The 288358-nt window shown below is 34.9% G+C and overlaps 1 pseudogene; it reads left to right on the top strand.

Moving 5' to 3' along the window:
* The first annotated feature begins 648 nt into the window (after positions 1-648).
* LOC140512322 (protein LSM14 homolog B pseudogene) lies at positions 649-1496 on the top strand (annotated as a pseudogene).
* The last annotated feature ends 286862 nt before the right edge of the window (positions 1497-288358 follow it).

The raw sequence follows: 288358 nt of genomic DNA, 5'->3' as shown, positions 1-288358 counted from the left end.
GACAGTTGTACAAAATCCACAAGCTTGGAGCAATACACCTTACAAATGGAAATCTTATTCCTACCTTAAGAAAGCGTTATATAGTCAAATAATTCACTAGGAAAATGAGCAAATAGCATAAAATAACTCATACTATAGAATTTTACTTTGGTGAAAAAAGAAAATCAAAATATGCAACTAGAAGAAGACAACAAACTCAAAGTTCCTATATTCAAAGACTCTAAGAAAAAATATACATTGGTCTGAGATCATGAAAGACCTTTAACCAAGCACAGATATCATTCAGCTATTTCAGAGGAGTCATCATCCTGAATTTCAAAGAAAATACAGAGAAATTAAAAATAAAAAATGTGCATGCTTCCAAAATGTTTGAACATTAACATACATACACCTTTACCAGAGAAGGAACATCTGACTTCCTCAAAGCTGGGAGGTGGACTCCTTAGGGGTTTCCTAGAGTTCTCTTGTGGTCAGATAAACACTTCTAGTCAGTAAGTCAGTAAGTCCCAAAGTTAAACCTCACCCTCAGAGTATTTATATACTTTTTAGAATCAGTGGGTATAGCCCTCTGACCCAGTGCTTCAATAGAAAATGAAAAAGGTACTTGGGACCCTCCTACAAAGTAACTCCCCTAATAAGTTTCCCACAATGGGCAGGTCCATCAATGGATGGAAAGATCTTCCTCAATCAAGTTCAGATAGAGTCATTATACATCTTGATTTCACTAAAACAAAAGCAGCAAAAGATTTTATTTTATTTGCCATTATAGGAAGCGATATCAAAAATATTATTGTATGTGAACCTCCAAAAAGCTCAATACATACTCCCTCATCATCCTAGTATTGTTCAATTTTCCCTGAGCTCTACCTCTACATTATTCTTCCAGTTATATGTAGCTTACAGAGTCCCTTGGTGAAACAGCAGTCCAGACTGGTTCTGTTGATAACCTGAATGCCAAAAAGAGAAAAAACAAACAAACAAACTGCCCACCAAGACTCCCATAGGGATCCAATGCAATGGGTGCCAGTTTCAACTGAACAGCAAAATAAGTGATATAGTTCAACAAGTACCTGTACAAAATCAAGGGCAAGTGAATGATGAAAACAGAAGACTTCAAAGGAGGAGATCAAGGAACAGGCAAATAAGGAATCATTCCAGAGGACAGAACCATCCAACAAATGTTAAGGAAAACACTATTAAGTTTGAAGATGACTTTGATTTTGAGAGTGCAAATGTTCAATTCAACAGAGAAGAGCTTGAAAAGGAATTTGAGAAGAAACTGTATTTTAAAGAAAAAAAAAAACAAGAGAATGTAGAGAAATGATATCCAACAGTAGTTACTCAGAACAACGACAGAACTACAGAGGAGGACCTCCTGGGACCTGACTGGTTTTATGACAAATAGAAGTCACAAAGGCGTCTTTGGAGGTGGAAGAGGCACTGAAACATCAGGGCACAACAAAAATTCTCATAGAGCAGGTACTGGGAGAGTTTGAATGTAACAGTTTGCTAAGTGTCACAAAGGTGATGCTGTGCATATAAGAAAACTTTAAAAAATGCTACACTTAATGTGGGGAGAAAATAAGTCAATTTGTTTACTACTTTTTTTGGAAATTCCCACAGTACAACTGCTTATACTTTGGACTTCAACTGAATGTGGACTTGGTCTGAGTGAAAACCACTTGTTTGAAAGTGTTTATGGGTAACCTGTTTTGAAGTATCTTGTGCTCTTTCTCCCCTTATCCCTTGTCCACTTTTTCTTAAAAACATACCCTGATTTTAAGCTTTTCTTTCATCATTTTGCAGAACGATTTCCTGTATTCTTTAGTAAGAGTGGAAGGAAATTTTTTTTTTTGAGACCATAGCTTTGACTTGTTAAAAGTACAACCAAACCTCATTAAAAGCAACCCACATTTTTTTTTTTTATTAACCAAAATAACCTTTTGATGCTTCTGGTCTATCACTCCCACTTCTAAGAAGCAATATGTTTCAGTAACTCTTGGTGTCTGAAGGCATGAATGCCCAGTACTAAATGGGGTTTATAAGTACTTGGGGTGTTTTGAGGTGGGTTGGGAGAGTATAAAGGGGTTGTCACAAGGATCATGTATAAGAGTACACAGGGCAGGTGTCAGCCAGAGCACAGAGATGAGTTGTCATGAAAGAAAGAGTTTAAAGTGGCTTCTAAGAGGCTCTATGAATATTCAAAGCTAAGATACCAGGGTTTGACTATCATTCATATGGGAACTGAACTCCCATCTAGAGAGGCCAGGCTCCCTAGAAAACCCCTTCCCCAGCCTTTCTGTTGCTGCCAAACTGTTTCTGGGATATGCTGCTTACCAGTCATGTGTTGCACTTTGGCATAACACTCTTGAATGCTGTTCTAATCCACTTAGGAATGGGGGAAGGAGACGGGGGAGAAAAGGGAAACCTGTTTCATGGTGAAGTTGAGTTGGCAAAAGGTATGTTTCCTTAAAACTCTAAGTAGTCCCATTGGTTTTTTGTTTGTTTTCAAGGTGGAGTGGAGGGAGGATGGGGAATTTGTTGCATGAGTAAATGGGTTACATCTTTAGTATAGACATGTACTTTTCTCTGATTGACAGGGCATTTGGTTGAAATAAGCATCTTGAAAAATGAAAAGTCCTTTCAAATACTTACAAAGGTTTTAGTTATACATTGACTAAGTTATTAAAAAAGTGTGGGATTATTTTTGTAGGAGTTAATTGCTAAGAATTAGAAACAGAAATGAGGCTGCTTTGTTGGAGTATTGCAAATTATAAATAAACCATGTAAATGTTTTAAAAAAAGAAAAATTCTTAAATACTGAAGAAGCTTAAAAAAAGAAGTGGAAAAGGTTAGTTCCTATGAGAAGTGGTATGATCCCCTTTGATAATGGTAAATACATAAGTAAACAAATACATATGTATATTATATATAGTGTACATGTATACACTGTACATATATATGTATATGTGTATAGTATGTGTATATATGTGTATATATGTATATATGTGTGTATATATAGTGTTTTTATATATATGTATATACATATGTATGGATGTACGTCAGTATATTATATTATATTTAAATAGCATACTATATAATTTTAAAATGTAATTATAATCATTATATTGTGTTTTATATATATATATGCATAGGTATATAAACACACATATATACACACGTATGTGTGTGTATACACACACAAATATTTCCCCACTCATATGTAAAAACAATGTTTAACATTCACGTGTTAAAATTTTTAGTCCTAAGTTTACAACCTCCCTTTCCTCATCATTGATAGATGAAGCAATTTGATGTCATACATATGCAGTTACACAAAACATATTTCTCCATTAGTCATGTTTTGAAACAAAACTCAAAGAATGAAAGAAAGGAAGAAAGAAAAAAAACTTTATTGATCTGAATTTAAATTCTAACACTTGTTTCTCAGAAGATGGAAAACATTTATCAAAAGTCCTTCCAAATTTTATCAGATCATTTTTTTCCTGAGAATATTTAAGTCATTCACTGTTGATCATCATGCAATATTGCTGTTGTTTTGCACAATATTCCACATTCTCCTCACTTCATTTTGAATCACCTCAAATATTTCAAGATATCTTTAATTTTGCTGTTGTTTTTATTTTTGGGGAGCCAGTGGAAGCAAGGTAATCAAGATTAAGTGAATTGCTCAGTCACACAGTTGTAAGTGTCAAGTTTATGAGGCCAGATTTGGATTCAGGTCCTCCTGACTCCGGGGTTAGCTCTCTATTCACTGGACCACCTAGCTGCTTCTAAAGTAATTTTTATTAAAACTGATGAAATATTTATTTAATGCTATTTTATTTTTCCCAGTTGCACATCAAACAAGTTTTCTTGTTTTTTATTTAAATTTACTTATTTAAGTTTTCAACATTAATTTGCACAAAATTTTGAGTTCCAAATTTTCTCCCCATTTCCCTCCCCACCCCAAAACACAGAGCATTCTAATTGCCCCTATCACCGATATCCCACCCCACCCCCCCTGCTTCTAGCATCTCTCCCTTCCTTTATCCCCATCTTCTCTTTTGTCCTGTGGGACAAAATAACTTTCTATACCCCATCACCTGTATTTCTTATTTCCTAGTTGCAAGAACAATACTCAACGGTTGTTCTTAAAACTTTGAGTTCCATCTTCTCTTCATCCCTCCCTCCCCACCCATTCCCTTTGGGAAGGCAAGCAATTCAATATAGGCTATATCTGTGTAGTTTTGTAAATGGCTTCCATAATAGCCATGTAATGTAAGACTAACTATATTTCCCTCCATCTTAAACTGCCCCCCATTGCTTCTATTCTCTCTTTTGATCCTGTCCCTCCCCAACAGTGTTGACTTCTAATTGCTCCCTCGTCCCACTGTCCTCCCTTCCACCATCCCCTCCACCTTGCTTATCCCCTTCTCTTCCACTTTCCTGTATTGTAATATAGGTTTTCATACCAAAATGAATGTACATTTTATTCCTTCCTTTAGTCAAATGTGATGAGAGTAAGCTTCATGTTTTCTCTCACCTCCCCTCTTTTTCCCTCCATTGAAAAGTCTTTTACTTGCCTCTTTTATGAGAGATAATTTGCCCCATTCCATTTTTCCCTTTCTCCCCCCAATATATTTCTCTCTCACCGTTTAATTACATTTTTTAAAGATATGATCCCATCCTATTCAATTCACCCTGTGCTCTCTGTCTCTCTGTCTCTGTCTCTCTCTCTGTCTCTGTGCGTGTGTGTGTGATCCTCCCAACTACCCAGATACTGAAAAAAGTTTCTAGAGTTGCAAATATTGTCTTTCCATATAGGAATGTAAAGAGTTCAACTTTAGTAAGTCCCTTATGAACTACAATTAATAAAATAAATAAAATAAAATACAGAAGAAAAAACTTAAAAACCAACAAAACAAAACAGAGAGATGATAAATGTTTGGAGAAATTGTGGGAGAGTTGGAAAACTAATTCATTGTTTGTGGAGCTATGAGTTGATACAGCCATTCTGGAGAACAATTTGAAACAATGCCCAAAGGGCTACAAAATTATGAATACCTTGTGATCCCACAATATCTCTTCTAGGTCTGTATCCCAAAGAGATCATGAAAATGGGGGGGAAAAGTCCCACATGTACAAAAATAGTTATAGAAGCTCTTTTTTCTTTTGGTGGTCAATAACTGAAAATGGAGGGAATGCCCATCAATTGGGGAATGACTGAACAAATTGTAATATATGAATGTAATTGAATATTATTGTGCTATAAGAAATGACAACCACTCAAACCAGAAAAACCTGGAAAGACTGACACTGAATGAGATGAACAAAACCAGGAGAACATTATACAAATAACAGCCACAGTGTGTGCGGACTGTTTCTGATAGACTAAGCCCTTCACAGCAATGCAAGGACCTAAATCATCCCCAAAGTACTCTTGAGGGAAAATACCATCCACATCCAGAGAAAGAAACACAGAAGTGGAATACAGAATGAAGCAGATTCTTTTTTCTTGGGTTATGTTTTACTTTGTTTTCTTTTGTTTTTCTCATGGTTTCTCATATTCATTTTAGTTCTTCAACACGACTAATGTGAAAATGTGTTAAACAAGAGTCTGTGTATAGAACCCATATAAATTTGCATGTCATGTCTGGGAGGGAGGGAAAAAATTAAGACATGAAAATGATTGTTGCAAACTGAAAACAAATTAAATTTAAAAAAAAAATGATAAATACTAGCTATTTTCCATTATTTAAAGTTCTAATAAATTGCCTTTGAGATTTTTTTTTCATTTATATTCCTTGAGTCACTAATATAAAGGTTACATGGGGAGAAGTATTGCTCATTTCTCATTGCATTGATTCACAAAAACCTCATTTTTGTATGATGTTGTTTCCAGTTCTTTCTACAAAGAATGCTTTTATAAATATATTCTTAAAATATATATTGGAACTGTGTTCTTGTCTTTTATTGTCTTGTTTGCTTATGATGAGTATCATGATCTTTCTGTCAAAAATTATGGACACTTTAATAACTGGTTCACATAATTACACATTGATATCCAGAATACACACCACACACACACACACACACACACACACAGAGTCAGATGTTAGATTATTAGGTAAATATTATTAATAGTGTGTTGTTGTTTTGGAAGAAAGTTGAATATCATATAGTAAAAGACCAACTGTGTTTTTTTAGTGTCTCCCTAATTATTCTTCCTTGAGAGTACATGGGCTATAATAAGGTTTTCTAACTTCCCTCTTAAATTGATATTTTTTCCACATGAAATAATAAAACACATGGTATTTGCCTTGTATGACATAATTAGGGAGTATCTGTGTCACATTTTTGATGCATTCTTTAGAAAATCATCAAACCTCTCCTGTTAAAAGGTGAAAAAAGTAACTTTCTTAGTGGCTGTCTGCAGAGTTCACCAATTTGACTCAATTTTTCTTATCCCTCACTTACAAGATGGTCTCTCAGTTAAAAACACCTCCTATGATGTTGGAGTATCATTCTTTGAGAAAATAGCAGATGATTCTTCTTTAGTGGGTCCGGTTTTTTCCTTTGCATGCATGAAAGAAAGAAAGATGACAGATAGATAGATAGATAGATAGATAGATAGATAGATAGATAGATAGATAGATAGACAGACAGACAGATAGAAATATCTATCTGTAGAAATATATGTATATATAAATATATGTATTTCTTTGTGTGTATATATATACATATATATATATAAATTTAGTTCTAAATATTCACTTGTCTGTCCTTTCTCCTGTGTTATCTATTTTACATTCCTCTTTTACCTCTCCACTGAATAATATTAGTGAAGATTCAACGTAACATCATCAGATGCAAACCTAAGTATTGAGCCATTCTTTGGGCTCCATTACTTTCCCTTCTAGAAAGTAGTGTAAACTTAGTCAAGACAGAAAAAACAGATTTTATGCACTCAGGCTGCTGCAATATTAACCCTCCAAGGCTTTTTAATCATTAATTTCTTCTCATTTTTTTTTTCTCAAGCCCCTCTTCTGAGTTTCCTCTTCCTTTGGTTCTCCTTTCTTTTCAACCGTCTTCATACTTGAATGTTCCTCTTACTTGATCCCGAGTCCTCATTAAACAACACATATATGTATCAGGTATATGCTGTAAATTTGTGTGATATACTACCCTACTATCGGGGAGGGGATATTAAAAGAAAATAAGAATGTATATTCTCTGAGAGAATACACAAAATTGAAGGGGAATGTATGATGTGCACAGATTAAATTCAACTTAAGTAGGAATGAAAGGATGCATTACAAAAACATGATGTGATGATAAGAGAGTGAAATCATTTCCAGCTGTGGAGTTCAAGGAAAGCTTCTCAGAGGGTCTTAAAAAAGCTTTGATCTGGCACCAGGAAGAAATGGGGTGTCAGAAGACATTCTAAGTATTTGTAAAAAAAAAAAAAACATCAGTAAGGTCACAGAACTAGAAAAATCTGAAATATGCTCAGGGTGCAAAAAGTAATCTAACCCTTAAAATAGGTGAAGGGAGAAATGTCATAGGTCTTAGTCAGAATGTGATGGACTTTGAACACTACAAAAAAAAACTCCACCATTTATGTTACTTATAAAATATTTTGGGACTTCCACAAAAGGAAAGCTTTACTGCTGCCATGTAAAATGGTCAAGTGTTGCCTGACAGAGGTACTTGCTTTTCCTTCCTGTATACAAAGCAGACCAAAAAAAAAATAATAATAATAACAGTATTTTTTAAATACTGCAAAGAAAAAGTGTTGTTCCAATTTTTAAACTTTCTTGAATGCCGCTGTAATTTGTTCTTCTTTTCCCCTGCTTATTTGGCTTTCCTTCATTGTTTAACAGTGTTTGGAGACTTGATTGATGCCATCGTGCATCCAAAAGAAAATATTGAAAAACCTCTGATGTTAGGGATTGCAGTATTCCATTTCCCTTAATGTTTGTTTCCACGTGTCTTCAGTTCTGGAGATTAAGCCTGACAGTCCAATGCATACTAAAGCATAGTATTAACTGAAAGCTATGCAATATGATGTCTTTTAACATCTTCATAGGTTTGGAATTTGTATTTGAATTCAAGCTCTGCAAAAGAGAAACTACATTAAATGTTGTGACAGGTCATTCAGAACTGGATTCCACATTGAGAAGCAATGTCCAAATAAGAAAGTATATTTCTTGAATCACTTGCAATTATAAATATTTTACTCCAGCTTTTAAAATCATTTGTGCAATTTGTAGTACACTTTAGATTCAAAGTGGCATGGTAGCTTTCCCAAGAAAATCCCTACCAGTTCCATCCCACCAGCCATCTCTGGTTGTGATGTATAACTACATCTTCAGATTTTACAATTATAAATTGATGAACAATTTAAGCAATGAACTGAAAAGTTTGCACACACATATATGTACATATTTATACATACATATATAGAGAGAAATGTGTGTTTATGTGCATATACATGCACACATACACATACATGCAATATATCTATGTAGATATACATATATGTTTGACCTAGCAATACCACTACTAGGTCTATATTCCAAAGACATTATAAAAAATGCAAAAGGACCTACATGTGAAAAAATATGTATAGCCACCCCTTTTGTGGTGACAAAATATTAGAAATTGAGGAGGTGCCCTTCAACTGAGGAATGGCTGAACAAGCTTTGGTATACGAACGTTATGAAATATTATTGTGAAATAATAAAGGATGAATAGGAAGATTTCAGAAAGTCCTGGAAAGATTTGTACAAACTAATGTAAAGTGAAATGAGAAGAACCTGGAAAATGTATACACATCAGCAATGTTGTGTGATGATCAGCTCTGAATAACTCAGCTCTATCTCAGCAGCACAATGATTCATGACAAATACAAAGGACTCACAAAGAAAAATGAAATTCATAGCCAGATAAAAAACTGGTTGACTCTGAAAGTAGATGGAAACATTTTTTTCATTTTATTCTTTCTGTCCTTTTTAATCTGTTTCTTCTTTCATAACTGTGGAAATATCTATCTCTATATGTATGTTTACATATAGAACATTATATAAACTATCTCAAACTATTTACGTTTTCAGAAAAGGAGATAGGAGGGAAGAAGGTAGAAAATACGGAACTCTAAATCTTGTAAAAATGAATACTAAACACTTTCGCTACATGTACATATTTATATATACATATATATATATATATATATGTACTTGCATATATATTTCAATTTAAAAGACAAACAGCAAAGTCAATCTGACACAATTAATGTGCATAATCATTTATTCAGGGTGAGAGTTTCAGGTTATTATCTATGAGAGATAGCATGGTGAAACTTCAAGAAAACATGTGACAGTGGCAAGAAACTTATCAAAATGGGAAAAAGAAAGAAACGCCTCACTATGCTATGCCTATATCTGGAACTCTCTGAAATAAACTGGAATATGCTAGACAAATGACAATCTCTTAACTAGGCAGCAATTATGGAAAAAAAAATTATAATTTAAGGAATAAAAATTAAGGTTTATTGATAATTGGATTCTGAAATACTTTATTTTTTTTTAAATTCTTTATGTATGATAGGCTGTTTTCCAGTTTAATCAATGCTTTTGTTTAATACGTACAGGGCACCATACTGGAGTGTGGAGAGATACAAGCAAAGTAGCCCCAGTGCCTAATATTCTTATATTCCTGTCTTACTAAGGCTATGGAATGGGTTTTTGTCTGGTTTTCATGTCATTTGAAACGTAACTACAAAGGCTGCTTTAATGGCAAGCATAAGCAAGATATCCAGGTGAAGAATTGCAGTTCTGGGTTATGGAATTTATCTAGAGAACCTTTTCTGTTTGTATTTCTGTTCTTCTGAGTCCCCTGGAAAAGTCATGACCTTTGGTTGTTGCTGCTAATTTTCCAAGTTCTCAAACACTGTGTTCACTGAAAGTCTTGGTGAATATTTCCTGAATCCTTCCATACATTTTCAGGTATGCCTATATCAAAATTTATAGGAACATTTTATTCAGCATTTTGAAATCCTTACAAAGGTTGTGATAAGCATTTTAATCATAAACATTTTCTTCCCCTCAAACTTCAATGTATTCCCATTTCTGAATAATAATTCCAAGTTTCTCTGACTCTCAACAATCAGACCCATTCTATCATACTTTTTCCTACATCTCCCTGTTCAGTAACATGAACTCTCTATTCCTGAAAAGCTGTTCTATTCATTACTTCATAAAGAAAAATATATGTATTTTTCCACCTAATGTTTTTCTTCTAGCAATATCTTCAACAAGTACTTAGTAACTGTCTACTCGTAGCGAAGCATTTTGCAAGGAACTGAGAATAAAGAGAAATGGGGAATAGTTCCTTCCACAAAGGAAATTCCACTTTTTCCCACTTATTTCCAGAACAAATTAGTTACTGATAAGTATTTGAATTCAGTTACAGATGGTTAGTATAGCTACTTACCTCCATTATTTCCTGTAGTCAGTTGAACTAGTACCTGGCTCTGTAATTATGCTCTAGAGTGCTTTCAGATAATACAAAAATCTCCTTATTTAGTCAATAATTATGTTGAAACCTTTGCTACAAGTGTCTACACATTTTCTCAAGGAAAACTCAATAAGCACCTCCTCTGGTAGGATGAATGCCAAGTGCAATGCATTTATTGTGTTATAAACAAATTAGGAGTAAAACAGGTATATAAACTCTTTTGATTTCCTCACCTTTAAATAATTTAGCTAAATATGGCTTTAAAAATTACTTAATCGTAATGTTTGGGTGAGGGTACTGCATTCTTATTCATAAGATCATCAATTCAACAGATCAGTATTTAACTTTCAATTTATGCATTTGTGTAAGTCATCACTTTATTTCCCCACATTCCTCCATATTCAACATTAAGATAAATATACAAGCCTCAGACGTGACATTTAAGGAACGAGTTTGCCCCACTATGTATTTCATATTTCCAATCATCACACATACACTGCTTTCCTTCCCTCATCTGATTAGTAAGCAGCAGTTCTCTGATGAGAAACAGGAGGCAGATTTCTTTTATCTAAGCTCACCAGGAAGAGGGAATGTTTTTCTTCCTGTTCTGCAACTCAAATTTACTGCTGATAAGAGCATCATCATTATTATTAAATATAATCTAATTGCAAACAAGGGTAAGCAAAATTGTCTCTATGAGGAAAGTGTGTGTATACATTAGAATATTCTTTCAAGGAACCAGGTACTATTCTATGTTATGCAAAAGAAGTAATTGCAAAATGGCACTCTGAAGTCTTAAATAAGTCATTTGTTTTCACTTTGGTGAATATTCGCACCTAGGAAGAATTATACGGAATATAAGATCAGATCCTTTTTGACTGGATTAGACATTAAACTAAAGAGCATTAGCTCAATTAAACCAACTCTTCTCTTTCAAATCTTAGCTGCTAAAAATCGTAGCCACTTGGCTACACAGAAGAGGAGTTTAGAGAAATAGTACCAATACCAGTCAAAACCACCATAAGTTCATAAAATTTAAAAACCTTAAGTTTATGTAGCTTAATACTTTAATTTATAGAGGAAAGAACTGATTCCCAGAGACATTTAGTTACTTTCTCAACATCACATAACTGCCATAGATCTCAGGTAGAATTTGAATCCACTTCCTATTCCATATCCCCCAGTCATGTTGAATTTATCCATATGTATCTTCCTTGTGCATTCTGGCTTGCCTATTGTCTCTCCCATTAGACTGTGAGTTCCTTGTGAGCAGGGACTGAATTTCCCTTTCTTTTTGTCAGGTTTATTTTCTTATCTACAATTTTCATTTCCCTTATGTACATCTAAGAAGGACCTGGACAAATTATTTCCCAGGAGCTATCCTCTACTGCTAATGTATCTGGTGTAAACATATGAGCCCATAAATTGGATAATTCATAGAACACTGAAAGATTTCTTCATTTCTTGCTTAACTGTGAGTTACCTCACAATTTCCAAATTCTTTCCATTTTTCAACTCTTTTCTGCTATTTTTTTAATTCTTTAATTCACTCTTAAAATTAAAAAAAAAAAAAACTATGAGTGTCCAGAACAAAAATATCACTATAGGGAGGCAGAACCAAGATGACAAAGTAAAGACAGGGGCTTATTTGAGCTTTCCCCCAAAGGCCTCTGAAAACCTTTAAATAATGAATCTAAACAAATTCTAAAGTGGTAGATCCACAAAAAAACTGGAACAATTTTCTAGCAGAATACAACTTGGAAGATTGGCCAGGAAAAATATATTGTACCAGAGTGAGAGAGGAGAATAGCTCAGCACATGCCAGTGCAAACTAGGCCACAGAAAATGCAGAGCATACCTCTTGGTTACTGAAACAGTGACAGCAGTGGCAGTTTCTACAACTTTTAGTATACAAATATCAAAGACAACTTAGAATGTCAGCAGGAAAGGTCTGTCACACTTGGGTAAGTTAGAAATATTAATGATAGTGATGCAAAAAAATCATAAAAATCAACATCTTGGTAAAAGAAACAGAAAAGAAACACTCAAGAATATAATACATTAAAAACCAGATTAGGCCAAATGGTAAATAAGGACACAGGAGGCCAATGAAGAGAAGAATTCCTTTAGAAGCAGAACTGGCTAAATGGAGAAAGAGGCACAAAATATTCACTGAAAAAAATTACTTAGAAAGCAAAATGGCCAAATCAAAAAGAAGGTACAAAAGCTCAGTGAAGAAAATAATTCATTTAAAATTAGAATGGAACAAATGGAGCATAAAGACTTTATGAGAAATCAAGAAACAAATCAAACAAAATTGAAATAATGAAAAAATAGAAGACAACATGAAATATCTCATTGGAAAGACAAATTGGTCTACCTGAAATCAATGATCCAAAAAAGACCCTACACATCATCTTTCAAGAAATTATCCAAGAAAACTTCCCTGATATTGTAGAACCAGAAGTTAAAATAGAAATTGAAAGAATCCATTGATCACTTCCTGGAATAGATCCCAAAGCAAAAACCCCCAGGAACGTTACAGTCAAATTCCCTAGCTCCCAAATCAAGAAGAAAGTATTGCAAGCAGTCAAAAAGAAACAATTCAAGTACTGAGGATCAAAAGTCAGGATAAGGCAATATTTGTCAGCTTCTATCTTAAAGGATCAGATGGCTTGGAATATGATATTCTGGAGGGCAAAGAAAGTATGATTACAAACAAGAATCACCTACCCAGCAAAACTAAGTGTAATCATTAAGGGCAAAACCGTAGGGATATTCTATGAAATAAAGGCCTTTCAAGAAATCATGATGCAAATCAGAGCTGAAAAGAAAATCTGATTTTCAATTACAAGACTCAAGAGAAGCATCAAAAGGTAAAAGGGAAAGAGAAACCATAAGAGACTTAATGACATTAAACTACTGGCATTCCTAGATGAGGAGACCTTTATTGTAACTCAGAAGACTTTTCTCGTTATTGGGTTAGTAAGAAGGAGTCTATGTAGACAAAGGGCACAGCTGTGAGTTTAATATAAAGGAATGATAAATAAAGAAAATAAAATTAAGGGGTGAGAGAGGAATGTCCTTGGAGAAAGGGAAAGTGAGAGATTAAATGGGGTAAAAATTTTCACATAAAAGAAGCAAGAAACAGCTTTTTCAGTGGAGGTAAAGAATGGGGAGATGAGTGAGAGTGAATGAACCTTACTTTCATCAGAACTGGTTAAAAAGATAATAGCATACATGTTCAGTGGATTATAGAAATCTATCTTGCCCTATAGGAAAATAGGCAGGGAAGGGGTAAAAAAAAAGGGAGAGAGTAAAAAAGGGAGGATAAATTGGGGGAAATGGTAGTCAGAGTAAAACACTTTCTTTTAATTTTAAATTTAAACAACAGAACACAAATACATAATAGAGAAAAGAAAAGAAAGTATCATAAACTAAAATACAAAGTAAGAAAAGAATAACAAAGCATGTCATATGCATAGTAGAACATGACAGTATTAAAAAATATAGTGACAAATGTTCATTTCAAGAAGGCCTGTGTGATAAATATTACACATTGAGTTGAGAGTTGTAGGTCTTTGCTTCCCTGTAAATTTTCTTTTGTTCTATGCTATCCACTTTTAATTTTGTTCTTTTTACCCTCTCTCCACCTCCTCTCCAAAGTCTACCATTAAGTATGGATATATTTAGATCCCTCCTGAATCCTCTATTTTATTTCTTTCTGCTACTTTGCCCTCCTATTCCTTAGAAGAGCCCCCTACATGGGTCCCTCCTGTATCCTTTCACTACCATAAATCTAAACACCCCTATAAGTTATTCCCTCCCACTTCTCTCTAGAGATGCTTCCCTACCTTCTCCCCCCTCCCTAACCCCTTAGCACTTCATTTCTCCTGAATTTAGAAGACTTTTATACTCTTCTAGATTACATATACACATATATGTATTTTCCCTCTTAAACCCATTCCCAATAAAAGCAGGTTACCAGAACTACCAGTCTTCCTCACCCATCTACTTCCTGTGTTGATTCTTCTTCTTGAACCTCATTTCTATAAATAATTACTCTTTTTAACTGTTCTTAAATTGTTTTACTTTTTTAAGGTCATATCACACTCAGATCTACCTCAGTCTTTTTTTTTTTTTTTACAAACTACCCAATTTCTAATAACAACGTTAAACATATGCTTTACATTTTACATATATAAAAGGTAAATCGTGTGTCTTTATTGAAGTCCTTAAGAACAATCTTTCATATGTACCATATGTTTCACTTGACGCTTTGTAACCAAGTTCTGAAATTCTAACGTTGATCAAATGTCCATTTATTTTCATTCAAGATTATGCTTAACTTTGCTGAATGTGATATTTTCAGCTGAAAACACAGCTCTTTTGCTCCTTGATATGTAGTGTTCGAATACCTTTGGTCCTTTAGTGTCTCTGTTGCTCCCTCTTGTATGATTCTAATTGTGGCACTGTCATATTTATTTTGTTTTCTTCTTGCTCTTAACATTTTATCACTGAGCTGTGGGTTTCAGGATTTGACTCCAATATTCATGTGAGTTTTAATCATATGATATCTTTCAAGTGTTGATTGGTGAATTTTTTTCTATTTCTACTTCCCTCCCCATTCAAATGCTTCAGAACAATTTTCTTTATTTCTTGTATTATTGTATCATTTATTTTTAATCAAAGCTTTCAGGAAGTCTAAAACTTCTTATGTTTTTTCTCTTCTTGATCTGTTCTCCAGATCAGTTGTTTTTCTTATAAGACGTTTCACTCTTCTATTTTTCCCCTTCACATATTGTTTAATTATTTTTTGTTCTCATAATTTTATTGGCTTCACTTTGCCCAGTTCTAATTTCAAGGTATCATTGCCTAAGATTCTAGATCTCCTTTTCTAATTAGTTGACTTTCTTTCTCACAATCTTCTTGCTTTTTCTTGGATTGTTTTGTTTTTTTTTTTTTAGTATTTCCTCAGTCTCAGTTAATTTTTAAAATCTTTCTTGAGTTCTATAATTCTTTTGGGAGAGTAGGTGATGATTTGATATTACTCTTTGTGGGAGAAGATGGTTTCTTTGTTTCAATAACCTTCTTTGAACATGAATCTCAGTCTTTTATTCCCATAATAACTTTCAAAGGTTGTATTCTTTCTTTTTGGCCTGTGCTTTTTATTTTTTTAGTAATAGCTTAATTTTTGTAATCACCTCTAATCCTCAGGTATTGGGGATGATATCTCTTCCCCAAGATCTTCAGTTCTTCTCTCTAGCCTGGCACCAAAGTCAAACCTCCAGCTTCCTTTATGTATTCACACCCAGGGGCATTCTACCGCATTGCTTCTCCACTCACTGAGTGTGTGCAGGTTCTTTCTCGCCCTTGTCATTCTCAATAGCACAGCTTGATCTGGTCTTCCTCATTAACAGAAGTTCCCTTCATCTTCCTTAGCTCAGTTGCCTAATTCCCTTCATTGCCTTGAGGGTAAAAACTCCTGTGGCTGGAAACATTGTAGTCTCCTAAACCAGCTAACCCCAGATCTTAACTTGTTTAAGTGGCTTGACTGTTGTTATTATGATGGACCCCAGCTTGCAGGTGTCTAGTCTTCACAGGGACCAAACCTCATCCTGGGATTTGTCTTCTGATCTTCTAAGATTGTCCCAGGAGGACCTCTTTTGTGCCTCCATTCTTATTTGTTTTTATTCTCACTTTGTTCACCCTTGAGACCTTGGAATTTTCTGACCTACTCTATCATCTTCCCAGAATCCTCTCCAGAGCAAAACACTTTTGAGGAGGGACAGGTTGAAGGGAGAGAGATAATTGAATAAATTGGAGAAAATTAGATGGGGGAAATTACATTTAGCAATATTAACAGTGAAAAGCATTGAAGCAAGTTTCTCTGATAAGGCACTCATTTTCTCAAATAAATAGAGAACTGAGTCAAATTTATTAAAATAATAGCTATTTCACAAATGATAAATGATCAAAAGATATGCACAGGTTTTATAGGAAGTAATGAAAGCAACCTACAGCCAAATGAAATAAACATTATAACTCATTATTAATGAGAAAAATTCAAATTAAAACATTTCTGAGGGACTACCTCATTATTCCTATTAGATTGGCTAATAGGTAAATTGGCAGCAAAGGTAAATGACAAATGTTGGAGGGGATATGGGAAAAAATGAGACATTATTGCATTGTTGGTGAAATTCTGAACTGACTCAACTATTCTGGAGAGCAATTTGGAAATACGCCCAAAGGACTATAAAATCATGACCACCTTTTCACATAGCAAAACAACTACTAATTCTGTATCCCAAAAGAAATTTAAAAAATATAATATAAGGAACCTACATGTACAAAAACACTAAAAGCAGCTTCTTTATTCTGAGGTCAAAAGTTATAAATTGAGAGGATGCCCATCAATTGTGCAATGGCTGAACAAATTATGCTTTGTGATTATGATGGAATGCTATTATTCTATTAGAAACAGTGAGCAGGATGCTCTCAGAAAAATCTGGAAAGCCTTACATGACCTGATGCAAAGTGAAATGTACTGTATACAAACTAACAGCAATATTGAAAGATAATCAGCTGTGAATGACTTAGATATTTTCAACAACACAATGATCCAAGATAATTCTGAAGGAATTACAATGAAAAATGCTATCCATTCCTAGAGAAAGAACTGATGGCATCTGACTAGATTGAAGCACCATTTTTTTTTCTTTTTCCATTTTTTTTCAGGTTTTTTGGTGCTTTTGTTCCACTTTTCTTTCACAGAATGACTGTTATGCAAATGGTTTGCATGACTATATATGTATGATCAATAACAACTTCCTTGCCTTCTCAATGTGATAAAGGTTGGGGAAAGAGGAAAGGAAAGGATATGGAGCTCAAAGTTGTAAAACTGAGTGTTAAAAATTGTTTTCTTATGTACCTGGGGAAAACAAAGTAATGAAAAAATCATTAAATTAATCATATTTTTTCTTTTAAACTCTAGGAAAAATATGCAAGTAGTATTTATCAAACGATTAATATTAAATTAGCCATTAGTCATTGAATTAGCCAGTAGCAGTTGACATATTGCTGTTGTTTAGTAATTTCTTTAGTCATTTAGTCATTTGTTGTTTAGTCCTTAGTCATTAGACAGTTTTGTCTAACTCTTCATCACCTCATTTGAAGTTTTCTTGGCTAACATACTGGAGAGGTTTATCATTTACTTCTCCACTTCACTTTAAAGATTGAGGAAACTTAGGCAAACAGAGTTAAGGGATTTTCCAGGGTTATATGACTAGTCCATGCTTGTGACTGGATTTGAACTCAGGTCTTCCTGATTCCAGGACCAAAATTCTATCAACTGCACCACTTTGCATCCCAACATTAAAATAATAGTTAATAAAATTAATTTGTCTCAACTGAAATAGCAAAATGTGCAATTTGGCTTGGTTAATTTTTAGCTGTGTTACAAGGCACTTTTCATGCATAATTGCAATGAGTTCTATAGTAAATCACATACAAGAAAGAAAAATAATGCTGGATGAACTCTCTCCCACACCCCACACATAACTTGTTAAAAATTAATCACTCTACATACATAACAGCATAACACTATGTTAATTATGGTTTGAATTAGACTTAAGCAAAGAGACATTCATTAAGCAAAGAATAGTAGTGGTAGAGGGAAAGAGTACAAATGATAGTGTAGGGGGGCAAGGAATATTTCAACTCTCTCATCATAATTGATGAGAGGAAGGTGGTAAACATGGAAGTGCATCTTGTGCTGAAAAGATCAACTAGAAATATTGTGTTATCACATGTAAATCTGCCAGGCCTAGAGGCCTGAGGGCTACCCGAGTCTTCTTACCTCACCTCCCGAGGTCTTCGGTTGGCCAAACCGGATGCTCGTATGAGAGAAAGGACGTTCCAGAGTCGAACAAGGGTTGAGCTTTATTTCAGGGTCTAGTTACAAGTGCAGGGGAATTCTTCCTTAGGAGGGAAAGAGAAAGATCTCCCAAGGAGGCGAAGATCTTACAATAAGAGATTGGAAGTAGAAGTACAAGCGGGGAGAGAGGGGGAGGGGAGAGAGGAGAGAGGAAAAGCGGAGCCTTGTTGTCCTGTCTGCTCCGCGCCCCTCCGCCCAAGAGAGCTTTCAGGCTTCCTTGATCCTACTTAAACTCTTCAGCAGCATAGTTTGCATCTGAATACCGTGCTGTTAGATAACAATAGTGTGCCCAGATCCGGGACAATCTCGAGGGCGGAGAGAGCTCTCTCCCATCACGTTTCTCACGGGAAGAGGCGGAAATACACGAGATAGCTCGGTTCACCTCGATTCCCAGCCGTTTCCTGGGGGGTCTCGTGAGAACTCTAAGATTTAGAAGTTCCCACCTTTACCCGCCCGAGACTGTCCACATGGAATTGAGCTTCCAACCCTAGCATAAATCATGCCTCAGTAAGTGCAAAAAGAAGAAGAAAGTGAGTAAGAAAGGAAAAGGAAAGGGTTAAGGTCAAACCTGCTTCATTGGCTATATAGCAGGAATTCCAGAGAGAAAACTTGAAGGGTTGAGTAACTTTAGAATGGTACATGAGTGTTTTCAATTAAAGTTGTTAAACATAAGGGATTGATTTGTTGGTGACAGAAGATGGATTTTGAAGAATTGCAACTGAAGGTTCAGAATGACCAACAAAGAAAAAGAATTATATATATATATATATATATATATATATATATATATATATATATATATATATATATATATATATATGTATGTATATATATATGTATATATATATGTATATATATACGTATATATATATACATATATATATATATACCTATAGGAATATATATGCACACACACACACACACACACACACACACACACACATATATATATATATATATGTATATATATATATATATATATACACACACACACACACACACACACACACACACACACACATGGATATACACATAGATATGATTGAGAAATACATTTTTGATAGAATATTATTATCCATGGATGTTTCATTCTAGGGTTGGGGTTATCATATAGCATCAGGAAGGCAAGTGTACCTTGAAAGTCTAAGTGGTAGAAGTAGAGGTTATTTGGTCAGTGAGTAAAATAATTACTCTGGAGATGTATTGTGAACATGGTGTGGGTGAGTGTGTGTGCACATGTGTGCATATATGAGGATAATATGTGAAAGGTTGGATTTTTAAATATCTATCTCAAATATATTTTGAACCAAAACAATATTGTTATTAAACCAGTATTGAACTAGTAACTGGTATCCAATGCAACAGAACATTTTGCAAGCTCATTTTCTAATATATTCTGTGTCTTTACGAAAATGGTTAAATCTTCTAAATCATCAGAATTTCAAATACATAACATTTTTGTTCAGAATAATATATAGAGATTTACAATTACTGGAACCATTTACATAAAGTACTTCAATTAAGAAGACTAAGTTCTCTTAAAATTTAAATGGCTTGAATAATTTTACTCCACTCTACAATGAACACTCAGCACCCTTATAATTTAAAGTCTTCTGTACTGAAGAAAAAAGATTCTCATTCAAAATTACAGTGATTTGTTCAACTTTGTCAAAATATGTTTTTCTATTTACATTTTTAAATGCCCTTGGTCAATACTAATTGCAGATTTAATGCCTGAAATTATTTATGTGACAGACTAAAAAGATGTAAGAGATGAACAAAATATGTAGGAAAATAAGAGGATAAATTTTGAACAAATAACATGAAAATGAGATGGGGTGCCCTAAGCAATATATTAAAATAATCTTTGTTCCCATAATTATTTAATAGTCCATGAAATGTTTTTATTCCTCTCTTTAAAGTTTCTTTTAAGTTAATGTATATAAAAATTACTCTCCCATAATGCTATAGCTTGCAATTTCAACTTGTATTAAAATATTCTCCCATTTATTCCTTGATTTCATTTACATGCTGTTTAATTGTTTACTGTGGTTTGGACCTTTAGCTGTACACCCATTCTACTGAATAGGCAGATTAAACAAATACAATGTAAAGTCTTAGGCAGTACGGGATACATGGAATAACTACAATCCAAATAGGAACTTATAAATTTAGGCAGAAAATGTGATTGTCAGAGACAGTACTTGAACTCATTTTCTGACTAAAAATGTGCATTGTACTTGGGAAATATCATTAGATCTGGAGAGAGAAGATTCAGTTGCAAATACTAATCCCAATATTTACTACTTCTGTAACACTGTGTAAGTCACTAAATCTCTTGGCATATCAATTTTCTCAGTCTATAAAATGAGATCACTAAATCTTATCTAAGGATTTTTCCATCTCTCCATATTTTATTATTTAAATTCAGAGTTCTTTCCACTACACTTTATTGCTCAAGCAACATCTTTAATCTGTGACTTCTCACCAAAGGAAAGGGTACAAAACATAGATGACAAGAATCATATGGCAATAAAGTTAAGGAAAAACAGCAGGATGACATCATAGATAGAGCATCAGACATGGAGACAGAAAGAGTATGTTCTCAAACACTTCACAGCTGTGTAACCCAGGACACGTCATTCAACACCGTTCTCCTCAGTTTTCTGAGTTGGAGAAAGAAATGGCAGATCACTCCAGTATCTTTGTGAAGAAAAATCCCAAATAATGTCACAAAGAGTCTGAAACAACTTAAAATGACTAAGCAACAACACTAAAAACTGATTCTATCAATGAAAAACTTTATTATGCATTCCATTATTGAGAGAAAGTTAAAATAAAATAATTCATTTTGAGAAGATTAATAAGTAGGAAATATATAATTGGTCATAAAAGAACAACACTTAAAACAGTTCCTCACTATAATCTGGACCAGATCTGGCTCAAGCCACTCTAGAAATTAAATTCCAGAATTAAAATTCAATGGAGAATTTGTGGATCATAGTACACAATAAAACAACCTTAATTAGAATATTATATTAACGAGCATAATTCCAAAAGTTTAAAAAAATAGCTTAACAACAATAGGCTTGAAAGGCATCCCAATAAAATGGGAGACATCCCTCCAGAATCTCTGAAAAGCAACACTCCCCATACACAGACAGGATCTTTCCTCCCTGTGGCAGCAAGAAAGCGATCTATGTAATGGTTTTTCTTCTTCTTTAAAGGGAAATGACAATTACCAGATGTTTCTCCTTTCTCAAATATGGATTGTGTTTTTTGTAATGACTGTATAACTTATGCCAAGCACTGTTTTCTTATGTACTTTCCTTATCATCTTGACTAAAGTGCTATTCTGATGCCTACATAAAGGAAACATAGCATGCACAAATTTGAGTATCCACCCCAAATACTCACACAGACTATCTGTGCCCAACCTGTGTAAAGCATTCTGAGATCATATTGGTTTCATCAGCCACAGTAGGGCACACTAAAATTTCACTTTTTCATGGTGATGTCATTTTGTTCCTCTTCGAGAACAAAGGAAAACAACCAACCAACCAAACCAACCAACCAACCAACTCTGATGCCCCATCATAATATGGAACTTAATTAGCATTTTAGAAGCATATACCAGTACATTTCTAACTCTAGCATGTCTTAGTAAGTTGTAAAGATGTGAAATATGATCCTGGTGAAAAGTAATGGGCCTCACATACAAACAATAGCCAATAAAAACTCAAAGTAAAGGATGGCACTCTACATACCGGGGGTTGACCTTAAGAACTTACTTATTTGAGGGAACTAATCTGTCCAAGAGAATCTTGCCCAGTTTAGGAGATTTCTTCATTGCTTTATTTTCAAATTTGCTAATCTCAGGCTCCAAATTGAGATTTGAAACTCTAAATATTTAGTTCTGCACCTTCTTGCTTCCTTAATTCAGACACCATGTCCTATAATTGTTTATGAATCTTCTTGCTCTCTTAATTTCAGAGTATATCCTGATCACAGGTTTACATAATTGAAAGGAGCAATAGAAGACACCTTATCCCATTCATACCAAAAGGAAGAATTGTCTTTGTAACATCTCAAACAAGAGGGTACTATAACTTTTCTTGAAAACCCCCAAAGATAATGAATCCCTAAATTCATATGGCAGACAACAGAACTTTTGTAAAGTTTTCAACTGATAATTATGATATCTTTCCTCACAATAAGGCAAAATTTGTCTCAGTATCTTTCAACTACTCGTCATATTTCTACCTCTGCAGTAATAGAAAAAGTCTTATTCTTTCATATGATAGCTCCTCACATACTTGAAAGTATACGTTATAGTACTACCTCCACAGCAATTCATTTCCAAGCTAAGTATTTAGTTTCTTACATTCGCAGGTATGCTTATAAATGTTAAACAGCTGAGTCTCCAAAACAAATAAACAAACAAATCTTTATGTGTGGCACATTTTTAAGCTTAATCTACACTATTGACATTTTCCCATTACTTTTTGTAAGGATAACAAACATACCATCTTGTTTTCACTTCTCGAGACCTCCTGCCAATGTGTTTTTTGTTCCAAAATTATGCGGCAAAGGGAGGTAGAAGACTACTAGGAAGGAATATAACAGGCATTGTCAGATATGATCTTTGCATTGCATAACTTGTTTAAATGCTGTTCTTTGTCACAAGGCAGGATTCAGTCTAGCCATGAGAAAACACATCAACAAAAAGAGCAATGAATATATATTACAAAAAGAATAGGATGCAGAAACCAAATACAAAACTCTAGATCAGGGCCTAATTATATATTACTATCAGGTGATATTTGTCACTCTGGATAATGTGTATTTAATATTGTGTTTAAGATGATACTATTAATTTTTTTGTAAATCTTACCGTACCACTTACTCATGTTAGTCAATGCAGTTAGTCCACTGAAATGCCCACATTTTTTTCAACAAATTGTTGTCAAGACACTCTTCTTTTATTCTGTATTGTATATACCTCTTAAAGGCAGGAATTTGTTATTTATATGACTACATTCCCCTTTCCAGTAAGTTGTTACTCTAGCAGACATTCATCCCTTCTTTTTCTTTTCTTTCATTTTCATATTCTTTTAGAATCTAAGAATAATAAAGGAAGAATAATCTACATAAAGATAAAGAAGAGGGTTGTATATGATGATGTATATATTTTTAAAAAGCTAAGTAGTTTTATATCTTATCTTAAAATACTAAGCTAATCTCTATTTCAATTTCACCAAGGTCTACTTTGGGAACCATGATATGTGAGGCTTGAACCTCGCATCTCCAGACTGTTTCTATTATGTTTATACTCTAGTCTAATATATGGTGAAATGTTTCCTATCCCTCCATCATCAATCTATCTTCATCACCTACCTGAAACTAATCCCTGTGAAAATCTTGAACTAAACATCTAACTCCCATTTAACCAATCAAAAATTATTTTAATTGCTACTAATATTCATCCAAATAACTGGATAACTGGAGAACTCTGAGAAAAGATGAATAGGAAAAAAACATTTGGAGATATCATTGCAGCAGAATTCCATTTTCTGAGACAAATATTGAAAATAATGCCATTCAGCACCCAATTCGTTACCAAGGATTAGGAAAAAAGTTTCATCAAGTGGTAATGCCCACTTCTACCTAAATAAATATATTATTTTTCTAAAATGTTTGCTAATGTATAGACCTTAATTCAAATCCTCAGCATTACAATTGTAAAAATTGAACACAGCTGTCACTGCCTGTATTACCTTTAGCATTCCAAATGATAAGATATTAATATTGTTAACAAGGCTTTGTTGCCACAAAATATCTTCATTGAAATTATATCATTTAGATCTTTTCACTTTGGTGAACATATTGCCTTTTAGAAGAAGAGTGACCTTGGAATCTTTACATATTAAGCCAATAGAAGTCATTCTTAACTTAGGTGAAGCTCACATTTTTCTTATAGCTGCAAAAATCTGCCTCCTGAGATAGTGAAGTAAAAGAGTTTCATTTGGGAAAATTAGAATCTACTAAAAAAAGTTAGGATTGAATGAAGGTTGGAAGGGCATAGAAATGAGGTATTTTCATCACTATATAGAAGTAAGATGCTATTAAGGGATTAAAGGTCAAGGGTAGGAATGCTTGGTGGTAGGAAAACACCAAAGATATAATTGGTCTGTGTCAAATATGCCTGGTGTTGACCTCATATAGAATTGAAAAATATGTGATTGAAAAAATAAAAAGAAGTCAGAAACTAATGCAGACCAAGATCTATTCAAAATAAGAGATAGTAAATTACAGCTGTGAAGAGGAAGTTTCAGACAGCAAGGAAACACATGGGGAAAAATAATCCTTTTTTTCCAATAAAAGCTTTTATCCACTTTTCATCTTCACATCAACAATGTTGACCACTACAATAATAATAGGTGTCGTAAAGTGCTTTTTAAACAAGAAACTAAAATCTTTCTGAAAACATTAATACATGGAGTTTCACTTGGTGGAAAACATTGTAATTATTCTTTAAAATGTTGAGCCAAAAAGAGCCAGAGGGAACAGAAAGACACAGCAACGTGAGAACACAGAGAAGTATAGCAGATTGCCCTAAATTGCAAAGCATGTCAGTTACAAAACTAGAAGAAAGTATTAATAGTGTTCATTTTTTGTTCTCTTCAGTAGTCAATACAGGAATAGGCACTGTTTATTTTGTCATTCCTTTGAAATGTTTAATGTTGCTCTTGCTCAAAGCAATTTGAACGGCTACATTTCTATTTTGATAGCTAAAAATACAGTGAAAATGCCCTTTGGAGTTTTACTCTGTGTTCTAGTTGATGGATACTGAGTGAAAGAAAAATTACAGATGTCAGTAGAAATAAAGTGCAAAAAGCAGAGGGAAAAATATTTAGGAAATAGATCGAAGCTAAATAAAATAAGTGCACATTATCTCTGAATTGGACTGGAGAACAGTTGTTTTTAATCAGAGAAAAGCCAGAGGTGTGTCTGTTTAGAGAGTGGCAGGATCTTGAACTATCTGTACACTTGCTGAAAATTTTATTCACATGTAAAATGAATATCCAATACATTATTGACTTACATAACTGATAATTTTATTTCTAATAAAACTTTATTTCTCATAAATGCAAGGAATCAGTCGGGGAGGACCAGTGGAACTGAAATCTATTATAAACACAAAGGAAGAATGTGTTTAGGGAAGCACTGGGAATTGTGGGGGATAATATCTATGTTAGAAAATTTAAGATAGATTAAAATGTAATTAGACATGTGTTTCAAATTCAGGTAGAAGATTGATGCAATTTGTAAAAATGTTATGCAAACACAACAGAGAAAATTCTAGGCAAAAGGGAATAATGTAAAACACAATCCTGATGATAAAATTTGGAATCATCTAATTGGAAAAGGAAGAAATGGAAAGGGGAGATTAATAACTGATTGTACCTCGAGAGTCATGGTGTTCTAGAGAGATGTGATGGTGTTTATTTTTTCCTGAGAGTTAACTCATGTATATTCATTATATTGTATTGATTTCTGAATGCTTAATTTTAGAAAGAATATTGGCACGCTTCAGAGATTATAAAGAGAATAACAAAGCTGATAAAACACTGTAAATCAACACAATGTGAGGACGAACTGAAAAAAAAAATCTAGAGCTACAATTCTTTCCCTATTGATATTTTTGCTAAAGTTTTTCATGCTCACCCCAACAGGAGATAGCCAAAAATATCATGAAATCGTACTGCCTTTATCTGTATAATAAAACCAAATCTACCAACTTTTTAAAAACTGATTTCTTCAAAATAAACCTGTGAACAATTGTATCATAAATCACAACTATGGACTATATGGTATGGAAATTTAGAACTAGGGCATCTTAAATGTTAGGTCATTGAAACTTAAGCTTTAGTAAGTTTTATTGTGAAGAAAAAAGTTTGTAGTACTGTACCATAAACAGAAGATTCTAAGGATGAGACTAGCTACGTAGGGAAAGATTCATCATCAGAAGGTTGGATAATTGTTCTTAAATTCTTCATGATCCGTGACCCAAAAACAGATAAAAGATATTACTCAGTCTTATGCATCCTCCTTCCAATTCTTTCAGGACTCGCAGAATAGAAAGAAAAAGGAAAAGATAGAATAATATATACCAAATGATCCATAAACATTAATGTTGCTGTTGCTTCTCACACAGAAAGAACACTAAAGGAAATGAATCCTAACAATCATAAAAGGCTTGGAATAGATTAATACAGATTTTTAAAACAGAAAATTGAGGCCTGATGAAAATATTAACTATAAAGTGCACTTTAGATAGTGAAACCCTCAAAAAGTCACTTTGCTGCACTGGATCAAGCTGGATAGAGTACTACAAGTGAGAAAAGTCTGAATTCAGTTCTTAAAATAGATTAATACCAAATTAATAAACTGTGTGATAATGGGTAAACCACCATACCTTGGTACCTTGCTTACTTTACTTTAGAAAGTTAAATATTTGGACTTGGTGGATTATTAGTCTCTTGGCCGTTCTAAACTCATGGAATGCTACAAGAGCTATTCTTAGAATAAGTTTTTTGATAATGAATGTGGTACATGGACAAAATAAAGAAAGAGGAGATCAATGAATTGTACATGAAGCTGAAAAAGCTAGAAAAAGAACAAATTGAAAATCGTCCAGTAAATACCAAATTAGAAATATTGAAAATGAAAAGAGAGTAATAAATTTGAAATTAAGAAAACTATTGAATTAATAAATAAAACAGAGTTGGTTTTATGAAAAAAAAAAACAATAAAATTGATAGGCCTTTTGTCAATGTGATTAAAAAAGAAGAAAACAAAATCACCCATATCAAAAATGAAAAGGGTGAACTCACTTCCAATGAGGAGGAAATTAAAACAATAATTAGCAATACTTTGCCCAACAGTATGACCGTAAGTTTGGCAATTTAGGTGAAATCGGAATTTTTAAAAAAAAATAGATCAACTGCCCAGATTAATTGAAGAGGAAGTTGAATATTTAAATAGTCCTATCTCAAAAAGAGAAATTGAAGAAGACATCAATGACTCCCTGGGAAATATCTCCAGGGTCAGATGAATTAATAAGTGAATTCTATCAAACATTTAAAGAACAGTAAATTCCATTACCATATACATTATTTAGGAAGACTGATGAAGAAGAAATCCCACCAAATTCTTTTCATGGTACAAATAAGGTGCTGATGCCTAACCCGCTAAGAGCCAAAAGAGAAAAAATAATATAAATCAATATCCCTAATAAATATAGAAGCAATAATTTTGATAAAATATTAGCAAAAAGAATACAGCAACTTATCATGAGAACACTAAATTATGATCAGTTAGGATTTATACCAGCAATACAGTGCTGGTTCAATATTAGGAAAACTATCAACATTATTGATTATATCTACAACAAATATAAGAGAAACCATATGATTATCTCAATAAATGCAGAAAAAGGTTTTGAAAAAAATATAGCACCCATTCCTACTGAAACACTAGAGGACATAGGAATAAATGGAGGCATCCTTAAAATACTAAGCAGTGTGTACCTAAAATCATCAGCAAGCACTATATGAAATGGAGATAAGCTACAAGCATTTCTAATAAGAACAGAGGTGAAACCAGAATGTCCATTATCACCACTATCATTTAATACTGCAATATAAATATTAGTTTTAGCAATAAGAAAAATAAAAGGAATTGATGAAATTACAATAAGCAAAGAGGAAACTAAGTTATTATTCTTTGCAGATGATATGAATATATACTTAGAGAATCCTAGAGAATCAAGTAAAATAGTGCTTAAAATAATAACCAACCTTGGAATATTTGTAGGTTACAAAATAAGCCCATGTATATCATTTGCATTTCTATATATTCCTAACAAAGCCCAACAGAAGATATAGGAAGAGAAGTCCTATTTAAAGCTATGGTAGACACTACAAAATATCTGGGAGTCTACCTGCCAAAACCATCCAAGAAATGATATAAACACAATTACAAAACACTTTTTGCACAAATAAAATCAGAACTACATAAGTCGAAAAACATCAGTTGCTCATGAGTAGGGTGAGCTGATGCAACAAAAATTATAGTTCTGCTACAACTAATTTACTTATTCAGTGTCATACTAATGAAACTACCAGAAAATTATCTTCTAGAGCTAGAAAAAATAATATCAAAATTCATCTTGAAGAAAAAATTGTCCAGAATATCAGGGAATTAATGAAAAGAAAAGCTAGGGAAGGTGGCCTACCTTAGCAGATCTCAAATTTTATTATAAAGCAGCAGTAATCAAAAACACTTGGTACTGGCTAAGAAATTGAAGAGTTGATCAGTGTAATAGGTTAGGCACTCACAACACAGTTGTCAATGAATATAACAGTCTACTGTTTGATAAACCTAAGGACCACAGCTTCTGGGATAAGGATTCACTGTCTGACAAAAATTGCTGGGAAAACTGGATAGCAGTGTGGTGGAAACTGGGCATAGACCAATGCCTGACACCATACATAAGAATAAAGTCCAAGTAGATATGTGATTTAGATATAAAGGATACAAATTAGGGGAGCAAGGAACAGTGTATTTTTCAGATTTATAAAGAATGGAGAAAGTTATGACTAAACAAGGGATAGAGAGCATTGTGAAGGCAAAATCAATAATTTTGATTACATCAAATTGGAAAGATTTTGTCCAAATAAACCCAGTGCAACCAAAATTAGGAGGGAATCAGAAAACTGGGAAACAGTTTTTGCAAATAGTAGCTGTGATAAAGGCCTCATTTCAAAAATATTTAGATAACTGTGTCAAATTTATAATACAAGTCATTCAACAATTGATAAATGGTCAAAGCATATGAACAGGCAGTTTTCAGAGAAAGAAATAAAAGCCATCTGTAGTCATATGAAAAAATGTTTTAAGTCACTTAAGACAGATGCAAATCAAAACAAATCTGACATACCACATCGAACCTATCAGATTGGCTAAAATGGCAAAAGAGGAAAGTGATAAATGTTGGAGAAGATGTGGAAGAGTTGGAACAATGAATGAACAATTAGTATTCATTGTTGGTAGAACTGGGAGGTAATCCAACTGATTTGAAGAGCAATATGAAACACATGCCCAGGGAGCTACAAAAAATGTTCATACCCTTATCCCAGCAATATCATATCTAGGACTGTATCCCAAAGAGATCATAACAATGGGAAAAGGGTTCCATTGTGCACAAAAATATTTATAGCAGCTTTCTTTGTGGTGGCCAAAAACAGAAATTGAGGGGATACCCATCAATTGGGGAATGGCTGAAAAAGTTGTGGTATATAAGCCAAAGCGGTAGAGTAGAAAGATGCAGCTATTCTAGCTCTTCCCCCACAATTCATAATATGCCAGTAAAAAGTGACTCTAAAATAATTCTAGAGCAACAGAAGCCACAAAAAAAAAACCTGATGAAAGAGGTTTCCAGCCCAACTCAGCCTGAAAGGCCAATAGGAAAGGTCTATTGCACTAGTTGTGGAGCAAAGCCCAACCCAGCCTTGGCCCAACAGCATGGCAGAAACAGGAGCATTACTATACTTCAGGGAGCCACCAGTAGCAGCAGTTCCCAGATTTTTCAACCCACAAATGTCAGAGACAGCTTGAAATGTCAGTGAGAAAGCTCCTTTACCCAAGAGAAGGGAAGACAGTCTGGACCGCGGGCAGCATCCACTATAGCAGCAGCATCCATTTTTGGAGCCCTCTGTCTAAAGCCTCCTGGGGAATTAAGCAGCTGACTTGGATCTCAGCTTTGAGTAGTCCTTCTGGGTTGAGGAACAGTGGTGACGTGGTGGAGGTGGAGGCAGTTGTGGAGAAGGAATTGTACTCCCAGGTCCTGGGGAAAATAGAGTGCTTATGGTTGCTCACAGACGAGTGCAGGGCAAGAGAGGAGTAACTCCTCTACCTTGATTGTGCCACCTTGGAGAAACAGAGAACTTACAGGTCCCCAGACTATACCCTTCTCTTGTTAAAGGACTCAAAAGTCAAGTAACAGACTAGAAAAATGCTCCCAAAAAGGAAACTTTCTTGGTGAACTGCTATTTTCTTCCATCCCATTGGATGAGGAAGAACAATGCTCATCATCAGAGGAAATCGTGACAGTCAAGCCTTCTGCATCTCAAACCTGAAAATAAATATGCAATGGTGTCAGACCATGAAGAGCTCTAAAAGGATTTTGAAAATCAAGTAAGAGAGGTGGAGGAAAAATTGGGAAGAAAAATGAGAGTCATGCAAGAAAATTATGAAAAGTGAGTCAACAGCTTGCTGAAGGAAACCCCAAAAGATGATGAAAAAAATAACACCTTTAAAAACAGACTAACTCAAATGTCAAAAGAGACCCCAAAAAGTCAATAAGGAGAATAATACTTTAAAAAGCAGAATTAGCAAAATGGAAAAAGAACTTCAAAAGGTGACTGAAGAAAATAGTTCTTGAAAAATTATAATGGAGCAGTTGGAAGCTAATGCCTTTATGAGAAACAAAAAAAATTGCAAAACAAATCCAAGAGAATGAAAAAAAATAGAAGACAATGTGAAATATCTCATTGAAAAAAATCTTACCTGGAAAATAGACCCAGTAGAGAAAATTTAAACGTTATGGGACTACCTGAAAGTCATGATCAATAAAACAGCCTAGACCCCATCTTTCATGAAATTATCAAGGAAAACTTCCCTGGTATTCTTCAACCAGAGGGTAAAATAAATATTGAAAAAATCCACTGGTCACTTCTTGAAAGAGATCTGAAAAGGAAAACTCCTAGGACTATTGTAGCCAAATTCCAGAGTTCCTAGGTCAAAGAGAAAATGTTTCAAATAGAAAGAATTTTGGAAATACAATCAAGATGACATAATATCTAGCAGCTTCTACATTAAGGGATTGAAGGGCTTGGAATGTGATATTCCAGAAGTCAAAGTAACTAGGATTAAAACCAAGAATCACCTACCCAGAAAACTGAGTATAATACTACAGGGGAAAAAAAGGTCATTAAATGAAAGAGAGGACTTTCAAGCATTTTTGAAGAAAAGATCAGAGCTGAATAGAAAATTAGACTTTTAAATACAAGGATGAAGAGAGGCATGAAAAGGTAAACAGGAAACATATATACATAAACATACATATATACGTATTCTAAGTATTCATACATATATATGTGTATATATATATATATATATATATACATATACATATACTGAGAGCACAGAGTGAGTTGAATAGGAAGGAATGACATCTGAAAACTAAAATTAATGTGTGAGAGAGGAATATATTGTGAGGAGAAAGGGAGAAATGGAATGAGGCAAATTATCTCTCATAAAAGAGGCAAGAAGAAGCTGTTTAAATGGAGGGGGAAAGTGGTGAGGTGAGAGGTAAAAAATGAAATTTACTCATCATATTTGGCTTAAGGAGGAAATAACATGTATGCTGAATTTGGCATTAAAATCCATCTTACATTACAGGAAGTTAGGGGAGAAGGGGGTAATTGAGGTGTGGGAATGATAGAAGGGAGGGCAAATGGGAGGAGGGAGTAATTAGAAGTAATCACTTTAGGGGAGAGACAAGATTCAAAGAGAGAATAGAATAAAAAGGTGGCAGGACAGAATGGAGGGAAACATAATTAATGTTTCACAACATGACTATCATGGAAGTCTTTAGCAAAACTACACATATATAGCCTATATTGAATTGTTTGCCTTCTCAGTGGGGATGGGTGTGGAGGGAGGAAGGGAGAAAAGTTGGAACTCAAAAGTTTAAGGAATGAATGTTAAGAATTGTTTTAGTATGCACCTGGGGAAATAAGAAATACAGGTAATGGAGTATAGAAATCTACCTTGCCATACAAAAAAAGAGAGAACATGGGGATAAGGGAAGGGAGGGGTGTGATAGAAGGCAGAGCAGACTGCGGTATAGAGTCGTCAGAATGCATGTTTTTTTCGGAGTGAGAGACAGAAGAGATGGGGAGAAAATTTAGTACTTAAAATCTTGTGGAAATGAATATTGAAAACTAAAAATAAATACAATAATTAAAGTAAGTTACAAAAAAGTTGTTGCATATGAATGTAATGGAATACTATTGTCTATAAAGAACGAAAAGCAGGAAGACTTCAGAGAGGCCTTGAAGGACTTATATGAACTGATCCTGATTGAAATGAGCGTAATCAGGAGAACACTGGACACACTAATGGACACAGTGTGTAAGGACTGTTGCTGATACAATTAGCCCTTCACAGAAATACAAGGACATAAAACACTGCCAAAAGGCTCTTAAGGCAAAATCCCATCCATACCGAGATAGATCTATGGGATCATATTGAGAAATGTAACAGACTATTTTCTCCTGTATAATTTTCTGATTTGGTTTGGTTTCTCTAAGGGTTTCTCCCATCCTTTTAAATTCTTTCATGCAACATGATGAATGTGAAAATGTGTTTAATAAGATTGCATGTGTGGAACCCATATATGACTGCTTGTCATCTTAGGAAGGGAAGTGGGAGGGAGTTGGGAGAAAAAATTTAAGTCTTTTTTAAAGCCATTTTTGAAAACTGAAAACAAATAAATTAATTTAAATACTAAAAAATAATGACCTCATCATAAACTCTTCTTTATCCATACATGTAACAGACAGCTACATTTTCCTATGTTCCACCAATATACTTATGACACCACAGGGACAAATTGTGCCTAAAAGAGATGTAGTTCCTAGGTAGTTAATAATTCCTAATTGGGTGAGGTACAGTCTAATCAATTTATGAGTATGTGTCTTAGGGCCTAAGAGTAATCTTATCACCGAACCAAGCCTTTCAGATAACCACTGACCTGTTCAGGAATTGGGTCTCAACAGAAATAGTAGGAAAAGGATAGATCACAAGCTAATAATTAGTTATTAATAGAACAGTATAACACTAATTGATCTCATGACCCTTTACATCTTAATTCATTGTCAGTTTTGACCTTATCTTGGTATATGATGTGAGAAGTTGGTGTATACCTAGTTTCTTCCAAATTTCTTTCTAGTTTTCTCAGAAATTTTTGTTAAATATCAAGTTTTTATCACAAAAACTTGGATCTTTGTATTTATCAAGCTCTAAGTTGTTATGGTCATTTACTACTGTGTTTGGTTTACCTAAGTCATTCCACTGATCCATTGTTCTATCCTTCATCCACTACTTGGCTGTTTTGAAGATTACTGTAATATATACTGAAATTTGGCAATACTTGGATTCCTTTCTTCAGGTTTGTCTTAATGATTCCCCTGACATGTGTCTGATAATTATCTGATGAATTTTGGTTTTTTATTGTCTAGCTATACAAAGTATTTTTGGTACTTTAATTGATATGTTACTAACTAAAGTAAATTCACCTAGGTAGAAATGTAATTTTTATTATATTGGCTCAGTCCACCCATGACACATAATATTTTTTCTAACTGTTAAAATCTATCTTTATTTGGGTGGATAGTGTTTTGTAATTGTATTCATTTACTCTCTGTGTTTAGGAGGTAGACTCTCAAGTATTTTCTATTGTGAATAGTTACCTTAATTGGAATTTCTTTAATGTTATTTAAAGTAATTAATTTATCAACTAGTTGTTTTTCTAATTGATTGATTAGGATTCTCTAAGTGTACCATTTTGCCATCTGCAAAAAGTAAGAGCTTGATTTCCTCATTATCTATCTTTATTCATTTGATTTAGCTATCTAATTTTCTTACAATACCTATCATTTGCAATACAATATTGAGTAATAGTGGTGATAATAGTCATCCTTGCTGCAACCCTCATCTTATTGGGGAATCTTCAAATATATTTTTACTACAAATAATGCCTGCTCTTTGCTTTAGATACTACTAAGAACGGTTCCATTTATTCCCGTGCTTTCAAGTTTTTATTTATTTTTAATTTTCAACCTTCAATTCCACAAGATTTTGAGTTCCAAATCTCCATCTCTCCCCTCTATCCACCCAAAGACATCATACATTCTGATGATCCTGTCCTCAGTCTTCTCTCCCTTCTATCACACCCCTCTCTTTTCTCATCCCTTTCTCCTCTATTTTCTTGTAAGGCAAGATAAATTTCTATTCCCCATTGTCTGTATGTATTATTTCCCAGTTCCTTATAAAAACAATTTTTAACATTCATATTTAAAACTTTGAGTTCCTGCTTCTCTTGCTCCCTCGCTACCCACCCAGCCCCACTGAAAAAGCAAGGAATTTGATAATTTATACACGTGTAGTCATGCAAAACACTTCCATAGCAGCCATGTTGTGAAAGACTAATTATATTTCTCTCCATTTTTCTGCCCACCCCTTTATTCTATTCTCTCTTTTGAGCCTGTCTCTCCTCAAAATTGTTTACTTTGAATTGCCCCCTCCACCCATTTGCCCTCACTTCCATCATCCCCCACACCTAACTTATTTTCTTCCTCCCTACTTTCCTGTAGTATGATAGATTTTCATATCAAATTGAGTGCACGTATTATTCCCTTCTTAAGCCAAATATGATGAGAGTAAGGTTCATTCTTTCCTCCTCACCTATCCCCTCTTCTTTTCCACTGAAAAATATTTTTCCACTTTTATGTGAGTGATATTTCACCCCATTCTATTTTTCCTTTTCTCTTCCCAATATATTCTACTCTCACCCTTAATTTTATTTTTTAGATAGCATCCCATCATATTCACCTGACCCTGTGAACTCTGTCTATATGTATATACTCCTTCCAACTACCCTGGTACTGAGAAAAATCTCCGGAGTTACAAATACTATTTTTCTATGGAGGAATATAAATATTCATAAACAATTGTAAACAATAAACATAAACAATTAATATACATTGTAAACAATTATAGGTCCCTTATGATTTCTCTTCCCTGTTAATCTTTTCATGCTTCTCTTTATTCTTGTATTTGAAAGTCAAATCTTCTATTCAACTCTGTTCTTATCATCATGAATGCTTGAAAGTCCTCTATTTCACTGAATGACAATTTTTTCCACTGAAGTATTAAATTCAGTTTTGTGGGGATGTTGATTCTTGCTTTTAATCCTAGCTCCTTTGGCCTCTAGAATATCTTATCCCAAGTACTTTGTTCCTTTAATGTAGAAGCTGCTGGGTCTTGCAAGTTATCCTGATTGTATTTAGACACTAATTGAATTATTTTTCATCTGCTTGCAGTATTTTCTCTGTGATCTTGGAGTAAAAGAATTTGGTTTCAAAATTTCTCAGTGTTTTTCTTTTGGGATCTCTTTCAGGAGGCTACTGGTGGTTTCTTTCAATATATATTTTACCATCTGGCTATAGAATATCAGAGCAGTTTTCTTTGATAATTTTTTGAAAGATGGTGCCTAGACTCCTTTTTGGATCATGGCTTTCTGGAAGTCTAATAATTTTTAAACTGTCTCTTCTGGATCTCTTTTCCATGTTAGTTGTTTTTCCAATGAGATATTTCAAATTGACTGCTATTTTTTTTTATTCCTTTGGTTTTGTTTTGTAATTTCTTTATTTTTCACAAAGTCATTAGCTTCCATCTGCTCCATTCTAATCTTTAAGAAATTGTTTTGTTTTGTTTTGTTTTCTGTGAGCTTTTGGACCTCCTTTTCCATTTGACCAGTTCTTCTTTTTAAATCATTCTTCTCCTCATTGGATTTTTGGGTCTCTTTTGCCATTTAGGTTGGTCTGTTTTTTAAAGGTGTTATTTTCTTCAACATTTTTAGGTCCCCTTTAGAACACAGGTGACTCACTTTTCATGATTTTCTTACATCACTCTTATTTGTCTTTCAAATTTATGTTCTTCTCTTACTTTATTTTCTAAATCCTTTTTGAGCTCTGCCTTGACGTGAGACCAATTGATATTTTTCCTTGAGGCTTAAATGTAGGTGCTTTGACTTTGCTGCCTTCTTCTGCTTGTGTATTTTTGCCTTTCTTGTCACAATAGTAAGATTCTATAGTCTGCTTCTTTCTTGGTTTTTGTTCATTTCTCCAGCCATTTCCTTGACTTTTGAGATCTTTTTCAAGGTAATCCTCTGATTTCCATGGGGGTTGGAGGGTATACTGTCAACTGCTTGATCTCCCTACAATGTTGAGCCTAAAACTCCAGAAACAACTGCAGCAACTGCCTGTTGCTGTGGCTGCCACAGGCTACTTCACCCCCTCTGCCACTCTGGGGCTGGAGCAGAACAAGTCCACTCATTCACACAACTCAGATAGGTTTTTTTCCACTGACCTTTCCCTTTATCCTTGGCATTTTTTGTGCTGTGAAGTCTGGAGATCACCACAGGTGCCAGGAATTCATCCTCCCCACCCCCTGGCCTGATCACTCTGGTCCATGCTGGACTGTACTCTGCTGCCAGTGCAGTGCTATAGATGTTATCCATCAATCTTTCAGGCTGTCTTGGATTGGGGATTTGCTTCACCCTGTTATTCTGTGGGTTCTGCAGTTCCAGAATTTGTTTAGAGTAATTTTTTTTTTTACAGGGATTGGACTGGGTTTGGGAGGAGAACTCTAGCAAGTCTCTGCTTCTACTCTACCATATTGACTCTGCCTCCTCAAGTCTTTTCTTATGGGAATGGGTTTTACATTTTGAATAAGTTTTGTTTTCTGCATCTATTTAGATGCAGAAAACGTGATTTTTGTTGCTTTTATTATTGATACATTCAATTGTGATAACAGTTTTCCTAATATTGAACCAGTCCTGAATTACTGGTACATATTTCACCTCATCACAGTTTATAATCTCTGTGATATATAGCTACAGTCCCCTTACTAGTAGTTTATTTAAGTTTTTCCATTAATATTCCTTATGGAAAAGAGTATATAGTTTATTTTTCCTCTGCTTTTGCCATTCATGTTTTAGTAATTAAAATCATATTAGTTTCACAAAAGGAATATAGCACCACTCCTTTATTTATTTTTCAAATAGCTTATGCTGTATATTAATATATAATAATGTATGTATTACCATATATGTATTGGTATCACTTGTTCCTTGAATGTTTATTAAAATTCAATTATAAATTAATTTTGTCCTGGGGATTTTTTCTGAGTGAGATCATTGATAGCCTGTTCAATGTCTCTTCTAATAAAGTAATATATAAATATTTTATTTTCTCTTCTGTTAATCTGTGTAGTTTGAATATTTTTAAAGATTCATCATTTCACTTAGATTAACTAACATATTCACTTACTACTGGCATTTAATTGGGTACTGTAACGATGGATGTAATTTCATTGTTAATAATGGTGCATTCATATTTTTCATTTTGATATATGTAATTTTATTTTCTTTTTCATTTTTTCAAATAAAACCAGTTAATGGTTTTTAAATGTATTTTTTAAAGGTAGCTCCTAATTTTGTTATTCCTTTTTTCAAATTTTCAACTACATTAGTATTTCTTTGATTTTCAATATTTTCATTCTGGTGTTAAATTAGAGAATTTTTATTTTTTTCTAGTTGTTTTAAGGTATCACCAATTTTTATAGGTCTAATTTATTGATCTGATCTGCCTCTCTTTTGCTTATGTTTGTATTTAGAGATAGAAAAATTCCCTTATACACTGTTTTGACTGGATGCAAGAAATTTTATGTTGTGTAATTTTTGTCATTCTTTTAAATGTAATTATTGATTGCTTGTCATTTATTCTTTGATACAGATTTTTTTAGGAATAGATTATGAAAATTTCAAATAACTTTGCTCTATTTTCCATGGGTTTTTATTGAATGTGATTCCTATTTCTTCTTAATCTACTAAGAATTTTTTTAATATTGTGTTTTTCTACATTTCATTGTGAAGTTCTTATGGTCTAACACAAAGTAAATTTTTATGACGTTTACCTGTACAGCTGAGAAAAATGTATGCACCTTTCTATTCCCATTTGGTTCTATCCAGAAGTCTACCATTTCTAAGTTCTTAGGATTCTATTCATTGCCTTAACTTCTTTATTATGCATTTAATTTATATTTATATAGCTCTGATAGAGGAACATTAAGACCCTCCACTTGATTATTTTCAATATCTATTGATTCCTGTAATTTATTGAATTTTTCCTTTAAGCATTTGGATGCCATGACATTTGTTGCATATATGTTTAGTATTTATATAACTTCATTTTCTATGATGCCTTTTAGCAAGATATACTTTCTCTATACATCCTTTTTAAATTGTTGTTTTTGCTTTAGTTCTCAGATCATGATTGCTACTCTTGCCTAATTTATTCAGTATTAATTAATGCTGAAACATAGTAGATTTTGTCATAGATCCTTATTTTACCCCTGTGTTATGTTTCTCTGTTTCAAATATCTTTCCTTTAAATATTGTTCAATTCTGGTTTATAATTCATTTTACTTTCCAATTGTTTTGTGGGTGCTTTCATCCCATTCATACTCACAAGTATGATAACTATATATTTTCCTCCTTTTTATTATCTTCTTTTGACACCACCCTCCTGGCCATTCTCAAAAATCTGTTTTTCTTCCAATCACTGCCTGCTTTTATCCAAGCCTCTTTTTTCAAGCCTCTCTTTTATTACCCTTTCCCTCCCCCTACTTCTGTATATATTAAGACAGATTTCTATTACATTTTGACTCTTTGCATTTCTCTAGATAAATGTAAATGCAATTTTATATACTTTTCTTTTTTGAACCAATTTAGATATGAGTGAGGTTGAGGCTTTGCTCACCACCTCCCACCATTTTCCCCTTCAGTGTAAAAGTTCATCCTTTCTTTCCTTCTTATGTGAGATAATTTTCTTCATTCTTTCTCTCCCTTCCTAGTCCATTCTCTCTATTTTGACAGCCACCAGCCTAGTACATAGATTCATTACCAACTGTTTCTATTCACCCTGCAAATATTCTTCAGATAAAGACAAATTTTATGCATAAATGATCATATAACTCCTTTGAAAAATTTGCTTCAATATATTCTTCTAACTAAAGAAATTTCATATTTCTTTTCTTTTTAATCAAGATCTATTTTTGCATAAGCAAAACCAATGCAACCAAGTTTATAAAGAAAGCAGAAGCATGGCATACAAATTTTATGGCCAGTGTCTCTGATAAAGTCTCATTTTTAAAATATATAGATAACTGAGTCAATTTTGTAAGATTACAAGTCATTCCTCAAATGAGAATGGTAAAATGATATAAACAGGCAATTTTCAGATGAAGGAATGAAAGTTATCATTAGTTATATGAAAAATTCTCTAAATCACATTTGATTAGAAAAATGAAAATTAAAATAACTTTCAGGTACCAACTCACACCTGTCATATTGTCTGATATGACAGGAAAGAACATGGTAAATATCGGAGAAGTTGTGGGAAAATTGGAACACAGATGCATTGTTTGTTGGAATTGTGAACAGATCAACCTTGAGATCAATTTTGAAATATTATCAAAAAGGTATAAAACTGTGCATACCCTTTGATCTAGCAAAGACATTGTGAGGAATATATCCTGAAGAGATCGTGAAAGAGGAAAAAGGACCCACATGTACAAAAAATAGTTATAGCAGAGTTTTTTGTTTTTTTTTTTTTTGTGGTGGCCAAGAATTGCAAATTAAGGGGATGCCCATCAATTGGGGAAGGGCTGAACAAGTTCTGGTATATGTATGTAATGGAATGCTATTATGTTATAAAAAATGATAAACAGGTGGATTTCATTAAAACCTAGAAAGTCTTAGAAAACTCTTGCTGAATGAAGTTAATACCAGAACTTTGTACACAGAAATAGCAACATTGGATGATGACCAACTTTGACAGACTTACCTCTTTTTAGCCACAGAGTGATCTAAGACAATTCCAAAAGATTCATGATAGAAAATGCTATCCCGTTCCAGAGAAATATGAGGTCTAGATATAGATCAAATCGTTCTGTTTTCTTTTTTTCTTGTTGTTATTATTATTTTTCTTTCTCATTGTTTTTCCCCTTTTGCTTTTATTCTTCTTTTACAATGCAACTAATGTGGAAATATGTTTAATATGATTGTACATACATAGCCTAGATCAGATTACTTGCCATCTTGGAGAGGGGAGGAGGGAGGGATGAGGAAAAGTTCAGAACTTCAAATCTAATAAAAGGGAATCTTGAAAACTGTCTTTACATGTAATTATAAAAAAAATATTATTCAGTGGGGGAGATAGGGGAAGATCTTCCCAAATCTGACATTTCTGTACTTTATTAGACATATCATAATGTGCCTTTATAGTCCTTATTTCTGTAAAATTGCCTAACAGATAGTAGACACTCAATAAATAGTTACATTCACTTAGTTTCATTCTTATCTATTTACTTAATAAATAAATAGGAGTGAAGGCAATATTTATGGTGATCAATTCTATACTTTCACCAAAACTGTATACTTTGCCCTCCATGGGTCCCTTGCCTCTGGGATATCATTCATCCACTTGTGGAATTATTTCTGATGGATGAAGGAGAGAGGAAAATCAGTCAATTTAAACAAGGAAATAGCTAATTTGAATGAAAATTATAATTTTATTTAATTCATCAGAAATACTTTCTAACCATCCTTTTTAATACTTTTTAACCATCCGTTAAAAAACTTGATATAATCATGAATTTCTAGCTGGAAGGTATCTTAGAGGCCATTTAGTGCAACCTCCTCATTTTATACATGACAAAACTCAGGCCCAAGTAATTTAATTAATTAGCTGAGATTAAAGAGGTAATAAATAAAAGTATTGGGATCTAATTCACCCTTTTACTCCATGGGCAGATTACTAATAACTTTTCCCTTCAGATGACACTACATCTTTTCTTTTTTTTTTTCCTTCATTTTTCTAATATACTTGTTAAACATTCTACAGGTTATCTTTGTCTAGTATCTTGTCCCCTGCTGCAATGAGACTCCAAGAAGGTTCTGAAAAAGTTTTAATTAAAACTTGAATCTTTCTGAAAGGTAGAGCAATATTCTATGCAAAGAGAACACTTAATAAATGTGGGCTGAATAATAATAATAATCAAATAATAATAATCAAAGAAAATTGTTAGTTGTCTTTGTAACTGAAAAGTAGAATGTGAAATAAATGAAACATCTGTCTCATACTTGGCAAATAGTTGATGTCTTTTTCTTAAGGGCAGCAAAGAGGTGAATAGGATAGATATAATTTAAAATCACAATTTAGAACTTGGGGGTCCAGGAAAATAGTGGAGATATTGGCACTGATGGTGAAACTTGGAAGAGTGAAATATTTAGTAGTGGGGTATGTAGGTATGATATTAAAGCTCTAATGAACAACTTCAATAAATTTGGATAAAGTGTACACTCCTCTGTTTTGGAATTCAATGCTTTTACCATCAGGTCACTACCTGACTCTGAAACCTTCATACCTATTACAGTTCAGTCATACTGTACTTCTTACTATTCCTTATATGCACCATTCCATCTGCTACCCCCATTTCATATTGTTTGTTCTCCATGCCTGACATACATTCTCTTCTCACTTATAACTCTCAGGATGCTCTTTTGCTTGCAAGACTTAGCTCCAAAGTCCATTTCTAAATGAAATTTTTGAGACTTCTGGTGCCATACAATAAAAGAAAACAAGCAAAAATTATACCTTGTATTCATTTTGAATATACAAATCTGTGTACAAGGTACATATATGGTCTTCCCTCTCTAGATTGCAGGGACAGATAGATGATACAGTGGATGGAGTGTTGGGCCAAGACTCAGAACATCTGAGTTAAAATCCACTCTCAGACACTTTCTAATTGTGTGAACCTGGGCAAGTTATTTTGCACTGTTTACCTCAGTTTCAACGTCTGTAAAATGAGCGGGAGAAGGAAATGGTCAATGAAACAAAAAATGGGATCACAAAAAGTTGGACATAACTGAAAAACTACTAAACAACAACAATAATTTGGATTGTTAAGATTCTCAAAAACAATGAGTATTTTGTTGTTTTCATTTTGTTCTTAGAACCTAGTGCAAATCCTAGTTTAATATGCAAAGTCTTGGTTGAAACAGAAAAGTAATATGAATGGGCTGTGAGATGATAACCTTTAACCTCTCCTGTCTTACTGTAACGCTAATGATATTAAATATCTTCCTCACCCATTACTGGGCCTTCTCATTAAGGGAAGTTTGATTAGAGGAGGCCCACACTTTTTGCTAATTTTCTAATGAGACACTGGTTCTCAAGGATTGTGATGCCCTCTGGCTCTGAAAAGCATATAAAGTCTCTGAGACAAGTTTTACTTTGGAGCTTAGTCTTTGGAAGTGTTTGTTTGGATAGACAAGACTCTGGGCAGGCGCTAATTAGCCCCTTCCCTCCCCACTACCCCCAGGTTTGAAAACCAAGATGTTGGTGCTTCTCTCTCTGCTAATTATATGTGTGCAATGGGCAGATAGTTGGATCAGTCTGTTGATCTATGATGTATGTATTGCTTATGTCAGGCAACTGGAAGCCCTGTCTGTTGATTTTGATTTCTCTGTATTTTCTCTGAAGTTCTGGGTGCTGACTTTTCCTACTCACTTAAGTGATTGATACTTTTGCTTTAATAAAGTGATTGTTGACCCCTTTAAAATTACTTTCCTTTTAGGAGTGCAGATCTAGGAACCTGGCAATAGCAAGCCCTCCTGTGTATGTTTGGGTGTTTGCTTTTACACTTGCTTCTCAGTTCTATGCAAAGAATAAGTAATAGGCTGCATAGAGAAGACTGAAAAGGTTAGGGATCTTCAAATCACTTTCTCTCAGTGATAATAACCTGGTTTCTGGCAGATCGCTTGATAAATATAGTTACAGAGGAGGATATTTGCTTAAGTGAACACCTACTACACAGAGATTATTGAAATACTATTTATGTATTTTGTAAAGCTTCAAAAACTTTCAAAACCTAAACCTCTGAACTTATTTTAAAATGACAAGGAATATGTAATTACAAAGGTCTGCTAAACTCTTACTTGTAAAAAATAAAATAAAATCTAAGTGATTGTAATCAGAATAGAGACTGTTTTATCACCAAAAGTATACTTAAGGTAGAAATCATCCACTTACATATATCTGTGATGTATAGAATGATTACAAATGCCTTGAATAGAGATTTAGGATTAGTAGCCTTAAAGTGGATTTAACAAGTGCATCACAAGGTTTTAGTACATAGAAGGTTATTATTTTCTACAGAAGAGTAAGTACTTTGATAAAGAAATTAGTATCAGCTTGTCAGTTTTTTTCTGAGTTTTGAATCAACAAATCTGCCTTTTATTTTTCATGTAGGTGATATAGTTTTCTAGATTTCAGTCAGAACACTCACACACTCATAACTCCTTTTGAATTGTTAATAGTTATTATCAGTAATATTTTAAAAATATAATTTGTCAATTTAGGAACGGTATAAGAATGTGAATTCTCTACTTTCAGGTACTGTAAATTATTTAGCTCAGGAAGAAGCCTCAAAACTGATATTCTAACAAAGACAGATGGGCAATCTATACTTTTTAAAATTTTACTATTTTATTTGTTGAAACTACATATGAAAACAATTAGCTTTCACTTTTTACAATTTCTAGTTCTAAATTTCATCTTACCTTCCTTCCTCTCTTGCACTCTGATCCCCCTTCCCTCAACTTAGAAGCCAAGCAATTTGATAATGGTTAAACATATGTAGCAATATGAAACTTATTTCTCTATCAGTCATATGGAGGGGGAAAAAACCAGATGAACAAAGAAAAAAAAGAAAAAAAAACTATTTTTTCACCTGGGTTCAGATTCCATCACCTTTTCCCATGGAAATGGATTTTTTTTATCCTAAGTCCTTCAGAAATTTTACATTCGAAGTCCTTCAAAATTTTCTTGGATCTTTATATTACTGAGATAGTTTAATTATTTACCTTTGGGCATTGCACAATATTACTGATGTCCCTCTGGTCATGATTTCTTATAGTAAAACAGTATTCCATCAGAATCATGCACCACAGCTCATTAAGTCATTCCCAACTGATAGTTATCTTCTCAATTTCCAGTTCTTTACCACCACTAAAAAGTTGTCATTAATAATTTTTGTACTTGGAGGTCTTTTTCCTTCTTTATCCTTTATTATTTTTTATCTCTTTGGGATACATAGTTGTGATATCATTTTTCAAACAATATGCACAACTTTATAGCCCTTTGAGCATAGTTATACATTCATAATCATATTAAACATATTTCTATATTATACATGTAAAAAAAGAGATAAAAAAAGAAACTATAAAAAAGTATACATCAATCTGCATTCATACTTCTGTAGTCTTTCTTTGGAGATGGATAGCATTTTTCTTTATAACTCCTTCAGAAATGTCATAGATCTTTTTATGAGAAGACCTGTATCTGAGAAAGTGAACAAACAAACCAACAGAAACAACAAAAGTCATTCAAGTTAATAATTGTAAAACATTATTGTTACTGTGTGCTTTTTTTCCCTGCTTCTGTTCATTTCACTTTGCATTAGATCAGGTAAATCTTTCCCTGTTCTTTTCTGAAATCCATCTACTCTGAATTTCCTATAGCAAAATAATATTCTCTCACAATCATATACCACAAGTTATTCCATCATTCTCCAATTAATAGATATGCTCTCAATTTCCAGTCTGTTGCTCCTGCTAAAAGAGTTGCTGTAAATATTTTTGTACATATAGGTCCTTTTCCCTTTCTTTCTTTCTTTTTTGATCTTTTTGGACTACAGGACTAGTAGTACTATTGTTAAGTCAAAAGACATACACAGTTTTATAACTCTTAGAGCATAGTTTCAAATTGCTTGCTAGAATTGTTGGATAAGTTCACAACTCCACCAACAGTGCAATAGGGTTTGAATTTTCCCAGGTCCTTTCCAATATTTGTCATTTTCTTTCTCTATCATATTAGCCACAATCTGATAGGTGTGATGTGATACTACAGACTTGTTTTAAATTTTGTTTCTTTTATCAATATTTATTTAGAGCATTTCTTCATATCATTATAGATAACATTGATTGCTTGTCTATATCCATTGACCATTTATCAATTGCTTTTGCATTCTTATATATTTCACATAGTTCCCTTCATTTATGAAAAGTGTTTTGGAATTGTGTTCATAGAAGTCATTCACAGTTCTTTTTTGAACAATATTATTGTTACTGTTTGCAGCATTCTCCTAGTTCTGTCACTTCACTACACATCAATTCATGTCACTCTTTCCAAGTTTTTTCTTAGAAAACGTGTTGTATTTAGATAAAAAGCTGATTTACGCATCCATTTTTAAAGCATCCATACATCATCCATTTATTCAATACACATTTATTTACCCACTTACAATTTGCTATCTGTAGTGTTACATACTCTGTATATGAATTAAAAAAAAACAACACCTTTGCATTGAAGGAACTTACCTTCCATTGGAATTTTTGTCACCACGCTATATCAATTGATCATATATCAAGTTAAAACACACACACACACACACACGCACACACACACAGACATAAACCTGGCATATCCAGCTATCTATGAACCCAATTTATGTTACCAATTAGACTTGAACATTCATCCAAAATGGAATTAAACATTTGCTGGTTTCACTCTGTTAGTCTAAATATATTCAGTCATTCAATTATCATACATTTATTAACGTCCTTCAATGTAGGGAGCTTTGTTTTACGTTATGGGGGTATAAAAACAATGGTGAGATATTTTCTTATCCTCAAGAAACTCACATTCATTTGGAGATATACAACAGAGCCACATATAGGTAAGACATATTGCAGGGAGTAGATTGTTTTATTTCCTTAGTATAAAGAACTCCAGATAAGAAAATTTCTTCTACCAGGGCAAGTTTTTGCCTTTTCTGCAACCTATGGCCTTAGAGAGCTTCATAGAACTTTGAAAGATAAAATGAGTAGCCCGAAATCACATAGCCAGTATGTATCAGAAGCAGGTCTTGAACCCTATGATTTATTGTTTGATTGTCCTCAATTGCATGTAAAATTATTTTAATATTCATTTAAAAATAGTTCAAATTTTCTCCCTTCTTTCCTCCCCTGCTCATTAAGTAATTCATATATTGCTGTTACTGCATACAATATTCTCTTGGTGAAGTTCATTTCCTTTTGCATCAGTTCCTGTCTTTCCAGATTTTCCTAAGACCATCAGGCTCCTCATTTCTTATAACACAATAGTTTTACATCAAAATCATATGCAACAGCTTGTTCTGTGATTTCTAATCAATGGACTTCCCCTCAGGATTCTTTGCCACCACTCAAAGAGCAATCATAATTATTTATGTATATATAGGTCCTTTTCCTTTTTGGGGTACCTCTTTAGGGTACATACCAAGGAGTGGTATTGCTTGGTGAAAGGGGATTCATGATTTTATAATCTTTTAAGCATTCTGTTATTTTAATTTACATTTCTCTAATGAATAGTGATTTAGAGGTTTTTCATTTTTCCTATGACTATCAATAGCTTTGATTACTTTGCCTGAAAACAGCTTGTTCATATTCTTTGACCATTTATCAATTAAGGAACAGTTTCAGTTTCTATAAATTTGACTCAGTTCTCAATATATTTGAGAAATTGGGTCTTTCAAGGTGCTATGATCTAAGAAGCAGTGTGTTTCCTAGTCTGCTGCTCTGTGTTCTGGTCAATGAATGACCACAAATACTCTTTTCTACCCTGGAACTGGAAGCAAGGCCCCACCTCCCCTCTTATCCCAAGTTCTGGTATCTTTGTGCTCTTTTGCTCCCTCAAAGTGTAACCCAGATCCTAATGTGCACAATGCAAGAGAATCTTGCCCCTAGTGCCAACAAAGGGACCCCTACAATCTCCTTCTGATTTGTTGTCTAACCTCTTTACTGTCTGATGGCTGAGAAGACAGAAAGCTCTCACTGTGACCACTAAACCTATTGCCCCATGGCCTATTGCTATTTGTTGGGACATGGTCTGCTCTGGATTGTGCTCTTCTCTCACCCTTCTGTAAAAGACTTTTCCTATAGACCTTCTAATTACCTAGGACTCAAAAATTATTTTACCCTACATTTTTGTGGGCTCTGCCAATCAAAAATTTGTTTTGAGGCATCATTTAAAGTTTTGGAAGGGTTTCAGGAAGTTCTTAGACACAGTTCTGTGCTTTTTCTACCCATCTTGACATCATTACCTCCAATCATATATTTCCAATAAAAACAGGGCTTTTCCATTTAGAAATTCACATATCAAGTTAATTTCAAAATAGTTTAACTTCAAAATCATTTATTAAAGGTAGTTTAATTATAGATTTTACTGTGATTGTTTCCTGTTTTGTTCTAATGAAGAGCACAGTGATCTAGAAAGAGAATAAAAAGGGAGCAGACAGTTATTTAAATATAAATAAAAGCTTAAATCTAAATGCAACTTTCTCCTTAATTTAAACTTTAGTTCTCTGATTCCAGTTTACCTTTCTTGGTATAACAGACATTACACTCTTTTATGCACTTTATGCAACTGCCAAAGTGACCCACTCCTCTTGTTTACATAAGCATTCTTTTATCCATCTCCTGGCCTTTGCTCAGTTATTTGCCTTCTGGAATTCTGGAATTGCTCTTTTCAAATTTCAACTCAGCAACATCAACTACAGCAAGCCTATGTAAATAAAACTAGATTGAATTTACCTTGCATTAATTTTGTAATCAATACAGGAAGGAGGGACCGTTGTGTAAATGGTAGTGATTTGGCTTCAGCCTAGGGAAGATCTGGTTGACATTCTATCTCTAATACAAACATGCTGTGTAGCCAGCCCTCAGCAAACTACTTAATCTTTTTGTTCAATGCAACCTTCTAAGACTGTACATAAGTAGCAGGGAAGGCTTCCATTTACTTTAATAGAGAGAGTTATATACATCCAGAAAATCACAGAACAGTCGCCATAATTTAATTTGAATATATTTGTACCATGGAAATCTATATGTATTATTAATTCCAGTAAAATAGAAGCTTCTTGAGGTCCAAGAACGTTTTATTTTTATCTTTATATCTCCACTGCCTAGAAATCTTGCCTAATACATGGTTAATTCTGAATACATGTTTATTGATTGACTGGTCTGATCTCCATGCTTAATAAGATGGGCTTTAAGGAGAACAAATTCAGATGACAAAGTCAGATAAAACATACAAAATAAAAAATATGGGGGTAAGATGAACCTTAAAAAGTAATCTTTTAGTTTATTTACTATCCTAAATGTTTTTAGTTATTGACAATATATTATCAACTCAGTGAGGCACAGATTTTAGTAATAATGTCCCAATGCAGTATATTCTAAAGGAGAAGCTGTTCTGTTAACTGATTTTGTTAAATTTGATGACATTGAATGCTATTAACAGAAAATAAATGAAAGAAACTATGATGTAAAGTCAATCTAAAATCCCATGGAGCACAAAATTAACTGAATCTGTTACTGAACCTGAGCTTTTAACAAAAAAAAAAATCATTTAAATGGGTGAAAATTGCTGCTGTTCTCAGGGAACCAGAGTCATCAATATGATCTGCACCTGTGGAATATTATCCTATTACAGCATGAAAGTACTGAAGTGAAAAATAGATCTCTTTTCTCTACATAATTCCCTCTATTGAGCCCAGTTTTCTTGTTCTAATTGTGACATTTCCACCTACTTTATCTCTTCGGCAATATTTTCTTAGCAATAAGTATAATAAAATTTTAATAATAAAAACATTTTTAAGAACAAAAACCTAATTATCATTTATTTTTTGTGATGTTATTATTGCCATTAATCTTGGTTATTATTAAGATTATTTCTAATAAAAATAATGATATGAACAATAGTTATTGCTTTATAAGGAACAGGTAAATATTGTAGTGGATACAGGGCAAGGACTGGAATCAGAAGAGTTGTCTTCCTGAGTTCAAATCTGACCTCAGACACTTTCTAGCTGTGTAACATTGGAGAAGTCACTTAATATTATTTCTCTTAATTTCCTCATCTGTAAAAAGACCTGGCGAAGGAAATGGAAAACTACCTAATTATCTTTGCCACAAAAAGTGCAAATTGGGTCACAAACAGTCACATTAACTGAACAAAAACAAAATTGTTTTCATAGCACTTTAAGGTTTGCAAAGTGCTTTGCAATTGATCCTGATAATGAACCTGGGAAATAAACAATATATTCTCTTGCACCATCAGTTCCTGAATCTAGATTCTGAGTTATTCCATTTTATCTCTTTAGTTATTTCACATGGATTTTATACATGCATTAGCATATACAGATATATGTATATGTTTATATATGCATGTATACATGTATATGTACACATGTACTTTACAAATTTTGAAATGATAAAAAATGTTAATTGTTAATATAGTCTATCATGCTGAAAAGTATAGAAACAAAATACATTGAATACAAATAGGAGCAGATTCATGTTTCTAGGTATCTATCAGTCAGACATCAGTATCTATATCTAAAGTAATAGACTTCAGTGTTTAGAAACAGAAATTTACGTGGTGCTGTCTTTTGTATGTCTTGCACTATATTACTCCTTCTATGTTAATATCAAGCCAATTTAGGACAGACATTATTGCTAAGATAGTTCTTTCCCTGACACTTTTTTCTTCACTGTAAAAAAAAAATAAAATAAAATCTCTTAGTAAGAACAAAGAGTTACACGATAATTCCTTATGTGGTCTGTATATTCTTTTCCTAGCCATATTTTATATCCTCCTTATTGCTTTTTGTGTTCCTGTTCTCCTAGTGTTCTGCTCCAGACAAGAGGGAATACCCTGGAGTATCTAACCCTTTCAGATCTGCAATTCTGGCCATTTCACCAACTACATTCTGGTTAGTGAGTGTCTCACATTGTCCACTAAATCTTATTGACATTTTAATGCTTTCTATTAGATTTCAGCTATCTTTTTGCATATCATTCATAAGTAGTTCTCACCCTCCTGATTCAGAAGTACAATCAAAGCATCATAGCTTTTGCAAATAGGAAAAGAAAAAAAAATTCATCAATTTACTTTCCAATTGTGCTGTTCACTATCCCTATAATTTCACAGAAAACAAACAAATAAAAAATAACCAACCAAAACACCTTTCTCCTTATACATTCCCCCCACCCCCCATTAGGATACATTTTCCTTCAGGGAAGAGATGGTCTCACCTTTCTTTTTATATCCCAGATGGTCTTAAAAGCCTTGAGGCTTGAGCAGTAGTTTGGCCATAAACAATAAAAATATAGTTTGCAGGTAATTTTATGGTAATGGGGGTGGGAGAGTAATGTTCACAGTTTCCTAATTTATTATTAGCCAGTAATTATGGGACTTGGGAATTTCTCCCTTTATAGTCCTGCTATGTTTCTTTAGAAAGGCTGCAAAGTTTAGAAAGGCCATAAAATTAAATGGGTAGAGTTTAGATATCATAAACACCATAGCTCAACTATGGAAATGGCTGGTACCTGATGAAATAGAAACAGATGTTATGCAGGCCTAGTTTACATCTCTGATGATTTAGCTGTTTTCAAACCTGAACCACTTCTGATGTTCATCTCCTCCCCCTACTAAGATTCAATGACTAATCCATAATTTTAATATATGCTAGTTGACATGTAAAAAAAAAAAAAAACACGAGCCTTGGAAAACCACAGAATTTATTTGTGAAGAATTCTTGGAGAAAAAATTAAATTGGACACTTTTGAGTATCCAAGCTTAGGTTTAGTCTGCATTGCCAGGGAGGAGTTTTTCTTATATCTGAAACATCATCTATTTATGAAAAAAATATTCTAAAGATCTATTTATTACTCACTGGATGAATGTACTAATAGAGTTAAGCAGTATTCACAGAATTACTTGTTTGTCAGCTCCTTCAGTGCAGCAAATCCTATTGTATTTATAAGAAATATATCTTTACATTTCTTAGTAGATCTTTATTTTTTTAATAATTTAACAGTTTTGAAAATAGTTCATGTTTCTATAGCACTTACTGGTATACTATGTTCACAGTGACCCAATGTGCTGGATGTCAATTTTATGTTCACAACAGAGAGGTTGCAACCCTCTCAAGATGAAACAAGAAATCACAGATTTTAGCTTCCTAATAAATCAGTAGTCATCTATAGGTGTATGCTGAAGAAGTTGTTCAATATTTAATGCAGCTTGAATGATGCTGAAAGATTTGCAGGTGGATCTTTCAGGGAGAGAAGGCTAATATAAGAATATGGTGGAAAAGGTAACCTTTTGGTTGAGAAAGTTGCTGGATAATAGAAGAAAAAGAAGTCTGGACCATCAAGATCAGAGACTAGAGAGAAATGAAGGAAAACATCATCAGGGTTTGTATAAATTAGCACTGTAAAATTGATTGGCTTTCTAATTTATTCAGTCATTTACTACTCAATAAACATCAAGTAGGATTGGGGAAATATGGTAAGGTAGAATTACTTTTCACTCATTCTCTCAGAGGTAAATGTGACTTGAGAAGAAAATAAAAACTCTATATACTTGAAGAGGCAAGAACAATAAAGGATGTTTTATTTAGTAACTTTTCTAAGCCACAATATACATACGTATCCATATGCTATAATCAGATTTAATCAATATTATTTTTTTTCTTAATTTTATTTTATAAAATTAAGTTGATGTTGAGATTGTTTTTAATTTCAATTCCTATAAAATATTTCATGTGAAGTGATTCTTTTTCTATCCATAAAGCTTTATAATTCTTGATTATAGAATTGTAACTCTTGATAAAATATTTGAGGCAACTCAAATAAGGAAGCTTAGAGGATATTATTCCATAAGCAATGGAGAGATGACATAAAGCAATACATCAACAGAAGAAATGTGAATCAAAGAAAAATGTGGAATAGGACGAAGACGATTAAAAATGAGAATGAGGAAAATTAATTTTATTTAGTAAATATGAAAAGGGGGACTTCTGGGAGCCAAAATGATGAAATAAGCAGTAAATCACTGTGGGCCTTCCATTTTCACTTCAATCAAACAGCAAACTATTGCCCAAGAACAAATCCTGTAACTGTGGAGCCAGTGGAAAGATTAGGTAGAACAGTCTTTTCGGACAGGACACTTGGGGTATTGGCAAGAATAGTCTGTCTCATTGGGGTAAAAGTGGCATGCATTACAGGACAGGAAACACCCCAGAAAGCTAACAGCAAGCAAATCCAACTTCAGAAAATCAGTAGGAGATCCTGAACCTCAGTGTGGTAGAGTAGGCAAACATGAAGACAAGGAACTCCACACATAAGCACACAGACACAGACACAGACACACAGACACACACACACACACACACATCATACCTTAATATAGTCAAGGAAATCAGAAGACTCCAGCTAGAAGAAATACCACATGCTTCTACATAGCCCCAGGTGGGCAGTTGTCCTGCAGCTGCCAGACTTGCAGGTACTTCGGTGAAGTCCAGGAGAAACAGGCTTTTTCCAGAGGCCATATCCCCACATACTTTATTGTAGCCATAGTGAAATGCACAAATCCCCCCCGCTCCCCACTCTGGCCTCAGCACATTACAGACACCACTATGACTCCATCTCAGGACCACATAAGCTTGCAGACCCCTACAGCCTCCTTGTGTCAGCACCTGGCTCCAAACAAAAGAAATTTCAGACAGTGACCCCTGTGTTCCATAAAGACAGATCAACGCCAAAGGCCAGGAAAAAGGCAAACAAGATGAACAAGAAGCAAAAACACACATTTATCATAAAAAATTCCTATATTGACAGATCAAAACACAAACCTGGAGGGCAATAAAGTCATTATACCACTGTCTAAAAAGTTAAAGGAAAATATGAATTGGCCTCAAGCCCAAAAAGCCTTCTTGGAGGAACTCAAGAAGGATTTTAAAAGTGAAATAGGAGAGATAAAAGAAGAATTGGAAAACGAGATGGCAGGTATTCAAGAGAGAATTAACAGCTTAGAAAAGAAAGGACAAAAACAGGGTACAGAAAATAATTCCTTAAAAAATACAGTTGACAAGAAGATTCTGAGAAGATTTTGGAGTAAGTCAACAAATTCTGAACTCTCAATATTAAACCAGAAGCAAGCCTCCTGGAGTCAGCTGGGTTGGGAGGCTACCTCAGCCCCAGCTACAAGACCTTATATTCCATGAACAGTGAGAGGTGTTAGGTGTCTGAGCTACGTAAGATGGAGAGAACCTCTGTTGACAAGGAATGCCAGACCCACCTGTGTTGCAGAAATGTAATAAGGTCAGGAAGGAACCAGAACACTAACAAAGAAACAACGATTGACAGTTCTTAATACAAGGCAAAGTATTTATTATATAACCTTTCTTGAAATGCAAATACATGGCTATAAATTTTGAATCCTCTCATATATTATGCTGTGGATATGGCATGTTTTTTTTTTTCTCTCATTTTGTATTTGTTTCAACATTTTAGTATTTAGTGTTTCCTTTTTTTGTGTATTTAAGTTTCAGTAATTCAAAATAAAAAAAAAGAACAATTGGTCAAATGGAAAAAAAATCCAAACAAGAAAGCTCCTTAAAAAGTAAATTTGGTGAAATGGAAAAGGAGGCAAAAAGTTGAACTGAATAAAATAACTAAAAATTAGACTTTGGCAAGTGAAAGGCAATGACTCTGTGAGACACCAGGAATCAAACCAAATCAAAAGAATGATAAAATAGAAGAAAATGTAACATATCTTAATGGGAAAACATCTGACCTGGGCAACAGATCCAATTATTGGACTACCTGACACCCGTAATCAAAGAAAGAGCCTGGACAGCATCTTTCAAGAAATTTTCAGGGAAAAATGCCCTGATATAAAGAACCACAGGGTAAAATAGTCATTGAAAAAATCCACAAGTCACTTTCCAAAGATATCCCAAAGTTAAAACTCCAAGGAATAATTTTAGTCAAATTACAAAATTATTGGGTTAAGATAAAATATTGCAAGCAGACAGGAAGAACCAATTTTAGTATTGTAGAACAAGAATTATCATTATTCAGAATGTAGCAACTTCTACATTAAAGGATGAAAAGAGTTGGAATATGGTATTCCTAAAGGTAAAAGAGGTTGTATTTACAGCCAAAAATTAACCACCCACCAAAATTGATCATAATCTTTCAGGGAAGATGAAAGACATTCAATAAAATAGGGAACTTTCAATCATTCTCAATGGGAAAAACAAAAACAAAAAAAATCAACAGAAAATCCGATCTTGAAACACAAGACTCAAGAGAAGGACAAAAAAAAAAGTAAATAGGAAACAAAAAAAGAACATATTATTCAAAAAAGTTAAACTGTTTATATCCCTACACAGGAATATGATACTTGTAACCATTGAGAACTCTATCTTTATTGCAACATTTATTACATTTAGGAGTGTGTGTGTGTGTTCCTCCTTCGTTGCTGAAGAAGATCATGACATCAGAGAAATAATGACATGACTTGCACTTGACTTTGTTTTGAGTGAAGGCAGGCTGTGCAGGTCACCAACTTCACTTCTCCTCCAGAGCCATCAGAATCCAGTGACCATATATTCATCAGAATGACTGCAGGTGACCCAGGATGAGGCAATTGAGGTTATGTGATTTGCCCAAGGTCACACAACTAGTGAGTGTCAAGTGTCTGAGGTGAGATTTGAACTCAGGTCCTCCTGTCTCCTGCACTGGTACTCTATTCACTGCACCACCTAGCACCCCTAGAAGATGTCTACTTAGAGGGCGTAGGTATAAGTTGACTTTAATATGATGATAAAAACAGAATTAAGGAGTGAATATAAAAGGATTGTACTGAGAAAAGCCAAAAGGAGTAGGAAGAATAGGGTAAATAATATCACATGAAGATGTACAAAAGAACTATTTCAGTAGAGGGAAAGAAGGGAAGTAAGATGTGTATTGTTTGAATCTTACTCTCTTCAGATTTGGCTCAAAGAGGGAAAAACATAGACATTAAGTTGAGTATAGAAATCTATCCTACCCCATAGGGAATTAAGTAGGAGAAAGAGGAAATGAAAGGGATATAGTAGACAAAAGGGAAGGAAGTAGTAAGAGAACAGGGAAAGAGAAAGGAGATAGGGAATAGAAAGGCAGGTAGAACAATGGAGGGGTAGTCAGAAGCAAATCACTTGTGACGAGTGAAAGGGAGAAGGAAGAAAGAAAATATAAACAGGAGAGACAGGATGGGGGGAAAGACAAAGCTAGTAATCATAATTGTGAATGTGAATAGGATGGACTGTCCCACGAAATGGAGATGGAAAGCAGTGTGAGTTCAAAACAATATGTTGTTTATATGAAACACATTTGAAGCAGTGAGATATACACAGAATAATTGTAAAAGGCTGGGGCAGAATATGTTACACTTCAGCTGGAGTAAAAAAAAGCAGGAGTAGAAAATCTGATCTCACACAAACAAAAATAATACTGCTTCTAATTAAACATGATAAGGAAGAAAATTACATGTTGCTAAAAGACAATATAGGCAACAAAATAATATCGATACTAGACATATATGCACCAATTGATATAGCATGCAAAAGCTTAGAGGAGAAGGTAAGTGAGCTACAGGAAGCAATAGCAAAACTATGCTAGTGGTGACCTCAACTACCCCTCTCCAAACTAGATAAATCTAGACATAAAATAAATAAGAAAGAAATTAAGAAGGTTAATAGAAATTTAGAAAAGTTAGATATGACCTAAATTTATTTACTTATTCGGTGCATCAAACTATCAAAAATTATTTTATGGAGCTAGAAAAAATAAGAAAATACATCTGAAAGAACAAAAGATCCAAAATACTAAGGAAATTAATGAAAAGAAATGCTAGGGACAGTGGCCTAATCATACAACATCTTAAATTGTATTATAAAGCAGCAGTCATTAAAACTACTTGGTACTGGCTAATAAATAGAGGGGTAAATCAGTGGAATAGGTTAGGTACACAAGACACAGTAGTCAATGAGTATAGCAATCTACTCTTTGATAAACCAAAAAGACACCAGCTTCTGGGATAAGAACTCACTATTTGACAAAAACTGCTGGAAAATAGTATGGCAGAAAGTAGGCATAGTTCAACGTCTGACACCATATACAAAAATAAAGTCCAAATGGAAACACAATTTAGATATAAAGGCTGATACTATAAACAAATTAGGGTTACAAGGCATAGTTTGTGTGTCAGATTTATGGAGAATGGAGGGATTTATGACCAAACAGGAGATAGAGAACATTATCAAATGCAAAATGGATAATTTTGATTACATTAAATTGAAAAGTTTTTTACTTAAACAAAACCAATGCAACCAAGATTATGAGGGAAGCAGAAAGCTGGGAAATAATTTTTGCAACTAGTTTCTGTAATAAAGGGCTCATCTCTAAAATATATGGAGAACTGAGTCAAATTTACAAGAATACAAGGCATTCCCCAATTGAAAAATGGTCAAAGATTTATGAACAGGCAGTTTTTCCAAAGGTAGAAATTAAAGGTTTCTATAATCATGTGAAAAAATGCTCTAAATCACTATTTATTAGAGAGTTTCAAATCAAAACAATCCAGGCACCACATCACACTTATCAAATTGGCTAACATGACAAAATAGGAAAATGATAAATGTTTGAGAAGATGTGGGAGAGTTGTAACACTAATTCAGTGATGGTGGAGCTGTGAGTTGATACATCCATTCTGGAGAACAATTCAGAATTATGTCCAAAGGGCTATAAAAATGTGTATACCCTTTGATGCAGCAATATTAGAAACTTACGGAAGTGAATGTTGAAAATTAAAAATTAATTAACTTTAAAAAAAGAAAAGTAGGATATGTTAGACTTCTGGTGCAAAGTGAATGGTAATAGAAACAAATAGACCTTTTCTTTAGCAGTACCTAGCACCTTCACAAAAAGTAACCATGTACTAGGGTATAAAAACTTCACAGTCCAATTCAGAAAGGCAGAAATATTAAATGCATCCTTTAAAGATCATGATGCAATGAAAATTACATGTAATTAAGTGCAAAGAAAAATAGATTCAAAATTAATTGGACTCTAAATCATCTAATCCTAAAGATGAATAGGTCAAGCAATAAATCAGAGAAACAACAACTTCATCAAAGAGAATGACATTAATGAGGTGACATAACAAAACCTTATGGGATACAGCCAAAGCAGTTCTTAGGGCAAACTTTATTTTCCTAAATCAGAGGTGAGAAAACTTTTCATGCTGGAAGGCTGCATTAATATTTAGCTGTAATCAAATAAGGCCTCATTCAAGAAACTTCAGTTAGATATACTTTAAAATGCACATGTTTTTTATAAAAAAAAAAAACTAACTGCTATGTAATTAAGAATTTCAAAAAATAAAACTATATCTATTTTAAATTTAACTAATCTTTTAACGTCATTGCTTTGTCCAATTTTTGTTGAAAATCTTTTGAATGTTTTGTTGCAACATGGAGGTGTACAGTTTCACCTGATCCTCTAGATGCTTATGAGTCTTTTGTGACCTTAATGGTGCCTTAATTTGAGTTTGGTAGAAGAATGTATATTCATAGCAATAAGTGATTGAATAACAAGAAAGCATTTTTCAAACATGTTGCCAAAGGTACGGGTAAACAATTATGTGAAAGAAAATCACAAACAATATACCAAAATTCCTGAGATATAGTGAAAGTAGGCCTCAGAAGAAAGCTTATATCCTTAAAAATATACATTAACCAAATCATAAAGGCAAGGATTAATACAATGAATATGCATTGTATAAATAAAAAGTCAACACATGAACAAATTGAAAATAAGTGCAAACAAGAATACTTTGAAAATTAGAGGAGAGATAGATAACCTAGAAACCAAAAATACTATAGAAGTGATAAGCAAAAGCTTGATTGTGTTGATTTTTGTTAAGTCATTTGGAATATATTCTATATTAGTCTTAATAATATTATAATCTTTTTTGAGTTCTTTCTGTACATATGCTTTCATTATTTCATGGAGAATGGCTTCAAGACTTTAGGTTGTGTTTGGCATTTGTATGTATTTGAATACATACACAACTAAAATCCATTTCTTTATTTATATATATATGCCAACATCTCTGACTCTTTCTGCCTCTGTATGCCTCTCCCTCTCTCTCTCTCTGTCTCTCTCTTTCTGTCTCTCTCTCTCTCTCTCTTTCTCTGTCTCTTTCTCTCCATCTCAATATTGCTTTTTTATTACTCATTGATACCCACTCATGTATATTCATACCCATGCACATGTATGTATGCCTCTATGCATGTATTTGCTTAGAAGCTGTTGATTTACATTGATGGAGAAAGTTACTTTATTTATAATTCTCCAAGCTATGCACAAATCCAGTCACCAAAGCTAAATTCATTGCTCACTAAGACACTTTCCAGGTTTAAATACTGATTAAAGATAATTCTTCCCACTGTCTCATTGTGTTGTAACATTTGTACGTTTTCCGACTTATAGCAAGAAACATTTTTTCAAGGAACAACTGCACATAAGGAGGCAGCATGGAGTACTGCAAATGAATATTGTCTTTGTAGTATAGAGAAGTGGGATCTAGGCACAACTCTTCCATGAATCATTTGTGACATTTATCAAATCATTCATTCTAACTCTTCCTCACTTTCTTCATTCATCAAATTAGAGGGTGGAAGAAAATTATGTTTGACCTCCATTTCTAAGATTATGTGACCATAATCTTCATTGCTATCTTGATAAGATCTTTCCTAAGAAGTAAAACTTGAACAATACTATATTGTTTCATAATCAGGAAACTTGAATAGTAAGCCCAGAAGATTTCCTCAATATTTACTCTAACAACATATTCAAAGCTCCCCTTAGCTTGTAGAATGGAGGAAAATCTGGACAAACTTGGAAAAACTTTTCTTCTCCAGGCACTAGTTTTATGTTAGGAATTCACCTAACAGCAACCACTTTCTCTATTTTTTTAATAATCTGGTGCCCCTTTGGATTTTTAGTGTACATGCTGTCTGAAAGTCTTTTGAAATAAAAATAAAATAGAAATATCAAGTAATCAAATCAAAGTTTATTTCACAGCTCTCTGGCCAATCCATGCTCTAGGTATTTCTTCTTTTACTCTTGCAAACTATATTTCTGCTCTTATTTTGCATATAAGTTTCCTTCATTTATCCATCTATCCAACTGTATCTATCATTACTCAAAATAAAATAAAGCTCAGTTTATTTTCATCTGTTAAAAAAGCTTATTATGCTACGCCACATGCCATTTAAACAGATGTTTCCAAGAATAAAATATACAAGTTCAGCAGTCATTGATGTCATAAGGTAGGAGAGAATTGGGAAATAAATAGGGCAATTCATTATACAGTAAGTCAACAGTCAAGCATTTTTTAGTATGAAGTACATTGCAGGGACTGTTAACTACTAAGGATACAAAAAAAGGCAAATCATGTGCTACACTCAAGGGACTCATGCTCTAATGGAGTTCACAGTTCCATCAATTGAAGAAAACGTGCAGGAATCCACAATATTTTGTCAAAGCAGATCCATTCCTTAATTGTTTCAGTGAACCTGAAAAGTTTTCAGTTCTTCATGATAATATTCAGTTGTGGTTAGGTGGCACAATGGATAGAGTACCATGGCTTATCTGAAAGATCTGATTTCAAATCCTGCTTCAGACGCTTATTAACTGTGTGATCCTGGGCAAGTCACAACTCTGTTTGCTTCAGTTTCCTCATCTGTAAAATGAACTGGAGAAGGGAACGACAAAGCTCTCCAGTATCTTTGCCAAGAAAATTCATAAATGAAGTAATGAGAAGTCAAACACTTCTGAAACAAGTGGACAACAACAATAACAGCAATATTTACTTTGGGGTAGCAGCATACTTCACTTGCTATCAACTGAACACCAATGCTGACACTGACTCCTCCAACCTGAGTCCCCACTCTCACTTCTATTATCAGGGTCCAAGAGTTCCTAGACTTCAACTATCCCTTAGATCTTTCATTTACCATGATCCATAAGTAGAGATGTATATGTATGTACACATGTCTGTGCATATCTATATGTATGTTATTTATCTATGTAGGCAATAACCTCCTAATATGGTAGACAACAAGACCGTATCATGTTGAATCTGATATGGAAATATCCAGAAACTGTAATTCAGTCGTCAAATGTGATTGTTTAGCAAGTGATTATTCCCATGATGTATCTATAATAAACTACACCAAATAGAAATACAGTTACATGTACTGGCAATAGTAAATGAGTCATTTTAATTAGAACATAGAGCTCCAAAGTGATAACAATTATAATCATCCTGAAAGATGAGTTGAAGATAGATTGGAAGACTTTATAGCCCATTTATCTATCTTTTTTCTTCACAGAAAATTTTAATATAGTAGCTAAAATTCCATTTATAACATCCCTTGGGATATTAATGAAGGTATAGAATGTCATCCCACTGAGGACACCTCAAACTTTGACTTCTGCCCTTCAAGGGATTTCTTACATTGGAGCCTTATCTTATCTTTATTGAAGCACTTTTATTTTCATTCATCAGGATTACTGGTTCATATTTAATCTTTGTCTGTAGGGAAGGTAGCATAAGTTGTATAGTGATTGATTGGATTGTCACTTAGTGGTGAGGGAGAGCTCACCCATTACCTTCTATCGTGCTATCTCATCTGGCACAAAAGAATGATAAGCAAGTGGTTATAGAGAGATTGCTGAAATATGCAAGTAACATGGATAAGTGGGATATGAAGGGGAAAAACATAGGAAAGAATGGGAGTTACTGCTGAGTTTTAGAAATATTCCTTTAGCTTCCTAAGAGGGAAAAAAAGCAATAAAAATAAGAATAGTTGTTTAGTTGCTTTGTGCATTCATTCCAATTTTTGTCCTCATATAACATTACTTTTTTTGTTGAGTCAGGGTGATGTTGATCATTTGAGTGAGATTATGACTTCAAAATGTTCCTCAAAGAGTGATATGCCCTTTAACACTACATAATCACTGGTTTTCTTTCTCTGAAGTTTAGGGTTTGATTTTGATAGCTCCTGCTACTGTGCCCTACTTTAAGTTCCACTTAAAAGACAGGAGCTTTTTTATGATGCCATTTTTTGTAGAAATATTTATGAGATTTTTTTTTTATGAGACTCTCTTTGAGTTCATAGTTCCAGGCTTTTAAAAATAATTTCAGCAAGAAGAAAAAAGCTCCAAATAACCAATGGGTTGCTTTGTGGCACAGCAGTAGTACTTAGAAAAAATTAAATTAGGACATTAAAAGCATTCAAATAGAGCACTTTTGAAAAAAAAAAAGTTTGAGTTAGCAAAAAAGAAAAAGCGACAGCTCTAAGTGATCCACATTGCTTTGCCACTATTTCTCTACCAGGGGTGCTTGTATTAGGCTTCAGGATTCAACAGTTATTTCAGATCTGTACTCCAGGCTACATTATTTCAGCAAGATAATCCATGTTGATTTTAGCTAATTGGGAAAACAGACCCCTTTTTACTTATAGTAATGACAGAAACAAAACTCCCCTTTCCTCTGTATACCTCTTGTAGGGAAAAAGCTGAGTGATGGATGAAACAAAGGGGTTGGATCTGAAAGCCAGGGAAGTATCTCATAGGAATAATGCTTTGGAGTAAGACAAAAAATTTGGGAGATGAAATCCCCTGATGGCCTATGTAAGTGGAGCTCCAGGAAGCTTGATATGTAAACAAATCATTGCAATTATGCAGCTGATTGGAATTGCTTTCTACCATCTGGATAAACAGCAAGCACGAACAAGGCTCAAAGGTTTAGGGTGGAACAGCTTAGTTATCAGCTCATCTTGTTGTAAAGCAATCTATGTTTATACAAACCACATAATTTACTTTTATGCCTTTAGTGAAGTCATTCAATTGATACATACCTTGGCATATTCTTAGCTTTATTTATTTCATACAATAATCCTCAGCGTCATAAATGAAGATGAAATACATAAGGCTAGAATGGAAAGTTTCAGACTATATGCTAGAAAGATGATCTTTAAAGATGAAGCATTCTTTGTAACAGTCTATTATAAAATTGTCAACTATTTGCAAAATATTAAAATCATCTAATTACTCAGGAAGCAATAGTTGGATACAGAAAACCATTAGATATTTTTGTTCAGTGGGGAAGATTTCATAAATATAATGAATGGAAAGGAAGGTACAACAAATCACAAGATCAAAAAGGGAAACAAACTAAAAGATACTCCAAATAAGCACATTCAATGGTATATGATAAAGGAGTGTATTTTATAAAAAAAATAATAATAATCAATTTTGGTAAAAAGAAACAATTTGACAGTAACTCTGCTGGGATTTCATTTTCAGAAAACACAACAGTTTGCAAGGTGTCTGAACATTTCTGTGGTCAATAAAGAGAAAGATTGTGGTACAGAAGACTGCAATGAAACAGAACATAAAACATTATTTTCTTATGTTCATTCTATTCCTTTAAACATTTTCTTGGGTTCTGTCACTTGATTCTGATAAAGGAACTGTTTCATCTTAAATAATTCTTTCTATTCTCTTGCTAGGATTGCTTTTTTATTGGTATTTATTTTTTGTACATTCGTTTCTTTTTAGATTTTGAGTTTCAAATTAATTTCCTTCTTCCTACCCTTCCTCCAACAACTGAGAAGGCAAAAAATATATATCTGCACAACATATTTCCATATTGGCCATATTTGAAAATATAAATAAAGAAAAGTTGTCTTCAATTTTCACTCAGTGTTCTGTATGTGCATAGCATTTTTTTTTCATCATGAATCCTCTGGATATGTCTTGAATTGGTTCATTGTATTGATCAAAGTAGCCAAGGTTTTCAAAGTTGGTCATCATTACAATATAGTTGGTAGAGTTCACAATGATCTCCCAGTCTTCATTTCACTACACATAAATTTCTAGAAGTCTTAGCATGTTGTTTTGGAAACTACTGCACAACCACAGGGATTTCAGCACACACAGGTTTTTAGATCTGCTTTTCTAAAAGGAAAGCAACTTCTGGGAGTTCAACAAACTATTTTTATCAAGAACAGATATCATTCACTTAGTTCAGGGGAAAAGATGTCATCCAGAACTTCAGAGAAAATAAAACAGAAATTATAAGCAGAAATTCCAAAGAGAAAGACCAACAGACAGGGCTTCAAGTGTCTGACCATAGACAAAACTTACATAGATACCAGAGAGATGAGGACAAACATCTCAGTTTTCAAATCTGAGGAGCTCCTTAGTGGCTACCCAGAGTTTCATCTGGCACTTGAGCCTTCTTCCAAAAAAATCAACCCCAAAGTAAAACCTCACCTCAGAGTGTACATACACTTTTCAGAACTGGAAGGCACGGCCCTCGTGATCCAGTGCCTCATTAGAAATTAACAAAAGGTATCTGAGGCTTATTAATGGGCAGGGAAGATCTCCAACTCTCCCTCCACCCCATTCACCATTAATCTTACATTAACAATACAACTTATTTATTTTTTATAACACAATAGTACTGAGAGCAAAAGAACTAGAGTTGCGGACAAAAACAAAACAAACAAACACACAAACAAAAAATCTTGCCCAGTCAAGTTGAGTATAATGTTGAACAAAAATAAAATTCACATTCAATGAATTAACAGACTTTCAGGAATTTGTCATAAAAACATGAGGAATAAATTGAAAATCTGACATAAAATATCCAGGAGAAATATGTAGTGAATATCAAAGACCAATGACAAGGGATCAACAAGAACAAATTACTTACTTTTTACATATGAAAATGTAAACCATATGCTTAGAACTGTCATCAGTAGTTTGAAAGAAAAACTGAGGATGAACTGAGTGGGGTATGGTGATTCAAAAAGAACAAAATTGTGTCAGAAATGGTAAAAAGAGAAACTATCTCATATGAATGAAGAACAAGAAGAAGAACTAATATAAAAGAATGAGGTGGGAGTAGGGGGTTGCTAGTTCTGGAATGCTACTCTGATCAGTTCAGGGCTAAAAAGGGAACAATGTGCACATCTAGAAGGGTATAAATGTCTTCTAAATTTATAAAGAAATAAGTGGGTGAGGGAACAGGATAATGGAGGTTATACAAGGGTGTGCAGAAAGATTAAGGAGGGTGAGGGAAAAAGAAAAGAGAGGGACCCCTAGTGGAGTGAGTAGAACAATGAAAATAAAGGCAAAGGAGGAAGATTAAGGAGAGATTCTTTTTGGAATAGGGAGTTGAGGTTAAAAGTAAAGTAAGGGAGTGATGGGGTGAAAAGAGAGACTGAGGACAATAATAATGGAAAATAAGATGGAGCAAAATATACAAACAGTAATTATGATTTTAAATGCAAATGCAATGAATATAGTCATAAAACAGAAACAGCACAATGTATTAAAATTAGAATCTGACAATATTCTGTTTACAAGAAAGACATTTAAAAATGAAAAATACACACAGTTAAAATAAAGTTCTGGAGAAGAATGCATTACGCTACTGTAAATGCAAAAATAAATAAGGGTAACAATCATGATTATCAGATAAAATCAAAACAAAAAAAATTGATTAAAAGAGATAAACAGGGAAACTGCATTATAATAACAGGTACCATAGATGATAAAGAGATATCAGTATAAATTTATATGCACCAAAGACCATAGTGTGTAAATTTCTAAAACAAAATTTAAATGAATTACAGATGGAAATAGATAGTAGTACTATAACGGTGGGTGGATTTAATTTTTGCCACTAAGAACTAGACAAATTTAACCAAAAAATAAATAGGAAAGGAAGAGAATATAATTTTAAATATGATGCCTTTGCAAAGATTGACCATATATTAGGGAACAAAGTTTTATAGCTAAAAGCAGAAATATTAAATACTTCCTTTACATAATACAATATAGAAAAATAATGTTTAATAAGGGACCTTGGAAGCACAGAAAAAAAAGCTAATTGAAGACCAAGAAAGCTAATCTTAAATAATATATGCGCTAAAGAATAAATAGCAGAAACAATAGTTTCATTAAAAAAACTGACAATAATGAAACTTACCAAAACCTACGGAATACAGCAAAAGCAGTAATCAGAGAAAATGTATATTTCTAAATTTGCATATGAATAAAAAAGAACAGAAAAATAAACAGGGCGAGAAGTTAAAAATCATTACCAATTAGTAAAATACACATTAAAACAATCTTGAGGTATCGTCTTACACTTATCTGATAGGCTAAAATGATAGAAGGGGAAAATTGACATGATGGAGAAGATGTGGAAAAACTGAAACTTTAACTCATTGTTGGGTCTGTGAGCTGATCCAACCATTTTTCAGAGAGATTTGAAATTATGCCCAGGGTTTTTAAACTGTCTATGCCCTTTTACCTAGCTATACCACTACTAAGTCTACTTCCCAAGAGGATTAGAGAAAATGAAAAAGAACCGACATGTTCTTACATTCTCATAGCTCCTCTCTGCATCGTGCCAAAGAAATGGAAATTGTGAGGATGAACATCAACTGGGAAATGTCTAAACAATTTATGGTATATGTTCATGATGGAATACTATTCTGTCATAAGAAATGATGAGCTCAAAAATTTTTTAAAAGCACAGACAGCCATTGACAAAAATAATGAAGGGCAAAAGGCAAAATAAGCAGAACCGAGAAAAGATTGTGAACAGTAATAGTATTACTGTGTTAAGAACAACTTTTAGCAAATGAGTCATTCTATTATAAATATCCAAATTAACCTCAAAGAACCTATGAAGGAAGACATTTAAATCCAGAAAAGAATACTGTAGTGGTATAGGGTTGAGCTGATTGATTTAGAAAAACATGGAAAGACTTGGATTTATGTAGGAAGATGCTATCCACACCTCCTTCAGAATAACAAATAATAGGAGGAAATAAGCACAGTATGACCTTATAGGTGCTTGTGTGTATGTTGATGTCTTTGTGTGTATATGTGTGTATATATACATATGTATGTATATACATACATTCATACATACACACATATGTATGTATATAGATGTGTGCCTCCATGATAAATTTTAGCTTTCTTAAAGTGGGGAGGAAAGAGAATAAAGTAAAACGTGTGTAGCACAGAACAAAAGAAAAACTGGGCAGCTAGGAAAACAGTGTGAAATATTTATTACACAGTTTTCCTTGAAACAGAAATTTATTGTTTTACTCATAATTTTCTGTTATGCCCTATCTTTTTCTTTACAACATGACTATTATGGAAATGCTTTGCATGTCTACACATATATAACCTATGTTGAATTCCTGCCTTTTCAATGGGGTGGGAAGGTGGAGAGAGAAAAACAAAAGAAATTTGCAACTTTAAGTTTTAAAAACTAATGTCAAAATTGTTTTACATGTAATTCAGGGAAAATAAAACACTACTTTTTTTAAAAAGTTCCATGTTTCATTAAATATTCATTTTTTGACCTGAAGAATTATACTCACTTTTGCTGAGTGGAATATTCTTGACTGTAAAATTAGTTCCTTTTCCTTACAATATATCATATTCCAAGCCATATGCTATTCTAACATGGAAGCCAGTAAATCATGTGTGACCCTATCTTTAACTTCATTATATTTGATTATTTTATTTTCCTGGCTGCTTCCAATTCCTGAGAGTTTTCATTTTGGGATCTTTTTCAGGAGGTGATCAGTGAATTCTTTCGATTTCTATCTTATCCTCTGGATATGAAATATTGAGGCAATTCTCCCACATAATTCCTTGAGGGATGATAGCTAATTCTGTTTTTTAATTAGTTCTTTCTTTCAGTGAATTTTTGTACATAATTTTTCATTTTGCTACTTCTGCTTTTAAGCAAGTTGTTTCCTTCAGTGACCTTTTGTCTTTCACCAACAAACCAATTATGTTTTTGAAGTTGTTGTTTTCTTCAACATTTCTGTGCCTCTGTTAACAATCTGGTCATTTTCTTTTCATTATTTCTTGCATCATTCTCGTTTATTGTTCCAAGTTTTCCTCTACTACACTAATCTCTTTCTTATCTCTTTCAGGAATTCTTTCTGGTGTTGGGTTCAATTATCATTTTTTTTATTTTTATTTTTTTTAATGTTTAACAATCACTGCCATACAATTGAGATTTTATCCCCCCTCCACCTACCCCCCACTACCCCCCTCCCTCCACACGACTGAGTACAATTCTGTATAGATTCTACATATACTTTCCTATTGAGTATATTTTCACTATAGTCATGCTATGTAGTCAGACTCAAATAAATGAAAGAAATCGTATAACAAATCAGAACATGATACACAAACACATACACATACACAAACATGATCTGCTACATTTTGTGAGTGACTTCCATATTTCTTTCTCTGAGTGTGGAAGGCATTTTGTCTTGAGAACCACCTCTGGGATTTTTTTTTTTTATAAGAAGTTTTTGCGTTATTACAAAAATCCAAGTCTACCAGAAAAAACTCTCACACACTGTGGTCGTTGCTGTGCACAAAGTTCTCCTGGTTCTGCTCCTTTCACTCAGCATCAGGTCACATAAGTCCTTCCAGGCCTCTCTGAAGTCTTCTTGTTCATCATTTCTTCTGGCACAATAGTACTCCATTACATTCATACACCATAATTTATTCAGCCATTCCCCAATTGGTGGACATCCCCTTGACTTCCAGTTTTTAGCAACTACATAGAGTGCTGCTATAAATATTTTTGTACATATGGGACCCTTTCCCATTTTTATGATCTCTTGGGGATATAGTCCTAGTAGTGATATTACTGGGTCAAAGGGTATGCACATTTTTGTAGCCCTTTGGGCATAGTTACAAATTGCTCTCCAGAATGGTTGGATGTGCTCGCAGGTCCACCAACAATGAATTAGTGTTCCAACTCTCCCACATCCTCTCCAGCATTTATCATTCTCTTGTTCTGTCATGTTTGCCAATCTTATAGTTGTGATGTGGTACCTCAGAGTTGTTTTGATTTGCATCTCTCTAATCAATAGTGATTTAGAGCATTTTTTCATATGATTATAGATAGCTTTAATTTCTTCCTCCAAAAATTGCCTGTTCATATCCTTTGACCATTTATCAATTGGGGAATGACTTGTATGATTATACATTTGAGTCAGTTCTCTATATATTCTAGAAATGAGGCCTTTATCCCCGAGCTTAGCTGTAAATATTCTTTCCCAATTTACTACATCCCTCCGGATTTTGGTTGCATTGGGTTTGGTTGTGCAAAAACTTCTCAGTTTAATGTAATCAAAGTTATCCATTTTGCATTTCATAATGCTTTCTATCTCTCCTTTAGTAAAGAATTCTTCCCTTCTCCATAGATCTGATAAATACACTATTCCTTGCTTTTCCAGTTTATTCATGGTATCAATCTTTATACCTACATCATGTACCCATTTGGACTTTATTCTTGTGTACGGTGTCAGGTATGGGTCTATGCCTAATTTCCAGCACACTGTTATCCAGTTTTCCCAGCAATTTTTGTCAAACAATGAGTTCTTATCCCAGAAGCTGGGGTCCTTGGTTTTATCAAACAGAAGGTTGCTATATTCCTTGCCTACTGCATCTTGAGTGCCAAGTCTATTCCACTTGTCTACCTCTCTGTTTCTTAGCCAATACCGAGTGGTTTTGATAATTGCTGCTTTATAGTACAGTTTGAGGTCTGGTAGCGCTAGGCCACCTTCCCAAGCATTTCTTTTCATTAGTCCCTTTGATATTCTGGACCTTTTGTTTTTCCAAATGAATTTTGATATTATTTTATCCAGCTCTAGAAAGTAATTGTCTGATAGTTTAATTGGTATGGCACTAAATAGGTATATCAATTTAGGTAGAATTGTCATTTTTATTATATTAGCTTGGCCTACCCATGAACAATTGATGTTTTTCCACTTACTTAAATCTGACTTTATTTGTGCAAAAAGTGTTTTGTAATTGTGTTCATATAATCCCTGGGTTTGTTTTGGCAGGCAGACTCCTAAGTATTTTATACTGTCTACCCTAGCTTTAAATGGAATTTCTCTTTCTATCTCCTGCTGTTGGACTGTGTTGCTAATATATAGGAACGCAGAAGATTTGTGTGGGTTTATTTTGTAACCTGCAGCTTTGCCAAAGTTGTTTATTAATTCAAGTAATTTTTTACTTGAATCTCTGGGATTCTCTAGGTAAATCATCATATCATCTGCAAAGAGTGATAACTTAGTTTCTTCTTTGGCTATTCTTATTCCTTGAATATCTTTATCTTGTCTAATTGCTACAGCTAACATTTCTAGTACCATATTGAATAATAGTGGTGATAATGGACAACCTTGTTTCACCCCTGATCTTATTGGGAATGCATCTAGCTTATCCCCATTGCATATAATGCTTGCTGAAGGTTTTAGATAGATACTGCTTATTATTTTATGGAAAGTTCCCTTTATTCCTACGTTCTCCAGTGTTTTTAGTAGGAATGGGTGTTGCATTTTGTCAAAAGCTTTTTCTGCATCTATTGAGATAATCATGTGGTTTTTGTTAGCTTTGTTGTTGATGTGATCGATAATGCTAATAGTTTTCCTAATATTGAACCAGCCCTGTAGTCCTGGTATGAATCCTACCTGATCATAATGTATTAATCTCGTGATAAGATGCTGTATTCGATTTGCTAAAATCTTATTTAAAATTTTTGCATCTATATTCATTAGGGAAATTGGTCTATAATTTTCTTTCTCTGTTTTGTCTCTTCCTGGTTTGGGTATCAAAATCATATTTGTATCATAGAAAGAATTTGGGAGGACTCCTTCTTCCCCAATTTTCAAAAATAGTGTATGTAGAATTGGAATTAACTGTTCTTTAAATGTTTGATAGAATTCACTTGTGAATCCATCTGGCCCTGGAGATTTTTTCCTAGGGAGTTCATTGATGGCTTGTTCAATTTCTTTTTCTGAGATGGGGTTGTTTAAGTATTCAACTTCCTCTTCTGTTAATATGGGCAATTTGTATTTTCTAAAATATTCATCCATCTCGTTTAGATTATCTAATTTGTGGGCATAAAGTTCGGCAAAGTAGTTTCTAATTATTTTCTTAATTTCCTCCTCATTGGAGGTGAGTTCGCCCCTTTCATTTTTAATATTAGTAATTTGATTTTTTTGTTTCTTTTTTTTAATCAGATTGACCAAAGGTTTATCAATTTTATTAGTTTTTTCATAAAACCAACTATTGGTTTTATTTATTAATTCAATAGTTTTCTTAATTTCAATTTTATCAATCTCTCCTTTGGTTTTCAGTATTTCTAATTTGGTATTTTCTTGGGGATTTTCAATTTGTTCTTTTTCTAGCTTTTTCAACTGCAAGCCTAAGTCATTGATCTCCTCTTTCTCTATTTTATTTATGTAAGCATTCAAACATATAAAACTTCCACCTAATAACTGCTTTTGCAGTATCCCATAAGTTTTGGTATGTTGTCTCACTATTGTCATTCTCTTGAATGAAATTGTTGATTGTTTCTATCATTTCTTCTTTAATCCAACCCTTCTTTAGAATTAGATTATTTAGTTTCCAATTGATTTTTGGTTTCTCGTTCCATGGCCTTTTATTACATGTAATTTTTAATGCATTATGATCTGAAAAGGATGCATTGATTATCTCTACCTTTCTGCACTGGATTGTGAGATTTTTATGTCCTAGTACATGGTCAATTTTTGTAAATGTTCCATGTACCGCTGAGAAAAAGGTATATTCCTTTCTATTCCCATTTAATTTTCTCCAAAGATCTATCATATCTACCTTATCCAGAGTTTTATTTACCTCCTTAACCTCTTTCTTGTTTATTTTGAGGTTGGATTTATTGAGTTCAGAGAGGGGGAGGTTGAGGTCCCCCACTAGTATAGTTTTGCTATCAATTTCTTCCTTCAACTCCACCAACCTCTCCTCTAAGAATCTGGATGCTATACCACTTGGAGCATACATGTTTAGTAATGATATTGCTTCATTGTCTATGGTGCCTTTTAGCAGGATATAGTTTCCATCCTTATCCCTTTTGATTAGATCTATTTCTGCTTTTGCTTTGTCTGAGATTAGGATTGCTACTCCTGCCTTTCTTACATGAACTGAAGCACAATATATTCTGCTCCATCCTTTGGCATTTATCCTATGTGTATCCCCCCGTTTCAAATGTGTTTCTTGTAAGCAGCATATTGTTGGATTATGGCTTTTAATCCATTCTGCTATCCGTCTCCGTTTTATGGGAGAGTTCATTCCACTCACATTCACAGTTATGATTACAATCTGTGTATTTCCTTCCAACTTCTTTCCCACCATTTGTGCTTTTAGCTCTCCCGTCTCCATTCCCCTCCTCAATAGTATTCACTTTTCTCCCCCTCCTCCTGCAGCCTTCCCCTCCTTCTTTTAGCCCCCCTCCCTTTTACTCCCCTTTGCTCTTATTGCTTCTTTCCTCCCTTTTAGCCACCCTTCCCTTTTTTCCCCCTTCCCCTCCTACTACCTATAGAGCTAGTTAGGCTTATCTACTTAAGATTATTGTTCCCTCCTTTGAACAAATCAGATGAGAGTACCTCTCAAACAATGCTCATCTCCCTCCCCTCCTTCCCTCTACTATAGTTTTGTACTTCTTCCTGTGATATAATTTGCCATTTTCTGCTTCCCCCTTTTCACACCTCCTATTACAATCCCTTCTCATACTTAAATCATATTTTTGACATGACATCATTTAGTTTATGCCCGTTCCCTCTACATATATCCCTTTTATCATAATAGCTGCACAGTTCTCAAGATTAACAGGTATCATCTTCCCTTACAGGGAGGTAAACAGTTTGCCCTAATTGAGTAGCAAGTTTTTGTTTTTGTTTTTTCCCCTCTGTTTGCCTTTTTATGATTCTCTGGAGACCTGCATTTGAAGATCAAATTGTCTATTGAGTTCTGGTGTTTTGGTCAGGAAGCTCTGGAAATCCCTTATTTCATTGAATGACTTTCTCCTTGCCTGAAATGTTATGCTGAACTTTGCTGGGTAGTTGATCCTTGGTTGAAGTCCCAACTCCTTTGGCTTACAGAATATTGGTTTCCAATTCTTTCGATCTTTTAATGTAGAAGCTGCAAGGTCCTGTGTGATCCTGACTGTGTGTCCTTTACATTTGAATTGTTTCTTTCTAGCTGCTTGTACTATTTTCTCCTTCACTTGATAGCTCTGGTATTTGGCAATGATATTTCTTGGGGTTTTGAATTTGGGATCCCTTTTGGGAGGGGAACAGTGGATTCTTTCGATGACTATTTTGCCCTCCGAGTCTAGTACTTCTGGGCAGTTTTCCTTGATGATTTCCTGGAAGATATTGTCCAGACTCTTTTCTTCATCATGGGTTTCTGGCAGGCCAATAATTCTTAAATTTTTCTCCTGGATCTATTTTCCAGGTCAGTTGTTTTTCCAATTAAATATTCTACATTTTCTTCTATCTTTTCATTCTTTAGATTTTGTTTGACTGATTCTTGTTGCTTCATTGAGTCATTAGTTTCTACTTGCCCAATTCTGATCTTCATCGTATTATTTTCTTCAGTTAGCTTTTGCATCTCCTTTTCCATCTGACCAATTTTTCCCTTTAAGGAGCTATTTTCTCCATTTAATTTTTGTATTTCTTTTTCCATTCGACCAATTTTCCCAGTTAGGTTTTGGGTTTCCTTTTCCATCTGATCGATTTTCCAAATTAGGTTTGGGTTTCCTTTTCCTTTTGATTAACTCTTCCTTTTAGGGAATTATTCTCTCCAGTTAATTTTTGAACTTCCTTTTCCATTTGTTCAATTTTCCTTTTCAGAGTGATGTTCTCATCAGTGAATTCTTTTTTTTATAATTTTATAATCATTGGCCAGTTTTTCTTTTATATCCTTCTTCAGATGTTCCAGGTAATCTAGTTGTGCCTGCGAGAAATTCATAGTCCCATCTGAGGTTTCAGATGGAAGTACAGTCCCAGCTCTGACCTCTTTGGTGTTTGTGTTTTGGTCCTTATTCCCATAGAAAGATTCTATGGTTTTTTTCAGTTTTCGGCTGCTTTTTCCGATTCATGATGTTGGCTGAGTCTTGTAGCTTCTGGTTCTTTCAGTCAGAAGGTACAGATCTTTAAGTTGAGCTGATGTGTGTCTAGGCTAAAAGCAGGCTTTTTTTTTTTTTTGTTTCCTAGATCAACCCTGGGGTTAGCTTGTTAGGTGTGTGGGAGGGGTGGTCTGGTCTCAGGAGATCTCCTCAGCTGACCTGAGGCAAAGGCAAGGTCAGGGGATGGTGATCCCAGCTTCCCTATTGTCTTCCCTTTTCCCCTGGAGGGCTGGGACACGCCTAGAAGCTAATGGGTGTTCCCGCCCCTCCTGGGGCTTGTCTCCTGGCTCTGAGGCTTGCCTGGGTCTCAGTGCGAATTTTCCCTGCCCTGGGTCGTCTGTCCTTCCAGATTGCCTCCGCCACAGTAGGAAGAATCCCCCTTTGCTATTTTTCTAGCCTCTGTTGTTATGAGATTATTTGCCCCCTTCTGCTGTTCCCGCTGATCCAGGATTTATCTGGGGAAGAATTTTATGGTTCTTTCACGGTCATCAGGGGGGAGGAGAGAGCATTTACTGATCACTCTGCCATCCTAGCTCCTGGAAGTTCAAGTAGGTGACTTACCGAAGTTTAGTCTTCAGGCTGAAGGTTTCAAGGGCTGCTGCGCTGATATCTGGCGCTCAGCGGCTCTCACCGGCTCGGTTTGGCCTGTCTCCTGCTCCGCTGATTTCGCCCACCACTCTCGGGCTTCTCAGGTCCCTTCCGCCCTGCTGCACTGACCACGCTGCACTGCGCGCTGGGGGCTTACCCCCGTGGAACAGATCCTTCCCGTGGACCTTCCAGTCCAACCTGGGCTCCGAATCTGTCAAAGTCTGTCACCCACTGGATTCTTCACCTCCAAAGTCTGGTCAGATTCTCCTTTCAGAGATATCCAGAGGAGTTTGTCCAGGAGCTTAGGTGAGTTGCTGCTTTCTCTCCGCCATCTTGGCTCCGCCCATCATTTTTCTTTAGAGAGCGGGGTTGCCTTTGTTTGTTACTATTTTCACATTGTTGTTTTCTTCTAATGTCTTGACCTTCCATGCTACTGTAGTAACTTTTTATTGTCAAATTGTTTTCTTTGTTGTTTGCTCATTTTCCAGCCTATTTCTTGACTTTGAACATGTTGATCGTGGTTTCTGCTCACCTGGGTTTGGACAGGCACTGTATCAACCTTCAGGCTTTTTCTGGTGTCATGTCTGGGGATTTGGAATTTTTCATTAATTCCAAGGTAGTTTTTTTCCTTGAAGAGGTGTGAACTCTGTTTTTATGTTCTGTGCTTTGGTCTTTATCCAGAAAGTACCCTTGTTCCTCTGCATTCATAAGTACTAGTGATCCCTTTGGCCCTGCAACTGTGACCTCATTACCTAGTCTCTTGTTATGTATCACAAACACACCTCTCTGCCCTGGAAGCAGAACTGTTTATGTTAAATAGAGTTGTCAAGCAGTGACATCTGTATTCAATGCCAGCAAAGGGACACCTAAACTCTCTTTCTGAACAATTTTTCCAATCCTCTCACTGTTTCTATGCTGAGAGTACATGAAGCTGCAAATTCCACTGCTGCTATTATTTCAGTGGCCACCTCCAAGGCCTACCATCAGTGAACCTGCCACTCAGCCTCCAACCCACCCAGATGTTGTAGATTTCTCCTGTGAATATTGTAAGTTTCCTTAGGCTTAAAAAATGTCTTGCTCTTATCTTTAGTTGGCTCTCCCACACCAATTTTGTTGTTGTTGTTGTTGGGGGGAAATGTTGAGATCTCAACTGAGCCCCAGCCTGTATTCTGCCATCTTGGCTCTGAATTTCTCTTGCTGGGGGTGGACCCAAAATAGCAGAGTAAAAGCAAGAACTTGCTTGATCTTTCCTCCAAACCCTTCCAATTACCTGTAAAATAATACTCTAAACAAATTCTAGATTAGCCAAAAAATTACAGAGTGAAACAAATTTACAGCTTAGGACAACTTGAAAATTTGGCAGGAAAAGTCTGTCACACTAGGCTCAGAGAGGAGTGAGTCTAGTGTGAGTCAGCAAAGACTAAACTACAGCAAACCCAGAGCAGACCACAGGAGAATGAATTACTGGTGACCGTGGTGGTTTCCAGACTTCTGAACTCACAAACTCCCAACACAAATTAGAAGATCAGTAGAAAAGGTCTTTCAGACTTGGATGAAAAAGAAGTATGGTCTGAATCCAGCCCCAGGGTGGTGACATCCATCGTGGTTACTTTCAGAGCTCTCAGCACACAGACAGTGGGGGAATTGAACAGCTAATCAGAGGGGAAACTACAGGGATCTCACATGCCTGTATTTGGACCTGGGTCACAGTCGCAAATGGTAGTCCTGGGAAGAGGAGGAGCACTGATGTGGTGGACCTTGTGGCAATGATAGAAAGGGAATCCTCCTCACAGTTCCAAAGCAGGAAAGAGTCCTTTTGGTTATGCACAGAGTAGAGCATTGTGAGGGCAAGCAAAGTAGGATTGTTTCTTGTTTTTATTTTACTAAATGTACCTATGATTGAATAATGTGATTGAGTAGGATCTTTCCCAACCATTAATGGACCTGGGAAGATTTTAGGAAGGTCCATACCTTTTGTTAATGAGGCACTGGTTCTCAAGGGTTGTGATGCCCTCTGGCTCTAAAAAGTGTATGAAGACTCTGAGGTGTGGTTTTACTTTGGGGCTTAATTTTGAAAGAAGGTTTGTGTACCAGATGAGACTCTGAGAAGCCTCCAAGCAGTCCCTCAGCTTTGAAAACACAGATGCTAGTGCTTCCCTCTCTGGTAACTATAGTTCATCAGTGGGACTGGTCTGTTGAATTGTGATGTGTTATTGCTTGCTGTCTGTCAGTTAGGAAACAATGTCTGTTTAGACTTCTCTGTATTTTCTCTGAAGTTCAGGGTGCTGACTTTTTACCCAACTAACTGAATGATACATGTGCTTGATTAAAGTGATTGCTAACCGCTCAAAAGTTGCCTTTCCTTTTAGAGAAGCAGATCAAAGAACCTGTGATAGCAGTCTGTTCCTCCCTTCCGCCATGTATGTTAGGGTGTTTACTGTTACAAGCACACATCAAGAAAGGAGCAAACATCTCTCCTTAGATCAAACCACCTTGGAAGAACTAAAAATTTACAAGTCCCTAGAATTATCTACCAAAACAACTGTACAACACCCCTGAAACTTGGGATAATAAATTCTCCACACCAAAAGCAGAGCCCTACCTTAACAAAGAATTAAAAAGACAAGTAATTGATAGGGAAAATGAGCACACAGAAAAAAAAACAAAACAAAACAACAACAAAAAAATAACCTCAGACTAGAGAGTCTTATTTTAATGATAAAGAAGATCAAGATCTACAACTAGTAGAAAACAACAAAGTCAAAGCTCCCACATCCAAATGCACCAAGAAAATAATGAACTGGTCTGAGGCCACAAAATATCTCAAAAAGGATTTTGAAAAGTAAGAGAAGTAAAGGACAAAGAGAGAAAAGGAAAGAGAGTGATAGAATAAAATCATGAAAAACAAGTCAACAGTTGGCTAATAGAGATTCAAAAAAATACTGAAGAAAATCATACCTTTTAAAAAATAGGCTAACTCAAATGGTAAAAGACATCCAACATGCCAATGAGGAGAACAAGACGTTAAAAAGCAGAATTGTCCAAATGCAAAAGGAGATCCAAATGCTCACTGATGAAAATAATTCCTTTTAAACTAGAATGGAGCACATGGAAGGAAATAACTCTACGAGAAATCAAAAAATTATAAAACAAAACCAAAAGAATGAAAAATTAGAAGACAACATGAAATATCTCCTTGGAAAGAAAAAATACTGACCCGGAAAATAGAGGCAAGAGAGACAATTTAAAATTTAATGATCAAAAGATATGATCAAAACAAAAAAAAACTTAGTTATGATGTTTCTAGAAATTATGAAGGAAAACTGCCCTGATATTCTAAAACGAAAAAGGAAAATAGAAATTGAAAGGATCTCTTCATCACTTCCTGGAAGAGATCCCAAAATGAAAACTCTTAGGAATATTAGAAGCAAATTCAAGAGTTTCCAAGTAAAAGAGAAAATAATACAAGCAGCCACAAAGAAGAAATTCAAATATTATGGAAATACAATCAGGATAGCGTAATATTTAGCAGCTTCTTCATTAAGGGATCTGAGAACTTGGAATATAGTATTCTGAAAGTCAAAGGATCTAGGATACAAACCAAAAATCACCTACTCAGCAAACCTGACTATAATTCTTCAGAGGAAAAGCAGTCATTCAATAAAATAGAGGTCATTCTAAAGCATTTTTAAAGGAAAGAACAGAGATGAATAGAAAATTTGACATTCAAATACAAGACTCAAGAGAAGCATATAAAGGTAAACGGTGAAGAGAAATCATAAGGAACTTAGGAAAGTTGAACTGTCTACTTTCCTATATGGAAAGATGATATAAGTAACTCATGGGACCTTTTTCAGTACTAGAGTAGTTGGAGAGAATATACACACACACACACTCACACACACATGCATATGTAAGCACACATATACATACACATATATCTGTACACACACTATATATATATACATACATACAGATAGATATACACACATACCACACATATATGTATATATCTAGGTATAGACATAGTGAGAGAGAACAGTGTGAGTTTAGTTTTGAAGAGATGGTATCTAAAAATAAAAGTAAGCCTTGAGAGAGAGGAATGTATTGGGAGGAGGAAAAAGGGAGAGGTAGAATGGTGCAAATTGTTTCACATAAAAGAGAAAAGAAAAAGCTTTTACAATGGAGGGAAAGGGGGAGGGTAAGAGGGAATGAGTGAGCCTTCCTCTCATCAGATCTGACTTAAGGAGGGAAAAACATACACAGTCAATGGGGTATAGAAATCTATCTTACCTAACAAAAAGTAAGGGGGAAGAGGATGGGGGGGCATGATAGAGGAAGGGCAGATGGGAAGAGGGCTTAATTCAAAGCAAACATAGTTGAGGAGGGACATGGTCAAATGAGAGAACTCAATAAATGAGGTGGACGGAATTGAATGGAGAGAAATATAGTTAGTCTTTCACAACATGACTATTATGGAAGTGTTTTGTATGTCTACTTATGTATAGCCTGTACTGAATTATTTTCCTTCTCAAAGAGTGTGGGTGGAGAGGGAGGAAGAAAGATGATGTGGAATTCAAAGTTTTAAGAATGAATGTTTAAAATTGTTTATACATGCAACTGGGAAATAAAATATACAAGCAATGCCATATCTATCTATCTATCTATCTATCTATCTATCTATCTATCTATCTATCTATCTATCTATCTATCTATCTATCTATCTATCTATTGGTCTATCTATGTATCAATCTACCTATATTGCCCTATGGGAAAATAGAAGGATGAGAAGATAAGAGAAGAGAGTTGTGATAGAAGGGAGGGCAGATTGGGCAAAGGAGTAATCAGAATGTATGTCATTTTGGGGTGGGGGAGGGGCAAGATAGGAAGAATATTTGGAACTCAAAATCTTGTGGAAGTGAATTTTGAAAACTAAAATTTAGCAAGTTAATGACTTTCTTTTCCTGGTATTTTAAGAAATGGAGATTGAGTTCCTGAGACTTAGGGAGAATATGCAACTACTGCAATTTACTCATAGTAGAAAATCTTGATCTTATGCTTACAGAATAATTGAGATGTGAGTACACCACCTTCCTCCCACCCTTTGTGTGATTCTTGTCCTAAGAAAGGATGACAGCAGATGCACAGCAAAGTAAAACATTGTTAAGAACTTCAAGCTGGATTTCAGTGTCATTAGATTCTTAGAGAGGGCAGTCTTTAATATTTGGAGCTAACAGTCTATTACATTTAGAGATCAATTACTAGAAGTCTGTAGACTCTTAAAAATTACTAAAGCAAAGATAAGGAAATTCTCAGTCTTATGAAAATTAATCTGTTTTATTCATTTCAAGAGAGGTACAGTATATTTTGTTTGTGTGGATTCACTATATTGATCTTCCAGTCACATTTTTCCAGAACTGATGATTCATCCCTTACCATTTCTCAGTTCCCTATCAATATTAAAATCCACATATGGAGAAACTGAATCATGAATTCTGTCTATCTTACTTGACTATATGATGCTGATTTCAGCTTGCCTGATCACCTAACCTCCCAGAAAAAAAAAAAAAACTATATTAAACTATATATATTTGCAGATCCAATCTTAAAAAATACCTAATTACTTTCTTTGCTTAAAGAGGTACTTTTTATACAGGCCGCTAAATTTATTTATAACCTCAAAAACTTGAAAGCAATAATTGTAGCTTTTGAGATTCTCTCAGAGGATAATGGCCCAGATTTCTCTTTTTGATACTCTATCCCAGAAAAAAAAAAATATGCTGTTAATACTTTGTGGTTTCATACTAATCAATTGGATCTGAAGTCTGAAATATACTGAATTTTCCAGGTGCCAGGTGGCCCTTGTAATGGGAGTTAAAAATCTTCCCTGCCCATTGATAGGCCTCAGGTGGAGCTCTTGAGGGAGGCTTGATTAGGGAGGTTTGTTTCCTGTGAAGGCCCACACCATTTGCTGACTGATAATGAGACACTTGGTCAGGAGGGGTCCTGCTCTCTGACTCTTAAAGGAGTATATATGTACTCTGTGGGTAAGTTTTTATTTGGGGCTTAGTTTTCCAAGAAGGTTTGTGTGCCACATGAGATGCTAGGAAGGCACTAAGCAGCCCCCTGATTTTGAAAACCCAGATGTTGATGCTTTCCTCTCTGGTAACTATATATGTATGTATGTAATGGTCAAACAATTGGAAACCTGTTTGTTGATCACTGTATGTTGAATACAATTAATGAGAGTGTTGACCTCTCGAAAGTTACCTTTCCTTTGATAAATGCAGATCTAAGAACGTCTGATTGCATCCCCTCCTCCATCTATGTATGTTGGGATGCTTAGCAATATAGGCCTTTACAGCGTACACCAGTTTGTCTCTTATCCCCATATAGCTTATTTCATGGAATCTCTTTCAAGTAGACACAGCTAATTAACAAATTGCCCTTTTGTCAGAATTAAAGTTAAAAAGTTGCTGCTCAAACATTAAAAAAGACAGAACATACAAACTTGAGAGAGGTCTTAATTTCTTGTAAAAGGGAGAGTCAAGGGGGCAGAGCAAAGATGGCAAAGAGAAAGGATGGACCTTTAGAAGCTCCCCCACCTGTAAAAATACCTGTAAAAAATGACTAAACAAATTTTAGAGCAGCAGAAGCCACAAAACGAAGAGGGAAAGAGATTTCCAGCCCAAGACAGCCTGGAAGTCTGAAAGGAAAGATCTATCACACCTGATACAGAGCAGAGCACAGCCCACACTTGGCTGAGCACTACGCATCAGGGACAAGACCAGAGCAGGTTTCAGGGCACTACTAGCTGCAGTAGCTGTACTCAACCCACAAATGCCAAAGACAACTTCAAAGATCAGTGAGAAAGCTCTTTCACCTGGGTGAGAAGGGAATGCAGTCTGGGCCTACTAGCAGCAGCCACTGCAGCAGTAGTGTGGATTTTTGGGGTCCTCAGCTTAAAGACCCTAGGAGAATTGAGTGACTGACAAGGTTCTCAGCTCTGAGTGCCACTCCTAGGGTGAGGAGGAGCACTGACTGCTGGAGCTGCTGGAGGCTCTGCAAAGGGAATCCTAATTGCAGATCCTGGGGAAAAGAGTGCTTGTGGTTGCTACCAGACAGAGTACAGGTCAGGAGAGAAGTAAACACCTCCCCCTTGATTATGCCATCTTGGAGGAACTGAGAAATTACAGGCCCCCAGAGTATAGGCTCCTATTGACAAAGAACTCAAAAGTCAAGTAACTAACTTGGAAAATGCCTCAAAAAAGGTAAAAAAAAATAAGATTATAGAAGGTTACTCTTCTGGTGAAAACATATTTTCTCCCATCCTTTCAGATGAGGAAGAACAAAGCATACAGTGAGGAAAATATACAAGTCAAGGCTTTTGTATTCAAAACCTCCAAAATAAATATGCAATGGTCTCAGGCCATGGAAGAGTTCAAAAAGAATTTTGAAAATCAACTAAGAGAGGAGGAGGAAAAATTGGGAAGAGAAATGAGAGTGAGGCAAGAAAAGAATGAAAAATGAGTCAACAGCTGGTTAAAGGAGATCCAAAAAATGCTGAAGAAAATAACACTTTTAAAAATAAGCTAACTCAATTGTCAAAAGAGGTCCAAAAGAATGCTTTATAAAGCAGAATTAGCCAAATGGAAAAGGAGATTCAAAAGCTGATTGAAGAAAAGAGTTCTTTAAAAATTAGAATGGAGAAAAATGGAAGCTAATTACTTTATGACAAACCAAGAAATTACAAAACAAAACCAAAAGAATGAAAAAAAATAGAAGACAATGTGTAATATATCACTGGAAAAACAACTGACCTGGAAAATAGATCCAGGAGAGACAATTTTAAAATTATGGGAATACCTGAAAGCCACGATCAAAAAAGAGCCTAGACATCATCTTTCAAGAAATTATCAAGGAATACTGCCCTGATATTCCAGAACAAGAGGATAAAATAAATATTGAAAGAATTCACTGATCAACTCCTGAAAGAGGTCTGAAAAGAGATACTCCTAGGAATATTGTAGTCAAATTCCAGAGTTCCTAGGTCAAGGAGAAAATATTGCAAGGAGCTAGAAACAAACAAGTTGAGTATTATAGAAAAACAGTCAAGATAACACATGATCTAGCAGCTTCTACATTAACAGATTGATAGGCTTGGAATATGATATTCCATAAGTCAAAGGAACTAGGATTAAAACCAAGAATCATCTATGCAACAAAATTGAGTGTAATACTTCAGGTGAAAAAATGGTCATTCAATGAAATAGGGGACTTTCAGACATTCTTGATGTAAAGACCAGAGCTAAATAGAAAATTTCACTTTCAAACACAAAAATCAAGAGAAGCATCAAAATTTTAAAAAGGAAAGAGAAATCATAAGGGACTTACTAAAGTTGAACTGCTTTACATTCCTACATAGAAAGATAATATCTGTAACTCTTGAAACTTTTCTCAATATCTGGGTCATTGGAGGGATTAAACACTCATACACACACACACACACTCACACACACACACACACACACACATATATAGACAGAGAGCACTGGGTAAATGGAATAGGAAGTGATGATATCAAAAAATAAAAGTAAGGGGTGAGAGAAGAATATATTGGGAGGAGAAAGGGAGAAATGAAATGGCTCAGGTGATCTCTCAGGAAAAAGGCAAGGAAAAGCTTTTTCCATGGAGGGGAAAAGGGAAGAGGTGAGAGGGAAAAACTGAAGCCTATTCTCATCACATTTGAGTTAAAGAAGGAATAACATTCACACTCAAATTGTTATGAAAATCTATCTTACCCAATAGGAAAGTAGAGGAGAGAGGGATAAGTAGGGTGGGGGAGGATGGTAGAAGGAAGGATAAATGGGAAGAGGGAGTAATTAGAAGTAAACACTTTGGGGGAGGGACAAGGTCAAAAGAGAGAATTGAATATATGGGGGTCAGGATAGGATGGAAGGAAATATAGTTAGTCTTACACAACATGACTATTATGGAAGTCTTTCTGCAAAACTACACATATATAGTATGTATTGTTTTGCTTGCCTTCTCAGTGGGGCTGAGTGGGAAGGGAGGAAGTGAGAGAAGTTGGATCTCAAAGTTTTAGGAATGAATGTTGATAATTGCTTTCACATGCAATTTGAGAAATAAGAAATACAGGTATTGGGATATATAAATCTATCTTGCCCAACAACAAAAGAGAGAAGATGGATATAAGGGAAGGGAGGGGTGTGATAGAAGGGAGGGCAGATTGGCGGGAGGGGTAATCAGAATGCACAATATCTTGCGGTGGGGGAAGGGGAGAGATGGGGAGAAAATTTGGAACTCAGAATTTTGTGGAAATGAATGTTGAAAACTGAAAGTAAGTAAAAAAAACATAAAAAAAAAAAACGGAGAGTCAAATCACAGACAGATTCTTAACAGAAAACTCTCCTTGTGGAATAGTCTCCATGTAGCTTCAAGATAAAGGAAGATATTCTGGTTAAGAATCTAGAGCTCAAGTCTCTAATCCCTCTGTGATTAAAAATAATTTTGGCAATTCAAAAGGTTCAAGAGATACAATTTCTGGGCAATTTAATAATTGCTTTAATGATGCTGGCATTTTAGTAAAAGAATAGTTGTTTGGCTATGTCTCCCTTAGAGGAAAGTCAATCCTGGCAGGGAGCTCACAGTTTTTCCATATGTTGACAATCAATTCCAATTAGTTAGCAATTAATGAAAAAATGAGTATTATAATGAGGATTTGACCTGAACTTTGATTATGTCTTTCACCTACAAGTTCTTCCTAGTCTTGGACAATTTGTTCAAATAATTTATGCCCCAGCCAAGTCTGAGCAGAACTCAATGGCTGCCCCACCTGAGTGGAGTCTAGATGGAGGAGAAACTTAGCTCAACCCTCAGAGACTGACACCTGGAGATACTGATTAAGAAAAAAGGAAAAATATGAATCTCCCCAATAATTAATTATAATTTCTCTCAATTCCTAACCCTTTTCTACTCAAAATTGAACTCCAGTACGAAGAATGTAGATTGGTAAGATCTAAACTGCTTTTGCTCATTTACTAAAAACTCAAGTTAATAAATCCTGCCTGATTTTGTAAACCTAGTTCTATAAATGTTCTTCACATTTTTAAGTCAATCAGCCAGGGAACATTTCCTAAGGGCCTATTATGGCCTGGATGACACACAAAGTGTACAAGTGTTTATGAACAGAGGTAGCTCTAAGTTTTAGAGTCTCAAATTTTACATAATTTATCATTGTTTCTGTAATTGTATGTCTTTATCCATTTGTAAAAGAAAAAGACTAGGTCAGAATGATAATTTTAAATGTAATGCACTCCAGCATTAAAATGCCCATTGCTTTTATCTATGGTTAGCTTCTGAAATAATTGTAGGATTCATCTCATTACATTTATGACCCAGGTCGATGGCCCAACGTTAAGTTGTGCAGTTTAAACAAGAAAAGGTAATAATAATAATAATAATAATGATGATGATGATGATGATGATGATGATGATGATGATGATAATCTGAGATATTAATTTTATATGATACTGTACATTTTGTGACTTGAAGGAGGCTTCATCTATATTAGTAGGTAGATGAAGACATGTGCAATCACACATTTTAACTTTTGGAAAAAAAATTAAATGAAGCCATTTAGGGTATTTAATATTTTTCCTGCTATTCCAAACTTTTCTTGCTGATCAACAGTTCAGAAAATATATACATATGCATATGTGTCTACATGTAGCCTTTGTAGATGCATGTGTCACATATTGACAAAATATGAGTTAATTGTATATGTTCAAATGACTAATATTCATATTTAGTTTATTTCCCTAGTAATGATTGAAAATCAGGTGGTTTTGAGAAAATGTCCTTTAATTTTTAATGTAGGTTTTGAATTGAAGATCCTTCAGGGAATATCAAGATTCTTTTGACTCAGAGGACTTAGAATAGAATGGGCTCCATGGTATATTCAAATATTTACAAGTAATTACAAGTAATGTAAATTCAACCTGAGGATCTAGTAGTTTTCACAACAATTTAAATATTCGAGAGTTCAGAATAATTTCCATGTGCATGCGGAAGATATTTGTTTATTCACTAGTAATGTATGATCCCACAACATTTCATTATTTCATATTTGAAACAGAATCCTCCATTCATATTACATATGCTGAAATGAGATCACACTGAATAAAAATCTATAATTCTCAGAATTTTTTTTTAGGTTTATAAAATTCAAAGGTCATAGCACTAGACCTGGAAGGGATATCAAAGACTACCCAGTTCAACAAGCTCATTTTCTAAATATTTTTAATATGCTGGAGAACACAGCCTGTCATTCTCTGTGTAAACTGTTCCTGAAGGTTGTTCAGTGTGCAACTTGGACAGAGAAAGGAAGGAATAATATGTGTCTGGGAGTCTAAATGAATTTAAACGTGCAGATTTCCGCTGAAGGTCTGTTTGTCAAGGCTTCTGTAAGGGCTTTCCCATAGCTCCAGCAGCAGGCAGAGACCACAAAGCCTGCACAGTAGCCCATATGGAAGCTCCATTGTTGGAGCGTAAAAACCCCTAGGGGCATTGAAGAGCTGAGTCTTACCTTACCTCTGGTTGGAGGCTCTGGTCAAGTTGGTCTTTGTCTCACATTGAATGGCAGCCCTGCCCATCCAGCTTATCTGAAAATCAGCCCCCAGTGCTGACTTGGGAACTGGAGGCCAAGTGGTTGTGGAGAGATATCTGCTAAGATTCTGGGCATAACAATACCTCTCTTTGTCCAGACCAGCACATGCTTGACTGTGCCACTGAGGAAGAACAGAGATCTCCCAGATTCCCAGACTGTACCCTACTCTTGAGAAAGGACCCATAAGTCAAGTAACTGGTTGGGAAAATGCACCAAAAAGGGAAAAAATAAGACCACAGAAAGTTACTTTCTTGGTGAACAGATATCTGCTCCCATCTTTTCTGATGAGGAACAACAATGCTTACCATCAGGGAAAGACATAGAAGTCAAGGTTTCTGTATTCCACACATCCAAAATAAATATACCATGGGTTCAGGCCATGGAAGAGCTCAAAAAGGATTTTGAAAATCAGGTTAGAGAGGTGGAGGAAAAACTGGGAAGAGAAATGAGAGAGATGGAAGAAAAGCTTGAAAAGCAGGTCAATAGGGGGGGTGGAGCCAAGATGGCGGAGTGAAAGCAACGACTCACCTAAGCTCCTGGAAAAACTCCTCTGGATATATCTGGGGGGAGAGTCTGACCAGACTTTGGAGGTGTAAAATCCAGTGGGTGACGGACTTTGACGGATTCGGAGCCCAGGCTGGACCAGAGGGTCCACGGGAGGGATCTGTTCTGCGGGGGTAAGACCCCAGGGCATAGCGCGGCAGGGCGGAGGGGACCAGAGGAGCCCGAGAGTGGCGGGCGAGACCAGCGGAGCAGGAGATAAGCCAGGCCAAGCCGGTGAGAGCCGCTGAGTGCCAGACATCAGCGCAGCAGTCCTTGAAATCTTCAGCCTGAAGACGGACTTCGGTGGGTCACTACTTGAACTTCCAGGAACTGGGATGGCAGAGTGATCAGTAAGTGCTCTCTCCTCCCCCCTGATGACCTTGAGGGAACTATAAAATTCTTCCCCAGATTAATCCTGGATCAGCGGGAACAGCAGAAGGGGGCGGGTGGTCTCATAACACCAGAGGCTGGAAAAGTCGCAAAGGGGGATTCTTCATACTGTGGTGGAGGTGATCTGGAGGGACAGACGACCCAGGGCAGAGAAAATTCGCACTGAGACCCAGGCAAGCCTCAGAGCCTGGAGACAAGCCCCAGGAGGGGCGGGAACACGCGTTAGCTTCTAGGCGTGCCCCAGCCCTCCAGGGGAAAAGGGAAGACAATAGGGAAGCTGGGATTACCATCCCCTGACCTTGCCTTTGCCTCAAGTCAGCTGAGGAGATAGCCTGAGACCAGACCACACCTCCCACACACCTAACAAGCTAACCCCAGGGTTGATCTGGGAAACAAAAAAAAAAAAGCCTGCTTTTAGCCTAGACACACATCAGCTCAACTTAAAGATCTGTACCTTCTGACTGAAAGAACCAAAAGCTACAACACTCAGCCAACATCATGAATCGGAAAAAGCAGACGAAAAGTGAAAAAACCATAGAATCTTTCTATGGGGATAAGGACCAAAACACAAACACCAAAGAGGTTAGAGCTGAGACTGTACTTCCATCTGAAACCTCAGATGGGACTATGAATTTCTCGCAAGCACAACTAGATTAACTGGAACGTCTGAAGAAGGATATAAAAGAAAAACTGGCCAATGATTTTAAAACTATAAAAAAAGAATTCACTGATGAGAACATCACCCTGAAAAAGAAAATTGAAGAAATGGAAAAGGAAGTTCAAAAATTAACTGGAGAGAATAATTCCCTAAAAGGAAGAGCTAATCAAATGGAAAAGGAAACCCAAAACCTAATTGGGAAAATTGATCAGATGGAAAAGGAAACCCAAAACCTAACTGGGAAAATTGGTCGATTGTAAAAAGAAGTACAAAAATTAAATGGAGAAAATAGCTCCTTAAAGGGAAAAATTGGTCAGATGGAAAAGGAGATGGAAAAGCTAACTGAAGAAAACACTACGATGAAGATTACAATTGGGCAAGTAGAAACTAATGACTCAATGAGGCAACAAGAATCAGTCAAACAAAATCTAAAGAATGAAAAGATAGAAGAAAATGTAAAATATTTAATTGGAAAAACAACTGACCTGGAAAATAGATCCAGGAGAAAAATTTAAGAATTATTGGCCTGCCAGAAACCCATGATGAAGAAAAGAGTCTGGACAATATCTTCCAGGAAATCATCAAGGAAAACTGTCCAGAAGTACTAGACTCAGAGGGCAAAATAGTCATCGAAAGAATCCACCGTTCCCCTCCCGAAAGGGATCCCAAACTCAAAACCCCAAGAAATATAGTTGCCAAATTCCAGAGCTATCAAGTGAAGGAGAAAATACTACAAGCAGCCAGAAAGAAACAATTCAAATATCAAGGACACACAGTCAGGATCACACAGGACCTTGCAGCTTCTACATTAAAAGATTGAAAGAATTGGAACCCAATATTCCGTAAGGCAAAGGAGTTGGGACTTCAACCAAGGATCAACTACCCAGCAAAGTTCAGCATAACATTTCAGGCAAGGAGAAAGTCATTCAACGAAATAAGGGATTTCCAGAGCTTCCTGACCAAAACACCAGAACTCAATAGACAATATGATCTTCAAATGCAGGTCTCCAGAGAATCATAAAAAGGTAAACAGAGGGGAAAAAACAAAAACAAAAACTTGCTACTCAATTAGGGCAAACTGTTTACCTCCCTGTAAGGGAAGATGATACCTGTTAATCTTGAGAACTGTGCAGCTATTATGATAAAAGGGATATATGTAGAGGGAACGGGCATAAACTAAATGATGTCATGTCAAAAATATGATTTATGTATGAGAAGCGAATGTAATAGGAGGTGTGGAGAGGGGGAAGCAGAAAATGGCAAATTATATCACAGGAAGAAGTACAAAACTATAGTAGAGGGAAGGAGGGGAGGGAGATGAGCATTGTTTGAGAGGTACTCTCATCTGATTTGTTCAAAGGAGGGAATAATAATCTTAAGTAGATAAGCCTAACTAGCTCTATAGGTAGTAGGAGGGGAAGGGGGAAGAAAGGGGGGGGTGGCTAAAAGGGAGGAAAGAAGCAATAAGAGTAAAGGGAACTAAAAGGGAGGGGGGTCAAAAGAAGGAGGGGAAGGCTGCAGGAGGAGGGGGAGAAAAGTGAATACTATTGAGGAGGGGAAGGGAGACGGGAGAGCTAAAAGCACAAATGGTGGGAAAGATGTTGGAGGGAAATACACAGATTGTAATCATAACTGTGAATGTGAATGGAATGAACTCTCCCATAAAACGGAGACGGATAGCAGAATGGATTAAAAGCCATAATCCAACAATATGCTGCTTACAAGAAACACATTTGAAACGGGGGGATAAACATAGGATAAAGGTCAAAGGATGGAGCAGAATATATTGTGCTTCAGCTCATGTAAGAAAGGCAGGAGTAGCAATCCTAATCTCAGACAAAGCAAAAGCAGAAATAGATCTAATCAAAAGGGATAAGGATGGAAACTATATCCTGCTAAAAGGCACCATAGACAACGAAGCAATATCATTACTAAACATGTATGCTCCAAGTGGTATAGCATCCAGATTCTTAGAGGAGAGGTTGGGGGAGTTGAAGGAAGAAATTGATAGCAAAACTATACTAGTGGGGGAACTCAACCTCCCCCTCTCTGAACTCGATAAATCCAACCTCAAAATAAACAAGAAAGAGGTTAAGGAGGTAAATAAATCTCTGGATAAGGTAGATATGATAGATCTTTGGAGAAAATTAAATGGGAATAGAAAGGAATATAATTTTTTCTCTGTGGTACATGGAACATTTACAAAAATTGACCATGTATTAGGACATAAAAATCTCACAATCCAGTGCAGAAAGGTAGAGATAATCAATGCATCCTTTTCAGATCATAATGCATTAAAAATTACATGTAATAAAAGGCCATGGAAAGAGAAACCAAAAATCAATTGGAAACTAAATAATCTAATTCTAAAGAAGGGTTGGGTTAAAGAAGAAATCATAGAAACAATCAACAATTTCATTCGAGAGAATGACAATAGTGAGACAACATACCAAAACTTAGGGGATACTGCAAAAGCAGTTATTAGGGGAAGTTTTATATGTTTGAATGCTTACATAAATAAAATAGAGAAAGAGGAGATCAATGACTTAGTCTTGCAGTTGAAAAAGCTAGAAAAAGAACAAATTGAAAATCCCCAAGTAAATACCAAATTAGAAATACTGAAAACCAAAGGAGAGATTAATAAAATTGAAATAAAGAAAACTATTGAATTAATAAATAAAACCAATAGTTGGTTTTATGAAAAAACTAATAAAATTGATAAACCTTTGGTCAATCTGATTTAAAAAAAGAAAGAAGAAAACCAAATTACTAATATTAAAAATGAAAGGGGTGAACTCACCTCCAATGAAGAGGAAATTAAAACAATAATTAGAAATTACTTTGCCCAACTTTATGCCCACAAATTCGATAATCTAAATGAGATGGATGAATATTTTAAAAAATACAAATTGCCCAGATTAACAGAAGAGGAAGTTGATTACTTAAACAACCCCATCTCAGAAAAAGAAATTGAACAAGCCATCAATGAACTCCCTAGGAAAAAATCTCCAGGGCCAGATGGATTCACAAGTGAATTCTATCAAACATTTAAAGAACAGTTAATTCCAATACTATATACACTATTCTTGAAAATTGGGGAAGAAGGAGTCCTCCCAAATTCTTTCTATGATATAAATATGGTTTTGATACCCAAACCAGGAAGAGACAAAACAGAGAAAGAAAATTATAGACCAATTTCCCTAATGAATATAGATGCAAAAATTTTAAATAAGATTCTAGCAAAACGAATACAGCATCTTATCATGAGATTAATACATTATGATCAGGTAGGATTCATACCAGGACTACAGGGCTGGTTCAATATTAGGAAAATTATTAGCATTATCGATCACATCAACAACAAAGCTAACAAAAACCACATGATTATCTCAATAGATGCAGAAAAAGCTTTTGACAAAATACAACATCCATTCCTACTAAAAACATTGGAGAATGTAGGAATAAAGGGAACTTTCCATAAAATAATAAGCAGTATCTATCTAAAACCTTCAGCAAGCATTATATGCAATGGGGATAAGCTAGATGCATTCCCAATAAGATCAGGGGTGAAACAAGGTTTTCCATTATCACCACTATTATTTAATATGGTACTAGAAATGTTAGCTGTAGCAATTAGACAAGATAAAGATATCCAAGGAATTAAAATAGCCAAAGAAGAAACTAAGTTATCACTCTTTGCAGATGATATGATGATTTACCTAGAGAATCCCAGAGGTTCAAGTAAAAAATTACTAGAATTAATAAACAACTTTGGCAAAGTTGCAGGGTACAAAATAAACCCACACATATCTTCTGCATTCCTATATATTAGCAACAAAGTCCAACAGCAAGAGATAGAAAGAGAAATCCCATTTAAAGTTAGGGTAGATAGTATAAAATACTTAGGAGTCTACCTGCCAAAACAAACCCAGGGATTATATGAACACAATTACAAGACACTTTTTGCACAAATAAAGTCAGATTTAAGTAAGTGGAAAAACATTAGTTGCTCATGGGTAGGCCGGGCTAATATAATAAAAATGACAATTCTACCCAAATTAATATACTTATTTAGTGCCATACCAATTAAACTATCAGACAATTACTTTCTAGAGCTGGACAAAATAATATCAAAATTCATTTGGAAAAACAAAAGGTCCAGAATATCAAAGGGACTAATGAAAAGAAATGCTTGGGAAGGTGGCCTAGCGCTACCAGACCTCAAACTGTACTATAAAGCAGCAATTATCAAAACCACTTGGTATTGGCTAAGAAACAGAGAGGTACACAACTGGAATAGACTTGGCACTCAAGATGCAGTAGGCAAGGAATATAGCAACCTTCTGTTTGATAAAACCAAGGACCCCAGCTTCTGGGATAAGAACTCATTGTTTGACAAAAATTGCTGGGAAAACTGGATAACAGTGTGCTGGAAATTAGGCATAGACCCATACCTGACACCGTACACAAGAATAAAGTCCAAATGGGTACATGATTTAGGTTTAAAGATTGATACCATGAGTAAACTGGAGAAGCAAGGAATAGTGTATTTATCAGATCTATGGAGAAGGGAAGAATTCTTTACTAAAGGAGAGATAGAATGCATTATGAAATGCAAAATGGATAACTTTGATTACATTAAACTGAGAAGTTTTTGCACAACCAAACCCAATGCAACCAAAATCCAGAGGGATGTAGTAAATTGGGAAACAATTTTTACAGCTAAGCTCGGGGATAAAGGCCTCATTTCTAGAATATATAGAGAACTGATCCAAATGTACAATCATATAAGTCATTCCCCAATTGATAAATGGTCAAAGGATATGAACAGGCAATTTTCAGAGGAAGAAATTAAAGCTATCTATAATCATATGAAAAAATGCTCTAAATCACTATTGGTTAGAGAGATGCAAATCAAAACAACTCTGAGGTACCACATCACACCTATAAGATTGGCAAACATGACAGAACAAGAAAATGATAAATGCTGGAGAGAATGTGGGAAAGTTGGAACACTAATTCATTGTTGGTGGAGCTGCGAGCGCATCCAACCATTCTGGAGAGCAATTTGGAACTATGCCCAAAGGGCTACAAAAATGTGCATACCCTTTGACCCAGCAATATCGCTACTAGGACTATATCCCCAAAAGATCATAAAAATGGGAAAGGGTCCCACATGTACAAAAATATTTATAGCAGCACTCTATGTAGTTGCCAAAAACTGGAAGTCAAGGGGATGTCCATCAATTGGGGAATGGCTGAATAAATTATGGTATATGAATGTAATGGAGTACTATTGTGCCATAAGAAATGATGAACAAGAAGACTTCAGAGAGGCCTGGAAGGACTTATATGACCTGATGCTGAGTGAAAGGAGCAGAACCAGGAGAACTTTATGCACAGCAACAACCACAGTGTGTGAGAGTTCTTTCTGGTAGACTTAGATTTTTGTAATAACACAAGAACTTCTTACCAAAAAAAAAAAAAAAAAAAAAAAAAAATCCCAATGGAGGATCTCAAGGCAAAATGCCTGCCACACTCAGAGAGAGAAATATGGAAGTCACTCACATATTGTAGCAGATCATGTTTGTGCATGTGTATGTGTTTGTGTATCATGTTCTGATTTGTTATACGATTTCTTTCATTTATCTTAGTCTGACTACATAGCATGACTATAGTGAAAATATACTCAATAGGAAAGTATATGTAGAATCTATACAGAATTGTATGCAGTCGTGGGGAGGGGGGGAGTGGGGGGTAGGTGGGGGGGATAAAATCACAATTGTATGGCAGTGACTGTTAAACATTACAAAATAAAAAAAAAAAAAAGAAAAGCAGGTCAATACCTTGCTAAAGGAGACCCATAAAAATGCTGAAGAAATAACACCTTGAAAAATAGGCTAACTCAATTGGCAAAAGAGGTTCAAAAAGCCAATGAGAAGAAGAATGCTTTAAAAAGCAGAATTAGCCAAATGGAAAAGGAGGTCCAAAAGCTCAGTGAAGAAAACAGTTCTTTCAATATTAGAATCAAACAGATGGAGGCTAATGACTTTACGAGAAACCAAGAAATAACAAAACAAAACCAAAAGAATGAAAAAAATGGAAGATAATGTGAAATATCTCATTGGAAAAACAACTGACCTGGAAAATAGATCCAGGAGAGAGAATTTAAAAATTATGGGACTACCTGAAAGCCATGATCAAAAAAAAAGCCTTGACATCATCTTACATGAAAGTATCAAAGAAAACCGCCCTGGTATTCTAGAATCAGAAGGCAAAATAAATATTGAAAGAATCCACTGATCACCACCAGAAAAAGATCGAAAAAGAGAAACTCCTAGGAACACTGTGGTGAAATTCCAGAGTTCCCTGGTCAAGGAGAAAATATTGCAAGCAGCTAGAAAGAAACAATTAAAGTATTGTGGAAATACAATCAGGATAACACAAGATCTAGCAGCTTCTACATTAAGGGATCGAAAGGCATGGAATGTGATATTCCAGAAGTCAAAATAACTAGGACTAAAACCAAAAATCAGCTACCCAGGAAAACTGAGTATAATACTTCATGAGAAAATGGTCTTTCAATGAAATAGAGGACGTTCAAGCATTCTTGATGGAAAGAACAGAGCTGAAAAGAAAATTTGACCTTCAAGCACAAGAAGGAAGAGAATCATGAAAAGGTAAACAGCAAAGAGAATTCCTAAGGGACTTAATAAAGTTGAACTGTTTACATTCCTAGATGGAAAGACAATATTTGTAACTCTTGAAACTTTTCAGTATCTGGGTAGTTGGTGGGATTACACACAACCACACACACACACACACACACACACACACACACAGAGCACAGAGTGAATTGAATAGGATGGGATCATATCTTAAAAAACTGTAATTAAACAGTGAGAGAGAAATATATTGGGAGGAGAAAGGGAGAAATGGAATGGGGCAAATTATCTCTCATAAAAAAGGCAAGCAAAAGACTTTTCAGTGGAGGAAAAAAGAGGGGAGGTGAGAGAAAAACATGAAGCTTACTCTCATCAATTCTACTAAAGGAAGGAATAAAATGCACACTCATTTTGGTATAAAAACCTATCTCACAATATAGGAAAGTGGGGGAGAAGGGGATAAGCAGGATGTGGGGGATGATGGAAGGGAGGGCAGTGGGAGGAGGGAGCAATTTGAAGGCAACACTCTTGGGGAGGGACAGGATCCAAAGAGAGAACAGAAGCAATGGGGGGCGAGATAGGGTGGAGGGAAATATAGTTAGTCTTAGACAACATGACTATTATGGAAGTCATTTGCAAAAATACACAGATATGGCCTTTATTGAATTGCTTGCTTCCCAAAGGGAATGGGTGGGGAGAGAGGGATGAAGAGAAGTTGAAACTCAAAGTTTTAGGAACAACTGTGGTGTATTTTTCTTACTACTAGAAAATAAGAAATATAGGTAATGGGGTATAGAAAGTTATCTGGCCCTACAGGTCAAAAGAGAAGATGGAGACAAGGAAAGGGAGGGATGGTTGAAGAGAGGGCAGATTGGTGATAGGGGTGATTAGAATGCTTGGCGTTTTGGGGTGGGGGGAGGGGAGAAATGAGGAGAAAATTTGAAACCCCGAATTTTTTGAAAACGAATGTTAAAAGTTAAATAAATAAATTTTAAAAAATCTTTCCTTTATTTTCTCTCATCTTTTCCACTTCTGCAATTTCTGTCTTGGACTTTTCCTCCTCCCACTTCCTAGGTTTCTGTTTTCTGTTGAACTTGCTGCTTTTTTTCATCTTGAAAAGACGATGCTCCCAAACCCCCAAATAAACAGGAAATGAGAAAAAAAATTGTTGCAGAAACTAAACCTCAAAATAAAACCTCAACTCAAAGTATTTAAGCCATTTTTTGAGCCAGAGGACATCACCACCCTTTGGCCCAGTGCCTCAACAGAAAAAGAAAAATATTTGGCACCCTACAAAACAGCTCCCCTAATCAAGCTTCCCCCAATAGGCAGACCCATCAATGGATGGGAAAGGTCTTTAAATCACATTAAAACAATTAACAATACAAATGCATGCACTGTTTCTCTTTAAAGAAATTTTTTCTTCACTTTACTACTTGTAAAGACTCTTGATTTAAAAAGGCAAGATTCACTCAGAAGCACTTGATTATACTAAAACAAAAACAGCAAAAGGACTTATTTTGATTGCCATCATACTCTCCAAAACGGATTCTTTTTTAAAGATAAACTAATGCATTTTTTCTCAATTCTTTCCTTGCCCTTAATCACTGAAAGGATGTTTAATGAGACAAAATTATACCTGGGAAAGATCTTAGCTTAAAATGATGAAGGTCTCCCACCACATCCTGGACCATTCCCAGTGCTCTTGACTTACATCACTGGATTGTGGGTCACTGGATTCTGATGATTCTGAAATAGAGAGGAAGACTGATAACTTTGTGCAGCTCTGCCTCACTGAAATCTGACCCACTGCAAGTCAAGACATAACCATTCTGATGTCACTGACACTCTTAAAGTATGTCACAACAACAAATCCCAAGAAACTCTATGACATCTATGTGTTTCCTGAGAGAGTTTACAAGCTGACCTGGTCCTTTCTTCACCCTCCTGCCCAGTTAAAGGTTGTTGTATCTCATTCCCAGAAGCCAGTGAATCTGGTCCACTATCAGTGGTCTCAGGATGCTTCTGGGTTCTATAAATCAGTAAGACAAAGGAGGATGGTCTTGCTCCCACTTATACTTAATCCCACTTTACTTTATGTAATACACACCCATGATACTACTAACCCTATAACCAATTATATTCTTTCCTAACCTACCTTGTTCTGCTCTTTGTTCCATTCCCATTAAAAGGAACTGCATCTTCATCTAAGAATAGTCGGCTTAATTGAGGCAGACATTAGCCTACTTTATTACCAAGTTCATTCACTGCCAACAAACTATTATCTTCCTCAGAGAAAACATGTCTTTGCTTACCTTTGTTGAATTTCACTCATGACAAGGCCTATAAAAGAATTCCTGAATGTTGTTATAACATGCTCATGTGTTTATCAAAATATTCTTGATCATTCAAACATCATGGAGAATTAGGCGGCTGCCCCAAGGTTCAAAAATATCAAATGTCTGTGTTTTCAAAAAGCAAAAAAAAAGAGAAACACATATATGTTTATGTGGTTGAATTTGATTCCTACAAAAACATATGATGTATAGCAAAAAGGATTTAAAAAACAATTTTTGGAAAGAAACACCAATTTCACAACTAGCCAACATAAGTTTATAAAAAGTAGGGTGTGTCAGATTAGGTTAATTATTTTTGTGACTATGAAATTATAAATTTCCAGTTTTAGAATTTGGAAATCATGTACTTGTATTTCAGTGATACATCTGACAAATTGTCTCATGCTATCTTTGTCCAAAAAAAGTAGAGATGTAAGCTAAATGATAAAAGTACAAGGCGCCTGTTTGAGTAAATGTAACCAAACTATGTTGAGTAATGAATAAATGGCAGCCTAAGGGATAGTGTCTAGGAGATGCCTCCACAGCTCTAAATTTCATATGCTTTCTTCAAACTATAAATTTTATATTATATATATATACATATACATATACATATACATATACATATATATATGTATATATACGTATATATACATATATATATATTCTTTGAGATTTGAAACATGTGACTTGAAAGGAAACTAAATACTTTTATGTAGTAAGTTTCCTAAAAATTTTAGCAGGGAACAATGAACCAATCAAGTGATAAATGCTACAAAGTAGATCTGAATTCTTTGTATTATATGTAAGTCTCTAATTCAAAGGAATAATTATATAGACCTACACATGCATTAATATCATCAATATGTGGTCTTAAGAAACCATAGCTAGAGAGTTCATGTAAGAAAGACCTATTGTTTTCTTGGTGTGTGTGTGTGTGTGTGTGTGTGTGTGTGTGTGTGTGTGTGTGTGTATCTGTCTGTGTCACTGTGCATCTCTGTGTGTTGTGGATTGTAAGAGTCAACAGTGTGAAAAGGTAGAAAAAAAAGATATAATTTCAGTTCACATATTCCCCAAGATAAGCAGGTTAGGCCTGATGTTCTCTATTCTACTTATGCCTTATCTAGAACATTTTTAATTCTGAAGCCACACTTCACTGAATACTTTAGTAAGAATTACCTCATGTTGAGAATAGCTGACTTGTCTAAGGAAAATAGAGAGTTTATAGGAGGTAAGAAGTTGGTTCTATACTCAAATTTGAACATAAATTTGAAAAAGATCATGAATCTCATCAATTTGGAAGTTTCTTCCAAAGATAGAGATTACAATCAATGTATACATGACCATCTTGTTCAACTATTATCTGTCTTTCCAAAAGTATCTGATCAGTTCAACCTAATATACTGGCAGACTTTTAGTGTTTCTCCTGATATCAAGAGTGGAGCAGTAGAATACTCTAGCTGTCCTTCTGTCATTCTTCATCCTAACATCTTGATCAGCCTCCCCTTCTTCTATTCCTATCATGTAATTTTTGATGACATATTTTATTCTTCTCACCCAAAATTTCTCACTGGTCATATGTTGTTGTACATTTTCTCTTTCCATATCACTCTATTTGACATTCAATTTACATTCTTTGAAGAAGACTGTATTCTATTCCTTACTTCCCTATATCCATACTTAGGTATATTGGGCCAACTCCAGTCACCCTGATGAATATCTGATCACTGGATTCAGATGACTCTGGAGGAGAAGTGAGGCTGGTAACCTTGCACACAGCCCTCCCTCACTCAAAACAAGGTCAAGTGCAAGTTATGTCATCATTTCTCTTATGGCAAGGTCTATGGCAACAAAGGAAAAATACAATATCCACACTTGAATGATATCAATATTTAAAAGATGAACCTTAACTTTTGTGAGAATTTAGAGAGTCATTAAAAATGACTGAAAACTTTTCAATTGCAGTTGAACTTTCTCTGTTTCTCCTGTTCAACTCTTGTTCAAGATAATTTTCTGTCTGCCTTGTGTATTCCAGATATGTATTCTGTTGTCAAATCCTGTAATCCCAGTGTTTGATTTCTTGGTTATTATCTATAGCAAGAGGCTGAATGTAACAAGAGTGATTCAGGGGTACTCTGTTTCAAGTACTTCTCGGCTCTACCTCCAGAGCTGTATCAAACAGGGTTTGAAGCAAAATGGTACTTGAGGTTTCATTGACAGTTTGGCTTGTTGGTACTTGTCTCCCTGAGATTTCTTTGCTGCTTCAGGTAGGTGGCCTTGTTCACTCAGTAGGAAACTTTTTTTTTTCTTTTTATCATTTAGTATTACAGTGGATGAGGATTGAGATCCACTATCCAAATGGGTTGCTTCCATCAAAGATATCTGTGGGGGGCCAGAATGGAAGTAGGGTCAGTGGATTGAGGGTGAGTGGTCACTATTTATTTTACTTAAAGTCTTGGGCTATCTTCATTTGTGCCTACAGAGAGGAACACTTCAAATATAACTACTTGTTTCTTTCCTTAACAGTTTTCTGATTTCAAAAGGATGGATCATACAATTGTCCATTAAGGGGGGAAGAGAAAAACAATGATGTTAAGTATAAAAACATTAGCTTAGGTCATCACCCTTAATTCACTTTCCCTACAAATGAATTATTGTCTTTCTACCCACTTTATTGAAGGGAAAACATTAGAAAGAATTGTAAGGTAAATAAAATATTAATTCTTAATACTGTGCAATTGTACTGAAAAGGTTTGTAATATGCTTATAATGTATAAAAGAGTGAAAATGGAAAGAACAATAATAACAATATGCAACATTTTAAAATTATAATGACTAAGTTGGCACTAGAAAATATTTGATAAAATGAAGCAGGGAGACTGTATGTGTAGAATTTTGCAAATGCTATACTATTTGTTTATGATTTGCTTCGTTTTACTGAGTTTTTTTTTTTTATTTTTTCTTGTGGGATACATAGACTGGCTTGTTTGATAGGCTGACTAGAAGAATTATCATAAAAATAAGGTGAAAATAAAGAAAATCTTAAAATTTATCAAGGAAAACAAGAATTTGTAAAGAAAAGAGTGAACAACTCCAAGTAATCACATGAAAGAAGAAAACTATATTGCACTCTGCCCTGAACAGATTGCATCTGCAGTCATCCATACTTTAGGAAGAACACCGACGAAAAGGAGTGATATCAAGGGATAAAGTAGTGTTAAACCTTCCTAAGAGCATCAACTGAAATATTTAGGTGGAGGTCATCATAAGGACAAAAAATGGAGACATAGTAGAATTAGTTATTATTATTGCCCCCTAAAAGAAAAAAAATCTAATATGAGTATAAACAAGAGTAGGAAATATAGGAGGGCACATGTCTTATTGTTTTATTGTTGTTTTTGTTGTTGATAATGATCATAAAAATATCTACCTTTACATAGTACTTTAAAGTTTCCATATGACTTGACATGTTATTTCATGTGATGTGAGACATGGGTACTATTTTTATCAGCATTTTACAGATGAGGAAACTGTGGCCAATAGAGGTTAACCAACTTGTTCAGGTTCACAGAACTAATAGGTTCTGCAACAAAATGTGAAATCCCACCTTCCTAACTCCATGTCAAATCCTTTTTCCAATGCTTCTAGATACCTGCCTTAAAAAGAAAAAAATATATACAATAATTAGAGTATCTGGATGTTGAATGTTAAGACCCAAAATGAATACTGATTTTTAACATTAGAGGAACATAAGTAAAGGCTTTTTATAATTTATTGGAGATATTGTCTAGGAAAAGTATGTTTTAAGAAGAGGTTGAATTTCTAAATGAATATCTCTAAATGAAGTTGTTGTGGTTTTCCTTCATTCTGGAGAAGGACCATGACGTCAAGATGATGACATGACTTGCAGTTGAGTTGGATTTGTGGGACCGAGTGCTGTGCAAGGTCACCAGCCTCACTTTCTCCCTCCAGAGCCATCTGGGTCCAGTGGCCAGATATTCATCAGGACAACTAGAGATGGCCAGGATGCAATGGGTGATCCTGGCCAGTTCAGTCTAAGGTCTTATCAGAATCTCACTTTGAGTGAGATACATCTGTTCAATAAATGGGGCTCCTTAAGTGGTTATTTAAGGTATGGCCCCATGAATAAAAAAAAATTAAATTAAATTAAAAAAAAAACTGGGAAAGAAAGACCCCCAGGGTTCCTGAATAAAAATGAAACATTTACTATTTAGTAGTTACATTCTGTCTGTGCTAGGAGGGTGGGGACCTGTTGTCCAACCTATTAGCTCCAGAGTGAATTAGGCTTAAGATTTGACCTTTGAGCAAGAAATCTAGCTGGTTAACAGAAAGAAAAAAAAAACGTAGCTTTTTGCCCTGGAAGTGTATCTTCTCCTGAGTACAGCACCTCTGGCAAGGAGAGAGGCAAGGGTAGAGAAAGGGAGGGGAGATACTAATCACTCACAGGTTGTGTTTCTACATTCTGGAAGAGCATCATGACATCAATTTGATGACGTGACTTGCAGTTGAGTTTGATATGAGGGAGGGAGGACTGTGCAAGGTCACCAGTCTCACTGTCTCCTCCCAAATGAAATGCTATGATTCTCATGGGATAAGAAAATAATTTTCCATGAGTAAAATATTTGTATTATCTCCTTATTGTATTCTATTAAGTCTGATTTTATGTGTATCTGTGCAATTATAACAAAATAAGTAGAATTATTTGATATTGGAAAAGAAGTATAGCCTTATATTTTAAGGAAAAATATTACATATTATTACCTAGATATAAATGACTACTAATAAGAAAAATGAGAGAAGTTAATGAAAACATCATCATTTCTAAGAGCCTAAATTATAACTTAATGTCTCATAGAAATAGAACTTCTTTCATCTATAATAATGAGCCATTGGACCTAAAAATTGCAGATATATTGAAGGGATCTTTAATTTCTTGAGCCATTGGTTAGATAAATCTATGGACATTTGACTATAGGTTCATTACTCATGAGTCAGACTCTAAACTTTGCTGTGGGAGAAGTTATTTTAAGTATTTTATTAACTGGAATAATTTTGTATGCCTAAACGCTAAGTCTGAGTTAATGTGATACTATTTTATTTAATATTGATCTTTCCTCTGACTCACTTGATACTTGCTACTTGTGTGATCTTAGATAAGCCATTTAATTTATTTGCCTAATATTCCTCATCTGTAAATTGCAGAGATTAATTTAGATGACCTCTCAGGTCCAATTCAGTTCTCGATCCATTTTCTCATGTAGGATTTTATTTTATTTCAAACACTAGAGTTCAGGAACTGATCCTTATAATGTCTATTTTTCTTAACACAGACACAATATTTTATAGGGGTAGCTATGTGACACAGCTGAAGTCAGGAAGACATGAGTTCAAATCTTTGTTCAGACATTTACTTTCTTTGTGATGCTGGTCAAGTCATTTAACAATGTTTACTTCCGTTCCCCCATCTGTAAAATGAGGTGGAGAAGAAAATGGCAGACCATTCCAATATCTGTGCAAAAACAAACAAATAAAGGATCACAAAGTATCAAATATGATAGAAAAATGACTAAACAACAAAAAAAAATATTTTATATGTGTATAGTATTTTAAGTAATAACATTTACATACTCCTTTAAGGTTTGGATAATACTTTGCAAATATCATATTTTATCCTCACAACTATCTTGAAATAGATACCAAGATTATCCTTATATTTTAAGAATGAGAAAATTTAGATAAGCAGAGGTTAAACAATCTGCCTTGTTTTGGGGTAGATCGCTTAACCTCTGCCTGTCTAAGTTTGATTAAGTGACTTCATCAGGGTCACACAGAAAGTAAATGTCTGAAAAAAGATTTGAACTCAGGTCTTCTTGGCTTCATCCTCAGAATTTTATCTGCTGTGCCACATAACTACCCATATAAAATATTGTACCTATGTTAAGAAAAATAGAGATTGTAATGATCAGTTCCTAAACTCTAATGTTTTAGCAAGTGTTTAATGAAGGCTTATTATTTAATTGATCATCCCCCAGTATCCTGTGCATTTTGCATATCATTAAAGAATAGTGGGATTGACTATGTAACTTTATACCCCATGAATTAGAAGATAATACACTCTAAAGGGGATAATAACATTCATTCATTCTTCATATATCGATTCAATAGATATGTTAGCAAAGTACAGTGCTAAGTACTGGATGTGAAAAGATTACACAAGCACACTCATATGCCTTATATAACTGAGTGCATGTGTGTATGTATAACCACTAACCTCTAGGTGCTTACCTTCTACTAGGCATTATCATTTAAATATCTGTTCCCTTATAGTTAAAAATAATATTCTTTTTTCATGACCTTGGCAGGTTATGCAAACCTGCTTTTCTTTAGATGAAACAATACGTGATCAATATATAGTTCCAAGAGAAAAAAATATATACTGCGTTCCTCAGTGGTACAACTATGTAAAATGTGAGGTGAAGTCAACTGAAAGAGTTTTTAATGAGCAAATGTGACTATACTACAATAAGAAAAGAAAAAAAATAGATTACAAGCATTTTTTTGTTCCTTTCATACTGGTTGAGTATATCTATGCTGGCCTTTTTACACCTACTGTTGAAGATAGTATTTAGTGACTTGTATCCTGTTTGGTTTTAGTTTAATTGTAACATTCTGATCAAATTTTTAAATGCATAAATTGTTTTTGTACTTGCTATCAATGCTCAGTATGAATGAGTGGCTACTTAAACAATAAATAAGAGATCCTCATATATACACAAAATGGAGAAATCTCCTATTGTATAAAGGAAATTCTCTACACAGCACTTTCACTCCAAACAAATTGACAACAGTTTGTTTTACTTGACTAAGATGGAGTGTCTTCAGGAAAAATGCCAAAACCAATTAATATGTCAGGAGAAAAACTAATGAACAGTTATTTTTCACCTCAGTAAATTCACTATGGGCATTTATTACAATTCAGACATTTGTAAAACTGGATAGTCATCCTAAAGCCAAATAGTGCATTTTACATGACTGTAGGTGATGCCATCCCTGTTGTTGCTTGCAATATTTAAAAACAAATATTTCTTAAGTTAAATAACAGAGATATCCCTCTGTCTTAAAGTTACTTACACTCCTTTCTTAAAGTATTAGGTAAAGCGATGTAAAAGTTTCCAGCCAATTATTTTACCCAGCCTCGAAGCACCTTGGTATCATTTTCAGAAAATATACACAAAATACATCTGCATGTGTATACACGCATATTCATGCATACACATGTGTTTTCAACATGTCCAAAAAACAACTAACTGTATTTTGACCAAGACCATCCCTCTTTCAAATTTTCTTCTTATTGTTTAAACCATTGTCCTTGCAGTCACCCAGCTTCACAATTTAATTATGATACTTCAGTCCTCACTCCCTGGCAAGTCACATATCCAACTAATTCCTGTTGTATACAACTCATAGGGCTACCACCATGATTTAATCCCTCATAACCACTTGCCTGAACAATTCATACACAAATAAGGCATGTGCATATGCATAATGATAAACACACATGTTTTAAAATATGTATATATGTAATTATGTATGTGCATATCTACTACATACAATTTTCTTTGTATATAGTATATATGCACACTCGTATAGTTATTCATATCATCTATCATTATATCTATAATTTCTACATCCATTCTACATCCATTTTACCTTTATCTGTGCTTATATACATATCCATTTATCTATCATCTTCATTTTCCAAAAGTAGAACAGAATACAAAAATTATTTTAGAGATGTTATTATGAATTTAGAATGTCCATTTCACATTATTTGCTTCATACAACAAATTCTGAATATTACTTTTCCAAACTGCTTCTCTGTGTTTCTTTCTGAACTTCCTTTTTCTCTCTAATATATATATATATATATATATATATATATATATAATTTTTAGTGTTATGTGGCAGATCCAAGGTGGCAGAGTAGAAGCAAAAAACTGCTATAACTCTCTCTCTGCAAGCTGAAAAACCTTATAAGGAATAGCTCTAAAAAAATTCTAGAGCAGAAGAAGTCACAAAATGACAAAAAGGAAGCAAATTTCCAGCTCAAGACAATCTAAGAAGCCACCAGGAAGGGTCTATCATATCAGAGAGGGAGCAGAACTCAATTCAGTAAGGGCCACACCAGGGAAGAGAGAGCAGGAGTAGTACTTAGGGGACTGAATCACTGGCTGTTGCTGCTGCAAATTCCAGATTTTTCAATCCACCAACACTAAAAGTAGCTTCAAAGTGCATTCGGAGAGGTCTCTACCAAGCTGAAAGGGGAACTTGGTCTGGCCTCAGCACTGGTAGCCACCTTGGCCCCAGCCCCAGTCCTGGCCCAGCCACTACTGGATGGTGGCAGCCACCACTAAAACAGAAGCTGCTTCTGGAATCCTCCACTTAACAAAGCTCAAAAGTCAAGTAATTGCCTAGGAAAACAAGCAAACAAGAGGAAAAAGAAAGAGACCATAGATTCCAACTTTCTTGTTTAAGAGGTATTTTCTTAAGTCATTGGTGATAAGGAAGATCAAATTATATAGCAAGAGGAAGACAACAAAGCCAAAGCTCTTACATCCAAAGCCTCTAAGAAAAATATGAATTGATCTCAGGCCATGGAATTGTTCAAAAATTAATTTGAAAATCAAGTAAGATAAGTAAAGGAAAAATAGGGAAGAAAAATGAGAGCTATGCAAGAAAACTATGAAAAACGAGTAAACACATTGGTCAAGGAGACTAAAAAAAATGCTGAAAAAAAATAACATCTTTAAAATTAGACTGCTCCCATTGGAAAAAGGGGTCCAAAAAGGCAATGAAGAGAAGAATGCCTTAAAAAGCAGAATGGGGCAAATGGAACAAGACATCCAAAAGCCCACTGAAGAAAATAATTTTTAAAAATTTGATTGGAACAAATGAAATCTAATGACTTTATAAGAAATCAAGACATTATAAAACAACATCAAAAGAATGTAAAAATTGAAAATTATGTGACATATCTCATTGGAAAAACAAATGACCTGGAAAATGGATCTAAGAGAAATAATTTTAAAATTATTGGAATATCTGAAAACCATGGTCAAAAAAGAGACATCATCTTTCAAGGAATTATCAAGGAGATCTGCCCTGATATTCTAGAACCAGAGAGTAAAATAGAAATTGAAAGAATCCACTGACCAACCTCCTAAAAGAGATCCCAATAGGAAAATTCCTAGGAATACCATAACCAAATTCCAAAGTTCCCAAGTCAAGGTGAAAATATTACAAGCAGTTGAAAAGAAACAATTCAAGTATTGTGGAAACACAATAAGGATAACACAAGACTTAGCCATTTTAACACTAAGTGAGCAGAGGACTTGCAATATGATATTCCAGAGGTCAAATGAGATAGAATTAGAGCAAAGAATCACCTATGCAGCAAAACTGAGTCTAATACTTCAGGGGGAAAAATGAAAATTGAATGAAATAGAGGAATTCCAAGCATTTTTTGTTGAAAAGACTATTGCTGAATATGAAATTTGACTTTCAAATACAACAATCAAGAGAAGCATGAAAAAGTAAACAGGAAAGAGAAACTATAAGAGAGTTATTGAAGCTGAACTATATACATTCCTATATAGAAAGATAATATTTGTAACTCAGGAGACCTTTCTTAGTGTTAGGATATTTGGAGGGAATATATATATATATATGCATATGTATTTGTATATGCATGTGTACATGTATGTGCATATATGTATGTATGTATATACATATATATAGAGGGGGCACAGAGTGAGATGAATATCAAAGATTGATATCTAAAAGTAAAATTAAGGGTGGAGAGGCATATACTAGGAGAAAGAGAAAGGGAGAAGTAGAAAATAGTAAATCATCTCACAGAAAAAGGGCAAGAAAAAGCTTTTACAATGGAGGGGAAGACGGGGAAGGTGAGAGGGAATAAGTGAGCCATCCCTTCATCAAATTTGGATTTAGGAGTAAATAATATACATACTCACTTGGGTATGGAAGTTTCTTTTACTCTACAAGAAAACAGGAGGGAAGGAGATATGAGAAGGGGGATAATTGAAGGGACTGCAGATTGTGGGGATGGATAACCAGAAGCAAACATTTTGATAGAGGGACAGGTCAAAAGAAAGAGTTGAATAATGGAGGGTGAGACAGGATAGAGGGATATATAGTTAGTTTTTCACAGCATCACTGTTATAGAGGTGTTCTCATGATCACATATGTATAATCTTTACTGAATTGCTTGACTTCTCAGTGAGGGTGGGTGGGGAGGGGGGAAAGGAGAGAATGTGGAACTCAAAGCTTTAAAAATGAATGTTAGACATTTTTACATGCAAATATGAAGCAAGACATATAAGCAATAGGGTATAGACATCTACCCTACCCTACAGGAAAAAAGAAGGGAAGGGCATGGGGGTGGTGGTGACAGAACAGAGGACACATTAGAGGAAAGGGCAATCAGAATACATGATGTCCTAGTGTAGGGGTAAGAGGAGAATGGGGAGCAAATTTGAAATTCCAAATTTTTTGGAAGTAAATGTTGAAAATTAAAAATAAATAAATTTATATGGAAAAAATTAAATCCTATAATATCCTTTTTTGACATCACTACTGTTAATCCTTCTGATCTCTTTCCCCCTAATTAAGAAAGATACACACAAAAAAAGTAGTAACAAGTGAATATTGTCATCCAACGAAACAAATCTTAATATTGAACATACACAAAACTGTGTCTCTGAACATGTGTCAATTACCTCTTTGGAGATTGTTAACATGCTGCTTAAGAGGATTTCCGAAAATACGAGGTAACATGACTTGATGAAAAACGAAATGAGCAGAAAAATGAGAATAATTTCTACAAGGACAAAAGCATTGTAAAGGAAACAATTTTTCAGTTTGAAGAACTATGAGCAAAGCACTGACCAAATTTATGTCCGAAAATCCTTTTTGAGTTCCACATTCTCTCCTTTCCCCCCTCTCCCCATTGCAAGTATTTTTCTACTTATTGTCAGAGTGTTTTTTTTTTTTTCCTAAAGTGCAAGTCTGAGTAGTTAAGTTTTTCCTCCATGTCCTTACTAATTTCTAGTGGCTTCCTATCACCTCCCAAGTAAAAGAAAATCAACTATTTTTTAGTATTTACAAATTTATACAATTTGACTGCAACCAAAATTCTATTGTTTATACATAATTCTCCTTTATCTTGCAGTTCATAATACATAGCTTTTCTTTTCTTTTTTTTTATTTCCTATGTCTCTTCCTTTTCTCTACATTTTTCCATGACAACATCACTTGTCTCCTCACCTTTTCTTTGGAGAATGAATCCCTGGTTTTCTTCAATCATCACTTCACTTGGCACATTCTACATGAAACCTTTCCTGATTCCACCAGCTATAATATCCCCATTCACGAAATTACTTTCTTAATACCATAGTATGTATATATTGATGTATATATAATATTATATATTCCCCAATAGGCTTTACATTCCTTGACCTAGATAAATAGTGGATAGAGCACTGAACTTGAGTTCAAATTGTTCCTCAGATACTGACTAGCAATATGATACTAGATAAATCACTTAACCTCTGTCAACTTCAGTTCCTGTTATGTAAAACAGAGTAAATAATAGGCATGATTGTTTAAGGATTAGATAAGATAAAATATGAAAAGGGATTTCAAAATATTCATGTTCTATATGTATGTTAGCTCTTATTATTAAATATTATATCAAGTGTGTGTCTCATCTTTGTGGTTTTATATCCTATGTAATGCCTGGTGCATAGTAGTCCTCATAAATGCTTGTTGATTGTCTACTTGGTTGATTTCAACTTTAATTGCAAGGAATAAATATTAGTACTTTGTAGATTTTCTCACATTTATTAAGCCTCCCATTATACCTGAAAGCATAGCATGTGAACTGCATTATCTCTTTGAGTTTTCCATCTTATTATTTATCATTGAACAGTAATTCACCAACTACAATGCACCAGCCTGGGACCTGTTACTGACTCTCTCATGAATATTGTCACCTATGAATATGATTAATAACCCTTTGAAGATGCAATGCTACTTCATTCTTAGATATCCATCTTCTTTTGAAAAATTCTCAAATGACTTATATGATTCCAGGGATTCAGAGATTTTTCTCTTTATCTTTCCCTTATGTGACAAATTCTTCACTAACTTTTTTGACTGAAGCTTTGATGATATCTTTTTAGTACCATTGACTTCTTTTCTTTTTTTGAAAGGATATTTTTTCTATGCAGTTATACAACTTTTTGTTTGTCTAATAGCACATAATCTCTTAAAAGGCAAAGATGATCTTATTTTTTTTTAATTTGTATCCAAAATTCAGTAGTATGTTTGGCACCTAGTGGATGCTTGATAAGTATTTGTGGTTTGATTGACTAAAATATTCCCACATGCTGGGCATTTAGAGGTGTTTTATTGGATTTAATGATCACTAAGGAAACATGATAAGAGTCTATTTCAGTGCACAGGACAGCAGAGTAGGATGAGAACACTGAGGACATTCATAGTAATCAATTCTTGGCCAAGAATTCCCTTTACACCGTACTGGACAAGTGAGCTAATGACTTTTGTTTAATAGCCTCTATTGATAGGGAAAATGACTCTCTTTGAGACTGATGATTCCACATTTTCATGACTCTATTGATTCTTACAGTAAATGACTAAAATGGATTATATCCTTTCATTTGGAACAACTATAATAATGATAATAGCCAGTAATCACATATCATTAATTTTTCAGGAAAATATGAGAATATATATAAAAGAGCACAAAATTATTAATTAATTATAATTTTAAATGAAAGAAGCTATACTTTTTAGTATTTACATTTGGAATTTTCAGCATCAAAAAATACTATTATATTCCTCAATAAAGATCTTCAAACAAAGGTTTAATGCAAATTTTCATTTCTGGGGTTCACATCATGTCTGAGGCATTTACCAATTGGGTGACTCTGAACAAATCACTTAACTGTGTTTGCCTTAGCTTCATCAAATGTGAAAGAGCTGGAGAAGAAAATGACAAACCACTCCACTATCTCTGCCAGGAAAACCCCAAATGGGGTCATAAAGATCCAGCCAGGATTGAAAGTGACTAAACAACAACAGATGTCTCCCATTAGGCACTGTTTGTTTCATCCATGAGACATTAATTTATCAAAACCAATGCTATTCCTATCTTTCTAACTCTAAGTTTAAGAACATTATTTTACTCCTATTCTCCCTGAGATAGACCTTATTTATGTAGTTGCTACTGAGAATTAAAATAAAGTTAATTTTATTCTGGATTTGATGTGAATGGCTTACCACATAGTGACAAAGATAGATAGATAGATAGACAGACAGACAGATAGAGAGAGAGATGGAGAGAGAGAGATAGATCAGAGTTTGTACATAGCATGTGTGTGTATAAAATTCATATAATATTTCCATTAAAATGTCTGTGTATAATATACAAGTTTTCCTTAGAGTATGTTTTATCAAACTCTTAAGAAACATTTTCCTCCTAAATAAAAGATTGCCATAATATTGTGAACAATTAAGAATTTTTAATAAAGAATTCTTTTATAAATGACTATTATAACCTACTCAATCCAAGATTATACCAAACAAAATGAATTAAACATGTGACAGCTCAACAATAATGAATTTTGGTCAGAATTACCAAAATATGCTCTCAAAGGGGTATGATTTTGCCAAATAACTTTGTATATTAATAGACCTGATCCTAGATTAAAAATTTACTGGAGAATATTCATGAATTAATTGCACATACAAAGAGATATACAGAGGCAGAGAGACAGAGATAGAGGGAGAGATGGAGAGAGATGGATGGATAATTGAATCTTATGATTTTTTTATCTGTATAACTTATATTGGGTAATAATCAATCCCACATATTGATTAGGAAGGGCACTGTCTTTTTTATTAACCACTACTAAAACTACTCTAATCTCATTTACTTCAATTTAGCGATGAGAAAATCTCATGGTTGACATTGATGAAAATTTTCAACCCAAAGATAACATTCACATAATATGAATAAATCTAATTAGAGTTTCTTTGTAATTGAGTAATTTATGTAATGAGTTTCATGCCTGAAAATATAATTGGTTCCCTCATAATGCAATAAATATTAAGTTTCAATGCTTATCGTCTCTTCTGTTGAGAGAGGCTTATGTGCTATTTCTTCTAAATTTAAAATGAATGTTAAGCAATAAATTAATTTTCAAATCACTATTTGCAACATAGCACACAAATAGAAGACAAAGAGTGATTAAGTCTAACCATAAAAGTTAGCCATCATTACCAAAGAGTTTGGGATTATTTACATAGAAACTCATTTAACTGTAGTTAACAAGAATGGAAATCCAGAGAGTTACACACAATAAGCATATTAGCGTAACATCCTTCTGTTGCTTATATGGGATCATCTTGGAATGTACACTTATTTAAAAAAGCATTGTTAAGTGCACATGACCTAGCAGAAATGGTAAAATTTTAAATTAGGAGTATTAAATTTGAAATTAATATTGTAATATTTTAAAGATGTTTTAAATCTTATAGAATTGTCACCCATGAAAGTGTTCATACTTAGATACCCTCTCCATGTTCTCACACTTAAAAATATATCTATGAAGAGTATCTTTATTAATTTTACTTGTAAAATCTCCATTTGAGATTTCCAATTATTTTTTAGAATGTTTAGTATTAAAGTACAGACATGATATTTCTTCCCCTAAGCATTGAATTGAAATTAATTTTCTGTTTCTGAAATTTCAAACCTACAAACCAAAAACAGTGATCTACATGAGAGAGCAAGATATATGCCCAGAAATATTTGCCAGACTACAGTTGAGCAAAGGTCCTCAGATCATGACAGAAAAACTTTTCATCACTTTTTGTCAAGGCTTTCAACCTCATTCGTTTTCGGTCTTTGAACTTTACTTTCATGTCACGTTAGCCCATTTTTCCTGAAAGTTCACTCCTTCCAAAGATTTCTGGCACTGAGCAAGTATATTCTCACGTTTCCTCTGATTGACTGATTCCTCCCAGATTCACCATTTTAGAGAAATTACCCAGCATATCAATATCTTAAATGTCCTCTAGATTCTAGTACTTAACTATTCAGCCTTTCCCTACTGTGCTTCTGTATGGGTGACTTTTCCTACTACATCCTGAATTTCAGCTTCCTTGTATGTGTTTTTAAGTCAGTTTTTGAAGACTGGGACCATGTTTATGCCTGTCTTTGATTTCCCTGAACTTAGCATACTGTCTGGCACATAGTGCTTCACCTAAGTTTGTTTATTGATTTTGTGATTCACCACAGACTATTAAGACATTAAAGATATTTAGTCTGTACTCTACCTTGATGAGTAAAGCAGCAATATTCTACAACTCTAGTAGACAGTGTAGACTGAGGACAAAATGATTAAAATCAATTCAGAGGGTGTATGTGTATCCATTATTATCCACAGTTTCTTGCTTTGACATCAGAAGATGTTAACGTCAGAATTCTTTTCTTCCAACATTTCTGCCAGTTTCCTCCTTATGGTATTTCTAAAAACACCTCTAACATTTAGATCACTGATCTCAGGATTTGGAAAACTTGGTGTCAGTTCTGGGTTCTACCTCATACTAGCTGTTTAAGATTAATGAAGATACAACTTTTCCAACCCTTAGTTTCTTCCATCTAAAATTAGGTGTATTAACATTTCCTCTACCTACCTAAATTAGTTACTAACAATAATTTCATTGCAAAACTTGAAGAATTATCTAAATGTGAATCATTACCTGGAGTCAATTGCTTCTTTACCTTTGACATAATTGTATGATACAAATAAAAGACTGAATATATTGTAGAAAATGATTGCATAAGTGTTTATTTATATGTTATATTGTCAAAGATATGTTAAATGTGTGATGATTCAGTGATAAGAGATTTTATTTTGAGGGAACTGAATCAGAATTCAACTATATTTAGGAAATAATGCACAAATTTCAGTACAATTTAAGATTATTGAGATGTGATATTTTATTTTTAGATTGTATACAGCTAACATCATTGTACTTCTAAATTATTTCACATAACAAAATCTTTAAAGAGCAACAATGAAGATTTTTTTGGAAAAAACATAATCACATGCCATACTTAAAAAAAACATATATGTGTTTATGCATGTATTTTCATATATGTTAGATATTTGTCAAAAGCTTATGTTATTTCTTCCAGTATATGAATTCACTCTATTTAATCAAAATTTTAATAGATGAGTGTAGATTACCTCCCCACTGACACATCTGTACCTGGATTTCCACAGGGATTTACAGTTTATGTGATTTTCAAAGTTCATATAGCAAGTTTGTGTCAATGGCAGGATTTGAGTCCATATTTTCTTGATTGCCACCATAGAATTCTATTAATTAGGAAATATTCCCTCGTTTTGTGTATTCATTTATCTATCTATCTATCCATCCATTAATCTATGTAGCTATTGATTCTTGATTCCTTGATAGTGATGATGTGCTTTGGGGTTGCTGGGAACCACAAAATGTTCATGGAAAAGGATGGCATCTGTCTACAAAGAATTCACACAAGGAAACTCATCTTCCAATCAATAAAGTGTATATTGTTGTGCCAATAGTGCAGGCAAGATTTTTAGGGAACTTGTAAATTAATGGGATGAGAATGATGCTTATATACATAAAAAAGAAAGGATCTGAAAGGGATTAAGAAGTGGGAAGAAGTCTGGGTTGGGCCAGATGCAACAGTAGAAAGTATATTAAATAGTCTGGGTTAGGCCAGGGGCCATAGTGAAATGTACATTAAGTAAGTCTGGGGTGGGCCAGGAGGACCACTGAAAGGCCTGTCAAATAAACTAATTAAGTGATCTATGTGGCCTGGGGTGGACCACTTGCCTTGGGCAGTTGCATCAGTGATGTTGGCTACTTAAATATATGGTAAAATTCAGAGACTGGGCTGCTTTCAAAGCAACCTTTTCAGGGTCTTTTCCTTTTAGGGGCTCTGGTCCCATCACCCCATCCATATATAATATGGTTTTCTATGAGTTCATCTAAGATAGACAGTATCTTGGTTTTATTTTTTTGTTCTATCCCAATCTTAAATAGGAATTGAACTGACAAACAGAAAACTAATATAATCTATGGAAGTTCAAGCATTTGAAGGCCTGACATGAAAAAGAGGAGGCATTAGATTTTTTCTCCTTCTTTTCACCTCCCCACCAGAAAAAAAAAAAAAAAGAACTAGAAGAAATAGAGAAAAAGGCATAAAGAAGCAGATTTGGGCTTCATTTAGGGGGAAAATAAACCTTTCTGACATTTAGAGTAAATAAAAAACATAAGCAGAGTTGCTTAAAGATGTAATGGATTTGCTGCTTGGGATTATTAAGCAAAATATCCATTTGCTAAAGGGTGAAAAATGATTTGAATGGTACTTGCTTTCACAATTGGTAACGAGTGGACAAGAAAAGAGGGGATAATTTGGAATTGAAAATAGAATGGAATTGTTATTAAGCAAAATATGTCCTACCTTTTCCCACCTGATCTTTTAATATTTGTTAGATTAAAATAATTGACTAAGATACTGATTGATTTTGTGTGTTTTTGTTGGATTTGTAATTTAATTCTAACAAGAAAATCCCCTACAAATGCAAATCTGGGTCATAATTCACTGTGTTAGGGAGATGCAGGTGGAACTAAGATTTTAATATCTTGCCCAACAGCCTAGTGAGAGTAGTTTGTATCTGAGGTGGAACTTCAGCCCAAGTCCACCAGACTCTGTGTGGTTGACGCCATTATAGTAATCAAGGAATGATTGTTAAATAGGATTATTTCTCAAACAGACTTTTTACTTCATGTTACAGGGTCTTGTTGACCAAAATGAATTTTACAATTATACAATGTGCTGGGAATTATTTTGGATTAGAAAGTTCAGTTTCCTGCAAGGATTCAATGAAATCAACAAACAAATAAAATCAAAAGGAAAAAAATACCAACATTAGTAAAGAGTTCTAGCTTAACAGCTATATTTATAGTAGAAAGAACACAATACATAGACCCTAAATATGTAATCTGAGTACTAAATGACTCTTCTACTTGCTTTCTATGTGACTTTAGTCAAGTTAAATAATGCCTCTTGTCCTTAGTTTGCATTTATATAAAATGAAAAATTTGGACTAGATTCATTCCAAGGACCCTTTCGATTGCTACCCTGTAATCATAGTATACTAGTACTAGGATTAGGTAAGAAGGAAATATTTGGAAAATTATACTGGAGTAGAAGACACTCTAGAGAACTAAAGAAAAATTCTTGAATGATAAAATATTGTTATATTTCTCTTTACCATTTCAGTTTTTATGAAGGTATGTAAACTTTTCTTATACTTATCATAATATTTACTCCCATTGTCCCATAACTAGTAACATTATAGAATTATGGAACTGCAAATTTCCCTTAATTCTATGCAGATATGTTAAGCTCCTGTTCTGTACCAGGCATTCTATTGTAGTCTGAGATTACAAATAGTGAAAATAAAATAATCTCTGCTCTAGTAGAACTAATGTACCACTGCAGTAAACAGGATGTATGAAGAAAAATAAAATCAAAATACCCAGAAAATTCAAATATTCTAAAGGACATTGGCAACTACAAATATAGATGGTGCAGAATATGGGATGATGTATGGAGATGCTATATTGTTAAAGTGGTTTAATACTGAATAATAGACTTTGGCATGAAAGTTCTTTAACAAATTCTATCCCTTCTCTTGTCCACTATCCCACTCTTTGTGAAGGCAAGAAATATAAAATCCATTAAAAATATGATGTCACTTAAAAGAAATTTTCATATTATCCAAGTTCCAAGAAAGAAAAAGAAGAAAAATGCCTCAGTGTCTAATCTGAGTCCATTAGTCCTCAACATAGTTGTAGAAAACATTTATTTTGTGATGAGTCCTTTGGAATTATGATGGGTTGTTGTATAGATTAGAATTAACAAGACTTCCACAAGTGATTATCTTTAGAACATTGTTGTTTCTATAAATTATTTCTTGGTTCTGTACATTTCATTTTGATTCAGTTAATACCCCGTGTAATTTTTCCTTGAAACCATACCCTTCATCATTCCTTACATCACAATTGTAATCCAGTCCATTCATATATCATAATTTGTTCAGTTGTTGCTCAATTAATGTACATCCCCTCAGATTCAAATTTTGTTCCACCTCAAAAAGAACCACCATAAATAGCTCTGTGTATATCTATCCCTTTTTCTCTCTGATTATTTTGGGGGTAATGAACTAGTAAAAGTGTTTCTGAGTCAAAGTATATACCAAGTTTAATAGCTTTTGGGGTATGCTTTCAAATCATTTATCAGAATGTTTGAACTAGTTCATTCCTCTACCAAGAATGAATTCATGTTCCTTTTTGGGTTAGATTTATTTTGAATCCCAGTGCATCAAAATTAATTGGTTATTATTTAGAACTGTGTATGACCAAAGAAAGTCTGTGTATATGAAATGATTGGAGTGTTAGGCAGATGTGGAGCAAGTTAAGAAGGGCAAGGAACTTCATCAGTTTTAGTATTGTGCTTGGTATCCTGGTGGTTTCTAGGTCTCTGAAAATTATCATCTCTGTGCTGTGATTACCATGATGGAAAGCAATTACCTATAGATCCCTGAGTTGGCTTATGATCACTTGCTGGATAGGTTGCACGTTTGTATATTTTTGTTAGTCAAGGTTCTTGAGTCTAGGTTATTCCTCCATCGGTTGTATGGGATGGTGAGAAGAGTTCATAATAAGAGCCAGGATACCACCCTCACAAACTGATAAGAAGAAATCCATAAGTCAGGATAGGCAAGCATTTCAGAGAAGATTTTCATCAAGATTGATTGAAACAGAAATAGAAGCTCTTTTTCAAAAAGGAAAATGAAATGTCATAGGTCAAATATACAGGCATTGTAATAGTGGCAGGAAAGAGTATGGGACTGAAGCATGATTTCATTTGGCAATTGTAACTATTGGGTCAAGGAAATCCTCTTCTTGATGCATGTTGATACCTTACCTAGAACTTCCAATATTAGAAAATTAGTTTGAGCACAAATTTAAACGACATACCCAAAATTATATAGCTTGTATGTATCTGAGACAGGAAGAGGATTCCAAGGGTTTTGACTGTGAAGCCAACTCTCTGTCTGAAATGACTTTGTCTCAGTAGTGACAGTGTATTTCAATAATCCATGTATACACTAGTTATCTTTGCCAAAAAGAGATTTTTTTTCAATATTCATTTCACTTTTCAAATGATAAAGAAAATTATTACGAGAATTCTTCTTAAACTGACACTGATTAACAAAGAGAACTAAGAGTAAAAAATAGAAAAACTGAGAACTTATTTGAAGAACAGTGGCCACAAATTTCTAGAGTTTGAAATGGATAAGAAGAGAAAAACTAAGAATAGACTGGTATGTACTTAAAGATTTTGGAACTTCTAGATTCAAAGTGTTCATAAAAGTAATAATTAGAATCCCTCTCCTTCAAATTATATAGACAAAGTAACCTCAAAGTGACAGCAAGATCTCAAGATAAAAATCAGAGGAAAAACATAATCTAGTGAAGAGAGAAAAAGAGAGAGGGAGAGAGAGAGAGAGTATCTAAAAGAAAAAAGGTGGTTGCATAGTAAACTCATCATTCAAATTAGAAGACACATATAGATGATGGTGATAATCAAAATAACAATGTCGTAATCAAACAGGTCTAGAAAGGAGTCATAAATGATTTTTTAAATCATTGGAGAGTAAAAGAAAATAATAAATATGAAAGAGAGTCACTACTCAGGGAAGGAGGGAAAATAATATTTGAGGGAGAGTAAACAGCTCTGATTTAAGTTTTGATTTCTCTGAGAAAGAGAATAGTCATCTGAAGGGAATCTAAAAACAAAACAAAAAAGGAATTCTGAGGATTTAAATCCCAATTTAATTTTTTTAGGAAGTCTCATTCAGTCTGATAGCATCATTATTCATACATACAAGTAATTTGACCTTTATAATGAATCAATTTTTGTCTCATTTCTTCTGATTTATCTTTCCTTAAGATGGCACTCTTTAGGGGATGGAACCTAAATGATGAAATAGTAGCAGGCACCAGAATGAACCCTCCCCTCATACCCATCGAAATATCTGTAAAAATGACACTGAACAAATTCTAGAGCAGCAGAAGTTACAAAATTACAGAGTGAAACAGATTTCCAGTCCAAAGCAATCTGGAAGGCTGACAAGAGAGGTCCATTGCACAAGACTCAGAAGAGAACACAGCCCAGAGTGGGCCACTCCAGCACAGATGCGACTGGAGCAGGCCTCAGGATGCTGAATGACTGTGCAATGATTTTTAGCCTTCTCAACCTACAAACACCAAAGACAACTTCAAAGGTCAGTGGGAAAGCTCTCTCACCTGCATGAGAGAGGAACATGATCTGACCCCTGTCTAAGCCCCAGACTCAGGGTGGTAGCTGCAGTGGCCACATGCTTCTGGAGCTCGTGGCCTATAGGCAGTGAGGGAATCAAGTTGCTGATCTGGGTCACAGTGCTGGGTGGTGTCCCTGGGGAAAGAAGTAGATCTGGCATGATGGAGGTTGTGGTGACTGGGGAGAAGAAATCCTACTCACAGCTTCAGGGCAGAAAATAGTACTTGTCATTTCTCGTAGAAATGACAGGAGAGGAGCAAACACCTCTACTTTGATCATATCACTTTGGAAAGATGAGAATTTACAGGTCCCTGGAATTAACATTGAAAGCAGCTGCACAAATCCCTTGAAAATTGGAGCAGTGCACTCTCCATATCACAAGGAGATCAGAGGTCAAGTAATTGGTTGAGAAAATGACCAAAAGGGGGAAAATAAGAATATAGAAGGTTGCTTTCTTGGTGAAAAATTAGTTTCTTCCATCCTTTCAGATAATGAAAATCAAAACATACAGCAAGAGAAAGATATCAAGGTCAGGGCTCCTACATACAATGCCTGCAAGAAAAATATGAAATGGCCTCAGATCCCAAAGAACCCAAAAAGGATTCTTAAAATCAGGTAAGAGAAGTAGGGGAAAAACTGGAAGCAAAATGAGAATGATATAAGAAAAGTATGAAAAATGAGTCAACAATTTCTTAAAGGAGACCCTGAGAAAATGTTGAAGAAAATAAGGCCTTTAAATATAGACTTCTCCAAATGGCAAAATAAGTTCAAAAACCCAATGAGAAGAATGCACTACAAAGCAGAATTTGCCAAATGGAAAAGGAGATCCGAAAGCTCACTGAAGAAAATAATTCCTTCAAAATTAGAATGGAGCAAATGGAAGGTATAATTTAATGTGACATCAAGAAATTATAAAACAAAACCAAAAGAATGCAAAAATAGAAGATAATGTGAAATATATCATTGGAAAACCAACTGACCTAGAAAATAGTTCCAGGAGAGATAATTTTAAAATTATTATTCCACCTGGAAATCGTGATCAAAAAGAGAGTTTAGAAATCTTTCAAGAAATTATCGAGGAAAAGAGCCCTGATATTCTAGAGCCATAGGGTAAAACAGAAATTGAAAGAATCCACCAATAGCCTTCTAAAAAAGACCACAAAAGGAAAACTTTTAGGAATATTGTAGTCAAATTAAAGAGTTCCCAGGACAAGGAGAAAGTATTGCAAGCAGCCAGAAAGATACAATTCAAGTATTGTGGAAACACAATAAGAATAACGTAGGACTTACTAGCTTCTACACTAGGGCATTAAAGGGTTGGGAATATGGTATTCCAGGGATCAGAGGAGCTGGGATTAAAACTAAGAATCCTTACCCAACACAACTGAGTCTAATACTCCAGGGAGGAAATGGAATTTCTATGAAATGGAAGACTTCCAAACTTTCTTGTTGAAATGAACAGAGCTGCTTGCAATATTTTCTCCTTGACCTGGGAACTCTCGAACTTGGCTACTATATTCCTAGCAGTTTATCTTTTTGAATTTCTTTCACAAGGTGACCGATGAATTCTTTCAATATTTATTTTTCCTTCTGGTTTTAGAATACAAGGGCAGTTTTCCTTGATAATTTCATGAAAGTTGATGTCTCAGATCTTTTCTTTGATCATGGTTTTCATTAGTCCCGTAATTTTTAAATTGTCTGTCCTGAATCTCTTTTCCAGGTCAGTTGTTTTTCCTGTGAGATACTTCACATTGTCTTCTAGTTTTTCATTCTTTTGGTTTTGGTTTGTAATTTATTGGTTTCTTATAAAGTCATTAGCCTACATCTGTTCCATTATAATTTTTAAAGAACTATTTTCTTCAGTGAGCTTTTGAACCTCCTTTTCTATTTGCTTAATTCAGCTTTTTAAAGCATTCTTCTCCAAATTATCTTATTGTGCTTTTATTGTTATTTGGGTTTGTCTATTTTTATAGGTGTTATTTTCTTCAGCATTTTTTTTTTGTTTCCTCTAGCATGCTGTTGACTTGCTTTTCATGATTATCTTGCATCACTCTCATTTCTATTCCCATTTTTTCCTTCACCTCTCTTACTTGATTTTCAAAATCCTTTTCGAGTTCTTCCAAGGTCTGAGACCATTGTATATTTTTGGCAGTTTTGGCTGCAGAAACCTTGACTTTTAGGTCTTCCTCTCATAGTATGCTCAGTTCTTCATCTGAAAGGATGGAAGAAAATCCTTTTTCACCAAGAAAGTAACCTTTTATAGTCTTATTTTTTCCTCTTTTTGGGGCATTTTCCCAGCCTGTTACTTGACTTTTGAGTCCTTTGTCAAGTGGAGGGTATATTCTCGAGACCTGTAAGTTCTCTGTTCCTCCAATGTGACAAAATCAAGGGAGAGGAATTTACTCCTCTCCTGGTCTGCACTCTGATCTAGTAGCAACCATAAGCTTTTCTGCTCAATATCTGTGAGTAGAACTCCCTCTCCACATTCACCTCTACCTCCACCACACCAGCATTCTTCCTCACCCCAGGGCTGCCACTTAGAACTGAGATCCAGATCAGCCTTTTGATTTGCCTCAGGGTATTTAGGCTGAAGGTTCCAAAAATGGACACTCTGCAGCAGTGGATGCTGCCGCCTTGGGGTCGGGGCTGAGGTCAGACCCTACTCCCTTCTCACCCATGTGAGAGAGTTTTGGTACTGTCCTTTGAAGCTGTCTTCATCATTTGTGCATTGAGAAACCTGGTAACTGCCTCTGCTTCCCGTGATTCTGGGCCCTGAATGCTTCAGTCTTCTTTCTGCCAGACTGCTCTGCCATGGCAGGGCTGTGCTCTGCTCCCAGCCTGGTGTGATAGACCTTTCCTGTCAGCCTTCCAGGCTGGCTTTGGCTAGAGATCTCTTTCACTCTGTTCTTCTATGGCTTCTGTTGCTCTAGAATTTGTTTTGAGCTATTTTTACAGATATTTTATAGGCTATGGGAGTAGACTTAGAACAAGTCCATCCTTCTACTCCTCTGTCTTGGCTCCACCTCCCTAGCATTTTTAATGTGGATGAGTGTTGTATTTAGTCAAAAGATTTTTAAATGTCTCTTGAGATAGACATATAATTTCTGTTAGTTTTGTTGCTCATATGATCAATTATACTGACAATTTTCCTAATGTTGAACCCACTCTCCATTCCTGCTATAAATACATCTAGAGTACAGAGTATTATCTTTGTGATAAGTCTCCTAGTTCCCCTGGCTGTCTTAAGGTATATTGCAGTTCTTGGTGTTGGTGCTTGCCTGCTATATCATATCCTGAGGCTCAGGATCTTCTGCTACTTTGCTAAGGCTTGTTTCTGGCTTACTAGGATGCCTCTATCCTGTGGTACTCACCTTTCACCCAAGCAGGAAGGACTTTTTCCGTTAATCTGCCAAGTGTCCTTGATTAAAAGACAACAGTATCCATCTTTCTGCTGTCTCTGCTGTTCCATGTTTTATCCTGGGGCAATATTTTCTGGGTTTTTGTAAGTCAACAAGGCAGAGGGAGAGTAGATTTCTGCTTACTTCTTCATCTTGGGTCCTGGAAGTTGTATCTCTCAAGATGTTTATGTCCCTAAATGTTGCATCACTTTCTATAATCAAATGATAACTATGTGTCCTTCCAGAAACCACTTATGAAATTATTTAGCATGTTCTTTGATCTTTTCCTAGAGCATGGTGTCCTTTATGCTAATAGTAAATATTAAGGAGAAGAGAATTTCTACTTCAAATTTTCCAAGTATAGAAATAATATTTTCTTTTCTTCACTGCCTGGGTCAATTTTCAATTCTCTTTTTATCTCCACTAATTTTGAAGCTCTCTTTTGTTATCAAAGTATATTGAAAGGGACAAAAGGTTCTATGGCACACAATTAATTATTTTATATATTGGGTGTGGAGGAATTAATTACTAACTTAGAGATAACTCAAAAGTTTGTGATATAATCTTCTAGTTTAAATAATTCAGTTAAAAATGGAATTCTAAAACCCCTACTATATGGAAGGCATCATCTTTTAATCAATATAAATGTCAACTCAGATTGCAAGTATTAGATTACAAAATAATGGTTATATAATAGGGAGAAAGTGCACTGAAGTAAAGAGGTAAAACCATTTATAAACAAAGTATTTGTTCAATATTATATATTATATCACATGTATATGTATATATATTATGTATATTTCAATCATAGCACAAAGAGATTTGAAGAAAATATGCAAAAGAAAGCTCTGCCACCTGCAGAAGATAGCCTTATCCTAGAAAAGATAATGTTGAATACTGAACAATGTAGCTCACAGTGAGAGTAAACATAAAACAGCATAAGTAATGCAATAAGAATGGTCAGGTGGGAGGCTGCTGGAGTTTAGATAAAATGCTTTTATAATAGATTAAGCACAAGTTGAAAGCTGATCAATAAAATAAATGAAGCAAAGTTTGATTCACAAACCAATTCACAGACACAAGACTCTAGTCAGCATGAGATTATATGAATTTGCAATAAGTGCTTTTTTGGAAAAAGAATGCAACCATAATTATGAAATACCTAAGAAAGAGACCCAGATTCGGGTGATGTATCTTGTAACTGATTCTTTAACGCTGGTTTCTGATTTCATGGTAATAACATATTTTAGAAAGCTTTTGTAATTGTAGCTATTAAAAAGTAGACCTTCATTTAACAAGAAAATGGAAGGTAAAGAAAGTCAATGACAAAACAATTTAATCTAGATGGCAAATACGTTTAAGGGTTATGAATTTTCCTCTTTTCTAATTTAACTACATAGTCAGGCTTCATTGTAATAATTAGGATTGATCCTAAGAAACTCCGGAAATGCAAGGTAAAGCAAACTTGCAGAGTGAAGTGAGTATTTTTTTCCGAGTTCCCCCATTAAATCTATTTAAACAACTTTTAGAATTGTATAAAACCAAATTTTAATCAAGAAAACCGGGAATAAATCCCAGTGATTTTTTTTAAGCTAAGAATGGCTTAGAAGAGTAAAAAGAACAGAGTGTAAACATTGAGGGTGAAGCTTGCAATGAGCAAAGCATGAACAAAAAAAGCATGCATTCTAGGCCTTAGAGACTTGTGGCTGCCACAGCAGCAGCAAAAACAACGGCAGTAGAAGTGGTTCCAAGAATACCCAATGGTAATAGAAGGCAGAATGAGTAGAAGTCTCATCACAAAGACATTCAAAGATACCCCTGTGATCATATTGGGAACAGGAGAGGATGCTATGTTACACATCCCATCACCCAGTTCCAGGTTCTAGTTTCAGGGTAGAGAAGAGCAAGAGTTCTACCTGTAAATAAGGACTATAACTCAAATTAGCCGAACAGTGAACAAAATTTTTTAAGAATCGCACCACCATGGAAGGATGTAAAACTCATTAGGACCAGAAGTTACTTTTGAGAGTACCATCACAAAAAAATAAAGAGGATAAGGGCATATATCTTTTTCCCACAGTCAGGGGAAGGGTAGATATACAAAGGCAGTGGTCAAAAGCAAAATGAACTTTAGAAGAGTAACTGGATAAGAATATAGAGAGAAAGACAAACAGAAGAAAACAAAATGGAGGGAAATGAATAATAATTATTCAAAGCTGTGGTTGTGAACTGGATTAACCAACCCATAAAACAGAAGTATACAGTAAAATTGATGAAAATCCAGAAACTCCCAATATGTTGCTTATAAAAAAATAAAAAGGCTCAAGAGAAGCATGAAAATGTAAACATGAAAGAAAAATCATAAGGAAATCGGTAAGGTCAAAACTTTTTCATTTCTATATGAGAAAATGTCTATTGTAACCCCTAAGGATGTCCTTATTATTAGGAAAATTAGAGAGTATACATAAAGGACAAGAGTGTTGCATAATTATGAGGAAACGATTTTTTTTAAAATAAGATGTGAGAAAGAAGACTTCTCTGGGAGGAGGGAAGGGAGAGGAAGAATGGGGAACATTATCTCACAAAACAGAAATGTGAAAAGGAGAATTATTATAATGCAGAATAAGATCAGGGGTGTTGGGCAATGCTTGAACAGTACTATAATTGTAATATTCTTAAAGTGAAGATAACATACTTAATCAGGTGGGTATAGAAATATTTCTTACACTACAAAGAAGGATGGGAAGAGAATAAGAAAAGAGGAGGGTGGCTGATAGAAGGGAAGGCAGATTAGAGGAGGTAGTGGTCAGAAGCAAAATAAAATTTCAGAGGGGCAGCAAGAGAGGAGAAAGAGAGAGGATGGTGAGGGGGGAGATAAAGAGAGAGAGAGAGAGAGAGAGAGAGAGACAGAGAGACAGAGAGAGACAGAAAGAGAGAGAGAATAATAAACAAGGAAAATAGGATGAAGGAAAATACACAGTTAGTGACATAACTGTGAAGGTAACTGGAACTCACCTGTAAGTTAAAATCAAATGGGACAATGGATTAAAAATCAGAATTTATACTATGTTGCTTACAATAAATAAACTTGAAATGGAGAGACACACACAGAGTAAAAGATATCCTAGAAAATGAAGTTTTGTCAATAATAAGCATATATACACAAAATGGCAGAGGATCCAAGTTCTTAAAGAGAAAGTGCAATGAATTATTAGGGGAAATAGTCAAACAAATATAGGAGAATCTCAACTTTCCCCCGTAAAAATACACAGATGTAACTTTAAATAAATGAGAAAAAAGATAAGGAAATGAATAGAAAACTTAGGTATTATAGACTTCAGAGGAAAACTGAATGGAAAAAGAAAGCAGCATATATATATATATATATATATATATATATATATATATATATATATATATATATATATATATATACACACATGTGTATATATATATATACATATGTATGTGTGTATGTATATGTATATATATGTATATACATGTATGTTTGTGTATATATGTATATATGTATGTATGTGTGTATATACATCTTTATGTGGCACCTTCACAAAAATTTGCCATGCATTAAGGCTTAAATATCTCAGAAGCAAATGCAAAAAAATATAGAAATATCAAATGTATCTTTTTGAGAGTACAGTGTAATAAATCATATCTTCCACAAAGAACTATGGGAGAATAATTTAAAGAACTTGAAAAGTAATGTAATTCTAAAGAATAACTGGAACAAAAATCAATTAGAGAAATAATCAATAATTTTATTAAAGATAATAACAAGAAGACAATATACCAAAATTTAGTTTATGTAATTAAAGTACTGATTAGGAAAAAAATTATATTTTAAATGCTTGTATCAGTAAAATATAGTAAAAAATAGCAGATAATTTAGAATGCAAATTACAAATAACTAAAAAACCCCAACAAAGTAGTAATTCCTCAGAATAAGAAATAGAGTCAAGATGGTGTAGAAAACACAGGGACTTGTTTGTGCTTTCCCACAAACCCCTTTAAATGCCTTTAATCAATGTCTCATAACAGATTCTACAGCATCAGAACCCACAAAAGACAGTGAAATAATTTTCCAATGGAAGACAAGTTAAAAAATCTGTGGAAAGGCTGCCTTGCACCTGGGTGAGAGGAGTCCATTGCAGGCTGCACCTCATATGTGGGCCTTGGGTACTATTGAATCAATGACTGGAGTGGTAGTTTATGATTCTCTCAGCACACAGATGGCAAGTGGGCCAAACAACAGCTGTGAAGGAGGTTATAAGGGTTTTTATTCTGGTACTTGGAGAACTCTTTTGCATTTTTCATACTTGGATCCAAGTCTCAGTCTTGAGTCTCACTTCCAGGGTAAGGAGAAGCACTAGAACTCCAGAGCTTGTGGTTCCAGAAGATCTGGGTCCCTGGTCAAATCTCCAGGGTGGAAAAGAGTGCTTGTGCTTAATCCCCACAGCACAGAATAGGAGAATGGCAAACACACCTCTCCATATTTTATACCACCTTGGAAAAACTGAAAACTTGAAAGTCCCCTGAATGGCCTTTGTAAACAGATGCACAAAAAAGAAAACAAAAACCTTAAAACTTGGAATGACTCCCTCCATGCTGGAAGTACAGCCGCATTTTAGCAGAGTTAAAAATCAAGAAATAGACTGGGAAAATGAGCAAACAACAGAAAAATATCCTGACTACAGGAAGTTGCTATGGTGACAGGGAATGGTGACACAAAAGCAGAAGAAAGCAATGTCAATAATCCTATGTTGAAAACCTTAGAGAAAATATAAATTGATCTCAGGCCGAGGAAGAACTTTTTTTTTTAATCAAGTAGGAGATTTAGAGGAAAAAATGGAAAGAGAAATGAGAGTGATGATCGTGAAAAAAGAATCAATACCTTGGTAAAAGAGGAAGAAAAATACTGAAGAAAACAATACTTTAAAAATAAAACAGAATAGGCCAAATTATAAAGGATGTACAAATATCCAATGTAGGGAAGAATGTCTCCCAACAGAATTGGTGTGATGTACAAAGAGATACAAAAATTCAGTAAAGAGAACTCCTTAAAAAGCAGAGTCAATGAAGAAAATTATTCCTTAAAAATTAGAATTGAGCAAGTGAAAGCTAATGATTTCATAAGACATTAAGAAAAAAAAAATTAAGAGTGAAAAAAATAGAAGACAATGTGAAATATCACACTGTAAACACAAATGATCTGAAAATTACATCCAGGAGAGACAATTTAGGAAACATTGGAAAACCTAAACAGAGATTTTCAAAAAAGCCTAGACGTAATCCTTTGTAATTATTGAGGAAAACTGTCTTTGTGTCTTGAATCCAGATAGTAAAACAAATGCTGATAGACTCTACCAATCATCTCCTGAAAGAAACCCGAAAATGAAAACTCCCAGTAATATTATAGACAAATTCCAGAGCTCACAGGTGAAGAAGAAAATATAGGAAGTAACTGAAAAGAAACAATATAAATATTGTGGAACCACACTTAGAATAACAAACAATTTAGGAATTTCTACCCTAAAAGATCAGAGAACTTGGAATATGATATTTCAGAAGATAAAAGAAATAAAGTTAAAACCAAAAATCACCTACCCAGAAAAATTGAGAGTAGTCCATTAGGGGAAAATAACAGAGGACTTTCAAGCATTCTTGTTAAAAAAAAAAAAAGACTACAGCTGAATAGAAATTTTGACTTTCAAATACAAGACCCAAGAGAAGCCTAAGACAGTATATATGAAAGAGAAATCATGAGAAATTTAAAAAGATTAAACTGGTTACATTACTGAAAGGGGAAATGATACTTGAAACTCCCCAAAACTTTTAACTACTTTGACAATTAGAAGGAGTATACATAAATTGAATGTATAGGTGAAAGGTGAATATGATGGGGTAATTATTTAAAAGATAAAGAAATTTAAAAATTAGCAATAAGAATGTAGTAGAAGGGAAAAGGAAGAAGTAGAATGGGGTAAATTATGTGATATGAAAGAGACAGCAAAGCGATTTTGCAGTTGAGGAGAAAGTAGGGTAAGTGGAAAGGAGAGCAGTTGAACTCACATAAAAACAAATAACTCACGGAGGAAATACTATACATACTCTGTTGCAGTCATAGGTCTTATAATAAAGGAAATTATGAGGGGAAGTAGAGAAGAGAAGGTGGGAGTTGTCAAAAAAAGGAGGGCAGATTGGGGGAGTTGAAAGAAACAAACGCTATTGAGAATGGACAGGATGGGGGGAGAGAGAGAGAGAGAGAGAGAGAGAGAGAGAGAGAGAGAGAGAGAGAGAGAGAGAGAGAGAGAGAGAGAGAGACTGAGAGAGACTGAGAGAGAGAGAGAGTAACCAGTGGGAATTAGGATGGAAGGAAATGCATAGCAATCATAATTGTGGAAAAAATATAGTAAATTTCTCTGATAAAGACTTCATTTCTCAGATATGTAAAAAACCGAATAAATTTAAAGAAATAAAAGCCATTCTTCAATTGATAAATGCATATGTGGATATGTACAGGCAGTTTTCAGATGAAGGAATTAATACTTTCTATCCATACATGAAGAAAAGCTCTACATCACTATTGATTATAAAATGCTAACTAAAACTACTCTGAGTTAATAGCCCTCACTTATCATACTGACAAATATGATAGAAAGGGAAAAGAACAAATGTTGAAGTGGTTATTGAAAAACTAAGTAACTAATGCACTGTTATTGACATCATATACTAATTCAATCATTCTGGAGAACAACTTGGAACTATGTATAAGGAGTTATAAAAACATGAATATCCCTTGACTTAAGAATACCACCATTTGGTATGTATTCCAAAAAGATAAAAAAAATACTAATAATAAGGAATAGTGTCCATATATGCAAAAATATTTGTAGTGTTCTTCTAGTGGTGGCAAAGAATTGGAAAATGAGGGGCTATCCATGCATTGGGAAATGGCTAAACAATTTTTGTATAAATATTATGGAATATTATAAAACTAAAAGAAATGAGGAATAGGCTGCTCTCAGAAAAATCTGGAAAGACTTAAATGAACTGATAAAAAGTAGAATGAGCAGAAGTAGATTATTATATACAATAACAGAAATATTGTATGAAAATCAACAGTAACTAGCAGTTATACCAGCAATACAGTGATCAAAAAAATTTCTGAAGGACTTATGATGAGAGATGATGTTCATTTTCAGAGAAAGAATTAATGGATTCTGAATGCTGTTTGAAGCACAATTTTTCTTTCTTTTATTTTTTTTCTTCTCATTTGCTTTTTTGTCTGTATTTTCTTTCATGGCCTGATGTACATTGAAATGTATTTTGTATGACTTGGTATGTGTGACTTATATTATATTTTCTGCCCTTGTCAGTGGGAGGGGAGTGGGGAAGAGATGGAGGGAAATAATTTGGACCTCAATTTTTTTTATAAGAATGAAAAAATTGTTTTTGCATGTAATTGGAGAAAATAATATATTAACTTAAAAGTCGAAATCAAAAGAGAGATCAATAAAATTCATAGTAAAGCAACCATTTAACTAATAAATAAAATAAGTTTGCTTTATAAAAAAAACAAAATATATAAACCATCAATTAATTTGACTATAAAAGAGAAGAAAACCAAAATACCAGTATCAAAATTGAAAAAGGGGAATTCACCAAGAATCAACATTAAATTAAATCAAGTACTGGGGGATAATTTTGCAAATTACATGGCAAAAAAATCTGACAATATATGTAAATTAGACAAATAGTTTCAAAAATATAAATTGACCAGATAAACAGAAGAGAAAATAGAAAAGGTAAATAGCTTTATCATAGAAAAAGTAATTAAACAAACCCAAGGCCAATCCCACATAATGTATTTGGGAAAGCATGCAAAAATTGGGACCTTCACATTTAGTACATAAATACAGGTCTGATACCTAAGCTAAGAAGAGGAAAAACAAAGAAAGAAAACAATATAGATCATTTGCTTAATATATATTGAGGCAAAAAAATTAAATAAGGTACTAATAAGGAGATTTCAACATTATATCCCAAAGCTTTTATACTATGACCAGATGGCATTATATCAGGAATGTAGGCTGGTTAAATAAGAGAAAAAACTCTATCAGAATAATTGACCATATTAATAAGAAAACTAGCTTTGGGGAATCAAGATGGTAGAGTAAATAGTAAATCACTCTCCCTTATTGAACTCTAGAAAACCAAAAAATCAGCATCCCAGGAAAACTCCTGGAGCAGCAGAGCCAGTGGAGAGACATGGTGGAGAAATCTTTTAACTTAGGAAACTTAGAAGACCAACAAGAAAGGTCTGCCACATCCAAGGGATCACATTCCAGAGCAGGAAGCATTCCACCAAGCCAGCAGCAAGCTACACCTCAGGAAACCAACAGGAGATCCTGAGACCCAGTGTGGTGGAGCAGGCAAAGGTTAACATTCAGACACCTCACTTACCTTAACATAGCCAAGGAAATTGAAAGAAGGATGTCCATGGACCTCCATGTACTTCACAACAGCCTTGGATAGGCATGCAACTTCAAGCAGCCTTACCTCTCCATGCTTCAGCAAAGACTTGTGAGGGTAAGCATATTCTAGGGGACAGATCTCCACTTGCTTTGGTATAGCCCACAGGAAATGGAGAAATATGCCTCTGGACTCAGCACATTTGAGACACCACTGCTAGGACCTCAACTCAGCAATAAGTAAATTTTTAGATCCCTACAGTCTCCAGTTGCCAGAATCTGAAGCCCCAGTACACAGTCACTAACAATGTCCCTGACCCCCAGCTCAAGAAGTGTGGGACAGTATACCTATTCCCCAGAAGCAGAGAAAAGTTTTAAAAGCCAGGAAATAGACAAAAGGCACAAGAAAGAAGCAAAAACAAACACTGATCACAGACTATTTCTATGGTGACAACAAAAATCAAACCCCAAACTCAGAAGAGGGCATTGTCAATATACTCACAGAGAAAATGTTGAAGGGGAATGTGAACTGGTCTCAAATCCCAAAAGCCTTCTTGGAAGAGCTCAAGAAGGATTTTAAAAGTAAAGTAAGAGAGGTAGTGGAAAAACTGGGAAGATGAATCAGAGGTATATAAAAGAGAGTCAATATCATGGAAAAGGAAAGATAAAAATAGACTTAATTAAACAACTCCTTAAAATATACAAGTAGAAAAATGTGGGGTGGGGGGAATTCACTAAGGAAAACAATTCCTTCAAAAGTAGTATTGTCCAGTTGGAAAAGGAGGCACAAAATAAAAACCTCATTGGAAAAACAACTGATTTGGAAAATAGATGCAGGAGAGATAATTTAAGAATTATTGGGGTACCTGAATACCGTAACTAAAAGGATCCTCAGCAGCATCTTTTTAGGAAATCTTCAAGAAAAACTACCATGATATCCTAGAAAGAGGGGGTAAAATAGTCATTGAAACAATTCACCAATCACCAACTGAAAGAGACTCCAAATTGAAAACTTCAAGGAATATCAGAGTGAAATTCCAGAATTATCAGGTTAAGGAGAAAATATTTTAATCAGACATTAAGAAGCAATTTAAATATAATGCAACCACAGTCAGGATTCCAAAGAACCTAGCAGCTTCTACAATTAAAGGATAAGAGGCTTTGAAATATGATGTTCTGGAAGGCAGAAGAGATTGGATTGCAGCCAAGAATAAACTACCTAACAAAATTAAGCATAATCATTCAGGGGAGGAGAGGGATATTCAATGAAAGAGGAGACTCCCAGGCCTTGCAGATAGAAAAAACCAGAGCTGAACAGATAATTCAATCTTCAAATAAAGACTCAAGAGAGGAATAAAAAGGCAAACAGGAAAGAAAAAAACATTTTATTCAATAAGGTTAAATCATTACATTCCCAAATGGGAAGGTAATACTTGAAACTCTTGAGAACTGCAACTTTTTTACAAACATTTAGAAGAGTATACACAGACTGAGGGTGTGGGTATAAGTTGACTTTGATGTGATAATAGAAACATAATTAAAGGATTGTGAAAAAAAGGATTGTAATGGGAGAAGAGGAAGGTGGAGGTAGAAAGGGTAAATTACATCACATAAAGAGGTATAAAGACCCATTACAATAGAAGGAAAGAAGGGAAGGATGTGAACATTGTTTGTACCTCACTCTCATCAGATTTACCTCAAAGAGGAAATAATGCACACACTCACCTGGGTACAGAAATTCATCTTATCCTATGGGAGGGTGAAGAGTAAAGGGGAAAGAAAGGGGGGCAAATACAAGGGAGTGCAGAAGAGAGGAAAGAAGTAGTAGATGAAAGGAGAAAGAAAAAGGAGGGGGTCTGACACAACAACCTAACAATCTATCCAAACTCCGTAATGATTAATCTCCAAACTTCCAAAATCTACCAAAATGTTTCTAGTGGTTCTTCAAATCTTGATTATCTGACTTTATTTCTTTAATTCCAACATAGCCAAAGCTGAAATGACAGAGAAAAATGCCTTATATGGGTTTTATCTCCTTTTTATAATCTAATCTCCCCCAAAGTGGGATTTTGTCCAACTTACTGGGAATGTTGTTTCAAATATGAAAGTTTATTAATATTTCCCAGTGTTCTGAACTCTCTGGCTATAGTCATTGAAAGATTTTTCTGATTAGCTGTATTATCCATTGTCCAAGGTAATAGAAACCAACTCACAAAGCAAATGTGACACTAACATTTTAGATTTTACAAAGACGCAGACATAAATGAAATAACAGGACAGATACATGTTGAGCTGGTTTGGCTGAGGCACACAAGCTACAAAGGCAGTACAGTTAGACTAGCATTTCCCCCGTTTATCCTGCTCTCTCTCTCTCTTTCTTTTACTTTGCCCATTCTCAAGAAACGATTTTCTTCTGACTGTTACCTCCTGCAATCTCCCCTTCCTTCTCTTAGCCTCCCTTTTTCTTCCCCTTTTCCTTTCCTACTGTCCTGCATATTAATATAGAATTCTACACCAATCTGAGTGAGCATGTTATTCCCTCTTTCATTCAGTTCTGATGAGGGTAATGCTTAACCCTTCCCCTATTTTCCCCTTCACTGTAAAAATACCTTTTGGGCCTCTTTTATATAAGATAATTTACCTACCTTTTACATCTTAACCTTACTGAATATCTTAAGATTTATATTTCCTGTTTACCTTTATTTTTTACTCTTCTTTTAATTCTTACATCTGAAAGTCAAATTTTCTAATCAGCTTAAGTCTTTACAACAGGAATGTTTGAAAATCTTCTATTTCACTGAATATTCATTTTCCCCCTGCAGGACTGTATTCAGTTTTTCTGGATAGGTGATTCATAGCTTTAATCCTAGTTCTTTTGCTGTATGGAATATCATATTCCAACCTTCAGATCCTTTAATGTGGAAACTGCTCAATTTTTTGTTATCCTGACATGTGGCTCCACAATAATTGAATCATTTCTTTTTGGCTGCTTGCAGTATTTTGTCCTTGAGTGAGGGATGACTGTGTGAAGCCTCACTTCCTCCTCCAGAGGCATCTAGGTTCAGTGGTCAGATACAGATGAAGATGACTGGAGATGGCACTGGATGCAGTGGGAGACCTTGGTCTTTTAAAGCTATGGTCTTTTGAGTTCTCCCTTTGAATGAGGAAACCCCCATTCACTGAACTGGCCTCCTTAAGGGGTGAGTCAAGTGTTAGCCCCTTTAATTAAAAAAAAAAAACAAACCTCAAACTAGTAGAGCAAGACCCTCAGGGTTTCTGACCAAATGTGATTTTTACCTCTGACAAAATTAATTAATCATTAATTAAAGCTGTTTGGAGGTGAGCCTATTAGAACCATTTCCTTTATTCTGCTGTCTTTGAGGCTTCCATTTGAAAGGCAAATATTCATCCACCTCTGGTCTTTTCATCAGGAATGCTTGAAAGATCTCTATTTCACTGAATATCCATTTTTCCCCTGCAGGATTGTACTCAGTTTTGCTGAGTAGGTGATTCATATTGTAATGCTGGTTCCTTTGCCCTACAGAATATCATATCCAAAGCCCTCTAAACCTTTAGTGCAAAAACTATGAAATCTTGTGTTATCCTGACTGTAGCTTCATGATATTTGAATTTTTTCATTGTGACTGCTCATGATCTGTGTTCTATGGAATTTGGCTTTAATGTTCTTGGGAGTTTTCATTTTGAAGTCTCTTTCAGGAGGTGATGAGTAGACTCTTTCAATTTCTTTTTTACTCTGTGGTTCTAAAATACCAGGGAAGTATACCTGAAAACTTCTTGAAAGACAATTTCTAGGTTTTTTCTATCATGGCTTTCAGATATTATAACAATTCTTAAATTGTCTTGCTTCGAGCTGTCTTTAAGATCAGTTATTTTCCTAATGCCATGTTTTACCTTTTTCTCTTTTTCATACTTTTCACTTTGTTTTATTGTTTCTTGATTTCTGTACCACTAAGCATCCTGACATACATGGCAGGGTGGGGGGGTAGGAGGGCTTCTATCACAGGTTCTTAGATATGCAGTGTCTCATTAACAAAAGATGAGGGCCTTCCTACACATCTTCCCAGGCTCATTAATGGATTGGAAAGATCTTTAACTACATTAAAATGTTTAACAATGCAAATACATATACTCTTTCTAGTTAAAAAAATATTTGTTTCTGTTCTTTAATCCTAGTAAAGATTTTTAGTTGATAAAAACAAGATTCAATCAGAGGCACTTGATTATACTGAAACAAAAATAGCAAAAAAACCCACTACTTTGCTTGACATTGTAACGTCTCATGGAGTACCTTATACTTGCTCATTTTTAAGGAAGTATTTTCTTCAAAGCCCATTTGCATTTCCTTTTCCATTTGGCTAGTTCTAATTTTTAAGTAGTTTTTCTTTTTTCAGTGAATTTTTCTACATCTTTCTTCATTTTACTAATTCTGCTTTTCAAGTTATGACTCTCTTCAATGAGTTCTTGTACCCATCTTAGTATTTAGCCCATTCAGTTGTTTAAGGTCTTATTTTCTTCAGTATTTTTTCTGCCATCTTTACCAATCTGTTGGGTTTTCTTTCATGATTTTCTTGCATCACTATCATTTCTTTTCCAAATTTTTCCTTTACCTCTCTTATATGATTTTAGAATTTTTTTTTAATTTACTCAGTGATTCTTTTTGGGCCTGAGGCCAATTCACTTTTTTATTTGAGGCTTTAAGTGCAGCCATTTTGGCTTTATTGTCTTCCATTAAATTTGTGTTTTAATCTTCCCTGGGACCACAGTAATTTTTGATGGTCACATTCATGTTTTGGTGTTTGTCTATTTTTCCAACCTATTACTTGACTTTTATTGGTAAGTTAAATTAAATGCTGCTTCTGAGTTGGACCAGGCACTATTGTTTGTACAGCTGTTTTCATAGCTATTTCGTTGGGGTTTACAAATATTTAATCTGAGACTGTGACTCAGATCTGCATATGATCAATGTCACAGAGTCCTGCACCCAGTACCAGCAGTGGGATCTCTTTTTCCTCCTTCTGACCAATTTTCAAAAATACTTACTATTCCGAGGTTGAGTGCTATTAAACGCACTGCTGCCAAATCAGTTGCCTATAGGCACTGATACTGTCTTTTCAAGGTAGGTCCTCCTGCTGTTTTGCTATCATGTTGCCTGTGCTGAACTGTAATCTATGTTTATTCCAGTGAGATAGACCTTTCCTCTCAACTTTCTAAGTTGCCTTTGACTGTAAAACTATTTTACCCCATCCTTTTATTGGTTCTGCCACTCCAGAATTCATTTTGAGGCATCATCTTTAAGTTCATTGAAGGCGAATTTGAGAATACTCAGGTGATTCTCTGCCATTTCTCTACCACCTTGTCTCCATTAGTTTGCAAAATAACATTTTTCTGGCTTCATTGCTTTCTCACCAGTGATATAATCTGAAAAAAAAAATATAATGGAAATGCTAGAGTACCACGATTGCACATATACTTTTTCTAGAAACTTTAAAATATAAAATCATGTGTATAGGGCTACTGTTTTATTTTTAACCTTTGAGACAATATGTAAAAAAAAACACATGGCTTATTTTATTTGTGTGGAAAATCACTGTGTCAAAACTGTATACATGATGATTTGTAAAACCAACTTGCTTTGTCATATTACTCTTCCATTTTCAAAAAGTAGCTATCCAAATGTGCTAATGAAAAGTTATTTACAAATATGTACTTCTATTTGAATATTGGACTTCCACAAAATTTGAATTATGGACATTTAAATTATTCCTATCAAACAAAAATGTGTATTCAGCAGCTTTATTGAGTCAATACCTAAGTTCTATTTTCATATTTTTCATTTCTTTAGAATGTATCACACATGGGTATATCATTTCACATCACCCTGGTCCTGAAGCATGATTCACAATGCATTTCATTTAACAACAGAACCCCATTCATTGATAGGAGGCTAATAATACAGTGGAAGGATTAAAGAGAGACATCCTATTTTAGCAATAAAAACTCTAATCATGAATCTAGGGGAATAATAAAACCATAGGAACAACTTTCACATTCAAAATATAATTCATTTTTTTTATTAAGACTGTTAATGTCCATTTATATAACCCTTTTAAAAATTTCACAGAAACAGAGGGCAGAGCCAAGATGGCAGAGTAGATAGACACACATACACTAGGTCCGAACCCACTGCCCATAAAATATCTATAAAAAAGGCCTTCCAACAAATTCTGGAGCAGCAGAAGCCACAGAGCAATGGGACAGATGAGATTTCTGTTCCAGAGAGCCTGAAAACCTCTCACAAAAGGTCCTCCCACTGCGGACCAGGAGCTGAGCCCTCCTTGGCCACGCTGTACCTAGAGGAGCGGATCTGGGCAGGCTTCAGGGACAAAATCTCCAGCGGACACGCAGGTCCCTCCACCCACAGGTGATGGGGGTCAGTGAGAGAGTCTCTTTGGCGGATCGATAGGGGAGCGGGGTGCCCCCACAGCTCAGGCCCCCTCAGGAGGCAGCAGCTGAGGTGGGAGCAGACCAGGGCTCTCTAAGCAGGCAGGAGCCTGGATCCATTGTTGAAGGTTTCTGCATAAACCCCCGGAGGGAACTGAGCCTGTGAGTCTGCCCTGCCCCCACCTGAGCACCTGAACTTGATCTCACACTGAATAGCAGCCCTGCCCCCACCCAAAGCCCTGAGGCTGGGAAGCAGCATTTGAATCTCAGACCCCAAGCACTGGCTGGCAGGATCCAGAGGCGAAGTGGGTGTGAAGAGAATATTCAGAAGTCAAGTCACTGGCTGGGAAATTGCCCAGAAAAGGGGAAAAAAAATAAGACTATAGAAGGCAGCTTTCTTGGTGAACAGGTATTTCCTTGCTTCCTTTCTGATGAGGAAGAACAATGCATACAATCAGGGAAAGACACAGAAGTCAAGGCTTCTGTATCCCACATATTCAAAATAAATATACCATGGGCTCAGGCCATGGAAGAGCTCAAAAAGGATTTTGAAAATCAAGTTAGAGAGGTGGAGGAAAAGCTGGGAAGATAAATGAGAGACATGCAAGCAAAGCATGAAAAACAATTAAACACCCTGCTACAGGAGACCCAAAAAAATGCTGAAGAAAATAACACCTTGAAAAATATGCTAACTCAATTGGCAAAAGAGGTTCAAAAAGCCAACGAGGAGAAGAATGCTTTCAAAAGCAGAATTAGCCAAATGGAAAAAGCTCACTTAAAAAAAATAGTTGTTTCAAAATTAGAATGGAACAGATGGAGGCTAATAACTTTATGAGAAACCAAGAAATCATAAAACAAAACCAAAAGAATGAAAAAATGGAAGATAATGTGAAATATCTTACTGGAAAAACAACTGACCTGGAAAATAGATGCAGGGGAGACAATTTAAAAATTTTGGGCCTACGTGAAAGCCATGATCAAAAAAAGAGCCTAGACGTCATCTTTCGTGAAATTATCAAGGAAAACTTCCCTGAGATTCTAGAACCAGAGGGAAAAATAAGTATTCAGGGAATCCACAGATCACCGCATGAAAGAGATCCAAAAAGAGAAACTCCTAGGAACATTGTGGCCAAATTTCATAGTTCCCAGGTCAAGGAGAAAATATTGCAAGCAGCTAGAAAGAAACAATTCAAGTATTGTAGAAGTACAATCAGGATAACAGAATATCTAGCAGCTTCTACATTAAGGGATCAAAGGGTGTGGAATAGGATATTCCAGAAGTCAAAGGAACTAGGACTAAAACCAAGAATTGCCTACCCAGCAAAACTGAGTATAATACTTCAGGGGAAAAATTGGTCTTTTAATGAAATAGAGGACTTTCAAGCATTCTTGATGAAAAGACCAGAGCTGAAAAGAAAATTTGACTTTCAAACACAAGAATGAAGAGAATCATGAAAAGGTGAACAGCAAAGAGAAGTCATAAGAGACTAACAAAAGATGAACTGTTTACATTCCTACATGGAAAGACAATATTTGTAACTCTTGAAACTATTCAGTATCTGGGTACTGGGTGGGATTACACACACACACATGCACATGCACACACACATAGAAACAGAGTGCACAGAGTGAATTGAAGAGGATGGGATCATATCTTAAAAAAATGAAATCAAGCAGTGAGAGAGAAATATATTGGGAGGAGAAATGGAGAAATGGAACGGGGCAAATTATCTCTCATAAAAGAGGCAAGCAAAAGACTTATTAGTGGAGGTATAAAGAGGGGAGGTGAGAGAAAAATATGAAGTTTACTCTCATCACATTCCACTAAAGGAAGGAATAAAATGCACACTCATTTTGGTATGAAAACCTATCTTACAATATAGGAAAGTGGGGGATAAGGGGATAAGCACGGTGGGGGGGATGATGGAAGGGAGGGCATGGGGAGGAGGGAGCAATCTGTGGTCGACACTCATGGGGAGGTACAGGATCAAAAGACAGAATAGCAGTAATAGGGGACAGAACAGGATGGAGGGAAATATAGTTAGTCTTATACAACACGACTATTATGAAAGTCATTTGCAAAACTACACAGATTTGGCCTATATTGAATTGCTTGCCTACCAAAGGGAAGGGGTGGGGAGGGAGGGAGGGAGGAAGAGAAGTTGGATCTCAAAGTTTCAGGAACAACTGTCGAGTACTGTTCTTGTCACTAGGAAATTAGAAATACAGGTAAAGGGGTATAGAAAGTTATCTGGCCCTACAGGACAAAAGAGAAGATGGAGACAAGGGCAGAGAGGGATGATGGAGGAGAGAGCAGAGTGGTGATAGGGGCAATTAGAATTCTCGGTGTTTGGGGGTGAGGGAGGGGACAAAAAGGGAGAAAATGTGGAACCCAACATTTTGTGAAAATGAATGTTAAAAGTTAAATAAAAAAATAATTTCACAGAAAAGCAAAAACACAGTTTCCCTTATTCTATTTATAATAGCTTCAAAAGGCAGGAAAGACTAGATAGGTTTCAGGTTTTTCATGTACTATAGTACCCTAGGGATATTTAGCCAAGAAATATAGGAAGGAACTACTTCATTGTTGTGCAGTTTGCATAGCTGGTATAGTCCAATGTTTTAAAGGATCAGAAAATGCATATATTGAACTTGCAGAATTTACATAAGAAAGATATTTGTGCACAAATCTTTAGCAACATTTTTTCATCAAAGAATTTTATTTGAAAATACTAGATAGGGTCAAATACTTCGAAAACATTTAAAGAGTTAATAGGGAATAGACAAATGTGTGTGCATGTGCATGTGTGTGTGTGTGTTTATTCATATTGTATTCTCTAGATCTTCTCTGAAAAATAAATGTTCAACCTATCTAGGATAAGACAAAAATAAATTTTGGTGAATCATTGTTTCTGGGAAATTGATTAATAATATTAGCATGCATTTATTAAGTACCTTCTATATACTACACCATAACCTAGGGAGACACAGAAAGGTAAAGACAGCTCCTGATCTCAAGGAACTCATAATAGTTGGGGAAAAGACAAAAATCAAACCTCTAAATTTAAAAAGGTTCATAATAAAGTTGGAGATTATTTCAGAAGGAAGACATTAAGAGAAATCAAGAAAGACTTCTTATTTAGGGTGAGGTTTAAGCTAAGACTTGAAGTCAGGGAAGCTGTGAGGCAGAGATAAGGAGGAAAAAAATTCCAGGCATAAGATATAGACAGTAAAAATGGAGAGTTGGCAAAATTGAATGTTTTCAAAATATTATCAAATTCATTTAATTAATATTTGTTCAATGGAATACAATTGAATCAAATCCAGGTTGTATGGCAACATTGGATTACTTGTTCTTTTATTCAGACCATGCTTGAGTTACTTTAAAAGAACTCACAATCTTTCTTCTGTCTAAGGAATTTTAAATAATATTGAGCGTTCTTGTAATCAAAAATTCCTGAAATTTGCTCTCAACTCTTTTATTTTAATTTTATCTAATAGTTATGCTCTTTATTTTTAAATAGCATATACATACTATTTCTCTGATTTTAGTCACTCCAAAGCTACATTTGTTAAATTTGTATGGGCCCTTCCTTTTGCTTGAAACTAGAGCTCACTTTGGCCATTGGTACTTTGCCACAAGTGCCAAAATAATCCCTTAGACAGTTCTTGCATTCCCACAGATTCATGCAGCTACTGCAATTACTAGTCTTACATTTCAGTAACTAAACTATTTTTCTAATCATTAGTACTTTCTTCTTTATTTTACTCCCCACAGCAACTCTTCTGAGATGTCCAAACCAATTGTGTCGCTCACATAGCTGATATTGCCTCCCATTTCACAGAGAATATTGAGCATATCTAACACAAACCTTTGTTTATTTTCCTCCTTCACTATATGAACATATTTACTTTTCCCCTCTCTCTTATTATTGTTCTTTTCACTAATATCAAAGGAAGGATGGTTTTCATTCCTTGAATAATTAATAAGCCCACTTTATGCATTTCCATAACTCAGCAAGTAAGAACTCCACCAACCAATAACTGACTTAGTAATTCATAGGCAGATACAGCTGTGGAAATGGATATGTATAGGGAGACAGAGACACTCAGATAAAAATGATAGAAATAGTTACAAGCACAGGCAGAGACAGAGAACTTGTATAAAACTACATATAATAATGAAGATATAAAGTTGTATGACAGTAATCAATATCATTGCGCTTATAGTCTATAAAAGCTCTGTGAGTGTTTCATGTTTTTAGTTTCTCAACATATAAAGATTCAATCTATTCTAACTAGACTCTGCTTCCACTATTCTACTAAAACTAAATATGTGTCTATGTATATATGTGTTTGTATGTATATGTGTGTATGAATATACCCAGAGAAAGAGTGATGCATGTGTGTACATAATTCTGAATGTAAATATAAATTTTAAAAAACACTTTAATACACTTAGCTGAATTTCAAAAGATGATTTCATATAAAACTGTAAATATCTATCTCCTAGCACCTGTTCATTTATTTAAAGTATATAACAAATTTTCCATCTTACTTTCTAATTTGCCTTGTTTTTCTATGCTTCATTTTGTATTTACTGCTGTTCTTTTCTGTGGATTTAAAAATGTTACCTTCAGTATTTTCTGATTAACCTTCTTTTACAGATGACACTAGAGTAGATAATGCGATACAGTGGGAGTCAGAAGGACATGAGCTTAAAATTCACTTCAGATATTCACTAGATTGATAACTTTGAGAAAATTCTTAATTTCCTTGAGTCTCAGTTTCCTCATCTGTCAATCTGAACAGATTGTTTTTTAAAGGCCACGAAGGTAATTTATACCTTTAGACATATGGAGCCTAAAACCCTCAGTATTATCTATAGTCAATCAAGTATAAAAGCAATATGTTTTCCCTTTGAAACCCAGCCATCTAATATGATAACAAGTGTGTTGGGAGGGTGATGGCAGAGGGAGTACTGGATTATAAAGCCCTGATCACAAAATTATAGGATTTCAGAATTAAAAATAACATCATATGCCAAGAAGTCAATTAATACTTAAAGAAAAAAAAAAGACTCCTCAATATATCACAAGAAAACATTTAGACTTTGCTTGAAAGAAGTCAGTTGAAGAAGCCTTCCAGGAGCCAATATAATGGACTAAGCAGTAAGTCACTATCCCTCTCCTTTATTGGCCTCAAAACTACAGAAAACATTACCCTGGGAAAAATCCTGTAATAACAAAGTCAGTAGAAAAATGGGGTATGGCAGTCGTTTTGCCTAGGAGGCTTGGGTGGTTAACAGGGAGGGGGGAATGGGTAGTCCAAGAGAAGAGGCTTCCCATCAAGCCCCAACTCAGCAAACCAGTAGGAGATCCTGAGGCCAAGGGTGCTGGAGTAGGGAAGGATACAAGGACCCACTGTGTGCCTTGGCATAGCCAAGGGAAACTGCAAAGTTCAACTCAAAGAACCAACATGTAAGCCTGTGAGCAGGTGTCCTCCAGCAGTGAAATGTCCCCATGATTCAACTCAGCTCTGGATGGGCAAGTTTCTTCAAGATCTGAGCTCCCCATGTCCTTCAGGGTAGTCCTGGCCAAGTAGCAGTTCTCTAGCGGCCAGGCCCCACGTGAAACAGTGCAACACCAACTGAACAGGAATCCGTTAGCAACCAGACCCCTCCATCTCTCCCACCCCCAACTTTAGTGTAGCCCAGGGAAATTCAGAACAACAACAACAAAAAAAACAAACACCTAACTTCAACAAACACCAACCATCACCCCTAGTGTCCCAGCTTAGAACCAGATAAGCTTCTGTACCCCTAAAGTCTTCATCTGCTAAAACCTGGGGCCCCAACACACAGAGCCAGTGATCAGGCCCCTGGAAAGTAGCACAGAAAATTTGACCCAAAGCCTCCTGTTCCATAGAAGTAGAGATCAACTATGGATCAAAATGCAAATTCAAAAGAGGACAACATTGCCAATATATCCTCATACAAAACGTCAAAGGGGAATATGAACTGGTCTCAAGCCCAAAAAGTCTTCTTGGAAGAGCCTAAGAAGGATTATAAAGTCAAATAAGAGAAGTAGAAGAAAAATTGGGAAAAAGAAATGAGAGTCAACAGCTTAGAAAAAGAAGGATAAAAAAAATAAAAGTAGAAATCAATTCCTTAAAAAATACAATTGGAAAATGAAAAAAATGCCCATTGAAGAAAAATAACTTCTTAAAAAGTAGAATAGGCCAAAGGAAAAAAGAGCCACAAAAATTCACTGAAAAGAAAAGCTCCTTTTAAGGCATTCTTTTTCTCATTGTCTTTTTTGGACCTCTCTTATCGTTTGTTCTACTCTATTTTAAGGTGTTATTTTCTTCAGTATTTTTTGAGATCTCTTTTCTCAACTTTTCCCAAGTTGTTAACTTGTTTTTTCATGATTTTATTTCATCACTCTCATTTCTCTTCCTAATTTTTCCTCTGCTTCTTTCACTTGATTTCCAAAATCATTTTTGAGCTCCTTCATGGAGCAAAGCCAATTCATATTTTTCTTGGCGACCTTGGATGTAGGAGCTTTAACTTTGTTATCTGATTCTGAGTGTATTTGTCTGAATATATCTCTGTCTGAGTGTATTTCTTTGTCATCTAAATAAAATTCTGAGTTTTTTCCTATTATTTGTTCATTTTCCCAGACTATTACTTAAATTGGCAACTTTTTGTTAAGTTATGGTTCAGCTTCTAATGTGGAGAGCATATGGTACCAAGTTTCAAGGATTTTATGTAGCTGTTTTCAGACCTCTCTAGGGGTAAATTTTCAGCTCTTCTAAGTTTGTATGTTGTAATGAGTATTTACTCCTCTTTTGCCTGGGCTGTGGTGGTCACAGGCACTCATTTCTGCCCTAGAACTGTGAGAAAGCTTCACTTTCCACTGCTGCCACACACTCTGCTATGCCAGTACTCTTCCTTTTCCCAAAACTGCAACCCACATCCAAGTATGGATAAAACAACAGAGACCTGCTTCAATGTCAGCAAAGAGATTCCTGTAATCTCCTTCTGACCTCTTTCTTGATCCCCTTACCATCTGTAGCCTAAGTGCTCTGGAAGCAGCTGCTGCTATAGCCATCACCACTACTGCCACTGCTGATGTTGATTCAGTCATTCCCAAGGTGTGCTCATGGTTTGCTGGGGCTGAGGTTGTGGTGGAGATGGGGATAGACTGAGTTTCTCCCTCAGCCTACTTACCTAAGTTGTCTTTTACATCTGTGGGTTTAGAAGTCTGGAAATTGACACAATTACAAATGATTCAGTCCTCCAACATCTACTTCAGGATGCTGGAGCCCAGTCTATGCTAGTGTGGCCTGTGCTACACTGTGTTCTTCTTTCAGCCTGTTGTAATAGACTTTTACCTGTCAACCTACCAAGTTGTCTTGGGATAAAAATTTGTTTCACTCTGTCTTTTAATGGATTCTACAGCTCTAGAATTTCTTTAGAGTTACTTTTTATGAGTATTTGGTGGAGTTTTAGAGAGAGCTCTAAGAAGTCCTTCCTTTTCCTTCACCATCTTGGCTATACTGCCAAGAAGAACTTTTTTAGAAGTAAAATTGGCCAAGTGGGAAAAAAAAGGTACAAAAGTTAACTGAAGAAAACAATTCTTTAAAAATTAGAATTGGGCAAGTAGAAACTAATAATTCTATGAGACATCAAGTATCAGTCAACCAAAATCAGAAAAATGAAAAAGTAAAAGAAAATGTACAATTATCATTGGATAAACAAGTGACCATTAAAATAGATGCAAAAGAGATAATTTAAGAATTACTGGTCTACCTGAAATTCATAAAAAAAAAAACAAAAAAAAACAGACAGTAGCTTTCAAGAAATCATCAAAAAGCTACCCTGTTATCCTAGAACCACAAGGTAAAATAGTCATTGAAATAATTCACTGATATCCTCCTGAATGAGATCCCAAATTGAAAATGCCAAGGGACGTCATAGTCAAATTTCAGAATTATCAGATAAGGAGAAAATGATACAAGAAGATAAAAAAGAAACAATTTAAATATAAGGGAACCACAGTCAAGATTACAAAGGACCTAACAGCTTCACATTAAAGAATCAGAAGGCTTAGACTATAAAATTAGGAAAGGCAGAGGAGCTTGAATTACAATAAAAAATCAAGTACCAAGGAAAATTGAATGTAATATTTCAGGAGAGGGAATGGTAATTTGGTGAAATAGTGGACTTCTAAATTTTCCCGATGAAAACTCCAGAACTGAAGAGAAAACTTAATCTTCAAATAAAAGATTGAAGAGAGGCATAAAAAAAGTGAAAAGGAAAAGAAAAATCACATCATTTGAAATAGTGTAAAAAGTATCTTTATATGTAATTAGAAAAAAATCCATTAAGTGGGGTGACAGAAAAGAATTATCAAGGAGAACAGCCCTGATATTTTAAAGCCACTGGATAATATAGAAATGATGTATCCAACAATACCCTCTGAAAGATATCCCAAAATGAAAATTCTTAGTAATATTGAAGTCAAATTCCAGAGTTCCAAGGTCAAGGAGAAAATATTTCAAGTACCTAGAAAGAAACAATGTAAATATCATGAAGCCAAAGTCAGTATAATAAGAGATTTAAGTTTCTACAATAAAAGCTTGGAGGTCAAAAGAGCTAGCATTATAACCAAGAATCACCTACTCAGCAAAACTGAGTGCAATCCTTTAAAGGGTAAATGGGTTTTCAATGAAATAGAGGACTTAAAGCATTCCCAGTGAAAAGACCAGAGCTGAATTTATTTACATATACATATATACGTGTGTATGTGTATACATATATGTATGTATATGTGTGTAAATATGTATTTAATGTCTGTATATAAATGCATATATATTACATATATATACACACATTTATACATAGATATAGATAGAAGTCACTGCTGTGAGTTGAATACTAAGATATAATATCCAAAAACATAAATTTAAGGGGGGGAGAGAAGAATATCTTAGAAGAAAGGGAAAGAGAGAGATAGAATGTGGTAAATTATGTCGCATAAAACAGGAAAGAAAAATCTTCTGCAGTGAAGGGAAAGAGTGAGGGAGTGAGAGTGTGTGAACTCTATCAAAATTAGCTCAATGAAAGAATAACATACACACTCAGCTGGGTACAGAAATCTCTTACCCTACAAGAAGTAGGAAGGGAAAAGGATAACAGAAGGGGGAAGGTAATAGAAGGGAGGGCAGACTAGGGGAGGAATTAGTTAGAAACAAAACACTTTTGAGGAATGACAACGTAAAAGGAGAGAGAGAGAGTAGAATAAACATGGATTAAGCAATAGGATGGAGGAAAATGCAGGTAGGAACAGTAACTTTGAAAAAATTTGAAGTACCTGATGAAGGTCTCATTTTTCAAACCTACAGAGAATTGAGTCAAATTTATAAAAAAGAGCCATTCCCCTACTGATGAATGATCAGAAGATATAAAAGGTTTTTAGATGAAGTAGTCAAAGCTATCTGTATCTATATGAAAAAAAAGCAATAATTCACTATTGATTGGAGAAATGCAAATCAAAAAATCCTGAGGTACTACCTCATAGCTATCAGACTGACTAATGCAACACCCCCAAACATGCTACTGCAGCATTAAGATATTCAGATGATTTTAGTTATCAAAAATTATCATAATAGAGCATAAATGTTTACAATTTTACCAAGATACAAAAGGTTTAGGATATAGGATCAGAGAAAAATGGTCTTATTTACTTTTTTCTGCCTTTAATTTCCAAATGAGATAAATAAGGAAAAAAATAGAAATGGCACCTCGGGAGATGAAATGAGCAAAAGTCACTCCAGCTGACCAAGAATCTGTACAAGAAATCCATGCTGAAGAGGACACATGTTTTAGAGCACAGAGGGGTTTGTTTTCAAGTTACTTCAAAAAAGGAGATACTAACATCATGGAAGTAATCTTGGATGATATTGCTTCCCCAAAAGACAATCAAGAAAAGGAATTACTGATACAATTGCCCATCTTTTCAATGTCATACATTTTTAACTGTTTTACGTATGCACTGGTAAGATCCTTAATGATAAGTTGTTTTTGTTCAGTCTTTCAATTGTGTTCAGTTCTCTGTGACACCATTTTTGGGTTTTCTTGGCAAAGATACTGTAGTGGTTTGTAATTTCTTTCTCCAACTCATTTTATAGATGAAGTACTGAGGCAAACAGGGTTAAGTGACTTGATAAGGGTCATACAACTAAATATCTGAGACTAGGATTAAATTCATGAAAATTAATCTCCCTGATTCCAAATCCAATGCTCTATTGATTGTGTCACCTAACTGTTTTTAATGATGATAAAGGAAAAGAATAGGTAGAATTTCTCTAAAAATTTTTCTAAGGTGATAACACTGATTTTCTTACAGTTCACCAAAAATATATATGCAATGCAAAACTATACAATATTTGTTATAGCTATTTATCACTTTAATTTGTTTATTGCCAAAACAAAAATCTTGATTGAACAAAATAAAACTTTGAAAGCATTCCACCAGCAATGTGTGTCCAATGCACACAGGAGAAAGCACAAGATTCCTTCATAAGTGTAAACATTGACATGGCCATTCAATTATTCATTGATTACCAATATAACTGTTATATAAGGTAGCAACTTAGTCTGTGATATTTCATATCTCTCAGAAACTGCATATATTCCCTCTCTGGATTGGTTTGCTCACTCCAGTCTTCTACTCCAATGATGAAATCTAGGTTCTTTCAAAAAGACCACTATGAGGAATTGTCATATTCAAACACAGAGTACTCAGAGTAACTATTGTGTTGAAATGCACTTTCATTTCTTCCTGTTTTCCTCTGTCAATTTCATTCACACAGGTAAGACACCCAAAATGATTACAGTTTTAGATATTTCATTTAATCATTTATCAATAATGCAAAATAAATTTTCACAACACTGTAAATACATATCTTAAAAGAAGTGTTGGAGTAATAAATACATAGCAATCCATGTAAAACTTGGTCACACTCTCTCACTGATTCAGTCCATATATGTAGGGTGAGTGGGCACGTGTTTACAGAAACCTCAAATGAAAACCACAGTTTTGGGTACCTAACATTTCTGAAACTGTTAGCATAGTATCCTCTTTCTGTATTAATAACTCTTAAAAGTTCCTTGACAGCCTTAGCTTCTATGCTGATCAAATGCTTTGACAGCTTTGTAAATTGATCTTGTAATTAATGAAGTCACTGGGTATGATGCCTATATCAAACTAGTAGATTTGCCAAGCAACTTCTCTGATTCTCTATTTCCCCATAGTTCCTTTGCTCAGCTGGACTCAGAATAATTTCTCAATAGCAATTGTAATAAACTTCATATCCTGCTTCAAGATTATCTGAAGTGGTTCTGTAATCTGTCCTTTCACCTCTCTTTCTCTACTTTTATCACACATACACACGCACACACATACACAAACCTATACACTGTAATAGTAATTTAAAATAGAAAAACCTTTCTCATTAATTAATACACCCATAGGATCTGCTTGGATGCCCTGGAAGCCTGGGTCACATGTGGTAGGAGGAGCTTGCTGAAAAGGCAGAACAGGAAGAGTGGAGCAGCATCAGGAGGAAATGAGTGAGTGGGGTAAGGTCAGCGGGGAAAGAACACAGGCCAATTGATGCAGGCCCAAATGAAACATTGTAACAGTTGATAGTGAGAAGGCCCTGGCTGAGGGAGGGGAGGTTTGAGACTGACACATTGTAACAGTTGATAGTGAGAAGGCCCTGGTTGAGGGAGGGGAGGTTTGAGACTGACACATTGTAACAGTTGATAGTGAGAAGGCCCTGGATGGGGGAGGGGAGGTTTGAGAAAGGCTTTACCTTCTGTTGTGATCATGTTTATTAACTTCTTGGTCACCATGACGGATTTTGCTTTCTGGTGCTTAAATAAATGTTATTCTTCTGCCTTCTACATGGAGAGTCTTTCATACTTTGCAATTGAGAACTATGCTGGCATATTTATAGTCACCACTAGTGCTGTGAATATTGCCTTGAAGATACACACAGACACAGACACAGACACAGACACACACACACACCACAATGGTTAATAAGTATGGAAGTATCAGTTGAAGGTTTTTAGGGGATGGTGGTGACAGGTTTTCAAAATACAAGGAAATATCTCAGAACTCTTAAGCAGAACCACAACAATTCTTAATATGTTGAGTTAGCTAAACAGTTCCATGAGAAAGAACAATGCCTTAAGGGAAGAGTACTTACATTAATAGCACATAAGGCATCAAAATAGGGGGAAATCTGCTCATTAATGATATTTGCCACTGCTTTGGAAAACAGCCAGATGGAGTTAAAATGTAAGACAGGTTCCATAAAGATTGTGAAGTCAAATATTCCTATGTGTGAAAATTATTTTGGTCAATTACCAGTACACTAAAGTACCAGGGAAAAATATCTTTTTACAAAAATATGCAGTGAGGGGTGTGGAGGAAGAGGAGTAAGCATTCATAAAAAATTTTATGATTTAGTTTTGTGTATATTTCTAAGTATGTCTTAGGTAGGGACTACATGGACTATACATAGACAATGAGTTAAACATGGAAATCAAAAGGAAGAAAAGAGTAGCAGCTAGGCGGTATGGTGAATGTAGTACTGGACTTGGAGAGCTCAAGACAACCTGAGTTTGAATGCTACTTCACAACATACTGCCTTGCATGACACCAGGCAAGTCACTTATTTCATATTTGCTCAGGCTCCTCATGTGTTAAATAAGGATGATAATAATAGTATGTGCCTCTTAAAAGTTATCTGCAACTACTATTTCTAAAGTACTTAACAAACTTCAAAGTTCTTAAAAATTATATTATTATTATCATAGAATCATCAGTGATCCAACAGAGAGACTCATTAAAAATATCAATAATCTCTTGATGATGCAAAGTGATTTGAAATAATGAAGGACCACAATATCTATAAAAATAAAATTATATTTGAACCAAAGGCATAGTAGGTATAAAGAAACTATAGCATGTTACCATTGGTCACTAGTATTACCATTTTTCTCCTAAATATACCTACCCCATAATTTACATATATCCACTATTTCTGATATTATTTAGTTATATATGACTAAAAAGTCACACATGCATAGTAAAGAAAGGATTCTAGCACATCAGGTGCATCTTCTCTTGAGCATTTGTGGGTGAACATGAAAATAATCATATGGAATGTGAAGGCATGAAATAATTATTATCAACTTTGGTGGTAACTGAATGTATAAAATCACAGAATCATTATAGTATGGAAATGTGTAAGATATGATATGGCTACTGCTTTTCAAGTAAGCAGGAGTACTAGATATTTTTCATGGCTAAGAAATTTGTTACTCCATTCACATGAATATTTCTATGAAAAATGAGTGACTCAGTGAAGTAATGGGGATAATTTATTCTCTAATCATTGTACGGGTAATTTCTCCATTGTAATTTTCTAACATGAGGGTAACAATCTCAAATGAAATGGCCAACCAGTTATTCTAAGGGGTGTATTTATACCTACATGTACATTGAAACACACACATATACACACCTTTGTATATATGTTTGTGTTTTCCTGTGATCATATTGCATAGTTCTTCCTCTTTGTTTTACGTTTTTGTTTTTTTACTAAAATAATTTAAACTTGTTTAAAAAATAGTCTATTACTTTTTGACTATTATAATAGAGAATAATTGAATTGTGATGAAGTTGCCTTAACTAAATCTGTAGTTCTATTTTTCTAACTCATAATCATGATTTCAAAATTCAAAAGGTTTTACAAAACCCTTAAACTGTTTTCTTCTTTTGTTATACTTATAAAATTCAACTCATAGACCCATCATTATTTTTCACATACTGATTATATTTATATATTATTTGTCACCTGTCTTTAAAAGCCTAGATCCAGATCCTATGCCATAATTTGGTATTTGTCTATGTTGTATGTCCTAAATAATTACAATACCTTTCTTAAAGTAAAATTGCAGAGTTCTCAAATTAATTCAAGGTCAGTAATTACACAGACTATTGTTTTCTTTAGATTGATGAAATATCTTTTTGTTAACTTTTTTATGTGGTGGTGTGGACTATTAGGACTTTAATATACCGCGGAACCCTTAAATATATTGTGTCGAAGTCATTATGTGCTTTACAATCTAAGCATATTAACAGATTGTTACATTCAGGGATTCTGTTTTACTCATTGTCCAGAAAAATATAAATATTTTACAAGAGCACAATTTGTTATTAATTGTTTCCTCCCTTGTCCAAATACATTATCCAACTTTATCCGTTTCTGCTTTATGAGATTTCCTATTATAATTAGGAAAGTATCCTGGCTCAAAATCATCAAAATATCTTTTATAATTTATAATTCTATAGCAAAATGGTAAAATTAAAAGTCTATTGAAATTGTTTCTAATGGTTCCTATCATCATATTCCCAGAAACTCTTCCTGACTCATCTGTAGTTCAAAATAATGTCCATAATCTTACTCATGAGTTGACACAAAAACAATGCCAGAAAACTTTGGAATAAAGAAAGTTACAAGTGTAATGAGTTGGCTCTTTTAGATAGTGGCCTATTGAATTTATTGAGAATTTTTCTTGGATGTTTGAGAAATATTTTCTATTACATGACTAATATCTACTAGAATCTGTCCTCTCACTGTCCTTATCACAAAACAAAAATAATGGGTATTTTTTTTTCAAAAAAAATCAATAAAATTGTAATTTAACTGGCATACTACCTATCCATTGGATTCTGCAAGGAAGTTTGCAGTAATGACTATCCAGTCTGTTATATATACAATCAAGGATCATGTCATGGGTGCTCCAGATCACTTAACTTTGTCCCCCTACCTCTGTCAGTGCTGCTGTCAAGATGGAACAGCGTCAAAAATTACTATCGAATAGTCATCTCATAGGTTCTATTGTAGGATGAATTCTGAAACCTCTCCTTATAGGCAGCAACTCATTACTGAAACTGTACTTCTTTGCAAACAGCTTGGTGCAATATTAATTTCAGTAACTGCAGAGTTAAGAGAATTACATAAGAAAGAAGGGAATGTAAATGTCAAGAAAGGAAGATGTTCCACAATATTCTAAACTGGACACACAGCAAGCAAAATTTTGCAAAGAACTTTATATTATAATAATTTATACTCACAAGAAACCTATAAGGGAAGGTACTATTATCTCTGTTTTGTAGATAAGGAAACTGAGGTTAAGTGAAATTACATAATTTCCGCATAGTCATAAAAGCTAGCAAGTTTCTGAGATGGGCTTTAAACTCCATGCTTTCTGACTCAAAACTTCTTATTCTAACCACTATACAACTAGGTGTCTAATAGAGAAACTAAAGAAATGAGTCAATATAAGACAACCCCTATTACAGGGAAGAAATACTATGGTTAACGAGAGGTCCAAGGTAAAACTCAAAAAAAAAAAATTAAGGCTAGCAAAAAAAGAGAATAGGTAATATGCAGTCTTGCATGGATAATATTTTTTTTTACTTTATTTATTTAACTTTTAACATTCATTTTAACAAAATTTTGGGTTACAAATTTTCTCCCCTTTTATCCCCTCCCCCCCAAACACCAAGCATTCTAATTGCCCCTATGACCAATCTGCTCTCTCTTCTATCATCCCTCTCTGCCCTTGTCTCTGTCTTCTCTTTTGTCCTGTAGGGCCAGATAGCTTTCTATACCCCTTTACCTGTATTTCTTATTTCCTAGTGGCAAGAACATTACTCGACAGTTGATCTAACACTTTGAGTTCCAACTTCTTTACCTCCCTCCCTCTCCACCCCTTCCCTTTGGAAGGCAAGCAATTCAATATAGGCCAAATCTGTGTAGTTTTGCAAATGACTTCCATAATAGTTGTGTTGTATAAGACTAACTATATTTCCCTCCATCCTATCCTGTCCCCCATTACTTCTATTTTCTTTTGATCCTCTCCCTCCCCATGAGTGTCGACCTCAAATTGCACTCTCCTCCCCATGCCCTCCCTTCTATCATCCCCCCCACCCTTCTTGTCCTCTTATTCCCCACTTTCCTGTATTGTAAGATAGGTTTTCCTACCAAAATGAGTGTGCATTTTATTCTTTCCTTTAGTGGAATGTGATGAGAATAAACTTCATGTTTTTCTCTCACCTCCCCTCTTTATCCCTCCACTAATAAGTCTTTTGCTTGCCTCTTTTATGAGAGATAATGTGCCCCATTCCATTTCTCCCTTTCTCCTCCCAATATATTTCTCTCTCACTGCTTGATTTCATTTTTTTAAGATATGATCCCATCCTCTTCAATTCACTCTGTGCACTCTGTCTCTATGTGTGTGTGCATGTGTGCATGTGTGTGTGTGTAATCCCACCCAGTATCCAGATACTGAAAAGTTTCAAGAGTTACAAATATTGTCATTCCATGTAGGAATGTAAACAGTTCAACTTCAGTAAGTCCCTTATGACTTCTCTTTGCTGTTCACCTTTTCATGCTTCTCTTCATTCTTGTGTTTGAAAGTCAAATTTTCTTTTCAGCTCTGGTCTATTCATCAAGAATGCTTGAAAATCCTCTATTTCATTGAAAGACCAATTTTTCCCCTGAAGTATTATACTCAGTTTTGCTGGGTAGGTGATTCTTGGTTTTAGTTCTAGTTCCTTTGACTTCTGGAATATCCTATTCCATGCCCTTCGATCCCTTAATGTAGAATCTGCTAGATCTTGTGTTATCCTGATTGTATTTCCACAATAGTTGAATTGTTTCTTTCTAACTGCTTGCAATATTTTCTCCTTGACCTGGGAACTCTGGAATTTGGCCACAACGTTCCTAGGAGTTTCTCTTTTTGGATCTCTTTCATGCGGTGTTCTGTGGATTCCTTGAATATTTATTTTGCCCTCTGGTTCTAGAATCTCAGGGCAGTTTTCCTTGAGAATTTCATGAAAGATGATGTCTAGGCTCTTTTTTTGATCCTGGCTTTCAGGTAGCCCCATAATTTTTAAATTGTCTCTCCTGGATCTATTTTCCAGGTCAGTTGTTTTTCCAATGAGATATTTCACATTATCTTCCATTTTTCCATTCTTTTGATTTTGTTTTGTGATTTCTTGGTTTTGCATAAAGTCATTAGCCTCCATCTGTTCCATTCTAATTTTGAAAGAACTATTTTCTTCAGTGAGCTTTTGAATCTCTTTTTCCATTTGGCTAATTCTGCTTTTGAAAGCATTCTTCTCCTCCTTGGCTTTTTGAACCTCTTTTGCCAATTGAGTTAGCCTATTTTTCAAGGTGTTGTTTTCTTCACCATTTTGGGTCTCCTTTAGCAGGGTGCTGACCTGCTGTTCATGCTTTGACTGCATGTCTCTCATTTCTCTTCCCAGCTTTTCCTCCACCTCCCTAACTTGATTTTCAAAATTCTTTTTGAGCTCTTCCATGGCCTGAGCCCATTGGGTGGGCTGGGACATAGAAGCCTTGACTTCTGTGTCTTTCCCTGATGGTAAGCATTGTTCTTCCTCATCAGAAAGGAAGGGAGGAAATGCCTGTTGACCAAGAAAGTAACCTTCTATAGTCTTATTTCTTTTCCCTTTTCTGGGTATTTTCCCAGCCAGTGACTTGACCTCTGAATATTCTCCTCACACCCACCTCGCCTCCTGATCCTCCCAGCCAGTGCTTGGAGTCTGAGATTCAAATGCTGCTTCCAGCCTCAGTGCTTTTTGCGGGGGCAGGGCTGCTATTCAGTGTGAAATTAAGTTCAGGTGTTCAGGTCAGGGCAGGGCCGCCTCTCAGGCTCATTTCCCTCCGGGGGTTTATGCACAGACCTTAAACAATGGATCCAGGCTCCTGCCTGCTTAGGGAGCCCTGGTCTGCCACTGCCTCAGCTTCTGCCTCCCGAGGGGGCCTGAGTTATGGGGGCACCCCACTCCCCTCTAGAACAGCCAAAGAGACCCTCTCACCGACCCCTGTCACCTGTGGGTGGAGGGACCTGCGCGGCCGCTGGAGATCCCATCCTTGAAGCCTGCTCGGATCTGCTCCTCTCGGTGCTGCGGCCATGGCAGGGCTGGGCTGGGTTCCGGGTCCACAGTGCGATGGACCTTTTGCGAGAGGTTTGCAGGTCCCTCTGGAACAGAAATCTCCTTTGCTCCACTGTTCTGTGGCCTCACTGCTCCAGACTTCGCTGTGAGTTACTTTATACAGATGTTCTATGGGTTGTGGGTTCGGAGCTATGTGTATGTGTGTCTTTCTACTCCGCCATCTTGGCTCCTCCCCTTGCGTGGATAATATACAAAAGAAATGAAGAAGTGAAGGAAAAGATGAAGAATCAAAATAAGTATTCTTCAGGAAATCTTGGGAGGAGTAGAGTGGCTTACAATAGAATGTAAAAAGAAAATTCCATTAAGAGTGGATGCATTAGGAAAAACAAAATAGAAGAAACAAATTAAAAATGTCAATCTTGTACAAAGTCAAAAGTCAGGGACGAAATTATTTATACGTAACTTACTATTAAATATAACTGGCATTAAAAAATGAGAATTAATTTAAGAAGTGTCTTTGATCTTTGCCCTAAATCATGGTGAGAGTAAAAAATTGATATCATATAAAAAAAAAAAAACCTCACAGTCTAGAATTATTGTAACAACATAGAAAAGTGAAAATAGTCTCTACAATTTTATTGCTTAAATATCACAAATCTCACAAAAACAGATATTTGATTACTAAACTTCAGAGTTTCCAGTTCAAAGGGGAAAATTGCAAATGTAGCAAGCTTGCAGACTGAAAGATACTATGTACAAGGAAAAAACTAGTCAAATTCAACAAAATTACATTAAAAATGGCAAAGAAAATAAAGGAATATTATATGCTAAGAGCAAAAGAAAAAAATGTTCATACTCAAGTAAAACATATCATGAAAAATGAGTCTTACTATAAAATACAGAAACAACCTGACCTTTTATAGAATCAATGCTTTCACAGCATTAACTTTGAAAAAAAGAGTTCAAAAGAATATTTGAAATATAAATTTAAGAGACCAATGAAACCCAGAAAAATAAGCAAGTTTGATCAACGTGAAAGAACTAAATGATGACAAAGTGCTGACATCCAGAAAAAGAGAAAACTAAATAATGTAATTTTCTGTGAGTTAATGAGGAAACAATGAAATGTAAATTCATGCCCTTGGTGTTTCAATACAAGAAAGTCAAAATGAAAAAGAATGCATGAGGAATGATGTGGTATAGGAGATAAGAATTTATTGTTTCTCATTATTGAGTAGCACAGATAATGATTACATATAAGCAAACAGTTGGTGAGAGAAGTGGTAGACTTATAAAACTCATTCTTAACTGAACCAGTGAAAGGAAAATTCAAGATAAAATATAACGTAAAAATACAATAAAGCAAGCTAGAAACTATATTGGAACAGTGGAAAGAAAGAAAAGAGAAGAATAATAAGAAAGTAAGTTTGAAGAGAAAGTTATCATAAGTAAAATGATGAAGCCAGTCAGGGCAGAATGATTACAAATGGTGGGAGAAGAGAAAGAAAAGATACAAAACTATGATTTTTTATTTGTTTATTTTACCTTAGCAACTAAATGAATCTTGGTGTTTTGTTTGGCACTCACAAAAGTACATAGACATTCTCTAGTCACTAGGGCATAAGTGTGTAATCCTATAAATGTATGCATTTGTATATATGTATATATTTATATATGCACATTACACACAAATGTATACTACACACACAAGCATGTGTGAGTGAGTTTGTGTGTATGTTTGTTTATGTATGCTCCAGTGGACACCTATTGCCTAGAGGACCAATAGGAAATCCTCTGTTTGGATTTTGAGCCTCTTGCTTTCTTTTGTACTCTCACAACTTAATCTCACTCCCACCACTCATAAAGAACTTTAAAAACCATTGCATCAGTAAGAAGCATTTTCTAATCCACAATTTACATTAATACTTTCAGTCTGACATTATCTCCAATTAGTTTTCTTTATTATGTACATGTATACTTATATGTATATTGATCGTTCCTTTCTCTCCCCTACTAGAATGTGAGTTCCTTAAACATATGGACTGACTTTTCACTTTTCTTTGTATCCCCAATATTAAGTGAAGTGCTTGAGAAATTATATTCTCTTAACAAGTGCTTGTTGATTGACTTACTGTATATGTGTGACACAAATATGATAGATACTGTATGTGTATGCATGTATACAGTCAAAATATTTTAACTCTAAGATATTTGCAATTACTTATAATAAATTTATTCAACATTTAAGGGGTCTAATTGCATTTGCTATGACATATCTCTTTGGGAAAATTGTACTGTATTATAGGAGGCAGAAGAACTTGGTAAAGAGAAATTAAATGTTCAATACTAAATAACTAGCTTAAAAACTCACTATGTTTTTTGTATTTGGTTGTAAGACTATATTCAAAACTCATACTGTGAAACAACAAGGTGCTTATTTTAACCTCTAAGTCTGAACAGGATCGATAACATTGCTTTCTAAGGACAATAGTAACTGATGGTGGTTTCCTTTGAAGCAAAATATCTTTAGTTTCCTACCGCCTCCAAAGTCAGTTTTCAATCACACAATCAAAGCTAATTAAATTCCAAAAAGAGAGAAATACAGGTAACACAGGGAGTTAAGGTACAGATGTGTGTGTGTGTGTGTTTGTATGTGTGTGTGTGTATGTGTGTTTCGTGGACTTTTCAAGTTGTTATTGTTGCTAAAGGGACATCTGTCCCTAGTATAATTCATTCATGAATCTCAGATATAAAGCAAGTTTTATGCTACTTACATTTCACTGTATAGAACATCAACCTCTAACTTGAAAGCTTTATTATTTCATCTTTAAATTGAAGAGTTTGGACAGTCTACCTCCTAAATGCCTTTCAGACCTACATTTGGGATCCCAGATGGGTTGTGAGAAACACGAGATGTTCTTTTTTATTTTTTTGAAAATTTGAAAACAAGCAGATAAATGTCGATTTTAAGATTATTTTAGAGTGCCTGTTGAAATCTAAGGGAAAAGCACTTTAAAATGATCATTTGATTAATTCCTAAAAGTACAATAGAATAGGATTTTATAAACTAGAGATCATGTTCATTTGTCAAACCCAGAGCTGGCATTTTCTCCAAAATTTGCCGAACGAAAAATCGGATAAAGTTAAATTGAATAAATAATAAAAATTAATTTATTTGTATAAAAATAAATGCTATGTTTATATATTTATAATATATATACCATTTATAATATATGTATACCGTTCTCCATTTCCAGTTCCTTCCCTTTAAACACACCACTGCCGTGGCCTTCATGAAGACCTCCAAACATGTGTGGCATGGACGGACCTCAGGGCAGCATGCCCTGCCCCTTTCTCTTATAATATAGGGGTATATAGTATATAAATGTATTATTTATATATAATACACAAATGTTATGTATTGTTATACATAAATATGTTATTCATATATATGAATTATATATGTTATTTATATCATATATAAGTGTTTATATGTATATTATATATAAATATGTTATTTGTGTAGTGTATATATATATATATAAATAATAAAATTAAACAAAATCATTCAATAAATATTTAAGGACATACTATGTACTAGGAACTGTGATGTTTTAAATACAGTATCTAAATATTAATAGATAGATACAAAGAAAGAAATGTTGTACAATGTTTAAAAACATATCAAATTATATTAAACAATAATATGTATGATGCTTCAAGCTCTTTCCAAACCTGAATGTGAGTTGAATGTAGGTAATATAAAGACCCCTTCCGAACTGTGATTTGGGAGACTACAGTGAAATTCCTTCTTAGGTTGCCCTATAAGCATAACTAAATATTTTGTACTGTGTAATGCGATGAAGACATTGATTTTGCCTAGTCCCACCAAGAAAAGGGAAAATATTTGGAAACTGGGAACTGTGTGTTAAAATGGCTGAAAGGAAGCCATAGTGGCAGAAGATACAGCAGTTAGAGATGACTGAAAAAGAAAGAACTTTCATGTCAGAAGGAAAGGGGATTAGATGCTTGGATGGAAGCAAATTCACTCAACAGGGAGTTTATTCTGGATAGCAACGTGGGCCAGGCTGGCACACATGCCCAAATATGTTGAAAATGTTAACTCCAGAAAGTGTGTGCAGCAGTGTAAAGGAAGGGAATCAGAGAATGGAAAAGTAAACTAGAGTTAAACTGCTGGGCATGAAAGAGAAGATGTGAAGGAACAAAAGTTCATGGAAGAACAACCAAATATATGCCAATGTCCTTAGCTAATAAATCAACATTAAGACTCCCAAAGATAAGGCAATAGGGGTGGGAGGGGAAGTAAAATTCAAAGTGAGATCAAAACACTATTACATGTATTATTTCTGAAGAAATGTCATGTCATGGAGGGAAGTGAATCAAAAATAGCCTGTGAAGGAAAAAATAAAATTTTCCGGACTCTTCAGTGAACATGGAACAACAGAAGGGAAATTACAGTGGTTCAAAAGATAAGTAAAGCTTTCAAAAGAAAATCTGAATAGGATAAATTTGAGAGTACCCGGTGAAGAAATTAAAATAATAAGACACAAAGGTAAGCAAAAGAAAACATAAAGTAGAGTTTAACCAAATAAATGTTGGAGATTTAGAAAGATGTGAAGACATAGGTAAAATTCAATGGAAAGATGGAAGGAAATTTAATAGAACTGAAAGAAAAGACAACATATGCTGAGGTCCATTGCACTCTTTCTCATGAACTACCCAATTACTAATAACAATTTTAGATATTTGCTTTACAATTTTTGTACATAAAAGTTAAACCATTTGTCTTTATTGCGTCCGTTGTAATTGGTCTTTAGTATGAGTCATGTTGTCTTGGCTCTTGTATTTCAAATCTTCTATTAAGTTCAGGTTGGTTGTTTTATTTTATTTTTATCAAAGTCCTGAACATCTGACAATTCATTAAATACCATTCTTTTATTGAGAATTATGTTTAGCTTTGCTGGAAATGATATTTTCAGCCACAAGCCCAGATTTTTTTTTTTTGTCTTTGATATATAATGTTCCAAGACATGGAGTCTTTTAATATTTCCACTGCTAGGTCCTGTGTACCTCTATTTGTTGTACCATCATATAAAAATTGTTTTTTTTTTTTTCATTTGTTGCTCAAATATTTTAAACTTAAGATGGAGGTTTCAGAATTTGATGACAATATTCCCCTGGGTTTTCCTTGTAGGATCTCTTTCAGGTTGCAATTGCTGGATTTTTTTCTATTTCTACTTTCCCCTCTTTTTCTAATGCTTCACGGCAATTTTCTTTAATTGTTTCTTGCATTATTGTATAAAGATTCTCTCTTTGTTTGATAATAGCTTTTAGGTAATCCAATTATTCTTATGTTTTCTGTTCTTGATCTGTTTGCCAAATCAAGTTATTTTTCTTATGAGGAGTTTCACATTCTCTTCTATTTCTTTTTCTTTCTTTATATTCTGTTTAATTATTTCTTGATCTCTTGTAATTTCCATGGCTTTCTCTTGTCCAAACCTGACTTTCAAGTAGTCACTTTTTCCCTTGTGATTATAGATTTCCTTTTTCTAACTGATTGATTTTCTGTTGGTCATCTTTATTTTCTTGCATTCTTTTCATTTCTTCAGTTTTCCTCAATTTCTCACTTAAGTCTTAAAATCTTTAAAAAGTTCTTCTATGAATTTTTTTTGGGACAGGTGACATTTCACGTTGTTCTTTGGAGTTTCTGTGCTTCACTGTCCTCCTCTAAAGATGATCTCCATTATTTTCTATTCCCATAGTAACTTTCTATGGTTGGATTCTTTCTCCATTACCTTTGCATATTTTAAAGCTATTTTTTGGTAAACATTTCTCATTCTGGAGTATCTGATGTCAGATCCTCCTTCATGTCTCCTCTGTGCCCTTGAATCTAAACAAAGACCTCCAGCCTCCTGTAAGTGCCCAAAGTCTGACATCCCCACCCCACTGCTGCTGCACTATTGAGCATGAGCTGATGACTTCTCACTTCAACAGTATCCCTGCAACACAGGTCTTTCTGGCATTCTTTGTCCATAGAGGCTCTTGATCTTCCCCTGTACAGATGCGCAATTCCTCTCCCTGTGGGAGTAAAAATTTCTGTGGTTGGTGTCATGATATTCTCCCAAACTAGCTAACTCCAGGGCTTGGCTTGCTGCTTATTTTTTATTTGCAGTGTTTACTCTCCACCAAGCCCAAACCTGTCCCAATATACTTTTTCAGATTTCTGATTACTCCAGGAGGATCTCTGTTCTGCCCCTTTTCTTATTGACTTTTACCTATATGTTTATTGACTTTCATCTATATGTTTACCATAAGGGGCTGTTTTAGGTCTTTTTGGGAGGAAATTTTTTAATTTATTTATTTAACTTTTAACATTCATTTTCACAAAATTTTGGGTTCCAAATTTCTTCCCATTTCTCCCCTCCCCCCCAAAAACTCAGGGCATTCTAATTGCCCCTGTCACTGATCAGCCCTGTCTTCTAACATCCCTCCCTTCCCTTGTCCCCATCTTCTCTTTTGTCCTGCAGGGCAAGATAACCTTCTATGTCTCATTACCTGTATTTCTTATTTCCTAGCAGTAAGAACAATATTCAGCAGTTGTTCCTAAATCTTTGACTTCCAACTTCTCTTTATCCCTCCCTCTCTACCCATTCCATTTGGGAAGCAAGCAATTCAACATAGGCCATATCTGTGTAGTTTTGTGCCAGGCCTAGAGGCCTGTGGGCTACCCGAGTCTTCTTACCTCACCTCTCGAGGTCTTCGGCTGGCCAAGCCGGATGCTCGTATGAGAGAAAGGACGTTCCAGAGTCGAACAAGGGTTGAGCTTTATTTCAGGGTCCGGTTACAAGTGCAGGGGAATTCTTCCTTAGGAGGGAGCGAAGAATCTCCCAAGGAGGCAAAGATCTTACAATAAGAGATTGGAAGTAGAAGTGTAAGTGGGGAGAGAGGGGGAGGGGAAAGAGGAGAGAGGAAAAGCGGAGCCTTCTGTCCTCACACGTGGCCCCTCCACCCAAGAGAGCTTTCAGGCTTTCCTGACTCCAATTAAGCTCTCCAGCCGCATAGTTTGCATCTGAATACCGTGCCTGTTAGGTAACAATGGGTGTGCCCAGATCCGGGACAATCTCGAGGGCGGGGAGACCTCTCTCCCATCACGTTTCTCACGGGAAGAGGCGGAAATACACGAGATAGCTTGGCTCACCTCGATTCCCAGACTTCCATAATAGTCATGTTGTGTAAGCCTAACTATATTTCCCTCCATCTTATTCTGCCCCCCATGGCTTCTGTTCTCTCTTTGGATCCTGTCCCTCCACAGGAGTGTTGACTTCAAATTGCTCTCTCATCCCACTGCCCTCCCTTCCACCATCCCCCACACCCTGCTAATCACCTTCTCTCCCATTGTCCTGTATTGTAAGATAGGTTTTCATAACAAAATGAGTGTGCATTTTGTTCCTTCCTTTAGTAGAATGTGATGAGAGCAAGTTTCATGTTTTTCTCTTACGTCCCCTCTTTTTCCCTCCACTGAAAAGTCTTTTGCTTGCCTCTTTTATGAGAGATAATTTGCCCCATTCCATTTCTCCCTTTCTCCTCACAATATATTTCTCTGTCAGCACTTAATTTCATTATTTTAAGATATGATCCCATCCTACTCAATTCACTCTGTTCTGTGTGTGTGTGTGTGTGTGTGTGTGTGTGTGTGTGTGTGTAATCCCACCAACTACTCAGATACTGAAAAGTTTCAAGAGTTACAAATATTGTCTTTCCATGTAGGAATGTAAACAGTTAAATTTTAGTAAGTCCTTATGACTTCTCTTTGCTGTTTACCTTTTCATGCTTCTCTTCATTCTTGTGTTTGAACGTCAAATTTTCTTTACAGCTCTGGTCTTTTCATCAAGAGAGCTTGAAAGTCCTCTATTTCATTGAAAGACCATTTTTTTCAACTGAAGTATTATACTCAGTTTTGTTGGGTAGGTGATTCTTGGTTTAAGTCCTAGTTCCTTTGACTTCTGGAATATCATATTCCATGCCCTTCTATCCCTTAAAGTGGAAGCTGCTAGATCTTGTGTCATTCTGATTGTATTAACATATACTTGAATTGTTTCTTTCTAGCTGCTTGCAATATTTTCTACTTGATCAGGGAACTCTGGAATTTGGCCATAATGTTTCTAGGAGTTTCTCTTTTTGGATCTCTTTCTGGTGGTGATCGGTGAATTCTTTCAATATTTATTTTGCCCTCTAGAATATCAGGGCAGTTTTCCTTGATAATTTCATGAAAGATGATGCCTAGGCTATTTTTTTGATCGTGGCTTTCAGGAAGTCCCATAATTTTTAAATTGTCTCTCCTGGATCTATTTTCCAGGTCAGTTGCTTTTCCAATGAGATATTTCACATTATCTTGATTTTTTTGCTACTTTGGTTTTGTTTTGTGATTTCTTGGTTTCTCATAAAGTCATTAGCCTCCATCTGTTCCATTCTAATTTTTAAAGAACTATTTTCTTCAATGAGCTTTTGGACCTTCTTTTCCATTTGGCTAATTCTGCTTTTTAAAGCATTTTTCTCCTCATTGACTTTTTGAACCTCTTTTGCCAATTGAGTTAGCCTATTTTTCAAGGTGTTATATTCTTCAGCATTTTCTGGGTCTTTTTTAGCAAGGTGTTGATCCGCTTTTCATACTTTTCTTGCATCTCTCTCATTTCTCTTCCCACTTTTTCTTCCACATTTCTAACTTGATTTTCAAAATCCTTTTTGAGCTCTTCCATGGCCTGAGCCCTTTGAAAATTTATTTTGGATGTTTGGGATACAGAAGCCTTGACTTCTATGTCTTTCTCTGATGGTAAGCATTGTTCTTCTCATCTGAAAAAATGGGAGGAGATATCTGTTCACCAAGAAAGTAACCTTCTCTGGTCTTATTTTTTTTCCCTTTTTTGGGCATTTTACCAACCAGTTACTTGACTTTTGGGTCCTTTGTCAAGAGTAAGTTATACTCTGGGAATCTGTGAGATGTCAGTTCCTCCAAGGTGGCACAATCAGGTGTGTACTGGTCTGGACTCAGAGAGGAATTTTTATGCCCAGAATTTTAGCAGTTACCTCTCCACAGCCACCTGACCTCCAGTTTCTAAGTCAGCACTGGGGGCTGATTTTCAGATAAGCTGGATGGGCAGGGCCACCATTTTGTTTGAGGCAAAGACCATCTTGGCCAGGCCCTCCACCCAGGGCTGAGGTAAGACTCAGCTCTTCAATGCCCCTAGGCGTTTTTACTCTCCAACAATGGAGCTTTTGTACTGTCTGCTGTGCAGGCTCTGTGGTCTCTGCATGCTGCTGGAGCTATGGGGAGGCCTTCCTCCCTTCCTGGCCAGCTGTTAAAACCCCATCACTGACCTTTGGTGTCTGTGGACTGAGAGGTCTGAGGATCTGCTACTGCGACTGGAGATTTCTTCCCGAGGTTTCCTCCTCCAAGTGTCTGGTCATGTCGCATCATGCTGCTTGGCCATGACTGGGCTGGGCTCTGCACTTGGCTGTGACACAACCTACGTTTCTGTGGGCCTTTCAGGTCACTGTGGGATGGAAATCTCCTCCACTCTGTTATTCTTCACTTCTGCTGCTCTAAAATTTGTTGAGAGTCCCTCTCTACAGATATTTTGTGGGCTGTGGGGAGGACCCTGCATAAGCGTGTCTTTCTAGTCTGCCATCTTGGCTCCACCGCCTTTGGAGGAAATTCTTGAGAGTTTGGAATTTTCTAACTACTCTACTATCTTCTCAGAATCCTCTCCCAAGATGTTCTTAATGAATGTAAAATGGCATACTATTGGAAAAAATAAATGGGAGCATCAAAAAGTAGAGAAATTTTCTGACGAGTCAGACAATCTTCTCTATTAGTTTGTTAAAATATGTTTTTTTTTTTAATACTAGAGGATTTCAAGCAAAGATAGTCAAAGGAGACGATGCTGAATATATGTTGAAATTCGAGCTGAGCTCAAGAAATAAAAACTATCAAATGCAGAGTATAAGGAGGACTCATTGCTCCAACTCATAAATGTTTTCTTCAGTATAAGTGATGTTAGATAGGATAATCAATATTTTCAAACAATATTTTTAAAAAGTTACTACCTTTCTTTACACATAGAGGATTACTACTTACCAATGAAGCAGTCATTTCAGAATCATTAGTTAAATGTGTAATCAGCTTCTATGCTATTTATAAAAATCATTAAAATCAACTCAAAATTTAAAGCAAATAAATGCTGAGAGAACACTGCATGTAATTAGAGCAACAGCAAACTTTCTTACAAAAATGTCAAAAATAGAAAACAGGTAAAAGCAAACAAAGGTAAATCAGTATTGCAGTGGATAGCATTGTGGAGGTTGAAGTCAGGCAGACTCATCTTCCTAAGTTCAAATCTAGGCTCAGATATTTACTAGCTGTGTAGTCCTGGGCAAGTCATTTAACTTTGTTTTTTTGTTTGTTTGTTTGTTTGTTTTTCCCTCATGTCCTCGTCTATAAAATGAACTGAAAGAAATGACATAAAACTCCAATGTCTTTGCCAAGAGAATGGAATCATGAAGTATTAAACATAGTTGAAACTACTGAACAACATCGAAAGCAAACTGTAACTTTCACTATTTGTTTTAAAAGTTTACAAGTTACACTGGAGAAAGTATAAAAAATCATTTAACTACTATTTACTCAATTCAAATTGAAGAGAGATATTAGCTAAGGTAAAAGCTAATTTCATGTATCACTCCATTTTTAAAACATATTGGAGGATGATGCAAAATTATGAGTAGAGCTGATTCAGAAAATTAGTCAAAAAAGTTGAGGGGAAAACAAGCCTCATGAAATTATGATTTAAAACTCAGCTAAGGCATGTCATTCCAAGTGTATTTGTAGGTTAAACTAAATTGTGCTTGGGGAGGGAAAACAAAGACAAATTAATTTTAGGTGAAAGTGATTTGAATGCATTTACATGGCAATCTTGTAAATAGTGAATCAATCAGAAATATTTGTTAAGTGCTTACTATAGGTCAACCACAATGATAATATCTGGGAAGTTTTTTTTTTTTTTAATAACAAACGGTTTCAAAAGGATTTATATAACTCCATCATTTTTTTTCAAAAGCCTTTGCTATCTGCAGTCTACAAATTATTATCAAAAACAGAAAGAAAACACTAACAAACTCTTTTTATGATATAAGTATAAACCTATCTCCTGAAATGCAGAAAGTAAAAGAAAGTTAGATTTAAAACATTCAATTGACAAATATCTATTTGAAAAAATTAAAATTGTTGACAGACTTTCACTTGCCCAACGTTAATCTTTAAGGAATTATTTTATTTAGTGAATTTTTGTACCTCTTTTTTCCCCTAACATGGCCACTTCTGCTTTTTTAAAACGTTATTTTCTTCAGTATTTTTGGATCTCTTTTACCTGTTAATTGCCCTGTACATGATTTTCTTCCTTTTATTTCATTTTTTCCTCTATTAGTCATTTCGTTTTGATTTTTTTAGCTCTTCCACTAATTTCTATTGGGCTCATGTCCAAGTCACTTTTTCTTTGCAACTTCATCACTATTTTGAGTTTACTGTCTTCTGCATTTTTGTCTTCATCTTCCCTGTTACCAGAGTACATTTTTATGTACAGGTTTTTACATTTGCTTATATTTTCATCCTATTTCTCTATTTGGAAGTTTATGTTAATGTTGGACTCTCTTCTTGGCATGGGGTTCTTTCTCATTCTTCAGGCTTTTTTGCACTGCTATTTTCAGAGCTAGTTCTGAGAGTTTGGAAAGTGCTTCTCTCTGTCGTTGAACTGTCATCTAGAAGTGAGTATCGACAATAGAGCTGCAAAAAAGTTGAACTTCACTCCCTCTTGACGAAAAGCCTTCCTCTGTCCTCATACTACGAACCAGAAGATGGAATTGTGAGACTTTGCCTTGTCCTCTATCCAGGGATAGCACAGGGATACCCTGTAATCACTTCCTAACCCATTTCCAGGTCCGGAGAATATTTGAAAAGGTTGTTTCTTTTGTTACCATCACTACCACCACCAGTGTTAGGACTGGTGTTTTTTCCACATGGACTCACAATGAGTAACCTCCTTCTTGTCTCAGAACTTTCTTTCCAACTTTTTATTTTGTCTTGAGTTGGAAGAATGCCTCACTGACTTTTTGTTGGCTCTGTCACCCTAGAAATTGATTTGAAGCATTATTTTAAAGTTTAGAGGGGAATGTTGGGAGAGCTCAGCTCAGTGTTTTCTCAACTGCACCATCTGCAGTATGGCCTTTTAAAGCAGCAAGAAAAAAAGAAAAACAAAATTAAGCTTAAAAAAATCAGTTTGATGTAAAGCTGAAATGAGCCATCTAATCCAAAAAGCATTCATAAATGAAACTGGCAAGAAGATAGCAAATAGATTTTAAAAAGCAGGGGGGATAAACGTCAGCATATTTATAACAATCTATTTTCATCACTAGTGGCAGATGAGCCACCATATTTGGACTCAGTCCCTGAAGTGCTATATAAAGATGAAGTAGAAAATAGCAGCACAACTAGATCAAATATACTCACAGGAAATCCATGCTAGAAAGGATGTATCTTTGCAAACCTTAAGGAGTCATTTTATAAGTTATCTAAGAAAGTGGAAGATAAAATAGTAGAAAAAATCTTTCATGCTATTAATATTCATGAAGATTCATCAAGATCAACTCCATTCTTATTTTTTAGTTTTTTTTAAAAGAAAAATATTTGAAAATGATCTACACATGTATTAGAGATGTAGAGGTGTTCAGGGAGGCCCAATATCACTGATGTATGGGCTTACTGAGCCCTTTCCAAGTTTTTTTCACCCACCCTTAGTGTCCACCTGGAACTCAATTCTCACCTGTGACTTCAAGAAGTCACAGTATGGTCAACAGTCATACACCAGTAAGTCGTCGTAGCAGTTGGGCCAAATCAGGTTGAGGTTAACTGAGGAGACTCCAACCCATCAGTGATTTAAGGGTAAGGTATCTACTTCAAGCACATGAAGACTTCTCTGTTGAAATGGGTAGATAAGAACAGCTTGTCCCAACAGCCACACTGTGGAGAGCTTAAATCTTGATTAGTCATTGAAATTGCCAATGTCATCCTCTGAATCCTGGGCCACCACCATTCATTTTGTCTTTTCTCTTGCACTTCATTTTAATGTTTTCTTGATTATTTAGACTTAAGAAACTAATAGAGAAAATGTTAATAATTTATATTAAGCTTACTACTGTGTCATACATTCATTCACATTTCTCATACTCAAAAGTCAACATTTAAACATTAACCAACTCATCAATACCCTTGGTTAAACTTTGAAATGGCAACAGTCAGGCTTTTTCAAATCATTCTTTACATAGATTATATGCTCATAAGTCACAAAATTGAAAGAATTGTATAGAGGATAAAATATTCATCTGCGATGTTATATGTTGATAGCAAAGCATTAGTAGTGGTAGGATAAATGAGTCTTAAAGGTACTCCTTCAACAAAAAGTCTCTCAACTATAGGTTAAAACTAAATAGACTTTTTATAAATATAACTGCAGAGATGAATATATTCCATCACCCTCTAAACATTTATATCAACTAAGGCAAGAATTACAGGAATGTATGGATGTATGAATAGTGTTAGTCACTGTCAGAAGTGCTGTCATACATAATGAAAATGTAAGAGGGATTCCCTATAGAAGATTAGCTTCACTGAGTTTTTCAGTTTGTGAACATTCCTTCTTATTATATTATGCCTATAACATTACAAGGTTGCCTCAAAAATAACCATGGCCTCTTCAAAGATAAGCATAGAAATAAGTCTTATGATTTTTTCAATATACAAAATTCATGATGAAGAAATGCCCCTTGTGAATTTAGCTTAGCAATGTAGATGTAAAGATAGAAAGATGTAGATGTAGTCGTAAAGAGCTGCTCAGTGCACTGAGAAGCTAAGTGACTTCACTAAGATGATGCAATCAGTAGAATAAGGACTAAATAATTTTTTGGAAGAAGAAATGTAAGTTAACAATATGGTTCTAATGAATGTGATTATGGATTCAAAATGAAATGTTGTCTTCCACTTTTCTATGATGTCGATTGAAATATAGACAATAACATAATTGGTATATATTTGCTATTTAATATGCCTTTCCAACAAAGGGTCTCATTAACACTATTATTTAAGTGACATTGGTAGAGTTAGTGTTTATGACATAATAAGAAGCTTTGAATTCAGGAAGACATGAAGTCATATCTTCTGACACTTAATGACTTTCTGAATCTTTCTGAATCTAAGTAACTTAATCTCCTAGTACTATGGCCAACTCCGATGCTATAAGTTGCAAAGGTGATGCAATCTGCATTGATAAAAAGACTTTCCTCAGCAAGGACTTTCTTGTACCAATGTTCTAGTCCCTACACTTAACCTCATAAACTTAAGTCATGCTAGAGTTGGTCAAAGGCTATTAATAGCTAGTTCTTAAAAGAATAAATTCAAATAATCAAAAAACAGGCACCAAATTACTAACACGAAAAGAAATGAAAATTAAAATTATTCTGAGATGTTGTCACACACTCAAACAGATTGGCAAAGCTGAAAAAAGGAAAAATTATAGTTACTAGAGGGACTGAGTTCTAAGAGACACACTAAATCACCATTTATGGAGTCATGAATTGCTCTAATGTAATTTATAAATGGGTCAAAGGTCACTAAAATGTACATATTTTTTAATAAAGCTAGTGACATCAATTAGCCTTATTACAAATAAGTTGAACATTTCATAAGCATCTATTCTATGACAGGAAATGTGATATGTGCTGGGAATAAGTAGAAAAACAACAACATATCTTGTTCTCAAGAACTCACATTTTTTAAAATACTTAGTCATGCCATTTTGATTTTTGAATTTATGGGCATAAAGTTGTGCAAAGTAATTTCTAATCATTGTTTTAATTTTTTCCTCATTGGAGCTGAGTTTACTCCTTTCATTTTTGATATTAGTAATTTGGTTTTATTCTTTCTTTTTTTTAATCAAATTGACACAAGGGTTATGAATTTTTTTAGTTTTTTCATATAATCAATTATTGGTTTTATTTATTAATTCAATAGTCTTCTTAATTTCAATTATATTAATCTCTCCTTTGGTTTTCAGTATTTCTAATTTGGTATTTACTTGAAGATTTTCCATTTGTTCTTTTTCTGGCTTTTTCAGCTGCATGCCCATGGCGTTGATCTCCTCTTTCTCTATTTTATTCATGTAGGCGTTCATAAATATAAAACTTCCTCTAAGAACAGCTTTTGCAGTATCCCATAAGATTTTGTAAGTTGTCTCATTATTGTCATTCTCTTGAATGAAGTTGTTGATTGTTTCTATGATTTTTTTTGTTTAACCCACTCCTTTCGGAATAGATTATTTAGTTTCCAACTAATTTTTTGTTTATCTTTCCATGGCCTTTTATTACATACATTTTTATTGCATTATGATCTGAGAAGGATGCATTGACTATCTCTGCCTTTCTGCACTGGATTGTAAGGTTTTCATGCCCTAGAACATGGCCAATTTTTGTATATGTGCCATGTACCACAGAGAAAAAGGTATATTCCTTTCTATTCCTGTTCAGTTTTCTCCAGAGATCTATCATATCTACCTTATTCAGAGTTTTATTCACCTCCTTATCTTCTTTCTTGTTTATTTTGAGGTTCCATTTGTCAAGTTCAGAGAGGGGGAAGTTGAGTTCCCTCACTAGTATGGTTTTGCTCTCTATTTCTTCTTGCAACTTCCTCAACCTCTAGTCTAAAAATTTGGATGCCATGCCACTTGGAGCATACATGTTTAATAATGATATTGCTTCATTGTGTATGGTGCCTTTTAGCAGGATATAGTTTCTTTCCTTATTTCTTTTGATTAGATCTCTTTCTACTTTCACTTTGTCTGAGATTAGGACTGGAACCCCTGCTTTTCTTACATCAGCTCTGGCACAACATATTGTGCTCCACTCTTTTACTTTTACCCTGTGTGTATCTTCCCATTTCACATGTGTTTCCTCTGACAGCATATTGTTGGACTGTGGCTTTTAATCCATTCTGCTACCCATCTCCATTTTATGGGAGAGTTCATTCCATTCACATTCACAGTTATGATTTCAGTCTGTGTCTTTCCCTCTATCCTCTTTCCCACCATTTATGTTTTTGTTCTCCTAACTCCCTTCCCCTCCTCAATAGAGTTTTCACTTTTGACCACCGCCTCCTGAAGTCTTTCCATCCTTCTTTCTGCCTCCCTTCCATTTACTCCCTTGTACATTTAATACTTCTTCCTTCCCTTTTGGCTTCCCCTCTCCTTTCTTCCCCCTTCCCCTTCTGCTGCCTATAGAGCTAGTTAGATTTATATACTTAATTAAGTTTATTGTTCCCTCCTTGAACCAAATCAGATGACAGTACTTCTCAAACAATGCTCATCTCTCCCCCCCTTCCCTCTATATAATTTTGCGCTTCTTCCTGTGATGCAATTTACCAATTTCTGCTTCCTCCTTTCCCATCTCTTGTTATAATTCCTTTGCATGCCTAAATCACATTTTTATCATCATATGATTTATTTTACACCCGTTCCCTCTATATTTCATAACAGGTGTACAACTCTCAACATTAATAAATGTCACCTTCCCTTATAAGGAGGTAAAAGCTTGTTCAGAGTAACAAGACTAATCTATTTAGATCCCTACATGGAAAGATGACACCTGGAACTTTTTCTTATTAAATAATTTTATTTATTTTCAGTGTTCTGCAATCACTACCATATAACACAGAGTACTATTTTACCCTCCATCCCTCTTACTTACCCCCTTTCTCCCCGAGATGACATACAATTTAATATATGTTCTACATATACATTCCTATTAAACACATTTTCACTATAGTCAGGTTTTGTTGAAGAATTAAAATGAGTGGGAGAAATGATCTACTAAACCAAAATGCAACACACACACACACACACACACACACATACACATACACAGACACACAAATGGTCTGCTGTAGTCTGAGATTGAATTCCATATTTCTTTCTCTGAATGTGAAAGGCGTTTTGCCTTAGAAGACCATTGGGAATGTTTTTTAAGTCCTTGCATTGCAATGAAGTTCAAAGTCTACCAGAAAAACTCTCGCACGCTGTGGACATTGCTGTGCACAAAGTTCTCCTGATTCTGCTACTTTCACTCAGCCTCAGATCATATAAGTCTTTCTAGGCCTCTCTGAAGTCTTCTTGTTCATCATTTCTTATAGTGCAATAGTATTCCATTACATTCATATACTATAATTTATTCAACCATTCCCCAGTTGATGGGCATCCCCTTGATTTCCAGGTTTTGGCCACCACAAAGAGTGCTGCTATAAAAACGTTTGTACGTGTGGGACCTTTTCCCATTTTTGTGATATCTTTGGGATACAGCCCTAGGAGCTATATTGCTGGGTGGGTCAAAGGGTATGCACATTTTTGTAGCCCTTTGAGCATAATTCCAAATTGCTCTCCAGAATGGTTGAATCAGCTCACAGCTCCACCAACAGTGTATTAGTGTTCCAACTCTCCCACATCTTTGCCAACATTTATCATTTTTCTGTTCTGTCACGCTTGCCAATATGATAGGTATGATGTGGTACTTCAGAATGGATTTGATTTGCATCTCTCTAACCAAAAGTAATTTAGAGCATTTTTTATATGACTATAGATATTTTCAATTCCTGCCTCTGAAAATTGCCTGTTCATATCCCTTGACCATTTATCAATTGGGGAATGACTTGTATTTTTGTACATTTGACTCAGTTCTCTATATATTCTAGAGATGAGGCCTTTATCCCCTACATTTGTGTAAAAGTTCTTTCCCAGTTCTCTACATCCCTCCGAATTTTGGCTGCATTGCATTTGGTTGTGCAAAAACTTTTCAGTTTAATGCAATCAAAATTATCCATCTTGTACTTAACAATGTTTTCTATCTCTTCTTATTCAAAATTTCTTCCCTTCTCCATTAATCTGCTGCCCTATTGTCTTCCTATTTCCCCTGGAGAGCTGAGGCTTGCTTGGGTCCTAGTACTAATTTCCACCACCCTGGGGTCTCTCTCTCTTTCTAATTACCCTCTGCTCCAGTAAGATAAATCCCCCTTAGCTATTTCCCTGTCATCAGGTGTCATGAGACTTTTTGCCCCTTCACTCTTCCCACTGATGCAGGATTTTTGTGGGAAAATATTTTATGGTTCTTTCGAGGTCGATAGAGCAGGGGTGGTGGGGGTGGGGAAGAGAGCATTTACTGATGACTCTACCATTTTGGCTCCTGGAAGTTCAAGAAGGTGACTTATAGACATTTATTCTGCGTGCTGAAAGTCTCAGGGGCTACTGCAGCTGATATTTGGGTCTCAGCAACTGTTACTCACTCAGCTCTGCTGGTCTCTCACCCCGGGCTCCTGCTCCACCATTCCACCTGGTACTGCCTGAGGCCTCCCTGGGGCTTTCCTGCTCTGCTGCACTGGAGGTGGTGCGCTGTGTGCTCTGGGCTCCCCTCGTGGAACAGTTCCTTCCTGTAGATCTTCCAGTCTGTCCTGGGCTGGGAATCTGCCAATGTCTGTCTCCCATTGGATTCTGCACCTCCAAAATTTGGTCAGATTCCCTTTTAAAGGTATCTGAAGGAGTTCATTTAAGAGCTTAGGAGAGTCGTTGCTCTCACTCCACCATCTTGGCTCCACACCTGATAGTTAGAGCTCTTGAGAACTGTATCTTTATTACAATATATAAAAGCAGCATTAATAGACAGAGGGTGTGGTATGAGTTTATTTTCATGTGATGATTAAAATATAATTAAGGGATATAAAAACGTATTTTACTGGGAGAAGAGGAAAGGAGGAGACAGAAAGGTATAAATTACATCACACAAAAAGAAATAAGAACTCATTATAGAAGAGGGAAAAATAGAGGGAGGAGAGAAGTGTTTCAAACTTACTTTCACAGTATTTGACTCAGAGGGAATAACATGCAGACTCACATGGTTATAGAATTCTTTCATAGACTATAGATATAGGTTGGTTGTTTGGTCACTGTCCTTCATCTTCACAGAGGACAAAAATGACATCATCAAGATAAAGTGAAATTTCAGTATGTCCAACTTTGACTGATCAGACCAATATGAGTTCGGAATGCTCTCCCACACATTGGGCACAGATTGTCCTTGTGAATATTTGTGGTGAATATCCCAAATTTGCACATCCTGCATTTACTCTGTACTTTCTCAATTCTGCTTTGCTCAAAGAGCACAGCAGCCTTTCTGAAGTAGTCATGCCATGATGAACGCTCCTGTGTCAGTGTCTCCCATGTTGCACAGTCAAATCCAAAGTTCTTGAGATAGACCTTGAGAGTGTCCTTGTATCATTCCTTCTGGTGGCCATGTGATCACCTGCTTTATGGAAGTTCTCCATGAAATAGTCTTTTTGGTAAGCATACATTTTGCATTCAAACAACGTGGCCAATCCATTGGAGTTGGACTCTCTGAAGCATGGGTTGAACACTTGGCAGCTCAACTCAAGCAAGGATTTCAGTGTCTGGTACCTTTTCCTTCCAGGTGATCTTCAGAATCTTCCTGAGACAATTCAAATGGAAGTGATTCAGTTTCCTGGCATGGTGCTGGTAGACTGTCCATGTTTCACAAGCTTATAACAATGATTTCAGTATGACTACAGTGTAGGCCATCAGTTTGGTAGTCAGTCTAATACTTCTCTCCCAAAACTTTCTTTGGAGCCTCCCAAACACTGAGCTAGCTCATGTATTGCTTGCATCAACCTCATTGTCAATGTGTACATCCCTGGAAAGTACACTACCAAGGTAAGTAAACTTATCCGTGGCATTCAAAACTTCTGCATTTTCTGTAACTGATGGTTCCATGTATGACTGGTGTGGTGGTGGATGATGGAGCACTTGTGTTTTTTTAGTGTTAATTGTTAGGCCAAAATTAGCACAGGCAGCAGAGAATTGATCCATACTTTGTTGCATCTTGGCTTCAGAGGCTGCATTGAGCACACAATCATATGTAAACAGAAAATCATGCACCAACACTACCTCCACTTTGGTCTTGGCTTGTAGACTTTATAAACTGAAGAACTTGCCATAAGTACGGTAGTGGACCTTGATGCCATGTTCATTCTCATTGAAAGCATTTGTCAACATAGCTGAAAGCATCATGCTAAAAAGCATGGGAGCAAGCGCACAGCCCAGTTGCACTCCACTGGTGACTGGAAAGTCACGAGAGCATTGTCCATTATCCAGAACCAGGGCAAACATGCCATCATGAAATTGATGTTCAGTACTGATGAATTTCTCTGGGCAAGCAAATTTTGGCATAATTTTCAATAATCCCTCACCAATAGTAGAATCAAAGGCCTTGGCTGGATCTATAAATGTTGGATACAGACCTCTGTTCTGCTCCTGGAATTTCTCCTGGAGTTGTTAAACAGCAAACATCATATTGACTGTTCTTTAGCAGTTTCTGAAGCCACACTGACTCTCAGGTATATAACCATCTTCCTGGTGAAGGATCAGGCTATTGAGGAGGACTCTAGCAAGAATTTTGCCAGCAATTACTAAGACAGAGATCATCCTGTGATTGTGAAAGGACAATCTATTCCCTTTGCTCTTATATAGATGGACAATGGAGGCATTCTTGAACTCCTGGGGAATAACCTCCTCTTGTCATATAACCTAGAAAATGCCAGTCAGCTTTTGTATGACCAATGGTCTGCCTACCTTGTAAATCTCAGCTGGAATAGAATCAGCACCAGGTGCCTTGCCACATGAAAGGAGCCTAATGGCCCTCAAAACCACTTCTTCAGTAGGAAGTTCAACTAAGGAGGGACTGTGTTCAACCTGAGGTAAATGGTCAATGGCCTCAGCATTGATTGATGATGGTCTCTTGAGAACACTAGGGAAGTGTTCAAGCCCTTTCTCTAAGATCATGTCCTTATCACTAATCAATGTGACTCCAACAGTACTGAATAGTTGTGATGCTCCATAGGTTTTTGGTCCATAAAGAGATTTCAGGGAATCATAAAATAATTTTTGATTGTTACTATCAGCATTAAACTGAATTTCATCTGTCTTCTTACTGAGCCAGGAATCCTGCATTTCTCTAAGCTTTCCTTTTAGTTTGCATTAGATGGAATTAAATGCTGCCTTCTTAGAGGTGGATGAACAATCCTGCTGTTAAATCCTGTGGAGTTCTAGTTTTTTAATTTAGCAGCTCTTGAATATCCCCATCATTTTCATCAAGCCATTCTTGGAAAAAACTGGAAAGACCTACATGAAGTGATGCTGAGTGAAGTGAGCAGAAGCAGGAGAACATTGTACACAGCATCAGCAAGACTGTGTGTTTACCAGCTCTGACGGATTTTATTCTTTCCAGCAATACAAAGATATAAGAAAATTCAAAAAATTCGTGATGGAAAAACACTAACCACATCCATGAAAATAACTATGGATCGTGAGTGCATAGTGAAACATACTATTTTCTTTCTCTTTTCTTGTTGCTTCTTTTTTGTGTGTTTTTTCCTTTTGATTCTAATTCTTCTTTACATCATGACTAATGAGAAAATATGTGTAATATGACCGCATATGTATCACTTGTATCAGATTACACACCATCTTGGGGAGGGGAGAATAATGGGTGGGGGAGAAAATTTAGAACTCAAAATATAATATAAATGAATGTTGATGACTAAAGAAAATAAAATTTTTAGAGATATAGAATTGCTATTTATAATCTGAGGATTTGTTTTTTGTACCTTGAAACTTTACTGAGTCTATCAATTTGCTCGGTTAGTGTCTTTGATGCTTCAGTGCAGTTTTCCAAGTAAATAATAACCTCAGTAGGAAACAAGATAGCACCATCTTCTCTTTGCCTGTGCTTGTACCCTTCATTCATTATTTCTTATTTTATTAATAGTGCTATCACTTCCAGAGCTACATCAAATAATAATGAATATAGTAGATATCCTTGCTTCACTCCCATATTTCCTGGAAAAGGTTCTAATATATTCCCATTTCATATGATGCTTTTGTTTTTACTTATATACTTTTTATGATTTAAAATATACATATATGTGTGTGTATACATACTGTATTCTGTAGGGTTTTTAGCTTGATCTTATATATCAAAGATTTGGTGGGGTTGTTTTCCCTACATCTCTTAACATGATAATGTACTTTAAGGTATTTTTTAATATAATTAGTTTGAATATTTTCCCATTTTTATACCCTCCTGGCATTCCTGATATAAATCCTGTTTAATCGTAATGAATGATTTCTTGAGGGAAAATCACTGTTGTCTTTTTGATAGGATTTCATTTAATCTCTTAGAATGAAGTTTTCATTAATACTACTGAGTTATAGATTTTTCCCCATGTTTTGTCATGTATTTCTGTAGGCATTAGAACTATATTTGTATCATTAAAAACGATTTTGGTAGGGTTCTTTCTTTTTTTCAGTCACTGAGAATTATTTGTGAAGTTTGAGCACAATTTTCTAAAAAAATTGATTTTTTTCCTTTATATTCATCAAGCTTAGGATACTTTTTTTGTTTCATTGCTTTTTAAAAAAAAAATTCTAAAGAAATAGGCCTATTTCCTTTTCTAAGACTGAGTTATTAAAGATTTCTCTCTGATTTTGTGAAAGTTGTATTATTTTGTTTTTCAAAGTATTCTTCTGTTTCTTTTGTGTTTTCAGTTTCCTAAGCATGCAAGTACTCATGATATGTTTCAATTTTTGAAATTTGCTTCTGGGTTTCTTGTGATTGTGTTTGCTTATTTTGATTATATTGAATTTATTATCTCATCTCTTCTTTTTAATTAGACTAGCAAAGAGTTTATCAGATTTATTAGTGTTCAAACGACAATCTTTCAATTTTATCATTTTTGTTTTCAAGTAACATATCTACTTCATAATTTTAATATCTACTCATTTTGTTTATTTCAGTTCTGTTTGTTTATTTTCTATTTTTAAAAACGCACATTTAGTTCATTAATTCTGCGTTTTTTTGGTAAAAATTTAACTTTTCTTATGGGTTGTTTTAGCTGTGTAACAAACTTTGAAATGATGTTGTGTCATCATTTTCTTTTGCACAGTTATTACTTGTTTCTATGATTACTTTTGGTCTATTCATTTTTTTAATATTTCATTATTCTGCATCCTTTTGCTTCTAATTTGCTTAAAATAAGTTATTTTCCTACTGCATCATCATCTGTATAAAAAAATAAGCATCCATTTACTATTTGTGCCTTTTTGTATGTTTTTTTTTGTTCTATTTTCCAATATTTCTGTGCTCTAATACATGGCCAATTTTTGTAAAAGTTACATGCATTACAGAGAAATGTGTGTAATCGTTTGCTGTACCATTGCAAAGATGAAGTAAATATTCATCTCTAGTTTTTCCAGAATTTTAAAAAATTTCCTTATTTTCTTTTTTGTTTCCTTTTTCGTTTAGTTTGGTTGGCTGTTTGTTGAACTAAAAAGAACAGGAGTTTGGAATACTATACGGTAGGTTGGGCACATATAGTCTATGTGAATGTTTGGGGTGGATTCCCTAAATTTTCACATCACCTGTTTCTTTTAATCAACTTTAATTCTGCTTTGCTCATAGAGCACAGCACGTGATGAGGGCACAAAATGCTGGATCGTCCTGTGCCAGCTTTTTCCATGTCGCACCATCAATTCCAAAGTGTATAAGGGAGACCTTAGAGTATTTGTGTATCTCTATTTCTTTTTTAAAATTTATTTATTTTCAGTTTTCAACATTCACTTTCACAACATATTGAGTTTCAAGTTTTCTCCCCATCTCCCCCCTCTATCCAACTGAGGGTAGTGTTTATTTTGGTTGCCTTTTCCTCCAATCTGTCATCCCTTTTATTAACCCCTCCTTATCCCCTTCCCTTCTATTTTCCTGTAGGGAAAATAGATTTCTATTGCTTATGTATCTTATTTTGTAGTTGGTGTGAAAACAATTTTAACATTAATTTTTAAAGCCTTGAGTTCCATATTCTCTCCCTTCCTCTATTCCATTCCCCCTCATTGAAAAGGCAAGCAATTTGATAGAGATTACACATGTGTAGTCATGCAAAACATTTCTATAACACTGATTTTTTGAAAGACTATCTTTATTTCCGTCTGTTCTCCCCTGCCCTCCATTTATTCTATTTTCATCTTTGACCTGTCCCTCTAACAAAGAGTTTGCTACTCATAATAACTTCCCCAAATCTTCATTCCTTCTATCACCCCTCACTCTCTTTTTCTTCTCCCCTATTTGCCTGTATGGGAATATAAACTTCTTTACTCATTTGACTGTGTGTATATTATTCCCTCCTGAAGCCAAATCCAGTGAAAGGAAGGCTCATTTATTCCCTCATATCTTACCCTTCTTCCCTTCCATTGTAAAATCTTTTTCTTCCACCTTTTTACGTGAGATGATTTACTATGTTCTCCATCTCCCTCACCCTTTCTCTTTTTCCTAGTACATTTCTCTCAACATTTAATTTTCTTTTTATTTTCTTAATTATCATCATTTCTTATTCAGCTCACTCTCTGCTCATGCTCTTTCTTTCTCTCTCTCATATGTGTATACATGTATGCATATATACATATATATGTATATATGGGTGTATGTATGTATGTATATTCTAGTATTTGAAAGGCAGATTTTCTGTTCAGCTCTGGTGCTTTCAACACACTTGAAAATCTTCTATTTCATTAAAATTCAATTTTTCCCCTGAAGTATTATACTCAGTTTATGTTGGGTAGGTGATTCTTAGTTTTAGTCCTATCTCTTTTGACCTCTGGAATATCACATTCCAAGCCCTTCAGTCTCTTAGTGTAGAAGCTGCTAAGTTTGCATTATCTTGATTGTGTTTCCAACATACTTGAATTGTTTCTTTCTGGCTACTTGTAATACTTTCTTCTAGATCTGGGAACTCTGGAATTTGGCTGCAATATTCTTAGAAGTTTCCCTTTCTAGTTTAACCTCTGGTTCTAGAATACCAGGGAAGTTCTCCTTGATAATTTCTTGAAAGATGATGCACAAGCTTTTTTTTAAAATTTTGATCATGGCTTTCATGTAGTCCAATAATATTTGAATCATCTCTCCTAGATCCATTTTTCAGGTCAGTTGTTTTTTCCAATAAGATGCTTCATATTGCCTTCTACTGTTTTCATTCTTTTGGTTTTGTTTTATAATGTTTTGTTTTGTTTTGTTTTGTTTTTATTTCTGATAAAGTCATTAGCCTCCATTTACTCCATTCTAATTTTGAAGGAATTATTTTCTTCAGTGAACTTTTGAACTTCTTTTTCCATTTGGCCCATTTTGCTTTTTAAGGCATTGTTCTCCTCATTGGCTTTTGGACCTCTTTTGTAATTTGGGTTAGTTCAATTTTAAAGTTGTTACTTGCTTCAGTATTTTTTAGACAGTGGGGTTAAGTTTATGAAGTCACTGACTTGTTTTTGATGATTTTCTTGCATCACACATTTCTCTTCCCAATATTTTCTCTATTTCTCTTACTTGGTTTTCAAAATCCTTTTTATTCTCTTTCATGGTCTAATACAAATTTGTTATTTTCCTGCTTTGGATGCAGGAACTTTGGCTTTGTTGTCTTTTTCTGGTTGTATGTTTTGATCTTTTTCATCACCAATGATAGAAGCGAATTCATCTTCCCTGTAAAAGTAAGAATCAATAATCTGTTTCTTTTACCCTGTTTGCTCATTTCTCCCAGCCAATTACTTGACTTTTGAGGTCTTTGTTAAGTGCTGTACTCTAGACGCAGTCTCAGGTTTGACTCAGGCTGGAGGCTGGGGCCTGGGCTGGGCCTGGGCCTACACAATGCTCCCCTCTCAGCTGGGTAAGAGACCCTTTCCACTGACCTTCAAAGTTGTGTTTGGCATTTCATGGTTGAGAAACTTGGAAACCGCAGCAGTCACCAATGATTCCTTAAGGCCTGCTCTAGCTCTGTCCATGCAAGCACAGCCCATGATGAACTGGCCTCTGTTCCCAGCCTGGTGCAATAGACCCTTACTGTCAATCTTTCAGATTTTCTTTGACTGGAATTTGCTTCAGCCTGTCCTTTTGTGGCTTCTGCTGCTCTAGAATTTATTTAGAGTAATTTTACAGACTTTTTTAGGATTTTGGTTGGGGAAGAGCTCTAATAGGTCGCTGCTTCTACTCCACCATCTTGACTCTGTCCTGTATGTTTTTTTAATCTGACCACCATGTGAGCATTTTCCCTGCGTGAGTTCTCCATAAAATAATCTTTTTATCGTGTTTGTTTGACATTCAAACAATGTGGTCAACCCATCAGAGTTGCACTATCTGAAATAGTATGAATGCTTGGTAGTTTAGTTCCAGAAAGGAACTCAGTGTCTAGTATCTTATCCTGTCGTGTGATCTTCCGAATTTTCCTAAGACAATTCAAATAGAAGTGATTTCAATTTCATTCAGTTTCATGGTGGTGTGATACTCTTCAGTATTCGGAGGCATATGATTAAGTTACCATACTGGCTCTGTAAATCATCAGCTTTGTAGTTAGTCTAATACCTCTTCTCTCCCACACTTGCCTTTGGAGATTCCCAAACAGTGAGCTAGCTCTGGCTATAGATGTGTCAAGTTCATTATCAATATATAAATTCCTGGAAATTATGTTGCCAAGCCAAGTGAACTTTTCCAACAAATTCAAAACTTCTCCATTTGCTATAACTGATGGTTCCACATATGGATTGTGCGGTGCTGGTTGGTGGAGCGTCTATTTTTTCTTGGTGCTGTTTGTTAGGCCAGAATTAGAACAAGAAGTAAAGTATCAATCCACATTTTGTTACATCTCCCCTTCAGAGACTGAATTGAGTGTTCAATAATCTGAAAAAAAAAATAATGTGCCAACACTACCTCCAATTTTGTCTTCACTTATAGCATTTTCAAGTGATGCAGCAGACTTTGATGCTGCATTCATGCTCTTGTTTGAGAACAGGACTGGAAACATCATGCTAAAACGCATGGAAGCAAGCATACATTCTTGTTTCACTCCATTTGTGACTGGGAAAGCAGGATAGTATTCTCCATCACTCAGAACTCAGGCAAGCATGTTTTCATGAAATACAATATACAATATTGTATACAATATTGAAATACAAAATACAATACAACATACAATACTACAACCAAGTTTTGACATCATTTTCCATAAGCCTTCATGACTGATGGTATCAAAAACTTTGAACAGATTTATAAATGTTATATATAGATCTTTGTTATGTTTCCAGCTTATCACCTACAGTTGTCAAGCAGCAAACACTGTATTGACCATTCCTCAGCCACTTTTGAATACACATTGAATCTCAAGCTGATAACCATCTTCCAGGGTCATCTAGGTGAAACACCAGCCTACTGAGGATTCTGGCAAGAATATTGCCAGCAACAACTAAAAGATAACCCCCACCACTCTCACTGATACAAGGAAATCCATCTTTTAGACATGAATAATGGAGGTGTCCTTTAATCCTGGGGGATAACCTCATTTTGACTTATAACCCAGAAAATTACAGTCAACTCTTGTATGAGCAATGGACCTGCCACCTTATAAATCTCAGCTGCAATAGAACTGTACCAGATGTTTGCCACATATATGGAGTCTAATGACATTCAAAACCACTTCTTCAGTTGGAACTTCAGCTAGAGAAGGAATGACTTCAATGTGAGATAAATGGTCAGTGGTTTCAGCATTGTTTGATGATGGTCCATTCAGAACACTGTGGAAGTGTTCAACCCATCTCTCTAGGATCATGTCATTATCACTAATCAATGTGGCTCCATCAGCACTGTGTAGTTGAGATTCACCATGGGTCTTTGACCAATAAATTGCTCGTAAAAGAACTTTGAATTCTTACTATCGGGATAAAACTGAATTTCATCAGCCTTCTTACTGAGCCAGGATTCCTGCATCTCTCTAAGCCTTGTTTTTACTTTACCTTTGATGGAATTAAATGCTGTCTTACAGATGGATGAACTATCCTGCTAAGTTCTGTGTAGTTCTCATTTTTCCTTTAGCAGCTTCTACATTTTGTATCATTTTCAACGAACCAGTCCTGACATTTGCAAGTGTTTTGAGCAAGACGAGCAAATGCAGTGCTTTACCCCAAATATTTTAAACCTACCCACTCCTATTCTGCTCCACTGTTGCCAACTATGTATTTGTTCAACTTTCCCTCCAAGTTAGTAAAGGAAAACTATTCCTGCATTGTAATATGTTGATATTAATTCTTCTAGTAGTTTTTTTTTATTATTATTTTTAATTATTTTGCCTTGGGATCTCCACTTTTGTTGAACGAGAATATTTAGCTCAGAGAGGATAATCTATGATCAATCCAGCTTTCTGTACCACATATTGCCTTTGTCACTCTCACATTCTTCTTGTCTCTTTTCTGACAATCACCTATGTTTGCATCCACAAAGTTTTATTGTGTTTAGGTAAATGGAAGAAAGTATTGGTGATGAGGTCATGAGATATACAAGTCTTCAGTAGTAAGTGACCATTGCTGTTGCTTTCTCCAACTCCATTCCCTTCCAAGTTTGCCTGCAATGTGTGTAGTCTGAGTCTATTCTAACTTTATAGTCACCAAGAATTATGAGCTTTTCTTCTTTTGGCATATTAGTGATAAGAGTCTTCAGATCTTCATAAAACATTCTTTTGACTTCATCAAGTTTCCTCATTTTGGAGGCATAGGCACTGATGATGGTAGCATGATCTTTTCCTACTAGCACCAATCACGAGCCTGTCATTCACTTTTTTTGGTGGGCATACCAGCTTCTTGATTAGATTAGTTTTGATTACACAACCTATACCAGTTTCATGGTTCTCCCTTTTACTTGGGCAATTACCAAATAATGTGCATCCAGCTCCTACTATAGTAAACTGGACTTCATTTGGCAGCCTAGTTTCACTCACATTTGCTATTTGAATGTGATACCTGCTGAGTTCTCTTGCAACAAGAGTTATACATCTTTCAAGCCTACTGAATTTTACATTGTCCATAAGTGTGTGCTCAATTCACGTACTTATGTTGAGTGGAGTCATCTTTGCCAAAGATTTTGTACTTGTGTGTGTGTGTGTGTGTGTGTGTGTGTGTGTGTGTGTGTATTGTAACCATGGGGTAGGATTTCTACTGATTCAATAATCGAGCAAGTGTTGGGCAAGCAGAGAATTTTTAGGGTACCTTTTGTAGCCCCTTCCTCACACCAGGGAGCTGAGCAGTACAATCCTTAAAAGACTGCTCAGACACCCAGGGGGCTTCCAATTCTCACTGCTGCTTCCAGTAAGAAAATGACCCTATGGCCCATAGGGTCTGAGTTACCAATGCACAAGGTTAATACTATACGCCCCAATGAATCTTTACCTGCTGATGCATCACTTGTCTATTACTACAGGACTCTGAGATGGATAAAAATGGTAAAATGGTATGTGTGATGCCTTTTGATTCATGTGTAAGTTGATTTTAAGTGAAAAAGAGTTGCATGAAATCTTTGAACTCACCTGTCTTCCAGAGTCTTCAGAGTCCAGTGACAGGAAAAATTCAAGATGACTCATGATGCCTCAAGATGCAGTGGATGATGTTGGCATCTTCAATGTCTAACCAAGCTCTAAGTACTCCACAGTGCTTGCTTCAGCTGCCTTCATGACTGTTGGAAGAAATTGTTCTTACCCACCAATTTCAAGAGGAGAAGTACTCCTATTCTTGAGGTAGATATGCCCCTAACTCACCAATGAATTTGAGAACCCTCAGATTAATAGATTAATCCAAAGCTGAAAGAGATATGTTGAATTTTCTTCTCATTTTTGTGTTACTATTTGTTTTCTTGATACTCAGATATTTTCTTTATGAATTTCATTGCTATGGCTTTAAAGTACATCTGTTACGTTTATTAGTTTATACTCTATGCTTCCTTTTAGCCTAATATAATTTGCTGACTTGTCCAATTTTTTTTTGTAATTCCACCAACTCATCATTTCTTACACCACAAAAATATTACAACCTTATACTGTCTAGTAATTTTAAATAAACTAAAACAAAATTGATTTGTATGACTTACATATAGTGTAATTTCCCTATTTTTCTTGTTGATTAAATCTATTTTACTTATAAGTTTGTCTGAGATCATGATTACTACTCCTGTTTTTTCCCTAACAAATTCTCTTTCTGATCTTTGTTTTATACTTGTGTATATCTCTTATATCCTATCACTCCTGACTTCTCTACTTTACTTCTATTGTCTACCTTGCCCTCATACTACTTAACCTAACCCCTTTCAAAGTATCCCTCTCTTGTCATCCCATTCCTGTTAACCTTAAACACCCTTCTCACCCCCTTAGCCTATTTCTTATCCTCCTCTCTAAAATTTCCTCTCTTATCTTATCCCTTTAGCCTTTTATTTCCTTCTGAATTTAGAAGAATTTTGTACCTACACACACACACACACACACACACACACACACACACCTATGTATGTATGTATATTGGTTGTTTTCCTTTGTTCTCTAAGAAGGCCAAAATGACATCAGCATGATAAAGTCCAGTTTCAATGTGTCCAACCATGGCTGATCAGACCAATAAAAGCTCAAAATACTCTACCACAGATTGGTCACAAACAGTCCATGTGAGCATTTGGGGTGGATACTCCAGATTTGTGGATCCTACATTTCTTCTGAGCTGTTTCAATTCTGTTTTCCTCATGGAGCATAGCACTTTCTGTAATGTAAGTATGTCATGCTGAGTGGTCCTGTGCCCATGTCTCCCATGTCACACAATCATTCCAAAGTTCTTGAGACCCTGAGATTACCCTTGTACTCCTGCTTCTAACCATTATGTGATCTCCCATGTGAGTTCTCCACAAAATAACCTTTTTGCAACAGTACATTTTGCATTCCAAAAACATGGCCAACCCAACCCTGAAGCATAGTTTGAATGCTTGGAAGTTTAGTTTCAGTAAGAACCTTAGTGTCTGGTACCTTGTTTGATTGTGGTCTGTTGAAAACATTATGAAAGTGTTCAGCCCATCTCTCTAGCATGTCCTTATCATTAGTTAATGTGACTCCACCAGCACTGAGTAGCTGTGAAGCACCATAGGATTTTGGTCCATAAATAACTTTCTGGGAATCATAAAAGCACTTCAGATTGTTACTATCAGCATAAAACTGAATTTCATCTGCCATCTTACTGAGCCAGAAATCCTGTGTCTCTCTAAGCTTTACTTATATTTTACTTTTGATGAAATTAACTGGGCCATCTTAGAGATGGATGAATTATTCTGCTGTTAAATGTTGTGGAGTTCTTGCTTTTCATTTAGCAGCTTCTGAATTTCCTCATCTTTTTCATCAAAGCAGTCTTGGTGTTTGCAAGTGTTCTGACCCAGATAACAAAATGCAGTGCTGTAAACCAAATCTTTGAAAGCTGCCTACTCCTTTTTTCTCCACCTTTGCCAACTGTGTATTGCCTCAATTTTCCCTCCAAGTTAGCAACAAACTGTTCAGGCTCCGAGAAGAGCTCTAACTTCTTGACATTAATTCTTATGGTAGTCATATTGCCTTGGGGTGGTATTTTTGATGAATGGGAATATTTAGCTTGGAAAGGAAAAGTTTATGATCAGTTCAGCACTCTGCACCACGCATTGCCTTTATCACTCTCTCCCCTTGTCCATCTCTTCTACTCACAATCACACAGTCTATTAGATGCCAATATTTACTGGGAGGGTGAATCCATGAAGTTTTATTGCATTTGGGTAAATGGAAAACTTTGTTGGTGATGACAATGTCAAATGATGTCCAAATCTTCAGCAGTAAATGACCATTGATTGCTGTTAATGTTTCCACCTCCATTCCTCCCTAGGACTCGCTGCCAAGTCCAGTAGTCTGAGCCTACTTTAGAATTAATGTCACCCAGAATTATCAGTTTGTCCTCTTTCCACACATTGATGGCAAGGTCTCTAGGTCTTCATAAAATTTTTCTTTGACCTCATCAGGGTTTGTCATGGTGGGAGAACAGGCACTCTTGATAGTGGCATGATGTTTTCTTGCAAGTAGCAATCGCAATGTCTTGAGCCTGTCATTCACTCCTTTTAGCAGGTATAACAGCTTGCTGACTGGATTAGTTTTGATTTCAAAACTTAAGCCAGCTTCACAGCGCTCCCCTTCGCTGCATCCTCAGAAGAATGTGTGTCCATCTCTGCCTTCAGTAAGCTGGCCTTCGTTTGCCAGCCTCATTTTACTCAGGTTGTTGTGTGGATGATACCTGTTGAGTTTTCTTGTAACAGGAGCAGTGCATCTTTCAGGTCTACTGTATCTTGCATTGTCTATAAGTGTGTGTACATTCCAGGTGCCAACGGTGAGTGAAATCATCGTTGCAGAGGTTTTTGTTTTTGTTTTTTAATTTTCATATTGTTTATTTTCTATTCATTTATTTATTTATTCATTCATTTATTTATTTGTTTGTTTGTTTATTTATTTACATTTTGGACATTTCTTTATGTTTCCACTACAGAGTAGGATTCCCCACCTGCCCTGGTAATCAGGCCAGGGTTGAGCAAGCAGACAATTTTTAGGACACCTTTCCTAGCCCTCTTCCCCACATCAGTAGGTGAGCAGGGGGACCCTGAAAAGGCTGCTCAGATACTTAGGGGACTGCCAAATCCCATTGTTGCTTCCAGTGAGATGGCCTGGGCAGCTTTTGTATACAGGGTTGTGACTACAACTCCCAGTGTATTCTCACCTGTTGCTTCATCACTTGCCTATAGCCACAAGATTTTGAGATAAGCATAATAGTAAAATGGTATGGGTGATGTCTTTTGATTCATGCGTAAATTGGATTTAAGTAAGGCAGAGTTGCACAAAGTTATGAGCCTCACTCTCTCCTCCAGAGTCATCACAGTCCAGTGGCAGGATAGAAATAGATGACTGGTGATGCCTCAGGATGCAGAGGATGATCTTGCCATCTTCGCTGTCTAACCAAGCTCTAAGTGCTCCATATCACCTGCTTCAGCAGCCTTTATAGGCACTGGAACATATTGTTCTCATCTGCCCATTCTACTAGGGGAATTCTTCACATGCTTGGGGTAGAGACTGCCCAAACTCATCAATGGATGTGAGATCCCTTGGTTGCCCTCAACCTGGCTGAAATGGTTTGCTGGCGTATGGCTGTTGCACATGCTGCAGCTTCTTGAAGCTACAGGTGAGAGTTGGGTGGAACAGGTAGACACCAAAGGTGGAAAGCAACCATGAGAAGGCCTCAGCAGTCATAGAACCAAAGGTGCAAGTCCTCCCCAAACACACCTTACTCCCCATATGCATGCAAAAGTGTATATGTACATAGGCACGTATGCATGCATATGTATGTATATATGCATATATGTATATTTGCCTCTTGAACTCATGACTGATAAAAATAGGGTTCCAAACTGTCAGTCATCCTCCTCCATCTACTTTTTCTGTGTCAGCTCTTCCATTCATACCTCATTTGTGTAAAAGAACTAGTAGTTTTATATGTTCCTAAGTGATTTTGCTTTTTAAAATCATATCAGACTCAGTTCTAATCCTATCTTTCTTATGAACTACTCTATTACTAGCAACAACTTTAGAAATACTTTTATACATTTCCACATATAAAAAGTAAACAGTCTGTCCTTGAGTCTCTTGAAATTAGTCATATCAAGATTCTTTGTTTGATAGTACTTTCAGGTAATCCCATTATTTTTTATGTTTTCTCTTCTGTTCTGTTCTGTTCTCCAAATCAGTTGTTTTTCTTACAAGATGTTTTATAATCTCTTCTGTTTTTTCATTTTTCATTTTTTGTTTTATTATTTCTTAGTCTCTATAACTTTGCTGACTTCCCTTTGCCCAATTTGAATTTTCAAGAAGTCATTTTGTTCCTTAATTCTGAATCTCCTTTTTCTAATTGGTTGACTTTCTTTTCATAATCTTCTTGTTTTCCTTGGATGATACTTATTGCTTAAAAAAATTCCTCAGTTTCTCTCTCTTGATTTTTAAAGTCTTTTTTTTTTGAAATCTCTTTGAATGCTTTTTTGGCAGATGATCATTTCACCTTACTCTTTTGGATAGGAGAGACTTTTATCCCTGCGGTATCCTATTCTGCTGATGAACCCCCATCTTCTATATTGCCTTAGTAAGTTTCTAGGACTGAATTCCTTCTCCTTTACTTGTTAATTTTTTTTTTTTAATTTCAAACAGTTTATTTTTTGTAATCGTTTCTACTCCTGAAGTATATTGGGTGGTACCTCCAATCTCAGGTCCTCTTTCAGTTCTCCCCTCTGGCCTGGAACTGAAACCAAGAACTCCACTCTACTATTAGGGTCCATACCAAGCTCTGTCCCCATCCCACTTCTATTCTCACCTGGTGTGTACTGGTTCCTTCTTGCCCAGGTGAGTCTGGTGTTCCTATCTTCAGAGGTTCCCTTAATATTCTGCCCCGCAGATCTGGACTCCAGACACTGTCTGGGTAGTGAAAGTTCCTGTGACTCGGGCAGAGGCTATCTCCCAACCCAGCTAGCCCCAGGGCTTTCTGCTTGCAGTTTCAGAGATACTAGTTTGGAGGTGTTTATTTTCACAAGGACCAAAATTCATTCCTGGGATTTTTCTCTGGATTTTCTTCCAGTTTTCTCGGGAATATCACTGTTCTGCCCCTACTCTTGTTTATTTTTAATGTCCTACATTTACCTTATGGTGCTGTTTTGTCTCGTTTGTGAGGGAAATCTGCAGAATTTGAAATTTTCTGACCTACTCCACCATCTTCCCAGAATTTTCCAGTCAACTGCAGAGTTATTTTTTTATTTGTTTGTTTATGGTCATGTTATATTGTTCTGGGACACCTAATATCATATCTTTGAGATCCTTATGTTTTGCTAGCACAGGGAACATATTTTTAATGGTTTTAATTTGGGAGAAGGTTGTTTCTTTTTTTTTTTCAGATTTTCCTAAACTTCTAAATATTTACATTCCTTAATTATTGTTCTTTCTTTTTTTTTTCTTTTTTGGGGCTTGCCACTGAACATCGAAGTTATTCTGTTTTTTTTTTCTGTACAGCCCATAAATTATACTGTCTTAATTCTCACTTCTCTCTTGAACTACTAAAGAATAGTATGTCATAGTTCCAAGTTTCCAAATTCCACTTTTTCCTCATTTCATCATATGCTGGAACATTATCCTTCATTTTGTAATATTTATTCATAGATATCTAAATTCATTCATTATATCTGTAAGGTCATATTTCCTTTTCATCATTGTTTTTGTTTTCCCCTACTGGTTAATTTATATTCAAGGTATCTGAGATTTCTTCTTTCTCAAATCATTGTTATTTTCAGTCTCATGTCATAGGGATGGGAGAATATATCTAGTTTGCTGTTTTATTGCTTATATGGCATAGAAGTTCTCCCAAGTTGTTTCTCCCCATATGTTATTGTTACTATGTTATCCAATCTCTCATTCTTAATAGGCTGTAAATTAAAGTAATGAACAGAGGAAGTGGCCCATATTTTGATGACAACAATTGTGTGACACCAAGTTCAGTGAAATAGATCTATTACACAATTATGTTTATAGTAGGGGTGATAGTCACAATGTGTCAGCATGGTAGAAGGGAAAGAACACAAATTTGGATTTAGGAGAGTGAGTTTCATGACTAGTCATTTTACTTCTAAAATGCAGTTAACTCTTTTCAAAATGCAAATAATAATACTTGTATTACCTGCTTCACAAGGTTGTCTTTCAGAAAGTTCCTTATAAAAATTCAGCTATATGATAGTTGCATAGTTGCCAGACTGTAAAAAAATCTTTTGGCAGGTGGATTGTTCTTTAAGCAAAGAGACCACATTTGTTTTTATTGTTGCCACAAATAACTAAAAGCTTATCTTTCTTACTTAAAGTATACTTATGTGGTAGAATGCTTCACGTGTGGGGACAAGGTAGGGTGTTATTTTTAAAATGATCTTTTGCCTAAAAATGGGGTAAATCATGGTGAAAAGCACTTTTATGTTAATATTTTTGGAAGTGCTATCAGTCTGTGGAAATGTAAACCAAGAAGAGAGGTAATCACAGTATTTGTTGGTAATAAAACCGAGTCAAAATGATAGAAGAATCAACCACAGCTCAGGGACCATACTTTGACTGAAGACCATTTACTAATTAAGAAACACCGTTATGATACAATGAAAATAACACACTCAAAAGATAATTTTCCCTTATAGCAATCTGATAGAATAGTTGATTTTCCTTGATTATCTTTCTTTTCCTACAAATATGTTTCAATCTTTAAAATAAACTTCTTCTGATTAACCAACAAACAATTTTTGCAAACTTTTCAAAAAGACGTTCCTCAACTTATTCTCAGAAGACTTATCATTGAGTAAGCAGGGAATCAATCTCTGTAAGTTATTGTAATATAAAGTATATTTGGACAATTCAAACTGTTTCTATGAAGAATAAAATTCAAACTGAATGTCATTCTTCTGTGAGAAGAAATTTATCTTGACTTTCTTTTTCCATTTTGTAATGGTTTCCAATATATGCATTGCCTGTTTTACAAACCAAAGGAAGAAAACAGCAGAGTAAGACTGTCATTTGGATGAAAAGATTGCACTGAGTTTTTGTGTGTTGTAGAAAGCAGTTTATGTATTCCTGTCATAATGCTGCATTTGCAATTCAGTAAGTATATGGCTTAAACAAAATACTTGTGTCAGCAGTTGATTACAGATCAATATGTCCACAGTACTGCTGAGTATGGAATTCAAAAGTTCTTTTGGAGGTAAATAATGTTGATGACTGTAGAAAAAAAGTGGATTTACTCCCTAAAGTTTTCTTATATACAGGTATAATCAGTGGAGCATATATCACAGGATACAATTTTACCTTGCCCTAGTTCAATAAATTAGTAGGTTGCCATAAGCTAAGTTTTATGAAAATATTATTGATAGATATTTAAATAATAATTTCCTAAAATATTAGTGGCTGCTCCCTAGTGGACATAATATCTGGGATATGAGCCTGTGCTTTCAAAAGCTAGAATATGGTCAGTTGATCATAATTTGTTTCACTAAATTATCTTCTTATAAAACAATATGATAAATTTAGACCTATTTAAAGTATATTATGCTAACATAATCACACACACAGACACACACACAAACATATGAATGAAATGTCAGAGACAATATATAATAGAAAAAAAATCTTCCTTTAAGGAAAATGACCTGTGTTGAAATACCAATTCTACCATAAATTATCTACAAGTATTACTAAGTTAACTCACCAACTCAGCATTCACTTTCACGATCAACAGAATGGGGAGGTTTAACTGAAATCACCAAGGTTCCTCTTAGCCCTACACCCTGTATTATTTAGACTATTCAGAGTTAATAAATATAAATATTTACCTTCATAGCATTCTCTCTAACTACAGCTGTGTACCCTCTGTAAAAATGATGGAACTAAGTTATTTATAAAAAGTGAGAACAAATGTTGGAAGGATGAAGAGTTCAAATATTTATTTAAGTTTCACTCTGCTTTACTTTTGCTTTCTTAAATAGTCCCTGTACATTCTGTTCCTTAATGGTTTGATACAAAGGTAGCAAAATATAAATAATTGTTTGTTAATCACTTGCACTTGGAATATTGAGATAGATATAAAATTCTGATAACACATGATCTGAAAAAGTGCTTTATATTTTCCTGGTCAGAAAAGTATAAACCATTAATACACATTGTTTTAGTGCATAAAACTAGTAAAGTTCACTAGATTTTTTTAAAGTGTTAAATATGCTCAGAAAATGAGTTAATACTAAGTAAGAGAATTAAGAAAGAACTCATGAAGAAATTGGGCAAATATTATTTGTTGTTGTTGCTGTTTTATTTTTAATTTTTATTTTTTATTAGCTTAATGCATATTTATGGAATATAATAAACATTTCTGCAATGTAATTATAACAAAATAAAGGCAGTTGTGCATGAAACATCAAACGTAGTATGCACAACTTGTTATTCCTTTCAAATATGCAGCATCTTTCATATATATACATATACATATAATATATACATACATATATATACATATATATGTGTATATATATATATATGTATATATATATACATATTTCTTTTTTTATCCCCCCACCTAAACCTAGAAATAGCTACCATTACAGATAAACAGGTGTGTATATATCTGTGTGTGTAATTCACCTGAGATCTCCCCAAAAACCTGCTAAATACCTTTAAATAATGACTCTAAACAAATTCTAGAGTAGCAGTGCCCACAAAAAGATGGAGTGAAACAATTTCCAGCCCAAGACAACTTTTTTGGCAGGAAATGTTTGTTGCACCAGGTTGAAAGAGGATCACAGTCTAGTTCAGGCTACGTCTGTGCTATGCAGGCCTCAGCAAAATAGGAGCATGCCTCAGTGTAAATGAGTCAGTGGAAAGCAGTGGCAGTTTCCAGACCTCTCAGGACACAGACAGCAAAGAAAACTTAGAAAGTTAGCAGGAAAAGTCTGCCATACCTTTGGAAGAGCCCAGTGAAGTCTGTGCCAGCACAGTCCCTGCCTCAGCAAACCAGGAGCAGGCCTTGGGAGCTACGGGATTAGCAGTCAATGCTTCTGGAACATTCAGCCCACAGACAGTAAGGAGGTCAAAGAAATTGTCAGAAGGAGTTTACAGGGGTCACTTTGCTGCCACTGAGATAGGACTTTGCCCATACTCACATCCAGGTCCCAGTACTTGGTAGCAGTCTGAGGGTAAGAAGGAGCAATAGCATAGCAGAGCTTTTGGCCACAGTGGAGCAGGACCTTCCTCACAGTTTCAGGACAGAAAAGAATACTTATGGTCACTCACAGACCAGAGCACAGGCCAGGAGAGGAGTAAAAACTTCTCCTTATATCACATTGAAGAACTGAAGAACATACAAATCTCTACATTTATATCTGAAAACGGCTACACAAAACCCCTAAAACTTGGATCAGTGCACCTTTGTAGAGCCAGTGTGATATTCACAGTACTTATGGCAGTGATGAATATGCCAGCACAGTTCTGAATAGCAAAAATATAACAGATTTTCCACATGGAAGACAAAACTGAAACATTTTTTCAAACATCAGAAAACCAAATCCAACATAGTAACAAAAAATCTGTATAAAATAACAAAGAAGGAAGCACTATCATGCCCAAGCCTTTCCTCTGTTAGGCTTCCCACAAAACAGCTCCTTTAAACAAATCACAAACAGACTCCCTTAAAGAAAATCACAAATAAGCTCTTCCACTCACACTAGTTGCTGCCTGCTTTCTCTTTCCCAGCTCTCACTGCTCTGATTTGTTTCCTGCTCCACTCCTTTCTGGTATACCTGTTCAGCAAACTCCTTCCACCACAGACTTCTATGTGAACCAGGTAGATCACATGGACCTATTAATTGATGGGAAAGATCTTCCCATTTAAATTACCATTACAACCTTCCACCCTGAAAGTGAAGCCCTACTTTAAAAAAAAAAAAAAAGAGTTAAAAGTCAAGCCATAGAATGGGAAATGAGTAAAGTGCAGTAAAAATTCTGGCCATAGAAGGTTATTATGGTGACAAGGAAGATCAAAACACACACTCAGAAGAAGATAACAAAATTAAATCTCCTATATCCAAAACCTCCAATAAAAATATGAAGTGGTCTCAAGCCATTAAAGAGCCCAGAAAGGATTTTGAAAATCAATTAAGACAGGTAGAAGAAAAATTGGGAAGAGAAATGAGAGGGATGCAAGAAAATACTTTAAAAAATGACTCAACAGCAAGTTAAGGAGACAGAAAAAATCCTGAAGAAAATAGCACCGTAAAAAACAGACTAGGCCCAGTAGTAAAGAGAGGTACAAAAAGTCACTGAAGAGAAGACTGTCTTAAAAACAGAATCGACCAAATGGAAAATGGGGCACAAAAATTCACTGCACAAAACAAAACCTTAAAACCTAGCAACAGAAGTACAAAAGCTCACTGAAGAAAATAATTCCTTAAACATGAGAGTGTAGTAAAAGTAAGTGAATAGATTTATGAGAAATCAAGAAATAATAAAAAAAAAACTAAAAGAACAACAAAAAAAGACAATGCAAAATCTCTCACTGTAAAAACAACTGACTTGGAGAATAGATCCAGCAGAGATAATTTTAATATTACTGGACTACTTGCAAATCACAATCATAAAAATCTAGGCATCATCTTTCAAGAAAGCATCAAGGAAAAAAATGCCCTGATACTGTAGAACAAAAGAGTAAAATAAAAATTGAAAGTATCTTTCCATCACCTTCTGGATGAGATCATCAAGTGAAAACTCCCATGAATATAACAGCCAAATTGAAGAGCTCTCAGGTCAAGGAGAAAAATTTTGCAGTCAAAAATTTACAGTTCCAGACTGTGGAGTTATAGTCAAGATAACACAAGTTTAATCAGTTTCTACATTAAAATGTCAGAGGGCTTTGAATGTGACATTCTGGAGAGCAAAGGAAATAGCATTACAAACAAGAATCACTTACCCAGCAAAACTGAGTACAATCCTTCAAGGGGAATGGGGGAAATGGGTATTCAGTGAAACAGAGTACTTTCAAGGTTCTTAATGAAAAGATCAGAGCTGAATATAAAATTCAATCTTCAAATATATAACTCAAGAGAAGCAGAAAAATGTAAACAGAAAAGGGAATTATTAAGTGATGTAATAAGGCTAAACTATTCACATTCTTATACGGGAAGCTTATACTTATAAATCATAAGAACTTCATTACAAGCACATTTAGAAGGAGTATATACAGACAGGGCACAGGGTTGAGTTGAATATGATGGCATGGTATATAAAAAATAATAAAATTAAAGAGTGGAAGAAGAATGTTCTGGGAAAAAGGAAAAAGTACAGTAGAATGTGTTATCTCACATAAAAAATAGAAAAAAATTACAATAGAAGGGAAGAGGGAGGAGATGAGAGGAAGTTTGTGAATCGGTCATGGGAATTAGCTCAAAGAAGGAATATTATATACTCACTTGGATATGGAAATCTTACCTTTTAGAAAAGTAGGATGGAGGGGTATAAGAGAAGGGAGTGTGGTCATAGAACAGAAGGCAGACTGGGGAGGGGCTAGTCAGAAGCAAAACACTTTTGAGAGAGAGAGAGAACGGGAGGGAGGATTAAGTGGAGGGAAATATAGTTGGTAATAATAACTGGGGGAAAAATTTAAAGAAAGTTCCTCTGTTCAAGGCCTCATTTCTCAAATATGTAGAGGACTTAGTCAAATTTATAAAATAAGAGCCATTCCACAATTGGCAAATGATCAAAATATATTAACAATTTTTAGATAAAATAATGAAAGATAACCACATGAAAAAAATAGATAAAACAACCAAAGATAATCATATGATGAAAAATGTTCTAACTCATTCTTGACTTGAAAAATGCAAAGTAAAAGTTCTGAGGTCCTACCTCACACTTTTTAGATTGGCTAATAGGATAGAAAAGGTAAACTACAAATGTTTGAGAGCATGTCGAAAAATGACACATGAATACACTGTTGACACTGTGAACTGATTCAACCATTCTGTAGAACAATTTGAAAGTATATCCAAAGGATTATCAAGCCACGTATATCCTTTGAAACCTAGCAATATCACTATTTCGTTTGTATTCCCAAAGAAATTAAAAAATAAAAATAAAGAAAAGGACCTATACATACAAAAATATTTATAGCAGGTCTTTTCTGAGGCAAAGAATTAGAAATTGAGCTCATATCCATCAATTGGTTAATGGCTGAACATATTGTGGTATGTGATTATGATGCAATACAATTGTGTTATAAGGAATGATGAACAAGATGTTCTCTGAACAACCTGGAAAGACTTTCATGAGCTGATGCAAAGAAGTTCAGTTTGAAGGAACCTTAGAATTCCTCTTGCCCAATCTTGTTTTTAAAAGGAACAATAATCTCAGAGACATTCCTGTCAATACTTCAAGGATTTGTTTTAAAATCTCTCTCTCTCTCTCTCTCTCTCTCTCTCTCTCTCTCTCTCTCTCTCTCTCTCTCTCTCTCTCTCTCTCTCTCTCTCTCTCTCTGTGAGTGTGTGTGTGTGTGTGTGTGTGTGTGTGTGTGTGTGATAAATGGGGAGCATAAGTGAGTACTACTTCCTGTGGAAGTCCAAAATGACTTTTCATAGTTCCAATTGTCAGGAAATTTTTCTTTAAATTAAGACTGAGTCTGGCACTTCACAGTTTCTACCCGTTGGTTTCAGATCTGACCTTTGTGAACAAGCAGTATGAGTTCAATTCATTACCTGTATTGCAATCCATAGGTTGCTTTAAATGGCATATTAGTTCTTATCCTGTCCAAAGTTTTCTCTTCTATTCTCTAGGTTAAACAAATCATTCTCTTTATCTGCTGTTTATCTCATGTAACGCTGAGGCACAGGCATCCTACTTGTGGTCTTCTAGATGTTTTTTAGCTTCTCAATGTCTTTCTTAAAATGGGGAACCTAAAAATGAACAAAATACTCCAGCAATGGCCTAAATAAGAGAAAAGGTATGTTTTTTCATATGCTTTATAAACAAAAAACTTAATCGCAAGTCATGTCATCATCTCGATGTCATGGTCCTCTTAGACAACTAAGGACAAACATAACAACAACAACAAATAACATGAAACCTAGTATTGCATTAACTTCTCTTTGGCTGCCTTATCACAGAGTTGAGTCACAGTGAGTTTTCAATCCACTAAGACTCCAAAGTTTTTTGGTTTTGTTGGTTTTGTTTTTCCTTAGATGAATCTCTGCTTAGAAATAAACCCTTCTTAAATTTGTTGAGAAGCTGATTTATTCTTCTATATTAATCTCAATGTATGGTTTTACATTTGCCTCAGCTTAATTTTATTTCTTAGTTTCGGCTCACATTTTCAAGCTTGTCAATATATTAGTGTGCTAACTGAGCTGCATCAAGTTATCAATAACTTCCTGCTTTGTGTTATTTACAAATTTGTTCCATATACCCTCTATACCCTCATCTAGGTCATTGGTTAAAATAGTCAAATCCAAAGTTCTTGAGAGAGACCTTGAGAATTTCCTTGTAGCATGTCTTCTGGCCACCATGTAATCGCCTGCCCCATGCAAGTTCTCCATAAAGCAGTCTTTTTGGCAAGTGTACAGGACTGGACTATATAGTAGTGGAAGAGGAGTAATGGAAGAATGGAGAAAAAAGTAGCTTTTATTGTATCCTATTTATTGGCATTAATGTTATTATACATCAGGATTGTGGATGATGTGATGATTGCTATTAATCCCATGCTTTATTGTTATAATCACTTTTTAAACCTGTTAGTAAATATTTGTCATTTAAAATTGTTTTAATATAAAAGTGAAGGTTAGATAAAGCACTAGTGTGTTTTCTCATATTGCTTATACATTCTATTCTGTCCAGCTCCATGATCATGTATAAAATAAATTGACCTTCTTGCTGTTAATTATACTTGACATTCTATCTCCTGATCCCATGTCTTTGCATAGACCATACCAGAGGCTTCGACAGTCTCCTTCCCTAAGTCACTGTACCTTATATCTCTAATTTCCTTCATGTCCCAGATAAAGATACTCAGCCTTGTGTGTTTATTTCATAAACAAATCTACATACTTAGCAGTTTATTTATTTTTTTCTCTCTCCAGTAGAATATATGTTACTTCATGACGAGGTTCATTTTGTCTTTTTCTTTTAATCACCAATGCTTAATGTGAGATTAGTACAAAATAGGTGCTTAATAAATAGTTGTGTTTTGATTAATAAAATATGCAGGATCAGTAAGAGAGCGAAATGAACATTAGTATGTATTATATTTGTTTGCAATCTTCATGGATATGTTATATTTTAAGTGAGTGTTTAACTCTTACAAATACTATTCACAAATATTCTTTGACTTGAATGATGACCTACACAAACTATTGTGATTACATAAGTTATTACTACGAGATCAACTTGATAACTCTTTCAACTCAGCTTGGTTTGTTGTCAGATGGCAGGCACTCAATTGGAGAGGCTGTGCTCAAAACATCTTTGACTTTGTAGGATATGATGAACTCTTCATTTCATCAAATTGGCTTTCTAGAAGTCTAGGTCTCCTACATGCAGGATGAAGAATTGGTGTACAACTTTAAGGAATGTATTTATTGGACATATTCAATAAGAATTTCAGAAAAAAATTTTCTCCCTATTATCTATTTATTTGCCAGTGTTGTTTAAGTTCTTCAGAATAACTGAAATTGCCAAAAAAACAAATTTCATAAAAAATCTGCTGTTACTGATATAAGTATTTAAACAGGAAAATGCTGCCAAAATTATTCATTTCCTAGCTAGTGACTTTTATGTCTCACACAGATGGATTATGTAAAGCCATCTGATATTTTTGAGACATTGTCTAAAGGAGGTGGTGCTTTTCAGACAAAATTTCATTAACTCTCCATTTAGGAAAGTCATATAATCAATACAATTCCATCCAAGCAGAAAACATGTTGCTTGAAATGGGAGGATACACCAAGAGTAAAGGTAAAAAGTTGGAGCAGAATACATTGTGCTTCAGCTGAAGTAAGAAAAACAGGGATAGCAATTTTAATCTCAGAAAAACAAAAGCAGAAGTGGATCTAACAAAAAGAGGTAAGGAAGGAAACTATATCCTGCTAAAAGGGACCACAGACAATGAAGCAATATCATTATTAAACATGTATGCTCCACATAATATAGCATATAAATTCTTAGGGGAGAAGGTGAGGGAGTTGAAGGAAGAAATAGACAGAAAAGCTATATTAGTGGGTGACCTCAACCTCACCTTCTCTGAACTTGACAAATCTAACCTCAAAATAAACAAGAGAAAAGGTTAAGGAGGTAAATAAAACTCTGGATAAGGTAGATATGATAGACCTCTGGAGAAAATTGAATGGAAATAGAAAGGAATATACTTTTTCTCAGTGGTACATATACAAAAATTGACCATGTTCTAGGGCATGAAAACCTTACAGTCCAGTGCAGAAAGGCAGAGATAGTCAATGCATCCTTCTCAGATTATAGTGCAATAAAAATTATATGTAATAAAAGGTCATGGAAAGATAAACCAAAAATTAATTGGAAGCTAAATAATCTAATCCTAAAGAAAGAGTGGGTTAAACAAGAAATCAAACAATCAACAACTTCATTCAAGAGAATGGCAATAATGAGACAACCTACCAAATCTTATGGGACACTGAAAAGCACTTCTCAGGGGAAGTTTTATATCTTTGAATGCCTACATGAATAAAATAGAGAAAGAGGAGATCAATGACTTGGGCATGCAGCTGAAAATTCTAGAAAAAGAAAAAATTGAAAATTTCCAAATAAATACCAAATTAGAAATACTGAAAACCAAAGGAGAGATTAATGAAATTGAAGTTAAGAGAACTGTTGAACTAGTAAATAAAACAAATAGTTGGTTTTATGGAAAAACTAATAAAATTCATAAACCTCTGGTCAATTTGATTTAAAAGAAGGAGAAAACCAAATTATTAATATCTAAAATGAAAGGGGTGAACTCACCTCCAACGAGGAGGAAATTAAAACAAAAATTAGAAATTACTTTGCCCAACTCTATGCCCATAAATTCGCCAATCTGAATGAGATAGATGAGTATGTTAAAAAAAAATACAAATTGAGCAGATTAACAGAACAGGAAGTTGAATACTTAAACAACCCAATCTCAGAAAAGGAAATTGAACAAGTCATCAATGAACTCTCTAGGAAAACATCCCCAGGGTTAGATGAATTTACAAGTACATTTTATCAAACATTTAAAGAACAGTTAATTCCAGTACTATATAGACTAATTTTTTGAAAATTGGGGAAGAAGGAGTCCCCCCAAATTGATTTTATGATACAAATGTGGTTTTAATACCTAAACCAGGGAGAGGCAAAACAGAGAAAGAAAATTATAGACCAATTTCTCTCATGAATATAGATGCAAAAATTTTAAATAAGATTTTGGCAAAATGAATACAGCAACTTATCAGGAGAATAATACATTATGATGAGGTAGGATTTATACCAGGAATGCAGGACTGTTTCAATATTAGGAAAACTATTAGCGTTATCAATCGTATGAGCAACAAAACTCTCAGTAATCACATGATTATCTCAATAGATGCAGAAAAAGCTTTTGACAAAATACAACACATATTACTATTGAAAACACTGGAGAACATAGGAATTAAGAGAACTTTCCATAAAATAATAAGCAGTATCTATCTAAAACCTTCAGTAAGCATTATATGCAATGGAGATAAGCTAGATGAATTTCCAGTAAGATCAGAGGTGAAACAAGGATGTCCATTATCACCACTATTATTTAGTGTGGTACTAGAAATGTTAGCTGTAGCAATTAGACAAGATAAAGAAATTGCAGGAATTAAAATAGACGAAGAAGAAACTAAGTTATCACTCTTTGCAGATGATAGGATGATATACTTAGAGAATTCCAGAAATTCCAGTAAAAACCCTGCTTGAAATAATAAACAACTTTGGAAAACCTGCAGCAGATTACAAAATAAACCCACACAAATCTTCTGCATTCTTATATATTAATAATAAAGTCCAACAGCAAGAGATTTTAAAAGAAGCACTATTTAAAGCTATGGTAGACACTATAAATATTTGAGAGTTTACCTGTGAAAACAAACCCAAGGAGTATATGAACACAATTACAAGACGCTTTTTCGCACAAATAAAGTCAAATCTAAGTTAAGTGGAAAAACATAAGTTGCTCATGGGTAGGCCTAGTCAATTTGATAAAAATGACAATTCTGTCTAAATTAATTTACTTATTTAGTGCCACACCAATTAAATTATCAGAAAATTATTTTCTAGTGCTGTATAAAATAATATCATAATTTATCTGGAAGAACAAAAGGTGCAGAATATCAAAGGGACTAATGAAAAGAAATGCTAGGAAAGGTGGCCTAGTGCTAGGACATCTCAAATTGTATTATAAAGGAGCAATCAATAAATATAGCAATCTACTGTTTGATAAACCTAAGGACCTCAGCTTCTGAGAGAAGTGTTCGACAAAAATTGCTGGGAAAACTGGATAACAGTGTGCTGGAAACTATGCATAGATAAATGTCTGACACAGTACACAAGAATAAAATCCAAATGGAGACAAGATCTAGGTATAAAGATTGATACTATGGACAAATTGGAGGAACAAGGAATATTGCGTTTATCAGATTTATGGACAAGGGAACAATTTTTGACTAAACAAGAGATAGAAAGCATTATGAATTGCAAAATGGATAATTTTTATTACATTAAATTGAAAAGTTTTTCACAACCAAACACAACGCAAACAAAAGTTGGAGGGATGTAGAAATTTGGGAAAGAAATTTTACAACTAATGTCAGGAATAAAGGTCTCATTTCTAGAATATATAGAGAACTGAGTCAAATGTACAACAGTACATGTCATTCCTCAATTGATAAATGACCAAAGGATATGAACAGGCAATTTTCAGAGGAAGAAATTAAAGATATCTATAATCATATGGAAAAATGTTCTAAATCACTTTTGATTAGAGAGATGAAAATGAAAACAACTCTGAGTTACCACATTCTACCTATCAGATTGACAAATATGACAGAACAGGAAGATGATAAATGTTGGTGAGGATGTGGGAGAGTTGGAACACAAATCCATTGTTGGTGGAGCTGTGATCTGATCCAACTCTCTTCAGGAGAACAATTTGGAACTATGCCCAGAGGGCTACAAAAATATTCATACCCTTTGATCCAGTAATATTGCTTCTAGGACTGTATACCCAAGAGAACATAAAAATATGAAAGGGTCCCACATGTACAAAAATATTTATAGCAGCACTCTTTGTGGTAGCCAAAAACTGGAAATCAAGGGGATGCCTATCAACTGGGGAATGGCTGAATATATTATGGTATATGAATATAATGGAACACTATTGCACTTTAAGAAATGATGAACAAGAAGATTTCAGGGAGTCTTGGAAAGACTTATATGATCTGATGGTGAACGAAAGGAGCAGAACCAGGAGAACTTTGTGCACAGCAACAACCACAGCATGCGAAAGTTTTTTCTGATAGATTTGTAACTTCATAATAATGCAAGGACTTAAAAAAATTTCCAGTGGTATTCTAAGGCAAAATGCCTTCCACATCCGGAGAAAGAGCTATGCCATTCCATCACAGAACGTAGCAGATCATTTGTGTGTGTGTGTGTGTGTGTGTGTGTGTATTATGTTTTGGTTTGATATATTATTTCTCCCATTGATTTTAATTCTTATACACAACATGACTATAATGAAAATGTATTTAATAAGAATGTATATGTAGATCCTATATAAAATTGTATGCCATCTCGGGGAGGGAGGGAGGAGGTAGGGGAAAAAAAAAAAACAAAGCTAAGTTACATGGTAGTGATTATAGAACACTCAAAATAAATAAAATTGATATAAAAGAAAGAAAGTATGTTGTGAGGATAAAGGGAAAGTCTGAAATAATAAAGAAAATGAAGATGATGTTGATTATTTACGTTTGTTCCTTGTAACCTAATGCTTATTCTGATGTCTTTTGCTTTATGAATTTATGTATTTCTGAATTTGTTTTTGTCTGTTTGCCTTTACACTTATTTAAGAATTAGAAAGACTCTGAGTTCCTATGTATAGTTGATTTCCTAAAAAGAAAGTATTCAATAGAACCAAGGCAAAATTCAAATCAGATTCAAGCTCAAATTCAAAATCACTTCTCACTGTATTTTATTGATTTGTGCCTTTCACAATCTAAATATATTTAAATAAAATAAATGATGAAATACTTCCTGGGAATATGAAATGAGACAAATAAAAATTCCTAGCTAGAGGCACTCATTGTTTTAGAGAAATGATAAAATAGCAACATCTGTGCCATACAATAACCTAAGAGATAACTTCCTTACAATGAAGGGCAGCTCAAATTTATAGTGGATAGAGTGCTGGGCCAGGACTCAGAAAGGCTCATCTTCCTGAGTTCTAATCTGAGCCCACACACATACTAGTTTTGTGACCCTAGGCAAATCACTTAACCCTATTTGCTTCAGTTGCCTTATCTATTAAAAAAGTGGGCCAACGAAGGAAATGGCATAATTCTCTTGCATCACTCTCATTTCTTTTCTCATTTTTCTTTTACCTCTCTTATACAAGTTTTACACTCCTTTTTGAGCTATGCCATGAGTTCCTTCTGGACTTGAGGCCACTTCCTACTTTTCTTTTGGGTTTTTACATTTGGCTTTTAAACATTGCTGTCCTCTTCTAAGTTTGTGTCTTGGTCTTACTTGTCAACTTAATTATTTTCTATTGTCAGATTCTTTTGTTGTTGTTTTCATTTGCTCATCTTTTTTCTTTGGGGTGGAGTCTTTTTCCTTTCTTTTATATTTGGTCTCCTGGAGTGGAAGGGACACTGTCTCAGGCTTTTTGTACCAGTGGCTGCAGGCTCTGACTGTTTACTTGGTGCTGCATTGATGGTGCCTTCTAGGTCCACAGGGTACCTCTGCATCTGCAGCTATGCTGAGGGAGTAGGGTGGAGACTAACTGGCAAGGCTGGAGGCTGTAGAGGTCTGTCTGGCAGCTTATCTGATGCTGAGCTGGGGTCCAAATAGTAGTGCCTGGTGTGTGCTGAGGTCATTGGGTGTTTCTCCCTTTCCCTGGGATGCACTGAATCATTTGATGATCTGGCCTCTTGAGACCACTTCTCAAGGGCTACAGTGAAACTGGTGGGGACAGGCATTGTCAACTGTAGGTTTGTTTTGCCACATATAGAGTTGGCATTTACCTGGGGCTGTGTTGAAGCACATCGAGCTACTTGGAGCCAATGCCTGCTAGCTCCCCTGGTTATGCTATGGCACATGGTGGGACAGGGGCAGGGGAGAGGGTTCCTGGTGATGGTATTTAAGTTTCAACATATTGTGGCTCATGAAATCCTACTAGTTTTCAGAGATGAGGCTTATTGCTCACTTGCTGTGATTCTTCTTGTCTTGGACTCCACTGCTCTTTTAACTGAGTGAGATAGGCATTTCTCACTGATCTTTCAAATTTATGGGGCTAAAGGATTGATTCACTCCATTTTTTACTAGTTATACTGCCCCAGGATTTGTTTTGGGCCACTATTTTATGGTTGTTTGGAGGTAAATATGAAAGAGTTTTAATGATGTACATCTTTACTCCTGGAAGTCTGATTGCTAAATTTACTTTCATATCTCACTTTATGTATATATCGTTAACAAATTTCAACTTTACCTTGGAATACACTTTCCACTAAACTGCTTTCCATTTTTCTCAGCAATTGATCCAGATGGCCCAAGAATGAAAGAGAGGTTGGTAACCTTGCACAACCCTCCCTCATTCAAAACAAAGTCAAGTTTAAGTCATGTCATCATTTCTCTGACGCCATGGTCTTCTCCAAAACGAGGGATGAACAGACCTGTGAGTAGACCAGCTGCCTGAATGGGGGCCCAGCCAGTTAAACAAATCAGCTCATCTGTTCACTTCTGTCCCCCCACTTCCCTATACTCTGCAAAGGAAGGTAAATTTGGTTGGCCAGATGATGCCCAATTAACTTGGTGTTTACGGACCAGATTCTCCTTCCTTCCTTCCTTCCTTCCTTCCTTCCTTCCTTCCTTCCTTCCTTCCTTCCTTCCTTCCTTCCTTCCTTCCTTCCTTCCTTCCTCCCTTCCTTCCTTCCTTCCTTCTTTCTCCTTCTTTCCTTGTCTTTGACAAAACCTTTAACCCAGTGCATTTTGAAGCTGATACATTGTCCAACAATAGATTCCTGCCCAAACTCAACTTAATGCCTCTTTTGAGGACCCTCCTGGCTTCAGAGTGATTGTCAATAGTAACTATTGCTCTTTCCCTCCCAGCTGAATTTATTTTTTTCTTTTACTTAATAAAGTGTACAGCCCCTGCTTACTCCTTAAAGAGGCCTATTCACTGAATGGGCGTTCCCTCACTCTAAGTGAGTTCCTGAATAGGCCAGTGTCTCCTAGTGCATCCTGGGCCTTCTCCAGTCATCCTGATGAATACCTGGTCACTGAATCCAGATGGTCTAAGAGGGGAAGTGAGGCTGGTGACCTTGCACAGCCCTCCCTCACTCAAAACAAAGTCAAGTGCAAGTCATGTCATTGTTTCTCTGATGTCATGATTTTCTTTGAAAATGAAGGATGAACAGACACAGATGTTCTGAACAGGTGAGTTCTTGTCCCAAAGGTTTGATTTTGGGGCTTATTGAACATCCAATTACAGTGGTCATTTACTACATTGTATTGTGTATCAAAATGATTCTATTTCTTAGCCAGTACCAGATTATTCTGATGATTACCACTTTGTAAAATGGCTTTAAATCTGTCAACTTACTTTGACATATTTTTTATTGATTTCCTTGATATTCTTGACATTTCCTTATTGCAGATGAATTTTTTTGGCATTATAAAAGCTAATTCTTTGGTAATTTAACAAATTTGTTATCCAATAAGAAAATTAACTTTGGAAGAAATGTTAATTTTTATATTGACTCAGTTTACAAATGAGTAATTAGCATCTTTGTTTGCTTAGATTTGCTTTTATTTGCATGAAAAAAATATTTTGTTATTGTATTCACACAATCCCTGAGTTTGTCTTGGCAAGAAGATTTCAAGTACTGTGTATTGTTTATAGCTATTTTAAAAGGAATTTCTCTTTCTGTCTCTTCCTGCTTTTTTTGGTCATATATAGAGATACTGAAGATTTATGTAGGTGTGTTTCATATACTATTACTTTGCTTCAGTTATTAATTGTTTCAACTATTGTAGCTGATTTTCCATGGTTCTCTCACACTATCAGCAAGTATTGATACTTTTGTTTCTTCATTGCCTATTTTTATTCTTTTAATTTTTCTTCTCAATGCTATAGGTAAAATTTCTTTTTTTTTCAACTTAGCAGTATTTCATTTATCAAATTTACATGTAAAAATTGTGTTTAACATTAACTTTTACACATTTTGAGTTCCAATTTTTTCTTTCTCCTTATCTCCCCTCTCCAAGATGACAAACAATCTGATATAGGTCATACACATGCAATTATATTAAAATTTTACATTGTGTGTGTGTGTGTGTGTGTGTGTTCATCCTTCATTGACAAAGAAGACCATGCCATCAAAGAAATAATAATTTGGGTTGAGTGACTTGCCCAAGGTCACACCAGTGAGTGTCAAGTGTCTGAGGAGAGATTTAAAGTCAAGTGTTGCTGGCTTCTGCACTGATGCTGCATTCACTGCACCACCTAGCTGCCCCAAACATATACATTAGTTATGCTGTGAAAGAAGAACCAGAACAAAAGGGAAAGTCCACCAGAAAAAGTGAAAATACTGTGCTTCAGTCTACTTTCAGACTTCGCAGTTCCTTCTCTGGATGTGGATAGAATTTTCCATCTTAATACTTTTGGAATTATCTTGGATCATCGTATAGCAGAGAAGAGCTAAGCCTATCGTGGCTGATCATCGCCTCTGTTACTGTGTACAATGTTCTCCTGGTTCTGATCACCTCATTGAGAATCATTTCATATAAGTCTATCCAGGTTTGTTGTTGTTGTTTTTTTTTTTTTAACCTGCCTGTTTATCATATCCTACAGGACAATAATATTCCATTACATTCATAAACCACAACTTATTCAGCCATTCATCAATTGATGGGCATCCGCTCAATTCCAATTTTTTTGCCACCACGAAAAGAAAATAGCTAGAATTTCTAGTTCAATATCAAATTGCAGCAATAATAATTGACATCCTTTCCTTGCCCTGACCTTATTTGGATGACTTCAAGTTTATCCTCATTGTTGGTAATACATGCTCTTGGTTTTAGATATACTACTTATTTTAAGACAGGTTCAATTGATCCCTATGCTTTCTATTGTTTCTAATGGGATTGTATATTATATTTTGTGAAAGACTTTTTCTGCATCTAATGTTATAATTATGTTTTTTGTTGTTGGTGTAATGCATTAGCCTTAGAACATTTTTTTCTTAATTTTGAAACAGTACTGCATTCATGGTATAAATACCACCTAGTCATATTGTATAACCTATGTGTTTTATTGTCTTAATCTCCTTACTAGCATTTAGTTATTCTCTTTTACTTTGCTATTCATTAAGAAAATTAATCTACTGATTTGTTTCTCAGTTTTTCCTTTCTTTGGCTTAGGTATCAAAAGTATATTTGTTTCATAAAAGATATTTTGTAGGACTCAAGTGCATATTTTCACAAAATAGTTTAAGTAACATTAGGAGTATTTTTTTTCTCAAATGCTCAGTAGAATTCACTTCTATTCTGAAATCCATCTTCTTCTGGAAGTTTTTTCCTTGGGAAGGTTATGGATGGCTTATTTCTTATTCCAAGTTAAAATTATTTAAGTATTTTGTTGTTTCTTTTTAATGTGGGTTGTTTATTTTTTTATAAATATGCATTTCACTTTGATTGACATTTTGCTGGCAAGTAATTGAACAAAATTACTCCTAATAATTGTTTTAATTTCAGCTTAATGGATTTTAATTATTGACACTGGCAGTTTAATTTGCCTTTTTCTTTTTAAATTAGTCAATAATTTAACAATTTTGTGAATTTTTTTCATGAAACTCAATCCAAGTTTTGTTTATTTAATGTTGTGTTTTTTAACTTTTAATTCATTAATATATGTTGATTTTCAGGCTATCAATCTAAGAGTTTAATTGAGAATTTTTAATTTGTTCTTTTATTGCTATTTTTTAGTTACATGCTCATCATGGATCTGCTCTTTTTTCATTTTTACTGATGTACATATATGCAACTACACATAAGAATATATTCCCCTAACTACTGTTTTAACTGCATCTCACACATTTTAATTTATTGTATCATTATTATCACTCTCTTTAATAAAGTTAGTAATTATTTCTGTGATTTATTCTATGATATGTTGTTCTTTAGCATGAATTTTCAGTTAAATTAGTTTCAAATCTATGTTTCCGTGGCCATTTATTAAATATAGTTTATTGTGTTATGATTTCGAAAGATGCCTTTAAAATTTCTGTTTGACATCAATTGTTTGTGTTTTTTTTCCTCTTTATATATGGTCAGTTTTGGGGAAGGAGTCATATGTGCTCCAAATAAAGATATACTACTTTCTTTTTTCATTTAATTCTCTTCATAGGCTATCATATCTAACTTTTCCCATCTACTTCTCTTATAGGCTATCATATCTTACTTTTCCAAGAATCTATTACTCTCCCTACCTTATTTCTTAACTTTGTTTTATTATCTGTTTTACCTAAATCTAAGAAGGAAAAATAGAGGTCTCACACTAGCATAATTTTGCTGTTTATTTTCCTCTCAAATTAACTTTTCTTCAAGAATTTGTATGCTATGCCATTTGGTTCATAAGTTTCATTTTGAAATTTTTTCATTCTCTACGGTTCCTTTTATTGTTTTTTTTTTAAAAGTTTTTTTTTTTGGAGGGAAGCAAGAAGTATTTATTAAGTACCAATGTGCATACAAAATCAAAACAAATAATTATTTGTGGTCTTAAGAACCTTCTAGTTTATGATGTATATGTAGTATATGCATATGCATTATAACTTCAGTAGGTTGAGAAGACTAATAACTAGAAAGATCAGGAAAGGCTTTTGTATTGATAAAGTATTTCTCCTTAATTTTAATGTAATTTTGGTTCCTAATGGGAAGATCTTTCTCATCCATTAATAGGCCCATGTGACTTGCTTAAATCACATGGAACCCTGCATCACATGAGTCAAGTCACATGGATCATGAAGGGGTGGTGCAGGAAGGGTGAAACATGAATAGATGGAGCTAGAGCAGAGCTGTGAGGAAATTGGTCAGAGAGTAATCAGAGTTGGGAAAGGCAGCAACTAGCATGAGTGGGAGAGCTTGTTCATGATTTTGTTTAAGGGACTCTGTGATTTAAGGGAGCTGGTGTTTAGGAAGTCTAACAGAGGGAAGGTTTGAGATTGATAGTGTCCCTTGCATTGTTACTGAGTATGGCATTCTTTGTTGCTGTGATTGATTTGTCTTTCTTGTGTTGGGATTCCACTTTCTTGTGTTTAAATAAATATTTTGGTCCTATCTTCCATGTGAAGAGTCAGTGGGCACAAGACTGAGGTATTAGTATCTCTCACTCATTAATAAAACAACTAGCAGAAGAATGTCATATATGTCAATAGGAAAAGAAAAAGAAACTGTTTCTTGGGTAGTAACTGGAGAGAAATCAAAGGGAAAGTATCACCTCAATTTTGACAAATAGATTATTTTGGACCCCTACCTGAAACCAAAGAATTCAAGTTTATATGTAATTGTGTTGACATCAATTCAGGTATACCAGTGGCTTGTCCCTATAAGAATGAGACCCAGAAAATCACCTATAAATCTCTAGATATCATTATTCTGTATTATTGAACCCTAACGTAGATTCAAAGTGACAATGGGTCACATTTCAAAGATAATGAAATGAAGAGACATTGTGTATTAAAAAACAGAATGAATATGTCATATTCCATATTTTCCACAGGTGTCTGGGTTAATTGAAAGAATGACTGGATTATTGAAAGAACAGTTAAGGAAAATAAGTTCTAATAATTCTTATCAACATTAGGAAGATAATTTGTTCACTGCTTTATATAATTTGATAATAGACAAGTGGGAGAATGTACACCTCTAGTCAGCATGATGACCCCAAATCTACACACTGGAAAACAACAAACACATAAGATCCCAAATACTGAGTGTTGTACTGTGAGGCCAGATGTGCCAGCACCATATCCAGGGATACCTTCTTTGGCATGATATGATTTACATTGTTTAGAGGACTTTTCATTGAATAGAAAAGAAATAAGAAAAAATCTCTACTGTATTATGAAAAAGAATGGCTAAAGTTCATTTTGTGCAAATATTACATAAATCAAGAATAGCAGCTCAAGAAATACATGTTTTGGCTGGAATGATGGATTTTAATTATCAAGAAGAGATTATTGTGACATCCTAAAATTTATGTGAAGAACACATTCAGTTTTGTAAAAATAATATTGTTCAAGTGATTATTATTCCTCGTGAAACAATACCCCTTGGAAAAATTGACCCTCTTTCCAAAACAACTAGCAGAGGAACTGAAGGGATGGATTTTACTGACAGAATCAAATTGAGAGCTAAAGTATGGGTAAAATGAAAGTCAAACAATGTTCCACAGATTGCAGAAATGTAGCACAAGAAAAAGATAATACTGTAAGTGTTGTTTATTCAGGAGAAGGTGATTACCAAATTGCACCCTTAACTCATATATTCTACCATGAATGAGACTATTATACTGGTTTCATGCACTCCAGAATCATGGCTGACCTCAACGTCCCTGCTTCTGATTATTGTCTTGTTTCTTTTTGACTTTTTGTCTATGAAACTTGTTTGCTAAATTTGTTTCCTGCAGGCTTAGTACCCTCCACCTGCAGATGCCTAATTGCTTAAGCTGGATGTCATCCCCCTTCCAGGACTGTGAGGTGTCACTCCTGGACCTCACATAGACCAAGCACCAGATGCGAGCCAAAGAAGTGACCCTTTGAATGGGAATTCTTAGAGCAGGGAGAGCTCTACATCCAATTTCAGCAAGAATGAGCTGTACAAGAGGACACCTTGGTCTCTTACTCCCAAGATTTTAGGCCCCATTCTTTCAAGGCAGAATTATGGGGCACTTGTGCTCAGTTCTCACCCTAAGATATTGTATCATGTGCTTGTTTTGTGTGAACCTTGTTACATTGTTGTAAAATTCTATTGATACCAATTGATCAAGACAGTGTTTTATATGCTTATTTTCTGTTATCCCTCTTACAATTCAGTTGATACCAGTTGCCCCACTGACCAGTGCAATGAATATGAAAGATCTTAGGGCCGAATGCAATGGTAATTTTGATGTAACAATCTTTCCCATTCATTACTAGGTGTATGTGACCTGCTTAAATTACATAGAAGTCTAAGTCAGGTGCTCTGGGAGAAATTGCTGAACAAGTGGAACAGGAAGGGTGGAGCCAGACTGGGAGAAAATTGGTGAGAGGAGTTAGGGGCAGAGGAGAGAGCACATAGGCAGGCACAGCTAATCTTGTGAGTGTTTGTGGGAAGGATCCAGAAAGGAGTGGGGGGGGAGGCTTGGGAATAGATTTGTCAACTGCAGTGCTAATGTGTATTGACGTTCTGGTTATTATGACAGATTTGACTTTCTGGTGTTGGAATTTGGTTTCCTGGTGTCTGAATAAGTGTCTGTCTTCTGCCTTGTATATAAAGTCTGTTATACTTTGTGATTCAGAACTATGCTGGCATGTTCATTTTTGCCCTCAGTGTTGTGAGAAAAGGCAGTTTTTGGCCAAATGTACCTTCTTCTGGATAAAGCAGCCCAGGAGAGGAGCCTAGGAGAGGAGAAGAGAGCGTGGGCAGAACAGAGCAGCTAGCTTGAGTGAGAGAGGGAGTGGTTTTGCCTGTGTGAGCTTGTTTGTGAGGAGGCTTAATGGAGTCATGGCTTGGGGATGGCTATGCTTCCTGCATTGATAATGTGCATAGACTTGTTTGTTACTATGATACATTTGGATTTCTGGTGTTTCAATAAATGTCTTTGGATCATCTTTGAGGAAGAGAGTTTATATTTTGCAAATTTCCCCTGGAAATGCACATGCATATCCATAGTGACTTCTATGGGTATCATATTTCCATTATATAGTCCTGGGAGGAGGAGGAGCACTGGCATAGTAGAGCTTGTGCCAGCAGTGGAGAGGGGATTGTCCTCAAAATTCCATGGCAGAAAAGGGTACTTATGATCACTCATACACCATAGCACAGGCTGAGAGAAGAGTAAATACTTCTCCTTAGACCTGAGATTTCTGCTTTCCTCCTCATCTTGGTTGCATTGTAGTTGTTTTTTTTTTCTACTAAACGCTTTTAATTTAATATTATCAAAATTATCCTTTTTATATTTCATAATTCTGTTTTGAATCTTAAAACTGTAACTCACTTGAATTTTCCTTTAAGAATTTGGATGTTATCATATTTAGTGTATATATGTTTATTATTGATAATACTTCATTTGTCTATTCATACCTTCTAACAAGATATGTTTCCTTATATCTTTTATTTGTCTAATTTTCTTTTTCTATGTCTGAGATCAGGGTTGTTATCGTTCCTCTTAACTTCAATTAAAGCATAGTGAATTCTGCTAAACCCCTTTATGTTAATCCTGTGTGTGTATGTCTTTGCTTCAAGTTTGTTTTTGGTAAATAACATTGCATGGCTCTGGTTTTTAATATACTCTGCTATCCATTTCTTTTTTTGTATGAAAGATTTCATCCCCTTCACATTCACATTTACAATTATTAACTGTGTGTTAATTCTTTAAAAAGCAGAATTAACCAAATGGAAGAGAAGGTTCAAAGCTCACTGAACAAAATAGTTCTTTAAAAGAGAGAATCGAGTTCAGGGAAGCTAATGACTATGCGATAAACCAAGGAGTTAAAAAACAAAACCAAAAGTTTGAAAAAAATAGAAGATAGTGTGAAGCATCTCATTGGAAAAACAACTGACCTGGAAAATAGATCCAGGAGAGACAGTTTAAAAATTATGGGACTTCCTGAAAGTCATGATCAAAAGGAGAGCCTGGATATTATCTTTCATGAAACTATCAAGGAAAATTGTCCTGATATTCTAGAACTAGAGGGCAAAATAAATATTAAAAGAATCCACTGATTACCTCCTGAAAGGAACCCAAAGAGAGAAACTCCTAGGAATATTGTGGTCAAATTTCAGAGTTCCCAGGTGACAGAGAAAATATTGGAAGCAGGTAGAAAGAAAAAATTCAAGTATTGTGGAAATACAATCAGAATAACACAAAATCTTGCAGTTTCAACATTAAGGGATTGAAGGGCTTGGAATAGTATATTCCAGAAGTCAAAGGAACTGGAATTAAAATCAAGAATCACCTACCCAGCAAAACTGAGAATAATACTTCAAGGGAAGAAATGGTCATTCAATGATATAGAGGACTTTCAAGCATTCATGATGAAAAGACTAGAACTGAAGAGAAAATTTGACTTTCAAACACAAGAATTAAGAAAAGCATGAAAAGGTATACAGGAAAGAGAAATCATAAAAGACTTTCTAAAGCTGAACATTTTACATCCCTACACAGAAAGATAATATTTGTAACTCTTGAGAATTTTCTCAATATTTGGGTAGGTAGAGGGATTGTACAGACACACACACACACACACACACACACACACACACACACACACATGGACCAAGAGTACAGGTTGAATTGAATCAGAAGAGATGATATCCATAAAAAATAAAATAAAATAAAAAGTAAGGGATGAGAGAGGAAAACACTGGGAGTAGAAAGGGAGAAAGGGAATGGGACAGGCTATAACTCATAAAAGAGATAAGAAAAAATTTGTTCAATGGAGGAGAAAAGGGAGAAGGTGAGAGGGGAAAGGTGAAGTTTACCCTCTTCACATATGGCCTAAGGAGGGAATAACATGCTCACATAATTTGGTATTCAAATCTACCTTACACTACTAGGAAAGTAGGAGAGGAGGTAACAAGTAGGGTGAGGGGAATGATAGAAGCAAATGAGAGAAGGGAGTAACTAGAAATAAACACTTTTGGGTAGGGACAAGGTCAAATGAGGAAATAAAAAAAGGATACAGTAGGATAGAGGACAATATAGGTAGTATTTTACAACATAATTATTGTGGAAATCTTTTGCAAGAAAACACATATTTAGTCTGTATTGAATTGCTTAACTTCTCAGTGGGTATAAATAGGGAGAGATGGAGAGAGAAATTGGAATTCAAATGTTGAGAATTATTATTGCATATAAGTGGGAAATAAGAAACACAGGAAATAAGAAACACAGGGAGTATAGAAATTTATCTTTCCTTACAAGAAAAGAGATAAGATAGGAAGAAGAGAAGGGTGGGGTGTGATAGAAGGGAGGGTACATTGAGGTATGGGGTAATCAGAATGCAAGGTATTAGGGGGCAGAGGGAGGATAGAGATGGGGAGACAAATTGGACATGTTACAAAGTGATGTAAAAGCAATTAGTATTAAAACAATTGACTGAATTAATTACTTAGACTAAATCAGAGACATCTTTACTTTGGAGAAAAGAATTTTAGTCTAAGTTTCCTAGAGACAGGTAACCCCAGGTAAAATTTGGTGTTGATGAAAAAGTTAAATTTTAATGGTAAATTTGATGTTAAGATTGTTATTTAATCAGGAACTAGAACATTTGTAGAAAGGCATGTAAGCCACTTAAGACTGCGTCAAAAGATGTTCCTTAGCCAATGTGAAATTATAGCCATATCTGAAATAGGGTTATTGGAACTTGCTATTTTAAGATCCTACGGGACCATCAACTGACTGTTATTCTGAGTCTAACACTAGGTATGGACAGCAATAAAGGCAGTCTGAGCTTCCAATCTATGATGCCAGTAAGTCTGTGAGATGCTGCTATGAACTGCGATAGGTGATCTCATGGGAAGTGTGGGAGAACAGCTGTTGATCCTGGGCTAAGGGAGGATTCTTCTGACTCAATTTCTCCACTGACACCTGGCAGACTTTAAGCCTGACTGAATGCAAATCTCCTCCTTCCTGGAATTGATATGAAGTTGGGGAGATTTTGTTTCCCTTCAATGTCCCTACTCTTGGTGGCAATTTCCTATAGTCAAAAGGTTTGTAAGCTTAATACCATATTTATTAAATTGTAGACTGTTGCAAGGGGAACATCCAAAGTTAAATCTAAAATTAAGCTATTAAGTTTAGGACTTTTCACCAGCAACAATAAGTTAGGGTCCTTTAATTCTTAGTAATAAAGTGGATTCAATTAGATCAAGGGTTTGTGAAGCTAGCATACATAGTTGTTATTTGTGCTTTTTCTGGCTTAATGTTAAAAAAAAATATTTAGTGGTCCATATTATAAATGATTTAAAACAAGTATCACCTGACCAAAAGTTGGAATTGTTTTATGTGATATGAATTGTGTTAAAAATTAAAAATAAAAGAAAAATGGACAGAAGTGCGCTACCAAAAAAAAATAGTTTCATGAAACTATTAGGATTTAAGCTCATCCTCTAGCCTTACTGAAAGCATGTTTTATAGTACTCAGGATAACAGGGATGATATAAACTTCATAATATTTGCATGTATTTTTATTTCTCTACATTTTGAAGCTGGTTTTTTTCTTTTTTTAATTAATTTATTTAACTTTTAACATTCATTTTCACAAAATTTTGGGTTCCAAATTGTCTCCCCATTTGTCCCCTCCCCCCACCCCAAAACGTTGAGCATTGTAATTGCCCCTATCACCAATCTGCCCTCTATTTTGTCATCCCTCCCTTCCCTTGTCCTCATCTTCTCTTTTGTCCTGTAGGGCCAGATAACTTTCTATACCCCTTTACCTGTATTTCTTATTTCCTAGTAGCAAGAACAGTACTCCACAGTTGTTCCTAATACTTTGAATTCCAACTTCTCTTCATCTCTCCCTCTCCACCCATTCCCTTTGGAAGGCAAGCAATTCAATATAGGCCATATCTGTGTAGTTTTGCAAATTACTTCCATAATAGTTGTGGCATGTAAGAGCAACTATATTTCCCTCCATCCCATCCTGCCCCCCATTGCTTCTATTCTCTCTTTTGATCCTGTCCCTCCCCAAGAGCGTTGACTTCTAAATGCTCCCTCCTCCCATTGCCCTCCCTTCCATCATCCCACCCCACCTTGCTTATCCCCTTCTCCCCCACTTTCCTGTATTGTAAGATAGGTTTTCATACCAAAATGAGTGTGCATTTTATTCCTTCCTTCAGTGGAATGTGATGAGAGTAAACTTTATGTTTTTCTCTCACTTCCCTTCTTTTTCCCTTCACTAAAAAGTCTTTTGCTTGCCTCTTTTATGAGAGTTAATTTGCCCCATTCCAGTTCTCCCTTTCTCCTCCTGATATATTTCTCTCTAACCACTTAATTTCATTTTTTTAAGATATGGTCCCATCCTATTCAATTCACTCTGTGCTCTCTGTGTGTGTGTGCGTCTGTGTGTGTAATCCCACCCACTACCCAGATACTGAATAGTTTCAAGAGTTACAAATATTTTCTTTCCATGTAGGAATGTAAACAGTTCAACTTTAGTAAGTCCCTTATGACTTCTCTTTGCTGTTCACCTTTTCATGCTTCTCTTCATTCTTGTGTTTGAAAGTCAAATTTTCTTTTCAGCTCTGGTCTTTTCATCAAGAATGCTTGAAAGTCCCCAATTTCATTGAAAGACCATTTTTTCTCCTAAAGTATTATACTCAGTTTTGGTGGGTAGGTGATTCTTGGTTTTAGTCCTAGTTCCTCTGACTTCTGGAATATCCTATTCCATGCCCTTTGATTCCTTAATGTAGAATCTGCTAGATCTTGTGTTATCCTGATTGTATTTCCACAATACTTGAATTGTTTCTTTCTAGCTGCTTGAAATATTTTCTCCTTGAACTGGGAACTCTGGAATTTGGCCACAATGTTCCTAGGAGTTTCTCTTTTTGGATCTCTTTCATGCGGTGTTCTGTGGATTCCCTGAATATTTATTTTGCCCTCTGGTTCTAGAATCTCAGGACAGTTTCCTTGAGAATTTCATGAAAGATGATGTCTAGGCTCTTTTTTTGATCATGGCTTTCAGGTAGTCCCATAATTTTTAAATTGTCTCTCCTGAATCTATATTCCAGGTCAGTTGTCTTTACAATGAGATATTTCACATTATCTTCCATTTTTTCATTCTTTTGGTTTTGTTTTGTGATTTCTTGGTTTCTCATAAAGTCATTAGCCTCCATCTGTTCCATTCTAATTTTGAAAAAACTATTTTCTTCAGTGAGCTTTTGAACCTCCTTTTCCATTTGGCTAATTCTGCTTTTGAAAGCATTCTTCTCCTCATTGGTTTTTTGACCCTCTTTTGCCAATTGAGTTAGCCTATTTTTCAAGGTGTTATTTTCTTCAGCATTTTTTTGGGTCTCCTTTAGCAAGGTGTTGACCTGTTTTTCATGCTTTTCTTTCATCTCTCTCATTTCTCTTCCCAGTTTTTCCTCCACCTCTCTAACTTGATTTTCGAAATCCTTTTTGAGCTCTTCAATGGCCTGAGCCCATGGTATATTTATTTTGGATGTGTGGGATACAGAAGTCTTGACTTCTGTGTCTTTCCCTGATGGTAAGCATTGTTCTTCCTCATCAGAAAGGAAGGGAGGAAATATCAGTTCACCAAGAAAGTAACTTTCTATAGTCTTATTTTTTTTTTCCCTTTTCTGGGCATTTTCCCAGACAGCGATTTGACTTCTGAGTTTTCTTACCACCCCCACCTTACCTCCAGATCCGCCCACCAGCGTTTGGAGTCTGAGATTCAAATACTGCCTCCCACCCTCAGAGCTTTGGGTGGGGGCAGGGCTGCTATTCAGTGTGAGATTAAGTTCAAGTGTTCATGTAGAGGCAGGGGCACCACACAGGACTCATTTCCCTCAGGGGATTTATGCAGAGACCTTCAACAATGGATCCGAGCTCCTGCCTCCGTGGGGAGCCTCTGTCCGCTGTCGCCCTGCTGTGGCTCCCTGAGGGGGCCCAAGCCATGGGGACACCCCACTCCCCTGTCGGCCACCCAAAAAGACTCTCTCACCGACCTTTTGCACCTGTGGGTGGAGGGACCTGAGTGGCTGCTGGAGATTCTGTCCCTGAAGCCTGCTCAGATCTGCTCCTCTCAGTGTCACGTGGCCAAGGCAGGGTTCGGCTTTGCTCTGGTCTGTGGTGCTACGGACCTTTCGTGTCAGGTTTTCAGGGCTCTCTGGAACAGAAATCTCCTCTGCTTTATTATTCTGTGGCTTCTGCTGCTCCAGAATTTGTTGGGAGTTCTTCTTTACAGATATTTTATGGGCTGTGTGCTCGGAGCTAGCATATGTGTGTCTTTCTACTCTGCCATCTTGGCTCCTCCTCCCCATTTTGAAGCTTTTAATTCCCTGTAAATTGGAGTTTATGAGTATTTGGGATGGTGACACCTGTTAAAATGTTTCTAATTTTAACGACCAAAAAATAAATAAATAAAAATATTAGAACAGAAAAGAAGAAAGGGAAAGGGAGTTAGTGAAAGGGTTGCTTAAAACATGTCTTTAAAATAATTTCTTTTAACCAATGAACAGTAAGTAGTTAATATGTATATATACACATATATGCATATATGTGCATAATAATATATTATGTATATAAGTGACTCCCAAGTGTCTCTCCTGGTACTCTTCTCTTTTTTCACACTATTTCACTAGATCTTATCATAGATATTGTTCCCACAGATTATCATCTCTATGCACTTAATTTTCACATCTATTTATCCAGCCCTGACATCTCTCTTGATCTTGCATCTCCAACTGCCTATTGATATTTTCAACTGAAGGTCCCATAGACATCTTAAACTCAACATATTCATAATTAAATGCAAAATCTCTCAAAAATTCTCCTTTATTTCTAGCTTGCTTATTACTCAAACTCATAAGCTAGATTGCATCTTTGACTTCTCACTCTCTTCATATATATATATATATATATATATATATATATATATATATATATATATATATATATATATATATATATATACATATATAAAATGTATTTTACAACCCTATCAATTACACTTTTATAACATCTCCCATTTATGTTCTCTCCTCTGGTTTGAGAGGCTAGTGTAGGTTCTCTTCTCTAATTGCATATATTGGTGCAATATCGTACTGAATGATGTCATGTTTTTTGCCACTCTGGTTTAACTTCTGCTCATCTATCATCTTCCTAAAGTACAGTTCTGTCCATCTAACATTACTTTCTCATTGAAAATTATTTGATGGTGCTCAATTATTTCCAGGACAAAATATAAAACCATGTCTTCATCTTTTAAAGTGCTGTACAAAGTAGCACTTTCTACTTTTTCTTTTTGCTTACTTTTTAACCCGCGAGAGCCCATATATTACTCAATGACACTAGGTGGATTGCCTTACTTGCATAAAACATGCCATCTCCTCAATATGTTTTATTCTTTTCTGGATGTCACCTATGCCTGAAATTCTCTCCATCTCTGTTTCTACTTCCTTGTTTCACCAGCTTCCCATAAGTCTCCCTTAGGTCCCATTGTCTATATGTCCTTTTTATTCCTTCTTACTTTCAGTGCCTTCACTCTGGGATTTTTAGTCTGGTGCTTTATGTTTGTGCACACCTGCGTACACACCCACACCCACACCCATACACACACATTTTACATATATATATATACATATATATATGTGTATATATATATATATATATATATATATGTATATACAAGTACGTATATTTACATACTTTGCAGATATCTTGCCTTTAAGTCTCTCTCTGAGTGTATTTATATAATCTTTCTTTTAAGTAATTTATATGTTTTCTCTTCCATTAAAGTGTGAGCATCTTGAGATTGGGGGGATTATACTGACATTCTTCATTTCCTTGGTTCATAGTACAGTGTCAGTTACATAAAATGAGCTTAATTAATACTATTGCCTTGAATTAACTCTGGAATTTACATGCATGATCATTCTCTGCGTGAACTTGGAAACATCTCTTAATTAATGTATAGAACAAAGGAGATGAATGAGATGCTTTGTGCTACACAATTCTCCTTTTCAAAGCAAAAGATCTATCATTACCATGTAGGGTAAAGAGAAAAACTGCTTTAAACAATGACCTTGGAATACATTTATAAATAACATGGAATCATGAAATCAGATTAGAGACATTGACTCCATCAAAATATCTAAAAACACTGTAACAAACATGTCGTTATATTTATATTATACATATAGTTATATTTTTTATTCCCCTTGAAGTGAAATTTTATTTCTTGAAATTTACTTGCCCAGATTTGGAATATGACTGAAAACATAGCCATGTTTATGTGTTAAAGAGAAATGACAGGACAAAGTAAGATCAGCAGGATCTTAGTCAGATGCAAATTATTCTTAAGTAGACCGATAGGGATTGGAACAACATCTAAGTATATAACATGGTCTTTATTGGAAAATTATTTTTTTTTATTGAGAAGAATTGAAACAACACAAAGTAAATACAGGATGCACAAATTTGGGATATTCACCCCAAATATTCACACAGACTATCTGTGCCCAACCTGTGATAGAGCATTCCGAACTCATATTGTTCTGATCAGCCACAGTTAGACACATTGAAATTTCACTTTACAGTGATGATGTCATTTTGGTCCTCTTCTAAAACAAAGGACAACAACCAACCAACTATATATGCAGACTTATCAGAGAAGAAAGGAAAGCTCATGTGTTAGTTACTTACAACTCTGTAACTGCAGGCTGCACTGTTATAAATCCTTTCAGTAACATCAACCACATTGCCCTGATTATTGATCCATATCACTGTTCTACTCAGAATATCTTCTGTCTTTTACCCTCATTTACAAATATTCAATTTATCATCCTTAAAAGGGTGATTTGAGAACTTTAACTCTTAATGTGACCAGCAAGTTTTTTTTTTCTTTTTTTAAAGCCAGAGTAATGCAAAAATCATCAAAGTGTCTATCTCTGGGCTACACAGACCAGAATAACCAATTACTCACTCTCATAGATTCTGTGCTATCCACTCAGAATTGAGTTCTAAGCACTACAAATTAGGTTGACTCTTTAAAGTATCTCACTGGAATGCTAAAGACATTTCAGTATTCCATCTACTTAATGAGAGAGCCACACTTAGATGATACTTCTTCACTCTACAGCTCTAGATGGTGCTGCAAAGCAATAGCTGCCACTGCAGTTTTTGGACACTGTAGACAATTCTGTCTCCAACCAATCAGAAATTACTCAGCTGTAGTCTTCTTTCAGTTGACTGCTTCTGACACATTATCTACAGAACAGCTTTTTAGCCCTCCATTTCTGTCTTCAATTCTCCTGTTTTTCTATTATTCAATTCCTCCATCAGTTCTTCATTCAATCCCTTAAATAATAGTCTTGGGACTCAATGAATTTATTTTTTACATTGAAAGTCAGAATTCCTCAAACTTCTCTTATTCAAAGGCATGTCTTTTTAAATCATACTTCAGTCTACAAATATTAGATGACTTCTCTTTTTTGACAGTGAATCTTGATGTTCTTTGGTGATAAAAAATGCATATGAAATTAACCAACTTCCATAATCCTTTCAATCTGTGATGTCTGTGAAACATGTTTATCCATATCAGTTAGGCCCATGAAATGTTTTCTTTACATTGACGTATCTCATTTTCTACTAAATAAAAGATTTCTCTGCCTCATTATAACATTTAGCTATTCCCATAATAGTAAAGCATCAATTCAGTTTGTTGACAAAACAGTCCAAGTTCTCACATTTATATTATATATTATTTTTTATAATACTGTCTAATTAACACAAAATTATATTTTTTCATACATAAATAAGCTAACACATACATGTGCTACAAACTACACTAAGGCATTTAGATTGTCCTGTATAATAACCTAAATTAAGTGAGACTTTTTTTCCCTCCTTTTATAAAGTATTAACAAGTTAATTTATAATTGCAGTGATATCTTCAAACTTTTGATAATTAGTACAAACATCTTACTTCATCCAAAAATATGTTTTTCCTTTCTTTTCCTCAATAGATTAATCTATTTATCTTAAATAGATAATAACTAACCATAGGTATCCCCACAGATTTCTAAGTTCTCATTCAATTCTGAGATTTGATTCCTTAACTGGGCCATTAAAGAGAATCCAATTAAAAATGAATGAGGTGTTTTTTTTCTTTTTTAATTTACATAGCACACATATTACTAGCTTGTTGAAATATGGAAAGATAAACTATCTGTCCATAAATAACCTAGGATATACTTTTATATCCTGTCATCATGTAGTTTCAGTGCTCATTATTGATTGCTATTAAATATGAAGTATAAGATTGACAACTCGACCAAAGCTAGATAGGCTTTGCTTATCATCTGACAATGGTTCTTTTATCTAAGGACCAAGACTAGGTATTTTGAGAATACAGTCAGCATAAAAGACTATTGATCACAACACATGAAATTCATTTACTAAGACATATAGATATTGTGATTTGTGTTGTTGGTGTGACGAGTTATTGAAAATATTACTTGTTCCTGAAATGTGAAAGAACAAAATAACATGAGCATACATGTCAAAGAAACTTAGAATTCTGAATAGTGTAATCACGAGGAATTAGATCTTTGTGAGAAAACTGGAGCATATTTCAAAAATATGCTGTGAAGAACTATTACATATATACAATGTTCTTATAAAACTTGGCCAAATATAATTCATTACTTCTATCTGGAAACTTTCTTCATGACATTTATTAATAGTTTACTACATAACACAATGATAGAAAAAATGCATCATGTAATTTTTACAGTTTTTCTTTCCAAAAGAGCTTCTCTTTAAGTACTCATATAGTTCAATTAATAAAATCTGAGGAATTAATAACTTAATTGAAAAGAGGCAGGGGACTTATTAGTTACTCTCATTTTCCCCCTTTTAGACAAAACAGAATGTGAAATGAAGTCTATATAAGTTTCAAAGTGTCTATTAGAGTAAAAGGAAAAATCTGAAAATACCCTAAACAGCTATAAAGGAAACTAAAGAGTGGTAGAAGTAAGGCAAAATCATGCACAAAAGTAATATTATTTTTGAGAAATTAAGTTTAATAGAATTGTAGTACCTCTTCTTTGTGAAAGGTGTTTAACATCTATGATTTTCAAGATTATTTAGATAATTCAACAAATCTCAGAAGAGAAGGATTTTGGGGAAAGGGAAAACTATTACATATATAAGTTTTCTTTCAAAAAATAATTTGCATATAAGCTTTCTAAAATGTAACCTTATCCCGATATTCCTGTTTCACACCTATCATCTTATTTACCAACAATATGAAGATTCCTAAATACACAGCTAGTAAAACAAGGCATATATCTCAACTTTTCTGTATTCTTCACTATCCTTACCTTTTGTTAAAATAATTCCAAGTCTACTCACTGAAAAAGTGATAGCATTATGATAGGAACCCATTGTTCACAACCACAGTGGTACAACTGAAGAAAGAAAGAATCTTATAAAACAATTGTTTATTTACTGTCTCTTTAGGGACCTTCTTGATCACTGAACATAACACTGTGACACTTCTTTAAAAAAAAATCTAGCATACAGCTAAATATTTTCTTTTAAATTTTAGTATGTAAATTATGTGCTAATTCTGCAAATTGTCAGTCCATGTGATTATATGACAAGTAATAAAATGAGTTGCCTTAGACATTTTTCAATCAAAAAAGAAAAGTAATTATAGTAATGATGATGACCTTGATCCCTAAAGTGGCCAATGCCATGTTTATGCAAAAATTGAATACTTTAGAATTAAACAAATTTCATGAAAACGGATATTCTACTAACAGTTAATTTTACCAGTTTATTGCCAAAAAGCAACTATTTCATTTGAATAAAGATAAGAATAAATGCAGCATGGTTCTTTCTTTTATCTATTTTTATTTTAAATACAAAAATTCATAAAATGCTAATAAGCATAATAAAGACTTTCATTACCTGATAACTTCAAATTTTTGTTGTAATATGTTAACAAAATAAAGCAATATATTAAATAACATTCATCTTGCCTGCAAGATGGCAAGTATGTGTGTATATATATATATATTATCCTCATTGTCATTTTCGAAAATCTGTTGGTCCTGAAGTACTTGATAGTAATAAGAATATATAGAGAGATAATGACAACAAGGGTCACTGAGTGAACATTATCTGCAAGGAGAGATTATGTGCTTTTTAAATTCTTTTTTATTCCTTCAGTTTATATTCCAAATCCTCTCCATCTACAACTATCCCCCACTGAGCAGCAAGAATTACTATATCTTTCTTACATATTAAACGTGCAAAATATATTTTCTCATTATTCACGTTCTGAAGGGAAGAAAATAAGAAAAAAAAGAGGAATACATCGTTCAATCTGCACTCTGAGTTCATCAGTTAGTTCTACACTACTCGTGTAGTAGTTCAAACAACTAGTGAATAGTAGTTTGCAGTATGAGTCATTCGGAACTGGATTGGATCATTGCATAGATTGTCATTATTAAGTCACAATTTATTATTTTTACAATAATGTTGTTTCTATGTAACAACATCTGTTCACTTTATTTTGTATCAGTTCATGCATATCCTCCCAGCTTTTCCTGATATCATGCTTTTCATTATTTCTTATGGAGCAATAGTATTCTATCACAGTCCCCTAACTTGTTTAACCATTTCCTAATTGTTGGGCATCCTCTGAGTTACCAAAAATTTGCAACCTCAAAAAAAGCCTTGTAATCTTTTTTTTTTTTTTTTTTAGTCATATCATCGATTTACGTTTTCTTTTATCTCTTTGGGGTATGGACCTAGGAGTGGTATGGATGCATCAAAGGGAATCTACATTATAAAGCTTTACAGGCATCAATCCAGATAAATCTCCAGAATCATGGCAGTACTACACAGTTCCACCAACAGTGCAATAGTGTAACTTTTTCCCAAAATCACTGCAGCACTTGTCTTTTTTTTCCATCGTTTTAGCCACTCTAATGAGTGTTCACTGAGACTCCAGAGTTCTTTTAATTTACCTTTTTTTCCTAATCATTAATGATTTAGAGAATTTTTCATATGATTATTACTAGATTAGATATCTTCCTCTGAAAACAGTCTCGTTCATAACATCCTCTGTAAATCTGTCAAGTAGACAGTGTCTCTTTTTCTTTAAATTTCCCTCAGTTCCCTAAATATTTTAAGCAAGATCTTTATGAGAAATATTAAAAGGAAAAGGTTTTTCAAATTTCCTCATTTCCCATAATTTACTTGTTTATTGTTTTTGTTCACACTTTTTAAAAATTTATATAACGCAAATTATTCATTTTGTCTCCTATGATTCTCCCTACTAATCCTCTCTTTTTTCTTTTTTGATTTAGTATCTTATTTTCCCCTAGTTACATGTAAAAATATATTTTTATTTGCTCTTTCTGTCTTTTATTGATTTAAGTATTTAGAAATATACAGTTTCACTTAAGCAGTGGTTTGACTGTGTTCCAAGAATATTCATATTTTTTCATAGTTATCTTTAATGAAACTATTGATTTATTCCATGACTTGTAGTTTGAGTACCTCATTCTTTAGGATTAAATTATTTAGCTTCTAATTAAATTTTAATCTATACTTTCAAGGCATAGATGTATTTTTAAAAATATTTTATGGTGAAGAAAACAACAACAAAAAAGATGTATATTTCTGCTGTTCTGCACTGCTTTGTAAAGTCTTTATACCCTAATATATGGTCAATTTTTGTGAAGTTGCATTGCACAGTTTAGAACAGGTATATTCATTTCTATTAATATTCAATATTGTCCCAAAGCCTTTCATATCTAACTTCCTTAAATTTTACTAATCTCCTTAATTTCTATTTTGTTTCTTATATGATTAACTTTATCTAGGCATGAAAGGGATAAAATGAATTAAGCATGACTTGTTTACTTTTTTCTGTAAGTAAATTTACTCTTTTATCAGGAATTTGTATGTTATGCCATGTTGAGCATATATACTTAATATTCTTATTCACACATTTGCTATGGTAACTTTTAGCAAAATTTAGATTCCATGGTTTTCTCATTTAATTAGTTCTTTTTCTTTTTTTTTGCTTTTCCATGACTGCTACTTTTTTATTCCCTTCATCTGAAGCATGATGATATTTCCTCTTGCTCTTTATTTTAATTCTCTCTGTGTTTCATTTTGTATCATACTTGTAAACAAGGTACTTTTTCATTCTGGTTTCTGCCCCATTCTTCTATCTTTTTCCTTCTCATAGGTAAATTCATATCCATTAAATACACATTGTCTTATAATGTTACATATACTTTTGATGGATAAGTAATCCTTGTGTATGTTCTTAGATTATTTGCCTCCTGAAATAGAGTATAAACTCTGCACTCCCTGTGAGTTTTAGGTTCTCTCTTGTCTAGAATTAATCTTGGATCCATGATATTTCAGTTTTTTCTTTCTGGTTGTTTACAGTAGTTCCTTTGTAATCTGTGAGTACTGCATTTAGACTATAATATTTCTAGGAATATTCATTTTGTTGTTTCTTTTAAGAGATAAGCAATGGATTCTTTCAATTTCTGCTTTATACTCTGGTTCCAAAATATCTGGACAGTTTTCTTTTGTAATTTACGCACAAGTATTTTTCAAATTACATGTAAAGATAGTTTTCAGCATTCACTTTTTAACGTTTTTGAGTTCCAAAATTTCTCCCTAGTCTCTTTGTACTGAAAGAATTAAAATAAGTAATTACGAAAGAAAACTATCACTCTTTGTGGATGATATGATGGCATATTTAGAGAAGCCTAGAGAATGAAACAATTTTAATAACTTTAAGAATGTTGCAGAATATAAAATAAATCCATAAAAATCATCAGCATTTCAATATTTTAACACAAAGTCCCAGCATCAAGACACAGAAAGACAAATTTCATTCAAATTTACTGTAGAGAATAGAAAATATTTGTGAATCTACTTCCCAAGACAAACCCAGGACATATATAAACACAATTACAAAACAATTTAGACACAAATGAAGTATGATCTAAACAATTGGAAAAATATTAGCTGTTCATAGGTAGACTGAGGTAATTTAATAAAAATGTCAATTCTACCTAAATTAATTATTAAATATATTACATTAATTATATAATTATATTATATATTATAAATATATGATATATTAATATATATCATATGTTTATATGTACTACATAAATATATTATAATAATTATATAATTAATTATGTTAATTAATTATTCAGTGCCATGCTAATCAAACTACCAAAAATATTCTACAGAGCCAGAAAATGTAATGACAAAATTCCTCTGGAAGAACAAAAAGTTGAGAATATAAAAGGAATTAATGAAACACGCAAATGAAAGTGACTTGACTATGCCAAATCTAAAACTTTATTATACAGCAGTAATCATTGATAATATTTCGTTCTGATTAAGAAATAGAGTGGTAGATCAGTGGAATAGAATAAGTATGCAAGATACAATAGCCAATGACTTCAGTAATATATTGTCAAATAAATCCAAAGACTCCAACTTTAAGGTTTAGAACTCACTATGTGACCAAAACTGCTGGGAAAACTGGAAAATAGCATGGCAGAACTCCACATAAATCAACATCTCACACCTATATCATATATGAAGATAAGGTTGAAATGGGAGCATGATTTAGACATAAAGGGTGATAACATAAGCAAACTAGGAAACAAGAAATAATTTGCCTATCAGATCTATGGAGAAAAGAAGAATTTATTATCAAACAGAGAAAGAGAACATTATTAAAAGCAAAATGGGTAATTTTGATTACAATAAATTTAAAAGGTTATGCACAAACAAAACTACTGCAACAAAGATTAAAAAGAAAACAGAAAGGTGGGAAACTATTTATTATAGTCAGGGTTTCTGATAAAGACTTCATTTCTGAAATACATATTGAAGTAAATCAAATTTATAAGAACTCAAGTCATTCTCTAGTAAATAAATGGTCAAAGAATATGTACAGGCAGTTTTCAGATGAAGAAATTAAAACGACCTTCAATCATTTTAAAAATGCAAATTGCATTTTTTCAAACCATTTAAATCTGACTTTATTTGAGTGAAAAGGGTTTTGTAGTTGTATCCATATGGTTCCCGGGTTTGTCTTAGCACATAAACTCCAAAATGTTTTATTATATCAACAGTAATTTTAAAAGGAATTTCTTTTTCAATCTCTTGCTATTGGACTTCATTAGTTTCATATATATATATATATATATATATATACATACACACATATACACACACATGTATGTATGTATGTACACACACATGTATATATGTGTACATGTATATACATACATACATACATACAGAGAGAGAGAGAGAGAGAGAGAGAGAGAGAGAGAAATGATAATGATTTATATGGGCTTATTTTATACCTTCCAAATTTGCTAAAATTTTTCATTATTTCAAATATTTTTACTTGATTCACTAAGATTCTCCAAGTATACCATCATATCATATGTAAAGAATGATAGCTTTGTTTCTTATTTGCTTTTTCCAAAACTTTCATTTTTCTCCTCTTATCGCTAAACTAAGATTCCTAGTACACTGTGGAAGAACAGATAATGGGCATCCTTGTTTCACCCCCAATCTTATTGGAAATCCTTCCAGTTTATGTCTATTACATACAATAATTGCTGATGGTTTTATGTAGGTGCTACCTATCTAAAATGATAGGAAGGAAAATTGAATTTGTTCCTACATGTTTTAAATAAGAATAAGTGAATATATATATAATATATAATAGATATAATATCTGTGAATGCTTTTTCTTCATCTTTTGAGAAAATCATATGATTTCTCTTAGTTTTGTGTGATATGGTCAATTATGTTGATAGTTTTTCTAATAGTGAAACAGTTGAAGAAAATAGCTCTTGATTATTGTTTTAATTTTCTCTTCCTTGGTGGTGAACTTACCTGTCTCATTTTTGATACTGGTAATTAGCCAAAGGCTTATCTAGTTTATCAGTTTTTTTTTTCACAAAATAGCTCTTAACTTTATTTATTGATTCAATACGTTTCTTGCTTTCAATTTTATTGATCTCTCCTCAAAATTTCAGAATTTCTAATTTGATGTTTAATTGGGGATTTGTACTCTGTTGTTTTTCTAACTTTTTTAGTTGCATGCCAGATATAAAATAACATCTTGTAAATCATCAGCATTTCTACATTCTGACAAAAAATCCTAGCAGGAAAAGATAGAAATTAGAATTTCATTACAGTGTATGCCAGCAATTTAAAATACTACTTAGGAGTCTACGTGCCAAGAAAAATCTAGGGACTGAATGAACAAAATTATAAAACATTTTTCATGCAAACAAAGAAAGATCTAAACAAATGAAAAAGCATTTCATGTATAGGATAAATCAATATAATAAAAAATGATAGCCTAGATTCTCTAATGCGACAGAACACTTCTGCTGACTATTTCCTATTCCATTTCTTTCAAGTTGCCTAACTTCAAATCCCATTAAGACTGAATCTAATCTTTTTTTTTCTGTTGTACAGCATATATACATATATATGCATATATATGCTTATGTACATGTGTATGTATATATATATACATACATACATACATACATATATATATATACATATATATATATATATATATATATACATATACACATACATATCTGTGTGTGTGTGTGTGTGTGTATTCCCCTTTTCTACCATGATTGCCTGTTTCAGTAATGATTTCTGACTCTGAACTTTAGGCAATGTCTTTCCTTGTCTTCATGGTATCACAGGATCATATAACCAGAGGCTGAACCCTCTTATACCAGTAGTATGTGTCAGAGACAAAAAGTCAACTTCTAACATATAATGAAAATATTCTCAGTTTCGGGTTTTAAAGTGTCTCTTCTATTATATTAGTAAGGTGTTAATTGTGTATTAGATATGCCATTAAAATTTTCATAGAAATTTTTAAATTTTCTAAATCATATATATATATATAGTTATTTATTCAGTTCCTAAGTTTCATTCTGAAAAAAAATGTGCCATAGAAAGTAGTAATCCTTCAGTAAATTTCAGGATTGAATGCTATACAAATAGAAAACTCTCCCTTCCTCACTTCCATGTGGTTCTTCATGGCTTAAAAGATCAGGATCTCTCAAACTTGTACAAATGGCAAAAGGATAAAAGTGCTCACCATAATATTAACTTGTCAGTATATCTCCATTCTCTCTGTGATATTTCCTTTCTTCTTCTTCTTTCTGCTTTTTAACAAATATATTAAGGAAAGGCATTAACATTACATTTGTTAATTAATGAAATATATGCCATTTCCTTGAAACTGATGGGAGAAAATATCTTTAAATTTAATAGAAATATGATTTCTTTCAACCCCAAATTTCATGTTCAGAAGAGCAACCTATTTCAGGTTACAAATTTTCAACTTTACAAAATAATGAAAATAATAGCAATATTAGTAGCAGTGCAATGTATTTATTTAAGGTCTTTATAGTATTTCCCTCCTAATAATATAAACAGGTGAACTGCTGACTTGAAAGATTAAAAGTAACTGCTGTGACATGTAATTTTACAACTGAGTGTAATTTGCAAGCTATTCAAAATTCACCTTAGTGTATCACAGATTATTTGTAACAGATTATCTCCAACAATCCTCTAATTATTTCCTCAATCTCTTCTTTTACTTTGGATATATGAATATGATTTTACTACCAGAGAAAAAAATGTGCTCAAGAATATAGAAAATGTAAAAAATAAGTTAGATACATTTTTTGTGGGAATTATCAATGTTTCTCTCTAAGTTATTCAATTCAAAGTCCAAAAGATATAAATTTACATGATTATTTTTGGGAGCAAGGAAGGATTCTAAGAGGTGATAGCTTGGAATTTCTTACCATGTCAAATATTTGTATTAGGATCAGTTTATGCAAATTCTGTCAAGAAATAAGCTTCCCCATTCTGTCACAATCCCTAAATTAAGTGTTGATGATAGTTTGAAAGACAACTGAGGAAGGGCAGAGCCAAGATGGCAGAGTAGAAAGACACACATACACTACCTCCAAACCCGCTGCCCATAAAATATCTGTAAAAAAAGAACCACCAGGGAATTCTGGAGCAGCAGAAGCCACAAAACAACAGAGCGGAGGAGATTTCTGCTCCAGAGAGCCTGAAAACCTCTCACAAAAGGTCCTTTGCACCCCGGACCCAGAGCAGAGCCCAGCCCTGCCTTGACAGCAGCACCGAAAGGAGTGGATCCGAGCAGGCTTCAGGGACAGAATCTCCAGCAGCCACGCCGGTCCCCCACCCACAGGTGACAAGGGTCAGTGAGAGGGTCTCTTCAGTGGTCAAGAGGGGTTTGGGGTGCCCCCATAACTCAGGCCCCCTCGGGAGGCAGCAGCGGAGGTGGGAGCAGACCTGGGCTCCTCAAGCAAGCAGGAGCTTGGATGCATTGTTGAAGGTCTCTGCATAAACCCCCTGAGGCAGCCCTGCCCTGACCTGAGCACCTAAACTTAATCTCACACTGAATAGCAGCCCTGCCCCCGCCCAAAGCCCTGAGGCTGGGAAGCAGCATTAGAATCTCAGACCCCAAGTGCTGGCCTGGCAGATCTGGAGGCAAGGTGGGGGTGGAGAGGACACTCAGAAGTCAAGTCACTGGCTGGGAAAATGCCTAGAAAAGGGAAAAAAAATAAGACAATAGAAGGTTACTTTCTTGGAGAACAGGTATTTCCTCCCTTCCATTCTGATGAGGAAGAACAATGCTTACCATCAGGGAAAGACACAGAAGTCAAGGCTTCTGTATCCCAGCCAACTCAATGGGCTCAGGTCATGGAAGAGCTCAAAAAGGATTTTGGAAATCAAGTTAGAGAGGTGAAGGAAAAACTGGGAAGAGAAATGAGTGACATGCAAGCAAAGCATGAAAAACAAATAAACACCCTGCTAAAGGAGACCCAAAAAAATGCTGAAGAAAATAACACCTTGAAAAATAGGCTGCCTCAATTGGCAAAACAGGTTCAAAAAGCCAAGGAGGAGAAGAATGCTTTCAAAAGCAGAATTAGCCAAATGGAAAAGGAGATTCAAAAGCTCACTGAAGAAAATAGTTCTTTCAAAATTAGAATGGAATAGATGGAGGCCAATGACTTTATGAGAAACCAAAATATCACAAAACAAAACCAAAAGAATGAAAAAATGGAAGATAATGTGAAATATCTCATTGGAAAAACAGCTGACCTGGAGAATAGATCCAGGAGAGACAATTTAAAAATTATGGGCCTACCTGAAAGCCATGATCAAAAAAAGAGCTTAGACATGATCTTTCATGAAATTATCAAGGAAAACTGCCCTGAGATTCTAGAACCAGAGGGCAAAATAAGTATTCAAGGAATACACCTATCACCTCCTGAAAGAGATCCAAAAAGAGACACTCCTAGGAAAATTGTGGCAAAATTCCAGAGTCCCCAGGTCAAGGAGAAAATATTGCAAGCAGCTAGAAAGAAACAATTCAAGTATTATGGAAATACAATCAGGATAACACAAGATCTAGCAGCTTCTACATTAAGGGATAGAGGGGCATGGAATAGGATATTCCAGAAATCAAAGAAACTAGGACTAAAACCAAGAATCACTTACCCAGAAAAAGTGAGTATAATACTTCAGGGGAAAAATTGGTCTTTCAATGAAATAGAGGACTTCCAAGCACTCTTGATGAAAAGACCAGAGCTGGAAAGAAAATTTGACTTTCAAACACAAGAATGAAGAGAAGCATGAAAAGGTAAATAGCAAAGAGAAATCATAAGGGACTTTACTAAAGTTGAACTGTTTACATTCCTACATGGAAAGACAATATTTGTAACTCTTGAAACTATTCAGCATCTGGGTACAGGGTGGGATAACACACACACACATGCACACGCACACACAAACATATAGAGACAGAGTGCACAGAGTGAATTGAAGAGAATAGGATCATATCTTAAAAAAATGAAATCAAGCAGTGAGAGAGAAATATATTGGGAGGAGAAAGGGAGAAATGGAATGGGGCAAATTATCTCTAATAAAAGAGGCAAGCAAAAGACTTATTAGTGGAGGGATAAAGAGTGGAGGGAATAAACATGAAGTTTATTCGCATCACATTCCACTAAAGGAAGGAATACAATGCACACTCATTTTGGTACGAAAACCTATGTTACAATACAGGAAAGTGGGGGATAAGGGGATAAGCAGGGTCGGGCGGGATGATGGAAGGGAGGGCATGGGGAGGAGGGAGCAATTTGAGGTCAACACTCATGGGGAGGGACAGGATCAAAAGAGAGAACAGAAGTAATGGGGGACAGGATAGGATGGAGGGAAATATAATTAGTTCTTACATAACACTACTATTATGGAAGTCATTTGCAAAACTACACAGATTTGGCCTATATTGAATTGCTTGCCTTCCAAAGGAAAGGGGTGGGGAGGGAAGGAGGAAGAGAAGTTGGAATTCAAAGTTTTTAGGAACAACTGTCTAGTACTGTTTTTGTCACTAGGAAATAAGAAATACAGGTAAAGGGGTATAGGATGGAGACAAGGGCAGAGAGGGAGGATAGAAGAGAGGGCAGATTGGCAGATAGGGGCAATTAGAACGCTCGGGGTTTTGGGGTGGGGGGAGGGGACAAAAGGGGAGAAAATTTGGAACCCAAAATTTTGTGGAAATGAATGTTAAAAGTTAAATAAATAGATAGATAGATAGATAGATAGATAGATAGATAGATAGATAGATAGATAGATAAATGAAAAAAATACAACTGGGAAGTTTCCTTTTTACTATTCAATGGTTACTTCAGAAGAAAAGAGAGAAAATGAAATTTATCTTGTCTTTAGATAAGTTGATGTAAGCAAAAACAGGTGATATCTGAATACTAATATTTCTCACTTTTTAACAATACAATTTAAACAAGTTAATGCATGTAGTCCTAAATTAAAAGTAAAGTTTTCTTTAAATAAATCATGAATAGTTAAGAATCTCTGTTCAATAACATTCCTGTAAAAGAATTGCCCATTTATTAATTCACATCTACTGCCATCCCTGAAATCTATACATCCCCTTTTAATGATCTCAATAAAATGAGGCAAGTAGGTGATCTTGTCACTATCATTGGCCTTAAGAAAAATGTGTGAATTATAGAAACCTCACACTTCTCCCTTAGGCATCTGAAATATCTCATTTCTCTCTGGATTTGGAGTGTTTATTCCAACCTGGTCTCACCCAAAAAGATATAGATTTCAAGAGGTAGGCTATCATCACAAGCTTATAATCAAATTCTCTAGGGGCCTAGGGCTAACTCTGTTAAAGAAATATACTTCCCCTGACCACCACACTACCTCTTGGTTTTTCTGCCTATACAACCAACTTCTTAGATGTTAAACCATATCATGATAAATTATATTTATACAACCAGCTACTCGAAATGTTTTTTTTTAGATCTTAAACATAGTTTTTTATTAAATACTAATATAGTAAATTAAATATATAATTAATAAAATATATCTCATTACACATATGAACTCTGATCATCCTTTTACCACCAATGACTCAATAATGTAGAGTGAGCATACACTTACAGAGAGGAGACAAAACTCTTAGACTTATGATAATTCACAACTCTGAATTTAATGTTTCCATGTAATTTTCAGTCCATTCAGGAACAAAAAATTCAAGCTGAAGTTATTTGTCATAGACATCTTTTAAAGAACAGAGGGAAGTTCCAGAAAGAGTAGATGGTGTCATTTCTTTCTGCTTCTCTTTCACATTTAATTTATACCATAGAGCTAATTTTCTGCCTGTCTGCTAGAAATTTTCCTAACTGTGGACTTTGAGTCACCATGATTTTGTTACTAGTTATTCATGTTACAAACAATAAAATAGCAGATTAGTGAACATGAGGGAAAGACCATTGGACCCAGATTTCTTTAAGATGAACTGTTTTTACTGGGAGTGAATGATGAAACTATTGGGTAAGAAGCAAAGAACAGTGAGAAGCAGAGCATGGACAGGGTAACTTCATTCTACACAAAGAACTCATAACCACCAATGGTATATTTATAAATGGAATCAAAATAGTTTTGACTCAAATGTATGAGAGGAGAATGATCCCTCTGTGTATTAATTAAATTAAATATCAAATAGAGAAGATACAATATAGGAATTAGAAAAATAGTTAAATTATCAATATGTTTATAGGAGACAATCACCAAGGAAAGAGTCAATTTTAAAACCCATATTTTCAAATCTTTGTATGAAGTGTAATTAACCTGGCATTTAGATTCCTAAGGGGTCCATGACTTTCAGGGCTTCTGTGAAATTGAATAGGAAAAAGTACATCTTTATTTCAACATCATTGGTTTCCTTTGTTTCAATAATTCGTCCAGAAATTTAACCAAACTACCAAAGGAGTTCATCATATATGAACACCCATACAATAAAGAAGCCCTAGATTAAATAAATACCCAACGTTTTGTCAAGAAGCAAGGAGTACTAGTGAACCTAATACAAAGAGGTGAATTTGACCTCACAGGAATCACTGAGATTTGGTTAATGAATCTTAAAAGCCATATAATTCTGAGTGAAAAATCTTAATATAGAGGGAAAAAAAGATATGCAAAAACAGAAGAGTGGAGTAGCAATGACTATTAAGAAGGCATACATAGAAGGATTGGGTGGCAGAAGGGCATTTTGCTGATAAAGATAAAGATGGCAAAAAAGAAATTTATTGATTAGCATATATGCTAGCTAAAAAAAACAAAGTTGAGAGATGATCGTATTAGGAAATAAATCACAAACATGGCACATCAATATTTCCAGAAATTTGGTACTGCAAAATTTGCTTGTCTTTATGATGATTGACTCCTTCAAAACATGGAGAAACAAACAATAGGAATTTCCTTTGAAATGCATTTTCAAGAGTACCGGGGAAATGATTCCAGTGGAGAATGTGATGAGAAGCTAGTGGACAAAATGATTGCTTCATGTTACTATTTGTTATAGAGGAAAGGGAAACCCAGAATAGTCTGCTATGCATTTTGGAAAAGCACACTGCAAGGATTGATGAGAAAGACAAGAGGATACTCACTGACCAGTTTTTTAAAGGGGAAGTCATCCTTGAAGATATGACGAACTCACAAGAATCAAATTCTAAAAACATAAAAACAAAAGACCCCAGTATGTTGGAGAAAAACCACAAGTCTGAAGGAAAAAGAACAGTTTTTTTCTTCCCTTGAGAAACTTAATGTATATAATCAGGAAATCTGACTACAATATTCAGTGTTAAAAATTATGTAAGAAGAAAGAAAATGCATGTAACAGAATGGAATTTCATATAATTCTACTATAAAATGAATGTCAGTAGTGTGAAAGCTAAGAATGTGCCGAAAGTGACCAAAAAAGTTAAGTACAGCAAATTAACTAGTTCTATTTTGCATTGCGATTTATTTTTCTTGTTTTAACTATATTAAAAGAGAAAAGAATTAAATAAGGCATAGTGGAAATACCCCTCAGAATAAATTTGACTTTGCATGTGCTGTTATGTCTACTTTCAACTTCAAGGAACAAGATGTCACTCACAGAATGAGCTCATCACTTCTAAACTTAGCACCATGAGACTAACTCAAACCTTGACTGATATTGCCTCCCTTAGCCACCTGTCCTCTCTGATTGGTGAAATGGTGGACAGTATCAAACTCCACTCAATGCCTTCTTTTAAAGAGGAGTATTGGGGACCTTAGGGCTTTTAGATTTTTGAGATTCATTCCTTTCCACATCTGCTGCTATACATGATTTCAATTCAATAGAACAAAGCACTCTTGCACAGGTACCACCTAATATCTGTTCCCATATTTCCTACCTTCTTTTCTTTGTGGTTGCTCCATTTAGATTATAAGCTCTTTAAGAGCAGGAACTTTCTTGTTATCAATTATGTCTGTAATGTTTATCCCACTGCCTGTCACATTTTTTTGAGTCATTCAGTGATGTGTTACTCTTCATGACCCTATATGGAGTTTTGTTGGCAAAGATACTAGAGTGATTTGCCCTTTTCTTCACTAGTGGATTAAGGAAAACAGAGGTTAAGAGCCTTGCTTAGGATTACATAGTGTGTATCTGACAGTGGATTTGAACTCCAGTCTTGCCAACTCCTGCCCAACACTATCAGTTGTGCCACCTTGCTGACCCTGCCTGTCACATAGTAGGAGCTTAATAAATGTTTATTTTATTGGATTATTGGATTCAATATCTATGATACTTGACAAAAGAATTTTTTGTTTCTGTACTCTCTAAACTACAGAGAATGATTTTTGGACATTAAATCATATAATAAAAAGTGACTCATAGGTGATACAAAATTGTTGAATTTGTCCTTCATTCTTGAGGAGGACCATAACATCAAAATGATGAGATGAATTGCAGTTGACTTTAATTTTTGTGAGGGAAGTATGTGCAAGATGACCAGCCACATTTTTTCCTCCAAAGCCATCTGGGTCCAGTCTCCTGATATTCATAACGATGAGTGGAGATGGCCCAGGATACAATGTTCAACTTTTGCCATTTTAGGCAAAGGTCTTATCACATTCTCACTTTGAGTGAGATACACCCATTCAATGAACAGGGCTGACAGGGTGCTCTTCAAGACAGAAGGACAAACACAGCCTGTGAGTGAGTAGCAGTTCCTCTTGTTTCCTCTCCTCTTCTCTCCTCTTCCCTTTTCTCCTCTCTTTTCCTCTCTTCTCTCCTCTACTCTCCTTTCCCTTCCATGACCAAAAGCTGCCTTTTTTCCTTTGACTTTACCAGCTAGATTTCGTCTTTATTTATTTATTTAATTTTTGTTTTCAACATTCATTTCCACAAGATTTTGATTTCCAAATTTTTTCCCGTCTCTCCACTCCACCCACCCTAAGATACTGTAACTCTGATTGCCCCTTCCCCCATTTACCCTCATTTCTATCACACCAGTCCATTCCTTTATCCTCATTTTCTCTCTTTTCTTTCATGGGAAGATAGATTTCTCTACCCATTACCTATATTTCTTATTGCCCAATTGCACACATAAACAATTCTCAACATTCATTCCTAAAACTTTTATTTCCAACTTCTCTCTCTTCCTCCCTCCCTACCCATTCCCACTGAGCAGGCAGACAATTCAATATAGGCTATACATGAGCAGTTATACAAAAGACTTACATAATAGTTGTGTTGTGAAAGAATAACTATATTTCCCTCCATCCTATACTGGCCCCTATTTATTCTATTCTCCCTTTTGACCCTGTCCCCCCCAAAAAATGTTTACTTCTAAATACTTCCTCCTCCCATTTTCACTACCTTCTATCATCCCCCCACACCTTACTTATCCCATTCTCCCCTACTTTCCTGCAGTGTAAGACAAGTTTTCATATCAAATTGAGCATACATGTTATTCCCTCCTTAAGCCAAATTTGATGTGTATAAGATTCAGTTTTTCCCTCTCATCTCCTCCATTTTCGCCTCTATTGAAAAAGTTTTCTTGCCTTTTTTTATGAGAGATAATTTGTCCCATACCATTTCTCCCTGTCTCCTTCCAATAAATTCCTCTCTCATCCCTTAATGTTATTTTTTAGATATCATCCCTTCCTATTCAACTCATCCTGTGCCCTCTGTCTATATGTATATAATCCCTCCAACTACCCAAATACTGAGAAAATTCTCAAGAATTACAAGTAATATCTTTCCATGTAGGAATGTAAACAGTTCAACATTAGAGAGTCTTTTATGGTTCTTTTTCCTGTTTACCTTTTCATGCTTTTTTTTTTTTTATTCTGGTGTTTGAAAATCAAATTTACTATTCAGCTCTGGTCTTTTCATCAAGAATGCTTGAAAATCCCCCATTTCATTGAATGACCATTTTTCCTTACTCAGTTTTGCTGGGTAAGCAATTCTTAGTTTTTATCCTAGTTCCTTTGACTTCTGGAATATCATATTCCAAGCTGTTTTATCCCATAAGGAAGAAGCTGGTAGTTCTTGTTTTATCCTGATTGTATTTCCACCAAGCCTGCATTGTTCCTTTTTGGCTGCTTGCAATATTTTCTTCTTGACCTGCAAACTCTGGAACTTGGCTAAAACACTCATAGGAGTATTTCTTTTCAGATCTGTTTTAGGAGCTGATTAGTGGACTCTTTCAATATGTATTTTATCTTCTGTTCCTAGAGTATTAGGACAGTTTTCCTTGATTATATCATGAAAGATGATGTCTAGGCTCTTTTTTGCATCATGACTTTCAGGGAGTCCCACAATTTTTAAATTGTCTCTCCTGGATCTATCTTCCAGGTCAGTTGTTTTTCCAATGAGGTATTTCTTAGTCTTCTATTTTTTCATCCTTTTGGTTTTGTTTTGTAATTTCTTGGTTTCTCAGAAAGTCATTAACTTCCATCTGCCAGACCCTGCTCCCTTTGCACCCAGGTGAAACAGTATTCTCACTGACCTTTAACTGATTTTGATGTTTGTGGGTTGAGTAACCTGAGAACCACAGCTGCCACCCATGATTCCATGCCCTGAATCCTGCTCCAGGACTGTCTGAAGCACCCCTCATGTCCAAGACTGGTTTGTGCTCTGCTCCAAGCCCAGTGTGATACACCTTTCCTTTTTGCCTTTCAGGCTGTCTTGGGCTGAAAATCTCTTTCAGTCTCTCTTTTTTTGTGACTTCTGCTGCTCTAGAATTTTAGAAGTCATTTTTACAGGTATTTTATGGGTTATGGAGGTAGAGCTAGAGCAGGTCTATGTTTCTACTCTGCCATCTTGGCTCTTCCCTCCTGGATACATTTCTTGCTCAAAGACTGAGCCTTAAATCCAATTCACTCGGGAGCTCAAAGACTGGATAACCAGAACCCACTCACCTTGTACAGAGTGAATGTAAATACTAAATAGTTGATGCAATAAGAGAGATCTCAGATGTCCTTGATGAAATTCTGTCATCTGGCATGGTTGAATTTCATATTTGGATAAAGAATAAACTGACAAGTGTACTTTCTCATGGGGTAAAATTTATATTTCAAAGGAACTTATTCTTATGAAACTCACAATGTTCACTTCAGGTCTCTTCCATTCTTTTTCCTGGGGAGTGAGATTAAAAGATCAAATTCAAATGCCAACTCCCACAAGTGAGAACTTTTACTTAATTTTCTCATCTATAAAAAAGGCAGACTGATAGACATTCTTCTTACAGAGATAATGGTACAATGATAAAATGAAATGATGCAAATAAATAAGATTGCAATTTTTTTTTATAAAATACAATATATTATTTATTTTTCCCTTTTGTTTTCCTATAGGGGCAACATGATAAAGTGCAACGAATATTGTGTTTTGGACCGAGAAGATTTACTTTAAGTATTACCTCAGCCAATTTCTTAAAGAAAATAAAATTAAGGTACATTTATTATTATATATTGAAATTAGAGGAAATGTTTTCTTTAAAATCTCCTCTTATATTTGTTTATTTAGTTAGTTTTAGACTTCTACCTTCACTTCCACAAGATTTTGAGTTGCAAATTTTCTCCCCATTTCTCTCCTCTCCCCCCACCCCAAGAAAATCCACATTCTGATTACCCTTTTCCCCAATCTGGCCTGTCTTGTATTACTTTGCCCCCTTTCTCTTATCCCATACCCCTCTATGTTCTTATAGGGCAAGATTTATTCCTGTACCCCACTGAGATCATATTGCATTTCCTAGCTGTATGGAAAAACAATTTTTTTCTTGTTTTAAAATTAAATTATTTTGTTTTCAGTGTTTGAAAATGATTTCCATATATCTTAGATTTTTCCCCTCCCTCCCCTTCATTCCTCCTTCCTTCCCCACTCCCTCCCTGAGAAAATGTACAATGTTACAGTACACGGACTGCCATTAAATACATGTCACATAGAAGAAATAAAATGAATGGGAGAAACCATAAAACAAAACAAAATATAGTACAAAAGAAAATGATCTGTTTCTATCTGCAACTCAATTCCATAATTCTTTCTCTAGATGTGGAAGGCATTTTGCCTCAAGAGTCCATTTCTAATTTTTTAACTCCATGCAATTAAATGAAGTACTAAGTCTATCAGAAAAAATTCTCACACACTGTGGTTGTGGCTATGTACAAAGTTCTCCTGGTTCTGCTCCTTTCACTTAGCATTAGTTCATATAAATCTTTCCATGCTTCTCTGAAGTCTTCTTGCTCATCATATCTCATAGCAAAATAGTATTCCATCACATTCATATACCATGACTTGTACAGCCATTCCCAAGTTGATGGGCATCCCCTTGATTCCCAGCTTTTGTCCACCACAAAAAGAGTTGCTATAAATATTTTTGTACGTGTGGGACCCTTTCCCATCTCTATGAACTCTTTGGGATAAAATTCCAGGGACGATATTGCTGGGTCAAAAGTTATGCACACTTTTGTACCCCTTTGGGGTTAGTTCCAAATTGCTGTCCAGAATGGCTGGATCAGCTCACAGCTCTACCATCAATGAAATAGTGTACAAAGTCTCCCACATCTTCTCCAACATTTATTACCTTCCTGTTTTGCCATGTTAACCTATCTGATAGGTGTGATGTGGTACATCAGAGTTGTTTTGATTTTCATCATTTCATTAATAGTGATTTAGAGCATTTTTTCATATGCTTATAGATAGCTTTAATTTTTCCTCTGAAAACTCCCTGTCCATATCCTTTGACTATTTTTCAATTTGGGAATTACTTGTATTCTTGTACATTTGACTCAGTTCTCTATATATTTTAGAAATGAGGCCTTTATCACAGACACTAGTTGCAAAAACTCTTTTCCAGTTTTCTGCTTCTCTCCTAATCTTGGTTGCATTAGGTTTGTCTGTGCTAAAACTTTTCAATTTAATGTAATCAAAGTTATCCATTTTGAACTTCATAAATTTTTCTATCTCTTCTTTACTCAAAAATTCTTCCCTTCTCCATAAATCTGATAAATACACTATTCCTTACTCCACTAATTTGTTTATAGTATCAGCCTTTATAGCTAGATCATGTACCAATTTGGACTTTGTTCTCGTATATTGTGTCAGGCATTGGTCTATGCCTAGTTTCTGCCACACTCTTATCCTCTCTTCCCTGCAATTTTTGTTGAACAGTGGGTCCTTATCCCAGAAACTGGGGTCCTTGGGTGTATCAAACATTAGATTGCTATATTCATTGACCACTGTGTCTTGAGTATGTAAACTATTTCTCTGGTCTAGCCCTCTGTTTATTAGCCAGTACCAAGTGGTTTTGATGATTGCTGCTTTATAATATAATTTGAGATCTGGTAGAACTAGGTCACCTTCCCTAGCATTTCTTTTCATTAGTTGCCTTGATATGCTGGACCTTTTGTTGTTCCAGATGAATTTTGATATTATTTTGTCTAGCTCTAAACAAGAATTTTCCGGTCATTTGATTGGTATGGCACTGAATAAATAAATTAATTTAGTTAGAATTGTCATTTTTATTATATTGGCACAGCATATCCATGAACAACTGATTTTTTTCCACTTACTTAGATCTGACTTTATTTGTGTGAAAAGTGTTTTGTAATAGTGTCCATTTAGTCCCTGGGTTTGTTTTGGTGAGTAGACTCCCCGATATGTTGTATTGTCTCCCGTAGTTTTAAGTGGGATTTCTCTTTCTATTTCTTGCTGTTGGACTTTGTTAGTAATATATAGAAATGCAGATGATTTATCTGGGTTTATTTTGTAACCTGCAACTTTGCCAAACTTGCTTATTATTTCAGGTAATTTTTTACTTGATTTTCTGGGTTGCTTTAAGTATATCATCATATTATCTTAGTTTCTTCCTCACCTATTCTAATTCCTTCCATTTCTTTTTCTTTTCTTATTGCTACAGCTAGCATTTCTAATACCATATTTCATAAAAGTGGTGATAATGGACATCCTTGTCTAACCCGTGATCTTATTGGAAGTGTATTTAACTTGAACCCCTTGCACATAATACTTACAAATGGTTTTAGGTAGATACTGCCTATAATTTTATGGAAAGTTCCATTTATTCCTATCCTTCCAGTGTTATCAATAGGAATGGTTGTATTTTTTCAAAAATTTTTCTGCATCTTTTGAGATAATCTTGTGGTTTCTGTTATTATTGATCATTGATCATATCAATGATCAATAATAACAATGGTTTTTTCTAATATTGAACCAGTCTTGCATTTCTGGTATAACTAGAACCTGATCATAATGTATTATTTTCATGAAAAGTTGTTGTATTATTTTAATGTAGATGCTGCAAGGTCCTGTGTGACCCTGACTGTAGCTTCTCGATATTTGAATTGTTTATTTCTGGCTGCCTGCAGTATTGTCTCCTTCACTTGCCAGTTCTGGAATTTGGCAATGATATTCCTTGATGGTTTTAATTTGAGATCCCTTTCAGGAGGTTAATGGTGTATTCTTTCAATGACGATTTTGTCCTCTGGATCTAAGACTTCTGGACAATTTTCCTTTATGATTTCTTAGATGATATTCTCCTGGCTCTTTTTTTTCATCATGGTTTTCTGGTAGGCCAACAATCCTTAGATTTTCTCTCTTGGATCTATTTTCTAGGTCAATTGTTTTTCCAATTAGATGTTTCACATTTTCTTCTATCCTTTCATTCTTTATATTCTGTTTGATTGATTTTTGATATCTCATAGAGTCATTTGTTTCTACTTGCCCTATTCTAAATTTTATCAAATTGTTTTCTTCACTTAGTTTTCGCAACTCATTTTCCATCTGTCTAACTCTTCCTTTTAAGGAGTTATTATTTGCAGCTAGGTTTTGTACTTCCTTTTCCATTTGTCTGATTTTCCTTTTAGATTCTTCTGTGATTTCTTTTTTTATAATTTTAAAATCATTGGTCAGCTTTTATTCTATTTCTCTAATTTGTCTTTTAAAATCCTTACTGAGCTTTTCCAGGAATGCTCTTTCTGCTTCAGACCAGTTCATATTCCCTTCTGAAGCCTCAGATGGGAGTACAGTTTCACTACTGACCTCTGTGGTATTTATGTTTTGTTCTTTGTCCCCATAGAATGATTCTATGATCTTTTCTTTTCTCCTTTGCTTCTTACTCATGATAATCACACTTCTCCTGGCTTTTAAAGTAGATCTCTGCATCTGAGGTACAGAGACTCTGTCCCATACAAAGACTCTGTCCCACTCTTTTTGCCACTCAGACTTGAGGCTTTGTGTGTTGTGGCCTCTGGTTCTTTCAGGAGAAGCTAAAATGCTGCAGCTTACCTGGTGCTGAAATGACTGCTGTTGGAAAGCAGAGGCCAGGGAGGTCTTTTTGTATTTCCCGGAGTTACCCTGGAGGCAGCTGCATTAAGTGTGTGGGAGGGCTGGCTTGGCCACAGGAAGTCTCCTCTGCTGAGCTAGATCATAGACAAACTCTGTGGTTGGTGATCCTGCTTGCACTAGTGTCTTCCCTATTCCCCCGGGGTACTGAGGCTCGCCTGAGGTCCTGGTGTTGGCAGTTGTGGGCTTCACCCCCCTGAGGCTCAGTATCTTCTCCCATTTTACTGAGTTGAGCCTGTCTGAGGCAGCTCTGGTTCTGTACTGGTCCCCTTCAGCCACAGCCAGAGGGACCCACCTTAGCAATCTTCCTAGCCTCATAGTCTAGGAGATTGTTTACCTCTTATGTTGCTTCCACTGTTCCAGGGTTTTTTGGGGAGATGTTCTCTGGACTCCTCAAGGTCAAGAAGAGGAAGAAGATAGCAATTATTGATCTTCCACCATCTTGGCTCCTGGAACCCGAAAAAAACAAATTTTGAACATTTATTTTTAAAACTTTGAGTCCAAACATCTCTCCCTTCCTCTCTCCCCACCTACACCCATTGAGAAGGCAAGCAATTTGATATAGGTTATAACTGTGCAGTCTTGCAAAAACACTTCCATAACAGTCATGTTGTGAAGGCCATATGCCCTCCACCCTGTCCTGCCCCTCATTTACTATATTCTCTTTTGACCCTGTTCCTCCTCAAAAGAGTATACTTCAATTTACCCCCTCTTCCCATTTGCCCTCCCTATCATTCCCCCATACACTTATCTCCTTTCCCCCTCCTCTTTCTCTCTCACCTCCCACTTCTTCCCTTCCATTGTAAATGCTTTTTCTTGCCTCTTTTATTTCAGAAATAATTTAACCCACTTCATTTCTCCCTTTTTCCTTCTCCCATATATTCCTTTCTCAACTCTTAATTATATATATATATAGTATGTATATATATGTATATATATATATATATACACATACATATGTATATATGTATATACATGTATATGTATATACATACACATACATATAAATATATATATACATATATATGTATATACATACACATATAAATATATATACATATATATGTATATATTTATATACAGAGAGAGAGAGAGAGAGAGAGAGAGAGAGAGAGAGACCCCTAACTCTCCTATTACCCTAATAATGAGAAAACTCTCAAGGTTACAAATAATAACTTTTCCTGTAGGAATGTAAACAGCTCAATTTTAGTAAGTCTTTTATGATTTCTCTTTCTTGTTTAACTTTTCATGTTCCTCTTGATTCCTGTATTTGAAAGTTAATTTTCTTTTATTTAGCTCTGATCATTTCATCATGAATGTTTGAAAGCCCTCTATTTCATTAAATGACCATTTTTCCCCCTGAAGCATTATACTCAGCCTTGCTAGGAAGGTGATTCTTGATTTTAATGTTAGTTCCTTTGGCCTCTGAAATATAATATTCCAAGTCCTCTGAACCCTTAATGTAGAAGCTGCTAAATCTTGTGTTGTCCTGATTGTGCTTGCACAATACTCAAATTGTTTCTTTCTGGCTGCTTAAAATATTTTCTCCTTGACCTGGAAGCTCTGAGACTTGGCTACAATGTTCCTAGGAGTTTTCCTTTTGGGATCTCTTTCAGGAGAAGTAGACTGTCTAGGATTTTTCTTTCACCATGACTTTCAGGTAGATGGGTACTTCATAGATTATTTCTCCTTGATTTATTTTGCAGGTCAGTTTTTTTTTTTTTTATTTAGTGAAATATTACCTTTTCTTCTCTTTAAAAAATATTTTTTACTTTGTTTTAGTTTCTTGATTTGGGGGGGAGGAATTTATTAATGACCACTTATCCAATTCTATTTTTGCTCAAATTAATCTTTTCAGAGAGTTTTTTAACTTTTCTTTCCATTCCTCCCATTCAGCTTTTTAAGTAGCTATTTCCATCAGTGATATTTTAAACCTGTTTTATCATTTGGCTTTTTTAAAGATTTTTTTCAGTGCTTTATTCCTATTTTCTAAGTTTTAGTTTTCTTCTCATAATTTTCTTCTCTTACTCTTATTTTAGCTGAATTTCCTCTACCATTCTTTTTTATTTTGAAAATCATTTTAGGTGTTGTAAGTATTCTTGCCGGACTTCTGTGAAATATTTTTTTTCCTTTGAGGCCTTTATTGCAGCTGTTTTTGCATGATTAACTTCTGGATCTGTTTCTTGATGCTCTCTGTCATCACAGTAACTTCCGATGGTCAAGTACTTTGTTGTTGTTGTTGTGTGCTCATTTTTCGATGCCATTTCTTGATTTTTAGGTTTTTGTTAAATTTTGGTTATGCTTCTACATTGGGATGTAAGGGTCACTCTTCTAAACTTTAGATTCTTTTGCAATGATGCTTCTGGAACTAGTTCTACATGAATAGAAGTTTTGGTCCTTTCAAAGTTTTGATCCAGTGAGAGATGTGATTACTTTTTCCTGCTCTGCACTCTTGTCCTTATTTAGGAAGGCCTTTGATCCATCTCTTGCAAACTAAAATGTACTGCTTCTAGTGACTAAAAGTTCTTCTTTCTTTTCCTTTTAACTTTCCTTTTCCTTTTAACCTTAACCTGAAAGTTGGTACAAACAACCTCTAGTTCTATCCCCAGTGTTAGTACTCATTTCCAATGTAATCTCTTCCTGAACAGTTGTCAGATCCTTTTAATGTCTTGGGTTAGAGTGCTTCAAAATGCACTGCTGCTGCTGCTCTCACCACCACCAATTCCCACCAATGGTCTTGCATTCACATGGACTCTGGGCTAGCCTCCATCCTTTTTTCACAGATCTATATTTCCAGCTTCCTAAATTTTCCTGGGCTGAAAAAAAATTTTTTTTTCACTGTGATCTTGCTTTGGCTTCATTGCCCTAGTTAATGTTGAGGTATTCTTTTAAAGTTGCTTAGAGGGAATGATTGAAAGAGTTTGGCTCTGGTGCTTCCTCTACTCTGCTATTTTGGCCTCCTGGGCTCCTATATAACTGTACAAGTTCCCGGTATCTCCTCTTCTTCTCTAACGTTAGAGCATTTAAGATATTGATGACTGAACTGTAACCTGAACACAGCTGTTAGCAGGTCTACAGTTAACTATTGTGCAGGGAAAATTCCTCTTTTGCCATGCAAATTTATCCTGCCTCTCAGTACTTCTGGGGTAAAGCAGGTATACCTCAGAAAGTACTTCCATTTTCTGCAGTGATCAGTAGATTAAATGCTTCCCTCATTCTTCTTTTTTATTTTTGATCAACAGAGTCATACATAGAGTGTGAATATATGTATTTGTACAGGTTATCTGTATCTCAGATTTTGTCACATTATCTGCGCCAAAAATATAAAGACCCAGACACACAAATATGAACACGAATATTCACACACACAAACACATATACACACAAATAGCCTTCAATTTCTGAACTTTTCTAAGTCCAAGGGCTACCTCCCTTTTATTCATCCAAGTTCACCAGTTTATTGACATCCAGGACTACCAATCACACTACATACCAAATTAACTTTGAAGCATCATTGATTCTAGCTTCTCAGAGTATCTGGAAGCCATTCCCTTTTCTAAAAACACACACATATACATTCACACATACATACATGCATACATATACATGCATAAGTGATTATATATATACATTCTTGAACAAAACAGTGGCATATATGAATATGTATATATGTAATGTATGTATATATATATATATATGTATATATAATTGTGTCCCCAAAATTTTGTTGTAATTCTAAATTTTAAATTCTTAAAATGGCAGAGATATCTTTGAATTCTCTTTAATGTGCTTGTGTGTGTATGTATGTACATACACATGCATATACATATGTTTATATGTGTTGTACATTTAAACATTTGTGTGTGCATATGTATGTATATGTGTGTGTGCATATATATATATATATATATATATATATATATATATATTTGCACATGCAGTGCATGGAAAAGTATGTACATCTGTACATAAATGTTTTATGCCATGAATAGTTTAAAGAACATGGATTATATTCAATCTGGGAGAATCACCTTGTATTTACAAGCATTTATCATATAAATTAAATCAATCCTAAATATTGGTATGGTATGAATTTACTGAATGACATCATGCAATTCTTATGACCAACTTTTAGTATGCACATGGGTTCTATTAATATTCATAATTGTAGGAAGCATTCCTAATATGATCAATCTTTCCAATGTTCAATTGTAACTCACTCCTTCATTTCATATATCTATTAAAAGTGATTATGGGTAGCAAATTTGTTTGGATGAGTCCATAAATGACTTTTTCAAAAAATTTTTGCACAAAATTTCAAATTACCATTTTAGTTCAAATCACTTAATATTTTGAATCATAATTAGAGTTCTATCCCTTTGATCATTAAATGTATTGGGAATTTGGTAATTAATACAAAGTGATACTTTCAAAACCAAATACAATATCAATTTTTTTGTGTGTCTGTGTTTAATTGCTCAATTTTCATACTAACTAATACATCTAATGTTTAAGAAAGGAAGTTTCTTTTCTTAAAATTTATGGTACTACAGCAAGTACATTTTTCTTTTAAATCAGTGCATGAGCATCTTCAATAACTGTGTGAAGATGTCAGTTAGCCTTTCACAGAAATTCAGAATATTTGAAGCTTTCAGTGCAAAATAAAATGTCTTCATATATTAATTTCTTTCTGATTTCTGCTGGAGAATATGTTAAATCTCATTTCCAAAGTAGTATTAGTAGCTTTCTAAATATTAAAATATTTGCATGATCAGTACTAAGTATCTCAAAACAATTTTGGCTGCTCAAAATCTAATTCTATTATGAAACTCTTTATTTATTGCTACTTGTCTCCATAAGATAATAGGAAGAAGTAATGGAATAATTGCAAATATGATCTCAGCTATAACTTGCACATTATCCTGTGAACAGTTTTGGTATTAGGTTGTCCTGATTGTCTTTGAAACCTCATTTAAAGTTTGAATTCCTTCAACACATTGAGTACTATGCATAGAACATCAATGATCATTCAAAGGCATAATTAAAATATAGTAGTTATTAATCAGTGAACTACAATATCACTGGGGATTTTAAAAACTCATTTCCATCCTTATATAATCATATTTTACATAACATTGGTCAACCAAGAAAATTCCACAATGCCTTTACTAGTGAGGAAAGCCAGATATTAGCTCTGAATGCGAGGGAACCTGAAACTGTCTTAATGAAATATTTTGCCCGTATCTGCATTATTAGCTCTCCATCTTGCCTTGATGTGGGACTTAATCTGTTTCATAGGTTCTATACGAATCAGTTGATTGCTGAAAGTTCTTTAGACATTGATTCTGTGCCAGATACTATTGTAGTAGCTAAGGGTATAAAGATAAAATGAAACATTCTTTACCCTGAGGGAACTCTTTTCAGTTAGTAGAGATAACATATAAAGCATAAGAAAATATAAACAAAATAAAAACATGGTTATTGAGGGAATCAGCCTTGAGGAAGGCTTCCTAGAGAAGATGGCCCTTCAATGGAATGGCAAGGCAATTTAAAATTCAGAATCTTATAGAAGTGAATGTTGAAAACTAAAAGAAACAAACAAATAAGTAAAATTTAAAGAAAAATAAATCGACCCTGCCCTCAAGCTTAACATTTTAAATTAGTGAGGGGAGGAAGACAACACATAAAATAAAACTAAAAATCAGTATGGGGGGCTAAGAATGTAGCCATGGTGTGGCATAGTGATGAAGTCCTGAGATACAAAACTATCCTGTACCAGTTGGTACAGGAATAAAGCATGGCCAGCCCGAACCCCATTCACAAAATGAGGTCCCTCAGAAGGTACTTGCCAATAAGAGAAGGTGGATGGCTTGGCAAAAGGTTTTATCAGAGTTAGAACGCTCCAGGATCTGTGGAAAGTCTCAGAGTTAGAAGCCATCTTATCATGGTGACAATTCTGGAGATTCATAAGCACAGGAGAAGAATATTAAATAAGCAGTCAAATTACTTTCAAATTGAGAGGAAAAATAGGAATTCACTTTTATTTTAAATACTTTGAGTCTGGATTTTCTGGGTCCTTCTCATTTGTCCCCACAATAAACCTATATGAGCTTTATTGCTCCTATCTTTCCTTCATTTCTCTCAAAGGCTATAAACTACAGCTTAAGTATAATTTGAAAACCAAGGCTAGGAGGGATTTCCATGCCACTCTAAATTAATTGTTAATTTAGGACAATTCAGATACCAAAACTTGGATTAACCAATTTTTCAATCCACTTTAATTTGTAACAATTGTCCTTAGACTGGTCAGAAGTAAGAGAGTTGGTTTCCCCAGAAAAGGACATGTTCCTCTGAGCTGCTAGATCATTTACTCTTTGAACTAATTCTGGACTATGACTCTTCTAATTTAAACCATATATACAGGTTCAGAATAGTTTTCCTATTTCTATTTCCCCTTAAAGTCAAACATTATTGGGTGTCAAGATTGTATCAATAAATCTACAAGCAATCATTAAGTACATATTATTTGCCAGGCAGTCTGCTAGGTACTGAGGACATAATACTAAGGATTAAACAATCCTTATTCTTAATGAACTTAAATATTAACATGAAGGTCCCTTCTAGTTCTAGGTCTATGGTCCTATAATTCTGTGTTTATACAACTCCCTCTTTCCCAGTGAGGAACGGGCTGCCTTTTGAGGTAATGTTTTTCTCACAACTGGCAATCTTAAGAAGAGTACAAGATCAGTTTAGCCAAGAGAGAATTCTTATGTGTATGCAAGTAATTCATATGAAATGACTTGAAATATTTTCATAACAACCTAATCACTTCTAAATGGTAGATTCAAGCACATTGCTGTTCAAAAATTTAATTTGTCAAGATCAAATGAATGAGCTACTTTTGAGCGTGTTATAATAAGTACATATTTTTTTCCTCAGGAAACTTGTCACAATAGTCTTTTTATTTTAGTTTTCATGGGAAAGTCTGTGGAACTTTTTGCCTTTTGAATAGCTAATTCAAAGCTAAGCAGGATTTTGGCACTAATCTGCACCATAGAAACAAGATAAAAATCACAAAACCAAAACGAAATCAATGTAAGGGTGCCAGACAAAATCCAAGATCAAGAAGTGGATAAAAAGCCTAAGGCAGGACACCTATCTTCACACACACCCTCACTACAACTCAAGTCTTTCTTCTCTATTAGTGTAATGGTAATTTAAATGGAAAGATCATTCTCATTAATTAATAGGCAATGTGACCTGCTAGGATCACATAGAAGCCTGAGTCACAGTCTGAGTCACATGGAGCCTGTGGTGGGAGGAGTTTGCTGAACAGGTGGAACAGGAAGGGTGGAACAGGAAGAGGTGGATCTAGAGCAGAGCTGAAAGGAAATTGGTCAGAGTTTAATCAGAGCTAGAAAGGATGCAGGCAAGCAGGGAACTGGCTAGCTTGAGGGAAAACACTTGTTTGTAATTTTGTTTAAGGGAGTCTGCTTGTGATCTGTTTAATGGAGCTGGTTTGTGGGAAGCCTAGGAGGATGAACCTTGGGGATGATGTATTTCTCTGCATTGCTGTTGTGTATAGCTTTTTGTTGCTATGATGGATTTGACTTTCTGGTGTCTGAATAAATTTTGATTCTGTCCTCCATGTAGAGAGTCTGTTGTATTTCATGATTCAAAATTGCCCCAGAATATTCATGGCTGCCATAGGCACTGTGAATATTGCATTGGCGTTATAAAGGACCACCAGAAAGTTACCTCAAGTGCAAGAAAATATGTGAGTCAGCAGCCACAAAATGATACTACTACTACTACTAATAATAATAATGCTTCATAACAACACATATAACATGTATATATGTGTGTGTGTATGTGTGCATACAGGGTCCCATTTTGCATATCATTTGTATAAGAGAAATATATGACTAAGGAACATGTAACACAAGATAACATTAGAAACTGTGCCAATGCAAGCTTCTGACACTGAAGAGCTGCTGATGACCTCTGTTGAGGTCATTGAGTTCTCATATGAACTGGGCTGTTCTGCTTCTCTGTTCTCTCCAAATCACACTTATCTTCTACTAGTCTCCATTCAGGTTCCTTCTGCTTTTCTCTAGTATCATTGAGTAGGTTCCAATTGACAGTACAGAGATGTTTTTACAAAATAGTTTGCAAATATAACTGTGAAAACTATGATTGATAAAATATAAGTGTTTTCCCCATGTGGTTTTTCTTGGGCAATCAAATTATGTTTAGTGCAATAGCCTGCTGTCAGGGTTTAGGTTGCCTTAAATATCAAAAGAGTTAAACTACCATTTGGTACACTTTAAATTCTACTAAAAATACTTTCTAAGGGCAATATGTTCTGATCTCAGAAGCTACATCCTGTAATCTCATACTCAAGGTGAAGGAGAGTCACAATTTACTTTTGCTTGTGGTTCAGAAGCAAAGAAAGGTACCAAGAAAATGTTTATATGAGGTACCACTCTGGAAAGGTTGCTACATGTTGGGCCAACCAGGGAGGTCTTCACAAGAGGTTGGGAAGATTCTCAGACTAAAAAGAAAAAAAGCTAATGTGGTATCAGGTTTGGAGGACTCCCCTACAGTGAGAATTTTTTCATGATGTATGGAAGGAGAGAGGAGAGAATATAAGAGGAAAGTAAATCGTTTCCTGGCCACCACAGGTAGCAATGTAACCACAGAAGGTGGTAGTAATTTCTTCTTTTAGTGAAACTTTCCCTGATTGCACAGCAGACAAAAGTCAAATTTTGTCTCTCTTCCACTTTGTGTATTATATTGCAGGAAGTAACCACTGGGTTTAAAAGATATTGCCCCTAAGGAAGTATTGTTAATACAATTTAACATCTATCAAATGGTAATTCCATCCCTGCTTTTTCTTATCTGTAGTAGGACTTGAATATTAGAATTTAGAAATATGTGATTGTTTTCTTTGCAGTTAGTGAAAATAATATTAATAAGATAGAAACACTAAGATATTGCATTGTAAAAATATACCATATTATTTCTAGGATCCTTGATTTACAGCTAAAGGGGACATTAGACCCCTTTAAAGGGGACATCAATCTAGGTGAACCCCTTCATTTTACAGATAAGACCCAGAGAAGTCATCATTTGATCAGGTTCTCACAGACAGTAAACATTAGAAGGGGGTTTTATATCATGTTTTCTATCTCTGTACCAAAGTTTTGCTTTGCTTTTTCCTGATCTATTATATTTCCTCTTTGAAGAGAGCTGGCATGAATTTGGAAATGGATTTCAATGAACACTTATGAAATATTTTAATTTTCAAATAAAGTACTTAGAATAGAGCACTCTCATCTATATGCTATAGTTCAAATTAAGTACATTATTTTTTACTTCTATTGTCTTTCCTTGAAAGCTATTTTAGATGGTATAATACCTAAACAAACAACTCTACTCCTCTCATTAGTCACTTCTTCAATCCTTTTCACTGAACCTTATATAATCCTATACATTGAAAAATAGTAAATGAACTATTGCTGTACTACATGAATGACAAACTGTACATTTTCAATGATTATCATCATCAAAATACACAGAAACATCTAATAAGGATATTTTTCTTAATTAAAAATGCTAGGGATAAGGAGCTTGGTCATGAGGTTTTCAACAAATAGCACAATAGTATTATTTTAAAGTTTGCAAAACCCTTTACAAATATCTTATTTGCTTGACATAACAATTATATGTACTAAATACTACTATATATGCATAGAGGATGAGGCCAGACTGAGAGAATAAGTAATTTGTCCATATGAGCTGGATATCTAGGGCTGGGAATTAACTCAGGTTTCTTAGATTCCTAGCTCAGTTTTATATCCAAACTGTCACCTAAAAGGCTACTAGGAAAAACAAATGAAAAGTAAACAGTGTTACAGGGTCCCAAGCAAAATTTCTCTTTAGGATGATTTAATTGTAGCCAAGAATAACACCAAGAAAGATGACAAACACTTTAAAGTGTTTTTAAAGGTTCCCAGTGCATTTTTCATATGTTGTTTCAAACTGATCAATTAAAAAATAACTATACACATACAAAAGATGAGATCTTACAAAAGTAAGAGCGTAGTTTTTAGTTCTTAAAATTGTGATAAAATTTGAGGATTCCTGTATTTCCTGTTTTCTTAATTTTTTCAATTCAGTTTTTCACAAATATATCCATTTTAGACTTTTTTCAAGTCCTAAGCACTTGGCACATTGACTGGCGCATTGTATTCATTAAATTCATGTTTATCTACTGATTTACTGACTATTTTTCTTTAATGAGAAAATTAATGTAACCTTTGAAATAATAAAAAAAAACTAATATTCAATTATTGTATTGGTCTTAGTATATTTTCCTTTTTTAATTTTCCTTGTTATAATTATTGTTATTTTCTCTTCCTGTTTCAAAAATTTTACTTCTAAACAATTGCACTTAATAGGGCACACATAATTTCTATTTAATTAAAAAAATGTGTATTCCAAGTATTAGCATAGTAGTTAAAAAAAAAAAATCTTGACTTCAGTGTTCCTTTACTCTCTCTCAGGTTCCCTCCAATATGACTGACAAATCAAGAATGAGCCCAACTCCATGTTCTTGCTGCTGAAATTTAAACAATCATTGTTGAGAGAATAAAATTGTGTCACTCTTTAATTAAAATGTTCAGAATGCATTGTAGAAATCGGTATTTGTATTGCAATTATTTAGAAATTAGAAAGTGTTTATTACGTACCTTCAAGACCAAAGAATACCTATGGATGAGACTTATGAAACAGAACCATTTCTACTCCAAAGGCTTCATTCTCTAATATAATCTTATCACAGATTTTATGGTCACATGCTGGTGTATTTTCAAAAGAAGAGAAAAGTGCTTCTGAGTAATATAGTGGCTACAGTGCCACATAAAGAAAGCATCCATGGAAGGGAGATAGATACCAGTGGGGAACACTCGAAAAGGTGATGCCTTATATCCCCTCTCCAACCATTGTCTCCAGATACATAGGCAAGAAAATGAGCCAGATGTGCAACAAACTTCACAGTCATCTCAGAGCCCAAGGCACTGAGGGATCAAAACCTGATAAATTTTTAGACAGATAATTGACTTTGCACTAATAGGATTTTGATCAACCATCCATGTGGGAATAAACAAGGTAGTATGAAAACCACTGAAATCAAGGTATTTTCTAAACTGTCTAAGAGAAATAAGAAATATGGGGTAAAGAGTGAGGAATATTAACTGTAACACAAAAAGCAAGAATCTGGAGAGTAAGGCAATGTCCAGTCTCCAGGTTAGTGAGTCTTAGCAATTCTTGGGGTTAGGACTGATGCAGTCAAACTAGCTTTTGCCAACCCATACCTGGACTTCACTAGTCTTAAAATTCTAAGAGCTAGAAATTTGATATTCCACTCTTTGCTGCTGATAAAAATATACAAAGATGGTTACAAAGTAACAGTGAAAATAGTGTGATTTTGTCAGCCTAAAAGGCTGTAGACTTGTAGGTTCCCACATGATGCAATCCACATTACTTACAGCTGAGACATATATTCTCTTGAAGGACAATTCATTTTCTTTTAACTTCTTAGCTTTTTCAAGGATTTTGTAGAGTCTAATTAATGATTACCAAAGTGTTCAGAGCTTTAAAAATAGAAATTTAATATTTTCTAACTGATGTGTTGTCACTGTTTAGAATGTGTTAAATTTAATATCTTTTCATTTGTGTATGCCTGCTTTATTGCAACATGAACTCCAAGGATTTCAACTACATGTATATTGATTTGAAATGTGTATTTTAAACATGGTTTGCAAATAAATTCCTCAGATATCAGAATGGTTCACTACTGGGAATACATAAACCTCCTTAGGATTCTACATAGATTTGGTCATTTGAAGATAATTACAAAAGGACTTTCTGGCATGAATTGTGGCCTAATTAAAGCAGCGTCTGCCAGGAACAGTGATGATCGTGGATATGTAGCATTTTTAAAATTCCCCCAAATCTACTGTGTTCAATTCACTTTTGCTGATTCCATATATTTCCTGCCAACTTAAACTACTTCATGTTTTAAGCATGACTCAATTCCGTAGGAAAAGTTTTCTTAGAAAAATAAACACTCATTTTCTAAGACCATTCTATGAAAACTGATGAAATTCTATAATATACCTGCAACAAGTTAAAGAGTTATAAATTCTTAGCAATAGAGTTTAAATAATAAAAGTGGTAACTTTCAGGAAAATTAGGTTTGGATGTAGAATCATAAATTCATAGTGTGATAAACCTGGAAGATGCCTTTGAGGTCATCTAATACATTATTCCCTTTATCAACAGGAGAATATTAAGTCTAAAAGATGTTCATTAACTTATGTCATTTTATTCAGTTATTTAGTGGAAAAGTCAGAATAATCACCATCATGGTGTCTTTCTACATTAAAGTTAATTAATAATGGATTAAAAGACCATAAACAAATAATTTGGATTAACAAATTGTTGCCAATTTGGAGTGATGTCATAAGTGGCATGCTACTGTTATGCCCTCAGCCCCATTCTGTTAAATGTTTGTATCAGTAACTTGAATGAAAATATGAATTACATATATGCCAATTTTTGTTTACATGAATCTTCTAGTGCTATCTTATATGTTAAATTAAAAAGAAAACTATAACGTGGCACTCAAAAAGCTCTAAATCACCCAGGACAATTGACTAAAATTAAAGTATTTGCATTCAATTTAATCTCCATGTTGAAATACTCAAATAGATTTCTGACCTCATTGATGTGAATATTATCTCCATTACTAAAATTATAATAAGTTTATTAAATTATGTAATAGTGGTAAACACACCTAGTTCTTTGGATTTTGCCTGGAAAAGACCACAATTGGAAGTGTTAAACAGGGCAGGGCACTTTAATAAACACAAACTTACACAAAGCTCTAAAGACACAGGAAAACAGAGATGATATTTGAAAAGCAGAGATGCAGAAGTAGATGACAGGCAAACAGGGACCTAGGAAGTACTCGTGTTCTTCAAGATTCCTGATTGGTTATATCATCTACCTTACCGACACTCACCATGAGCCTTCTCTATTGACTTCTATTTGATATTCATTTTTAATTCTTCACAGACTGGTGTACTTCAAATATTTCTACCAAACAAGAAGACTGGTAAAATATTGATATTCAAAAATGAGCCACTCTTTTGGAAAGATCATTTCAATCAATTATCAATGAGTATTTATTAAGCACTTTATTTTTGCTAAAAACTATACCAGACACTAGAGACAGAAAAGGAAAAGCAAAGTTAAAACTCTCCTGTAAGAATTTAATCTCTTTAAGACTTAGACTCTTTGTTTTGTGTGTGTGTGTGTGTGTGTGTGTGTGTGTGTGTATTCAAACAAAGGCATATAGACACCTATACATATGTTTATATGTATAAGTGCAGATAGTCATCTACATATATACATACTTGTGTATTCATATGTATATGTATGTGATAAGTATATAAATATGTGGACATACACATAAGCTCATACATATAAGATAACTAGAAAATAGGAAGTTAATTTAGAAGTTAATCCCCACAACAGTTTGGTGGGTACAGGTGAGGACAAGAAATGATTCCTGGGAAAAACAGCACTTGAGATGAGTCTTTAAGTAAGTCAGTGATTCTATAAGTCAGAATATAGTTACAAGAGCCTTCTAGACATGGAGAAAAGTCAAGGCAAAGAAAGAGATGGGAGATGGAATCAAAAAGATGGCAATGTAGCTGTTACAAACAGTGTATGGAGAGTAGAAGAATGGAGGAAGATTGGTAAATTGTAAAGAATTTAATCACCAAAAAGAGAAGTTTATATTTTATCCTATGTTATAGGAAGCTATAAGAAGACTTAATTACATGGGGGTAGGGGGGAACTGGAAGTTAGAAGTTTGTTCAAACAGCCACTGGGGTGATGCATATCATCATAATTTAACACCTTGTAATCACAGACAAGTCATTTAACTTCTATGAATATGTAAAATGGGAATAAAGATGAAAAGAAGTAATGTATAGAAAGCATTTTGTAAACTTTAAAATCTTATTTAAATGACAAACTCTTTAAAGGAAAATATCTATCAGAGTTGGGAATTCTGTCCAATTCACACTTCATGAAAAATGGGAAAGTCAGTTTTTACTCACAAAAATATTATATGCTGTATAGAGCACTGAAAACAACCCAGTTCAAAGGTGCTTTACAGTTTGGTTCATTAAATATTAAAATCTCTCCTTGCAAATGGATAGGAATTCCTATTAAAAGACTACCTTATAATGTAGGATTGGAAATTTGGAGATGGAAGGGACCCTAAAGGTCATTTATTACAACTTTTTAATTTTGCATATGGAAAAATCCTAAAATAATGGTGATGGTGGCAGATGGTTGGTTGCTCTCTTTCATGCTCAAAGAGGAATAAAATGACAACCCTACTTTAGAGTCATGATACAATGTGTCTCAATATGGCTGCTCAGACTAATATGAACTGAGAATGGTCTACCACAGGTCGAGCACAAATAGTCCATGTGAATATTTGGGGTGGATTCTCTAAATTTGTGTATCTCATGTTTCTTTTGAACTTCAGTTGTGCTTTGCTCATCTATGTGCTCTTCTCTGATGTGGGTATGCCATACTGAGAAGTCCTATGCCACTGTCTCCCATGTCACAATCAATTCCAAAGTTCTTGGGAGAGACCTTCGCGTGTCCTAATATCACTTTTACAGAGTGTCATGTGAGTGCTTGTCCTGTGTGAGATCTCCACAAAATATTCTTTTTGGGAAGCAAACGTTCAGGTTTCAAACAATGCAGACAGCACATTGGAGTTGCATTACCTGATGAGTTTGAATGCTTAGCAGTTCAGCTCAAGAAAGAACCTCAGTGTCTCATGTCTTATCCTGCCAGATAATCTTCAGAATTTTCCTAAGACAATTCACATGGAAGTGATTCAGGTTCCTGGCATGGCACTGGTATACTGTTCAGGTTTCACAGGCATGCAACAATGAGATCAGTACAACAGCTCTGTAGACTTTCAGTTTGTTGCTCTTCCACATTCCTTCAGAGTTTCCCAAACACTGAGCTAGTTCTGGCAATGGGTGTGTAAACTTAATTATCTTTCTGTACATCCCTGAAAAGTATACTGCCAAAGTAAGTGAACTTATCCACAGTATTCAAAATTTCTCCATTTAATGTAAGTGATGGTTCCACCTATGAATGGTGAGGTGTTGATTAATGAAGCACCTGTGTTTCCTTGGTGCTACTTGTCAGGCCAAAATTAGCACAAGCAGCAGAGAATAAATTCAATTTTTGTTGCATCTCAGCTTTAGAGCCTCCATTGAGTGCACAATCATCTTCAAACAAAAAATCACGCACCAACCCTCCCTTAATTTTAGTCTTGGCTTGTAATCTTTCAAGTTGAAAAACATACTATCAGTGCTGTAGCTGACCTTGATGCCATGTTTGTCCTCACTGAAGGCGTTTGATAATATGGCTGAAAACACCATGCTAAAAAGCATAGGAGTAAGCACACAGTCCTCTTTCACTCCCTTGGTAACTGGAAAAGCACAAAAGCAACCCCAATTATCCAGAATCTGGAAAAGCCTTGTCATTGTGAAACTGATGTATAATATTGATGAACTCCAAGCAACTAAATTTTGACATGATTGTCCATAAGCCCACACAAGTGGCATTGCCAAAAGCCTTGGTTATATCTACAAACATTATGTACAGACATCTGTTTTGCTCCTGGTTTTTCTCTTGTAGCTGTCGGGCACCAACCATCATATCAACTGTTCCTCAGCCCTTTCTGAGGCTATGCTGACACTCAGGTAGATGACCACCTTCCATGTGAAGAACAACCTATTAAGAAAGACTCTATGAAGGATTTTGACAGCAATCACTAAGACAGAGACATCCCCCATCATTGTCACAGGGCAATCTATTTCTTTTACCTTTATAGAGATGGACAATGGAGGTCTCCCTGAACTCCTGGATGATAACCTCCTTTTGCCATATAACCAAGAATATTTCAGTCAACTTTTGCATGAGCAATGGATGCCACACTTTGTTAATTGCAGCTGGAAGAGATTCAGAACCAGGTACTCTGCCACACAAAAAGAGTCTAATGGCATTCAAAACCTCTTCTTCAGTTGGAACTTCACCTAGGGAAGGATTGACTTCAACCTGAGGGAATGGTCATTGACTCCAGCGTTTATTGATGACAGTCTGTTGAGAACACTATGGAAATATCCAACCCATTTCTCCAGCATCACTAATCTATGTGACTCCCTCAGCACTGAGTAGGTGAGATGGAACTTAGGTCTTTGATCCATAAATATCCTTCAGGGCATCATAAAAGCACTTTGGATTGAATAAAGCTGAATTTTATCTGCCTTCCTACTAAGCTAAAATTCCTGCACCTTGTTAAGGTTCACTTGTATGCTATTTTTGATGTCATTAATAAATGTTAACTTCTTCGAAATGGATGAACTATCCTGCTGGCAAACCTTGTGGAGTTCTACTTTTTCATTTATCTTCTTCATTTCTCATCATTTTCTTCAAACCAGTCTTGATGTTTATGAGTTTTATGACCCAGATGAGCAAATATAGTGCCATACACCAAATCTCTGAAAGCTGTCCACTTCTTTTCTGTTCCACTGTTGCCAACTATATGTTGGCTCAACTTTCCCTCCAAGTTAGCAGCAAACTGTTCCTGCTCAGAGAAATGCTCTCATATGTTGACATTAATTTTTCTGATAGTCATTTTGCCTTGAGGCCTCTGCTTTTGTTTAATGCTAATATTTAGCTGGGGAAGATAAATCTATGGTCAGTCCAGCACTGCACTTCACATTGCCTCCATCAGTCTCATATCCTCTCTGTCTCTTTTCCTGACAATCACATAGTCTATTAAATTCCAATGTTTGCTATGAGGGTGCATCCTGGAAGTTTTATTGTGTTTAGGTAAAAGAAAGATAGTGGTAGTGATAAGAAGGTATTGAGACACACAAGTCTTGTGTATTAAATGACTATTGCTGTTGCTGTTTCCAACTCCATTCCTCCAAAGGACTCCCTGCCATACCTGGTAGTCTAAGCCTACTCTAGCATTAAAGTTACCCAGAATTATAAGTTTGTCTTCCTATAGTATATTGACGATATGAGTCCCCAGGTCTTCATACGATATTCCTTTGACCTCATCAGGGTTCCTCATGGTAGGAATATAGACACTGATGATGGCAGCATGGCATTTTCCTGCTCATGGTAGTCACATTGCCATGGCCCTGCCATTCACTTCTTTTGATAGGCATATAAGCTTGTTGACTAGTTTTGATCGCAAAATCTATGCCAGCTTCATGGCTCTCCCATTTATTTTGGCCATTAAAAAAAAGTGTGTATCCAGCTGCTACTATAGTAAACTGGCCTTCATTTGCCAACGTAGTTTCAGTACCAATTGCTATTTGGATATGATACGTGATGAATTCTCTTGCAACAAGAGCTGTTCATCTCTCAGGTTTATTGGATTCTGTGTTGTTGATAAGTGTACATACCTCCCATGTACTGATGGTGACTGGAATCATTTTTGCAGAAGCTTTTGTAATTTTTTTTTTTGCACTTTGACCTTAGGATATGATCTCCATCTGCCATGAGACCAACGTTGGGTAAGCAGACAATTTTTATGACACTTTTCCTACCCCTTTTCTCACACTAGGAGGTAAGCAGTGTGATCATTAAAAGGCTGCACGAACACCCAGGGGGCTGTCTAATCCCACTGCTGCTTCCAGTGAGAAGAAAACCCTATGACTCAAGTTACTTTTGTGCAAGGTTGTGACTACAGCTTCCAGTGCACCCATACCTTCTGTTTCTTAACTTTTCTGTTGCCACAGGACTTTGAGATAGTAAGAATGGTAAAAATGATATGGATGATGTCTTTTGATACATGCATAAATTGGTTTTTAAAGAGGCAGAGTTTCATGAAGTGATCAACCTCATTTTTTCTCCCCAAGTAGTCAGTGGCAGGATAGAGTGAAGATGACTGATGATGGCTCAAGATGCAGTGGATGACTTTGGCACCCTCAGCATTTAACCAAACTCTGAAAACTCCACAATGCCTACTTCAGCTACCTTCATGGCCATTGAACTATATGGTTCTCATCTGTCCTTTTCATCAGCGAAATTCTTCTTGTGTTTAGGGTAGATACCTCCCCAACTCACCAATGGGTTTCAGACCCCATGGTTACCCTCAAACTGATTTAGTCTATCTGCCAAAATGGTTTACTGGATATGGACACTGTACATCCTACAACTTCTTTGTGACACTGGTGAGTAACTCTTATGAATTAGGTGGACATGAAAGCAGTCCTGAAAAGGCCTCAGAAGTCCTCAGGTAAGAGATATCAGTTTTCCCTGAATACAACTCACACTCTAAAGACCTGCTCAGGATCACAAATGATCAGGATCATAAATTAGCAGGATAAATTTCAGGGTGTTGTTGGTGCCAAGGGTGAAATGATTGCCTCGCACCCACTGGTGAGTAAGAGGCACTGACCAGTAGGTTAAGTGTATTGATTTCCAATTGATCTTTGAAAGAGAAAAAAATTTTAGAAATAATTTACAATTCTGGGGTCTTAAACCTACATTGTGGGTGATCTTGATTGATTATCTTAACTCCTAGAAGATAAGAGCTAACTCCAATAAGGGTTGCATACTCCACTTTCCTAATATTTTGAGATTTTGTTTTTATATTCATCTGTGTTTTTTCTTTCCTTATCCAGCATTGCATCCTGCTGGCATGGCTCAAACAATATTTGTCCATTTTCATCACCCTCAAGTAACACCCAAAACTCGTGAAAATAGCACAAATTGACAGGAGAAGAAGCAGTCAAATAGGCAAGAGGATGACCCAGAAAGAGCAAAATCATGAAATCTCAAGGAGCAGAGTGAATCCAGGGGGAGAATTTAGTCATCAGTGTCAAATTCTTCAGAAAGGTTAAGAAATATTAGGATCGAGAAGGAACCAATACACTTTTCAACTAAGAGATCATGGACAATGTTGGGGAATTTTAGTTCAACCATGAGGTGAAATGTCAAAAATAAAAAAGGATTTAAAAGACAAAGGAAAGGAAGTGACAGAATTGATTGCAAATAACTTTTTTTAAAGGAGTTTAACTGCAAAGGGCAGAAATGTAACTGGGAACACAGAGTGCTGGTCAGATCAAGTAAGGGTTATAGAAGGATGGGGAATACTTGGAAATGGTTATAGGCAGGAGCTTCTAGATAAGGGTAGGTTAAAGGTCACAGAGATTAGTGATGAAAGCAGGGATAATCTAGAGAAGATGGGGAGAATGCAGTCAAGATAGATATAGAAACACAGTGTCATCTTCAGAGACTTAATTGAAGGACAAAAAAGTGTAGATTGGAGAGGTAGAAGAGAAGAGGCTGATTTCAAATAAGCTCTTCACGGAAGTATTAGCTATGATCTGCAGAAAGAGAGAGAGAAGGGATTTGGGTGTGAAGGTTGAAAGAATAGTTTTGGAATGGCTCATGTGGTAAGAGAGTTAGAGAATCAGTTAGGAAAGACTAGTCAGATTTTCTTTTTATTTTGATCACTAAGTTGAAATACTAGCTAACATGTTTTAAGTAATTCCTCTGGCTTCATTCAGATGCATATGAATAAGAGCAAATGAGACAGATGGTAAAAGTAATCCTGAGTTGGAGATTGCCAAGGAATAACTGGTAATAGGACAAGCAAAGGATTCAGAGAAGAGGGTAATGTAGAGCTAAATTAGTTTACCAATGGATTAAGTTTGGGATGGGTAGAGAATATAGGTCAAGCAAAGGTGATATCCTGAGTTATATCAATAGTATGTTTAACAGTCTCATAGTTTCTTGAAGACAATGTAACCTCCTATGCAAAGGGAAAATGCAAAGAAAAATCACTGTTTCTCCAATCATACAAATGAACAAGCCAAATCCACATCTACGAGACTGTATATTATTTGTTACCTCCTTGAGCCTATGGTCATTTAGCATCACAATGACTTCATAGATGTACTTAGATGTACATAGATTGTACTTAATAAGATGAATCCCACTAATACAAGAAAATACAAGTAAATATTAAATTTGATATATTTCATTCAGCTTATGACCATTGAGGGAAAACAGGTGATTTTTAATTCAAAACCTAAAACTAAAAGTGAAACATTTCATCACAATAAGGTAATTCCAAAAGACCCACGAAGAAAAATATGATCCACCTCCAAAAAGAAAACTGATGAACTCTGCCTGTAGATTGAAGCACAATTTTTTTCACTTTTTTATAATTCTTATCTTTCTTTCTCTCTTTCTTTCTTTGTCTAACTTGGCAAAAATTGAAATATTAAGGAAATAAAATTTACATGACTTTTCATGTATAACTGATATATTGCTTCTCAAGGTTTGGAGGAGGAGCAGGTAGGAGGGAGAGAATTGGGAACTTATTTTAAAAAATAATGCTGAATAAATTATTTGTTATTTGTAAAGCTCTTGAATCATAAGTAATGCTTACTTTCACATAGTATTACTATATTTCACTGCTATCCTGGTAATGCCAAGAAAAGTCAAGGAATAACCCCCAAGGATGTAAGCTGAATCCTTTATGACAAATTCAAGAGAGGACATGAGCAAGAATGATTTGGAATTATCCAGAATAGATAAATTGTGAACTACTTCATTGAACAGATACTCACTTAAAAAAAAATGTCTTATGTCATAAGTACAAAACAAAATATTTCTAGAATTGATACTAAGTAACAACAATCTAAAGACTGTACAAATCTTTTACAAGCTTATTAATTGAAGAAATTGTTGTTATTTCACCAGTGCTGAAACTATACATAGAAGCCAGTGGAAAGTAATCCTTCAATCATATTTTAATTAGACAGAGGAAAATGTTTTGGGGTTACAGAGACAGACATCATGGGACTGGGGTCTATTGAGTAGGAGGAAAGCAGGAATCATGGGGAAGAAAGTAGCCATGAGAAGGATCACAGAGAATCACTTATATAACTATGTATTAGAATTGGGAGCACTCAGGCAGCATACACCTGTAGCAGATTCAAAAATACTTGGTAAGGGCAGGAGTTTGGACTGGGAAACAGACTAACTTTTATTTGTGCCACCCAAGGGTCAGTTAATTAACATATACAAATTATATCAAAATTATCATCAATAATTTAAGGTTAGCATCCAGGGGTGGGGAACCTGCAGTTTTGAGGCCACATACATCCTTTTAGGTCCTTGGGTACAGCCCTTTGACTGAGTCTAACTTTTACAGAACAAATCATTTTATTAAAGGAATTTGTGAAAAGAAAAAAGATGAACTTTTTTGCTCTTGATCTGCTCCTCTTACTACATGTGTGTAGAGCTTATCTGTAGGACTAAGGGACCTTTATAGTAAAGTCTAGTTGACTTCCCTTTATTTAACACAGATATTCAAGACACTGCCTTAAGTAATTTACAAGGCAGTTTTCAATGGCTCCCATGCTTCCCTTATTTATGAGACAGTTTACAAGTAACTGTTAATGCTTCCTTAATTTATGGAAAAGTCTCTAAGTTACTTCTTTTCATACTATTGTTACTTTATACTGGCTGCTTGTAAACTTATTATAATAACTAGTAGGAGGGGAGGTGATCAGAGTAGAACAAGATACAACTTTAATATATCATTGCTTTCTGAAAATACAGAAAATGTATTCATAAGGAGACTGTATTTGTTGAGTGATGAAGGCTTGTGAAAGGAAATGGTAGGAACTGTAGAAAATAATTTCAGGTCTGAAAAATTTTGTATCTAACAAATATGTAGGATGGCAATCAGAACTATTCTTACAAAGCTTACTTTCCTTCATAAACTGAAGACAAGTCATTGCACTACAAATGCTAATCTGAAAATATTCCTAAGACATCGACAAGCAAGCTATACCAGAAACAGACATTGTCACAGATAATTTTATCACCCTGTAATTATTTAAACTGAGTCACAAAAATAAAGGATCATCACATTAGTTGATGGAGCTAGAATAAGCACTTATATGCTTTAAATTTATGTGGAAAGAAAAGTTGTCAAAATACAGTCCCAGGGGAAGAAAAGAAACATTTTAAGATTGTGGAAACAAGAACAACTACATATGATCCCCACTGTCCTATCCCCTATTGAGGTTATCCTGAAGATACTTTAAGTGAATCTATAGATGATCGAAAACTTTAATTTGATTATCAAAATTATTTTTTAGTCATTTCAGTCATATTCAACTCTTCATGACTCTAAAAGTGGTTTTCTTGGTAAAGATACTTAAATGGTTTGTCATTCCTTCTGCAGCTCATTTATAGATGAGGAAATTGAAGCAAACAAGTTTAAATGAAGGAAGGTCTATGGTCACAGAGCTAGTAAATGTCTGAACTCAGATTTTAATTCAAATCTTCCTGACTCCAGGTCCAGCACTCTCTCCTTAGTGCCACCCAATTGCCTTATATATTATAAAATCAGTCATTATATTTCCCTGAATATCTTTGATCAATATTATGTTGAGGATAAGAAATTCAAGTATTTCCTCCAATGATGGATCACATGGTCATACCCATTTGGCTGAAGTTTATGCCCCTCTTTGTGATTCCCTTGAATTTAATGATATACAATTTGAAATTACCCCCTTTCCTTGAAACTCTAGTCCTATAGGTGTGAGTCTGAGGGAGAGTGATGACTCTCAATGTTTTATTGCAAATAGAAATAAAATAATTTTGATATGGTTATGTTTCACTATCAGAGTTAGACAAATTTAACAAAGAGATAAAAAAGATAATTTATAGAATTTTTAAAAAATTACTAAAGAAAAATAGAATTTGGGGACTAATAACATCTTCTCAGTGATTAAATGAAAGAACATAAATATTTCCCAGAAATATTTTTAAATATTTAAAACACCCATCTTCCTGAGTCAATTTGTTAGTCTGTCCTCTCAGACCTAATTTATAATCAATGAGTGTGATAGAGATAAACTAAGATCAAAACATTTCCCATCAGTTACTTGACATGCTTTCCACTATACAACATTATCTTGCTCCAAGAATAAGTTCATCACTAGAACTCTCAACATGGAGAGTTCTTCAGTGTTTTGTACTCAATACCTTAGTACTCTCAATTGTCTCTGTTTTCTTGCTGAAGGACTGAAGAAGTCAGAATGCTTAGAACTCAAACTCAACGAGCATTTTGAACTTGGAACTGAGACTAGGCTTCCTTGAAACACAAATAAGGTAAACATTTTTCTTTTCTATTCCAGAGACTAAATTACTATAGACAGTGAGAAGATTTATGCTTCCCACATATTTGTGATCATATTTGAGAGTAATTATTTCCATGTTAAAGCAAACTAGACTGTTACTGAGAGGGAACACACTTTCTTTTGAATGGAGAACCATTGGTGGAAGTTGCAATCAATTGCAGAGTATGTAGACATATGAAACCCCTTTAGCAGTATTTTAGAATCCTAGTAAAAGAGTAAAATGCAACCTATGTGCATTTCAGGTAATTTGGAAAGGGGTGTCTATTATTAACATGAAACTTTATCTGGAACAAAATCAGACCTTTGACTTTTTCAGGGATTACTGCAGAGAGTCTCTGACTCTGATTTTTTTAATTAAATTTTAGAAAACTCTATACTTTGAGACCCTAAAGAATTGTGGTGTTTTGATTGTGGTGATGGTGGTAGTGGTGGTGGTGGTGGTGGTGGTCATGATAGTGGTGGTGGTGGGAAATATACAGCCATTTTTTTTTCTAATGAGTATCCTCTCACAAGTAATTTCTATTAGTTTAATTTTGTGAAGTTTTCATCTGTTGATTGCTTGCTCCTCTGCTAAGTACTGATCATTTTTGAATTATTGACTTTGGTGTAAGTATTCTTTCCCCAGGTGGAGTCAAGATGACAGAGAGAAACCAAGAATTTGCTTAAGCTCTTTCCAGTTTCCCTCAAAAAGAACACTAAATACAGCCTCTAAATAGATTCTTAAGTTTAATATATCTTAGAATGACTTTAGGAAAAGTCAGTCTCACTTGGGTGAAAGAGGAGTGCAGCCCAGCACAGATGTTGCCCAGGCAAGCTAATGGGAGGCACTTAACCACAGTACAGATCAGGAAAAAAAGGTGCCACTGTCCTAGCTCAGTTGGCCAGTGGTAAACCAGGCCAGCTCTGAGGTATCCAGTCTCAGCACAGAAAGCAAGTTGCCAGCCACAGAAACCAGGCAACAGCAGGTTGGACTAGGCTGAACCACCCAAACACAGTGAATAAAAAACCCAGCATCTGAGACCCCACCACACTAAACCCTTGAGTAGGCCCTTGCCTCCTAGCAAAGAAGCTTGGTACAGTGCCTCCTGTGGCCGAGGAGGAGAGTTCAATTTTAATAGCAACAAAATATGCACATGCACACTCTCTCTCTCTCTCTCTCTCTCTCTCTCTCTCTCTCTCTCTCTCACACACACACACACACACACACACACACACACACACACACACACACATAAAATGAGCAGGAAGCAAAAGCAACTGTTGAACTAAGAAAGTTACTATAGTGGCAGGGAAGATAAAAACACTAAGTCAAACAGGACAACATTTTCAACATATCTATATATAAAACTTGAAAGGGAATATGAATTGGTCTCTAGTCCAAAAATCTCCATGGAGGAGCTCAAAAAGGATTTTAAAAGTCAAATAACAGAGGTAGAAGAAATATTATAAAAACAAATGAGAAGTATGCAGCAGAGAGTTAACAGCTTGGAAAACAACACCTAAAAACTGAATTAACCAAATTGGGGGCAGAGAGGAGGAATCCACTGAGAAAAATCTTCTTTTAAAGTAGACGTTACCAAATGAAAAAGGGGGATAAAGCCTCAGTGGAGAAAATAATTCTTTTTTTGTAATTGGTGTGTTATTTACTCAGTTAAAAATTTGGATTTTCTTAGAAAATTTTGACATTGCAAGTAAGAATTTAATTCACATATTGTTGGATGGGAAAAAAATTATTCAGAGTTTTCCAGGAATAAAAAGAAAACATTACATTACCTATGTCATAATTTTTTTAACGTTTATTGATTTATTTTTAGATTTCAACATTCATTTGCACAAAATTTTGAGTTGCAAATTTTCTCCCCATCTCTCCCCTACCCCTACCACATAGTACCTTACATTCTGATTACCCCTTTCCTCTATATGTCCCTCCTTCTATCACACCCTTCCCTTCACTTATTCCCTCTTCTCTCTTTTCCTGTAGGGCAAGATAGATTTCTATAGCCCATTATCTGTATTTCTTATCTCCCAGTTGTATTCAAAAACAGTTCTCAGCATTTGTTCCTAAAACTTTGAGTTCCAACTTCTCTCCCTTCTTCCCTCCCCACCAATCTCCACTGAGAAGTCAAGCAATTCAATATGGGCTATATATGTGCAGTTATGCAAAAGACTTCCATAATAGTCATGTTGTGTAAGATTAACTATAATTCCTTCCATCCTATCCTGCCCCCCACCATTTATTCTATTCTCTTTTGACCTTATTCAACCCCAGAAGTGTTTATTTCTAATTACTCCCTCCTCCGATTTTCCCTCTCTTCTGTCATTTCCCCTAACCCATTTGTCTCCTTCTACCCTACTTTGCTGTAGTGTAAGGTAGATTTTCATACCAAATTGAGTGAGCATGTTATTCCTTCCTTGAGCCAAATGTGAAGAGAGTAAACTTCATTTTTTTCCTCTCACTTCCTCCCTTTTCTTCTCCATTGTCAAACCTTTTTCTTGCTTCTTTTATGAAATAATTTGACCCATTTCATTACTCCCTTTCTCCTCTCAATGTATTCTTCTCTCACCCCATAACTTTATTTTTTTGATGTCATCCTTTCTTATTCAACTCACCCTGTGCTGTCTACATATATGTATATATATATGCACATATATACATATATATACACATATGTGTGTGTATAATCCCTCCAACTACTCAAATGCTGAGAAAAGTCTCGAGAGTTCTGAATATTATCTTTACATGTAGGAATGTAAAAAGTTCAATTTTAGAAAGTTATGGTTTCTCTTTCCTGTTTATCTTTCCATACTACTCTTGATACTTGTGCTTGAAAGTCAAATTTTCTATTTAGCTCTGACCTTTTCATCAAGAATATCTGAAAGTTCTCTATTTCATTGAATGACCATTTTTCCCCTGAAGTATTAGACTCAGTTTTGCTAGGTAGGAGATTCTTAGTGTTAATGCTAGTTCCTTTGACTTCTGTAATATCATATTCTAAGTCCTTCAATCCCTTAGTAAAGTAGTTGCTAGATCTTGTGTTATCTTGATTGTATTTCCACAATGCTCAAATTGTTTCTTTATAGCTGCTTGAAATATTTTGTCCTTGACCTGGGAACACTGAAATTTGGCTATAATATTCCTAGCAGTTTCCTTTTTTCGAATATCTTTCAGGAGGTGATTGGTAGGTTCTTTCAATGTTTATTTTACCCTCTGGTTCTAGAGTAGCAGGGAAGTTATCCTTGGTAATTTCATGAATGATGATGTCTAGGTTCTTTTTTTTTTTTGATCATGTCTTTTGGGTAGTCCCATAATTTTAAAATTATCTCTCCTGGATCTACTTTCCAGGTCAGTAATTTTTCCAATGAGATATTTCACATTATCTTCTATTTTTTTTTCATTTTGTTTTGTAATTTCTTGGTTTGTCATAAGATTCCATCTGATCCATTTTAATTTTTAAAGAACTATTTTCTTCAATGAGCTTTTGAACCTCCTTTTCTATTTGGCTAATTCTGCTTTTTAAAGCATTCTTCTCCTCATTGGTTTTTGGGACCTTTTTTGCCAATTGAGTTAGCCTATTTTTAAAGGTATTATTTTCTTGAGCATTTTTGGGTCCCCTTTAGCAAGCTGTTGACTTGCTTCTCATGATTTTCTTGCATCATTCTCTTTTCTCTTTCCATTTTTTTCCTCCACCTCTCTTACTTGATTTTCAAAATCCTTCTTGAGCTCTTCAATGTCCTGAGACCATTGCATATTTATTTTGGAGGTTTTAGATGCAGAAGCCTTGACTTCCTCTGATGGTATGCATTGTTCTTCCTCATCCAAAAGGATGGAAGAAAATACCTGTTTACCAAGAAAGTAATCTTCTGTAGTTTTATTCTTTTTCTTTTCCTTTTTGGGGACATTTTCTCAGTTAGTTACTTGACTTTTGAATCCTTTGTCAAGAGGAGGGTATAATCTGGGGATCTGTAAGTTTTCAGTTCCTCCAAGGTGGCACAATCAAGGGAGAGGAGTTTACTCCTCTCCTGAACTGCTCACTGGTCTAGGAGTAACCAAAAACTTTGCTTCCTAGAATATACGAGTAGAATTCCTTGTCCATAACTGCCTCCAGCTCCACCATGCCAGCACTCCTCCTCACCCCAGTTCCACACTCAGGGCTGAGATTCAGATGAGCTGCTTAATTCCCCCAGGGGTTTTAAGCAGAAGGTTCCAAAAATGGATGCTTCTGCCACAGTGGCTGTTGTTGGGGGTCCAGACTGCATTCCCTTTTCCTTGGTGAAAGAGCTTTCTCACTGAACATTGAAGCTGCCTTTGGCATTTGTGGATTGAACAATCTGGGAACTGCTGCTGCTGCTAGTGGCTCCCTGAAGTCTGTTCTAGGTCCTGTCCCTGCCACAATGCTTGGTGCATACTGGGCTGCACTCCACTCTGTGCCTGGTACTATTGACCTTTCCTTTTGGCCTTCTAGGCTGTGTTGGGCTGAAAATCTGTTTCACTCTGTCGTTTTGTGGCTTCTGCTGCTCTAGGATGAGTCATTTTTTACAGGTACTTTATGGGTTACATGTGGGAGCTTCTACAGGTCCCTCTTTCTACTCTGCCATCTTGACTCCACCTTGAATATAATTCTTTAAAAATTAGAATTGGCAAAGTGTAATCCAGTAACTCTATGAGATGTCAGTAGTCAGTCAAACAAAATCAAAAGAATGAAATAGTATAGTACATTGGAAAATCAACTGGACAAGAGATCCAGAAGAGATGATTTAAGAGTTAATGGACTACCTAATAGCCATGATTTTTTAAAAAAGAGCCTGGACAGCATTTTTAAAATAATTATCAAGTAAAACTTCCATGATTTCCCAGAGCCAGAAAGTAAAATAGTAATTTAAAGAATCTTACAATCATATCTTGAAAGAGAGCTCAAAAGAAAAACTCTAAGAAATAATGCTGCAAAATTCCAGAATTATCAGGAAAAGGAGAAAATTATCTAAGCACATGGAACCAACAATTTAAATATCCTGGAGATTCAGTCAAGATTACACAGTGTTCAGCAGCTTCTATATTAAAGGATCAGAGGACTTGGAATATGATATTTCAGAAGGCAAAGAAGCATGGATTACAATGAAGAATCAACTGCCCAACAAAATTGAACATAATTTTTCAGGGGGAAAAGATGGGCATTCAGTGAAATAGGGGACTTGAAATCATTCTTGATGAAAACAGCAGAGTTTAACAGAAAACTTGTTCTTCAGAATCAAGACTCAAGAGAAACATGAAAAGGTAAACAGGAAAGAAAAAAATCAATGAGTAAACTGCTTACATTACTACATGGGAAAATCGTACTTGTAACTCTTGATAACTGTATCTTTATTAGGACAATTAGAAAGGTATACACTGAAAGATGGTGTGGGTCGAAATTGACTTTGATTTGATGATAATATAACTAAGGGGTAGAAAATAAATATTCTGCCGGGAGAACAGCAAAGGAGGAGGTGAAATAGGGCAAATCATATCACCTTAAGAGATATAAAAAATCTATTATAGTAGAGCTAAAGAAGGGAAGAAAATGAGCTTGGTTTGAACCTTCAAAGAGGGAAAATATACACATTCAACTGGGTAAAGAAATTTATATTACCCTATAGGGAAGATGGAAGAGAAAGTGGAAAGAAAAGGGAGAATGGCTAATAGAAGAGAGGTCAGTGTGGGGAAGGCAGTGGTCAGAAGAAAAACGCTGTTGAGAAAGGAAAGAGTGAAAGAGAGAGCAAAGGGTAAATGAGGGGAAAGAGGATGTATAGAAAGACATAGAAAGTAGTCATAACTATAAATACAAATTGAATGTGAAACTGAACTGTGAATGTGAATTCCATAAATGAAAGTGAATAGCAGAGTGGATTAAAATATATAATTCTATAACTCTTAAACAAAAAATACCTTTAAAGCAGAGAGATACACATAGCATAAATGCAAAAGGCTTGGACAGAATACATTATGCTTCAGCTGAAGTATAGCAATCCTGATCTCAGAAAAAGCAAAAGTAAAAATATATCTAATTAAAAGAGCTAAGGAAGGAAGCTGCATTCAGCTTAAAGGTACCATAGACAATGAAGTTTCATTACAAAACATATATTCACCAAAAAGTATAGCATCCAAATTCTTAGAGAAGTTAAGTATTCTTCAGGAAGAAACAGACAACAAAACTGTGCTAGTGGTGGACTTCAACCTCCACCTCTCAGAACTAGGTAGATTTAGCCATAAAATAAAAAAGAAAGAAGAAGATCTATTGATAACACATTTTTGTTTACCATTAATATAATTTTGTTTCTTAATGAGAAGATAGTTCCCACCCATTAATGGGCCTGCCCATTAACGGGAATTTGATTAGGGAAGGCAGGTCCATACTTTTTGTTAAGGAGGCACTGGTTCTCAAAGGTTGGGATGGAGCCAAAATAGTTCTTAGGGGAAATTGTATAGTTCTAAATGCTTAAATGAATAAAATAAAGGAACAAGAAATCAATGAATTAGGCATGCAACTTAAGGAAATAAAGAAAAAAATGCAGAATCCCCAGTTAAGTACAAAATTGGAAATTCTGAAAATCAACGAAGAGATTAATAAATTTGAAATTAAGAAAACTGTTGAACAAATAAAACTAAGAGTTGGGTTTTACAAATAAAATGCATAAATGTGTGGTTAATTTGTTCAAAAAAAAGTAGAAAACCAGTATCAGAAATGAAAGGGGTAAATTTACCACCAATGAAGAAGAAATTAGAACAATAATCAGTATCTATTTTACCCAACTGTATGACACTCAATTGGACAATCTAAGTAAAATGGATGAATATTTAGAAATATATGTATGTATATATATATATATATATATATATATATATATATATATATATATATATAATCCCCAGAATACCAGAAGAGAAAATCCAATAAATAATCCCATTTCAGAAAAAGAAATTCAACAAGCATTCAATGAAATCTCTAAGGAACAATTCTCCAGGGTCAGGTGGATTTAAAAGTGAATTCCATCAAACATTTAAAGATCAGTTAATTCCAATTTTGTGTAAATTATTTGGAAAAGCTAAGAGTAAGCAAGCAGAGAAAGTGCATATTTGCAAAATCCTTCCCTTTTGGGTTTGTTGCATTTAGGGAATTTGTGTGCAAAGGTCTCTGTTTGTGAATCAGCAAAACTTTGTAATTTTCTCTCCTCAAACATAGCCTTTTTCTTCTTATTCCTACCTTTATTACAGGCTCCATTGTCCTTCTTGTCTCAAAGCTCCTCAATATCTTTGTTACCTTCATCTTCCTCATCTTTCAGCTTCATTCTTCCTCATGTCACATGTTCAATCATTTGCCAAGTCTCATTGACTGGGTCAATACTCTCATAAACATCCCTTTTCTACCCCGAGGGAGCACCCTAATCCACATCTTCATAAACTTTATTTCTATAGACTCAATCTGTCTCTGTCACTCATCTCTCCCCTTTCTGTAACCCATGCTTTACAGAGGAATCAGAGTAATTTTTAAGGCACAATAAGTCGATGTTCACTCCCCTCTCTCTTCTGCTTAATAAACTTCAGAAGAGTTAGAATACCTTGCTAAAAATTAGCTGTCAAATCATAGTTTTTATTGCCCCTTGTCACAAACTTCTCTTTTTCTCATTAAAAACACTTTATAACTTGTTTCCAATCTATCCTTCCACACTTATCATATATTATTAAGCTTTATGCCTTCTACTGCCCAATCAAATCAGACATCATGTTCTTTAATAGAACTTCACAACTGTTTGGATGTTGGAGATTAGGGACAAGAAAGAATTAAAATTAATTCTAAAGTTTTAAATAGAGGTTTCTAGCATCTGTCTTCCAGTTCTGTGCCTTTTGAATGGCAGTCCCCTACATACCTATTTTATTTTTTTTTGTTTTCCTTGATTTTCTTTATGACTCATCTCACATCCTCCATTGTGCAAAGTCTTTTCTTTCCCTTCTCCTTCCTATGTCACTTGATCTTTACTTCTGAAAGTTACTCTGAGATTACCTCCCATTTTTACAAGCAAATAGTTGTTTATGTCACTTCACGATGAGACCTACTTAATGACTGATGAGTTTCTACTTGGAATTGTCACATAATGAGAAATCCTAGCCACAGGCCTCACAATTCTGTTCCATATCCACATCAGGTGCTTTGACTCTAAACAGGGAACCTTCTTTCTTTCTCATCTTTTCCTTAAATTAGATAGACAGATAGACAGACAGAGAGATAGATAGATAACGAATAAAAATTGCAAATTGGAATTGAGTGGTGCCCAGAATTAAACAGTAGAGTAGAATCATTATCTATATCAAATAATACCAATTACAAAATAATCTCAAACAACTCTCTTAAATAAAGGCCCATTTGTTAATATCAATATTCAATGGGTATCACAGGGCTGAAAGTCAGGGAACACTGAAGTTTCTTAAATATTTCCCAGATATCTGCAAGGAAGTCCTTATTGTAAGCACACTGCAAGAGATAGTACACAATGGACAGTAAAGAAAACTGCAGTGATCATCTAAAAAGAAAGGGAAATGAATTAGTTGTGTTGTAAGAAGGAGGGATAACTGATGAGCAGTTCATGTGTTCAAGAGAAAGGTACAAAGACCTGCAAATATATAAATTTAGGGAAAAAGAGAGAGAAAAGTTGCACAGTGAAGTAGTGAAATTTCTATTCCTACTCCCAGTTAATGTAATAAGAGAAGTCCCACAGATCTAGATTGAAATCAGCAGATTACTCAAAGGTATGAACTACAGGCAAAAGAAATCCTAAAAAAATGGAGGAAAGGAGTCCTTTGGATAACTGACTGAAAGGAGAAAGAGACCTAGGAGAAAATATCTTGCTTATCTAGCAGATGAAAATATAGTTCTGGGCCTGTGTTTAACATACCTGGCCATTTTCGAATTGATACTTTAGCATTAAGCCAAGTAATAAGTGGTTGAAATAAATGATGGAAGACTCCTGAAAGGAATGGGATGTGGAGGGGTGGGGAAAGAAAAGAGAGAGAAGGAAAGAGAAAAAAGTTTTCTCTTTCAGCACTTCCATTGATTGAGTGACTATTTGATAGACTTTGAAAAATCAAAAAACATACATACACATATCTTGTCAAAAGGGGAATGTGCCTGCTGCAAAAATGTCTGTTTACAGTGTGGGAAACTGAGAAGAAAGTAGATTTGCTGAGAAAAGGCAGCATCAGTACTCTGCAAGGGTAATCACTGATCCTTGGACTTGGTAATGCTATAGCTAAGAGAAACTTCTCGAGAATTCTAGGAAAGGAGAAAAGCATTGTGATTAACCAAGACCCATGGGTTTGCCATTTGGGCTCATGTGCTCTCGAAGTCTGACCTCAGTGTCTTCAGAGATTTTGTTTGTTTAAGAGGAAAAGATGTTTCCTTGTTTTTGGACAGTGTTTCTATAATAATTATTTTTGTTATACTTATAAAAATAAATCCTTTCAAAAATATAATTAAGTCTGACTGGCAAGCAAAGGGGATCTCAGTGTTGTGATCTTAGCTTATCATCCACAGTACTAGAAAGCTCATGGATTCTTAGGAATACTCTTAGAGTTCTTTGGGAATTCATTTAGCTATAGTGAATGCAAGTTTGGTGACTGACACCAGAGTGTGTGCCACAACAAGATAGATAAGGATGAATGGCTTATAATCTAAGTTCTTAGGGGAAGAAAATAAATATATCAATATTAATACCTTTACAACTATATTTGAATATTCTCCAAGTGATGTGGTATGACTGTGAATCATAGAAAACAATGCAATCTCTATAAAATATGAAGGAAGTTAAAAGAATAATAGAAAGACCCATGGTTAGTAAAAGTAATATATAGCACATTACCAATGGTGAATTATTCATAAAAACAGGTATAAAAAATATACTATGTTACCTTTAGGAGCAACTAGGAGGCACAATTCATTGAGTGTCAGGCCTGGAGTTAGGAAGACTCATCTGCTTGAGTTGTTATCTGGCCTCTGACACTTACAAGTTGTGTGACCCTAGGCAAGTCACCTAATTCTACTTACCTTAGTTTCCTCATCTATAAAGTGAGCTGGAGAAGAAAATGGCAAATCACTCCAATATCTTTGCTAAGAAAATCCCAAATGAGGTTTCACATCCTCTGGATGGTCAAATTCTCTGGCAAAATGACACAATTACGTATTGCTTCGACCAGCACCAAGAAGTCTCAAAGCTCAGACAAGCAGTGGACAATCATGAACAAGTTATGATCATGTAGCCTGGCAATGAATCAAACTTGTCACACTGTTATTGTTACCCCTCTTTGTCAAGCCTGCAGCTCATTGTGAAACCATTAGTATAAGTTTTGAGATTCACACACACTTTCTCGAATCCCTCTGAGTGGGTTCCCAACACATGTCTAATCCCCTCCTTGCTTGAAGGTCTTCCTCCTCAGATTAAAATTAAACTTCCATTTGGTTCCTGACTCTCCTTTCTCTAGCCTGCTCTGCTGGGCTCCAGCCACACACAGGTTAGAGACTGGTTTGGTCCAGATGACAAAGTGAAATTATTTTCCTATTTTAAAGTCACTGATAACATTGAGACAAAAGCAGTCATTTGCAAAGTCATAGATCCTTATTTTTTTTTTTCTTTTTAAGATTCTTCCTCCTTCCTGTCATTGATAGTGTTCATATTAAATACAGTGTTTAGGCAAAGACAGAAATAGGACATGGTAAGTATTGATATGAACTTTCAGATGAATTATGGGTTCTTAATTTGATATTCTTCTTACAGTTCCATTTTTAATAAGATCAGAACCATAAGCTGGTTTTCACCACATAGATTAATTACTGAAAAGCCAAATTTAGAGGATTGTATGAAATTGTATTGACTTTTTGATAGCAGCTTTCAGGTAGTCCAATTATTCCTGGTTCTCTTCTTCATCTGTTCTCCAGATCAGTTGTTTTTCTTATAAGATGTTTCATATTCTTTTTTTCCATATATATATATATATATATATAATTTCATGATCTCCTATAACTTCATTGTCTTTCCCTTGCCCAATTCTAATTTTAAGAACTCATTTTCTTCCTTAAGATTCTGGATCTGCTTTTCCTAATCCTCTTGTTTTGGGATTGACTTTTTGTTTTAAGTTTTTCCTCAAACTCTCTCATTTGATTTTTAAAGTCTCTTTTTGAGTTCTTCTATGAATTCTTTTTGGGCAAAAGATCATTTGACATTGCTCTTTGGGGTAAAAGAGGCTTTTTTTCCTTCAATATTCTCTTTGGAAGATAATCCCAGTCTTCTGTATTCCCAAAGTAACTTTCTCCTTTGGCTGTGTTTTTATTTTTCAATTTGTAGCAACTGATTTTTTTTTTTTTGTAATCAATTCTAATCATGGATTATGGAGAATGGTGCCTCTGGTCTCATGAAGGTCCTTCTTCGGTTTTCCCCTCTAACTTGGAACAGAAACCAAGAACTTTAACTTCCTGCAAGTACTCACAGCCAGCAGCATCCCTGGCCCACTGTTTCACTTATAAGGTGTGTGCTGGTTCTTTCTCACCAAGGGCTGCCTCTTAGCAGCACATATGGGTCTGGCATTCCTTATCAGCATAGGTTCCCTCGATCTTGCTTGCCTGAGATGCTTGATTCCCAGCACTGTCCAGGAAGTGAAAGTTCCTGTGACTAGGGCTGTGGCTGCCTCCCAACCCAGCTAGCCCCAGGGTTTGTCCTTTCTTCTTTCAGCAGAACTAGCTTGGAGATGTTGACTCTTTACCTTGACCAAACCTTGGTCCAGGTATTTTTCTTCAAATCTGCATTGTTCCAGGAGGACCACTGTTTTGCCAAAACTCCTGTTTATACTTATTGCTTTATGTTCTCCCTGAGGTGCTATTTTATCGTTTGTGGGGGAAAACTGTACAACTTTGAATTTTCTGACCCACTTCACCATCTTCCCAGAATTTTCTCTTAAAATTCATTCTTAAAAAAAATGTTAACTGCTATGATAATATTAAAGAAAGTATATGGTGTTTTAAGATTTGCAAGAAATTTTATGTCTTCTGTGTATAGTTTCAGTTATAAGAGTTTTCAAGGGTATTGTTCACCAATTTATTATGAGAAATTTCAAATATAAACCAAAACAATTAATCTGATGCAGTTGACACCAAAAAAAAAGATGTCCTTTTTGTTCCTTACTGGGAAAATAATTGTAGCAGCGTTTGTTTAGCAAATTCTTGGCATGTAAATGAATTATTTAGTATCAAATAATGGAAAACATGTACATCTCCTGCTGGGAAATGTAGTCATGTTTTTAGCATTGTATAAGGACCAAAAATAATATGTTGTTTTACACTGAAACATTTATATTTGCTTCTTACACTTCTATTTAGTTATAATAAGAATTAAATAGAGAAGAGTGATGCATCCCTCTGGAAAATGTTCTCTTTATATTTCAGAATAATTTGGAGACTAAAAAGCAAACACCAAAAGAATATTAATTACATTACTACATAAAAAATGTATATTTTCAATGCTCTGCATCAATATCATTTTAGAAAATTTAATCATATAGAAATATAGATGTAAGATATATTGTTATGGAATTATGAAGAAACCATTTTGAAAAGGAAAAGTTCTTTGTTTTATCTTTATTTTTTCTTTCCTTCTTTTTAAAATTATAGTTTGCATAATTTGACTTTATTAAAGTAGAACACTGTAAGCCTGATATAATTTTATTTCTTTGATAAGAGATGATGATATTCATTTGTTATGCATCCTTTATTTGGTTCAGTACAGTGTTCAGGTAAATAAGCACTGGTGGTAACAGGCTCATAATAGATGTTCAACAAATGTCTATTGACAGCCTGACTGATGAGTGGGCAGGGAACACAACTGTTTTCTAATTTATGTGTGTGCTAGGTTTACTAGGTTGCAGCAGTTTCAGAGTTCAGTGGAATGTAACATAATAGAATCCACAGAACTTCTATTACCTCTTCCCCAAACTAAACTTAAACTATATCAGTTTTCAATCAATCAGTTCTTCTACATGCAAAAGTCTTGTCCATAACACAATAAATGTTGCACTGCTTTGTGATAGGAAAATTAGCTAGATTTGAAATTAGAGGACATGGGTTCAAATTTTAGTTATTTTTTTTTTTGAGCAAGTATGGAGAAGGAATTTAACCTCTCTGGGTCTCAATGTGATTGATTTGCCAATATATAAAGTGCCTTTGAAGGTCCTTTAACCCTCCAAATCCATGATCGCATGACTAATGGGAAAAAGCACCAGCTATTGTAATTACTAGGCTTTTTGTTTAACAAGTATCTTGAGTTGGAATGAGGAAAGTCAAAGGTGTGCTGTTTCTCTTCCCAAAGAGCTGAGTTGGCAAAATTGTGAAATAGTTGGAAGATATTTAAAGCATAACTAAACCTTGATAGTTTTTTTTTCAATATCCCTCTTCCTCTATCTTGAATGCTCTTTCACACACATAGTCAAGGATCATAATCTGCCTGGGGCAAGCTGTGGCATAATACAGACAATTTACATTTCTTAAAGATATCATCCTGGAAGTCTGAAACTGAACCAAAAAAAAAAAAATGTGTTTGTGTGTGCGTGTGTGTGTGTTTGGGTGTGTGTAAAACCTCTTTCATGGGGCAATGAGTAAAAAAGCTGATAATTCAAATCAATTCAATTCAAATCAAAGAGCACCTAAATATACACATGTACGAAGGTATTAAACCTGTAAAGATAAAATAATACACTAGACTCTTCTTTTGCAGTGTTAACAATGACTGGACCAAAAGAGTCAGTAATATTGTTTAAAGTAAATTTGGGAACAAGTTTATAGTTGATTGCCCTTATGGTCTTTCCTTGGCCCTGAACTATTTGTTTATTTCTTTTTATTAATGACTTGGATGGCAAGCTTCTCAAATTTGTATATAACTCAGAGCTCTGAGGATTAGTTACTGCAGACAAAAGTTGGGATTCAAAAAGACCTAGACAAGATCAAATATATTAGATTCAACTGAATAAAAAAAATTAAGTTGAGTTAAATATAAAGTTTTAAATTGGGGCTAAGTAAATAAAAAAGAATTATAACTAGCAATTATGCAATACTTTAGAGGTATCAAGTGGTAGTAAATAAAGAGAAGGACCTGGAGTCAGGACAACCTGAATGCAAATCCAGCTTCACATATTTACCAGCTGTGTGATACCAGGCAAGTAATTTAGTCTGTTCCTCTCAGTTTCTTCAACAGCAAAATGAGTATAATAATAGCACCTACTTCCCAGCAGTTGTTGTAAGGACCAAATGCGGTGATATTTGTAAAATATTTAGCACAGTACCTGGCATATAATAGAAACTATATAAAATTATTGTTGTTATTATTGTTGCTGCTGCTGCTGCTGTTTTTAGCATATTTTTTTAAGGTGCTTGACAGACATCTTATTTTTTCTTTAAAACTCCCTGTGAGGCATATATTACTATTACTTCCATTTTACAATCAGGAAACTGAGCCATATGAGTTTAAATGGCTTGTTTGGGGTTACCAAGGTAGTAAATATCTGAGACGGGATTTGAATCCACATCTTCCTGGATCATGGTGCCACATAGCAGTCACAAACCATGCTACCCCTCTAATTTCACAAGTATATAGTCAAGGAGGCATGGCTAGAGAAGAGTTTTTTTTTTTTTTATTTGATTACAAGAAGGCAATGAGTCAATAGTATGATATGGTAGACAAGAAAGTTAATTAAATTTTAGGATTAATTGAGAAATACAATTTCTAGGGCTAAGAGCTGTCCTACTTTGTTCTGCCCTAATTACTTTAGGAAGGATATCGATAATGAAAACCAAACCAAACAAACAAACAAACAAAAAATATGACAATCTGTGTAGTTCAGCAAATAGAATAGTAAAAGGCTTTGCAGAGTCTGTGACATATTCAGATTGTCTGGTAAAAATGAGGTCAAACTCATCCTGAGTTTTTCCAAATTTAACAAGGCTGTTCCTAAGATAGCAGGCATATATTTCATCACTCGTTCTATTCATAATATTTTGCCTACTTTATAGTAATTTTGAGAGCATGTACTTCATTAGCATAGCTTTCTAGAAGTCAGAATCATACTCAAATGATGAGATATCAGATGAAAAGATGGAATGTCTCATACAGTGAATAGTAAGCATTCCAATTTGGTGAGAACACAGAATGTAGGAAATGTACAATGAATAGTGTAGTAAATGTATCAAGGTAAATGTCAAATCAAGCTTTGCATGGAGGCAATAAGGATAAAGATTCTTCAGCAGAGGAGAGATATGAAACCAGTTGGTACAGAGGGCTTTTAAATAAGGAACAGTTTAAATCAGAATGGTTCTATTTTGAGTGGACAAAAGAGAATATATGTGGAGATAGAATCTGTAAGGCTTGATTATTGATTAGATGCCAAGGGTAAATGATAACGAAGAGATGAAGGTGATTCAGTAATCATAAAGCTGGGTGACTTGGAGGGATCAAGTTTTGATGTTTTGTAACATCAAAAAATAAAAATAAAACAAGTTAGGGAGACTGGTGGGTTTAGGTGGAAAATAATGAGTTTCATTTGGGGAATGTTGAATTGTGTACAGCTATGTAACATATAGTTTGAAAGTTTCCATAAATTGTTGATAGAACTAGCAGGGAGATTAGAGTTTATGCATACCACCATTTGTGCATGTGCGTCAAAGACAGAGACAGAGAGATGTAGACATAGAGAGACAAAAATTTAGTAGGCATCTGACAGAGGTTGATAATGGAATCCACAAAGCTGATAAATTTATTGAAAAAGATCACTAGAAACACAGGAGAAAAAGATTCAGGATTGATCCTTGGAAGAAACCCACAGTTAGGGAATATGATATGGATGATTTTCAATTCTGCAAATTATGTAACTTGTATCATCTTAGACAAGTCACTTCACATCTCTAAATTTCACTTTTTCCCATTCTTTATGCCCAATTTAATATTATTTTCTTTCTTTTCTGTTGTTGATGCTTCTGCATATTTCATAGAGACTAACTCATTCTTCTTTATGATCTATACCCTAGTAGTTCTTAGGATACTATAATATTTCTCCTTTCTGAACACTAATTTTTCTCTCTCTTTTGCTTACTACAAATCTTCCCCCGCTTAATTGTGAGAAATCCTTTAATGGACTCATCTTCTTTTTCAACATTCTATCGCCTGGCAAACTTTTCCATTCTTACTGTTTTAACTGCATCACTATACAGATGAATTCTGAATTTTTATCTTTCCCTTAAATCTTCCTTCTGAATTCTATCCACTTTTTTATTGTTGCTTCTTGTTTTCCCCACCTGGATATCCTGTGGACATCTCAAAGTTAGCATTTCTAAAATGCATTGTATTATCAGACCATGTTTGTCTTCCTTTCCACATAACCTTTCTAGTATAACCACCATTTCTGTTTTCTACAATAAAATGTGATCCTAGTCTCTCCCTTGCTCTACAGTTCTAATTGTTAATCATGTCATTTCTCCCCACCTAGAACCTCTTAGAGTTAGTCAATCTGCTCCATCTGCCATTACCCTAGAATCTCATATAAACTATTTTAATACTTTTCCAGTTGGCTTTTGGTGTGTTGATTTATCACCACAGCAATTGATTCTCCACATTGCTGATGGAGAAAAATTTATACTTTGCCACTAAAATCATGTAACACCCCTCCTTAAAAATATTCAATGACTTAACTACCAACCAAATACCCCAAATGCCTGTGGACTGAAGGGCAGCTATAATCTGGTTTCAAGAGCCCTGACTAGCCTTATTTATGTCATATTTTTATGATCTATGTAATACTAAATGGCTACTTTACATTCCCTGTCCTTTTGTAATCTCTTATGTATTAGGGAATTTCCCCTTGGGTAAGATCAGGAATTCTCTTCTCTGTTTACCTGAGATATCTTGATCACAATGGGAGAGCTCAGTATAACCTTCCTGATTCCTTTTGGTATCAAGCAATAACTGGGGAATTTGCTATTTAATGTGCAACTGATGATTGCCAGAGAAGGAAAGGGAGTCAAGACTTTAGGACACTCCTTTGAGGACACTCCTTGGTTAAATGACAGTAATCAGGAGACTAGCATGAATTCCTCCCCCTCACACATTTTCCCAGATAAGTATTATTTAAGGAGAAAGATAGATAATATTTATCCCACCTTCCAAGGAGAGAAATGTGGTTAATCTCATGTCCCCTAATCTCAGTTCTTCCTTAATGCCATAATCAGTGTCTCTTGAAGAGAGGAGTGGGCAATAGCTCAGGGCTATCTGTTTACCCATCCTTGCCAGCTGTATTTAGACAAATAGAAGTTGCCATAAATATAAACTACATAGGTAAGACATACAGGAAGACTACATCTGAAATGGAAATCTATACTTTAAAATTATTTCTAGTCACATTCTATGCTGTTATCTTAAACTGAATATTTACCAGTTTCAGTTGCATAATTTTCTCTTTGTATATTCTCTGAATGAAGAAGGGTAAGCAAAATTAAAAAGAAAAGTTCTACTATTTTTTGTAGTTAACTCGAATATGGGAAGTTTCTCATGTTCAATTAATTCAGCAATATAGTTTGCCAATTTTACTGCAATTTCATTGATAAAGCTGTTTACTATCAAAATATGGGGGAATGATGTATGTCAGGTCTGTATCTTCGTGACTAAGTATGTTCAATAATTTACTGTTGGTTTCTCACTTTAATCATGGAGGTCATCAGTATATGAAACTATGTATTTTATTAATGTTGAAACTTGTTGATGACACCATAAATAGAATAAGGATGATATAGGATCTTTGAGTTGCTTCAATTTGCATTTTTCTGATTTTTAGTCATTTGGAGAACTTTTCATATGGTTGTCGATATTTTGGATTCCTTCATTTGAGGAAAGTCATATTCATATCCTTTGATCATTTAACTATTGGCTAATGGCATTTAGTCATATAAATTGTAATCAGTTCCTCACATATCTTGGATATGAGGCCTTTACCTTAGAAACTTGATGAAAATACTTCCACCTCTCCATTTCCCTTTTTCATTTAATTTCATTATTTTCGTTTACTCAAAATTTTCAACTTCATTAAATTCTGTGATCATATTTATTCCTTTTTTAATCTCACAGTCTTCCTAATCCTTGTGTTTAAAAGATAATTTCTTCCTTATTTTTCTCTTTTGCCACTAATGTTACTTTTAATGTCTAAGTAATGCATCCATTTGGAATTTATTGCAGTGCATGATATGAGATACAATTTCTATTCATTTATTTTCTAGGTTTCTCAGCAGTTTATATCAAGTAGTGAATCCTTGCCACAGGAACTGCAGTCTTATATTAACACAATGATAATGTGATTATTTGCTTCTGTATGTTGTATATTTAATTTACTCCATTGCTTTACCTCTGTGTTTTTAAATAAATGCAAACTCTTCTAATGCATAATATTTTTGAGGTATATTTTGTGAGCTATTACTGCTATGGTCAGTTCTTTCTTTTTTATGTTTTGAAGCAGAGGGACTAGCAGGATGGTGTTGGTCTCTTCAGTAATAGGGAAGGTAGAATTTGGGAAAGAGTTATATGGAAGTAATATAGAAGGAAAAGAGAAGGTGGCACAGAACCCCATGGAACAAGGAGGTTAGAGGGAATATTCTGAATGAAAACCCAGCAAAAGATGGAAAAGGAAGCTGTCAGATAAATTTTTACTTGCTTATTTCGCAGTTAAAAAAATGAGGCAGATGGAGGTTAAGTGATTTGTCCAAAGTCACACATTTAGTATGTGTCAGAAGTGGGATGAAAACCCAATGCTTCTGATCCTAAAATCACTCTTCTTGTGCCAAGCTGGCATTGTAAACATATGCTCATGTTATATTAGGGACGCTGTGTTAATACATTTTAAAGTGAATACTTCACAAGTAACAGTATTTTCTCTGAGGCTATGCCTAGGATAACGGAATTCATGAGACTTTTATTTTTCAACTAATATAACTGTATCACAATGGACACTGTATAAGGACATAAAAATGTGTCTTTGACATGCTTTTAAATCTTTGGAAAACTTGCTTCTTTTCACAATAGAAATGAAATAATTATGTACTAAAGAATAGGTACCATTATATTATGTGCTTCACTTAAAAATATGATTATTATATTGAGAACCTCTAGAATAGACCTTTTGAAGTTATGACTATTATGGATATTATACATTACCATCACTTTATTTAAAAAATATTACAACCATAATGTATCTTCTTTGATTGAATTTATTAACATTTGTTACCTTTTAAATTAGCACATTTGACTATGCAATATGGCTAATATAGTTTAAGAAATACAGTGTGTTTGTGTTTGTGTGTGTGGTTGGGTGTAGGACTTTCCTTAATGCCACCTTACTTTAGAGTTATGCTTTACAAATTTCAAACATGTCCACAGATCTCTCATTTAATCATTGCTGCAACTGAGGTAAGCATTAATGTTCTTATTGCCCAAGAAGGTAGCAATACTTGTCCTTTCTCCTTTGCCTTAGACAACTGGAAACAGCTGAGTCACAAACCTCCACCTAAAATCCCTACCTCCTCTTTTGCTATCACCTGACATAGGAGTCATGTCTCATCTCTATTCTTGGCTAATGTCTTGGAGGCATTTTTACTCTGGGGTCTATTGCTGTTTATCTAAGCAGTAGCAACTCTGCCTTGAAGCATCTAAGAAAAGTAATGTCTCAGTCCTCCATAACTATCAAGTCTCTTACTATCAGGACACAATCTAGAACCAGAAATTCAATCACCACACCTAAACAAGAGCTAATTGGGGGTATATTCTGAATGAGTGTCCATTTCCATCATTTAGGAGTGAGACAAAGGAACTGGAGTCAAAGACAAATTCATCTGGTCTCTGGATATTCAAATCTCAAATATTTACTCATCTTACCTATATATCTAGCCTAATCTTCCTCTAGCCTTCCACAACCCTCATGTGTTTTCAGGGAAGTAAAGAAGATGTTACTATTTTGGCTCAGATGCTCCCTTTATCATTCCCTTTATCATCATATGAGCATAAATTTGGGGTCCACAGTCATTCGAATTTCATCCTTTGACTAGCAAACATCTATTTCCCATTCTTTTGATCTTTGTGATTTATGAATCACAGTCTGGCAAAGGAAAAAAAAATCCCTTTTATTTCTCTCTGAATCTCAATACCTCTCTCTTTCTCTGCTTTTCATGTTCTGTCCTTGCCTTCCCCTTTGAAACTTCTATCATTTACCAAAAATTCTTCTTTTTCTTTGTCTCTTCCTTTCACAAGTTTTCCATCTTC

This window comes from Notamacropus eugenii, chromosome 6 (genome assembly GCF_028372415.1).
Source record: "Notamacropus eugenii isolate mMacEug1 chromosome 6, mMacEug1.pri_v2, whole genome shotgun sequence".
NCBI classification, from domain to species: Eukaryota; Metazoa; Chordata; class Mammalia; order Diprotodontia; family Macropodidae; genus Notamacropus; species Notamacropus eugenii.
This window is presented reverse-complemented; position numbering and strand designations above follow the sequence as displayed.